At 36.5% G+C, this 288,358-nt stretch overlaps 2 protein-coding genes across 6 annotated transcripts; both read right to left on the minus strand.

Moving 5' to 3' along the window:
• Positions 1-1,919: 1,919 nt before the first annotated feature.
• On the minus strand, positions 1,920-153,433 carry USP25 (ubiquitin specific peptidase 25). 5 transcript variants are annotated; one of them, XM_023238852.2, is made up of 27 exons: positions 152,941-153,433; positions 126,490-126,567; positions 122,605-122,749; positions 118,665-118,745; positions 110,771-110,894; positions 100,279-100,441; positions 88,619-88,705; positions 78,414-78,551; positions 74,950-75,026; positions 68,082-68,155; positions 63,068-63,216; positions 56,347-56,474; positions 55,856-55,951; positions 54,381-54,539; positions 53,569-53,795; positions 49,933-50,003; positions 49,037-49,265; positions 46,950-47,150; positions 37,409-37,548; positions 31,768-31,881; positions 29,705-29,800; positions 18,670-18,848; positions 15,981-16,059; positions 12,889-12,968; positions 7,543-7,666; positions 3,702-3,897; positions 1,920-3,361 (listed from the first exon to the last, which is right to left on the minus strand). In XM_023238852.2, the coding sequence occupies exons 1-27, from the start codon at positions 152,983-152,985 to the stop codon at positions 3,189-3,191; spliced, it is 3,453 nt and encodes a 1,150-aa protein (XP_023094620.1). In that variant the 5' UTR covers positions 152,986-153,433; the 3' UTR covers positions 1,920-3,188. The 5 variants fall into 5 exon arrangements, with proteins under 5 accessions (XP_023094620.1, XP_023094621.1, XP_019695056.1 ...); XM_023238853.2 differs by lacking the exon at positions 118,665-118,745; XM_019839497.3 differs by lacking the exon at positions 152,941-153,433 and having other exon boundaries at positions 122,605-122,744.
• A 31,644-nt stretch (positions 153,434-185,077) lies between these two features.
• Positions 185,078-185,454, minus strand: LOC101091470 (ragulator complex protein LAMTOR3-like). Its single transcript, XM_045036434.1, has one exon. The coding sequence runs from the start codon at positions 185,450-185,452 to the stop codon at positions 185,078-185,080; it is 375 nt and encodes a 124-aa protein (XP_044892369.1). The 5' UTR covers positions 185,453-185,454.
• Between the last annotated feature and the right edge of the window lie 102,904 nt (positions 185,455-288,358).

Raw genomic sequence — 288,358 nt, forward strand, 5'->3', positions numbered from 1 at the left:
TAATAGATGACCTTCTCTCTTTCTGCTCCCCTCAAAAACTCCACACTTATGTGTATATACTGCATAACACTGTCCAAACATGGAAAAATATGTGGCCACAATGGCTGACAGTAGTTAACTTCCAGGCTGGGGGTGGAATGGGGGATGGAAAAGGGAAGTCGAGTAGGTAAGAATAAAACACTAGCAAAACAGAAACCAGATCCATGGTATAAATTTAGGTGAAAATGATGAATAAAACCCCACATAATAAAGGGCAAATCAACATGGAGTATTGCATTCTTTCAACAAAGATTTGTTCAATGAAAATACACTGAACTGAATAGATGAATGCATTGTGAGCAATTCTTAACTTGGTTTCTTATAACTTCAAAATAGTTTTTAGGATATGGTGAAAGTAAAAGAAAACAGTAAGTAGATCTAAGAGCAGAGCCATAGATATTTGCATCATAATCTTGAGGTTAAAGGGAAGAGGCTAACAATCATACTTCTGCGTCTGGAAAGGAGGTATATATAAACTGGGCCATCATATTCTGTGGACTGAATCGTGTCACCAACCTCCAAAATCATATGTTGGAGCCGCTACCCTCAATGCAACTGTATTTGGAAATAAGACTTTTAAAGAAGACTGAATGAGGTCGATGAGGTTGTAAGGATGGCACCCTCATCCAGTAGGACTGGTGTCCTTATAAGAGGAAGAGACACCAAAGATGTGTATGTGCATAGAGCAAAAGCCACGTAAGGACACAGCAAGAAGGCTGTCTGTAAGCCAAAGAGAGAAGCCTCTAGAGAAACTAAATGTGCCTACACATTGATCTTACATTTCTAGACTCCAGAACAGTGAGAAAATAGATTTGTTTTATAAACTACCCACCAAGTTTGTACTGCTTTATTATGGCAGCCCTGAGACTAATTTACATACTCTGGATGAAGTTATCATGGGTATAACAAATGATATTTGATCTTGTTAATGATGTAAAAAAAATTAAAAAAAATGATTACACAGGGGATCCCTACTCACTGCCTCCAAGCACCTGTGTGACTACACTTTTGGGGGAAGACAAAGACACTGAACTCTGGAGAATTAGGTATAGGAGGAAAAAGTCCACCTTAGTCTCAATTAATATAAAACTAAGAAAATGAAATCTTTAGTTACTTCCTTGAAATTGCAAGTGCAGGAAATACTCACAAGCTTCTAACAAACAAGGGGTTATAAGTAAATGGAAATTAAACAGCATCAACTGAAGGTGCATAAAATGTTACTGATAGTTTTATTTAGTGCCGTGGTTCTAGATTAGACTAGACTGAAACTTATTGATATAAAAACAAGTTGTTTCCCCAGGTCTTGAAAAAGGTCATTTTTAAAAGAGCACTTCAGATTCACTACCAAGAATGAATAAACTGGCTTTTAAGTAGAAAGTAAATACAAAAATAATACTTACCTTCAGCACAAGAGCCACATATGATTCCCTGGATGTGCCTTGTGAAGGGAGTAATTTCCGTATGGTGTTTGAGCACTTTGTGTCTCAGTGGTCAATTATACACATAAACACAAACAATTTTACCATATGGAAGAATATTATAAAATACTGAAGACAGTTTACAAATGCTTTGATGATACATACGGAGTTTTTAAACTTTGGACAGGACTTGAAAACTAATGTAGAATACCAATTCTGCTCAGTGGAGAATTTAAAATCTAAACCAAAACACGTTTTGATAGCTACAACAGGCAAAATCTAACCTTAAAACAGAAATGGTATCAATTCCTTGTCATTAATACCTTAGTAGTGCATTGATATCTTGATAAGGAACATTATACAGTAACTTAATATTTGCTTCTTCCTCTATCTGGGATCTTTTATCAGAGGCACTTATAAAGAGTTCTAGTTTTGGCGACGGTATAACAAACATACACATAGTATAATGATATATTTTACTATGCTAACAAAGTATCGTTTATAAAGAAATTTTTATAAATTCAAAAATAGGTTATTGGTAACATGATTACCTTTAAAGCATCAATTTCCATTCACAATATTACTTCATTAATCTTAAACAGCAGTTCCATCTACAAAATGTTCTACAGCTTTTTCTTTTTGAAAAGGAGGAAAATAAAAGCAGGTAAGATACTCATAACTTCTAGTTCAACAATATCAACTTCATTTCACAGCATTGATTAGTAGAGAACATTTTCAATTAAAGTGGTATACAAGTTACAAAAATAGAATGATTATATAATGCAAAACATTGTCCTCCATTATGAAGAATGTGTGTGTGTGTGTGTGTGTGTGTGTGTGTGTGTGTGTGTGTGTATACACATATACAGATTTCTTATAAGTTTCACTATTTAAATAGCCCTTATTCAAGTACTTTTTTTCTGGTATCTCTTGAAATAATCACCTTGCTATATTATTTGTAAATACATAAAAAAATAAAAGGTTAATCTAAGGGAAAGTTAAAAGTTTCAGTGTGGTTGACTTAAGTAAGTATCAGCCGTTCACTTCAGTGAAAACCTGATGTGAATTCAAAACAGGTTTAGGTGCCATACTAAGTTTTAACAACTTAGTCAAAAATATAGATATATTTAAGTGTCAATACTTAGTAAACTTCCAATGTGCTACAGAGACAAATTAAAAGTTTGTATTAATCTATTCATCTATCCACCTAATCTTAAACAATCCCCAGACAAAATTCATTTTTATATAATTAAAATGATACACTAATATACAATATACCTGCTTACAAACACATAGGTAGCCATAAATAAAACTTTATTCTTTAATTTCATTTACAAGCTACCAAGTATTATGTATCGTACACAGTGCTGAACACTTAAATGGTTGTAGTCATGGAAGGATCCAGACTGAATGGAAAGCTGTAGATAAAGAAAAGATAAAAGCAAAGTAATACTGTAACAGAAAGGTGGCAAAAGCATGGCTTTGCCATAATGAAACCAATCAGATTTGTAATTGTACATCAGTTCTGGTTAAAACAAAGTCTGAGCGCCATGCGATTCTCAGCTTTATTGTTTGCAGTCTGGCTAAAGTCTCTATGGTCTGTCTTCTGCAGTTATTAAAATAAAAAAAAGTTAAAAACTATAGCAGCAACAAGCAAACCCTGTGACAGGAAGGCAAGGGTTAAGAACTAAAAAAAGTTTATACAGTGTGTTCAGGGAAAGTGTGTGCAGTTTATCTTCCATCAGCAGGAGTTCGACTGAGGGATAACATGATTCGGGCAAACCGCTCGCAGAGTTCATGTGTGGAATATGACGGTAACTTCGGTGGTTCATGGAAACCTTTAATCTCAGTAGAACAATCAAGCAGTTTTGGCAGAAAATCCGTCAGCTTCTCTTGGAGGTTTGCTGTAAATACAAACAATTAGATATAGCTAAAGACAGAGAGGGAAAGAAATCATCATCTTCAACATAATTTATTAACTTAGAGTGTGCTCAACTAATGTTTCATTTCAAAATATGTATTACCATTTGGGGGAAAGAGGTAAAATATAAATGGCAAGGCAGTGTGCACTTGGTTTGTAAATAGAAAAAAAAGGGAATGACATGAATGTAAAAATACTATAATGTACTATAATATTTTTACATGAATGTAAAAATAATATAAAAAATGACAAGAATAAATAACATCTAATTCCAACTACTGTTAATCCCAGCTGAAGTGTCCACTAGCATTGTTTAAACTTACATTCCATTTCTTGTCCAAGATAGGAACACCATCGATTTCTCATGTCTTCCACAGCAAGAATATCTTTCTCTTCCATTTCATCCACCAATAACAAGGGCAAAAATGGGACAATAAACTCATTCATAATAATCAAACCATTGTTTACTTCTCGATCCTCTCCAGATTCAAATAGTTCTGCAGCTTGCTCATTTAATTTCTTAATGCATTGAGAAAAAGAAAAAGTTTTGTTTTTAACTAAATAAAAATCCTGTGTTAATACTGAAGACAACAGAAAAAGTATGTTCACAAACAGTATTAGAACAAATGGCAATCAAGAAAAACAATCTCTATCTGTTCTAGCGTGAAGTCTCTTAGAAAAAGCTGTGCATACGAGAATAACAGAAACAAGAACAAAAAGAAGTGGGGAAAATACTGTTGTCATGTTTTTAAAGTTCATGTTCAGCTTATAATTTTCTGATTATCACTACAGGGGCCATATTTTAATTCTCCAGAGGTGAAATTTCCCCAATTCTAAAATTTGGTGTGCCATCAAAGTAATTTAAAAAAAAAAAAATTCAGACGCCATATTATCTTTGAAAAACACTTTATCATCTTCTCCATAAATGCCAATTGAATAAATACTGTTATATTTCTTGAATCTAAAATTTAAAGGTAATCAATTAGTTCATTATTCCTTCAAAAAATTCTTACTGAGTACATGAGATATGCCAGAGACTATTCTAGATTCAGGGGAACCCAACTGATTAATACAGAAAATTCTCACAGAGTTTACAATTTGGTACAGAGATTAGCAAACTTCTGTAAAGGAGAAGATGGGAAATATTTTAGGCTCTGACAGCGATACACTTTCTGTTGTAACTACTAAATTCTGCCATTGTTACACAAAGACAGCCATATATAATATGCAAATGAGAAGGTATGACTATGTTTCAATAAAACTTTATTTACAAAAACAAGTGACAGGCTAGAGCACAGGCCAGTTGTGCTGACCCTTGATAGCAGAAGACAGAAATTCATGAGGTAAGAAATATAGACCTAAGAAACAGGTAAGGTATTATAGGTATAGTACAAGTTATAGTATTTAAGGGTTTAGGTGAAATCTTAACATTTAGAGCATGATAGATATGATTTTGAAATATTCATAGTTAAGCTGAATTACAAAATAAAAATATTATTTCTCATGTTTATATTTTATCATTCTTGTGTAATTTATATCTTGATTTTGTAGAGAGGCTTATGTTAGTAGTCTAACTCAGCCACTAAGCAGTGGCTTGAGTAAATAAGCAATCTCTTAGCTTCAGTTTCTTCATATGTAAAATGAAATATCACCTTTTTTAGACAGTGGTTGAGAGGATTAAACAAGAGAAGCCTTTAAGTATCTAGCATAATTTTTGCAATATGCATTCAAACTTATAATAGTTACTACCATTATGAAATTAATGTTATCTGAAAACAATCTAAACATAGTACACCCAAAGCCAAACTTATTCGTCATCTTAGATTCCCCAAAGCCAAACACAAAACTGTAAAGTCAAGCAGTTTTGACAACCCTATTTCCTTCTTTCTACTCATCTAATAGTTACCAGGTCCCTTGATTTCACTTCTTCCACCATCTTTTATGCCCTCTTCTTCATACCCACTGCACTTCTGTCTTAGTTGAGGCTCTCTCCTTCTTCCCTCTCTAGGGAAGACTTCCATCTCTACTCCTTTCCAGTCCACCATCTAGTATACTACTTACAGCCAGATTTATTTTCTGACAACAAATGTGACCAAGCCAAACCTACTCAAACTTACAAAGGCACATGAGAATGCTGCATAAGCTTCAACATAGGCTGACATCAACAAGTATTGTTAGCTTCATCACTTGCACCTAACCCTGCTCCTCAGAATCTAGCACCAGTGGATCTATCTTCATTTTCTGTTGTATACTTTCCAGGTCTTTTCATATAGTGTCCCTTTGGCTGGAACATTTTTCTGCCTTCTCTACAAGGCATAAAAATCCTATTTGTCTATCAAGATCCAGATCAGTGTTCAACTTATCCCTTAAGGTTCTCCTTGACAACTACAAGCATATTATTTTGCATATTTCTCATAAAGACACTTAATCTGGAATATAAAAATCATTTATGGTACAGACTGAGTTCTTGGGGGATGGCAAATAAACAGGTCTTAACTGTCTCTGTATCCCTCAAACATGACACTCAGCAAATACTCAGTATGAAAAACCCTGAAAGGAACACTAAAATAACCCTCATGCAGTGTCATTTAAATCCCTATGAAACACCAAACTAGGTGCGAATGGTTTAGTATCATAATATGGGGTGAAACATTCTACCATTTTTTTCATGTTTTAAAATAACCATCACGTTTTGGCTATATTTATATTTAAAATAGCTTTACCAAAATATTGCCATATCCCAAGCCTTCAATTTTTACATTAAAAATTGCTTTAGTTCATTAAATATATAAATATATACAATTCTGCATTTTTTAAATCTAAAATATACACAATTCAGGTCTTCCTTCTTGGGGAATGATTAAAAACCTTTGAAACTGGCCAAATTAAGAACTATCCTCAATGGATGCTAATCACTAACAATTCAAATTCTAAAATATACTCAAATGCAATAAAAGCAGCTGAGAGAAAAATAGTAAGATCATCGTCATCTAATATTCTCATTTGAAAATTCTAAAGACATTATTAAGATTACAAGTAGCTTATGTAGTTCTACTGCAAGAAAACATTTTATCAGCATACCACTTAAAGTTTTTTAAAGTATACTTAAATCATGTAACTTATATAGGTTGAAAAATCATATACCCTTGAATATCTTTGTGTGTATATGTACATATATATTTCTCCTTGTACAGGAAAAAAAAATTGCAGCTTAGGTGTTCACAGTATATAACAGAATGATGTTAATAGTTAACTAAGAATTAAATTTAGGGGCGCCTGGGTGGCTCAGTCGGTTAAGCGTCCGACTTTGGCTCAGGTCATGATCTCGTGGTTCGTGAGTTCAAGCCCCGTGTCAGGCTCTGTGCTGACAGCTCAGAGCCTGGAGCCTGTTTCAGATTCTGTGTCTCCCTCTCTCTCTCTGACCCTCCCCTGTTCATGCTCTGTCTCTGTCTCAAAAATAAATAAATGTTAAAAAAAATTAAAAAAAAAAGAATTAAATTTAATCAGAAAAATGTATAAAGATGGAATTTGTGATCTTATACATCAAGGTTAGCTGACTTGAGAAATATTAACAAAGTACTCCAGACCTTTAGAAACTAGTTTGGTGCTACAAAACTGCTAAAAAGACTTTTTTAAAGTTTATATAACAACAGTAATATTTCTGCACATAGTGAAAATATTTGAGGAAAAAAAACTATCAATGACTAGGTGGGAAAAAAAGGATACTATATTACAATGAATCATTTAACACTATGTACACCAAATCTACTACTGCATTTTAAAAAACTCAGAAAAATCTATTATTTTTCTGGAATAATAATTGCTCAAGGCCTGTGCAGTCCCCCCCCTTCTCTCATCAAAAAAGGGAATAGTAGAATAATGAAGAAACCAAAATATAAAATTAATTATTTTGATCCTATATTAAGAACATTTCTGGTACCACCTGCAATATTTAGGACCAATAAAGAGAAAAGATATTAAAGAATTGAGTGCATTCCTGCATCTTAAGTGATTATACCCAGATTACATCATGATGATGTCATCATCATGATACTTTCCTCATCAGAGTTTATAGTCAATCACTTCTATAGGAGTCTGGAAAATCTGTTCAGTGTAAGACAAAACAATAACGTAAACATGACCTCCTAAGTACATTCAACTTACTAGTAAACACTCTCTTCTATAATGTGATATCAATTCTTCATCATGTCCTCTGTATCGGCCTTTGGACAAGAGTTCTTTGTTATTCTGATAAGCGCAGATAAGGAACAGCAAGGAATCTATATAACTTAAAAATTAAAAGAAACATAAGGCATTATTTCATCTTTGTAAAAAAAAAAAGTCAACTACAATTATAAAATACTTAAGTATACATTTAAATTTTGATTATCCAGAACCTTACAATAAATGTATCATCTAAAAGCTGTTTTACCAACAGCCACATCTGAGACCAGGAGATAGTTATGTCATAAAGGAAAAAAACAAAAACAAAAAAATGGAGCTAGGCTAGAGGCACCTGGGTGACTCAGTCAGTTAAGCATCTGACTTCGGCTCAGGTCATGATTTCACAGTTCCTGAGTTCGAGCCCTGCATCGGGTTCTGTGCTGACAGCTCAGAGCCTGGAGCCTGCTTCAGATTCTGTGTGTCCATCTCTCTGCCCCTCCCCTACTCGTACTCTCTCTTTCTCTCTTAAAAATAAACATTGAAAAAAAATTTTTTTAATGGAGCTAGGAATTAAGAAAAGACTGGGAGGAAAAAGCCCGTAATTATTGAATTCAGGTAGTTCCTCTCTCCTGATTCCCTGATGTCTTCCATTTAGACTGATAGGGAAGTCAAGAATCTACTTTTTTTAACAACATAATGTCATTTTTGTTTGAAGAAAGGGTCAGATTACTTTGTTTCTTTATCACAAACATCGTGTGTTTCATTCAGTGACTATTCAGGTATTTTTCCGTGTGCACCCATGGTTCTCATCATGGAGAATAATATAATTGGTAGAGGGGAGAATATCCAAAGGAAATGGGGAAGTAGAAATGGAAAAAAAAAAATGCTTCTACAGCTGGACATTCTGGTGGAATACACACACAAAGAAGAGTGTAGGAACATAACAGCTGGCCGGTCGGTCTTTTATAAAAAGTTTAACAAGTAATATTAATAATGTTACATTAACATAAGTCTATATGTTACGAAGTTCAAACTAGGTTTTAGAAAGGGAGGAGGGTAAAAATGTTTGAGGATTCTATTTACCTCTAAAACAGTTATCCTCTCACAATATGGGGTAAGAAATAAATATAGCTATATATTTGTATAACTGAAATATGAATGATACTAAGATGTCTCCTTTGTGCCAGTTTTTCCAGTTACAACATACCTTCTTATAGATTAATTCAGAAAAATGTAACATTCTAAAAGGCGAAATATTATAAACAAACACTTTTAAAACTCTAGGTTACATTAAGTTTTTATTATTTAATTTCATGTGCTTAAATATAAATCAATTCTGTACTTTGAATATAAATGTAGAATTGGAAACTAATGTACACATTAATGGCGTCTCATATGACACACCTGAAGCTATTTCATAAAAAATAAGTTATTTCATACACTTTTTTGAAAAGGCTTCTCCCAGGAACTTGTTTTTGAGAAAACTTAAGAATATGGGATTTTATTTTGAAAAAATATAAACATAACCTCAGGTAAAGGTTTTTTGTTTTATTTATGAAAGAAGAAAAGAAGGGAGTGATAATAACATTAAATACTGATTTACACCACTAAATTAGTCTGCTGGCACATCTGCCTTCTCTTTTATAGCTATTAAGTTTCCTATTAAAAAGTCTCAGTGAATGACATTCATATCTGGCCTTCAAGACCTGAGTCACCTCTCTAAGAATAGCTCTGAAACTGTGGCCCTGTTCCAATTTTCTACTGAAGCACACAATTTCCATATTTTATCAACCTTTAAAGTGCTTACAAACATATCTTCAAATAAATCACAGTAAGACTCAGCAGTCCAGGTACCACATTCTTATTTCAAAGTAAAATAAGACCATGTACCCTGTAGACTCTTTTGATCCTCACTTGTATTATTATAAAATTGTGGTTCCTAAAAACATGATTTCACTTCACTATTCACAGACTTGACAATGGCCTATCAATCAGTATTCATTCAAGGTTTTCAAGTTTTGTGTTTTTATTTAAAAAAAAAAAGTTGGACAGAACCTTTTGACAATATTTTCTAACCGACTAGCTGTGGTAACTACTATATTTAAAGTGTAAAATTAACATTTCTTCTTGTAATATTCCATAAATACTATTTTTCACCATTAACTAATTTTCTAGTTGACCTTTCCAATTTAATAAACATTTGCTACACCAGAATATTCACTTTCTGAATAAGCATGTATTTGAGAATAAGCATATATTTGAGAATAAGCAAATTATGAAATTTGAACATACTTTGAACATACCAAGAGAAGCTAATATAAGAAGTTAATGCAGAGAGCAAAACAGCGACAGCTTCTTCTTTTTAATTCTTACCAAAGAATACTCACCTGATTTCATTAAATTTTATAAGAATACAGATCTCTATTTCAATTTTTTTCTCCCTAGTTAATCGTGTGGCCTTGAAAAAGTTACTGCATCTGTGGATGCAATTACTGTGGAGCCTAGTTTATCTATAAAATGGAAATGCCTTCTTGATCTTACTCTGTCCACTTATAAGATCACATTACTATTTATCTTAGAAATACCAATCTCAGCTCTCTTAAAGTGAACTTGAATATTCCTATTAAAGAAATATAACTGTGGCCGAAATAAAATAACTCATAAAATGGAGCTACTTATCAAAATAGTTCTCTATTTCAGTGACCAAACTGAATTACCTTATAAATTACAGGATGACTTGTGTCCAAGTATCAACAGTGCTTTTTAATTCTGTGCAACTTTTAAACTTTGCTAAGTGTAAAAGTGATGGCAGTGCTCACTGTCCACCAAACAGGGCAGCAAGGCCACCAGCATTTTCCACAAAGACAGCAGTGTCGTGTCTCTGCTGGCGGACAGGGTAGCCACTAGCCGCAAGTGGCTGGCTACTGAACATTCAAAATGTGGCTAGTATGACTTAGACGCTGAATTTTTAGTTGGAAAATTAATTAAATTTAAACTGTCTCATGTGTCTGGTAGCAACCAGGCTGGATAGACAGCACAGCTCTAGAAGTAACAGTCTGTGCTGTCATTTAAAAACAAAATTGCATCAATATCGCAGTGAGAGTTTCCTGTACATTATATAAAACCAGGAAAGAAAAGAAAGAAAGAAAAGAAGGAATTCAATAACCCTTTTAATTGAATACATTATTACAGAGTATTGAAAATATAGCACTTTCTTTTAAATTAAGAGCTTTGTCATTTGGATAAATGATTCTAGCGTGGTCTCAAAACAGAGACTTTTGTTGTCTTTATGTTTTTCAGTAACAGTATACTTAGATTTTCAAGTAGGAAGTTCATAGGTGATACAAAGAAGATTTTTGTCCCAGAGTTCAATTATTTGTTTTCAAATATCTTAAATTTCAGAGGAACTTTTGCTACTGTAAAAAGATTCAAAATAAATGACTAGCTAGTTTTTAATATTTTTTGAAATACAGTAATTGCATTTGAGCATTAAATTTGATAGTTGGTTATTTTCATATAGTGTTTCCTGAGTATTAATTTTTCACTTCCTTGAGACTATCAAACCGTATTATTACCAGACTGAGGCTTGAAAAAAATGTTTCACGTTATTGATTAGATCAAGTCTATTATTCGTTTAAATTTTAAGTTCATTAGAGTATTCTGTCTTTGACAATTTCTTCTTTGTATTTGTTGCCCTTTATTTCCTTTGTTAACTAATTTCCATTTTTTAGCTACTCTTAATGCTGCCTTTTCAAGGTTAATTTGGGTGTAATTAGTGATTACAATTTAACTTTTTAATAATTTTTTACCTATTGACTTTAGACTTCGTTATGAGATTGGAAGTAAAAAAAAATCTACAAATAATGCCTACTGTTTCTCAGTATACTTGTTCTACTCGAAAGTCTACAGTTGTAAATTAATTTTAGATACACAATTATTAAATGAAATAAAGTTATGTGGATTCCATTCCCTCTACCCCCTTTTCTCAAAAACAAAGCAAGAAAACTCATTTGTCTCATTTATCTAATGTATTGTAGGCCCGACACAAACATGCTTAAGAAATCTGGGGGACAACTTGTGGTTTATTTTATGCTAAACATAACCTCTACTGATTTAAAAATATAACTTATGTTTATATATTGGAGTTGAAATAGAAATTTTAATACAGGTTAGATTAAGACATTTTACAAATGCTTTCTAGACAAACTAACATAGGTGAATAGTGCTCGATTTCAACTCCTTTTACCGTTCTAGTTTTTAAGTTTCTATCAGCTCAGTTTAAATAACTTTGCTGGACCCTACAAATTAATAATCCCTGTAAGTATACATTAGAAGGAAACTAACCTTACTACTAAGCAGTGTGTTATATTACACAGTGAATATCCGTGTTTTGTAATTTAAAAACGATGTAAGGTAATAGTTTCAGGAATGGTTTAAAAATGTGTGGCAACTTGCTTACTTTCAGTGATTCACCAATAAGTTAGAAATATCTATTTTTTAAATATGTTTTTTACAATGCCTTTTGAACATTTTTAAGCAATGTATTTAAACAATCACATAAAATAAATTACCATGTTTAAATATATATATATATATATATATAGTTGTTCTAAAAAAATCACTAGTCAAGTACATTAATATTAAAGGATATGAGTTAAGAAATATGTGAATAAGTAAATGCAAATCAGTGTATAAGTAAATAAATCAATATTTATCCTTTGTTCTTAATAACAATTAAAATAAAAAATAATAATATTATAGTTTAAGAAGTAGAAACTCCTTTAAAACCATCTGTACCTTAAATGAAAAATGATCTAAAATGTGTTTCTAGTCATAATACTTAGAAGACAGCTGATCAATTTTCTATAGCTATAGTTTTTATAGTAATGAAACTTTGGACAAAGAGACATATTGGAAACACTGTCTCTGCTTTGAAGTCAAGATTAGACTCAGAAAGAATATGAAAAAGGCTGGAGACTAAAGGCAGATATTATGGTATACAAAGAATTCTGTGTGTTGGGCTTCCAGCTTGTTTGGTCGCCAGCAAACTTCTAGGCTTTAATCTAATCCTATTCCATCCTAAACTTCAATTGTAGAATGTGAGAGCTAATAAAAACAAAGACACTAATGCCAACCTTATAGATTTAATTGAAAATGGAAAGTATGTGGGGTATATGGAAACTTCCAGTACCAACTATACAATTTCTCTATAAAGATAAAACTTCTAAAATTAAAAGTTTATTAAAAATACATACAGTGAATAAAACCTTTTCTAAAGATGAGGTCATATCTGAATAGAATTAAATGCAAAAATTAAGCTTTTCATATTTGACCATTCTGCCTTACCTTTCTCTTTGAAAATTTTCTAGCCCAATTATGAGATACATGGTTGTTTCCCTGAACTTCCTATAATCCTGATGCCACTCCTGTAGGTGAAAGAAAATATTAAAAATATACAAAGTAAGATATTAAAACTACAATGAAAACTGTTCATAAAGCAATGTGTTATTCTGACAACTATTCAAAGTAATAGAAGCAAAGAAACCAAACTTAAGATAAGACCTAAATCAAAACTTTAGTTTCTGATACACAAGACCACTTTATTAATATAATAAATGTAAAAATTACTAGACATTAATGAAAAATGAAATAACAATGATTCACTAAAAGATAACAGAAATGCAAAGGCAAGATAATCAACCAGGTTTTCTCTCTTTCAAAAACTGTTCTGTCTAAAGGCATATTATTATTAAGATATTATTACAGATGTACATCACAATCGGATGTAGGAGGTAAATGAAGTTACTACTCTAACAGAATCAACACTGAAGACTATTATTTGATGAAGAATATTAAGAAACTAAAAGAAAAACAGTATAATGCATTTATTTAACCTTTTATTTTTGCCAAATTTAGGTTACATTTTATTTTAAATGTGGTAGCTGAGTAGTTTATTCATCTGAGGTATGGTGAAAAATATACAAGCATGTCACATTTCAGTTGTCTCTTCCTCCAAAAAAACCAATTACTGGGCATATAATAGGACTAAACAATTCAGAACTGACACCCTCTAACTCAAGACAACAAATCAGGATTTTTCTTTAAGTTATTTAAAAAAATTTTTTCAAGGAAAACCATAACCAAATTCAATATAGGATTTAAACTAAGATACTGATAATAAAAGTATCTTATATACATATAAGCTCTTATATACATATATATATATATATATAAAAGCTCTTATATACATATTACATAAGCAAATGAAAGTAAGAAACATATAGACCAGTTGACCAACTATACTCTCCTTGAATATAAATTAATTTTTAATTTTAATTTTTTGAAGCATAATCTTACAGTATTAGTCGGCCTTAATAACACATAAAGATAAAATTTGTCCTACAAGTGTGAAGTTAGCTTTTCTGGGAAAGTATTTAAATTGCCACTCTACTGTCATTAGAACTGTCTGAGGAGTTGTGAGTAAATTTCTTCTGTTAAAGACCTAGACGGTAAGTGTTTTAGGCTTTGCAGGCCATGTAGTCTCTGTTGTCACTATTCAACTCTGTGATTGTAGTGTAAAAACACTCGTGTATAATACATAAACAAATAGTTGTAGTTGTGTTCCAATAAAACTGTATTTATAAAAGCTGGTGGTAGGCTGGATTTGGTCTGTGGGCCAAGGCTGGCTGACTCATGACTCAGAGCAGGATAAAGATATATGGGATACACAGAATCTAAAACCATGTCCTATAAATACCTGTAAGATTTAATGGCTCTGCAGTTAGAAATATGAGAAGTTTTCAGAACAAAAATATGTTAAAGTGAATCTAATGTTGCAACCCTGGGGATGGAGTGCAGAGGCAAATCATAATTAAAAATCAAGTTTCATGTAACTTGAATCTTGGGGACAGGGTAGAGTGAGTAACCAACCCACTTGTTTGTCATCTCTGGCATATATTATGTGCATGTTCTTAGATTTTCTCTTCTGGTATCTTGTTGTAAGTTACCTACCCTTATGCTACTACTATTATAAAGCATAACGGTTAAGAATGCTACCTCTTGATTTCTAGTAGAATGAGCCATCCTACATTCTTCAAGAATGTCTGGGCTAGACTGAGATGTCCACATTTCATAAAAATTTTGAATCAGCTTATCAAGCTCCATCAAACAATCTGCTAAAAGTTTGACAGGGACTGCAATGAATCAATAAACTACTCTGGGGAAAAAATGACATCTTTACAATACTAAGTTTTCCATAGTATGTATATCCATTTATTTAGGTCTTCTTTAATGCCTCCTAAAGTCATGCACATCTCTTGTTAAATTTACTTCTAGTTACTCTATAGTTCTGGATGCTATTGTAAATGGTGTCATTTTCTTAAAATTTCATTTTCCGATTATCTGTTGCTGGGATAAAAGAATGAAATTGGTATGTGACATAAGTTCTGCCTGTTGGAAAACTGTTTTATTAGTTCTAATAAATTTATCTGTAGATTTTTTATTTCCTAGGTGTAAAATCTGCAAATAATGATAACTTTGTTTCTTCTTTCCAAATCTTTTACTTTTTGCTTATGTTTGTTGCCTTGCTGCCCACGTGAATTTCTAGTACAATTCTGAATAGCAGTAGTGGTTGCAGACATCCCTGTCTTTTTCCTGATCACAAAAGGAAAGCTTTCAATGTCCATAGTCCCATATGATTTTTGCTATGCAGTTTTGTTGTTTTTTTTTGAGACACTCTTTAGTAGATTATCATAGTTGTATTTCAGGTTAGCTCAGGATTTTTTTCAAAAATGATTATTTTTCTATATCCTTCCTCCTATATGTTAATGTGGTGAATCACAATAATTGTTTAAGAGAACATGAAGTCATTAAGTTTGTAAATGTGACCAAAATTAATCAAAGGCACTCGTGAAATCAACTTAAAATTTACTAGATAGGGGTGCCTGGGTGGCTCTGTCAGTTAAGCGTCCTACTCTTGATTTCAGCTCAGGTCATGATATCATGGCTCGTGAGATCGAGCCCTTATGAGCCTGATTGGTATTTTCTCTTTCTCTCTCTCTCTCTTTCTGCTCCTCCCCTACTCATACTCATATACACACACACTCTCTCTCTCAAAAGTAAATTAATTTAAAAACTTACTAGATTTGTAAATTTAAAAAGGCAATGTATAAAGTTAAGTTTAAAAGTCTAAAGAAATACTGGGTGTTTGAATTGGTAAACTAAAAAAAAAACAGTATTAATTTTAAAGTCAAAGTTAACACAAAGAATTTTGTGTACAAAAATTACCACAAGCACGATATGAGCACTCATGCATGTTCTCTCACATGTACAACACTGTCCAATAATGAAATGTGCTCAGTGGTGAGGAAATGAAAGAAAGGTCAGTGAACTACCGAAATTCCTCAATCTACAGTTCAACCTCTCAAAAGGCACATTACCTCATATTCCTCTAAGTTTACTTCTTCAGGTTTTATCATTTCAAGTTTGGCTTGAGCAACTTTCATTATGTTGTGACACCTTCAAATAAAAGAAATATATTCGTAAATCAAAAGTGAAATTCACAAAAAGTGAAAAGCATATGACACAAAACTAAACTACCCAACATACATGAAAATAAAATCCACTGTCACTAAGCAATACTTTTGGAGGAAGCAACTCTCAAATAACTTTAATTGAAAATGTTTTTTGCATCAATGTTGGACTGGATAGTTACAAAGGATATAAAGTAGACAGCATCAATAATGCTACCTCAAATTTACATGTTATATTTACAAATGGCTTTTAAATTACATTTTATTAATATATATTGTATAAGTAAAAACAAATGAAATGTGTTTTTTATAACATATATATATATATTAAGCAAGCTCAGGAGATATTAAATCTCATCTTCCCATTTCAAATGGCATGATTCATAAACAGCAAAAAGGAATCTAAACTGTGCCTATCATTTCAGGTAATAGAGCCATTGTTCACATGTTATGATCAGAATCATTGTTAAAGACTTCTCTGCAGAGTATGTTTAGCTATCGCATGCATCTTAACTTTTCAAGTATAAGACAAATTAGGTTATCAAAATGAACTGATGAATTTGCAGTCCTCAGGACAAATAACTACAAAAGAGTGAAAGTGAATGTGATTACCCCATTAATATTTGCCCCCAATTCAATAGCGTATATTCACTGGAACATGGTGTCCCAACAGCCCAAATAATAAGGGTCATAATCTGGCATATTTCTGAGCTCTTTGTGGTTACATGTAAAATTAATGATGCTCCTACGACTACAAATAAAATATAACAGTCAACATTCAATGAGCACTTTATTATCTATCAAATATTGTTCAAAACCATTTACTTGTATTACTTCACTTAATCCTAAATTTCACAGCAGATACATGGTGAAGCAGGAATTTAATCCTAGATGCTTTGTTTTCCTCATTTTCTTCTCTGCCACATAGATTTTTAATTCAATATATTTTTTTCAACGTTTTTTTATTTATTTTTGGGACAGAGAGAGACAGAGCATGAACAGGGGAGGGGCAGAGAGAGAGGGAGACACAGAATCGGAAACAGGCTCCAGGCTCCGAGCCATCAGCCCCGAGCCTGATGCGGGGCTCGAACTCCCGGACCGCAAGATCGTGACCTGGCTGAAGTCGGACACTTAACCGACTGTGCCACCCAGGCGCCCCTAATTCAGTATTTTTGAGATATTCAAGAAAGGATAATAATTTATTTCAGAATTAAAATGGACTACAAACCCCAAGATAACATAAACGATTCTGTATTCTAAAATAAGTTCCTGGGGTGCCTACATGGCTCAGTTAAGCATCCAACTCTTGATTTTAGCTCAGGTTATGATCACCACAGTTTGTGAATTCAAGCCCTGAGTTGGGCTCTACGCAGACAGTGCGGAGCCTGCTTGGGATCCTCTCACTCTCCCTCACTCTCTTTCCCTTCCATACTCTCTCACAATAAATAAACTTAAAAAAATAAAAATAAAATAACTTCTAATACTTTGATGTTTACCTGAGGCCTAAATTTTTTAATGGTATTCATTTTAGCTAGATTGTATTTTAATTTTCCAACTTCAGCCAAAAATTATAGTTTATAGGAATTTTCACAAGAAAACATTTTTGGGTAAACCAAACTATAGTTGATCCTTGAACAACATGGGTTTGAACTTCATGGGTTCACTTACACACAGATTTTTTACAATAACGTAAATGTGTTTTCTCTTTCTTAAGATTTTAATAACATTTTCTTTTCTCTAGCTTACCTTATTGTAAGAATACAGTATCTGATACATAGAACATATAAAATATGTGTTCATCGACTGTTTACGTTATCAGTAAGGCCTCCAGTCAAGAGGAAGTTATTAGCAGTTTAAATTTAGCAGAGTCAAAAGTTACACAACTTTATGTGCAGGTTTTCAACTGCACAGAGGGTCAATGCCCCTAATCTCCACATTGTTCAAGGGTGAACTGTAATTTAACCATTTTAAGGCTTCTCTTGATGTCAGAGGACATTTAACTATTTTATTTTATTAGTATATACGGTTAAATACTTTTCTCTAGTGATTGTCAAATGAGGGTAATTTTGCTCTTCAAGGGGTTATCTCTCAACATCTGGAGACACTTTGGGTTGTCACCTCTTGAGGGAGGCGTTACCGACATTTAGCAGGTACAGGTCAGGAACACTGCTAAATATCCTACAAATTATAGGACAGCTTCCCACAATAAATAACTATCTCACTCAAAATATACATAGTGCAGAGACTAGAAATTCTTTATTTCCCTAAAATATTAAGTCCCCAAAGGGTAGTGCTTACATTATATTCTTCTGTACATCTTTATGTTGCTTAGCTCAGTATCTTGGTCAACAAGTAAAATGTACTAAAACAATATAAATTATTTTCAGCTCAAACTTCTAAACGTTATGACTATAAACTCCAGAGAAATTCCAAAACAACTGTTCAAAATTAAGGGAAGTCTAAGTTTTGTCCTGTATTTATGAAATAGGTCTTTCTTTGAATATGTATAAACATTTAGAAACTGCACTAAAAGCAATTTTAAAAAGACAATTTAACAATATGTTAGATATTTCACATTTTAATTTTCTTAAATTACCTTTCATCAAAACTCAAATTTCTATCTCCAAATTGTTCTAGCAATGTTTTCTCAATGATTTTCTTTGGTGCCTGGTTCTGGATAAAATAGACCACTACATGATGTAAACGATAATCTGTTTCTGGTGGGGTGTCTTCTTGGGCCAATTTAACCAATCTTGAATACTCCAACTTAATTGCCTAGAAAATGTAACAAAATGCCAATTTTGATTAATTATGATAATTAAAATCGTTCAATATTACAGCTCTACATGTTCTTGTGTTCAAATACACTTTCTTCCTTTAAAGTATTACCAACAAGATGGCACATGGTACATCTACAAATATTGTCTCATATTCCACAGTTTAAAAGAATTTTCTAAAACTGACCATATACGCCCTCATCTTTTCACTGTATAAATAGTTCTTTGTTTTAATGCAGAGAACTATTAAACTGAACAATACACCTAAGCTTACTATGTGAATACTAGCGTAAAACTGTTTGGAGCAAAGGCATCATAAGACTGAGATACTAGGGATCTCTTATCCTGTGGTTTCTAGTATCAGTTTCATGTGTACCTTGAATATCCCAAATTCTAGGATTGAAATACAGTTTCCTGAAATACCCATAACTGAAAGAAAATGGCTGGCTCTTATATGCATAATAATACCACTGCGATTAAGTTTTAGCTAAAGGGCCCCAAAATAATGAAAAAGCAAGCCCTGAGATTGTAGTTACCACAGAATGAATTCCTTGTTGCTTCAAAAATATCTGAATTTTATTAGTGTAATAATTAATGAATATTATCACTATTATTACCTTAATGCTTGAGCGTCCTTTTTCTTTATAAATAGGAACATCTCAGAATTTACAACTAATTATAATGGGAAATAATAAACACTGATACATGTTTCTACACATGAGCAATCATTTGGAAAATATTTGCTCATACAGAAACAAGGGTAGGGTTATACATTAAATATTGTTGTATATAAGAAACGCATATGATTAAAAATCACACTTTTAAAAATTTCACTAATATTGGACTTTTATCTAAATCCTAGCTCTATTAACTGTAAAACATTTTGGGGCCACATGTAAAATATATTATAAAAAATCCATTCTATTAGAAAAGTTTTTTTTTTTTTAATGCATATCTTTCTTAAGCAATTCTTTGCTATCCAGATGCTACACTATATTTTACAGAAAGGGAGAAAATATAACGGACAAACATTAAATGAAATATTCTAGTCATGCATTCTTATATTTCACTAAAGGGAAGGCAATAATAAGTATTTTCTATATGTTTAGCATTATAAAAAGAATTATTATTTTATGGCTAAAATACATTGTGCTTTTTTTGGTTATATAAGCTATGTTAAAGTCTTGCTGTTGTGGTTAAAAATAGCCATGAAAATATATTTTGACATGTAAGATTATTAAGGCTTACTTCACGGTATACCTAACTAGCACACAGAAGCTTCGCTTAGAACTCTAAAGTCTTCCCATTTTCCCAATATGAAAAAAGGGGCACGTGTTCATTTACTAACCAAACTGTACTGATTTTGAGAATAAATGTAAAACAAAACCATTAATAACTGTTCTTTCTTATCATGGTGCTCAGACAATGACTGTCACGGACTATTAAAAGTTCTTTTGAATATTCAAACATTTCAGGTCAAAATTAGTATGACCAAAATAAAAGAAATCTATATATTGAGTCTCTTAAAGTAATATTGTTGGTTTAGAGATAAGGAGTTATAATACTAAATGGTTATGTATATTTTTACATATGTTCAAAATAGAGGCTGTATTTTTTTCATAGAGAGCAAAGAGATTTCTATTAGTGAGGTGGAATATATATTCCCCTTTTATTTTAAGATTATGTTTATCTCTTGATGTTCTATTTAAGATTATCCCAATTTTCATAAGTAAATGCCAAAGTTACAATCTATAGATGTTGAATCCAGAAAACGTAGTAAGGTACATTTAAATTTCTACAAGTAATTTTTCAAACACATAAAACACTTTTTACCAGCACAAATTATTTTTTATAATTATCAATTATTTTTTATTTATGAACTGCCTTCTAAAAAGGTTTTCTGATGTCTAAAATATACCACAATCATATTTAATTCTTCAAATTTTCAACAGATGTTCCATGCCGGTATATTTAGCAGAGTTCTTCACCATATCATTATAAGTAAAGTTAACACTGCTGAGTTGTTCAATTTTATTCACACTACTGCCTCGAAATACTCCCCTAGAATTAACGTTTGTCCTTTCCATACTTTGGCTGCCTGTGCAGGCAATTAATTACCACAGATACTGCAATGAAACCACTACACAAATACGAAATGAAATGTTAATACTGGTCATTAGGTGATGGAACTGCTTTGTAAACAATTTTTAAAATTATCTTTCACCAGACTTTTAACATGGTCCTACTAATCAGGTCCAAAGTTACCTATTCGGTCTTATTTCCTATGACTCTTGAACAAAGACTTCTCTCAACCTAGGTCAGGCTGGTTTCCCCACAGATGCACACATGCCCTTGTTTCTTAGGTTCTCTACATGTATAATGTCCTTTCTTGTTTGTTTCCCATCTATCTACAGATGACCCTTCAATGAGACTAGTTTCTCTCTTTTGAAATCTTCAGTTCCAAAGACGAAATAATTTCTACCTAGACTTTTTCTACCTTTCTAAATCATATTATAAAATATTCTAAATGTATAATTTTTATAAACTTTATTTTGATGTAACTATATACATACATCAGAAGATACCAAATATACAATATATTCTCGAGGCAGTAAGATCTAAGGGAAAATCAGTTAGACTAAGGTTCAAAAGCTAGGTATACCATTTATTAATTGTGACATAAAAAAAGTCACAAAGTTCTCCAAGTCTTAATGCACTTATCTGTGAAATAAGGTTAGGTGACTTTAGAGAGAGAATACGTGTGTGTGTGTGTGTGTGTGTGTGTGTGTGTGTGTATGTATAAATTATATATTTATAGACTCCTTTTTAAAAAACTGACAATGTACCAAAAAATTGAAGAAAACCTACTTCAAATCCCAGGGGATTATAATCATATAGGCTATAGTATTTGACCACAATGCAATACAAATAGGAATTAAAAATAAAGACAACTCCCGGGGCACCTGGGTGGCTCAGTCGGTTGAACATCCTGCTTTGGCTCAGGTCATGATCTCACAGTTTGTGGGTTAGAGCCCTGCCTTCGGGTCTGTGTTGACAGCTTGGAGCCTGGAGCCTGCTTCAGATTCTGTGTCTCCCCAGCTCTCTGCCCCTCCCCTGCTTGCACTGTCTCTGTCTCTGTCTCTGTCTCTGTCTCTCTCAAAAATAAATAAAACATGTAAAAAAAAAATAAAAAAAAAAAAGGACAACTCCCAAACTAAACTCTTAGGAAGTAAAAAGATAGTCTCAAATTATTCTTGGGCCAAAGGATTCAAAATTATATTAATAATTGGGATCATAAGATATCAAAAACTATTGGACATAGCCAGACTACTAGTCAAAGGAAAATTCCAACTTAACCACTATAGAAAAAACACATTTCAAGAGGCTGGGGGATGGCGGGGCTGGGGGAAGAAACTAAAGTAAGATAGAAGAAATAAAATAATGTGGCAATTAGATAAGAAATAGTCAAAAGCTTTTCTTTCCAAAAAGCTGGATGAAATATCAAGGTATGGGAGAAAATTCAACACCAGATATTAAAAAGGTGACAATATCAAAAATACAAAAAAAAAGCTTTAAAATTTATTTTAAAATAATACATATAGCTGTATGCCAATAAACTACAAATTTTTGATTAAACAGATAATCATCTAGGAAAATAGAAATGGCCAGAATTGCTTTAAAAGGTAGAAAAAGTACCAAGTTCTTGAAGAGACACAGTAAAACTGGAGAAAAACTGAAATAGTTGCCCAAGATCTGTATGCAATAATCAGGTTCACACCGTTTTAGAGATGTGATGTTACGTCATATCTTCAAGAACCAAATGATGTCTCTATCTAAAGTCCTCCAAAGCCTGAGAAAAGGGCAAAGTCTCCTTAATGATTACACAAGGCCAGAATAATATGAATATAAAGTATAAAAAATATTTTAAAAAACTATAGATCAATTTATCTATAAACACAGATGCCAACACTCATCCATTTTTGATAAACTACACTGTGTATAAAAAGAATATATAAAGAGTGTTTACAATGGTTAAAAAAGAGGGGATGGTAAATGTTAAAATCTTTACACTCCAAGGGTTAATTACAGAAAAATCTGTTCACATCTCAAACAGATGCATTAGAATATTTCTAAATTCCAATACCAACCAGTTTAGAAGAAAGTCTCAACTATGAATTTAAGAAAATGTCTTTAATTTGTAAAGGAAAATCTATAAAAAACCAATACTACACATCATACTTGAAAACAAAACACTAGAGACACTTCCATTAAAATCACAAAGTAGGCAAAGAAGCTTACTACCATTATTTTAGTATTTAACTATATTATGAAAAGTCTGGTCAACAAAATAAAAACAGTGATGAAATAAAAAGTATAATGAAAATTATCCCAATAATAAGATAATTATTGGGAGAGAGTATACTGAAATAATTATAAGACTCTCAAGTAAAAATTTATTAGTAAAAAACATGAAGAGTTCAATAAGGTAACTAGATACAATATAAACAAATAAAATTAATTAGCTCTCCCATTACTTATCATACCAATAAATTGATAGAAAAAGTAGGGTAAGTGATTCAATTCATAAAAACAAAAATTTTTTATACATCTAGGAATAAACAAGAAAGGTATAAGACCATTACTAAAGTAAAATTAGAAAACCTTACTAAATGACATAACAGAAGACTAAAAATGAAGAGGCATACCACGTTTCTTTTTGGGAAGACTGAAAATAGTAAAAAAAAAAAAAAAAGTTATTTATCCATCTCACCCTAAATTCATCATAAACATAATGCAAGTGCAATCAAATTCTGAAAGGATTTGGGGACAGAGGTGGCAAGTGATTCTAAAATCATCCAAAAAAAGAGAGACTTGCCAAACTTTTCATTTATGAAAAAACAAAAACAACAAAGTGTTTTTCCTACAAAACATCAAAATATATTATAAATGACCCATAATGTACATACGTGTAGTGTTCAAAACCAGAAAAATACATCAGTGGATTATTACGTATTAATACGTAATAAAGATGGTATTTCAAGTCAGTGCAAAAAAGATGCCTTAGTCAAAATGTTATGTTTTGGAGTATTTGGAGGTACTTCTTGAAGAAGCCCCCTCTAGATACCAGCTCTGTTTTCCCATTGAATGTTTTTCCAAGTTAAACCACTCCCTCATCATACTGATTAAAATTCTAACTAGTGTTGGCTTCCCCAGTAAAAGATAAGCTCCGGTAAGGCAGAAACTCAGTCCATCATTTTTCCAGCTACATACATGAGATTTAAGACAAAACCTTGATATAAGCAGATGATAAATACATCTTGAATATGCCCATCAACAGGATGTAAAAAACTTACAGTACTGGCATACAGTGGGATACCATGAGATCGATAAACTACAGTCAGTAACATAGCTAAAGCTCCAAACACGTTCTTAAATAAAAGCAGCCAGACGAAAAAGGAACTGTACTACAAGATTCCAAGTGTATTAAGTACACTTGCTTATGTTGTTACAAGTCCTGATAATGTCTGCTTTTGGGTAGTGGGAGAAAGTAGCGGTGATAGGAATGAGAAACAAAAGTAGCTTCTGAAGTACTATAATGTTCTAGGGCTGACTGGTAGTTACACGGACATGTCCTCTCTGTGGTAATTCACTGAGCTGCACACTCATGAGCTGTACTTTTTGGCATGTTTTATGTTGTGATAATAAATATATTCTTATATCTTTTGAGTAAACAAAGGGGTAATAATAACAGGCATTTCAAAAATAAAAAGAACTGATAAAATTATGTCAATGAGGAACAACTGTTATGAAGCCATAAAATAACTTAAAAGAAAAAAGTTTCATTAATACAGAAGTGTTAGTACTTCATTAAAATCTTTAGGACACTGAAATAGATACAGGTCAAAAAAAAAAAAAGGCAAAAAAATTGTAATGTCTTTCAAAGTAAATGAAAAAAAAGTATATAAATCCCTTGATTATAATTATGATATGACCCACCCACTGTACCCACTGTACACATACACATACAAGCAACAAGTACTGTGTGAATATTTTCCTTCTGGCTTTCCTATTTGCTCATCATAGCAGTCTTGTACTGCCTTTCTCTGAATTTCATTTTTACATGACAAAAATGCCTCTCTTTAAACCACTATATTCGGGGATTTTCTATTAGCAGTGGAAACTAACCATAACAAAGTCCATTTGGGAAAAGAACCCAGGTGAGCATCTTTCCTCATTTTATTCTTCCAGGTCTGCCTGCCTATTAACTCTTATATTATGTGTTTGTAGGGGGGCAGACTCCCATGGGGAAGGATCTGTGGTTGATACAGTAACCATGGCTGACTGAGCTGGTGACTCTTCTTAATTAAGAGGTTAAACCTTAACAAGTTCAATTACCCAGACAGAAGTTTTATTCACCAAATTATCTTTTTATCAGTAAAAAAAATTTCATCATATGGTTTTACCACTAGCAAATATATGTAACATTTAAAATTGATCTAATCACAATACATAAATAAGTCCTTATATAGAACAAGGCACAGAGTTGAAAAACTTCTCATAGCCAAAAAGCCAATATAAAATAAACCCAATAAAGATTTTTTTTGGTAATGTGACAGAATATATATAGATATATAGATATATATATATATAGATATATATATATATGGATATAGAGACATATACACCTTTTCCCTCATTTTTCCTCATCGATAATAAACTAAGCATTAAAAAAATAAGATTTAAAAATATGCTACATCTAATTTAGGGAAAAAGTAAGACAGAAGCAGTGATCATATGTTAGTGCTGTGCTACATACACATTTTGTGAATTAATACTGAATGTTGATAATGATTAGAATCAACTGCCAAGAAAACAGAACATTTTAACAGGCCAATCACTGTGGAAGGAACCAAAAAAATTGTCAAAAAATCTACTACCAAAAAAAGGGGCTAGACTCATGTTTTTCAAGTTCTAACTTACTCTTATGGAACAGACAATTACTATGTAAACTACACCAGAGTACAAAAAAAAAATAGAAATTAAAACTAACATAAGCATAAAATCAAACGTGATGAAGCTAGTACAAAAAAGAAAAATATAATAAAAAATTTTAAGAGAATGTAGAAAACCCAAATAAAATGTTACAGAGTTAACTGTAAATAGCGTGTACATCTGAATTCATAAAATAAAAATTTATTAAGAAAAATGCTTTAAGAAACTATTGCAGAAAACTTATACTTTGGGTGAAAGAAGGCTTTTTATATAGCAACGAAACTCCAGAATCCAGAAAGAAGCAGAAAGATTTGAAAGCACAGTGTTTTTAAAACTTCTTTATGAAAAATGGTACCATAAACTAAAGGTACCATAAACTAGCTTACACAGAAATGGAAGGCTGGGAAACAACATGACTTATGTCCATAAAAAGGGTAATATATAGTAAGTGAAAGTATATATATATATAATGGAATATCAAATGTAGATAGTAAAGATAATATGGTAGATATATTGTCTTCACTTTAATACTCACTATAAAAAAAAGAATGACCACAATATATTTGAGTTATATGAATTACAAAATAATGTTAATAGTAAAATTTAAAAATGAAAAGAGGGGTGCCTGGGTGGCGCAGTCGGTTAAGCGTCCGACTTCAGCTCAGGTCACGATCTCGCGGTCCGTGAGTTCGAGCCCCGCGTCGGGCTCTGGGCTGATGGCTCAGAGCCTGGAGCCTGTTTCCGATTCTGTGTCTCCCTCTCTCTCTGCCCCTCTCCCATTCATGCTCTGTCTCTCTCTGTCCCAAAAAAAATAAATAAACGTTGAAAAAAATTAAAAAAAAAAAATAAAAATGAAAAGAAATTTCCCTATATATGCAAGTTTATATAAACAAAAGGGAAAAAATCAGAAAGTTTACACAGTGATAACAGTGGCTACACAGGGCAGTAGCAGAGACTGCCATTATTAGTTTTATTTTAGACACGTGTGTATTACTGAATAGACTGCATTGTGTACATATTAATTTTGTTATTTACATGACAAATTTTCTAAAATTATATACTACCAGCTAGAATTTTCAAAAACCTAATCATTTTACCTATACCAAAAATACACATTATTTATCAACTGATTAATGTTTACATAAGATCACACACACACATATATATCCCTTAATTACAGATAGATGAAAATAAATATACTTGGATATAAACTTGAGAGATTTACTGCTGCCTCAAAATCAGAAGGTAAACCGAAAAAGAGAAATATATGAAATATAGAAAATACATAAATGACAAGATGTAAAGGGCATCCCCAGGGTAATGGTGAATAAAGATCCCAAGATATCAGTTATATGCTGGGGGAAAAGGAAAATCAATGCAGTCACTAAAGCAGTTTACAAAGCTCTGGAATAGACTTCTAAAACAGACTTCTTCTATTAAGTCTATTATTCTATAAGTCTATTCCAGAAGAAGTCTATTCCAGAATAAACTGAAGCTCCTGAGAAGTTAAAACTGACAACAGAATACAAGGAGATTTAAGCAACTGGTGGAGAGTTTAAAGTACATCAGTAACACATATGGAAAACTAAGCAAAACAAAAACTAAAACAACTCCAAAGAAAATGAAAGCTGAAGGGAAACAAAAAAAGTAAAAGTAATAATGTTTATGGCTTAGTTCAATCCTGAGTAGCATACACAGAAATAATAATAGAAACTGAGAATTCTGATTTAATCAAAATGACGAAATTTTACATGCACACGCGCGTCTGTATGTGTGAGGAGAGTGCATTGTTCATATCCTATAAATAAGAAATTCAATAGGAAATGTGTAAACTAAGAATCACAGAAATACAAGCATGCATGTTTTCTTAAAGACATGGAATTCATGCCAAAAGTAGTAGATAAAATAACTGGAAGCTGTTACCATCGTGGGAGTAACGGTGCAGTGTGACTGTTGTTTGTAGTGTGTATAATTAGCTGGCTCTTTAAAATATGTGCAGGTATTAAACTAAAAGCAGTGAGATTTACAACTCAACATAAAGATACCTACCCAACTTGACCAAAAAATGACAATGTTACTGTAAATGACAGATAATTTTCCCATGAGAAATAGATAAAAACTTTAGAAGACATACATTCAGCGCATTTTAAGCAAAGAAAATACGACTACCTGAAAATAAAGGTGAATTTTTAAACATAAAGTTTTGATTTTTTTATTTCAATAGCAGCAGTTTTCAACCTTTCTTATAGATCTTAATAGAGTGATCAACTCACCCTGGGACCAGTCTGTGGTTTAGCACTTAAAATCCTATATTCCAGAAAACTCCTTAGCCCTGGGTACACCAAGATGGCTGGTCACTCTAATCCTAACAAGCTCAAAAGTGTTTATTGATATAAAGCTACTATGCACAAGGCCTTTTTTTTGTACAATAGAATGAAAGAAATAGTGAAAATAAGCAACTTTTTGAAGACTGAGTTGGATGAGGGAAGAGTATAGAAGCTTAAGGGAAAATTTTAGATTTTTAAGGTCAAATAAGGGAGCATACAGCTTCTTGTAGCAAACTGATGTTACTTTTAGAAAAAAACTTGAAATTTTTGGTAAATCAAAATAAAATGACAAAACATACAGTGTTTTCATCTTTCAAAAAAATAAAACCAATAATACTGTAATCAAAACACCATAAAGATCTGATATTAGAGGGAAAAAAAGATGTGGTCACGGAATAATGGAACTGCTTGATGGACTCAATGTCTTGAAATGACAAGGACATCAAAAATTAAAGCTGAAGAAAACATAAGTGAGTAAGAAACAAAAATAAATGAACAAATAATTTTTAAAACAACCAAATGAAGAAAGCAGTTTAGTATCAAATGATAGTGAAATTTGGAAAAAAAATATTAGAATACTGACTAATAGGATTATGATAGGGAGAACAGGATAAAATAGGCAGAGGGGGATGGTTAGAACCTGGGGAAAACACCTATTTTGGAACAATGCTGGGAGCTTCTGACCACAGCGAACCCTCTCGGGCTTATGTAAGGTTCCTCTTAAGAATGTAACAGACACCACCTACTCCCCCTCAGGTTTCCCTCAGGAATTTGACACTCAAAATACCGAACTAAAAAAAGTAAACCATTCAATTTATGTTCTACGAGAGACAGTAGGCCCACAGTCTGACGCCTCACACAATGGAGTCGAGCCAATCAGGAATGGACAACCCAGCACCTAGAGTTATCAAGCCAGTAAGGGTATGGCCTGAGAAGGAACAGAAGGACCAAAACCTCAAAAAACAAAGACCCTTGCCTACATATGAGCCCTGGGTATTGACCTTCAAATGCCTCCTCCCTGTAAAGAGAGCTTTCCTACTATTGTTACTTCGTTACACTCTAATAAACTTTGCCTGCTGCTCATTTTATTTTTCATCTCTTCATTCTTTGAAGCCGGGAGACAACAAAACCCAGGTAATGAGGTAAATAACCCTGCTAAGAGTATTACAAATGAGAAGAAAATAAACAATACCGGAAGCAGTTACTCAGTTCCTATTTTTGCTTAATTCCTTTTATTCCCTTAGAATAAAAACACAATTGAAATTTCTGCTAATAAACCAGAGGTGCACTATTAGGGTAACCGAAGTAAAATGCCTTTTTTGTTGTTGTTAAATTATCTGGGTTACCAAAAACAAACAAACAGAAAGAATCAGTCCTAGATTCATGTATAAAAGAAACCCTCAGATCATCAGGTAGCCATGGCTAAGGCAGGAAAAGAGAAACTATATAGGAAATCAAATTTAATTCAAGAAAATAAAATAGTTTAAGAATTAAAAAAAATAAAAAAAAAAATAAATGAAAATGTTAATTGTACCTTAAAGAACCCTGCTTCAGGGCCACACCTGTCATATACATTCCTGGATTTACCTATCGCCATGATAATACCTTGCATGTTCGGTGTCATCATGATCTGCCACAAGGAATTTAAAGAGTTTTTGAATGGTTAACATAAAAGTAAAAAATAAAAACAAATTTCTTTACATGCAAGTTAAAAGTCCTTTGTTTTTTTACTATTTATAAATCAACCACTGCATATTTTATAGCAAATATGATCCAGTATGCACGTTAAGTATCTTTCAAAAGCATCCATACAGGGCCACAGCTAGCTCCATAGGGTGCCTTTGTGCAAACTGCACAGAGGCACCCTCTCTGAACTGAAGAATTTTAAAAAGGCACCTCCTCTTGACAAATTTAAAAAATGTGCTGCTCTCTGAGAACCACTTAGAACAAGCAACAGTTTTTATTTTAAAAAGTGCCTCTTCTTTAAGGTTTGAGGAGCTCAGCATGAGCTCAATTTCACTTCCACTTCTGCCTTTGGGCTGGGCACCCCTGCATAATTCTACAACCTAAATGTCTATAAGCTGCAGCCCTGTATCCACATGACTTTAAGTTCCGAGGTACATGCACTGTTAAACTGTCACTCCAATCAATTCCAAAAACAAAACACAATGCATCTCTGCCAACAGCATAAGCATTTGCACAAAATATAGTGTTAAATGATTAATCACAATTCTACTTTTTTAAAATACCAGAAGGCTCACCCTAAAATAAGCACTCAGGTGCTTGATCAATAAATTAACATTTGTATTAAAAAATTCCAGTTTCCATAACTTTCAAGCACCAACATGGTAATAAAATGGCTAACTGGAACAGTGTACTGCTATTAACTGGTAAATACTTAAGTGTTTCTTTGTTTTTATAATTGTTTATCATTCTTAGCTGTTTACATTTTAAAATACCTGCAAAATGAAACAACTCAAGGAACTAGGAAGCTATTGCATTAGCGCAATCAAGAGATTGCATCCGTAACCTTTGATTCGTATAATGGTGTGATTATACACTCAGAGTCACAATATATCTAACATCTGCTTCAGAAAATCCTTCTGACCAGTTCCTATCTCACAAACCAGCTTCTCATTTTCCTCATGGCCCATGGTCTCTTACACTGGCACAGAAATATTAATGTCTTTGTGACACCTCTGATTTTGGTGATTAATTCCTATTTAACAGCTTAATTGTAACTTTGGAGTAAGTTGAAAAAGTTACTTGGAAAAAACTATTTAATATATATTAAATTCTCATCCATGCCAGTAAAAACTAATAAATGATAGAATTCAAGGTCTTCCCTGTGTTACTATTCGGAAACAGCTTCACTGGCCCTTCTCTCAAATATAAAAAAAAAAGATCGAATGTAAGAGGTTTAAGAAAAAAGTGAAAAGCTGGGGGGATCTGATAGGATAAGGACAATAGCACATTTTCATCTGGAGTCTCAAGAACCATATTATAGAAAGCAAAACTGCCTCTTTATAATTTGGGAAACTAAGTAGATGAGAAAGAACTAAGAGTGAAGAGATAAAATGGAGTTGCCACAGTGTATAAAGCACTGGTAGGCATTGAGAAATGATGAATCACTCACTTCACATTCATATGGAGGTTGCAGAAACAAAAAGATCCACTATCTATTTTCAATCATGCTGTAGGATCTTTTGGCAGGAAATGGTGGGTTAAGTATTATAATACATAATTCAAGTGAAATAGGAAAAACTTATTTTTAAATATTCAAATTTTTGCTATTCAATGAAACAAACCTTATTGATAGACATCAATCTGAGAATAAACTGATCATATGTCTACATAAAGAATTAACTCTGGAAACATAAAATTATCCTTTTGACAAATTCCGTAAGCTTTCTACTTAAACTTTCATTTGAAATTCAAAGTTGTTAGCAGTTGGTAAGGTAATTTCAGATCACGGGTGGGTAAGCTGTATGTTATGCAGCAATAGACATAAAGGTGAAGGTGCATGCATGCCCCAAGTATGTGTATTAAATAGCCAAACATAAGTAAGAACAGTGCAGACATCTATAACAAAGGTACCTCATCATCATAACCCCCCTCCTTTGACTCAATCATGAATTTCCCTACATGAGGAATCGCCACCTCTACAATTTGCTGGTTAGAAGGTGGTTGGCTTGTGGTATTTTCAGGTTTCTGCAGAAAAAAATTATTAGTATTAACATTAGAAAAGAGAACAATGGAAGTAACAAGTGTTAAAGGGCAGAGATTCATGAATCTTTTAAAAACACCTGCATTTGCTTAGTATGAAATGACCACCTAACACTGACATTAAAAGTGAATGCATTAATCAAGTAATAATACAAGATCTATAGCTTTCCTTTTACATCTCAACCACTAAATTTTCTTTTTTTTTCCACAAAGCGTTTGTACAAGGATACCAAATCCTTAAAAATAATAAATACTAGAGTTGTAGTTCCTACTGTTATCTATAAGTTATAGCTGAAGCTTTTGTTTTTTTAAATTCTAATAATTCCATAAATCCTTTACTGATAACTTCATCAAAATAAGACATGACCTCCTCTGAACCCAGAGAATTTACAGGTTTTCTTTCTTATGGCTCTACCTTTCTAATAAGTAATTGTATATCCAATTAATATCCATACTCTACTGGGTTTAACTCACTCTGTAAAGTCTATGAGAGTCTTGTACGATGTGTTTATATAGAAGAGTCTAATGAATTCCTCCTTCTGAAAAAGCTGCTGACATCACTCCTTAACAACTCAATCAAATTTCTTTCTTTTTTTATTGTTTTACTTGGTAACAAATTCTATGAATTTCCCTAATCCACACTAATGGAGTAGAAGGCAGAGTGAAATCCAGAAAAGTCTACTCAAAGATCCTAATATGTTCATTCAAAATACTATGTGGGGGCACCTGGGAGGCTCAGTGGGTTAGGTGTCCAACTCTCGATTTCAGCTCAGGTCATGATCTTGGAGGGAGGTCAGGTTTCCAGCTGAGTGTGGAGACTGCTCAAAATTCTCTCTCTTCCTCTCCCTCTGCCTCTCCTCCTCTCAAACAAAACAAAAATCCACCCCAACCAAAAAAACCCAAAATACTGTCCAGATTTCACAAGGAACTTTCTATTACCGAATAAATTTATAATTAGCATATTTTCACTATTTATCATAAAGAAATTTCACAAGTACTTAAGTGCTCGAAAGTAGCTTGCTTAAGTAATTTCAATTTGCAGCTTTAGTTTTCTGAAGCAAAGGTAAACTTTAGTTTTGACATAAAATAAACAGAAAATTTCAATGAAAGCAATTAAGGGGGTTGTATTTCCTTTTGAAGGGGTTTTATTTCAATTTGGAATATAAGTAAATTTTATTTTATTTTTATTTTTTTACACTTACTTATTTTTGAGAGACAGAAAGAGACAAGAGTGCAAGCAGGGAAGGGGCAGAGAGAGATAATGTGACACAGAGTCCAAAGCAGGCTCCGGGCTCTCAGCTGTCAGCACACGGCCCGACGCGGGGCTCGAACTCACAAACTGTGAGATCATGACGTGAGCTGAAGTCGGACACTTAACCGACTGAACCACCCAGGCGCCCCTAAGTAAATTTTAGAGATGAGAACATTTACTGACATGACCTCCTCTGAACCCAGAGAATTTATAGGTTTTCTTTCTTATGGCTCTACCTTTCTAATAAGTAAGTGTATATCCAATTAATATCCATACTCTACTGGGTTTAACTCACTCTGTAAAGTCTGTGAGAGACTTGTATGATATATTTATATAGAAGAGTCTAATGAATTCTAAGAGTCTAAGAGTCTAAGTACATATGCAAAAAGAGTTTAAACAATAAAACAAAAACTAATGGCCAAGACTGATATTGTTCCTTTTAAAAGAAATGCTATTTTTAAACATAACACATCTAGAAAAGGTTTCCTTATTTTGAGTCCTCAACTTTTCAAGAGGAAATAACCAACCTGCATAATTGTGGTCACGAGAGATAATATTCAGCTAATGCAATACCTGATACACGTTAGTGGTTCTATAATGACAAGTATTACCAATATTATATTATATTACTTTAAAGTGCTTATATTTGAATAGAATAACCCAATATTACTATCATACATACCTAGAGAGATATGCTTATTAGCCCATGACATTTAATTAAGGATTTTTAATCCGTTTAGCATATGAAAGAAGAATAATTGTGCTAGGTCTCTTCCTAAGAGTGAAATTTAAGCAGGTTAATTAGGTGATCTGTCTAGACACTGGTATAAAATTTCTCACAATCAAACTAATCTAAAACAATACTATTTTAAGAAGAAAGAATATAAAGGAAAGGCAAGTAGCAACTGGGAATATTACTTAGAATACTACTCCTTATAAAAAAAACATATTGCCTTTGGAAAAAAAAAAAAAACAGTTGCACTTAGGAAAAGATGTTTTATAAACCTTTTCAGTTACCACACAAGAGTTTCAACAGCATCATACTGACAAATAATATGGGTGCAAGTTGAAAAAGGGAAAAAACTTTGGGTGAATATAATAATTCTTTTGTATTATTCATCAAGTCTAGGTATCCTAAAGCACCATAAAATTTTTCCATATAAAGAATATGAGGGTTCATTAAAGTAAAGTACATGTGTATTTATCTTTTTCTACTATTGTCAGACCCTATAAAACACCTTAACAAAGGCTAAACTTGAAAGGAGTTAATAAGTTCTTCAGTTAATAGAAGTTCCAAAAATAATTAAAATACAAAGACTTTTATTAATTGCCTGAAATCCATTAAGTGGATTTTTTAAAAAAGTGGTTTCTCATGAAAGGGCTTTTAGGAAGCTATGTAACTACAATTTCCTTGATCCCCTTAATATGCTCCTATCTTTTAACCTAGTAATTCAACAATGGGGAATGTATTCTAAAGAAATAAACTGAAATACAGAATAAGTTTCATTTGTAACAGCCTATTTGTAATAATGCAAAAGTAGAAACAAATATACAATGGGGGAATGGGTGTGTAAATAAGAATTTAATCACTTAATGGAATAACACCTAACCATTAAATGTTTTTTACAAAATTTTTAACATGGGGAAATGGTTATGTTACAGTGTTAAATATTAAAAGAAGACAAGGCAAGATACATACAAAATTTTACATGCAGTAGTACCTCAGCAAAAAAAAAAAAAAAAAAAAATCCCAAACCTGTACATAGAAATAAGAACGAAAAAGAGCATACCAAAATATTAACAGTGATTATAGCTTTGAAAAGTGGGACTACAAAGATTACTTTCTTAAAGTATACTTTTCTGTATTTTTCAAATTTCCTAAAATATTCCACTTAAAATTAAAGGCATTCTTATAAAAAGTAAGCAGTGTGAACACTTAGGAAAACATCTCTCTATGGTTTCTAGGACTATGCTTTCCAGAGAATTCTTCGACTAAGATTGGAACTTAATATATTGTATATTTGTGAAATGGTTAGTATTTAAGCAACAAAAAGAAACTAACAGCTGCTTAGTACTTACACTACATGCTAGGCACCCTCAAAAAATAATCCTAACTAATCCCACAATCATGTCCATTTTATGTAAAAGCAAACAGGTTTAGAAAAATTAAGCACCTTACTTAAGTTTGCCTAGTTAGTGAGAATGAAAACCAATATTAAAAAACCCAGGACTATCTAATCCTAAAGTCTAAACACTCTTTTCATCTATACAATTTAGTTTCTAACATATGTATACCTTTAAATGAGAAAAACCAGGAGGTGGTTACTATGATCCTAAGCAACTAATCATGAGACCAAGAACAAAATCCTTCAGATAGCCATGATTAACATATTCCTAAATATGTTGCAGGATTTATACAAACAACTGGGGCCAACTGTTGGTACTACTCCAGAAGATAAGCCAAATGGAAAAATATTTACACTAGCTCTCTATCATACTCTCTCAGTGCTATCCTCCTCTCTCAAGTAGAACGAAGCAGTAGGTTGTAGGCTTGTAAGATGATATCTGTATTAGTAACTTAATTTAACAAAGTAACAAAATTTAAGTGCTGGTTTCTGCAAATTTATGTTACACATGATTAGCCAAACTAAAAAAAATCACGTTTCCATATTAAGCTAAATACAACTTTTGGCTTTTTGATTACAGTTAAAAGGAGGATACTTATTAACTATAATGTAGGCTTTAACAAATAAAATTCCTAATTAGCAAAGGGCCAAGCAAATTACATTTTTATATCAGGCAAAAATATTTCTCCCTTGTATCTACTTCTCTGCCCTTTTTACCTCCCTACATCTTCCTCTTCTACCAGGACCCAAGAAGTGAGACATCCCAGATCCATTACAAGAAGCATTTTCCAGGAGTGCTATAGAGTTAGCAGGGGTTCATCAAAGCTCATTTAGAATCTCCAGGGCATTTGCAAAATTTAGAATAATAATATTAAAAAAAATCTATGTTAATACATTTTTATAGCAAAATAATATATAGTAAAAAATTTTCAAACAGGGAATGAAATAAAAAAAGTAATTTGATTATTTCATTTATTGAAACATAATTAACATACCTTATTAACTGAACATTTTGGTTAATCAAGGTCCTATCATATTAAAGACCTCATTGTAATTAGCAGGTTATTGCTGAGATTAAGTTCACTAAATAGAAAATTGTGTGTTGAAAAATTATATGCCCTGTTCCCGTTACTTCTCTTGGAGGCTAATCTACAAATACTAAAATTAGCTATCATGAAACCTGCATTATAGCTGCTTTGCTCACTTATTAAAAAAATAAGTAACTACAACAACTGAACGTTTTTGTAGTAGAAAATTCTTGAAATAACATCTCTCAGAATGTCGTATTTACTGAAAACACAGTATAATACCAGTGTACTCAATTTATTGCTATAAAAAGACATACTTGAGAGCCACAATACAGGAGGGTTATAATGACAATTTTGTATAGGACACTACTGAAATATGCATAAGCCACATTGCAATATCACATTTATCCTGCTAATAATACTCTAACCTAGAATATCTAGTACTTTACTATTAAACATATTCCATGAAACAATGAAAATTATTACCTTACATTCCCAACTATTTCAATGTATGAAGACCAAAGATGGAGGGAGGGGTGAGGGGAAAAAAAGAAATAATGCTAAATTTTATACTTTTCTTTTTAAGTTCCAAATCAAATGATCAACAGTCTATAGTTATGATTTTTTGTAATTCTCTAAAAGGAAGACAGAAATTTAGTTAAAAAAAAGCTATTTAGAAAATTACAGCTTTAGGGGGGCTTGGTGGCTCAGTCAGTTAAGCATCCAACTCTTGGATTACAGATCAGGTCATGATCTCACAGTTCTTGAGGCTCTGGAGAGCCACGTTGGGCTCTGTGCTGACAGTGTGGGGCTGTGGGGCCTGCTTGGGATTCTCTCTCTCTTTTTCTCTCTCTCTCTCTCTCTGCACCTCCCCGCTTTCTCTCTCCCTCAAAATAAACAAATAAGCTTAAAAAAATCTTTAATAAAAAAAATTACAGGTGAGGAAAATACAGCCTAGGGGGTTAGGTACCACCCACAGCCCCTGATCCCTTTAAGGGGCCCTCTGGCCTCCTTTCTCCTGACTCCCATGCAGGAAGCTCTCCATTACACTGCAGGAAATGTCATGAAGATGGCCATGTTCAGAGAGCTAAAAGAAAAGTTCTTACCGACTGCAAAACTGTTTCAGGACTTTTATCTTCATGCTCATGTGATGCCTTGGTAATTATTCGAATAGTTTCTTCTTTCAAGTGCTTTGAGAAATCACTTCTTGATGGCTGCTCTAGATATTCTGCTTCTCCTGCTTGTGCTTCATAAGAAAAGAATCAGTTGTATATCTAATACAAGTCACAGAGAGCCTGTACTAAGATGAATCTGTTATTTATTTCTAATTCAAAGTTATACAGTAATTAATTTTACTTTTATTTAATGTATCACTAAACATATAGCACCTACCCCAGAATTTATAACCCCTCCACATTCAGGTTGAAGAGTAGTCAATGACTAGAGAAAATACTCATTGTATCATAGTCTATGGTTAGAAATTCATAGCAATCTCATTTTGGAAAATCAGTAACATTCTACCAAAAAGAAAAAAAATGCGGGGGGTTAGGGGGTGGGATTTAGTTTATATAACAATCCTGGTCTGAATTTCCATAGGAAACACAGCTGTTTCTCTGGCCACAGAATCCTTTTTCACACCTGACAAAACCCTAACCTTGAATGAACCCTACCTGCTATCTTTTCTGAACCTGTCCTGGTAACTGAGTGTTGTCATAGGAAAAACCATTACAACCTAGCAAACTGAAATTAATATAAAATCAAGACTTCAAGGGGTGCCTGGGTGGCTCAGTCGGTTAAGCGTCTGACTTTGTCTCAGGTCGTGATCTCGCAATTTGTGGGTTCGGGCCCCACGTTGGGCTCTGTGCTGACAGCTGTCTCCCTCTATCTCTGCCCTTCCCCAGCTCATGCTCTCTCTCTCAAAAATGAATAAATATTTAAAAAAAAAAAGACTTTAAATGTTATCCCTGTGAAGAACTCTCAAAGTTTTATCTATCATCCAGGTTCTGAGCCCCAAATCCACCAATGCAGCAATGTACTCTGAATATCCACAAAGTGCTTCATGTAAGTGGGTCTCTGCCTCTCTTTCCAACAGAACTTTGTGACTTTTGCTCTCTGTTCAAAAAGGGAGCTTAATACACCAAAGAGGTTTTCCTTTCAACCTCCAGATCTTTCCACATTTTCTTCCCTCTGCCTGTACATTCACCCACTCTCCACTCTCACTCCTGCATCTAAGAATGTCTATGTGTCTTTTTGTTTAAATGCCACTTCAAGTATTCCTGATTACACCACTTCTAGAGCTGGGTGTCTCAGCTTTGGCACCTATTACGTTGTGGTTCACTGTGATTCTTTGGTGCGAAGGGTTGTCCTGTGCACTGTGGCATCTAGATGCATCTAGATGGCATGTAGATCTACTGTGCACCATGACATCTACCCACTAGATGCAAGTGGCACGGTCCTTCCAGGTGTGACAACCAGAAATGTCTTCAGTTTGTCAAATGTCCCCTGGGGGGCAAAGTCACTCTCAAATGAGAACCACTGTTCTCAAGTAACTTATTCTTTCTTTCAGTAGCACTTTACCCTAATTATGACTTAATTACTATTGTTCTCATTTCAAGCCCATATACCCTGCTAGACCCTGAGAATCTCAAGAGGAGAGATACTATCTCATTTTTGCATTGCTATTTCTTCAAAACCTAGTATAAAAAGCATACAATACCTTAATGGAACAAATGAATTAATAAGTAATGGATACAAGGAGTATCCTTCTATACAAAGATGCAAGGAGTATACAAGAAAGTACACTAAAATGTTCTACAATGTTACTCGGATTGGTTAAGTGAGCCCTTCCTCAACCAACTGGTGGGACACAATAGGGCTACTGTCATCCTTTCCAATATTTGATTAAAAAAAAACCTCTCAAAATGAAATATTATTCAAAAATAAATGCTATAATTTCAACATATATGCATGGTACTCCATCCATCCAATACATTTTAATTAAGCATTTAACTATGTGCCAGGCACTAGGCTAGACAGTGAGACTCAAAGTGTGAACAAAGCAGCCAGTCTGTCCTCTCATGAAGTTTAGAGTCAGCTCTGGAGAAAGTCATTAATCAAAAGAATCACACATATGAACTGTGACAATATTACAATACATTCTAGGAATAAAATGGGGGAGTGATAACTTAGATTATGGAATATGAAATAAACTTTTCGGCTTAAGGATAATGGGTTGATCATCCTATTCCTTGATGGAAGGATGATCTGAAAGAAGGTCAGTGTGGCTGGGCTACAGTGTAATAGGAGATATATGGCAGAGAGGACAAAGGCAAAAATCGTAAGGGCCTTCAAGTCTAATACAAGTTTTAAGGATAAAAGGAAGTGCATAAATGTTTTAAATATAATGGCAATGCGGCAAGCTTAAAAAAAATAATCCTGGCTACAATGTGAAGAGTGGATAAGAGAGGAAAGTAAAACCAGAAAGTAAAACTAGAAAGTAAAACCAGAAGTACTAGAAGGTACCAGAGCAATAAGAGCAAGAGATGACGGTGTTTCTGGACAACAGAGACAGAGAGAACTGGTAAACTGAAGACGTATTTTGGACATAAAGGTTGGAGGCGGAAGATGACTCTAAGTTCCTGGCAGAAGGAACCAGGCTGATATAGGTGAAATGACACTACGACAAGGAAAACTACAGGAAGGAATGCTTACAATGTGTGTGACAAAAGGGAAGTTTAAAGAAGTCAAATAAATATTTGACTATTTCTGCATCTCCTGACCTTGCACTGCAATGTTCTTTCAGTGCCCTGTATGATGGATAAGGTAAAGAAAATCTTAGGGTATACCTCCAGCTGAGAGGAGGATGCAGTGAGGGCCAAGAAATCCACCTGCTCTGACACTGGTCTAAAGTGAAACATGGACAGTCTACACAAAATAAGTTGTTAAAAACAAAAGTACTTTTATGTGATCAACATAGTCAAATATATCTTAGGTCCCCAGGGTCAAGATTTCCTTCCATATAGGGATTTGAGTTCAAAAACCTTATGAATAATGATGAATGATCTTGCCTAAATATCACATAGTACTATTTCTTCTAGAATTTATCCTCGTCTACGTATCTTCCAGGGAACTTACATTTGAGTGGCACTGTAGTAACAGTAGATGAACCTATAAGGATTTGACATCCAGGAGTTTGGAAACAAAAACCCAAACTTCATCCAGTATGTTTGATCCTCTGCCATTTTACAGTACTGTGCTAGATATCAGCAATGAAAAAGAAAGTTGACCTAAAATTCACTCACTTTAAGGAACTCTCAATAAAATCAGATTAATATATACCCCATTACAATACAAAGTATTAAATGCAATAACAGAGTTATGCACGAGGTTCTATAGAAACACTGTGGGCCCAATACACACACTTGGGATGATGCTGCATGTTAAGAAAGATTTCCTAGAAGAAATGCCAAATGAGCTGAATCTTGAAGGATTTGTAGAGCAGATTATCCTGGGAGATGAGAAAGAAGATTCCAGGCTGAAGGACTAGCATATGCAAAGCCACTGTAAGAACAGATAAAAGATTAATAAAATCCTTGCTATTAATGAGCCTTTACATTGGTAAACAAATCAAAATATAGGTACAACTTAAATGTGGTAGTGAGAGTAGTTGGGATTAAGAGGAAGAAAGATAATTATTGCTACAGGTATAACATTAGGGGGATTCATAGACTTTGGGATATGAGGAAAGCCTTGAAGAATGGGCAAAATTTCAAGAATACTGACTCTCAGACGATATTTTTTAAATGAAGGATACTTCATAAGAAATGCCATGATAAGAAAGTTCCCCTCAAGCAAAAGTAATGGGAAATAATCTGTTTATATGAAACAAAGTATTCACAGAGAAACAGATGTGGAAGAATTACAAGGGAGTCAAATACAGGGTCCTTATAAAAAAGCAGAAAGGTTTTGGCTTTGTTTTGTCAAACCAGAAGAATAAAAAACATGTTTCCTAGCATAACTAAAATGAGGAAAATTAGAAATTCTTTCACTACCCAGAGATAAGTGCTATTAATATTTTAGTTTATATATTTTCAGACTTTACTTACCCATATTTTATAAACAAAAGGAATTATTCTGAATATACTGCTTTTAGCGTAACGTAACAAACATTTTTTTGTGTCAATATAATGTTCAGTGGTTATATCATATGGAGGGTTCATACCACTTATATTTCACCTACTGCACATACAGGCAATTTCCACTTCATTGTTAAAAACAACAGGACAAAGAGTTTGGCTTTGTGTGTATGTAAATACATACAATGCTTTTTGTTCTTCCTGTAACTCTACAAAAGCATCCTCACAGCTGGCCTGTATAAATGGTAGGAAATCAATTAATAGAGACCACGTTGTTTTCTTTATCTGTGTTCTGACACTTTATATACTAATTGGTCCCTCAGTTTAATATTATTGCTCAGACTTCAATTTGGAATACAGCTGGTGATTACCAGTTCTCTATGGAGGTATATAATATCCCTGTACCCAAAGTATCTCTCAAATCGTGTATTTGTCTTGTGGGTACTTCACTGAGATTTTTAAATGGTTATCCTCCACATAACAGATTTTCTACTCGTGCTCTATGTTCAAAATGTAGGGGCTTCACTCACCTTTTCAGACATTAGAGAAGGCCCAACACTCTAAGAGTACTCTAAGCCTGTTCCTTTGGTTCACCTTCACAGTGAGTAAGGGATTGGGAAGGCTTGGGAGTATTCTGTTTATGTGTATTTCCTGGCTATCCTCTTCAAATTTTTAACAGGAGAGTTAACTTGATAACCAATTGGCTTTCTGTTACAGCATAAGGATCTGCTCTTAAATCACTACTAAAAAAAAAAAAAAGGAGCAACATCTCATATCTTTCAGAAATATTTAATAGGGGCTCCTGGTGGCTCTCTGTTGGTCAAGCATCCAACTCTTGATCTTGGCTCAGTTCATGATCTCACGGTTTGTGAAACTGAGCCTCACATTGGGCTCTACCCTAAGAACATGGAGCCTGCTTGGAATTCTCCCTCTCCCCCTCTCTCTACCCCTCCCTGCTCATGTGTGCACACGTGCTCTCTCTCAAAATAAATTTAAAAAAGATTTTTTAAAAAAGAAATATTTAATACCTTGACTTACTGATGAGTGACTTACTTATTACATTCACACTTAGAAAAATATTTAAAGAAGATTATTTCAAAGATATGCAGACCATTCATTTCTAGAAATGTATTTAAAATCAATGATTCCCCCAAAGCAGGCTATAAAGAGCCATGGTAGGCTGGTTGCATAGAATCACCAGACAAACTTTTAAGACTTCAAATTCCTGGGAGCTACCACAAACAAAATCATGGGAAGGTGGGGGGGGGGGGGGGGGGGGTAGAGGCTTAGAAACCAAAATTAAATCTAAAATTTACCTAGGACAGAGCTACATCTGTACCACACATTTTTAGCCTGCTTCTCTAATGTATAATTTCTTGGGCTTTACTTTAAAAACGCTAGTATTCCCATACAATGAGTATCACGTGTAGGAAACTCATTATTGGAATCTCCACAGGAAATGAATTCAATTCAGAAAACATTCAAGGGTCACCTACCATATGTCATTTATTATGCTAGATTCTGGAGCTATAAATAAGAAAATCACTCAGTCCCTGTTTTAAGGGAACTTGAGAATAATGAGGATATTGTTCATTCTACCAAGTCTTACTCTCAGAAGCCAGCTGTACTTTCCTGAAATATCGGCTTGTTTCTACTTGTAGACTGTATCTGTAGAAAAGTCCCAGAGTGATTTCTACATGCTACCTCTAGGTAAATTTATGAAATGCTATGGAATGCAATTCATACCAATATCAACCATTACCACCTTAATTTTTCTACCTTTAAAAAAAAATCTGGATATGCTATACAGGTTGTTAAAGAAGTCCTTACTAAGTCCTTAATAAGTACTTGAAGATAGGAGAAACACAAGTAAAAGTGCAAAGCTCTTTTCTCCTTCCAAATAATTTCTCTGTTTTATAAATACAGCCTGGAGCCATACTGTTTAACCAAGGGTACGGTCTCAGAAATATCTGAAGGTCTTTTTAAAAATATATATTCTCGACTCTTCCTTCAGAGATTCTGATCCCAGTTAAGTCTTAGGTGATCTTACTTAGGTGCAATGTGCTGTATATACTCAAGAAAACTCCCCAGCTACTTCTGACATATATACTTATAGTAATGAACTACTGAATAGATCTCTAAATGTAAGTGTCCAGGCAAGTTTTTCTTTGCAGTAAGCAGGTTTAAGGAGGTAGCATTATTTCGTTTAAGGACAAAATAATTTTTGGTCCCATCATTTATTACTAGTTTCATCAGTAAAACAAGGAATAGTACTAGAGAAGAGAGGTCTATGGATTTCTTGGTCACTGTGTTAGCAGGACAAATACTCATTTCATTAATACTATATAAATTAATACTCTTCTTTGGAATATCACTTAGAAGAAATAGGATTTTAATAGCTTTTACAGTACAGCTTTATTGCGAAGATTTGCAAGGAGAAAAGAAAAATCACTATGAACAAGACTTCCTTGTATTACTTCCACTAGTCACTCATAATTTTAGTGTCCACCTGAGAGATTTAAATACAGGTTCTCTTTGATATGTTGAAAATATACCAAATTCGGCAATTACTTTGGAAACTGTGAAGAGAAATAAGATGACATGGGCATTAAAGTAAAATTTCTCTACTAATGATAGGAGAGATAAGTGGTTCTAATAAACATGAATGAGCCCCCGTATTCAATTGTGATATGTTAAATTACCCTGCAAAAGAGGATGGACTTCTTAATAGGATATGTAAAATAATAGTAATAGAAACCAATAGAAACAATAATAGAAACAATAATCTCACTCCCCAAATTTACAGACTTAGCACATTCTATTCCTAACTCAAACTGTGTATTTCCAGCAATTCTCTATAGAGAACTCAATGTTTCCAATTGCAGCAGTACTGCCACAGCTTTCTAAAAACCCAATCCGGAAGATAATTACCATAATAGTTATATGTAAACTGACCATTTGTGTCTCTTTATATTTTAGTTATTCTGATCCCTCTCAGAAATACATCTGAATTCTCATATTTTTTAATACTAAAAAGAGAGACAGGAAAATATATGCCCAATACCTACTAGTATTTTTTGAAATTATTAAACAGCATTTAAAGTATATGGTAGGGGATATTCTCCAGGATAAAGGGTATGGGGCATGTAAATGTGGCCTTTTATACAGAGAGAATGTAAATGGTAGAGCAAAGTCAGACAGGAATATTAATGGAGAAAATGTATTAGTTTAAACAGAAATAAAATGTATTAAGTCTGTAAATTTAGTCTTGTGAGAGACAAGACAAAGAGGAGACTGTATAGCATTTAATATTTTGGTGCCACAAAATACAGGTGAGCCAAGAACAGAGTTAGAGCTTAACCAATGAATGCATTCACCTTAACATCTGAGTACTTAGGTACCACCATCACTTATGCCAATTAGGCAGCCACATTCTCCCACTAATAACAGCCATGTGGAAAAGGTGTGCAGAAAAGCCAATGGAGGTATAACAAAGTAGCTCCACTGGAGTCAGTTCCAGGGAGAAGTTTGGGAAGGATATGTATAGAAGACAAGGGGTGGTAAGGGATGAAATCACAAGGGGATGGAATTGGTTCTAAAATGAAAGGAACTATAATGTATACACTATGATTCGAGCACAGAAACCTCTTGATATTTACTGATTTCATTTCCTACTGAAGTAGACAAAGTCACTAAAATGAAACTGATTTATTGTGAAACCACAGACCTTCATGTGGCCTACACGGTGGCTCTTACGGTATGAAAAGAAATACAGTCCTGCATCATGGTAGAGCTTACCGCATTGCAAAGTGGTATTGGTATAATACCATTATCTTGGTTTTTTAAAACTTCTGAATCAATGCCTATTAACATCAAGATCAAGCACTCAACTATTCAATTTATATGAAAACAAGTTAACAAGTCCGGACAGATCTATATCTGCCTACATAATTCATAATATCATATTGTGGTACTGTACATCCTCCATTAAGAGAGTAATTTCTTCTAAAGTTCAAATGATAATGCTGAAATTCAGTTAAGTAATCTGTATGGAAATCTATCTGTAAAAGATGAAATTAAACACTTAAAATGTGTTCTTAAAAACAAAACACAAAACATGTACATGTTGCATAAAAAGGTCATTTGAAAAGATCCACTGAGAATTATAAAAAATGAGACAAATGAGTTTGACAAAAATATCTGCATTTATCTCTTCTGATTTCTCCAACTACTACAGAGAAATAGCACATTTTCACAGTAGAAAATATGTTGCCTTAAAATATATTAACTCTGTGATGATGAAAGTAATCTTTAAAAAAAAAATCAAAAGACATTTTATTTTCAACTTTGCTAGAATCATGTTTACTTTTTTACTGTGTTTACTCTGAATATTTTATTAATTTCTTCAACTAATAACTTTAGAATATTTTTAAATATTTATACTTTTATACATTGACCTCTATTTTATAGGTCTATACACATTTTAACTTAAAATAATTAGATACTCAGTTTCAGCTAATTTTTTGTTTGTAATTTTAAAAATTCTGGGGGCGCCTGGGTGGTGCAGTCGGTTAAGCGTCCGACTTCAGCCAGGTCACGATCTCGCGGTCCGGGAGTTCGAGCCCCGCGTCAGGCTCTGGGCTGATGGCTCGGAGCCTGGAGCCTGTTTCCGATTCTGTGTCTCCCTCTCTCTCTGCCCCTCCCCCGTTCATGCTCTGTCTCTCTCTGTCCCAAAAATAAATAAAAAACATTGAAAAAAAAATTAAAAAAAAAATAAATAAAAATTCTGAAAAAGGGGTGCCTGAGTGGCTCAGTCAAACATCTGACTCTTGGTATTGGCTGGCTCGGGTCATGATCCCACAGTTCGTGGGTTCGAGTCCCATGTCAGATTCTGCACTGACAGCGTGGAACCTGCTTGGGGTTCTCTCTATCCCTCTCTCTCTCTGTGTCCCCACCACTCTCTCTCTCTCAAAGTAAATAAATAAACTTTAAAAATAAATAAAATAAAAATAAAAATTTTGAAAAAACTCGATTGCTCTATAATAGTGTAATTACACAAAATATTACCTAAAGTACTACACAAAATATATATGAATATACCAATAGTGTTATTTTGTCCAAGTGGGAAATTACTAGAGTTCATGCTCCTGATAGCTGTAGTGAAAAGGTATGGATTACTTATCTGTTTCATGGCTTTTCTATGCTTCTGGCCAAAGGTCAAGCCCAATCTAAGTAGGTGGTTGTAGGTAAAGAAAGGGCTAGCAGAATCATCTCATATATGATGTGTGTGTATATATGTGTATACAGTGCTGCCTGGCAAAGGGGTTTAGCTAAACTGTTACCTGTGGTTATCTCTGAGTAATGGAATTTCAGTTGATTTTTACTGGCTTCTTTCTTCATACTTTAAGATAATTAGAGTTTTCTTTTGAAAAGAATGTATCTTATTATTATAATAAAATATCAGTAATAAATATATTGATAATAAAATACATTTCAGTAAAACTATACTAACCTGTTGTTACAGAAGACTCTGACTCCCTCAACTTCTGAGATGCTAGAAGTTTTTCCTGCAAAGCTTTCTGGGCAAGTTGTGCATCCCATTCTTCTAGTTCTTTTTCAAATCGCTGGTTGTCTTCCTCAACAAAATCTCTTAAATCCGGTGGTAATGTTTCAATTCCAACAAGAGCCTGCCCAGTTTCTTTATTTAACTCCTCTGAAAATCATATTTCAAAAACTAATATAAAATGAAGAATTAAAGGAAGTGCAAAGCTCAAAATAGGATGCGTTTCAAATGGGATTTAAAGTATGAATTATTACCATTTAGGAAATCAATATTAAAAATTGAAAGAAAACTCAAACAAATGCTTGGAAAAACAATGATGCAAACATCTGATAATCCATTATGGAAATATTTTCAGCTTTTTCTTTTTAATTTAAAGAGTAAAAAAATGGAACAAGATATAAAGTCAAAATCATCTACTACTCAAACATTGACATAGTACTACTTTTTCTGTTGTAAGAAAATACTAGATGTTTGACTATTTATGAAATAAAAATTATCACAAAATGAGAATAACTCATAACCTTATTAAGCTCAAAATAGAACTAAAATTCTTTTTTACCTAAAGCAGTTAAGTACAGCAATATACTTACATGCAATTTGAAAACTAATCAATATAGCAAGATATTTAAAAACCACTATGTAAGTCGTATTTAAAAGTTATTGAACCACAAAATATATTTCAGCTTTCAGTTGTAAGTAGACTGCCTAGCTAGTGCTGGAAAGTTGATTATATTGGTTTCAACAAACCTTTTAAGTTTCTCCTATATGCAAAGCCTATGTTAGAATATAAGAAATAAAACTATTAAGACATTGTATGACATGGCCCCTGATTCTGAGCAGATCAGAGTGAAGTGGAAAAGGCATGTCAACATACAATTCCAAAACATGTAAAAGTACCTGACCGAGGTATGCTATGAAAGCACAAGGAGAGATATTTTTTGGTAGAGGTCAAAAAAAAAAAAAAAACAAAAAAAACAAAAAACTTGGCAGAGCAAGTGACACTTGAATTGAATCTTGACAGATGAGCAGAAATTAGACAAAGAATAAAAAAATAAGAACATTACTGCCAAAAAATAAAAATAAAAATAAATAGTGATATAAATGTGTGAAATCATTTGGTGTAAAGACAACACAACAAGCAGTTCGAATATCAGTAAAGTATATAAACTTTGAAATGGACAATGATTATAAATGAAGCTTGAGAGAGAACCAGAGGCCAATAAATAGAGGCCTTACATATTAGGTTAAGGAGCTTAAATATGAGTCAATATATGATGTGATCCTTAAAGGGATATTAGCAAGGAGAAACAGGTCAGATTTACATTTTTTTTTTTAATTTTTTTTTTCAACATTTATTTATTTTTGGGACAGAGAGAGACAGAGCGTGAACAGGGGAGGGGCAGAGAGAGAGGGAGACACAGAATCGGAAACAGGCTCCAGGCTCTGAGCCATCAGCCCAGAGCCCGACGCGGGGCTCGAACTCACGGACCGCGAGATCGCGACCTGGCTGAAGTCGGACGCTTAACCGACTGCGCCACCCAGGCGCCCCAGATTTACATTTTATAGTAGTTACTAAATAGTTAACTGTGAATACAAAATATATTCCAATTGTCAGCCTTGATCACATTACTTTTCAATTCCAGTTTCTCATTTACAACAGGCCAACTACATTTGCTAATGATATCCAATCACCCTCTGAGTCAATTACTTAACTGATCATACTAGAGACTGGAGTCACATAAAAGGGCTACTTATTTAAAAATATAGACCACCCTAGGGGCGCCTGGGTGGCTCAGTCGGTTGAGCAGCCGACTTCGGCTCAGGTCATGATCTCGCGGTTTGTGAGTTCGAGCCCCGCATTGGGCTCTGTGCTGACAGCTTGGAGCCTGGAGCCTGCTTCGGATTCTGTGTCTCCTCCTCTCTGCCCCTCCCCTGCTCATGCTCCGTCTCTCTGTCTCTCAATAATAAATAAACGTTAAAAAAAAAAATAAAAATGAAAAAATATATAGACCACCCTATATATTTCATGTTCTTACCTTTTATTAAGAATTGTGCCTTATCATTTATGTACATTAAACAGTATGCACTGGCATTTCTATAACCACCAAAAGAGTCCCTCACTAGCTCTTCCCATGATGATTTTGTCACAGCAATATCATTGTACTTCATCCACCTATTTTCACGATGATCAAAAATGTATGCCCAGTAGTGCCCGGCATTAGCTTGACCTTCATGAACTAAAACAGCATGTAAGCGGTAAGGAACCTAAATGTGAAAATAGAAGAGTTTAATCACAATTAAGTACGCTATTAATGCAACATTCCATGAAACCCATAAACTATCTGAATGGAGAATACCACAGAAGAATATGTTTTTAACAAAACTGTGATTAAAATTTTGAAAAAATTAAACTATGAAAAAAAAAGGGAAAATAAGTAAGCTAAAGACATGTAAAGCATGTGTATAAATAGGATTTTCAAAACTTTGAAATGTATTTCCTTCAAATAAAGAACTTATGATGAATATTTTTTATATAGTGTAATCTGGCTAAATCTTCACAATTATAAATTGATGACTGAATTAAAAACATGGCCTACATAACGTATACCAAAAGTTAAAATGTAACTGAGCCCTATATTCTTCCCCCACAATCTGAACATCCTTAACGATCATATAATTTCTTTCTACTTTTTTTAAATACTAAGACCTTCCAAAAAATTTTGCTAGGTTTTATTGTAAAATAATCAAGAGAATAAACAACAAATATAGTATGAGAATACAACTCAATGTGGGAAATATTAATATGGAATCTTTAAGATCAGCAATTTTATAACAAAATATATAAGGAGAAGGAGGTTAAGAATTAGGTTAATAATATAAATAAAAATATGTAAATAATTGATAGCATTTACCAACTCAAAATTTAACTTACTTGGATCATAGATTTGTCAGAGTACATTAGTTCAATTGTTCGATGGATTCTTGATATGCTTTCCTGCAAATCTAAGGATACAAGATGTGATTTAATGATTAAATCAAGTACGTCTCTACCAGACATGAGATAGGGACTAATGGTTTTCCTCCCAATATGTTAGAGAAATAAAAATTCTTAAAACTATTCTTAAGACCATCACTATTTGGAGTCTGTATAAGATGAAATACAGTTCTCGTTACTAAAAGATATAGCATGAATGCAGAATTAAAAACCAAACAAGTATGGTTCACTTGCAAAATGTGCCAAGACTATAAAAGTAAACTTGTTCAAATATATCAAGGTAAGTTCCAATAAAAATTGAATCTAGGGGTGCCTGGATGGCTCAAGTTGGTTAAACGCCGACTCAATTTCAGCTCAGGTCATGATCCCCCAGTCATGAGATTGAGCCCTGAGTTGGGCTCCACACTGAGCGTGCAGCCTGTTTAATATTCTCTCTCTCTCTCTCTCTCTCCCTTTGCCTTCTCCCTCTGTGCACGTGCTCTCTCTCTCTCTCTCTCTCTCTCTCAAATAAATTAAAAAAAAAATTGAATCTAAAGTCCCTTACATATTTATAGAAAATAGGAAAACTTTGGATTGAAATAAAATAACATTACCACATACCTTCTATACACATATATGTATTAACTGAATACAAATTTATGATCACTAATGGAAATAGTGTTGAGCCTCCCAATAACTTACTACCTCTACTTCCAGGAGAAATCCATTCTACAAAATTATTCACAGCTGTATTGCCCATAACAATTAAAAACTAGAGACAACCTAAATATCTGTTAATGAGGAAATGATTAAAATTACAGTATACCCTATACTATGAAGCTGTTGCAAAGAATCAGGAAGAAACCGTGAAAGACTACCAAAAAAATAATAACTTCAGAGTGGGGTAAGAGCTTTTTCTAAGATTGACAGAAAATCTAGTAACCATAAAGGAAAAAGACTCTCTTCACAAACTTAAAAAAATCTACATTATAGGGGTGCCTGTGTAGCTCAGTCAAACAACAACTCTTGATTTCGGCGCAGGTCATGATTTCATGGTTCACGGGATCAAGCCCTACATCGGGCTCTGCACTAACAGCACTGAGCCTAATTAGGATTCTCTCTCTCCCTCTCCCTCTGCCCCTCCCAACCCCACTGCTCACGCATGCACACACGTGTGCTCTCTCTCTCTCAAAATAAGCTTGAAAATGTTTAAAAAAAACTACTTTATAAAAATAAAACAAAATCAACATAAAAAAGGACAAATGACAAACTGAGAAAATAATACCCACAGCATACACTACAGGCAACAAGTTAATAACCATACCATTAAAGTTTCTATTAAGCAGTAAGAGAAAGATAAATGGTCCAATATAAAAAATGGGTAAATGTCGTGAGAAATTTATAGAAAAATATAATTTTACTCAAAATTAAGGAAATGCAAATTAAGACACTAAAGTACCATTCTTTCAACTTTCAGGCTACCACAATTTAAAAAGTTAGAAAAATGTAAGGAGGATGTTAGGCAACAGGCTCTTTCATAAGTTAGTGGGAATAAAAACTGTTTCAATGTTTTGGAGGGAAATTTTTTAAACAGTTAAAATTTAAAATTTGAAATATACACACTTTGGACCAAAATAACATTTAAAAAAATTTTATTTTCATGTTTATTTATTTTTGAGAGAAAGAGAGAGAGAGTGCGAGCAGGGGAAGGGTCAGAAAGAGAGGGAGACAAAGAATCTAAAGCAGGCTGCAAGCTCTGAGCTATCAGTACAGAGCCTGACACGGGGCTCAAACCCACTACCTGTAAGATCATAACCTGAGCCAAAGTTGGAGGGTTAACCACTGAGCCACCCAGGTGCCCCTGGAAATGACACTTTTAAGAATATATCCTGCTCATGAAAGTGTGTTAATATGTATGTAGAGGGCCAGCACTATTTGCAATGAGTATCCATATAGAAATTAAATAAATTATATCCTACTCAGATGTTGGAATATTACACAAAGTTTAAAAAATAATGCTAAAGCTAATAACAGGGATAAAAGAGAGTAAATAAATATTCCAAGGAAAATCTTACCTGATCCACGGTATTATTAAGGTCCAAAGTATTAAGTATTAAAGTCCAAAACCTTATCGTATGAATGTCTCCCAAGTTCCTCAAACTTAAAATGGCCAAAAGTGGACTCATCATATTCCTATCTCCCCCTCCAAAGTAGGGACCTGCTCTCCCACCAGTTTGCTCTTTTCAAAAGTACATTCCATCTATCTATTCATACCAGTTTTAGAAACTAAGAGAATCATCCCTAATTCCTCCCTCCCTCTCACCTCGTCAATGACCTACCTGTGTCAGTTTCTCCAAAAAGTAGATTCTATCTGTTCATTTCTTTCCTTCCTCAATGACTACCTTGATGTCAAAGCATCCTAGCTTCCACCCCTTTGAAAGGAATCTTATAAAAACAAACACAATCTGCCAAGTCCAGCAGAAAATTATTCAATTCCTAGTACAGTGCTCAATAAATGTTTACTAATGAAATGAAGTGTAAAAAATTCCTTATATATGACAAATACGAAGGGAAATGTTTACAGCCACTAACGCTAATTGCCAGTCAACAATCATACCCTACTTATTGTTATGTTATATTACATTAGGACTGCTCTTTATTTACATATTGCCTATAAAGAGGCAAGTTGGGCATCTACAATCCAACAATCCAGATTGTTTAACATAATTCCAATCTTTTGGTATAAAACAGTAGCTCTTCAATTTTTCTTTTTTCATAGAAAAACAAAATTAGGATAATATTGGGTAACGGTAATGGCATATATTTTCACATGTAAGAAAAAAGTACAATAAAATCTATCATAAAATATTAACAAGACTTCATTAAAATAAAAGAAAAAGGATATTGTAACAATAGTAAAATAGCAAAGACATAATTTCAGAATAAAGGAGAGTTCCTACCAAGAAAGGCCAGATGGCAACTGAACACCAACACATACCCACAAGCACGCGTGCACACTCCTACTCCCAACAGAGCATTGTCCTTCTTTCTAAATTTGTTACATGCCAGTTAAAACACATAACAGACAGGCACTGAGCTATTAGATCATATCTGGAAATCTGTTAGAGCATACTGAAAATTAAAATTCACACTTCTAATTCTTAAACCTAAAAAAAACTTTTTTTTTTTTTTTTTTTTACCAATTTAACTCATTACACAAACTTTAGGGGAAGGACCTAACTGACAAATACAAAATCTAATGCCGTATGATGTTTCACCAGTGGAATTGCTGTGAATACCAGTTTGATATAAATTTAGAGCCCTAAACTAGAAAATCAGACCATCTGCTATGTCATTAATCAACTAAGTAGCCCAGGGAAAATCTTTTGGTCTCTCTGAACCTGATAGTAAGATCAGAAAAACAGGTAGACAGACTAGTTTATCTTATAGAAAAAAACTTCCTAAACAAAAAAAAACAAAACAAAAACTTTATAATATTTACATATGAAATCCAGAAGTGATTTCCCTTCTCAATTTTAACATTATACATATCCAACTGAAGTGACAGTAACCATGCCCTGAGAAGCTTCTTACCTCTGGTGTCATTTTCTATTTCCGTCCTCCAGCGATGTAAACAGCTTTCTAGCACAGAAAGTTCTTCCTCTGTGATGTGCCTTGGTGCTGGATGCATGGGCAGATCTGGAGGTATCCGAGACTGAGTGAACGGTTTATGTATGACTGATCTCGATGAAACGGCAGCTAGTGGTGCAGGTGACGTGCTTGGCAGTTCCGCAGAAGGGGCTCCCTGTTGTTCTGTTGTGCTGTATCATTAAAGCATGAGATATTTATTATTAAACTTCCTAAATGAAGCTCTGGACAAAAATTGCGCCAAATACGCATTAAATTGGCTTATATTTTCAAACAGAAAACTCCTTTAAAAAAGAGAAATATGTGGATTAATTTAATATCCAATGAGATCCCAATATATGAAGAATACATTATTATAATGATGAAATTGTGGCTTTATAGAAGAAATGGTTTAATCATGTCAATAAATCTTATGTATACTGGAATTATATAATATTTATCTGCTTACATTACAGAAAAAACTAACTTAACGGTATTTTCATGGATAAAAGGTGGAAATATATACCAAAACAATCTAAAGTATAATTCCAAACAGAAACAGATAAGATGAAAATTTCAATTCACATCCATAGAATATACTGAAACAGTAAAATAACAAAGCACCCAGAAAATATGCAATCTTCTAAGTGACTCTAATATTTTTACAGTCTACTAAAATAAATCACAATGTGCAGTTCATAAAACCTTTTTAAAGGCATCAATTATTACTGTGTAACATAGGTGAAAGAGCTGGCCCTTGTATAAAGAAAACTTTTTACCTTGGTAATGTCTGTGGTATGGAACCACTAGGTGGGGAACTAGCATCAATATCATCAACAGGAGATGTACAAACAGGTTTGCTTGAAGCAAATTCCAACGCATACTGTAGAACATCTACCAAGGGGAATCGTTTGGGACCCGAACCATAGCTTAAATATCTGTTAACCATAAAATGTACAAATGCTTTTAGCTGTATATAAAGCACATTTGGTTGTTTTCAATAATTGTTATAAAACATGATAAAAAACACTTCAGTAAATCTTTTTCAACAATGAAATTAATTTTGCTTTCAAATGAAGATGTAAAAACTAAAGATACATTTAAGAAATAACTTATACGTTCTCTAAATTAAGGAAAACAAAGTTGATTACAACTGAATGTGTCCATATACTGTTATAAATTTTAAACGCTGCTCTAAGTTGTAACCCAATAGGAAAATGAAAACAGACAGTTCCATATCCTGAGACTGTTTTTATTTTTAGATCTGTCATCTGGTCTCATGACTAAGATTGTGACTAATAGTATCATCCTACCTTTTACCTCTGATTGTTTTTTAATATGATTACTGATACATTTAAAAAATAAAAATTATTGAAATATGATATATTATTTTTGTTTAAAAAGTTTTGGGCTATTAATTTGAAAATTAACACTAAAACAAGAGATACAGATTAATCTGATGTTGCAAACTGGGACGTCTGAGGCCACATTTCAGCCTGTAGACTTTGTCTGAATTACAGAACATTTCTGACTGTCCAGATTCTGGCATCTTTTGGGAAGCTGTCAAATATTCACACGTGGTATCACATGTGACACCACCCACTGGTGCAGACAGTAGACATTCCCTCTCCACAGAGATGTGACCTCTAGGCTCCTCTTGCCAAACAGCATACACAAACTTGCTTCCCTTCTTTATAAAGCCTCCATGAAGCCCTAGTAGGCATCTGAGTTTGTATCTCCTATACTAAGGAGAAAAAGTCACCATTCATTTTAATTGAAATCTCAAGAATGATATTTAGTCTCCTACAAGCATAAAATTTTAGATTAGTTTAACTTTGTTTCTTTTGTTTGTTTGTTTGTTTTTTTAAGTAATTTCTTCATCCAATGTAGGGCTCAAACTCACGATACAGAGTTCAAAAGTCACATGCTCTACTGACTGAGCCAGCCAGGTGTCCCTTTTTTTTTGGATTTTTTTAAAGATTAGTTTAACTTTGCATCTATTTTTCAGTACCATGAGCATTACTACTCGACAGTAAAAATACTTAATTTTAAACACTAAAATAATCTTTAATATCAACTATAAATTAGTTTCTAACAAAATTCAAAACTAAACTACTCAAGCAAAATATCAGTCCACAATGATTACTACTAGAATTATAAGTCACCCAAAGTAAATTTAAAATGAAAGATTTCAGAGAGTCACTAAAAATATGACTTCCTATAGTTAGATCATAACTTCTTAAAGCTGTAATACCTTTCTAGTCTTTGTTGTAATACTGTGAGGTAATCTTTTAGTCTCTTGATTTCTTCCCTCTTAATTCTTGTTATTTCTCTGTTTCTGTGCATATATCTATAGGAAAAAGAAAAATTAACAACATTACCATTTCTAAATATCATGGAAATAGACACAATATTAAGTCTAGCCAACACCACAGAAGATCCACTCATTTAAAATTTTACAATCAAGTATTATACAGTATAAAATAGTATTTTTTAAAATTCTGACAACTGTAATACAAATATAAATTTTTTAACTTCCTTATAACATTATTCCCAGTAACTATACTTTTCTAACTAAAAAGAGAACTCCACGTTCCTTGACAAACAGTATTCAACATATTAATTAATTAATTAATGATTAATTCTAAAGAAATTAAGCAAAAATTTTCTCTAAACACAATAATAATTCTTTACTTGGTTACTAAACAGTTGTAAAATTAAGTCATGCTGTATAACAAACGATACCTGTCCAGATATAAAACTTGAGGAAATTCTAATTTGTTGTGAATTTTTTCTGGTCTTCCCAATGCCTGATTAAATTCAAATCTTGATAATTCAAATGTTAACACAGGTGGTAATTTGGTAAACCAATGCTGAAAGAAAATAACAAAAAACCTTATTATAACCTTTTTGTTCTCTCCATTACAATGTTAGGCACAGAGTGTTATCACTGGCATTTTTATATGTATCATCACAATGCTGACATCACAAATACTTGACTAGGTATGCAAATTAGTTAAAATTCAACTTCTTCCCAAAAGTTTTCCATACCTCTTGAAAATTCTAAGGATGGGAATAATACTCAACCAGGAAAGAAAAAAAAAAAAAATCTTCTAACAACTCTCCTTCTTCCATGATAATTTTTTACATTAAAATTCCTAACAAAGGGCTGCCTGGGTGACTCAATAGGTTAAGTGTCCAACTCTTGATTTCAGCTCAGGTCACGATCTCGCAGTTTGTGAGACTGAGCCCCAAGTCGGGCTCTGCGCTGACAGCACAGAGCATGCTTAGGATTCTCTCTCTCCCTCTCTCTCTTTCTCTCAAAATAAATAAATACCTTAAAAACTTTTCTAACCTAAAAAAGGTAGACATTGGTTAAAATTATGGTTTAATAGCTCAAGTATCTGGCGTCTTCAATATTATCTCACTATTACTACCAGAAATGGTCATACACTTACTACAATTGACCACCATTCAAAACCTTTGACAAAGCAACTTGTAGGATGTAGCGCGCGTGCGCGCGCACACACACACACACACACACACACACACACACACACACACAAATATATTCTTAGAGCATAAATGATCACAGTTCTCACACTAAAAACTAGAGACTGATATTTCCCTGTTTTAAATTTAATTTTCCTACTGGAATTCTAATTTAAGAAAAAGATTACTAACAAATATGAAATTTATACTAACGGTAACTATATTTAAAATCTTTTTAAAGGACTAGTGTTTAAAAAATTAAATGTCTCATGATGAGCCAGACAATTCATCCACAAACTTTGGCAACTGTTTAATTAAGCATGAAATGTAACAAAACCTCTAAAGAAAATTATTTTCATAAAAAAAGATTCAAGTTTTACACAAAGATATTTTTTAATATTTATTTATTTATTTTGAGAGAGAGAGAGAGACAGAGAGAGAGACAGAACATGCACACGAGTGGGACAGAGGCAGGGAAAGAGAGGGAAAGAGAGGGAGAATCTGAAGTAGGCTCTGTTTTGTCAGCACAGAGCTTGACATGGGACTGATCCCATACTGTGAGATCATGACCTGAGCCAAAAATCAAGAGTCAGCCACTGAGTTAACCGACTGAGCCACTCAGGCACTCCTACATAAACATAATTTTTTTATTAAGTTTATTTATTTGAGAGAGAGGGAGAGAGAGCAAGAGCCAAGCATGAAGGGACACAGAGAGGGAGAGAGAGAGAATCCCAAGCAAGCTCTACACTGTCAGCACAGAGCCCAACTCGGGGCTCAATCTCACAAACTGTGAGATCATGACCTGAGCTGAAACCAGGGTTGGTCACTTAACCAAGGGAACCACCCAGGTGCCCTAACTACATAAACATATTTTTAAAGAATGAATAAAAATTCATGAATCACCAAATGAAATATAAAATAACGTAACAAATATTTTTAAATACTTATTATAAAGTGTACAATGTACTACTATAAAAAGTAATTGCTACACATGGTGGTATTTTCAAGCGCCACAAAGTGCCACCACGCATGTCATGAGACTAAGAGTACACTAATTTAAATTCAAACATCCCAAAAAGCAGGAACAATGCACATTTGGCAAACTGAATTTGACTAAGATCTTAAAAGTTGCTACTTTTCTCTAAATAAAGCTAATAAATGTAAATGGTTATTCAAAACTATTTCTCCCTCCCCAAACGCTAATTATGATTACATGAATTGCAATTTCCTGAGTTAGATTCGGTTTCTATTTAACCAAAAGCTGAAGTTGAAGAAATTTATTTTATATGGCTATTAAAACTGAAGTTGACTGGAAAGTTACAAAAGAGCTAACACCAGAAGTATCTCTTAAGTTTAAAAATCTCTTGAGCAAAGTCTGCTTATTTATTTGTTCTCACATGGCACTGGCAAAAATTTTAGTTAATTCTAATGCAAAACTGAAGTTAGTATTTAAATTAAGTCATACTACATATATATCATAAAGAAAACTTTTGATGCCTTAGGATAATATTCTCTACTCCAATTTATGATACTAAAGTAAGTAAGTAGGTTTCAAGAACTATTACTTTCATATTTTATTTCAGTATTTTAAATGTCAACCATTAAAATTAAATAGTTACATACTTTAACTCATGGAAACCTACCATGGCCAATAGAAATAAAATCACCCAAATTGGGCATATGCTTCTCTGTAGACCATGAAAAGTCCAGGAAATAACTTCCATACCTTAAGAAAGAATGTTTATAATAGTTATGTAATATGTCTCCGTTGTGACTGTTTTTACTCTAACAACAGTGACAGTTTTTTTAATATTACAAGAGTGGAAGGATTTCACTTTCTTATTCTTTTTTTTAATTTTTTTTAACATTTATTTATTATTGAGAGACAGACACAGAGTGTGAGCAGGGGAGGGGTAGAGAGAGGGGAGACACAGAATCTGAAGTAGGCTCCAGGCTCTGAGCTGTCAGCACAGAGCCAGATTCAGGGCTCGAACTCACAAACTCAAATCATTATCTGAGCCAAAGTTGGTCGCCTAACCAACTGAGCCACCCAGGCGCCCCAATTCACTTTCTTATTCTAAAGCTGATGGGACAAGAAGAGACAGCCAGACATTCCTTTAATTCATCTTAGAAAATATTACGGGTTTGTCTAGCATAAGTATAGCAGTAGAGAACTAGAATTTTACATATACAACAATCAGATGTTTTTCTTTCAGAATATTATTTTTGTATTCAATAAAAAACTGTATTTACTTCTCTAATTGGCAGGCCATGCTTGTGAGACACAAGTCATTAAAGGTAAAAATAAGGCTTTATTCTTTTCTGTAAACACATTTATTATTTATTATATTGTATTGTATAACAACCCTACAGAAGTAACAGATTAGGGCAGTGAATAAAAAAAATACATAATCAACATGGGCAACAAAAATGCTCCTGAACTTATTATGACTATAACAAATATTTTCTAGAGAGAATGTAATAATTTTTATGAGTTCTAACAGCTGATTTTTCTATTAACATGTTTTAAATACCTTGCTTTTGTGATTTTACATGAACACAGGGAGCAGCAGGCAGAAAAAGCAGACATACCGATCAGATTCCCACAGAACACCAGACAAAACCAGGATATACATTAAGCATGAAAAGCAAAAACTTCCTATTCCAACTCAAAAATTAGTTTTAGTCATTTAATCAGCTTCACACATTTGCCCTTTCACTTTCTTTTTAAGTTTATTTATTTATTTTTAATTTACATCCAAGTTAGTTAGCATATAGTGCAATAACGACTTCAGGAGTAGATTCTAGTGATTCATCCCCCATGTATAACAACCAGTGCTCATCCCAACAAGTGCCCTCCTTAATGCTCCTTCCCCATTTAGCCCATCCCCCCACCCACAGCCCATCTAGTACTCTCAGTTTGTTCTCTGTATTTAAGTCTCTTATGTTTTGCTCCCTCCCTGCTTTTATATTATTTTTGCTTCCCTTCCCTTATGTTCATCTGTTTCGTATCTTACATTTCACATATGAGTGAAATCCTATGATATCTGTCTTTCTCTGACTTATTTCACTTAGCATAATACCCTGTAGTTCCACCCACGTTGTTGCAATTGAAAACGGACTACAAAGTGCCTTTTCACTTTTAAAGATAAATTTCCCATACAACATTTACCTATGTCTAATATGGTACATGTAGGTGCTGTTTCCCTAATTTAGTTTCAAAGCTCCATAAAATGTCTCTTAGTACTCTGACTATAACTTAGTACAGCTTTATGAAGGGAAATTTGGCAGTACTTACATTTTTACATGAGTACGCCTGGTGACCCAAAGATCCCGCTTCTGACTATCCTTCATTCCTAAATTCTCAAGGGTATTTATACATAAGCATTCTTTAAAATTATTCTTTGTCCAACTACTGTCTTACAGAAGAATTAAAACTGTTTAATTTTAGAAATACAGGCTATTTGATACTATGCCGGTTTTAAAAAGAATGGTGTAAAGCCATATACATTCACATGGAATGATGTTCATGATACACTAGTGGGTGAAAAATGCAAGTCGTAGGATAGTACAAATACTTATATGTGAATAGCAGTAATCAAAAGAAAATGTACAACACACTATTTATAGAAGTGAGGTATTTACTATCTGAAATTTTTTTGCTCCAACAGGCAATCAAAAAAATCTCCGGCTTTCCAAGATAGTTTGATTCATCCATAAATTGCATACAATTTCATTAAAATTTAAAATTTATGATTTATAAAAATATTTGTACAGTTATCTTACACATAATCATTTTTAATTTATTCAGTTGTCTCTTGATATGTCATTCCAGAAATTTAAACTCTCATAGGTCACACTGGATATTTTAACACGAGTGATTCAGGAGACTAGAGGTCTTCTCTATTACTAGACTGCAGCTATTTCAGCAAAGCAGATGTTTTCTGTATCAAAGTAAAATCAATAATTTTTACTAAATAATAGTGTAGGAGATAAAAGGTTTTATCACCAGGGACTATGCAAATTTAGAAACAAACCTAAAATATTATTCATTGGTCTTTATAGATACTTAGGAAACAAAACAGTTATTCTGAAAGACATAATGAAATAAGGCTATAATTTAAGCACACTATTATAAACTTTTAAGACAGTCTACTTTAGTCAGTGATAGTCTCTTAAATCAGGCTAAATTATTATTGAAACTAATGTGTCCTGCAAATCTAGGCAACTGGTAATAGGAATCACAGGTAATTGAATTTGCTATTATTAAGACTGCTTACAAACTGCTGAATTCAGAGGAAACAAATGACTGTACCCCTTAGGTTGGATGTAAAAACCCAGGCAGAAAATACATACTACAGTATAGGGCATTCAGGGTATGAAGCCAAAGATGGAGAACAAACTAGAGCTTTTAAGATAAATGAAATTCATATTCAATGTAAGAAAAACATTTTCTTATGTGAGAGAGATTATTTACCAATTAATTTCTAAATTATTTACCAATAAACCAATGTCTATTTCACTTATAAGTCAGTTTGATAGAGTAAGGAGAATGCCATCCCTCCTTTCCCTGCCCCAACCCGTCATCCTTTTATTAAACAGAAAACAGATCACATTTTGGGGCAGAGTGGGGAGGGGAATCTGCTTTCTTGTTCCATTATAGGATCCTAGGAGAGTCCCAATATTTAGAGACTAATTTAAAGCCTAATTTAAATATTCTTTCAGCCTAATTTAAATATTCTTAGTTGGACGTCTATATGGGAATCAGGGGCAGAGCTCTTGGGCCCAGGTACCATATCCCTACCCGAGATTCTGATGGACAGCTCTGAAGCAGGGCTTAGGCATCTGCTGAGACTCACTAAAGTAGATGATCTATGATGTAGAGAGCAAAACTATCTCAAATATTTTCTTTTACCCCCGCTCTCTCCCCACTCTTAAAAACGAAAAGCCAAAAAAGAGTAAATGTTATTTCTTTCTTTTTTTGTTGGGTACATAAGAGAAGGAAATGAGGACGAAGAACAAAAAAAATGATTAATCATATCTTTTTCTAAACAAAAAGCACAAATTTAGATACAGGCAATTTATTTTCAAAGACACAAGAACTCAGCCCCTTTTTAGATAAACACAGAGATATCATCACTTAATATTTATTAAGCACCTCTTCAGGGATAACGACCTCAGAAACTTTTTTGGTAACATTGAGACATTTCATTCATTCAGTCATTACATAATTCTACCTGTGGTCACTGTACTATCCACTAGGGCTATGTGGAGAATAACACATATGAAGCTCTCTACCCTCCGGAATAGAGCTTACAAGTAGAAAACTAGCAGCAACTGCTTAATGATAAGCGATTTTGCAGCACATGATCTGTCCTTTGCCTTCTATTCTAGTAACACACATGGATGAATTTATGGATGGGTGGATGGATATACAGATGGATCTAGAGACATGAATGAAAAGACAGAGATCAGTGGAAACAAACAGGTTTATATTTTTTAGGTTATATCTCTCTTGAGAAAGCCAACTTCTTCCATCTGCTCTTCATGCAATTACACAGTAATTTTACCAAAAAGGGAATCTAGACAAATTCCAACACTATTTGATATTAGTAACATATGTCTATATAAAATTCCACCCTCCTATCAGTGTTTTTCTTCCTCACTTCTAGGACTAGCATGCCACAGTGACTGGTACCTTCCTTAAAAATTCTAAACAGACTTAACAATGTCCTAAAAGAAGGCTTTAACAGAAAATTTTAAGCTAAATTGTTTAAGTGAGAATTTAATGTAAGATTACAGACTTGTTTGTGCAGGTTTCCCAAATGTCTAAATTACCATAATTAAATCCAAACACATAATCTGAGTATTCTCTCAAGTATTAGGCAGCTATATAATTAGAGCCTTAAATTATACTTTACAGCAGTGTAAGAAAGACCTGGGGAGAAATGAAAAATGAAGATGCTAAACTCACCTCTTGGCCTGATTTGCCTGAATTCTCTGAATGTAAGGACTCAATTTCTCCTTCAATCATAGCAGCTTCTAGGCACTCATGTAGATCTTTGAATCCATTGACCTGAAGCGGGTACTGACCAAACATTTCAGTATTTTCAAATTTTTTCCCTACGGAAGAAGGGAAAGTTAATTGTTACTCAATATGGCCTTTTAGCCACTAAAAGTAAATGTGTATGAATTACCTCCTGAACCTGAAAACCATAACTCTGATTATGTTCCACAGAGTAGTCATTGTAATTTTCTTGTTGGTTTATACATGCACATATGCACATTCACATCGAACCATAGATATTAATTACACACCTGTATATATGGAAGTAATTATATGTATGTGTGTGTAAATACATATATTCTTTCAAAAAATACTTTCTAAGGACAAGATACTGTGCTAAACACTGAGAATATGTATAGCAGTGGATGAAACAGATATATATGGTCCCTGAGCTGAGGAAACTCTCAGCCTCTTTTGGAAGAACGATATTACACATATTAATTGTACATATAATTATGAACAAAAAATTACTTATCATTAGAAGTGCTATAAAAATTTGTGGTAAAACAGAGTAATGTGAGAGGGTATGAAAAGGAGAGCTAACCTAGTCGTTAGGGCTGGAGGGTAAAGCAGAGAAGACTTCCATAGCAAAATGACATTTACACTGAGACTTGAATGGTGAGTAGGAGTTAGCCAGGCCAGAGTGTCAGGGTGCTGTGGAGAATTCTTGGCTAAGGGACAACACATGCAAAGACTTCAAGGATGCAAAGAACTTGGCATATCTGAAGGCTTAAGGGGAGGACATTATTCCTTAGGGGAGCAACAGGAAGATGATAATGAAGAATCAGGTAAGGGGACAAAATCTATAAAGCTTTAGAAGCCCATGTTAAGAATTTTTTTTCTCCTCAATATATTTGGAGTATAACAGAAAGTCACTGAATAGTTAAATCTAGGAATAATAGGATCAGATTTTTATCTTTGAAACATCTTTATGGATTCTGTGTTAAATAGATGGTAGACTGTTAGAAGACTTAAAGAATCCATCTAGAAATAAAGGCAGTGTGGGATAGGATGTTAATAGTAAAAGTGCACAAAAGCAGATGAAATTTTTATACACATATTCAAGAAGGAGTATTTATGATTGACTGGTGGTTCATTGGCAGGAAAGGGGACAGAAGAGTAAGGAAGGTATCAAGAATGATACTCGGGGGGCGCCTGGGTGGCGCAGTCGGTTAAGCGTCCGACTTCAGCCAGGTCACGATCTCGCGGTCCGTGAGTTCGAGCCCCGCGTCAGGCTCTGGGCTGATGGCTCAGAGCCTGGAGCCTGTTTCCGATTCTGTGTCTCCCTCTCTCTCTGACCCTCCCCCATTCATGCTCTGTCTCTCTCTGTCCCAAAAATAAATAAACGTTGGAAAAAAAAAAAAAAGAAGAATGATACTCGGATTTCTAGCATAAGCAACTCAATTGATTGTTTATGTTCTAAAAGGGGCTCCACTAAATAAAGAGCAGAGAATTTTTTTTTTCCTTTTGTTTTAAGGCAGTAGTGGCAATCACAGTTTTAGGCCCATGGCATTTCAAGTTGAGAAGAGAGTTGGATATGAGTCTGTAACTAAAATTAATCTTCTGGTCTGAAGTTATAAATGAGAGAATTGCTGGCTACTGACAGTGGTGGATCAAGAGAGTGAATGAGACTCTGCCGGGGAAAAGTGGCAGACAGGAAAAGGCAGGGGGCCTGAGCTGAGTCCCAAGGATCTCCTACCTTTAGATAAAACAGGAGGCTATAATTACAACTTCTAAGAAGTAGCCGCAGAGGTAGGGAAAAACAGACAAGGGAATATGGTACCATAGAAGCCAGAGAAGTGTTTTTAAGGACTGAATAGTAAAAAAGAAAAGGAACAGGGGTGCCTGGGTGGCTCAATCGGTTAAGCATCTGACTTCAGCCCACGTCGTGATCTCATGGGTTCAAGCCCCACGTCGGACTCTGTGCTGACAGCTCAGAGCCTGGAGCCTGCTTCAGATTCTGTGTCTCCATCTCTCTCTGCCCCTCCCCTGCTCATGCTCTATCTCTCAAAAATAAATAAATGTTTTAAAAAATTTAAAAAAAAGAAGAAAAGGGACAAAGAATAAATAGCATGAATAGTTGATAAGAGTTCAATAGGAGAACTAAGTGGAATCTGACAGCCTTGAACACATATTAGAAATTGATAACCTTAGAAAGTGCTCTTTTAGAAGAAGTCTGGGGCCAGAAGCAAAAGTGGGATGGGTTGAATAAATGGGGACTTAGCAGGTAAAAACAAACTCCTCTCTCAACTGAATGAGATTAACTGGAAGACTATGTGAAGGGAGCTCTTTTTTGTTTACAATGGGAGTTACAAGACCACATCTAAATATTGATGAGGAAGACAGTGGAGGGAGAAGCTGAAAATACAGGAAAAAGGCAAGATAACAAAGAGGGCAAGGTCTGAGTGAAAGCATGAAGGGATGAGATTCTGAGAACATATAAACAATAGCCTTTGGAAGTAAGACTGAATAATTCCTTATTATCTGGAAGGACAAATAAAAAGAATGTGGTATAGGCTGGGATGGATCCAGGTTGTGGAGCCTGAAATTCACATATTTGAGAAACTTGCTTTTAAGACCTAAGATAGAAAATTACAAACAAAATTAGATTCGGGACCTTAGGACCTCTGGTTAGATTTCTTAGCTTCATGGTAAATCCATAAAACCTGAAGGAAGGTCTTTCCGAGTGAATGAAGAGACAGAGAGGTTAAATTAGAAACAGAAAAGGTAAGGAGTGCATTGGTATTGGTTGCTCAGTAGGTTGAGTGTCCAACTCTTGACTTTGGCTCAGGTCACAATCCCAGGGTCCTGGGATCAAGTCCCATGTTGGGCTCCATGGTGTGTGGAGCCTGCTTAAGATTCTCTCTCTCTCTCTCTCTCTCTCTCTCTCTCTCTCTCTCTCTCTCTCTTTCCCTCTACCTCTCCCCCTCTGCCACTGTGGGTGCACGTGCATTCTCTCTAAACTAATTTTTTAAAAAACAGAAAAGATAAAAATCGTTATTGCAGAAAATGGGATAGAAGACAGTGATTTAACAAAACAAGTTAAGGATGCCAGGTAGTGTCACAGGATTGGGACCAGGGACACTTAGTATATGCTACAAATTCATGGAACATTTCTAGTTTGCCCACTGAGTGACTTTTCCCCAGTAATACTCGGGTACTTGGTGCACACAGAGAGAAAATGAATATCCCAGTGACGGTCAGGGAACAGCCGGAGAGGTAGTGGATGGGGAATGGGGGAAAGGGAGTGTTAGGATTTCTAAGAATGATCATAATGGGCAAAGAAGTAAGTAAAGAAAAGGGCCTAGAGGAATAAAATGAAAGGGTCAATGGACTAGATGTTCTGGAAAAGTTGAGGAACTTTTGCAACGAGGGAACTTTAGAAAGCAAATGAAAATCACCTCCAATTGAGAGCCTCTGGTCTAAAAGAAAGCATTAAGAAAATATATGTAAAAGTGATAAGAGCAAGAAACCAAATCATTTTTACTGAAGCAAATACATAGGTCGTGTGGAAATGTACTAAAATCACATTTATGTAGAATAGTTTTGAAACAACTAATACCCAGTACCAGGTCTTCAATACTGATTGACAAATTAACTATTTCAATAAACCACTTTTTTTTTAATGTTTATTTATTTTTGAGAGAGCGTGAGTAGGGGAAAGGCAGAGAGAGAGGAAGACAAAGAATCTGAAGCAGGCTCCAGGTTCTGAGCTGTCCGCACAGAGCCCTACACAGGGCTCAAACTCACAAACTGTGAGATCATGACCTGAGCGGAAGTCAGAGGCTTAACTGACTGAGCCACCCAGGTGCCCCAATAAATCACTTTCAAGAATCAAGGTAACAGAAGTAGAAAGGGTATAAATAGTACACAGTCAACCTGATTAGAGCCACCCTACTGCTTCAAATACAGTGTTCTACTTCAAGTAAAAATCAGTAGGACAGTATGGACAATCCAAACTGGAAAATATCCCACTATTTATATAATGAATATTCAGTATTTGAGGCAACAATTTTAAAAAATGTACTGACAGTGTAACCTTTTAAACGCCTGACTGAATCCTGAGTTAATGTCTGCCTTTTTCTGAATCCCAAATTATAAAATTATGTTCAAACAAAACTTCATAGGAATCCATTACTTAAGATCCTGAAGGAAAACCAATTTTCCAAATTTTATACTTCAAGTGATTTGGGTTAACTTTCTAAAAGTTGATGTGCTGGGCCATTTCGAAAATTTGGAAAATGTTTCAAATTTTTTCAAAAATTCATGCTTTGGGATTAGTAATTATTAGTATTTGAAGTATATCTAATGAGTCCTTTCCCTTCCCTTGTTAGGAAAACCGAAGAGTAACTGGTTAGACCCAGATTTAAAGTAATAGGCATTTAAGGTAGATAGAGTAGTGTCACTCTTAAATGATTTTTTCAAAAGAGTACACTTCTCTCTTGAAAACGAGAACCTAAAGAATTTTATAATCACCCCAAAAATGCAATACCCTGATTATGCTACATTGTTAAATGCAGCTTTCAACATTCATAGACTTGAAATCCTCAAAAACAGTGATCATCATAGCAAAACCAATATTCAACTCCAATATCATTTTCAAAACCAAATGCCCCCTTATTCCCTGTACCCCCAAATTCACAGAATCACAGAAGCCTTCTCAGGGAAAGACTATTAGCATAACATTAACCCAGTATAAATTAGTATGTGATAATAGACCTTGTACCTTCCTCTTCATTCACTCAATTCTGTGTTTTCTGTGCAAGTGATTAGTAGTAACAATGCAACATGAACCAGTAGACAGAATAAGTCAAATTAAAATTAAAAACCAGTCAACAAATAAGGAGTCACTATCAAGACAAGAGCTAATCGATAATAATATCCCTTCAAATGTAATAAATAAAAACATGTGTAACCATACCTTCAAGTACTCCCACAGCAAGGAATCTCCCATAGAACAACTCTACCATGGGGTTCTTTGGCTTCTCTTCATCCCTAAAGCATGGTATAAAACATAAATGTGGCTATAATTTTTGTATCTGTATGTAACAGAAAACATTAAAAGAACAATATATGCCAAGTCAGTGACATTTATTTATGTGATTGTCACTCACTCAGGGCTGCTATTTACATCACCTCGGATAAGGCACTTAAACTTAGCCTTCCATTTTTTCACATGTCAACTGAGGATAATAATAGTAATTGAACTCAAAGGGCTGTTGTAGGGTTAAAATGGCACAACATTACAAGAAGACCTACCCATGGGGGAAGGGAAGGAAAAAAAAAAAAAAAAAGAAGCTAGAGTGGGAGACAGCCAAGCATAAGAGACCCTTAAAAACTGAGAACAAACTGAGGGTTGATGGGGGTGGGAGGGAAGAGAGGGTGGGTGATGGGTATTGAGGAGGGCGCCTTTTGGGATGAGCACTGGGTGTTGTATGGAATCCAATTTGACAATAAATTTCATATATTGAAAAATAAAAATAAAAAAATAAGTAAATGTTTTTTAAAAATTAAAAAAAAAAAAGTGGAGAAATCCTGAAAACAAAAACAAAAACAAAAACAAGAAGACCTGACATAGTCTATGCTCAAGGAGTACTGATCTTCTCCTTATCATTGTTCATTCTGATCTCATACATTTATTCTATGCAATACATGCTTATTTGGACTTGTTGGGAACAAAGAAAAGCCACCCTTAATCAGAGGCAATTTTGTAAATTTTTAATATGTAATCTCCCAAATTTAAAATAGAACAGTACACAACATTCAAAGATAACAGCCTGTCACAATGAAGGAGCAAAACACCGGGTTAGACCCAAAGTAGCTAAGGAGCTACTCCATCCTTCATGTTGCAGGCACAAGTAGTCATTTGTGAATTTTCCAAATTATTTATCAGATACATTGTTTTTTTCTTTTTCTTTTTCCCTTGAAGCAAATAGAAGTTGACAATTTTTTTAACCTTTTCTTTTTGTTTTATTCTCTGTGGTCTGAAAACAGTTTATCTTGGCATTACTACACAAAAGTGTGTGGTATCCACAACTGTGTATAAAATTTATCTTCATAAATTTTGTGTTTAAACCAATAAAACTGATTTGCTAAAAAAAAAAAAAAAAAAGGTGGGGGATGGGTGAAGGACACTGTGTCTTTATAAATGTGCATCACCATTTACTCCTTAAAACAACTGGTGGGAAGGACTTCACTTCATCCTCACAACAATCCTATGAGGTAGTATGGTAGTTGTCAGCACTATTCAAAAAGATTTCTGGCCTCAGCACCTGGTGGCTCAGTCAGTTGAGCTGCTGACTTCAGTTCAGGTCATGATCTCGCTATTTGTGAGTTCAAGCCCCATGTCAAGCTCACTGCTGTCAGCACAGAGCCAGCTACTGATCTTCTGTCCCCCTCTCTCTGCCCCTCCCTTGCTTGTGCGCTCTCTCTCTCAAAAAAAAAAAAAAAAAAAAAAAAAAGATTTCTGGCTCTCTAGTTTCAGGTACATGGTTAAGATATACTTTCCCACTCACATTTTATTTACATTAAAAAAAATTAATGTTTATTTATTTTGAGAGACAAAGAGAGAAGAGAGAGCACACAGAGAGAGAATCCCAAGCAGGTTCCTCACTGTCAGCTCAGAGTCCAATGGGGGGCTCTCGATCTCAAGAGTTGTGGATCACGACCTGAGCCATGAGAGTCAGATGCCTAACCAACTGAGCCACCCAGACACCCCCATTTAAAAAACTTTTAATTAGGGTAAGATACACATAACATAAAATTTACCATCTAACCATTTTTAAGTGTTTAGTCGGTAATGTTAAGTATATTCATATTGTTGTGCAACCAATCTCCAGGAGTCTTCTCATCTTGCCAAACTGAAACACAACACTCCCTGAACAACTCCACACTTTTCCCTCCCTCCCAGGCCCTGGCAACCACCATTCTTACTTTGTTCCTATGAGTTTTACAACTCTTGACACGTCACATAAGTGGCATATGGTGTCTATCTTTTGTGACTGGCTTATTTCACTAAGCATCCATGTTGCAGCATGTGTCAGGATTTCCTTCTTTTTTAAGGATATTCCATTGTATGTATACCACATTTTATTTATCTATTCATTTATCTATTTATCTATTCATCATTCATCTATTATATTATCTATTCATTTGGGTAGTTTCCACCATTTGGCTATTGTGAATAATGCTGCTATGAACATGGGTGTACAAATATCTCTTTAAGACCCAGCAGTAGAATTGTTGGATCATATAATCTTTATGAGGCATCAGTGACAAAATCTAAAGCATGCAACGTGAAGATTTGATATATGTATACATTGTGAAGGTATTCCTTCCATTAAATAGTAATTCTATTTTTAATCTTTTGAGGAAGCACAATGATGTTTCCCAAGCAACTGCACCATTTCACATTCCCATTAACAGTGCACAAGGGTTCCAATTCTTTTCACATCCATGCCAACAGTTGTTATTTTCTGGGGGTTTTGATGGTAGCTATCCTAATGGGTGTAAAGCATTCTCACTCACTTTGAACTCAAGTGGACGACATGACTTGCTCTGCCCAACAAAGCGTGAGCAGAAGTGATGTGTGGCAGAAACTTTGGGAGCCCATGTACTTTCACTGCTGTGGTGATCCCAGAAGAGGTAATGAGGCAAAGCCTCTGTCACCCCTGGGCTTGAGCGAAAGAATGGGCACAGCCCCTTGCTCACACCCAATGGACACATCTAACAATATAAGACTGTAAACTGTTGGGGTTGTTGTCACTGGACTATCTGGTAGTATAATTACCTGATAACAGGTAGTATAATTACCTCTATTGTACTAATAAAGCTATAAATAAAGCAAGTTAAGTCACTTGCCCAAATTCCCAAAATTAGTAAGTGCTCAAGCTGTGAAGTGGACTCAAATCTGACACCAAAATCAATGTATCCTCTCCCACTACCTATATTTAGTTTTTGGGCATTTTAACTCTATAGGAAAAATTTACTTCATACCTTATGTATTTTACACTGTGAGAATAAAAAGGACTTAAGACTGATATGGGAAACAGGAATAATCCAAAGATTGTCTCTCTTGACGTAAAAATCTATGAATCTTTAGATGTGAATATTAGCAGGAATCTCCTTCCCGTGGCCTCTTGTTTTTATGTAGGAAATCAACATTCCTGACTTTTCTCCTTATGGTCACACACGTACTCCATGAGCAATAACTTCCCAGGTTGGTGACTTGCCAGAAGAAACTGGATGTTGAGCAGCTCTCCCAATTCTGAATGTACTTTCTAAATCTCTTTTCAAATCATCCTGCCTGAATTTTGTCCTACTCTCCACTAATCTGTGGTGAACACTGACCTTCCCTGATCTTCTAAACTTCTAAACCCAGAACACTGATCTTCTAAAAATTGTTTACCTTGTCCTTTCCAACCTCTCAGAGGTCCTATTCTTTGCCCGGCATTTATTTTTTTTTAATTTTTTTTTAACATTTATTCATTTTTGAGTGGGGAAGGGGCAGAGGGAGAGGGAGACACAGAATCCGATGCAGGCTCCAGGCTCTGAGATGTCAGCACAGAGCCTAATGTGGGGCTCAAACTCACGAACCGCGAGATCATGACCTGAGATGAAGTTGGACGCGTAGCCAACTGAGCTACCCAGGTGCCCCTCTTTGCCCTACATTTAAACTATGAATCTCAGGGGCCCAGACTGGTTATACCAACAGAAAAGTAAGGAACGCAAGTGAAGATCAATTAAAAAGATACGAGATTCCTATAATAAAAATGAGAGAGACCCACCACTTGCATGAAAGCAGTAGTAAAGATAGACTGACACAAATAACAAAGGCCAAAAGAAATCACTACAGAAAATTTGTATCAGGGACATCTTATCTTTGGGAATTAGGCTGGAACAGGAATTCAAAGGCCTAGGATAGCTAACAGAGTCACAGCTTCCCAATCTTTTTAACACCTTTGGTACATATATAATATATTCAGAGAACTCTGAGGTAAAAAGACATATTTTCTCATGGTCACAGAAATAGGATCAATATCTCCACATACCCATATCTGGCTAGCCATGCCACACCAACTGGGAAGCTCTGTTTTAATAGGGAGAGGCATTCAAAAATAGTTTTAGCTCCACAAACAGTTAAGAGCAGATAGAAAATTATGGGGAAATGAACATGGAGAACATTAGTTACTAGGTCAGAAAAGGTGACTAGAACCCAAAGAAAATAAACATAAAAATAAATAATAAACAAGATCTCCAAAATCAAGATAAAATGCCCCCCCCCCCCAGAAGGAATAAGGATTTAGGCACCCTTCTATGGAAACAGGTAAAAAGCAATTGGGGATGATATACTAAAGATAGGATAAACTAAATGAAGTACTTTTAGAAAATCTGGATAGGTTTGAGAGGAGGAACTAGGGATTTCAGGGTAAAATTCAAAGAATTACTGACAGAACTTCAGAGACTCCATTATCACAGACTGAGGATACAGATACTATTCACACTCTCAGGAAACATGCCCAGTGAATTTTTGGTATTAGAACTCTAAGGAAAGATACAAGGGACATGAGCTGTACAAGACAGAAACCAGGGTGGACAACTCTCATGGATCAGGGTCTGCTAACTCTCATTATGAGGCACCTATCAAGACAATATCAAAGGGATAAATTAGAAAAAAACAAATGTAAAGGCCAGAAAACAAACCCAAAGAATAGGAAAAAAAAAGACACTCATCCAACAAACAGGGCTGGCTCTGCATGATATACAGGCTAAGAAGCAGGTTAAACTGTTAAAAATTCAGCCAAATCATCCTAAAAGAAGAATAAAATACACAAGTATGTGAACTTTAGAGGCATATGCCACCCAGAAAAAAGATGCAGCAGAAAGAAATATACACAAGGTGTTGAACATTCAAAAGCTGAGGAAAGAGTGTAAGATGCTGGGATTCAGGTTTCAGATGCATCAACAGCAGATTCATTTCAGGTATCTGATGGGGAGATTTTCCAGATGAAACTAACATGAAGAGAGAAACTAACATGAAGAGAAGAAAGAAACTAACCTAAGGGGCAGGTTTCAGAAGCCTAAGCAATTCCATACCAAACGGCCATGGGCACCACCACTGTGGCACAAAAGTAAGTCATGCAATATACCACTTGGAGCCTTAGGAACTGAAGCTCGTAAGGAAAATGCAACTAAAACTTTGGGTGGATAGGAAAGAGGAGAACCTGAGGACCGGAGCTGTCACCATCATAAACTTCTAAACATGCCAAGAAGGAAGGAGCTTTCAATTGTCCCATTCTGAGTAAAATTTACCAAAATTAGAACTTTTTTTCTTCAAATACTATATGGGCTTAGCACCATAATTTATCTCTTCAGAGATTTCTCCCACCTCTATTTATATTCACAACACATTGCCGTCTGCAAGCAAGTGGCCCCTCTGCAAGCAGGCATCCTGGCAGAATTAAAACCAATGATTTCCTGTTTACAACATATCCTAAATTTCTGCTACTGCCTTTGGCAACGACTTGGGTCTGGATTGCACAAAGTTCCGAGAATATTATATAGTTGAACTGAGAGCTAGAGGGTTGAAGTTTAGCTTTTGTTTCAAAATTTCAAAGGTAAGAGACCATTCAGTGTTAAACATGTGTGTTGTAATAACCCTCTGAAAGCTAAAATTCAAGCATATGAAAGTGAACATCTGAAGGACTGAAGGATCTATACACACCTGAGTGAGAGAGCCCAGGCTACAGCTGCAGAACTCCAGTGCTATTCAGGCACAGAAATAACATGTATGTAGCATTAGGCTGAACAAACTTAGGAACTCGGAAGTGACTTTTATTTTTTGTTTGACTCCAACCACAAAGGCAAAAATAAAATCGGATTTTTAAGTATAAAATTTCTGTGGACTTGACTTTACATTCAAAGACCAAGGGAATATAATATGGGAAATTATTTTTCTCCTGGGAAATGAAGGATGAAAGGGGGAAGTCTCTATTAAAGATTAGGGGCATTTCTTATTGGCTAACATTGTAGAAGTAGAAATTTTTTACTTTAATTTAGTTTCATTGCAGACCTGTACAATGACTTTTACTGAACAGTGAAGCTGGTCATAATTTAAAAATAAGAAAAAAAGAGAAGGGAGACAATTTTCTGCCCTGGAGTTCTGTCTTCTAGGTGTTAATTTATGTATTTCATCTTGTAGGATCACATCAGAACATGTGCTGGCAAATCCTAAATGGTCCACCCATGTTTCATGAAGACACACAAAGGAACCAGTGGTTGGTATTAAGAGAGGGGCCTCACCGGAATGGGAGTAGGACCGTGCTGAAAGTGTGTAGATTTCTTAAACAACCAAAATCTTAATGGTTCAACCTGATGGGCAGAAAATAAAAAGCTAGAGAATGTCGAAGAGGAACTTCATATCCTTGTCCTTGTGATGCCATGTAATAGGATTCCATTGGAAATAACACTCTTGGGATCTCTTCTCACCACTAACCCATTCCTCCTCATGAAAACAGACTGTCAAATCCAAAGAAAACAACTGGGCATGTGGGATCAGCCTCTCAGGGGTTGCCTTTTAGATATTTCTGGCTGGATTCTCTAATCTTACAATAGAAATCTAAAACTACCCAGCATTTTGGCCAAAAATTTCAAACTTGACAATATTTTGGGTTCCCACCATATTTATCTCAGCTTCCTATTTATCCATAAACACTGATACATAAAAGGAAAAAATGAGCATTATTTATCAATCTCCTAAAACCTCATCACTAAATGTTATGGTAACTTACATCTCTTCTTCAGCTTTCATTTGGAAGGCATCTTCTAACCAATCTAATAATTTGTGTGTAAACTCACTCACATCTTGCTGTGGAAAGAAAACAAGGTCTTATTAAGCCTACTCATAAAAATACTAAATATTGCAATATAAAACTTACAGCCCGTCATATCAAATATAAAATTACTGACTTCTCCCAAAAGTATTATATGAAATGTTTCACATCAAATACAAGAAATATTTATAATCTAACCAGAGAATAAAACTAGGATCTGAGAATCAGCATTATAATGATAAATCACAGTGATTAGGTTATAATATGGGAAAAAATATACACATGTGTTATATGTTAAATATATGTATTATACACATACACACACACACACATAAATTCTAATTTGCAAATGAGATTTTTAAAAACAATTATCACCCCAAAAAAGAGTTCTCTAATGAATGCTTATAAAATAAAGGACCCACATTAACAGAGTTCTTTATTATATAAAGAATTATTACTGGCTTCTCTCTTAGAATGAAGATGTGATTTTTGACAATTCATTTTCTTAATTCAACTTTACACACAACTTTTTAAGCCATGTGCACTTTTACTAAGATATGTTACCTTGGACAGGTTTAGTGTAATCAGTCACCAACTCCCAGTATCAAGTCCACCATCTCATGAACTCTAAAATTCTCCGTTCAGAACTAGCACAAACCTCACCTGTTGCCATCCCTTCTTTCAGTCCTAGTTCCCCTAACATAGAAAAACAGGAATAGACAGTGGCAATTTTACTCTTGAACTACCATAATCCTTTCAATAATGTGAGGTAGAACATAGAAAATAGGTTCATCTAGAACCCAGGGAGAAAAAATAAACCAATCCAACTAAGTCTGCTCTGCCAAAGACAGATGAATCAATGTACGCAATCTGCCTTTATTTATCAAAAGAGCCCCAAGTATTGAACAAATTTACTATTACATATATTTCCTGCTAGAAGTTTTCTGAAGAGCATCTGGGTCTATCCATTCACCTTTAGAATGCTGAAACTAGGATCTAAGAAGCTTAAGTGAATTGTTCCAAAGCCATATAGTTAGAGACGACTAAACTCAGCACAAAAATCAAGTTATAAACATCCAAATGAACTGGAGTGGGTTAAATGGTGGCCCACCAATATGTATGTCCACCTGGAACCTCAGAATGGAATCTTATTTAGAATACGGGTATTTGCAGATATAATTAAGGTAAATCTCTACATGAGATCATCCTTGATTAGGGTTGGCCCCAAATCCAATGGATAGGTACTCTTACAAGAAACAGAGAGGAAGCACACTCAAAGACACACAGGGGAAAAGGCCATGTAACAGAGACAGGAGCTATGCCACGAAAAGTCAAGGAATACCACAAGCCACCAACAGATGGTTAGGGCAAGAAGAAGTCTCCCTTAGGGCCATGGGAGGGACCACAGCCCTGCCACCACCTCTACTTTAGACTTCTGGCCTCTGGAACTGTGAGAGAATAGTTTTCAGTTGCTTTGAAGTCACTGGTTTATGGTAATTGGTTACAGCTGCCCCACAAACTAATAGAACACCTTAAACACAACTTTCCATAACTTTAAAATTCTGTAATTTACTTATCTTGCAAGGTTAAATCTAACAAGAAACACACGTTTCCTACTTATCACAATACTATTCAGGATAAATCAATCCCTTTTTAAGCAGTTGATCTAAAATCAACATTTACAAAAGAATTCTGCCTGCTTTCATCAAGAGAAAAAAGATGAGGTCTTTCCCACAACATTTTAATTTTAAACTGTGACAATTATAGGTATAATTAAAATTGACAGTACTGTATACCAAAGGGTATCCCACAAGACTCTTGCATATTCGAAAACATGATATATTTAAGAAGACTATCAAATATAAGTATGAATTCACGTTCTAAACAAGTAATGATGTTTACTTCACTCGTGGATTTATTCCACTCTGTCACTAACGTGTGTTTCAGATTCAAGCGTCTGCGAGAAGAGAATCAAACCTGTATCAACCTGAATATAACGTGCAACTACTCTAAAAGATCTCCAGAGAAAAAGAACTAACAACGAGAAAACTAGTTAGTCTACACTGCAGCCTAAAGCAATGGCATCCACATCGTGGCAGTCAAGAGTCTGTAACAGCCTAACAACAGCTAGTTGTCTCCCTGTCCACTCTAACAAAACTAAAAAGTCTACAGTGTACATATAAGCCTCCCAATAAGTTTGTGCAGCCTCATTCTTAAATATGAAAAGATACCCAAAGATTACTATTCATAGTAACCAAGAAAAAGACATAGAAAAAGCAATTCCATAAGAGACAATAAGTCAGGAAATAGAAGTGACTTTTCAAATTTAATTTTATGCCCAAAGCTATTAGAGAATATAATGCACATACTAAAGAAATAGTGCTACCAAAAAAAAAAAAAAAAAAAAAAAAAAAAAGACGTAGAACCAGGAGTACTCTAAAATGGGGTTTGAGATTGTTTTTAAGAATATTTGACTATGTTAAGTGTTATTATAACAGATAAGAGTAAGACATTAAACCTAAACAGCACTGGAACTTTGTTAGAAATTTTTTTAAAAACCAAACCAAGCAAAAATAAATAAGAGCAAATCCTAATGTGAGCACCTTTTTCATTGATGTATCTTTGCCATAAAAGGTGTCTTTAAAAACAAACAAACAAACAAAAAAAAACATGGGGAAGACAGTGGCAGAATTACATATCTTTTCAGAACCTTCTCCAAACACTGTTTCTACATATCCACATAACAGATACAGCCCAGTCCGCTGCAAGTGCGGTGGCTTTAGGAATCTCTCCTGAAACGTTTCATCTGCTTCACTGCCATCTCCTCCATCACTGCTGCTACTACACTGCTATTTTCTTTGCTTTTCTTATTTTTCTTCTTTTTTAATTTCTGACTTCTCAAATTGTATGCGAAACTCCCAAATATCTTTAAGAAATAGATTTTGAAAACCACAAAATAGCACTATGCAAAGATTGAAAACCAGAAGCAGCAATAACGAAGTTAATGTAGTTCAGAAACCTTTTCTGAGTAATTAAAGAAACTACTCCCTGTCAACAAAAACAGACATATCAAAAGCATGTATACTCTACTAGCATTGGACTATCACACATTCATGAAGATTTATATATACACATTTGTGAACACTCTTAATTTTACCCGTTTTCACTTCTTAATTTCAATCATAATATAAATCACAGCTTCATTTAAGACTTTTCAAGATCACCGTTATTTTTTTAATGTAAAAGTAAACCTTCCAAATAAGCAATGTTTCAAATGACTACAACTTATTTTTAACTTATTTTTAATAAAGATGAATAACAACATCATCAATTGTCATGTATCTTTGAAAAAACTAAGGAACAATCAAATTAAATAAAATACGATCAGTAATATATAAGTACAAAAAAAAAAAAAAAACTACCTGCTGAGAGTCATTTGATTTGAAAGCATCCTTAAGAATTTCAACTGCTCTTGATGGATCTACATATTTCCTTTTAGTACCAACAAGAAGTGCAAATAGATACCTCAGCTCACGCATAAAAGGCAAATTCCGATGCTCCTATTGGGAGGAAAAATCTTAAGTGAAGATTAATCTTTATTGGTAAACAGATATTCATTTTAAAATGCAAAAACTTAACTAATATTGATTAGGGAGGAGTCCAGCACTCCTTACATCGTAATTAAAGAAGACTGTTGTGATCTAGGAGATTCAACAGAGTAGAGCACAAAAACAGCAGAGGACCTACGCTTAGCTCACAATTTTAGCACAAATGCTACATTTTTATAGCTAATCATGTTATTACCCAGCCAAGAATATCCTCCTCATTCAAGCCTATTTATTATAATTCTTTCCATTCAGCAAAGCCCAGCTGCTGTGGACAGCAATAACAACAGCCGATATTCAATGAGTGCTAACTTCGTGCCAGGCACTATTTAAGTACTTTTCCTCAATAAGCCCATTTAAACAAAGATCCCTCCTCTTCCATGAAGCCTTCCCAGACCCCTTCAAGTCAATAATTCCTTCAAACTCCACATCTACTAAAATGAATGTCTTTCACTCAGCAATGAATCACCAACTGGGAGTGTCCTGTGATGATCCTAATAATCAGACAATACGAGTCTAATAAGTAATTAGAGTAGTTCCTAATATTAGACTAATGTATCATGCTTCTAGTGTTCCTTTGAAATCTTAACTTTTGTGTCTCAATAGACTGTAAGCTTCTCAAAAACAAGAACTTCTAAATTTCTTCCACAACTTTCTACTACACAAAGCAGGTATTCAATTCTTTACATTTGGTTTAAACCCTCCAGAAAAAAACAAAAAACCCAATATTATCAATGATGAACAACTTAATTTTTAAAAAATTTTTTTTAATGTTTATTTATTTTTGAGACAGAGAGAGACAGAGCATGAATGGGGGAGGGGCAGAGAGAGGGAGACACAGAATCGGAAGCAGGCTCCAGGCTCTGAGCCATCAGCCCAAAGCCTGACGCGGAGCTGGAACTCACGAACGGTGAGATCATGACCTGAGCTGAAGTCGGACGCTCAACCGACTGAGCCACCCAGGCGCCCCGAACAACTTACTTTAAAACAAGAAGGAAATGTTTTTAAAGAATGGAATTCACATATCTCAGTTAAATAAATATGGTAACAAATCAAACAAGCAGTTCTTATTATATAGTTAGCTCTTGCAATAACAATTTCAACACGTAATCTATTCGACTGAAATATGAGAAAAATCTTCCAAATGTATATAGTTGGTGTTCTCAACATTATAAACTGTAGGGATGTGTGTGTATATGTATAGTGCTGTCCAGAATGATATAATCAATGGAGAAATAGTTGTTCCTAGAATGCATTTTAAAAAGGAGTCCTAAGAAACAAGTGTAAAGGAATAAAACATTTGGCTCCAAATGCTTGTCATTTGATCCAAAAACAATACACCATTACAGCAATCACAAAGTGCATTGTCTGAATGAAAGTGCTAAGTTATAGAAAACATGTATTTTATGTAAGTATCATAAAATCCATCATCGATGATAAAGGGTAAATGTAAAAGTTTTAAATGAAAGAAAACTAACCTATAATTTTTCTGTTGTACTTCCTACTCCCCCTCAAATGCCTTATATAGACAGGTTTTAAAAGTATAAATACAATTTTAATCCACAAAATAATTTCCAAAATACCCTTAATTTTCTGAGCTCAATTTCTTTCTTTTATGACCAAATCTAAGTTAGCACAGTTTTTTGAGACATTCCTTGCTAAGAACAAGGATGAAATAAATAGGCTTTTGAAAATTTAGTGTATTTCTGCTGAGAAGTATATTGGAAAAGTAAAATAATTTATTTAAACATTTTTGTTCTCAGCTAATTTCCATGGCTAGAAAATCTTTTTGCATTTCAAAAGGCAAAATTGTAAATGATGTTAAATGCAGCTACTACATTTGGCTAAATTATGAAAATATCACCACATGCAGAAACTATCCAAACTATTCTTAGTCTTTTAAAAAAAAGACTTATCAAAGTATAACTGATGTACAATATACTGTACATTATAAAGCACATACTTTCCTGAGCTTCAGACATGTATACATCCATGAAAGCATCACCATAGGCAAGACAATGTACCTATCCATCACTCCCACAAGTTTCTTCAAACTTTACTCCCTTTCCCTGATCATCCCAGGGCAACCATGGTCACTTTGTATTTTCTAGAAATTTACACAAATCAGATCATACTCTATGTACTCATTTTAGTCTGGTTTCTTACAATAGAAGTGATTATTTTGAGTTTCATCCCCAAGACTGTGTGTGTTAATGATCCATTCTGTCTTAACGCTCAGTAGTATTCTAATTGTCTGAATATCCCACACTTCTTTATCTAGTGACCTATTCCAGCTGTTGTGGCTATTACCGTACATGTCTTTGTGTGGACATATGTTTTAATTTCTCTTGAGTAAAAACTTGGAGAGAGCTTAGGTTGTATGTAGATTTATTTTTTCAAGAAACAACCAAACTGCTTTTGCAGAAGCGTTATACATGTTATATTCCCACTGACAGCTTAATAAGAGTTCTAGATCCATTTTCTACATCATTTGGATATGGGTTATATTTTTAACTAGTTCTTCCAGTGGATACAAAATGGCACCTCTAGTTTTAATTTCCATTTTCCTATGAAATAATGTCAAGCACCTTTTAATGTAGTTATTTGTCTGTAGATCCTTTTTGGTGAAGTGTCTGTCCAAATATTTTTCCCAGAACAGTAATAGCTTATCTTATTATTGACTTATGTAAGTTCTGTATATATTCTAGATACAATTCCTTTATCTGGTACGTGTTTTGCTAAGTGTGCGCTTTATAGTATATTGTACATCAGTTACACCTTAATAAGTCTTTTTTAAAAAAAGACTAAGAATAGTTTGAATAGTTTCTGCATGTGGTGATATTTTCATAATTTAGCCAAATGTAGTAGCTGCATTTAACATCATTTACAATTTCACCTTCTGAAATTCAGAAAGATTTTCTAGCCACAGAAATTGGCTGAGAGCAATTTGCTCCCAGTTGTGGCTTAACTTTTCATTTTGTATAAATTTTTCAGATAATAAGTTTTTAATTTTGATGAAGTCCAATTAATCATTTTTTTATGATTTGTGTCCTTGTTTTCTCCCACTTAAGAAATCTTTTCTTAACCTAAGACATTAAAATTTTCTCTAATGTTTTCATCAAGAATTTTTATAGTTTGTTTTCTTTTAGGTCTATAATCCATTATCAGTTTTTTTCATATATTTGAAAAAGATATGTTCTGTAAGGGCTGAGGGTTATCTTTTTGTCTATGATACCGTTAGTTTAAAAGATTTTCCTTTGTCTACTGAATTGTTTTGTCAATTCTCATTAAAACCAACTCACTCTATATGTGTAGGTCTATTTCTGGATTCTATTCTGTTCCATTGATCTGTATGACTAGACTATCTTTTCACCAAAAATAATGCATAAGAGTTGATTCTTCCAACATTGTCTTTCTTTTTAAAACTACTATGGCTATTCTAGTAGTCCGATTTTCTATACAAATGTAATATCAATTTGTCAATTCCTATGAAAAAGTCTGCTGGAATTATGATCGGGATTGCACTGAATCTATAGATTAAACTGGGGATAACTGATATCATAACAATCAATATTGAATCCTGTCATCCTTAAACATATCTATCTCTTTAATTTCTCTCAGCAAAATTTTGTGGTTTTCTACAAGTATCTTTTGTCCACTTTACCCCAATAGTCCACATTTTATGCTACTGTATATATGTATTTTTTAATTTAAATTTCCCACTGTATTTACAAATACAACTGATATTTTTTTTTAAGTTTATTTTGAGGGGCGCCTGGGTGGCTCAGTTGATTAAGTGTCCAACTTCGGCTCAGGTCATGATTTCAGGGTTCATGAGTTTGAGCCCTATATCAGGCTCTGTGCTGACAGCTGGAAGCCTGGAGTTTGCTTCTGATTCTGTGTCTCCTTCCTATTCTGCCCCTCCCCTGCTCACACTCTGTCTCTCTCTCTCTCTCTCTCTCAAAAATAAACATTAAAAAAAAATTAAAGTTTCTTTTGAGAGAGAGAGAAAGAAGAAGAGGGGGAGGAGGAGAGAGAGGGTGACAGAATCCCAGAAGGCTCTGTGCTGTCAGTGCAGAGCCCGACACAGAACTCGAACTCATGAACCGTGAGATCATGACCTGAGCTGAAGTCAACAGCCCAACACTTAACTGACTGAGCCACCCAGGTGCCCCCAGAAATAAAATTGATTTTTGCATGTTTGCCTCATATCAGGTAACCTTGCTGAGCTCATTCCTTGGTTCTACCATCTTTTATTTATTTTTGTACAGTACTTAGAATTTTCTACATAGGCAACCAAGCATATACACAAAGACACCTTTATTTCTTCCCTTCTAATCTTCATGTTTATTTCCTTTTCCTGCTTTATAGCACCGGTTAAGAACTCCAGTCTACTGTTTAACAGAAGTGGTGAGGACAGATATCCTTGCTTGCTCCTGATTTTTGGGGCAAAGCATTTAGTCTTTCACCTAAGTATTATATTAGTTGTAGGCTTTTCATAAATGATTTTTATCAAGATAAAAAAGCTTCTTCCAGTTTCTAGTTTCTGAGAGATTTTAGGTACATCAGCTTTTGTCAAATTCTTTATCTACTAAGGTGATTATATGGTTTTCTTCTTTAGTCTGTTACTATGGTGAATTAGACTGATTTTTGAACACTAAACCAACCTTGCAGTCTACATAAACTCCAGTTGCTGAGGTAGTATCCTTTATGGATGTTTCAAGAGTTATTTGCCAAATATCTGCTACAACATTTTGCTTTTATATTCATGAAGAATATTGGTCATTAGTTTCTTTTTCTTGAAATATCTTTTTCTAAGGGTGCTTGGATGGCTCAGTTGGTTGAGCAGCGCACCTGGATTTCAGCTCAGGTCACCATCTTGCAGTTCCTAGGATGGAGCCCTGTGTCAGGCTCGGTGTTGACAGCACACAGCCTGCTTGGGACTCTCTCTCTCCCTCTTCCTCTGACCCAGCCCTGCTCACACATGCTCTCTCTTTCAAAATAAATAAACTTAAAAAAGTATTTAAAAATTAAAAAAAAAATAAAAGAAATATCTTTTTCTATTTGGCTTCACAGTAATGCTGGGCGCATGGAATGAACTGGGAAGTTTTACCTCATTCTCAATTTTCTGAAAAAACATGTAGAGAACTGGTATTATTCTTTCCTTACATGTTTGGTATAATTCACCAGTAAGCTACTTCACTGTTGAATTTTTTGGTGAGTAGGTTAACTAAATTTTCTATTTCTTTATGTAATATAGGGATACTCAGGTTATCTATTTTTCCATCAGTGAGCTTCAGTAGTTTGTGGCTTTCAACATATTTGTCTATTTATAATATTCCACTGTTCTATTTTATTTTCTAGAGAATTTATAGTGATGTCCCTCTCTTTCATTGTTTATACTGGTAATTTGTTTCTTCTTTTTTTTTGCTCAGACTACCTAGAAATTCACTTTACTGATCTTAAGAAGCAGCTTTTGGTTCCATTAATTTTCTCTACTATTTCAATTTCATTTCTATTTCAATAATCTAGCTCTTGCCTTTATTATTTTTTCTTCTACTTTCAAATATTAATGTGCTTTCTTTTTTCTAATTTCTTGATGTGCAAGCCAATGTCATAAATTTGAAACTATTCTTAATTTCTAATGTGTTTAGTTCATGTGTTTTCCACTAACATCTGCCTTAGCTATATCCTTCTAATTTTGGTATGTTGTGTTTTAATTTAAAATATTCTGAAATTTCCCCTCTGATTTTCTCTTTGTCCCTTGGGTTATTTAAAGGTATATTACTTAATTTTCCATAATCAGAGAGATTTTCTAATATCTTTCTGTTGTCAAATTCCATCTTTATTCCACCGCAGTCAGAAAATATACTTTGCATGCTTTGAATCCTTCAAAATTTACTGAAACCTGTAAATCCAATCTTATTACTTTATTCATAACTAAAGACAGAAATTCCAGAATGACTCTGTCATTTGAAAATTCAAATTCCTTCAGGTGTTTGCCAAACGGAATTCAATTAAACATATTCCCTGCTCATATGCATCTTATCTCTGAGTAGTGGAAAATGAGAAAATATTGTTTATTTGGAAATATTCACCCTTAAACAAGACTTTAAATAATATACCTTATGAGTAATAAGGTTTTAGCTATTTGTATGAAGATTACCACTATTCTGAACTATTTATCTCTGTTTTCTCAACATTTGAACATGTTTTGTCATCAGTTTATGACTGTTTAAGCCAAAAGACATTATGAATGGGAGTGGGGAGGGGTGAGATGTTATGGTGAGAATCCATCTTTAGACTTCTAGTACCTCACAATTCTCCTAGACATTAAAATTACAAACAGTACCTTGGGGCGTGTGGGTGGCTCAGTCAGTACACCTGGTGTTTTTCATCACCTTAGCTGAATGTAGCACCAATCAGTGGCTGATAACTACCTATTAGTCCCACATATCTGCTTCAGAGATGTCCATTATAGTATGTATTGATGTTACCATGCCACATTAAAGAATAACTTCAGCGGCACTGGGGTGGCTCAGTCAGTTAAGCATCCAACTCTTGACTTCAGCTCAAGTCATGATCTCAAGGGTTCATGAGTTTGAGCCCCACAACAGGCTCTGTGGGGCCAGTGCAGAGCCTGCTTGAGATTCTGTCTCCGTCTCCTGCCCCTCTCCTGCTTGCTATCTCTCTACCAAAATAAATAAAAATAATAAACTTAAAGAATAACTTCATTTGTGAAATAATCTTTTAAAAAACTGCACAGATTCTTCTAAATAAAGGGTTTTTTTTCACAATTGAAGTAGAGATCCTTTCAATTCCTTAACCTGAAGGGACACCTGGACATACTGATCATTACTGCAAGAAAACAAATTTCTCTAGAAAGGTGAAGGTAAGATTTATATATTTCACGGGTACTCAGCTGAACAATCTTAAAATTAGCTCTGGTACATAAGCATGGATGTTATGATCGTTTTTAAATACGACTCTAAAACTAACTTGGTCTTATTCAACATTTTGAAAAATAAAATAAAACTCTTTAAAGCACTAAAATCCAGAAACAAAAGAGAAAAAGTCAAGATACATATAAATACCTAATTGGAAGCAATATTTCCAAATAATGTCACGTAAATTATAAATAAACTTCAACTGAGACATGAGAAGAAAGAGCTGTGGGGGCACTCGGGTGGCTCAGTCAGTTAAGCGCCCAACTCTTTAATTTTGGCTCAAGTCATGATCTCTCAATTCATGAGATGGAGCTCCACGCTTGGCTCTGTGCTGACAATGCAGAGCCTACTTGGGATTCTCTCTCTCCCTCTCTCCCTCTGCCCCTCCCCAGCTCGTAGGCCACATGCACACACTCTCTTTCGAAATAAGTAAATAAACATTTAAAAAAAAAAAGGAAAGCATTATTAAAAAAAAAAAAAGGAGGAGGAGAGAACTGTGATTATTAACAAGGTGTGATAATGGAAGCAACGGTCCAAAAAATTTCATGGAACAACTGTAATGAGTGAAGGGGTTTTGCTTAATTTCTCTGCAAGTCTGTGGGGTTGTCAGGTAATCTTGGTTCCCTTTTGAAAATGGCTTGTTTAGGCTTGCTTACCAGCCTGATACCCTACTGCTCAAAGATTATGGCCTGAAAAGCTAGCTATAAATCATTGTGTTCCCACTAGTTTGCATTATAAATGTTTCATGTTTACAGAACAAGTGGTTTTCAAATTACACACTAAAAGAAAAATAGGAACGCCTGGGTGGCTCAACTGGTTAAGTGTCTGACTCTGGGTCTAGGCTCAGGTCATGATCTCACGGTTTATGAGTTCAAGCCCCACATCAGGCTCTGCACTGACAGCACAGAGCCTGCTTGGGATCCTCTGTCTCCTTCCCCTGCTCACTCACATGTATGCGTGCTCTCTCTCAAAATAAATAAATAAATATTTAAAAAAAAAGAAAAACAGGGGAGCCTGGGTGGCTCAGTTGGTTAAGTGTCCGACTTTGGCTCAGGTCATGATCTTGCGGTCCAAGAATTTGAGCTCTATCACACTCTATCTCTCTCTTCTCTCTCTCAAATATAAGTAAACATTAAAAAAAATTAAAAAAAGAAGAAAAATATAATTCTATTACATATCATTAACACTAAAAGGAAGTCACGCAAAGTTCAATACTTTACAGTAACCTAACACTTTAACTTCTTTGTGCAACCAGTCCCCTTTTAGGGCTACAATTTTTTTTATGACAAGATCCTTAAAGCCCTAAATACTCACATGTATCACCTCCATAATTAATTTCTTACATTAAATATAAATTTCTGCATCAGTCCTACTTTGAAAAACATGAATACAATAACATCATCTGAGGTACTTACTATGAACTATGTACTTCTAAGCCCTTTGTATGTTTTACCTCATTTAATTCTCAAAACCGTATACAATAATTACTAATATTATTTACACCTTTCAGGAAAGGAAACTGAACAGACAGTTCAAACCCTAAATCCACAGCCAGAATACCCAGGCAATCTAGCCCTGATTATGTGTGTGTTCTGTCATGTTATATTGCCTAACAATATAAACTTACAAAAAGGAAGTTATAGATTGGCACTGCAAAGACAGCCAGTGCAAAACTAATCTTTTATTTTTTTTATTATTATTTTTTATATGAGATTTATTGACAAATTGGTTTCCATACAACACCCAGTGCTCATCCCAAAAGGTGCCCTCCTCAATACCCATCACCCACCCTCTCCTCCCTCCCACCCCCCATCAACCCTCAGTTTGTTCTCAGTTTTTAACAGTCTCTTATGCTTTGGCTCTCTCCCACTCTAACCTCTTTTTTTTTTTTTTTTCCTTCCCCTCCCCCATGGGTTTCTGTTAAGTTTCTCAGGATCCACATAAGAGTGAAACCATATGGTATCTGTTTTTCTCTGTATGGCTTATTTCACTTAGCATCACACTCTCCAGTTCCATCCACATTGCTACAAAAGGCCATATTTCATTTTTTCTCATTGCCACGTAATATTCCATTGTGTATATAAACCACAATTTCTTTATCCATTCATCAGTTGATGGACATTTAGGCTCTTCCATAATTTGGCTATTGTTGAGAGTGCTGCTATGAACATTGGGGTACAAGTGGCCCTATGCATCAGTACTCCTGTATCCCTTGGATAAATTCCTAGCAGTGCTATTGCTGGGTCATAGGGTAGGTCTATTTTTAATTTTCTGAGGAACCTCCACACTGCTTTCCAGAACCACACCCGAAAAACAACCCAGTGAAGAAATGGGCAGAAAACATGAATAGACACTTCTCTAAAGAAGACATCCAGATGGCCAACAGGCACATGAAAAGATGTTCAGCGTCGCTCCTTATCAGGGAAATACAAATCAAAACCACACTCAGGTAAAACTAATCTTTTAAAGGGCTCATCTACACAAAAATTTTTATTTTCACACAATTTTTCGGGAGGCAATTGAAGAAAAACCTTGAATTATAAATTAAAACCTATAAAGTTTCTGAAATTTGACAATTCAAAAAGGAGAAAAAAGCAGGGGCACCCAGGTGGCTCTGTCAGTTGAGCAACACAACTCTTGATTTCAGCTCAAGTCATGATCTCACAGTTCATGGAATCGAGCCCCATGTTGGGTTCTGTGCTTTCTCAGAGCTGTCAATCCCTGCTTGGGATTCTCTCTCTCTCTCTCTCTCTCTGCTCCTCTCCCCACCCCCCAAAATAAATAAATGAACTTTAAAAAGAGAAAGTGAAAAGCAATTACTAAAGTGACACAATAAACTAGCATATTACTGACACACATGTGAAGAAAAATTCAGATTTATAATATACTGATAAAGAATAGAAAGTTACTATAGTAACTGAGATTAATGGGCTGACATTCAAAATTAACAGTTTCATATTTGATGAGACAAACTGCCCTAAAATCAAGCACAGATAAAAGAATATGATCACACACACACACACACACACACACACACACACACACACACTGCTTAAAAATCTTTCATAGTTTTACCTTTTGGTTTCGGGGTAAATCTTGAGCATTTGACGGAGGCTTGTAATTCAGAACTAATCTTCTAAATTCCAAAAGATTGAATAATGACTGAAAAAGAACAACAATTTAAAAAAATCTAGGGGAAAGTTCTATTAACAGAACTATAAAAATATGGTCTTAGAGATTTATTTTTGACAACTATTCTACTTATACACAGGATTGTTGCCACTAGCACAAGACCTATTTTCTCCTGGAGAAGATGTCAAATTTCTTACATACTGACACACTATTCTTTATCATTAACAATATTTATTGTACTGAAAAGCAGAAAATTAATTGTGGACAACACAAAAAATTACACTATATATTAAATCTTTCTTTCTCTATGTGCTTAATAAGCAGTTTCCTCAAAAGGTACACAAATGCTAAGTCTAGAACTTTTTAAACATGTTATATTCGCTGAGTTATCTTGAGGTATCAATATTACAAAAATGTAGCACTAATAAATTTATGGGCCAGCTGCTAGGTGATAGAGACATAAAGAAATTACATATTATCTCTATGCTCAAGAAGACACACAGCCCAGAAAGGAGAAAGATACTAGAATAGAAATCTGACTCCAAGATACAATTCTATTGATCTCACAGAGGATGAGAGCATATGAAAGATGTCCACAGGAAAGCTTCCTAGAACTCATATTGTCATCATCATGATTATTTGTTTAAAAAAATGAAATAAAATGCAACTGAAAATAGCAGAACCTGTCATACACAGTAAACACACCAGAGTACTGTTTGCAAAATTTTCATTGTATGCATTTTATATACACGTGTGTGTCAAGTGTTTTACAATGTAAAATATATTCCTTTCTGTTGAAAATCACTATAGGAGGCAAGGATGCATGAGGTCTTAGCAAAGTTGTGTGAGCCAACTTGATAGAACATAAAGGTAGCACCACAAATCAATCATAAAACAAGATTTTGTTTAGGAGTTGGGGGTTGGGAAAACTGGCCCACTATATATAAAGAAAAAACTAGGATATAGATATATAGATATATAGATATAGATGTGGTTTAAAGACCTAAATATGAAATATAAAACCAAGGGTGCCTGGGTGGATCAGTCGGTTGGGCAGCCGACTTCTGCTCAGGTCATGATCTGGTGGTTTGTGAGTTCGAGCCTCGCATCGGGCTCTGTGCTGACAGCTCAGAGCCTGGAGCCTGCTTCAGATTCTGTGTCTCCCTCTCTCTTCCCCTTCCCTGCTTGCTCTCTCTTTGTCTCTCTCTCTCTCAAAAATAATAAACATTAAAAAAAAATTAAAAAAGAAAGAAAGATAAAATCATAAAGCTGGCAACAGAAACTGTAGGAAAATATTTTGGTTATCTTGTAATCTCGAAGTATTTCTCAATTAAACAAAATGAACATGTGAGATAATTAATTTATTCATTCATTTAATAAATATTTATGGAGTACCCACTACATGCAGACACGAGGAGAACAAGAAGCAGAGACTAAAATATATTGAGTCTCTGGCAAAATAAGAATAGTATGGGAAGTGAAGAGTATGCAAGCAAAAAGAAAAAGGAGAAAATGTCCTTCAAATATAGCAGTGTATCAGAGTAACTGTGGAACTTTAAAAAGTACCTAGATCAGGGGCTTCTCAACAAAGATAGAAAAATAAAGTACCACAGAAAATTCTGAAGTACTTCAAAGAATCAATGGCAAATTTCAAGATGGACAAGATTTACAATACAGAACTTCTTGATTTATGATGGGGTTACATCTGGATAAACCCTCCCTACGATTAAAGTATCATTAAGCTGAAAACGCATTTAATACACAAAATGTACCGAACATCTTCGCTTAGCCTAGCCTACCTCAAAAGTGTTCTGAACATTTACATTAGCGTACAGGTGGGCAAAATCATCTAATACAAAGTCTATTTTATAACAAGTGGTGAATATATAAGGTAATTTATTAAATACTGTACTGAAAGTGAAAAACAGAATAGGTTGTATGGGTACAGAATGGTTGTACGTATATCATTGTTTACCCTCATGATCATATGTCTGACTAGGAGCTAGCATCACAAAAAAGTACTATACGGCACACTGCTAGCCCAAGAAATGATCAAAATTTAGAGTACAACTTCTACTGAATATATACTGCTTTTGTACCACTGTATGTCAAAAAATCATAAACTGAACCATGATAAATCAGGGACCTATACTCTCAAATGTTGCCAGATCCAGTAAAGTAAGGGAAGAAAACTAACTTTTGGATTTGGCAACTGGGAAATCACCTTTTCAGTAGAATGATGGAAGAGAGGCAGCAAGGAGTACTGAAGAAATGGGATAGAAAAATGATAAAATACAGACTGTTTTATGAGGAGTTTAAACAGGAAAGAGAATAATGACAAATTAGGATAATCTCAATCCCACTTCTTTACTCTAAACTCCCATTAGGGAACATTTTTCTTCTCCCTGAATGCCTTTCTAAACAATTATATTTCTTTTGGTGTGGGTCTATTGGTGATGAATTACTTCAGCTTCTGCTTAGTGTGAAATTGTTTTTCTTCATTTTTGTAAGATTTTTGACAGTTATAGAATTTTAGATGGCCAGTTATTTTTTATAGCACTCTAAAAACAGTATTTCTGTTCAGAAGTCAGCTGTCAATCTTCGTCTTGTTTCTTTATAGAGGTGATACAGGCACCTCTTCTTTTAACGCTTCATCTTAATGCATTTTGTAGAGCTCATGTTTTCTATAATTGAAGGTTGATGGCAACCCTTTGTCAAGCAAGCCTATTGGCACCACTTTTCCAAAAGCACTTACTCATTTTGTGTTTCTGTGTCACATTTTGGTAATTCTTGCAATTTTTTAAAATTTCTATTATTATATCTTTTATGGTGATCTACAATCAGTGATCTTGCGTGTTACTAATGTAAACTTTTGGGAGGCTCTGCAAATCATGCCCACAAACGATGAAGCTTAATCAATTATGTTGTATGTGTTATGATTGCTGCCCCAACTGGCCATTCCTCCTTCTCTCTGACTCTCCTCAGGCTTCCCTATTTCTTAGGACACAACAATATTGAAATCAGGCCAATTACTAATACTACAGTGGCTTCTAAGTGTTCATTCAATTGATTTGGTTTTCAACAGTTTGGGAAAATTTCACTGCCATCTTAGTGTAAGAAACTGCCACAACCACCCTAACCTTCAGCAACCACCACCCTCATCAGTTGGTAGCCATCAATATTGAAATGAGACCCTCCACCACCAAAACGATTATGACTCATTGAAAGCTCAGATAATAGTATTTTTTAGCAATAAATTATTTTTAATTAAGGTATACATGTTTTTTTTAATGTAATCATACTGTATACTGAATAGGCTGCAGTACAGTATAAACATAACTTTTATACACACTAAGAAACCAAAATATTGATTTGACTTGCTTTATTAAGATATTCATTTTATTGCGATTGTGTGGAACAAAACCCATGTGTCTCTGAGGTGTGCCTATACATCTTTTCCACCTGGCTACTTTTAGGATTTTCTCTTTGTCCATAGTTTTTTTCCATTTTATGTGCCTTGGCACAATATTCTTTATGTTTATGCTACTTGATTCCTATTGTTTCCAGTATCTGTGGCTTGATCCCATTCATCACATTTGGAATATTCTCAGGCATCTTTTCAAATATTACTTTTGCTATATTCCCTTTTTACTTTCCCTCTATAACCATAAATGTTATGTCAACACAATTCACCATGTCCAAAATATCTCTTATATCCTCTTATCTGTACTTCATGGCTTCAGTCTGAAAATGTTCTTCAAACCAAATGTCCAGTTAACTAATTTTCTCTTCAGTTGTGTCAAATATACTGCTAAAGTCATCCACTGATTAACTTTATTATATTCAGCAATTCTAAAATTTCTATTTTGCTTTTTTTTATACTTTTTACTTTTCTATTGAAATTCTCAATCTTGCTTTTAATTCCTTCATCATACTAATAGTTATTATAACAAACAATTCAATTTTCAGGTTTCATATTGCCAGTTATTTTAATTTTTGATTATAACTGATTATAACTGATTTGAATACTAAACATTTATTTTTATGTGGAAAAAGTGGAGAAAATTCAAAGTTCTAGATAATATTACCTTCTAACAGAATTTACACATTTGCTTTTGGCAGGCACTAAAACTGGCGTCATTTGCAGTCCCAGATCAACTTAATCCAAACAATACTGAGATGAAGCTGGAATTCAAACACTATGAAGCCTGGCTTATTTTCAGTTCCCACTAATCCAACATTCTAGCCCTCTAGAATTTAACTGGAAGTCTAACGTGTTTACTAATGCTCCAAGTTTGTACAAAACTATGCTTACCTTCCCAACCACTCAGCAGCCATTTCTGGAACTGTCTCAAGGATAAAATCTGCCCAAAATATGAAGCTTACTCTAAAAATGCTGATCTTTCAGAGCTTAGTCTCAAAATCCCTCACTGCTTTAGTGTTAGGTGACATAGTTGATTTTTTTGTTGATGTTCTTTTGGTTTGGTTGAGTTGAGTTCCAGAAAAATATGACCACGTAAGTGGTCTAATACAACCTAATAAGCTACAACTCTAAGTAGAACTTGTGATCATTACAATAAATCACAGAAATTAATGTTTTTAAGTCACAAATACTGTAAATCCTCAACCATAGTCATAATAGTATTGATCAACCTATTTCTTCAAAAAAAAGGTGGGAAAAGGTAAATGTCACTGCTGCCTAAACTGTGCCTGTGATTGATGCATCCTGAAAACAAGTATCCTTTCACTGAGTCCGAAGCTAAAAACTAAATTTTGAAGGTCACTTGCTAAAATGGAATTTGGCTAAATTCTTGTTAATAACAGAAAGCTATGAGATGAGATTTCAAATAACTTGTGGAAAACAAAGAGCGATGACAAGAAAGCAAAGGGATATAAACTGTCTATAATGAAGATACTGAGGAAAAGTAAGATCACTTCTCCTTGGTGGATTAGGAAAAAAAAAATGGTATCACATAAGTTCAGAGTAAGGCAGGGACTGGAAATAGATGGCATGATTAAAAGATGAAAGTCTGTATACAGAGCAATTAAATCTCCATGTCCTTCCCAGATACAGAAGATTGAGACAACTACCACTTCCTTCTGTGGGATACAGGAAATTTTGTCTTTGGATATAACTGAAGTGAATGGACTTGGTTTCAGAAAAATCATAGTGTCTGTGTGTGTGTGAGGCAATGAGACTCAGGGCTACAAATAGGAGGAGTAAGTAAAAAACCCTGCAAAGTGATCCCCAATCAACCTTCACACAATCACCTTTCTCTAGGCTTCCTTTTAGAAAGCCAGCAATCATACTTAAAACACAAAGAATCAGAATCCAGCTTGAACCTGAGACAGAGAAATCTGTGGTAAAGGGAACCAAATTTGGAAGGAAGGAAGGAAGGAAGGAAGCAAGGAAGGAAGGAAGGAAGGAAGGAAGGAAGGAACGAACTGCCTAGGCGGCTCAGTCGAAGCAGCCGACTTCAGCTCAGGTCATGATCTCGCGATTTCTGAGTTTGAGCCCCGCATCGGGCTCTGTGCTGATAGCTCAGAGCCTGGAGCCTGCTTCAGATACTGTGTCTCCCTCTCTCTCTGCTCCTCCCCCACTCACACTCTGTCTCTCTTACTCTAAAAAAAAAAAAAAAAGGAGAAATGTTAAAAAAAATTTTTTTAATTAAAAAAAAAATGAAACAAAGAAAGCAAGAAAGAGGGAGAGTTAATATGTTTGTGCATACAGAACCATAACAGGGATGTTAGAGGAAATTTTAAGAATAAGTAAATAAAAAATGGAAAGAAAAAAATGGGAAACTGACTACTCCAGGAAAACAAAAAATTACAAAGGGATACTCCTAGTAAACCATTATAATGTTTACAAAATCATAGAAAATGTAAACACTGACTACTGACTATTTAAACTTATGATATAACTATGTTGAGAATGAAAAGAAAGGCAATTCTAGGTACATGAAATGGACAGCTAAATCCTCATCTATCTCAGCAGGAAGGCATGTCATTTAGAAAAATGACAAGAAAAAAAATCTAGAACTGGTTGTGGTTAGTTTTAAGACTCATCACTATAAGGTAGGGAGGTTTGGGGCAGATTACTGTAGTTTTTCACTATAAGCCTTTTATTGCTGTGGAATTTTGTATTTTCTCTTTGAACCAGGTACTTCTGTTCTTTGATGAAAATTAAAGAGTTAAGAGAAAATAATGTGAATAAACATGTTAAATGATGTCCTAACATTTTTTGAAAACTTATAGCATCTTCTCGATCCCGATCATTTGGGTGAGAGAAGCATCTTAAGTTTTCAATTCCACCATATATAATATATGCTCCTTTTTGGTTCTTTCAGTCACCCATTCAATAATTACCTAAAGGATTCCTCCAATGTGTTAGACACTATACCATATACTGGTATAAAACAATAACCTAGAAAATCTGTGCTCTGCCCTCAGGATACTTGTGGAATTACACGATTTATGAGGAAGGTGACCATATCCTTTATCTTCCAACTAACAACCCTTTTGAGTGTGAAATAGAGTTATAAGACTTATTAATAAGCACCGGTGGATCTACAGTAGAAGTGAACTGGGGCTGTACAAGGCAAACAGATGTATGAGCATCTTACTTCTGAGCATCTCAGAGGCATCCAAATGGGAAAGGCACCAAGGGCCATCATGAGAATCCATGAATTATACCCCAAACTAGCAAGAGAGAATATATACCTCTAAATGAGTACCTCATTTCACTGATACCCTAGTGGAGAAAAAGAGCACCAATTAGTCCTTTTACATATAACTTCCAGGATAAAAATACTCGACTAGATAACGAGTTAATGCCCAATCTAGGACGGTCAGGCTAATATTGCTAGCATCCAAAAGATTTAAGCCATCCTCTGAACCATCTTCTCCTTGCTTATAGTCCCTTTCTGATATTGTTTCCCTTTTCTCCCAAAATATTGGTGCCAGTATCTAAAAGAACAAGTAAAACAAAGATGTACCCTCTGTAGTCTGTCTATCCCCGCTACCTATTCTGCAGTTAGAGGTTTATAATCCAAGTAAATGTCTATAATTGGCAGATATATTTACAAGGAAAAGAAGTCCCAGTTGTTTCACACTAGTCCTGCCAACTAAGTAAATTCCACCCCTGAGAAAACCCTGTAAGTGAAACTTTACAGTACATTTACGTCATAGTTTGAACAAGTTTCAATTCACTTTGGAAAAAAAAATAAGAGACTTCCAGCACTAACAAGAGATTTCCTGCCCGACTTTCTTTCATAGGTGAAAAATTCCATTTATGATGATAAATTTTTACACCTCAGATGATATCCATGGAATTAAAAAGTAATGTCACAAAATGAAAAAAGATAAAAGATTTTAATTACTAGAGATGAAAATGAAAAGCTACTTAAAAATAGGATAGACTTGGGCGCCTGGGTGGCTCAATCAGTTGAGCATCCAACTTCAGCTCAAGTCATGACCTTGCAGTTTTTGCGTTCAAGCCCCACATCGGGCTCTGTGCTGACTACTCAGAGCCTGGAGCCTGCTTAGGATTCTGCGTCTCCCTTTCTCTCTGCCCCTCTCCCACTCACACTCTATCTCTCTAAAAAATAAACATTTAAAAAAATTTTTAAAAATAGAACAGACTTTAAAATTACAGCAAAAACATGGGGCGCCTGGGTGGCTCAGTCAGTTGAGCGTCTGACTTTGGCTCAGGTCATGATCTCGCAGTCCGTGAGTACGGGCCCCGCATCAGGCTCTGTGCTGACGGCTCAGAGCCTGGAGCCTATTTCGGATTCTGTGTCTCCCTCTCTCTCTGACCCTCCCCCGTTCATGCTCTGTCTCTGTCTCAAAAATAAATAAACGTTAAAAAAATAAAATAAAATAAAATAAAATTACAGCAAAAACAAAAAACAAAAAAAAAAACCTTGAAGTGGTCTTTTGACAAATTTTTCTTCCTACCCACAATTTCCCAAAACCTGAAGTGTAATGTGTATCCACACACCCAAAAGCCAATAATCTTAATACTTCATTATAACCCAAACTTTTCAAGGCTAGAGGTCATTTCTGCAATGTGTCTAGATTTTGCAAAAAATAATATAATAATAACAATAATCCCAAGAACCCTATACTAGCCTATGTTAGGAGTGTGGTAAGGCTACATTACCAGTTACACAGCCACTAATCCAAGGAAAAATTTAAAAATTAGTGAAATTATTTCAAATTTTAAATAGGACAAGCAATTTTTGTAGTCCATTCTCTTCCCCACCAAAAAACACCAAAAATTTGAAAAGTAAAACAAAAGCTAAGATTAGCAAACACCACTTAGAGTAGAAATAGATGGACAACAGTTTCAAATTTGAACTAAGGGGTGCCTGGGTGGTTCCGTCAGTTTAGCATCCGACTTCAGCTCAGGTCAGGATCACACAGATCGTTGAGTTCAAGCCCCACATCTGGCTTTGTGCTGACAGCTCAGAGCCTGCCTCAGATTCTCTGCCTCCCTCTCTCTCTGCCCCTCCCCTGCTTGTATTCGTTCATTCGTTTTCTCTCTGTCTCTCCCTCTCTCTCAAAAATGAATAAACTTAATAACATAAAATATTTAAGGATACTATTCTTCCATGTGCAATCAATGTAATATACAAGAACTACTATATAACTTCAAATCTAATGTTTGAAGAATCAAAATTTTAATTTCCACAATGATTGAAGAACAGATGCCTGCACAAAAACACTCTGCTTAATTTCTTCACTTTAAAATAAAATTCTCAGGGTGCCTGGGTGGCTCAGTCGGTTGAGTGTCTGACTTTGGCTCAGGTCATGACCTCACAACTCGTGGGTTTGAGCCCCAAATGGGCTCCGTGCTGACAGCTCAGAGCCTGGAGCCTGTTTTGGATTCTGTGTCTCCCTCTCTGCCCCTCCCCCACTCATGCTCTGTCTCTGTCTCAAAAATAAACGTTAAAAATTAAAAATAATAATAATAAAATAAAATAAAATTCTGGGGGCACCTGGATGTCTCAGTCAATTAAGTGTCTGACTTCGGCTCAGGTCATGATCTTGTGGTTAGTGAGTTCGAGTCCCGCATCGGGCTCTGTGCTGATGGCTCAGAGTCTGGAGCCTGCTTTGGATTCTGTGTCTCTCTCTCTGTCTCTCTGTCTCTCTCTCTCTCTCTGCCCCTACCCCCACTTAAACTCTGTCTCAAAAATAAATAAACATTAAAAAATAGTAATAATAAATAAAATAAAATTCTGGGAGTGCCTGAGTAGTTCAGTCAGTTAAGCGTCCCACTTTGACTCAGGTCATGACCTGGTGGTTCATGAGTTCGAGCTCTGTGTCAAACTCTATACTGACAGCTCAGAGCCTAGAGCCTGCTTTGGATTTTGTGTCTCTCTCTCTCTCTCTCTCTGCCCTTTCCCCACTCTTGCATGCTCACGCGCGCTCTCTCTCTCTCTCTCTCTCTCTCTCTCTCTCTCCCTCTCTCTCTCTCAAATAAATATAAAAGAAAATTAAAAAAAAATTTGAACCAAGATACTGAAAGAAGTTTATCCTATGAAAACAAAAAGTGGTTATCCCCATTTCTATTAGTATGAATTTAGTCATCATTTCAAACAGGACTTTCTTACAATACGGTGTAGAGAAATACAAAGCACCTATTCTAACTAAGAAATATTGATTATTTGCAAGTACTTTCTTCTAACAGTTTTTCTAAAAGAGGCCTCATTAACCAATGAGCCTCATTAGCTGGCCATTAAAGTGCAGAGACAGCATCTACTTGTCCAAATACAAGCAGCAAAGCATAATTGAAGACTCACATCACAGCCTTCAAACTGTGCTTCATATTTTTAAAATAAGGTCTAAATTATAAAACTTATATTGAACAAGAAAATGTAAAAACTCTTACTAACAGTGCAAAGTAAAGTAAAGCAAGACATAAAGATTCTAATAAAATTGTAGATATTATTGTCAGGTACATGAATAATTAATGTATAATCAAAGACAAGAACAAAGGTATTATTACAGATTTATGTTAATTCAGGTATTCATTAACATTTTAATACCCTGAAAAACAAATAACACAGTATATTACTTAAAACTAGTATACACTACAGAATTTAGAGACATAAATCTAGAAAACCAAAGGGAATCAAATTGTACGATATTATGTGCCAAACAAAAAAGGGGGTGACAGTTGGAAATTATAACACTGAAGTAGAAAAAAGGTTAAAATTACAGAAGACAATTAACAACTTTATAGAAAATGGACTAAATAACCAGTTAGTTGCTTTAATATCACACAAAAGTTTATACCATCGTACCTACGGATTTGGGAAGCTACAGAATGAAGAGATATTTTAAATATAAGAAAAAATGTCATACATAATGATTTAAACCGTACTCCTCAGGAATACTAAATAATAAGCTATAATTCAACTGTATTAGGAAAACAAAAGATTTTCCTAAAGGGTCATAAAAATTGAGTATGTTATTATTCATAGATTGTTTTATTTTTTTATTTTATTTTATTTTTTTAATTTTTTAATGTTTATTTATTTTTGAGAGAGAGAGACAGAGACAGAGTGCAAGCAGGGGAGGAGCAGAGAGAGAGGGAGACAAAGAATCCAAAGCAGGCTCCAGGCTCCAAGCTGTGAGCACAGAGCCTGATGCAGGGCTCGAACTCACCAACTGTGAGATCATGACCTGAGCCGAAGTCAGACGCTTAACTGACTGAGCCACCCAGGCGCCCCCATAGATTGTTTTAAGGAGATCATTTAATTTCATGTTTTCTAATCTGATGGATAACATTACCAATGTCTACCTGAGAATAGTAAAGAATTACGACAATAGTATCTCATAAAAGAAAAGTTAAAAAGAAAGAAAGAAAGAAAGAAAGAAAGAAAGAAAGAAAGAAAGAAAGAAAGAAAGAAAGAAAAAGAAAGAAAGAAAGAAAGAAAAAGAAAATTAGTCCAAATTGAGAAGAGGATACATAACTATGCATACAAATATTTTTCATTTTAGAATAAGGGTTTCAAGAAACATTTCATTAAGGGCCTTTCAAGTTAAAAAAAAATTCATTACTCTTGATTTATCAATATTTATTCTTTACACATCATATGCTTAGAAAATTATGTCAATCTATACCCTCCTCAAATTGTCACCTTATATTAAGAATATAAGTAATTAAAATGAGTATAATTCTATGAATAACATCTTCCATCATGTACAATAATTTAATTTGGTTAACAACAACAAAAAATAACAGTTCTGCTTTCATATCTCGGTTATATCCTTCTCAAGATTTGCAGAGTAATACATACAAAATATTTTTTACTCTTTCTACTCTGACAATAACTCCTAACAGAAGGGAGAAAGGAGATTATTTCCAAATAAGTGAAAGGGGTAAGTACCACTCTACCATTAAAGCTTCATACTGGGGTGAGGACAAGAGAAGAGAGAGGAGTATTAACAATCCACAACTAGTTCATTGGACAGAAAGTCATATTAAAACCTTGCTTACATTTATGTTTAAAGTACACAATTTAAAAGACACACACCCCAACCCACTTTCCATTGCCATCATGCCCACCAAGTAAGATCTGCATGAAGATCCTTACCTGAATAACAGCACTAAACCAGCAAGTATTGCCAACATTCTTTAGTCCAACAGGAGCTTTGTCCTGCCTTTTTCTATCGTAAGGGTTTCGAGAATCCCTCCAAACTTCTGTAGGCGTCCTCTTTAAACAGGCTTTATTTTCTGCTATGCTGGCTTCAAGAACTCTTAAACAATGGAAAGAAAATGATAAAAAAAAAAATGCACTATTAATTTAGTGCTGTAACCTAGGAAATAACATACCACAAACTAAGGATTTTAATTACTTAAGCTAGGGATAACGTATCTGGGGAATTAATGTTAAACACTAACTTTACTCAAGTAGAAGTTAGTTTTCTGTAAGCACACAGTAGTGGCAAACATATCAAGAGACACACAGCCTTTTTTCCTAAGAAAAAGGAAATTTCAAATGCAAAAGACAGTGTTATAAAACAGAAAATATGTTAAATTATGGTTCAACAAATTTGAGGTTTAGTACCAGGAATATAGCACCTATATTAAGTTTTCTAAGAAATCATTCTAGTAAATATTTATAAAATAACATAAAGACTAGTTTTTAATAATAACTGCTTTAAATCATCAAGAAAACATTCCTAAACAAACTGCACTTTTACTCCTCTGACCATGAATTTTCCTTTTCTATTAAAAGGGAACAAAAAGCTAAGGTAAATTCTAGAGTTCTTTCAGTTCTAGGGTTCTATGACTTATGAGAGCTAAATAAAGAGAATACTTATGTGTTTATTTTTTCACCCAAAAGCTTACCTACATACCTATCAGAATAATAAAAGATTTACCTCTTAAAAATAAGCTTATCTAAATAATATCTTACATACATCTAAACATGGCAAGAATAAGGCTGCTTTGCTTAATCACGTTTTTCTTGCTCGTAAGCAAGTAACAACATGCAGGAAAACCTTAATTCCCAATATAACTAACAAAGCATTTTGCCTGTTCAAAACGTGTCACTACTCTTAATAAGCATAAGTAATATCCAAAGCGTCTTAACCCATTTTGTGTTAATTAAAAAGACTTTATCAAGAGTAAGTTTTTCCAACATTTTGGCTACTTGTGAAAATCTCACTCATGCTACACCATCTTTATTTTAAAGATTTTGCCCTATGAGATTAATGTCAAATTCATATAGCTATATTCCTTAATTATGGGGGAAAAGTAAATTATACTTTTATCTCTAACAGTATTATTTTCAACATGACATTAGATAAAATATAATAGGACTCAACTTATCATCGCTTAAGTTATGTGAATACAGGATAACATCATCACTTAAGTTATGTGAATACAGGATAAAGTCTCCGTTTGGGAATCAATGAAACCACATCCTAAAAAATAGCAGGTAACAACATGATAGGTTGAAATGCAAAGATCAAACTCAAAACATTTATAAATGAACACCTCAGGGGTGCCTGTGTGGCTCAGTTGATTAAGCGTCTGACTCTTGATTTAGGCTCAGGTCATAATCTGATGGTTCACGGAATAGACCCCCACGTCGGATTCTGCGCTGTCAGCGCAGAGCCTGATTGGGATTCTCTCTCCCTCTTTCTCTGCCCATCCCCCATTTGCACACATGTGAACCCTCTCTCAAGATAAATAAAAAAATAAAATAAAAATAAAAAGCAGTTTGCAATACCTCTGTAACTTTTAAAAGTGATCCAATATTAGCAACAGTACTGTGCCCAAAAACCAGCTCTTACATGCAACCACAGCCCATGGGAAGCTTTTTCTTATCAACTATTTACCAGTAAAAGGTACCAGAATCCTTGGAAATATTTAGTTAGGTGAGTTGGGGCAGAAGAAAGTAAGAATTTGTCTAGAATAGCCCATTGTTATGAAGTTTTCAAGAACATAAGGGGGAAATAAAAAGTAAAAAAGCCAACTTGAAAGACTCCCTACCTACTGTTCAAGTTGTACAGTTCAATATAATATAATATATTAGAACTGATTTTGTACAAGGCAATTAGTTAATGTAAGTATACAATAGGGAACTATAATGCAAAAGACTGCTGTATATAAGGTATATTTAATTTTTTATTGACTTTTACAAATGGGAGTGCTTTCCTTTGACAATTTTGTTCTTTTTGTAATGCATATGCATATTTAGGAGTATAAATAAAGGAAACTTATTTCAGCCTTGGTAATTAGAGATGAATGAACTAAAACAAGCAATGAGTTCTGGGGAAAGCTGCAAATACCACAAACAGGAAAGAAGAAGCCTCAACTCAGTCATATGTAGATCTCTTCATTCATTATAACAAAAAATATGGGTTTCAAAGAACTAGGTTTATTGTAACATTCCTTAACCACACCACATGGTAGAGCTATCGTACTAAAAGATGGTGGATGGAAGAATGCCATGACTCTGTGACCTTGATTTACAGTTTATAACACATTCAGTTTTGTATCACCAGGGACTTACAACACACTTCACTAAGTTTCCCACCACCTCTTCCTGACTCCTAAAAAGCTATTAATACATTTATCACACTGCACCAAAAATATTTATTACTCAGCCAGTCTCTCGCATCAGCATCTGGAGGGTAAAAACACAGATTTGTTTCATTCCTAGAGCACATATGATAAATACTAAGGGCTAAACAAATGTTTACAGTGAAAGGATTAAGATATTAGATGTGGCTGCTGCTTCTCTATTTTTCTGGCAAAAGCCCAATCTCTAACCCAAATATTACTCTATTCCCAAGACCCCATCCCTTTTTATAGTCTAGTATTGGCAAAATGAATATAAACTTTCTATAAAGCCAGGTCCTACATAAATAAGAGTTCCTTCCCTGACCTCACCAAAGTAAAGCCACTGATACTATCCATGCTCTGAAATATAAAGTATGCAATAGCTACAAATCCAGATATTAAGTCTGCCAGTAGAGAGAAAAAACAAAAAACAAAAACAAAGAAAAAAAAACAACACTGCAAATTTCAGAGAGCTTAGAAATAGCTTATAGCAAAATACAGCATGCTGAGAGATGCAACCCCAAAAGCCACAAATCAAAAACCAATTCCCACTACCCATCACCTGCTTTCTTATCTTCCCAACACTGGTCATGACCATGCAGCAATACACAAAGATGGTAAAATGTTTTGCTCTTTTCCTTCTACACTCTACATGGACTATTTAAAGCACTTACTTGTGATAAATGTTCACCTTCCCATTAAATTTCTATTGTACTGATTTTGATTTTTGGGTTTTTGCTAGTTTTATTATGTTTGTAGTGTTAATTTTATTTAAATTATTTAAATTGCATCATAGCAGTAATGTTGAAAACATCCCACTTTAGATCATCTGAGTACATTTAGGGAAACATCATACTCACTGAAAAACATACATATCATTTAGGCTGTATAGACCAACAAAAAAGAAAATGAAAAGGAAAGAGGGAAGGGAAGGAGAAGGGAAGGGGAAGGGAGGGGAAGGGAGGAGACAGAGGACTGAAGGAGGAAAGAAAGAAGGGAGGGAGGGGGAGGAAAGAAGGAAGGGAGGAATAATTTTGTAATTTTCCTTTTTGAAAAAAATGGTATTATGACTAGGATCATACTATATCCATAAATCAGTTTAAGGAAAAATGACCATTTTTACAACATTCAGTCCTCCAATTTGTGAAATACAATATGTTTCCAATTATTTACATATTCATTAATGTGTCTCAATGATATTTGCTAATTTTCTTGGAAGTTCTTGCACATTCATTAAATTTATTCTTGTCTTTGACAGTCTTATGTTATAAATGGTAGCTTTTTAAAATTTCTCCCTATCATTCTTTTTGTACATAGAAATTCTTTTTGAGCTATGTTGATTATTAATCAACATAGCTCAAAGCATGCTTTTCTTGGAAAGAGTACTTTGTAGAGGGATAATTTGCATATAAGATACACAAATCTTCAATGTACAGCTCAGGGAAACTTTTTACATATCTATACACCTATTTAACTACCACCTAGATAAAAATACAGAAAATATCCATCGTTCTAGTAAATTCTCTCATACCCTTTTTATAGCCAAGAGTGATTCCCAGGAAATCACCATTCTGACTTCTGTCACTGTAAATTAGTTTTGCCTGTCCTTAAACATCACAGAAATGAAATCATACAGCAGTCACTCTTTTGCGTCGTTTTAATTGTTTGCAGTTTTTAGTTATTATCAATAAAACTAATGGACTCCTTTCTCAAGGGTCTATACCTAGGAATGGAAACACTAAGTACTAGTATAGTATATGTTGAAATTCATTGTAAGTACCCAGTTTTCCAGATTTTCCAAAGTGGTAATTCCGTTATACACCCCTACCAACAATATGTGACAGTTCCAGGTACTCCACGTGCTTACCAATATTTGGTATAGTCCTGCTGTTTCATCTTAGCCACTGTGATGGAGGAACAGTGGGGCCTGTTCTCTAAGGGGATGACTTGGCAAGTGTGCACTAACCAGACGGCCGCCACTGCTGCAATCTATCATTACAGCCAACAAGGCAACATGTCAATAATCGTATGTTGAATACAAATTAAGAGATTCTATGTTTCCGACACAGAGGCTACCACTGCCTGCCTGTCAGACGTGTGACTGCTTCCAAAAGTTGATTTGTTTCTCCTGTGGTGAGGTAGGACACACTGTATGGGGGATGCCTGCCTGCCAATTCTGGAAGACTGACTACAAAGAACCTTTGGCCACTCAGCTCTCCCCACTTACTGGCCTCTGCCCTTCTTGGGACTAGCAGTGGTACCTCACTATTGACACTGTTTCAAGTTACAGTGTTGCTGTTCCCATCGAATCAGTCAATTCTGGCCACAGTCCTGCATTCCTTGAAACTAATCTGTTTCATATTTTCAATTTTTCCAGACCACTTGTACTCTGACAATGTCAGAAATGACTCAAAAAATGAATAGTAATTAAATAGTAATTAAAGCATTCCATGGGTCTTCTATGATCCACAGGTATCCGGTATTGTTGAGCCTTACTATTATTTTCACAAAACTAAAAAGATTTATAATTGACTGCCTCACCTACACATCTTCTTAATGCAGTTTCCTCTCACAACAGCTTCCTAAATAAAAAGGGTAGGAGTTAAGAGATCTATTTTAGGGGTGCCTGGGTGGCTCAGTTGGTTAAGTGACTGACTTTGGCTCAGGTCATGATCTCACTGTTGCATGAGTTTCAGCCCCATGTTGGGCTCTGTGCTGACAGCTCAGAGCCTGGAACCTGCTTCAGATTCTTTGTCTCCTCCTCTCTCTGCCCCTCTCCTGCTTGCATTCTGTGTGTCTCTCTCTCAAAGACAAACATTAAAAACATTTTTTTAATAAAAAAAAAAGAGAACTTTTATAAAAATTCTGAATCCTGGGTGCCTGGGTGACTCAGTCGGTTGAGTGTCCGACTTCGGCTCAGGTCATGATCTCACGGTTCGTGGGTTCAACCCCAGCATCGGGCTCTGGGCTGACAGCTTTTGATTCTGTGTCTCCCTCTCTCTCTGCCCCTCCCCCACTCATGCTCTGTCTCTCTCTGCCTCTCAAAAATAAAGAAACGTAATAAAAATTCAGAATCCCACCCTAACTGCTCCTGGACATGATGCTTTTTTCTTTTCCTAAGGGCAACGGCAGGCCACTCTGGTTGGTAAACCCCCTACCCCAGGTGGCTCCCAAACTTAACTCCAGCTCAGACCCCTGGACTTCCTTGTTGGACTGAATGGTCTTGGAGTGTAAAAATAGTCAATAGTCAGTTGAACACACTGCTCACTCAGTTTCTCTACAGTGGCCCATGGAGGCCTATGTGGGAGCCACAATGAGCCCCTGTAAATTTTGTAAAAATTTCTTTTTCCTCTTGCACTTACCCTTCTAGATGAAAGGTCAGGTTCAAGCAGAAAATTACTGCAAAAAGAGGTAAAATTACAACTACCGGAATGGGACATACTGATTTTGTAGCAGTGGAGGCAGTATAACCACCCCACATTCAGTCTTCCAGAACTGCCCTTGGAGCCTGAATCACAAGGAAAAGTGCCCTGGTGAGACCACCCCTCACTGTTTCACTGAGCAAAGAATCCTGGCAGTTCTTTTTATTCACTGAAAATCATTTCATGATTTTCATGTGTCTTATTACTGTGTCAACTGTGTCATTTGTCACCTTCACTGTCACTATTTTTAGGATAATTCCTTTTTTCTCTGTGAATATTTTAAAGATTTTCTCAGTCCTAAATGTTCTGGAGCATCATTATCGTGACTCTGGTGTGGGTTTCTTTTAATTTTCCCAACTAGGATTTGTTGGGCTTTGCGAAATTATAGGTTATTTTTTCCACTTTTGAAAAATTATAAATTATTATCTCTTTAAATATGGCCTTTGAGCCACCCTCTCCTCTCCTTCTGTAACACCAATTAAAGTATGTTAGACCTACTCACTTTATTTTGCATGTCTTTTAACCTATCTCCGTATTTTTCATCTTTTTTTTTTTAGCTATCTGTTACAAATTGGAGAATTTCTTCTCCTATTCACCCTCCAGACTAATGTTCTTTAGCTACTTTTTTGTTTTTTTTGTTTTTTTTTGTTTTGTTTTTTTTTTTTTGTTTTAGAGAGAGAGCCAGCACGCATGCATGTGCAAGCAGGGAGAGGGGCAGAGAGAATTCCAAGCAGGCTCCATGCTTGGTGTAAAGCCCGATGCAGACTTCAATCCCGTGACCCTGGGATCGTGACTCCCGTGCCTCCTCCCCCGTTCTTTAGCTATTTCTAACCTATTAACCTATATTCTGTTTTCTTTTCTGGTCTTACTTTGGTAATTCTAATTTTCATTTCCAGAAGATATTTTCCTTCTTTTTCAAATGTACTACGTCATATTTTCAAGGATTTCTTATATCCTGTAAAAGCTAAAGCATAACTCTATCAATCACAATATCTAAATACATGTGTACTGCCTATTGCTCTTGCTGATTCTCACGGTAATTTTTTTTTTCTTTCCAAGTGTGTGTGGTAATTTTCAGGGTGGGTGCTTACAGAGCTTCAAAAGCTACCGAAGGGGTTCTCTGAGGCCAAGGATAAAGACACCCTCCTAGAGAGACAATATACTTTTGATTCTGCCAGGACCTAGAAACAACACAAAAACAACACCATTCAAAACTAAATTCCCCAGGGTGCCTGGGTGGCTCAGTTGGCTGAGCATCCAACTTTTTCTTTTTTTTTAATTTTTTTAATGTTTATTTATTTTTGAGAGAGAGACAGAGAGAGAAAGAGAGTGAGCAGGGAGGGAGGGAGGGAGGGAGACAGAGAGAGAGAGAGAGAGAGAGAGAGAGAGAGAGAGAGAGAGAGAGAGAATCCGAAGCAGGCTCCAGGCTTTGGGCTGTCAGCACACAGCCCAATGCAGGGCTTGAACCCATGAACCATGAGATCATGACCTGAGCCAAAGTCAGACACTTAACCAATTGAGCCACCCAGATGCCCCGAGCACCCAACTCTTGATTTCAGCCCATGATCCCAGGGTCATGGGATGGAGCCCCACCTTGGGCTCTATGCTGAGCATGGAGCCTGCCTAAGATTCCCTCCCTCCCTCCTTCTCTCTCTCTCTCTCCCTCCCCAACTCCCCTGCTCAAGCTCACTCTAAAAAAAAAAAACAAAAAAAACAAAACAAAACAAAACAAAAAAACAAAAAAAAAAAAACAACTAAATTCCCCAAGGGACATTTAAATATGACCGACCTACCAATCAGTAGTACTGTCTCGGGGTTTTGTTTGTGGGTTTGTTTTTCTAAGTGTGGCAAGCTTAGTAGCATACTCCCTAGAATTTGCTTTCTCTCTTTCTCTTTTGCTTACAGTGCAGAGCCTGCTTGGGATCCTGTGTCTGTCTGTCTCTCTCTCTCAAAAATAAATAAATGTCAAAAAAAAACAAAAACAAACTTTTTTTTTAAATGTTCAACTTAAGAAATTTACCATGAAATTTGTGAGTGTCTACACAGAGGATTGTGAGATATAAAAAGATATGCTGTAACTCATATAATTATAATGTAGTATTCCAAATGTATGAACTCATATTAAAGTACATCTGCTGAAATATAATCATAGTCAAATGATTCTAGGACTCTGTTGGGTAAAACTTTGCTATCTGAACATAAGTAATGAGCAAATAGTTAAATTTACTTTGATGCATGATATTTAAACTGTTTCTTAAAAATCATTTTCTCTTTTGAATTTAGAATCCTAAACCTTCATAAAACCCATAGGAACAAATATAAATATCTCTTTGCCATATATTTAGCTACAATTCTCTTATTCCCTTTTGATTTTTTTTTTTTTTTTAGTGTTTATTTTTGAAAGAAAGAGAGGGAGACAGAGTACGAGTGGGGGAAGGGCAGAGAGACAGGGAGACACAGAATCTGAAGCAGGCTCCAGACTCTGAGCTGTCAGCACAGAGCCAGATGCGGGGCCCAAACCTATGAACCGTGAGATCAAAACCTGAGTCAAAGTCGGAGGCTTAACTGACTGAGTCACCCAGGTGCCCCTGTCTGACACAGTATGATTTACATATGTGCTTATTAACTGCACATTTTACACTTGACATATTTTTGTTAGCTGTAAATTATAAAATCTACACATACCACAGAAGGCTTACATTTTGCAACTAAATTAATATGATTTTTTACTTCTACAGAATATAATTTTATGTAAAATTTCATGGCATATTACACCACACCAAATGTCGGTAATGTTATGTACAATAAAAATATTTATAAAGTATTCACTATTTTAAGACTATATTAGAATTTAAAAGACCAAGAATAAAAAAGAACATTATCTTAAGAGATACAGGTTCCCATTTGGACAAAAGTGAGTATCTAGAGCAATACATAACATATACATTAAGTAACAGATTAGGAATAAGTTTTAATCCTTAACTTTCAAGTTACTTTTATTTATTAACTAACTGGTACGTGCTGTTTCAATTAGAAAACACATGATATAAAAACTAGTGACACTATTTGGTATATAAGCTTCCAGACTTTTTTCTGTTGTATACTCGTGTAAATTCGCTTCAACAATATACGTATACTTTTAAAAACAAGATTTGCATTATAATATATATTCTATCTTACAATCTTTTACACATAAAAGATCATTGCCCTTAAATATGAAATCCAACTCACCTATTTCATGTTTAAAATATTTCTCCTCAAAGTTTAAGTCCTGCCAAGTTTTATAATTATTCAAGATAATTATTTCATTCCGATCCTTTTTTTGAGGCAAAAACTAATTTTACAGTTTCTCTAAATCCTTCACACACAAAAAAAAGCCTAATTAAAATGTCTAAAGATAATGTATGAATTTTGGGTTTTTCATTTAAAATTACTGGCATTAACTGAAATTAGCTCAACTGAAAAAGACAATAAATCTTAATTTAAGTCTTTCCATCTTACTGTCTTACAAAGTAACATTTAAAGACATTAAGAAGTATTACTAAGAAAAATTATGTGCCTTTGCTAAATATAGCATTTTGAGGCATCTCCTACCATACAGTAATCTCAAATTACCTAGAAAGAAATGCATTATTGATATTGTGCCAAGGGAAATTATCTGAGAAAGCTGGTACATTCTGCTACCAAACAACTGCGTTAGAGGGTAAAGAACACTGGCGTCGTCAGATTTACCTTAGTTGTGTGCCTTTGGAAAATCATTTAACCTCCTAAAAGAACAATTTCCTCTTCAATAAAAGAGTTACCATTACCTCCACAAAGTTGTTTAGAAGATGATAAAGATTTTTTTAAGTCAACATTGTTTCATGAAAAAATCAAATTTATTTTTATTTGATCCACTGATGAATCAAAATGTTTCAAACTAAAAAAGTTTTCATTATTAAATCAAAAGATTCATTCTATCACACATCTTGGAATCTTGCCTATTTCTTTAAAAGAAAAACAAACAAACAAACAAACCTATAAACATACTATCATATTATAGATCAGAAAATGGAGAATTAAGGCCCATGGGCTATATCCAGTCGGCAGCTTATTTTTAAAATCAAGATTTATTGGACCATAGTCACACTCATTAAATTATATATTATCTATGCCTGCTTTGGCACTATAATACTAGAGTTGAGTAATTGTGACAGAAACCATATGGCCAATAAGGCCTAAAACATTTGCTATTGGCCCTTTACAGAAAAAGGTTGCTAACCCCTGCTATAAATGACTATAAACTGAATTGGACAATATATCCAAAAGAGATTAGGGTAAGAAAACAATCAAAACAATATGAAAACATACATCTAAATTTTAATGCCTCATAATGCCACTCCAAAATCCTAAAAATCTAAGCTCCAAATACAATCAAACTAGAATATGAAAATTTTGGTTACAGAACATATAACAACAGTACTGAAGTTTATTAGTGATTTATTTAAAATAACAAAGTATATCTTTGTGCCTCTTGAAATTAATTAAAGCCAATTATTATTTCTATTATAAATAGTACTTATATCTACTTTATACAAATTATGTTTTTACCTGCTAATGGCTTGCTCCTCATCAGTTATTCCAGTCTCCCTGAATGCCCTGTTTGATTCCGCCAAACTCAAGGCAATTGCTCTCTGAAGATCATCTTTATCATCTCCAGTGAGATCAATCACATCTGAAAAGCAAAACTATCTTTCTCAAAATTAAAAGTCAAACAAAATCAAGGTAATTCTTATCATGGGGATTTTATACCCAATATATCCTTTCAAACCAAAGTCAGCACCAACTTAATTCTCCATAAGAGCCTCTCTGAAGAGAATGCAAACACATTTTAAATTGGTTATGTTTTAAAACTCAATGTTCTTCCCTAGAAAATATACCTAAAGCAATAAGAGCATAAATAATTTTCATTGCAGAGGAATCTCAGTATTTACTGGGAAGCCTCTGATTAAAAGCTAATAAGCAGAAGAATGCTAAAAAAAAAAATTGGTTCTTTCCCAACAAAAATTGAAATCAACATAATTAAAGTTGTATTTATGCTTTCTGAAGTTAATTCAATCATATACTCACTACAATTCATACATACTACCACCTACACATTATCTATCAAAGTATGATAATAAAGGAGATCTCAAAAATTATGTTTCAGAAACTAACTGACCATAAATATATATTTATATATACATTTTTTTAAAGACTGGAAGAATGTACTAAACTGTTAACAGTAATTAATTTTGAGGGTTATAGGATTAGAAGTATCAGGGCCTTTCACTTTCTATTTTAAACACTTTGCTACCATCCGAATTAATGAATGAACATGCAGTCCTTTTCATTTAAAAAAAAAATTTCATTTCACAAAAAGCAAGAAATATACAAATAAGTGATACTATTTTCTTTTGCAAGAAAGAAAATAGTCTTGATGCTGTAAGTATTCTTCTTCCAAAGAATAATGGCTACAGCTATTACTACCTTCAGAAAAAACACTTTTTAATCCAATTTTCTATATTGGTCAGTTTCCTTCACTCAAAAGATGGCAATAATACCTCTATTATCATAAGAACCATAATGCATTGCTAAGTAGGGGACTGCACAACAATACAGTAAGAAAGAGAAAAAGCTATAGCTGTTTTACCTTATCTTTGTGAGGTTGGGCTTATGGTTACAGGTATTTTGAATGTTTTATATTGAGACACATTAAAAATTAATTGGTTTCTTTGTAACTCTTAGAAAAGAATTTTGCAAGAGTGGAAACACGAAAAGGGGTTGGGGATGGGAAAATAAGGTGCCTGTATTTTACCAATTGACTGTAGGGTTATATATAGTTACTCAAAAAGAATATGCCATACTTACTGAGAAAGAAATAATGTATATTGATAGTTTCAAAAGTCTACTTCTATTGTTATCGACACTTTTTTTCTCTAAACAACAGCTTACAAGAATATTAGAAATATTTGTTGGCTATGGAAGGTGTTTTTTAAACGTCGTTAAGAGAGTACAATGAAACCTCATGAAAATGTAATAAGTAGAGTACAAAAAAATTCAGTCAGGTAAAATGTAGAACAGAATATAGCAAGGTAACTGAAATGATGGAGCATGCCTACATATACCAGCAAGCGAAAGTTTCCTAAGTCTTGCTTACAAGACCCAAGTCCATCTAGACAAACGTTGCAGACGGATGTCACCCTGGGTGTAGCTATCCAGTCCAGCTTAAAAATTGTTGAAGAATCTAGGACTAGAGAGGCACGAATGGGCCCCCAAAAATGAGAACTACCGTGGTTATTAAATGACTAGAACGCAAGTGAGTAAAGAATGAACAATGGAGGTAAAAAAAAAAAAAAAAAAAAAAAAATTGAAAATCACAAAGAAGCAGAAAAACCGGTATGGGAGATATGATTACTTAGCCCTCAGACTCCAGTCTCTCATCCTCCTAATGTGCTGTCTTCAGCTACAAAAGCTAGGAAGATTAAACAAATCTATTTTCCCAATTCACTTGTACCTATGGTTCTGAATAGAATTTAGGTTGCATCAGTCAGATGCACTAACAAGAGACTGAGAAGGAAGGAGCGAGGGGAAAGCCATTATCCTGCTGCTTTTGGCTATTTTCTCCAGCATGACTGAACAGATACGTGTTGTTCCACATAGCATTCCAGTGTCCAATTTCCAGATTCGGGATGTCAAGAGATAGAGAAGTGGCAACTAGACTGCATTCCAATGTTCAGGCACAGCTCAGTGGCAGTTACCTAACCCTGCCTGCTTGTTCTCTGGGCTGCAGCTGCAGAAGTAAGTTCTTGAACTCAGTAGTCCCAGAGGCGGCCTCCTGATTCACTGTCTTCCTGATTGTGGCAGAGGGAGCTGCTTCCCTGGGTGGCCAGTCCTGCAAGAGCCTGGGAATCATTTCCTAAGGCTGAGCTGGAGATCCCACCTCTAGTACTTCCAGTGTTTTGTTTTGTTTTGTTGTAAGAACCTAATCCCCTGTATTAAATTTCTTCTTTAAAACTATCTGGAGTGTTTACTGTTTCATGTCTGACAAGTAAAGCAAACTGGCTAGAACAAAAACTCATTTAGAAATAGTAACAACTTATAATTAGAGTTTTTTATAATTAAACTGTAACCCAAGAAACACAAAAGTAAAAAACAAGTCAAGATGTTTTAAACCTATTTCAAAGATAACTGCAGTTGTGAGAAACGAAGTATACCATCATAAGAATAAAGAATGGTGGACAGGTTTTAAATTTATGTCTTCTAACTATTAAATCTTTCCTCCATAGTAGCAAATCTCCAAGAGTGGTCAATAAAGCCTTCAGGATTCCCCCATGACCCTAAAATAAAAGGGTCCCATAGGTAAAAGTCTTTCTCCTAAAAATACCAACATGTTATCTGCCTTTTCTCCTGTGGTCATATTTGCACTGATGATGCAAAACAATGATGGATAAAACGGCTGCATCTGCAGAAATTGAGGCAGTAGCACCAAGTTCTTTGAGCAATTCACTGTCACAACTAAGCATACTCACTATTCAAAAAAAAAAAAAAAAAAGCCTGTTTCTCTTAGATCCTTGATATAAAGGAAAATATTTTACTAAATCTCAAACACTGATTTACATATTCTTTTAACCCTATGTGACAAAATACAAAGTATGCATAGTACTTCTGCTGCTTCCAAAGTAAGCTTTTGCTCCAGAAAAAACACTAGTGTGGGGCGCCTGGGTGGCTCAGTTGATTAGGCATCCGATCTGTGATTTCGGCTCAGGTCATGATCTCATGGTTCCGTTTGTGAGTCTGAGCCCCTCATCAGCTCTGTGCTCACAGCACAGAGCCTATTTGGGATTCTCTCTCTCCCTCTCTCTCTCTCTGCTCCTCCCCCGCTTGCGCATGTGCAAAACATGTTAGTACAATGCTTGAGTTGCAAGCCAGCTGAACTGGCAGATATTTTTTTCACAGAGCACTATTTTTACTTGAAAAAAACAACTAACAAACTACGATTACTCAAACTTCAAAATTTGGCAGATATTCTCTCTAGAATAAACAAAGTGATCCTGTCACCTGAGGGAGAACAAATGAGAATATGTGCTGCCAATGATTAATGTGGAGTTTTCAAGCAAAAATGGTACCTTTGAAAACTTGTTTCTATCACTATGCACATATCTTCCCAACATTTAAAGTCTTTTCTGGTGAAATCAAGTGATACTAACAATTTTTATTTGTTTCATAAAGCAGACATTCTTCCAACATTTGGAAGGAAATCTTTTCTGTGGTGTTATAAAATCATACATTGGTAAACAATCCATTCAAAGAGCAAGGTGAGTGACAAAGATGCTAGGAGCATCTTTAGTTTCTATATTTGGTCTTTGACCCATTTCCTGACACAGAGTTCCTAAATCACTTGGAATTTTCTGGGTGACAGGAACATCTTTTGTTCTAATGAGATGACTCCTGGGGGACTCCTGTATAGCTCAGGATGAACTGATGCTCACCAGCTCCTGTATGGCTTCAGGATGAATGCTGGTCACCAGAAAAACCAAGCCATGATGAGAAGCTTGGAACTTTGAGAGGAACTTTTTTCCCTGGGGAGAAAAGAAGGGCTAGAGATTAAGTTAGTAATCAACCATGCCTACCTGATGAAACCTCCATAAAAATCCTTAAAGTACAGGGTTCAGAGTGCTTCCGAACTGGTGAACATATTCACCTGCTGGGACAGTGGCACACCCCAACTCCATGAGACAGGAGCTCCAGCTCTTGGATCCCTTCCAGATCCTACTCTATATACCTCTTCATCTGGCTTGTTCATCTGTATCCTTTATCATATCCTTTCTTATACAATAAACCAGTCCATGTAGTGTTTCCCTGAGTTCTGTGAGCCATTATTGCAAATTATCAAAATCAAGGAGGAGATTATGAGAACCCCCAATTAGTAGCCAAGTCAGACAGAAGTGTGGACTATGTAGAATGTAGAACTTGTGACTGGCATGTAAAGTGGGGACAGTCTTGTGGGACTGAGAGCTCTTAACTTATGGAACCCGATGCTAACTCCAGGTAGACAGTTTCAGAATTGAATTGAATTGTAGGATACCCAGTTGGTGTTGGAGAATCTGTCAGAGGTGGGAAAAATGCACATATCTGGTGTCAGAGTGTAAGGAGAGGAATAAACAAGCAACAGTAGTCTTCAATGCTAAAAAGATAGGTTGATCAGAGACTATTATTGGTCCTTAGCTGAAAAGCTGGGGCTTTTTCCTTTAAGCAATGGAGGAGGCTTATTCATTATTTGTAGTTTTACTACAATTACAATAATTTTCTCCATGATGTTCCCATTACTCCATAACGCTTATTCCCATAGGATATTTTAGAACAATAGGGCAATCCTCAAAGACTATTACAACCTACTCTTACACCAAATACACATGATTTTAAGACTAGATATTAGCAAATTAAATGTTATTTCAATAAAATGCTTAAGCATGAGTTTCTTTTTCTGGAGTTAGGAGAACAATTTCCCTAAAACAAGAAACATGTAATGAACTATTAATTTCACAATGAAGCCTAGCACCCTATGAGTTTCTTATATGCTTATACTCAAAATGGAACAGAGAATAAGCATAGCTATAAACAAGTTCTAAATGAAACAATTTATAATTTCAATTATAAAAATTTAGCCTTTGTAAAAATCCAAGCAAATATCAGAGTATTACGAATATTTTTATAACTGTGCCAAGGGAGGATCTCAGTAAAACACCAAAATGTTTCAACCAACCCTCCCTCTAGTACTAGTGTGAACACAGCTCAGGGCACAAATGTGTTACTGTTAGCTGAGTAACACTATAGAAAATCACAGGTTACAAAAGCCTATAAACATTAACCTCCAACATTTTCAAGTCTGCCCAAATTAAAACATTTTTTCTATACAGTCAGAAATATATATACCGAAACATAACACTTACCCTAATAAATCTTTCACTCTCCAAAGAATTACCATTTGAGTAAAACTTAAGTACCAACTCCAAAACATTTCTCTGTTTATTCCAAAATACAGGCAGTCATCAACATAACAATGAATTAGACTTTCAAATATATGCATTATTTATAACTCATAATTCATTTTCCCGTGAAAATAGTATACTAAATGACATGAGGCTTTCAAGTTAGTTTACAAAAGCCAATTTAGCCCATAATATAGTTGAATTACAATACATGTAAAGATTTTGAATTTAGGAGGAAAAAAGCTCTTCCATTGTTTTCTTTACCTACATAAGGTTAAACCTAAGGGAAATCCTTCACCACTGGCAAAGATTTCTAGGCAAGGGAGTGATGAGTACAAAGAACTGTTTGGGGAGATTACAGAGAGCTTGTAAAAATAAAAACAAAAATCACTAGGCCACCAGAAGGATGGGGATGCATTAGGAGAGATAGGCAAGTATGATCAAAGGGATGGTCAGCAGACTGGAAGTAAGGACACTACCATTCTCACCATCATGCACTCTGCTTCACCATGGATCCTCTCACCATTCATCTCCTGAGCCCAATATACTCCTACCTAGCCTGGGATGTACCTGCCTCAGACATTCACAAGGTTTACTCCCTAACTTCACTCAGGTGTCTTCGTAAATGAGAACTCATCCAACAGATATTCCCCAACTGACCCCTTGTTTGGCACAACTCATGCCTGACCTACAACCACATCCTTGTCACCCTCCATCCCTTCACCCTGCTCTACTGTTTTTCATGAATTTACTACTGCCTGACATTATTTATTTATTGTTTACTGTCTCTCCCCTATGTAAACTGAGACTCTGTTTTCTAAGTATTAAAAAAGTACCTGACACAGATGAGGGAATCAATAAATATTTATTAAACAAACAAAAGCTAAATCTTGACTATGGAATAGAGACAAAACTGAGTGAGTCATCTTCACAGTGACACTAATTAGAAGACTTAAGAACATATGCTTCATCCACCTAAAACTTTTTCTAGTAAGTTCTAGGACCAACAGCATAATCAAGTATCATGTTAGAACAGTACTTAAAAGCAAGAAGACATACACAGTGTAACACAGCTCAAGGAGACAAATGTTTCCCACTGCATTCTCCCATTCTCCTCTGCTCTCACTCAGCTCCAAAGATGTTCCTACTTTTCCAATCTTCTCACTGCTGAATTCAGACTCTCTCAAACAGGGAGGTCCAATAGAAATTTCTGTGATGATGGAAATGTACTATTAATCTGTACTGTCCAATATGGTAGCCACTAGGCACATGTGACTACTACTGAGCATTGAAAATGTGTCTAGTCCAACAGAGGAACTAAATTTTAGTATTATTTAATTTTAATTTATATTTAAATTTAAGTTCCCACATGTGACTACAGGCAACTTTATTGAATAGCTCAGCTCAAAATGGTCTTGTTCTATTTTTAATAATAGCTGCTGACATTATAATGGCAGTACTGGTAAGAAAAGTGAAGAGTACAGCAGCCATTCCTGAATTTTGTCATAAACTTCATTGTTTTGCAACTTGGATTGTGGGGAAAAAACAACAACAACAACATTCAGTATTAGTCAACAAAAGTTATAGCCCACAGCTATCATTTGGCAGTAAAATTTAAGAAAACTCACAAATTTGGAGTACCTGGGTGGCTCAGTTGGTTAAGGTCTGACTTCGGCTCAGGTCACGATCTCACTGTTCATGGGTTCAAGCCCCGTGTCAGGCTCTGTCCTGATAGCTCATAGCCTGGAGCCTGCTTTGGATTCTGTGTCTCCCTCTCTCTCTGCCCCTCCCTTGCTCATGCTCTTTCTCTCTCTCTCTCTGTCCGTCTCAAAAATAAACATTAATATATATATATATAATTCATAAATTTACACAAGTCATTCTGCAGTATATGTCTAACAGAATTCTAAGTACATGCTTAGATTAGAATGTAAGCCTAGCCTAGTTGCATCCAACCAGATATAAGTAACTTTCACACCACTGTAACATCTTATTTTTCAGCTTAACCTTGACTTTTTGTGAATCATCCAAATAGTTTTATGCATTAGAAATCTCTATGGAAAAAGATTTAACTTTCTTTGCATTATTTTTTTTCTATCTGCAGTTACTTAACATATTTGAAGAACAGGAAAAATATTACTGTTCAATTAATAATATCCTAAACTGCTTAACATTAAGTGATTTACCCTCAGGAGAGATGACAACACTACACTTGGATCTATTTATCACTTGTGCTTTAAATCACTTTTAGAGTGGCCAAGCAATATAACCAAGACCAGAGTTCTAAGACAGAGCCTCTCACTTTCCTTGCAATTCTCACCTAATAATTCAATTCTTTGGGGGGGAGGGGGGGGATACACTGAGTCTAAATTTGTTAAGGGTCGACCATTTAACAGTCATTCTAATGTGTTATACCAATTTCTCTAAAACTTAAGCCAATATGCGGCATTACTTTCTGTGTTAAAATTACCTACCCAAATCCCTCTCATCTTTTGATCCATACTTTGATTGCTCAATTGTAGCACATCTTGTTCTGGTGGGCATATACTTTTTTCCTGTTTTAAAAAAGTTCAAAAGAATTTAATGGTCATGAAAGAAAGAAGATTACTACTTGATTTCAAATTGGGCAAAAGCCTTGTATGGTCATGTCAATGACAGAGTTTGCCATGACACAAAAACTTAGAGGATATTAAGTATACCTATGATATCTCAATATCTTGCACTGTTCCCTTGTTCCCTTTGCATTAGTACCTTTTACTGCAAAACTCCAAAACAATTTTATTTCCAATTTAAGCTGGAGGTGGGAAGCATTTGTTGGATAATCCACAATATCTAATCTGGACAGGAGATCCAAGTAGTTAAAAAAGATGTCTAAAATTTTTGCTAATATTACCATGAATGATTTAGACCTTTTCTCAAAATTTAAGAGAGTATTAAATTACAGTATGGAAAATTACCAAAGCAATAAAAGGATGCCAGGTACACTACTACTTAATTCCTTATTATGCAGAGTACAAGCTTTCCTTGAAATGTTTTCTTTTTCTCTCAAAAAGGAAAGGTAAAAATGCACTAAAAAGCCCACTCACTGCCCTACTATTGAAAATGTAATTACTTCTTCAATATTAAATGAAGGTTCACAAATATGTGTTGAATCTCCAAATCAAGTGATCTATTTTCCTGACATACCCAGTTATGCATAAAAGAAAATTTCCCCACAAGCCCCCAATGTGACTTCTATGGGATATTATGTTAAAAGCTAAACTTTTCTAGTCATTAAAAAAAGATACATTTTATTCCTTCTAAAAGAGTTTATAGCCACAAGGAATCTTATGTATTTAGCATTAGACTTTTCTTTCAAAATGTAGATGTTTTGCTAGCACCACAACCAATAGATGACACACTTGAAGTTAGCAAGGTGTTGTTTATGTTTTAGCCCTGGTTGTAACGACTTAATACTTAGAAAAGAAGGAATAAAATTTGTTTTTAATTTAAAAAATAAAAAAAAACAAGCCATATTTGAAAAAATTAAGCTAAACTATGGTCAATTCTTAAATAACAATGTATTTCATATAAAATTAAGAAAATGCTCAGAAAGGATTTTCATAAGTAGAACAATCTCTTGAGAATTTCCTCACTCTGATCACTCAATATGCCACGCTCCTGCAACACACAGCTTTTTCAGTGGAGGCCTGTATTTGAATATATAGTTGTAATTATTTCCTATCCTTCCGCCCCACATGTTTTACCACTTCTTCCAAGAATTAAAAATACACAAAAGATTTCATTTCTCCTGAGGAATAATAGCACAGTGATTTAAAGAATCTGATCTGTTGAATGCATGACATCTCCTTACTTTCTCATTTTGAAAACATATAACACTAGTATGACACTGCCAATTTAAATGCTGAATCAAGACTATTTCCCAATGGCAATCACACTTAGAACTTTTTGAAATATGGTGCACATCTGTTAAATGAAAAAGAATGGTTACTTCATCAGATATTTTTTCCCCAATTTGATACTGTTATGATACAATCACGACATTCTATTTTTACAAGGGTTTTTCTCAACAATCTGAAAACAACTTTATGGACACACTATCCAAATTATTGAATTACTAAGTGTAAATTAGCACCTTGATGAGAAGGATAGCACGTTTCATTGATAAAGAAATTACAACAGCACACAATTTGCTCAATATGATAATCAGTTATAATCAAACCTGAAATTTCCTTTCTCTACCATTTCACATGGAATATAAAATTGCTTAAGGAATATTTTTCAAGAGCTACACACACACACAAAATTTTTAATTATTATTTATATAGGACACATGCCTTCTGAAATCTGGTTGCCTTCTCCCTAAGAACATCTGTTTGAAGCTCTCTTGTCCATAACATTTTCACTATTCTTTGTCAACAGTGTTGAACAGGTATAACATCTGGCTTAAGCATTATTCACGGACTTTCACAGAACAAATGATACCTCTTCTTTTATTCAGGACAGTCTTATAACCCTAATTCCCCTACCTACCTACCTATATATATATATATATATATATATACTACCTCATGTCACAAAGTCTACCATCTATATTAAGAATTCATAGCTATCAGTCTTGTCATCCTTTCCACTAGAACAGTGAACCATGTTTAGTCAATTTCCTGCTGCCTTCACTTGAACCAACTGCCTTCAATCAAAAACTTTTTTCTTTTTTGTACCTAATTTCATTTCCCCCCAAGTCTCAGAACCTTGAAAGATATTAGATGCTATTCTCACACATTAATTCTTTCTCTACTCATATTACTTCTCTTTTTTCTAACTTCTTGCATCAAGCTTCTCAATCTCATTCCCTTTCATTGGTTTTGAAACAGCTTTTTTACATGTATTATCAAAAATAATTCAACAAACACTTTTTGAGTAACCATGCAAATCTAGCATGATGGTACAAACATCAATGGTCTTTTGCCCTGTTAAGCTTCCTGTTTGGTAAGAAAGAGAGGCACAGTACTCATTAAGACCCAAGTATGCTCTGGGCACTGGAGAAGCACCTGCTACAGCAAAAACTCCTGACCTAAGTCTTACAACACCAGAGGTAATGAGGTTGGGGCAAAGGCTAGAAGGCCCTCCCAACAGAAGGAACAGCAATATAAAGACCGGAGGAATTAAATAGCACTGGATGATAAGAACTTCAAGCCATTCTGAATTATCACATATAAAGTGAGAAGAGAAAAACAGTAGAAAATGAAGTTAGAGATGTAGATAGGAGCCAAACCACAGTTTGTCTTCAACTTACACATAAAAACACTTGGAGCTGTTTCACATTTATAAAACTTCATCCATTGCCTATTATCTATGTGAGATGGGAGTATTTCAGCTTTGGGTGACATAAGGTCATTTGTGGAACAAAAAATATTAAGATTATCCCCAAATTTTGAAATTAAAATATTTTACCAACAAACACTAATCTTTAACACCAACAGTTATAAACATCTATGTTTATATGTTCTTTCTTCCTAGTCGTTTCCTAACTTTGAGAAAGTGTACAAACAAAATTAGAGGGGTGCCGAGCTGGTTCAGTAGGTAGAGCATGGAACTCTTGATCTCAGGGTTGTGAGTTCAAGCCCCATGTTGGGTGTAGAGATTACTTAAAAATAAAATCTTTAAAATACAAAAATCAGAAATTTTCTTCTCTTCAAATACTAGTTAGTAACCAAATGCTGTAAATCCAGAATGCATAAAAATAAATATCTACATGTTATATAGTGCAGTTATTACACCAAAATGAAACACAGAGGTAATTAAACATATTTTGAAAATATATATTCATATTATAAAGAAAATGTAGAGTCCCATATAATCCTTTCCCTACATATGTATGTATGTCTGTGTGAGTATGTGTGTGTACTTTGTTACACAGTAATAGACTTTTTTCTAAAATCTTAATTTGGGGGAGGAACAAGGGTTGAAGGAAGGGAAATTCCGGTAAGTGGTAAACCTATCAGTAATTAGAAACAATAGTTTGCCTTCAAAAATAATACTAAGTCCTCTACCAACACTTAAAACCTATAAAACAAATGTTTGTGCCCATGTAAAACCTTTGAAATGTTTGTTTCTTTAATGAGTAACACCTACAGCTGTTCTATATTCCAAAACAATGAATACTAAATGAAATGCTCTGTGAAAGGATATACAACTTAAATACAATGTTTTACTCCTAGACTGGAAAAAAAAAACAAAAAACAAAAAAACGAATGCAACTAATAAAAACATATACTCTTTTCAACTACACTAAAAACAACCAAGGTTAAGTAGTTCTTTGTCCTTCACCTCTGCTTCAACAAAATTAATATATTTCCAAGGAAAATTTTTCATTACATTCTTATTAAAATATTAAGAGAGAAGTAAACTTACTTGTGTCTGCTTGGCTTCCCACACTGATGTATCTATCATTGCCAGGAAGTGCTGTTTGGTAGTAAGTTGTCTCCTCTTGCTGAGGGGTCTTGGCATTCTTTGCAGTAAGGAAAGCCACTGCTAATTCCAAGTTTCCATTACTATCCTTCAAATATCAAGAATGGAACATCAAACATTTTGGAATAACTCCATACATTCTCACACGATTTATTTGATTTTCTCCATAGCAACTAATACTTAAATAGCAAAAGTCACTTTTAGATTTGAAATCATTCTATCTGAATGATTTATACTATTTTATAGTGTAAATTGATCATAAACAATATATTCTATCAATAGTAATTCCGTTTTCTGTTAAGACAACTAACGTGACATAAGTAGTAATTCTGTAATTACTTAGTTTTCCATTACTTTCATTTCTCCTTAACAAAAGTCAATCACAAATTTATGCTCCTAAACAAATGAACAAACTAAAAACTGTTTTTGGAACCTGCCATATAAAAGAGTGAAAATGAATATTTAAAACACTACTTCTACAAGAAGACTATAAAACTATAAAAGATATTCCCCTTTAATATATATGCTGAATACATACCTAGAGGCAAACTTAAGCAAATGTCAGACTTGAAGGAAGAAAATCGCAAAATATTCTGAAGCTTGATAGTACAGAGACATAGAGAACTAGACAAGAATACTCAATACTGTCAAGATAACAATCCTACCCAAATTAAATATATAAATTTTATGTAGTTCTCATCAAAAACGTTTCTGAATAAAATTATTCTAAAGTTAATTTAGGAGGAAGCAGATGCTAGAAAACTAATTTTTACAACAAAACAATGAAAAGAGACATGACCAGTTCTATCTCTACACTGTCTGTAGAGTTAATAAATAGAAGACTTAGCTCTAGGACAGATAACTGAAACAACATTAGGAAACCCAGATATTAATAATGAAGTGATCTTTGTAACAGAAGGCCAGAACACCTAAGACTATGAAGGCCTCATGAACTCCAGCATACACACAGACTGTAATAGGAAACTAGTGGAGGGTTTTGGACAGAAATGATATGGTATGACTTACATTTTAAATGGATCACTCTGGCTGTGTTGAGTATACACTACAGGAGAGAAAGGACTGAAGCAGAAAGTCCAACATTATTTGCTCTCACATTAAATATGTGAAAGAAAGATCAGGATGATTCCAAGGTTTGAAGCCTGAGCAACTACAAGAATAAGATCCCCAATCCCCACCCCAACTCCAATTCCAGTTAGCCAGGAAGAGAAAAAAAGTAAAAGTACAGTTGGAAAAGTACCACTGCTTTATTTTTATTTTTTTCAATGCTTATTTATTTTTGAGAGAGAGAGAGAGAAACAATTACGAGTGGGGGAGGGGCAGAGAGAGAGGGAGACAGAATCTGAAGCAGGCTCCAGGCTCTGAGCTGTCAGCACAGAGCTCAACACAGGGTTCGAACTCACAGACCACGAGATCATGACCTGAGCTGAAGTTAGACACAACTGACTGAGCCACTCAGGCACCCCAAAGCATCACAGCTTTAAACTTTATTATCACAACCATTATAAAACTCTAAATGACTCACCAAAAATACGAGTATAACATAATCTATGTTAGATGAGTTAAATAGTTGTAAAGTAATTTGCAATAACCATGACTAACATTATTGAACTCTTACTATGTGCCAAGAAATGTGCTAATTGCTTTCTATATACTCTTATAATAATAATAAACTAAATGCAACAGGGATTTCTTGAAGATCACTTGCTTTGGAGGGCTAAAAATAGATTCTTAAAATAAAAGTACTCAAATCAGTCAATGACCTTGTGGTTCCCAAAAGTACACTCCTTGTCAGTATATTACTAAGAAAGTTGATTCATTATTAAATATCTTACACATTTATACTGGGTAATAGTTAAGGTTTAAGAATAGTCCCCTTCCCCCAACTACTGTTAACTGAAACCAAAGTTCAAAAAAAAAAAAAAAAAAAAAAAAAACAAAAAAAAAACAAAACCTGAAGTCACACAAGGTACCTCAAAGAAAATGATGACAATAGTTAATTTGAACCTTTACATTCGAGTAAACATATTCTACACAGTTCCCAGGTTAAAAAAAAAAAAAAAAGTGAATTCCCCAGACTTGCTCTGACCAGGTAAGGGGACGGCCTCACACTCAGAGACAGAGAATGGGAAAGGCACTTTCTGAAAACAGACACAGAGTGATGGAATCATATTCATCAGGATAAAGAAAGGACTAGCAATCATCTAAATGTCATAATCATAAAAATTGAGGTATGACATTTTTGCTTCCTCTCCAAATACTTAACAGTGGCTTCATAACCCCTGCATTAACACTCTAAACAAAACTGTTTCATCATTTTGCTGACAGGAAAAAAAGCTGAAGCAAAGACTGCAGTAAAAGCAGAAATTAAGTGCGGCACTCCAAGATCAGGCTGCTTGGTTTCCACATTTCAACTGTGTGAGCTTGAGCAAGTCACTTTAACCCGTTTACTCATCTTTTAAAAGGGGATGAATGGGGGCGCCTGGGTGGCTCAGTCGGTTGAGCGTCCGACTTCAGCTCAGGTCACGATCTCACGGTTTGTGAGTTCAAGCCCCGTGTCAGGCTCTGGGCTGATGGCTCAGAGCCTGGAGCCTGTTTCCGATTCTGTGTCTCCCTCTCTCTGCCCCTCCCCCATTCATGCTCTGTCTCTATCTCAAAAATAAATAAACATTAAAAAAAAATTGGGGGGCACCTGGGTGGCTTAGTCGGTTGAGCGTCCAACTTTGGCTCAGGTCATGATCTTGCGGTCCGTGAGTTCAAGCCCCGCGTCGGGCTCTGTGCTGACAGCTCAGAGCCTGAAGCCTGTTTCAGATTCTGTGTCTCCCTCTCTCTGACCCTCCCCCGTTCATGCTCTGTCTCTCTCTGTCTCAAAAATAAATAAACGTTAAAAAAAAAATTAAAAAAAAAAAATAAAAGGGGATGAATGTAACACCTACCTCACAGAGTTACTAGGAGGATGTTAGCCACATAAAGTACTTAGAATAGCACCTAGTGCTATAGGTGCTTAATAACTGCTAGTTATTATGATGATTACAATCATCTAAAAAGATAAAATTATTTCTGGAAACAAATGACAAACTTTTGGCTCAGAATCAAAAATTACATAATTAAATTTGTCTCATGGAACACGTTGCAAAGGATTGAAGCTGTGTGTATGCCTTACAATAGCAAAAATGTCATCCTGCTGTTAGCCATTAGTAGCAATATAGAAATAACTTTAAAATGCAGTTCTAGTTCTTAAACATCTTTCATCTACTTGATCTTTTTCAATGGGCATATCCATGTGATTTGACTCATTTGGGCTTCTCCATGTGGAAATGAGGGAACTTCAGAAGATACAACCAGAACGATGCCCTTCATTTACTGCATATACTAACAGCTTTGCGACTGCATGTTCTTAAGGTGCAATTAGTTAAACGTTAGTCAAGTTTTATTTCTTCTTGGAAAGAAAAAAATGTAAGCTTCTGACCTTCTATTAATCTCCTATTTCTTTATCCTCCTCCCCCTCCCCATTATTTCTCCACCCCACCCCACTCTAGCCACGGCATTTGGATTCATATCCCTCCATTTTGCATGAAAAGTGTTTCATATTGACAGAGATCATCTGTCACCCCCAAGGTATCTTGAAACATTGGGTTGTGAAAACTAACATGCTCAAAATTATAGCATAAGTAAGGCTCTTACATTATAAAATTTCTTTCCTATATCTCTACTACTATACCACATAATGTAACTAAAAACCTTTCAAATAAGGTATGCAGTAGAGATGAGGGAGTAAATAAACTATATGCCATAAAACAGCGGCCATACCTTCAAGGCTTGCTGAAGTATCTGGGCATCATTAATCCCAGTGATTTCTCTCAGCTGATTCAGAAATGTCTGCTGGTGCTAGAGGAGAAAAAACAAAATCATTACATTTTAAAATCTGAAAATATTCAAGGACAAAAAATAAATGACCTTTGGGGAAGGGACAAAAAATAAACTAGTATAGAGAAGAAAAAATTTAGAACTTGAGAGAGACTCAACAAATTTCATTATTTTATGAAGAATAAACCATGCTGTGGGGAGCCCTAACTCCATTCCCATGTTTCCAAAAGGGAACTTCTATATTACTTCCCAAGAAGTCTTACTGAATTAACAGTTTCTGGCCCATTCTTCACTGCCTAATTTATCCCTCCTAATAAGAAATGGAGTGAGATGCACAATGGCTAACCCTGAGCAAAATTAAGGACAACAGGTTTATCCATTGGACTACTTTACCTAGGGGCTGGGGCCACTGAATGAAACCCAGGCAGCTCTAACTAGTCAGCATTCATGCACCTGAGATGTTTGAAAAAGACATGTCAAAAGGCAGGCCATGCAGTAAGTAGGTATATGACATCAGGGGGACCCTAAGATCTCTTTGAGGAAAAAGATCATCTCATTCTCTAATCTGTCATAAAAGATCCTAAACAGAATTAACCACTTGTCCCCATTTACTTCAGATCTGTTGGTCTATATGATCTCTTATATATACTCTGTTAGAGAGGAAAAGAGAAAAGAGGGATGGGATTCCACTATCAAACCCTTCCCTGAACATCCCTACTTAGGACCACGTTCCTTCCTACATCTCCATATTTCTTAAAATTTAAGTTCCCCCAAACTGTAAGATAGCACCATGAAACAGAGAAAGCTCAATGGAAATGATAGGAAAAATAAGTCACACTAGAATAAAAGGATCTGCTGAAATATTTCTTGAAAATATTTTGCACTCATCTTAGTAATAATTCAATCAAGAATCATCAATAGATGCTAAAACTATTGGGTGAAAGTTTGATGAGAAACAGTATAGTTGCATAGTTTCAAACTCTCTTACTACAAATTTTAAAGGGAGAAAGAATAACTTTATAATGAAGAAACATAACAGACACCACCTCAAGTAATCAAATTTAATATTACCAATAACTGGAGAAAATGACAGTATATGTCTCCTCATATTGTGTGATACACCAAGAAGAATATATCACCTGAGTGAGGTATTCCTGCCAAAAATGCACAGCCAGAATCTAAACTTGAGGAAGCATCACACAAATCCAAACTGAGGAACATTTTACAAAATAATTACTCTATTATATCCAAAATGTCTATACCGTAAAAGACCAAGAATGAGTTCCTTGATTAATGAGGACCACAAAGGCATGACAATCAAATGTAACGTGGGAAATCAAATTGCATCTAACACTAAATGCTATACAGGACATTACTGGGACAATTGGAGAAATATGAATATGGACTGCTTAGTAATATTTTATTACTACTAAATTCCTGAATTTGATAGCTACACTACGGTTATGTAAGAAAACATCTTTTTTCTTAAGAAATATACCCAGAAGTATTTAGGGGAGCCTGAATGGCTCAGTTGGTTAAGCATCCGACTTCGGCTCAGATCATGATCTTGCAGTTCGTGGGTTCCAGCCCCACAGCGGGCTCTGTGCTGACAGCTCAGAGCCTGGTGCGTGCTTCAGATTCTGTATCTCCCTCTCTCTCTGCCCTTCCCCCACTTGTATTCTCATTCTCTCTCTCTCTCTCAAAAAAAAAATAAGCATTTAAAAAATAAAAATAAAAATGAAATCAAGATTCTGTTTGTGAAGAAAAGAACGCATAGTGGATAAGCACTGGCAGTATCCACCATGGTATCAGTGCATTTTCATTTCCAATAACCTTATTAAAGAGCTGAAATAACCAAGACTATCTGACAATAAAAGAAAAATAATATAGTATATAAACAAGGTCACATAAAATGCCAGGAAGAATAAATTAGTTGAGTAAAAATATCAAACTGCCAAATTTACAGAGGTGAAAAAAAATTCTTTAAACTTGTCAACTTTTCTATGTTCATTTAAAACAGTAGCAAGAACTAGCAATGGAACCATGACTATGTTACTCAATACCCAACATCACAAATTAAAGATGTAGAAAATACTTACAGAAATTCTTCTTATCTAATTCAAGGTCTTATTTTAATGAACATTAAAAAACTTAAAAGATTTGGGGTGTGTGGGTGGCTCATTCGGTTGAATGTCCACTCTTGATTTCAATTCAGGTCATGATCCCAGGATCATGGGATTGAGCCCTGCATTGGACTCCACACTGGCCATGGAGCCTGCCTGAGATTCTCTCTCACTGCCTGCCTCTCTCTCTCTCTCTGCCTCTCTCTCTCTCTCTCTCTCTCTCTCTCTCTCTCTCTCTCTCTCTCTCTCTCTCCCTCTGTCCCTACCCCACTCATCAGCATTCTGTCTCTAATAATATAAAAAATTAAAAAAAAAAAAAAACTGAACAGATTTCTTAAGCCTGTTTGTAATTTCACCACTAGCAGCCCTCCAAACTCCATTCTTTACATGGAACATTATTTCTGTCAACTGCAAATTACTTGGTCATGGATCAGGGAAAGACTACTGAATACTCCTCCCAAATTAGTCATTTATACAAATGTTGCTGGCTATTGTTTATAATGCTAGAAAAATGGAAACAATACAAATGTCCTCCCACTAAGGAAGAGGTTCTAAACTTGAATATGCAGAGGAATGACCTGATGAGTTTGATAATAATGAAGATTCTCAAGCCTCGACCCCAATTCCAGAGCAGTCGGGGTTAAGGCTAAGGGATCTATATTTTTAATAAGCATCTCATATTATTTTTATACAGATGGACCAAGAGGCACAGTTTGAGTTAAGCAAACAACTGCGTATTTTTAAATAGCAAAATATATACCTACATAGAAATTATCTTTACAAAATCATATTAAACTAAAGTGACAGAACACAAAATAGTATACATATACACTAATGACTACAAGGTAAAATGTAAACATAAATGTAAAGTTCAGAAAAGATTACAGTAGCCTGTGTTAATTCTCTCATCTCTATATCCTCACCCTCTGCCACTTTTAACTTCCTCCCCCTAGAGAGAATTTATTTCCTTGCTGCACTGATGATGGGCTTGGCCATATTACATGCTTTGATCAATAACATATTAAAGATAGCCATGCACACAGATATGAGATGTGCTTGCATGGATGGGCTTCCGTCCTGAACTTCTGCAACTTTCTTAAAAAGAACATGACCATGGGTAGCCCACTTGCCCCAGAAGAATGAGGCATGTGTGGAAAAGAGCCACCCCAACCAACCTGCAAATCTGTGAGCACGATGATAGTATTTTGGTATGCCACTAACTTTTGGAGTGGCCTGTTATGGTGACAGTTGACTGATACAGAGTGCAGCAAGAATACTAAGTATTTAATAAACAGAAGCAATGCGTTTGAAATTTTCTAATTTGTAGTTATAGCTTGATGTTTTGTTTCTCTTTCACAAAAAAGTCAGCTAAGTATCTTAGGGAAAAAAAAACAATCCAGGAGTATCTCTAGCATAGTTTGTGATCACATGAATTCTGAGAGAAAATTAAACAATGAGGAGAAAATGGTGTGGGGAAGAAGGCTGAGTGGGAAGGAGAAAAGGTGAAAAAATTTTCTTAGCTTAGTTAGCAAGAAATGGGAGAGAGATCAAAAGAGATGAGCTATGAGAAAAAATCTAAGTTTATGGTACAGAAGCCACCTCATTTGTAGTTTTCTCTTGTTACTGGCATCATCCAGCTGTGCTTTTCCTGTCTTTGAAAACCTGCACCTTCATTTCCTGCAATTATATGTTGTTGTCGTTGCTATTTCTGTTGTAATTAAGACCCTGGTCTTTCTTTCAAGGTTTGCACCTTTCTATTTACTGAATTTCTGGTCTGCATACACCCTGATCCTCAACTAAAAATGTCCTGCATATGGTTCTCTCCTCCTGGACTAGCAATTTTGATCCAAGATGGATACAACCAACCTCCCTCTCCAGAGCTCCTTTTCTGAGCTCCTCTTTTCTGTATGAATTTATATACTAAAGTATAAGGAGGAGGGTGCAATCTGTTCACAGTGCTGGACCAAGAAAGGCAAGACAAAATGTTCAAAGAAATTCAGCAGGTGCAAACACCATAGAAATCAATAAGCTAAGACTGCATGCAGGCCTTCAGATTCCTTCCTTAACGTTATTTTTATTGCATGATGACATCCTTAAGTGGCCACTATGTGCAAAACAGAATACTATACACACTTCTGGGAAAAAGAAGCATCAGTAATTTCAATATAAATTAAGAACCAGAGAGTTCCATAGAAATTGTTTCCCTCCACAGTTGACCCTACCTAATGTTGGGTCTGTTTTAAATATTTTTCAGTAAATATACACCATATTTAACATTGGTATAACTTCTGAGGATGCAAAAAAGGGGCTTAGACCAAAGAAAGGCTAAGACCCTGGCTTAGACCAAAGAAAGAAGGTAAGCATTTATTATGCTCTTGCTGTATGCCAGATTGTTTTAATTGCTACCAGTTTATCATCTCACTTAATATGTGCACACATGCACACCCTTTCCATATTTTCTCTATGATATTTGATTTTGAAGATTAAAGAATCAGCGAAAAGTGAAAACTCAGTGCAAAAATCCAATACTATGTTCAAGTAAAATACTTAACTAATGGTACAAAAAAACTAGAGCCCCACTGACAAGACAAGAAAGCTTTCTACATTAAATGGTGAATAACTCATAAGTCAGCCATTGGCTCCTGAATTTCCAAATATAAATAAAACTTGGTTTCGTGCAAAAGAAAGTCAAAGGTTTCCATCTTCAGGAGAAAAAAAGGCAACTCTGAAGATGATCTCTAAAAACACTTTCAAGTTTTTTAAGAAAAAGGGGACAAAATACTAATTTGATAGAAAATCCCAAGGCATTCTTAAACTTCAGGATCACATTCACTAAAAGCATTGCTAGGCACTATGTAGTACTTCAAAGTCACCTATCAAGGAATAATTAATTAGGGGCACCTGGGTGGCTCAGTTAGTGAAGTGTCTAACCTTGGCTCAGGTCATGATCTCACAGTTTGTGAGTTTGAGACCTGCATCGGGCTCTGTGCTGACAGCTCAGAGCCTGGAGCCTTCTTCGGACTCACAGTGTCTCTCCCTCTGCCCCTCCCCCACTCACTCGCACGCACTCGCGCTCTCTCCCCCTCAAAATAAACACTAAAAAAAAAAAAAAAGAATTAATTATACTGCTGCCTTTAAGGCACATAACCATACATATGTCTATTTTTGCAAATACCTTCTGGATATACTGATACCACTAAACTGCCCTAGTTCATGTTATCTTTTACCATAACAAGAAATCCCCTAACTTCCTAGACAGGTAATTCCAAACACATAATATGTTCATGTAACTTCTTTGTAAGCCCCAAACCTGCCTCTGCCTCTAACCAGCTATATAAGCCAAAACAAAACAAAACAAAAGCAAAAACATACTCTGAGTACTTCAATGGACTGCAGACATGGTGAAAACCTTCAATGTGCACTAGGCTCTTCTACTGTTCTATGGGGGAAGTTCTGTGCTAGAACAACACTGATTTCAAAAGATCCCATCTATTGGCTAACATACAGTATATACAGTGTGCTTTTGGTTTTGGGGGTAAATTCCCATGATTCATTGCTTACATACAACACCCAGTGCTCATCCCAACAAGTGCCCTCCTCAATGCCCATCACCCATTTTCACCTCTCCACCCCCCGCCCCCGCCTTAACCATCAGTTTGTTCTCTGTATTTAAGAGTCTCTCATGGTCTAAATCCTCTTTATCCCTATCTACCAACCCGAATTTACCTACCATTTGCCTTCTGTTAAGATTAAAGGGTCTTCTGGCACTTGCCACAGATTATAGTAATATACCATGGTTAATTAATCACCAGACTCTAAGTCTGAAGACAGCACAGACTATTTTGTTCATAAATGTATTCCTAGTAACTAGTACAGTGTCTGGCATGTGTTAGGCACTCAACAATTATTGACTGAATAAATGAATATAGCAGTTTGCAGAGGTGAACAGGAAGGAGTAAGTCAGACTATAGGGCTTGAACTCATCTACAGGAAAGACGTACTAACTGCTTACTGGAGACAGAAGAAGAAGAATACATAAATCAGGCCCACTTACAAAGCCAACTTTCCACACTCTCCATATTCTATCTAGAATTCCACAAAAAATTTCATTTCCTAGTTCTGGTCTTGTCAATCCTATGGTAACATGAGTCTAAGTACAATATTGCTGAAATTTCCAAATGCAGATTATCTATATCATAACCCCATGAATGGTTGGAGTCAATGCTTATCTCAATCTTGTTTTGGGTTAACAGAACTTTAGCATTACAACAAACAAACCACAAACCTCTACGGGTGTACAAATCTGAAGGCATGCATTTTCATTCTTCACTATTTACATTTAGGCTTAAATATTCCAGAAGTTCTAAATTTAGAAAGAAGATTTTCCCTATTGTTTTATAGAATCCCAGAGCCACAATCTTAAGCATTCATGTAATACAAAAAAAAAAAAAAAAAAAGGAACTAAAGATATAGTTGGTTTTCATCCTTCCTCACCTCAGAGTTCATATCCCTTCCTGCCACCCCAAGCCTACAACAAATCTAACATCTGCATGATATCCATGCCCCTAACAGAACCCCCCCCCCAACCTTATTAACTGGCAGATAACAGAAATGCATCATAAATAGAAATTCTACCTGTAATTTCCCCCAAAGTATTGTTACACAGCATTATCATATAAGTCTATAAAGAGTTAAATACATGCATTTTGAGTTCCAAAAACCCAAGTATACCAATATTTTGGCACAGTGTTTTTAATTTTTTTTTTTAATGTTTATTTTTGAAAGAGAGAGAGACACAGCATGAGCCAGGGAGGGGCAGACACAGAGAGAGACACAGAATCCAAAGCAGGCTCCAGGCTCCAAAATGTCAACACAGAGCCTGAGGCAGGGCTCAAACCCATGAAATGTGAGATCATGACCTGAGTCAAAGTTGGACACTCAACCCACTGAGCCACCCAGGCGCCCTGGGATAGACAGTGTTTTTAACTTAGAGCACCTATATTCTGGAAAACACGTGGGTAATCAAAACTTTTGTGAATCAAGTCATATTCTTGACTACAAAATCTGCAGTTTAAATAAAATATATATTCTTAGGGGCACATGGGTGGCTCAGTAGGGTAAGCGTCTGAGTTTCAGTTTCGGCTCAGGTCATGATCTCACGGTTTGTGGGATGGAGCCCGGGTGTCAGGCTCTGTACTGACAGCATGGAGCCTGCTAGGGATTCCCTCTCTCTCCCTCCCTCTTTGCCCCTCCCCCAATTACATGCCCTCACACGTGTGAGGCACACGACTCTGTCTCTGAAAATAAACTTAAAAAAAAAAAACAAAAAAACTATTTGCAGAAATGTCCCAGTCTTCAGCACCTCAGCAAACATGTCCCCCATCCCAGTGGGCTTCAATCACAAATTCTACATTAGGAACTGAATCTCAGTCTTAGGACAGACCTCTCCCAAATTTACTCTTTCTTTTATTCTTCAGAGTTGTCTTCATATTTTTGTAGTTAATCACATGTTACTGGTCAATACTTCCTTGTACATTCAAATTGCTTCCTGACATTCAAATTGCTGTGTGGTTTTTGGGTTCTAATTGGATCCTTATTAATACAACTTCCTCAAAAGCAACTTTTATACTCTAACAACATATTAATGTTGTAATTCTGTATTTTGAAGAGAGTAAGTCCCAAAAATAATTAGAAAGGGAAAAATTAATCATATATGCTAAGTCCTATCCTAAAACTACGATTAACTGAGCACTTATGAAAAGTACGGAAGGCAGCAGAGATTTCATTACATAGGCATGATTGATAAAATCATTGGCTACTGGTGACTGAACTCAATGTCCAGCCCTCATTTCCGGCCCCTGGACTGGCAGTGGGCTGAGGGTTCTAACCCTCTAATCACAGTGGTTGGTTTTCTGAGGCTGGTTTTACAGCCTCTGAAGCTGCCTAGTCTCCCATCCAGGAGTTAACTCATTAGCATACAAAAGACAGTAAAATCTGAGGATTCTAGCAGCTCTGTGGCAGGAATCAGGGAAAGACTAAATATTTACTTTTTCTTCTACAGTATCCAGTCACATAAAGCTACTGGTAGATAACAGAAGACACCAAATTGTTCCATTTTCCCTTGCTCATGGACTTCTCTGCCCAGAATGATACTGTCAGTCTGCCTGGTTGTCTTCCACAGCTCATTTCAACCACTCCCACCTTGATGAGGCCTTTTCTGTTCTTATTATTTCCTCTCCTTGTTCCTACCAATACATCTTATAAATACGTCTAATATCATATATGCATTTCTGGCTCCCGCACCACCAAACTAGAAGACTTTAGCGTACTACTGATTTCTCAATTTGCTTAAAACAAAGAAATAATACTTGAATGCCTGAATATCTAAGCAGAAATGTACAACAGGCAACGGAAACTAGAGTTTATGTAAGCGTGTAACATTTAATTAATTTTGAATATACAAATTAAGTAGTAATGAACATATATGTGAGTGAGAAAATACATTGATCTCTCCAAGACAGCTTACAAAGAAAGCAGAAATCAAAGAGTAAACCTTGGAAAATTTCCCCAGTTAACAAGTACAAACACATTGTATTAACAGCCAAATTTTACTGTACAACATAGCCCAAATGTGAACAGTTTAAATACATGTATTGAAAGTTCACATAGCACAAACTGACAAACTCACAGAAATCTTGCCCAACAGCTAGGCCTACCTGCTGTCTTTTTACCAAATAATTCTAAATTTTTTGTGTGCTTGTAACACGCTTTCAAATACTAAATATTCTGTGCAGCATGCTTGAAAAGGTCTAAAACCTTCACCGCAACAGAGGGCAACAACCCCTAAAAGAGGTAGTAACAATTACAACACAATTATTACTCCAGTATATAATACTGTTTCGAGGTGTCTGCAAAAGCAGTTATCACACTACATACATAGCATTAGCTCACCCTCTTGAATGTCCAGGTCCTAAGATCTGTTCACAAGGCAAAGTACTCACAGGTTCTAATAATATCTATCGGGCACTAACTTAAAAGTAAGCTATAATTGTTACCTGTTATTCACAGCAAGTATACTCCACTCGACACTAAATCACACAATATTCTGCTTGAGAGATACTGCAGTAATTACATTTACAGAGGTTTAGCAAAAAATTTTTAAAAAAACAAACTTGTTTTAAACTATGATCAAATTTGGAGGCACATCTGTGAAGATTTTACAACAAAAAAACTGAGAACACCACTCTAAGACAATGGCTATCAACTGACTAGCAGGATCACAGATGTAATGTGGATGACAACAGCAATAAAATCTACTTCCAAAGTTTAACAATAATACATTACAAGAATATCTTGATACACGTATAGTTACTTCCTTGGTTGAAGTTATAAGTGCTTAAGTTAGCTTCTGTGAAACTCTACCATCTGTCAAATTAACCTTGTTAATCTAAATTTTACTAATTTCCTAGCACTGCTTACATCTAAGTCATTAGTTGGTTTTTGGCTTTAGTGCATAATAGTGATACAATAGAACATAATAAAATCATGCCTACTTATATTTATGCAAACTTCAGTAAAACTATAATAAAAAATACTTGGAGAGTCCTGGGGACCTGCTTTCCTTTAAAAAGAAAAAAAAAAAAAGTATTGTCATTAGGTGGAGTATTAATGGACAGAAAGAGGAACTTTTCAGAAAAGCTGTTGGTTTTCCATAGGGGAAAAGTGAATTTGGCCACCTACACAAACAATGTATAAAATTCAGATCCAAGTAGAATAAGACTTAAATACTGGAGGCAAAACAAGAAAAACAATAGGGGGCAATAAAAGAAAATATCTTTATAAAACAGGGTATGGAAGTTCAGAAAACTAATTACACAAGACTAAATTAAAATAAATTTCTATTCATGAAAGGGCAACATAAGGAGAGTAAAAAGACATCCTGAAAATGGGAAAAGATACTTGCGAAATATGTAAGTAGAAAAAAAAAGTATTTAGACCATAAAGAACTCCTTCAAATCAAAAAGAAAAAGGAAAAAAGAAAAAACAAGAGAAACAAATGTGAATTTCATAGGAAAAAAGTCTTAATCGTCCATAAACATAAAAAGGTAACTGTGGGCACCAGGGTGGCTCAGTCGGTTAAGCATCTGGCTCTTTATTTAGGCTCAGGTCATGATCTCAAGGTTCGTGAGATCAAGCCCCATGTTGGGATCTGCACTTGACGGAGCCTCCTTGGGGTTCTCTCTCTCCCTCCCCCACTTGTGCTCTCTCTCTCAAAACTAAATAAATAAACTTAAAAAAAAGGGGAGGGGGGGTGGGGGTAACTGAATAACTTACCAGCATTAGGACAGTTAAGTTCTGGTGTTTCCAGAAGTATAAATGAACTGCAACTCAAAGGTTTATTTATTTCATATGAACCTTGACTCTTACACCTCAAAGCACACACAAAAATAAACTGTTGGGGCATCTGGGTGGCTCAGTCAGTTGAGCATCTGACTCTTGATTTCGGCTAAGGTCATGATCTGAGGGGCATGGGGTCGTGGGGTCGAGCCCTGCTCCTGGCTCTGCACTGAGTTTACAGCCTGCTCTCCCTCTCTCTCTGCCCCTCTTCCCCACTTGCACTCTCTATAAAATAAAATAAATAAAATAAGTAAAATAAAATATAAAATAAAATAAACTCTACCTAAATGACAGACCTACATGTAAATGTTAAAATAATAAAACATTTTAGAAGAAAACACAGGGAAAAAAATTGTAAACTAAGGTTCAAGAAAATTAGGTCAAAGCACTAACTGGGAAAAAAAAAAGGAACAATGAACAACAATGTTAAAATAGTTTAGACTTCAAATAAACTGATAAGCAATAGACAAGCTACACATTAAGGGGGGAAATATACGTATATACACAAATTATATGTATGTATATATATGTATGGCATTCAGAATATATAAATTACTACAACTCAGTAACAACATTTATTTGTATAACATATAAACAGATTACTTGTATAAGATATAAAAATGATCAGTAAGGAATACATGAAAACAGCCAGTTCAAAGTACCTCCCCATCACACTCCCTATCTCCAGACCCTCCCAGAGCCCCATTCCCTCTTCTCCACAGAAAGCCCCCTGAAACCCTAAGACAGGAGGGAGAGGAAGAACAAAGGTTCTGTTGGTTGGCCCCCTCCCTTTGCACATTAAACCCAAACAGCTCTATGAGCTCTACTATCTCTTCCAGCAGTGCAACGGGTAGAAGGTTCCTGACTGCCACAGGCACAGCCAAGAATGCAGGGAAATGTATTCATTTCCATCAGAAAACTACAGACCCTGAGCTAGAGTTTGCCTGAGCCAACTTCAAGATGGCCAAGAGCAAGCCAATGGCAACACCAAAGAAAACCAATATTCACAGGCTCCTGGGACCATATGTCCTCATACAGGACTGCATGCCCTAAGGGCATGTAATCTGGCATGATTAGATACAACACATAATCTTGTATATATGAGAGTGTAGCATTGTTCTCACATTAGTGTTACCATAGTAATGGACTTGGCCACTAATGTTTCTTCATTCCTGGTCCCTCTCTTCTCCTCCACGTCCTTCCAGCTTCACTGACGACCTAGCTCTTGGTTAAGCAGCCAATCCTGCCTCAGGCCTAGTACCACTCATCTCCAACCCACCCATTTCAAGGCTGAAGAGAACCAACAAAAACCCAGCAAGTATGAGCTATTTCCTTTTCCAGTTCAGTCTCTTCCTTCTTGTACTCCCATGGACCAAAACTGTAATAAAAATCTTTCTTGACCCAACTGCTTACCTCTCCACAATTCAGCCCACCCGCCATTGGTCCTGCAAGTTCTTTCCAAACTTGCAAACAAAGTACCCTGTGCAACAAAATGTTCTGTACCCTGTGCAACAAAAAAGATTTCTCTTGTGTAATTAATTATCAAAGACATTAATTTAATGTTAGTTTGAGGCATGAAGAAGAAGGTTTTCATTCTTCAGCAGTGATCTTTTTAACAGGCGTTTAAAAAATGATAAAATGAAGGCAATTATGCAGTTTCATTTTGTTTTGTGAGCATATCAGTACTTGCTTCTAAAATGTAGCTCTAGCAACATCTTTAACTTTTTAGTTATGATTAGTGCTGATCCCAAGTGAATGTAAAACTGGATAAAATAGCTGGCCTTTGAACAACACAGGTTTGAACTGTGCAAGTCCACTTATATGTGGCTTTTTTTTTTTTTCCAGGAAATATAGTACAGTACTATAAATGTATTTTCTCTTCCTTTTGATTTTCTTAGTAACATTTCTTTTCCCTAGCTTACTGTATTAATCAACTATGTTACCAGTAAGGCTTCCAGTCAACAGTAGGCTTTTAGTAGTTAAATTCTAGGAGAGTCAAAAGCTATACAGATTTTCGACTGCATGGGGGCTAAACACCCCAGCCCCCACATTATTCAAGGGTCAACTGTATATGAGAAGCAATATATAAAACTCCTCCAAAAGTGGCCAATAAGCATATGAAAAAAAGTTTAAAACCACTAGTCATTAGGGAACTACAAATTAATACCACAATGAGGTACTACTACATACTCACTAAAATGGCTAAAACATAAAAGTTGACAATACCAAGTGTTGACATAATTGTAGACCAACTTTAACTTTAACACAGTGGCTGATAGGAATGTACAATAGTACAACCACTTTGAATAACCACTTAGTAATAGTTTATAACAATTATATTCCTCTGTACTTGCCCAAAGGAAATGAAATATGTCTCCTCAAAGATCTACTTACAAATGTACATGTAGCCATATTACTCGTAAGAGTCACAGACTGGAAACAACCCGAAAGCCCACCAAAAGAACCATGTTTACACATGGTTTTGTGTAACATGGGAACATGTTTACACAGTTTGTAATATTCATATAATGAAATACTACTCACCAACAAAAAGGAACTACTAACATGTAATAACGTGGCTGAATCTCAAAAACATTTTGCTGAGCAAAAAAAGGAATTTTAAGATTCCATTTATGTGAAGAACTCAGACAGCCAAAACTGACTTATAGTAATAGAAATCAGATCAATGGTTACCAGGTACAGGGAGTGTAGGGATACTAAACTGAAAGGGTGATATAAAGGAATCTGGTCGAGTTGTCAAAATTCATCTAATTATACACTTTAAATGGATGTTTCCATTTTATTTATTTATTTATTTATTTTATTTATTTATTTATGTAAATATACCACAGTAACATTAACTTAGAAAAGTCAAGATAGCAGCTAGTGGGATGTGGAAGGAAGGGGCAGTTTGAGGGAGACACAAAGGAAATTTCTAGAATAAAATGTTCTATATCATGGCCAGGGTGGTACAAACTTACTATATTTCTTTAAAGTGTACATAAGCTTTCATATGCTTTGGTACACACACACACACGCAAAAAAATTTTCAGAAGTGATTCATATACACACACCCCAAAAAGAGAAACAAGAAGACTGTAACCTTAGCATATATAGTTGTTTCCCAACTCCTTGATATATGAGTAAATGGCTAAAAAGAAGACTAAATCTGCCCTACTGACGTTGCGGGTGAGGAGGCAGGGAGTAATTATTCCCATCCATGCACCTGAAGCTTTGAGTTTCCATACAAATGTTGACCCTGAAAGCCTGAGGGAGGAGGCACTTCCCTTAAGACAGGACAGCACATCAGTGAACTGATGGGGAGAAACACCTGAAACAAAAGAAAGCCTATGTGTTCAAAGAGATTCTGTTCCCCTGTTAAGTTGGGTGTACTGTAATAATTCAAACCTTGGAGGAGCCCTGCAGTCAATTCACACAAGTGCTGAAAAAGCATTCTCATCTTTAAGAATACTAATTAATTTCAACTAGTGGTCTTCAAACTTTAAGTACAGAAGAATCAGTTGTGATTCCTATTGAGAATGCCCTAGTCCAACTCTTGGATTTGAAACAGTAAGTCTGAGGTGAGGTACAGCATTCTACAGTTTTAGCAAGCACCACAGGAAATGAATAGTCCACAAACCACACTGTAAGAAACTCTGACCTAAACCTCTATCAACAAAGCTAAAGAGACAAGAAAAACATTGCTAGACATTTTTAAATATTAAGTAATTTTTAAGTTTATTTATTTTGAGAGAGACAAAGACAGCACAAGTTGGGGAGAGGCAGAGAGACAGGGGGACACGGAGAATCCCAAGCAGGCTCCACACAGCCAGTGCAGAGCCCGATGCAGGGCTCAAACCCACGAAGCCATGAGATGGTGACCTGAGAGTCAGATGCTGAAACGAATGAGCCACCCAGGTGCCCCCAGACCAAATAATTTTTAAAAAGTAGATAGACTGTACTAAAACAGTTAATAGAGAGGAGAAAAAAGACACCTTTCAAAAACTACTTATCACATGTACAAAACAAGGTATCATGACAAGGAGAATATTCTTGGAAATTAATACAAGTTTGCCAAAATAAACACAAGTGGTCGTAAGTTCAACTTTTACTTCATCTACTTAACCCACACTGCACAGTGACATTCCAAAATGCCTTTCATAAGCCAAATTTGACCTTTCATATATTACATAAATTAATGATCATTATATGCTATGATGCCATATCACCATGTTTATTTCTAGGAAAAAGGCAGACCACTGCTGCAGTCAAGTTACGCTCAAGTCAGTTCTATGACATTACGGAGTATTAATGTGTTGCAGAGTCAGGGAAGGAAAGATTATAGTAACTACCCCTACTCTAAACACATCAGAGCAGGAATGAATAATTATGGAATGGTCCCTGGGGGAAAAGAAAAGGGAGGGCCCATGATAAAAATTAAGTGCACTGCCTGATTTTACAAGAGGTAGGATGAGAGAAGTAACTGACAAACTAACTATCTTCTGACAAACCAACTACCTCCCCACCCACCCCCAGGAGGTCTGGACCGAAACTTTCACAAGTCACCAGGACTCAAAAGAAAAAGTACATGCAAGCATCAAAATTTAAAATACAACAACATTCTTTAGTTCTTCAGAAACAGAACCCTTTTTATGACATATAAGTTCATACAACTAACAACATGTAAATACTTTAGAAACTCATCAGGTACTGAAGTAGGGAACTGTCCTTTAAAGTCAGCAATAAGACAATATCCAGGGGTGCCTGGGTGGCTCAGTCGGTTGAGCATCTGACTTCAGCTCAGGTCATGATCTCACAGCTAGTGGGTTCGAGCCCCACATTAGAATCTGTGCCAACAGCTTAGAGTTCAGAGCCTGGAGCCTGCTTCAGATTCTGTCTCCCTCTCTCTGCCCCTCCCCTGCCTGCACTGTCTCTCTCTTTCCGTCTCTCAAAAATAAATAAACATTAAAACAAGTAAAAAAAAAAAAAAGACAACAATATCCATTATTATCACTTCTAAGCAACATTAATTAAAGGTCTAACCTAGTACAATAATAAAAAAGTGATATTACAGGCATAAAAATTAGAAATAAATTGTCAAAATTTATTCCTGATGTAATTTTACATAGAAAATCCAAAATCATCTCTGGAAAAGTATTGCAATAAAAAAGTTTATTTTCTATGGATAGAAGATCAATATACAAAAGCCATTTGCAAGTGAACATAGTAACAAGTAACAATAGCAAATCTTTGAAAGTACCACATATAATTATCATCAGAAATTATCAACTATCTAAAATGAATAATGTACAGAAATTCTACAGTTATAATTAAAAACCGAATAAGAGATCTTAAAGAAGACCTAAAGAAAAGAAGTATACTCTATTCATGGATAGAATCAATACCATAAATATGTTAATTATCCCAAAATAGTCTATACAATCAATCGAATTAATAAAAAACTCAAACAAGAGTTTTTCAGAGAAACTGGCAAGATTATCCTAAAATTTCTAAGGAAGAATAGTGTCATGATATTTTGGAAGAGAAACAAACTTACTTTTCCAGTATTAGAGACTATTATGAAGCTACAACAATGAAGACAGGATGGTATTCACAAAATGAATGATGAAACAAAAGACAGCACAAGAAAAAAAGAGCATTAAATAAAGCTTTTGTATATGACAAATGGCATGTCAGTTCAGTGAGATAGAGCCCTACCTATTCAATAAGGTAAAATTAACAAAAACAAAAACAAAATATATGATAAAAAAATTGGATCCCCACCTCACACAAGTTACATAAAGCAACTGAGATACAATAAGGTCTAAATGTTGCAAACAACATTTAAAACTCTGGGTGGAAAACACAGATGAATATCTTTAAGCTATCAAGTAGAAAAAAGTTCCTGAATTTAAAACAGTGAAAATTAAAAATTAAAAATATGTACCTTCGACAATTCATAAAAGTACAATAAAAAGGAAATCAAAGGTAGGGAGGGGCACCAGGGTGGCTGAGTAAGTTAAGCATCTGACTCTTGATTTGGGCTCAGATCATGATCTCATGGTTCCTGGGTTCCCATAGGGCTCAGGGCTGACAGGGTGGAGAATCCTTGGGATTCTTTCTCTCTCTCTCTGTCTCTCTCTGAAAATAAATATACATTTTTTAAAAAAAAATTTAAAAAGGAAATCAAAGGGAAGATAAACATAAGATTCAAGATAATTATAATTTCAAATGCAAATACAGGGACGGAAATGAAAATGAGACTAGTTAGATATAGGTTACTTCCAAAGGTATAGCTTTTGTTTTAAGTAGAGTTCATGTGTATTTATTAAAAAGTAAAAATTTGTGAGTATTAATATTAATAAGCAATTTTATGAATAAATGAAAACATATTTGCATGGACAGCTGATCATAAACCAATATTTATTAATTCAATTCTGTTTACCTCACAATTGGTATTGTAGATTATTAAAAGTCCTCAAAATATTATATGACCACCTGTGGAGGTAGTACATCTAGAGCTGGTACTACAAAAATAATAATTTGTACAATCTAACTAAAAATTTATCTCAGCATATAGAACAAAAAGGAGTGAAAGAAATTATAAAATAAAATTTATAGCAAATAAGAGAGATGAATGGTATCAAATATTCAAATAATTCAGTTATGGAAGGAGGGTGGGGGGGAAGGAATTAAGTAGAATTGATAGTTTTAGAATGTATACCTTTTCCCTAAGAACATGAAGCTTTTCAGATGAAAATTCCTAGGCAGGACTGTTAAGAAGGAACACACACATGTAAAATTTCTGGTTTCTAAAACCAAAGGGGAAATCTTACAACCTTACAGATAGTTAACTAATAACTTCAAAAATGAACTATTGGCACCTCATCAAGATAAAAACCTTCTGCACAGTGAAGGAAACAATCAACAGAACTACAAGACAACCAACAGAAGTTATTTGCACCTGATATATGGGATATAGCATTAGTATCCAAAATCTACAAAGAACGTATCAAACTCAACACCCAAAAAACAAATAATTCAGTTAAGAAATGGGCAAAAGAACACTTTTCCAAAGAAGGCATCCAGACGGATAACAGACACATAAAAAAATGTTCAACATCACTCATCATCAGGGAAATACGTGTCAAAACCACAATGATACACCATCTCACACCTGTCAGAAAGGCTAAAATCAACAACACAAGAAACAACAGATGTTGGCAAGGATGCAGAGAAAGGGGAACCCTAGTGCACTGTTGGTGGGAATGCAAACTGGTGCAGCCACTCTGGAAACTAATGTGGAGGTTCCTCAAAAAATTAGAAATAGAACTTACCCTATGACCCAGCAATTGCACTACTAGGTATTTATCCAAAGGATACAAAAATGCTGATTTGAAGAAGCACGTGCACCCCAATGTTTACAGCAGCACTATCAACAATAGCCAAACTATGGAAAGAGCCCAAATGTCCATCAACTGACAAATGGATAAAGAAGATATGGTACGTATATACAATGGAATATTACTTGGTGATGAAAAAGAATGAAATCTTGCCGTGTGTAACAACATGAATGGAACTAGAATGAATTATGCCAAGCTAAATAAATCAGAGAAAGATAAATATCACATTATTTCACTCATATGTGGAACTTTAGAAACTAAACAGATGAACGGGTGGAAGGGAAGCAAAAATAAGATACAGAGAGGGAGGCAAACCATAAAAGACTCTTAAATACAGAGAACACACAGGGTTGCTGGAGAGGAGGTGGGTGGGAGGACGAGCTAAATGGGTGATGGGCATTAAGGAGGGCATTTGTTGACATGAGCACTGGGTGTTATATGTAAGTGATATGTAAGTAAGTGATTTCTTAACTGAATTATTTGTTTTTTTGGGTGTTGAGTTTGATACATTCTTTGTAGAGTCTGGATACGAATGCTATATCCCATATATCAGGTGCTAAATTCTACTCCTGAAACCATTGTGTACACTATATGTTAACTAACTTGAATTGAAATAAATTTTTTAAAAAAAGAGTTAACTAACAACTTATCTACAACTTATCTACTTTGGTAGAGTAACACCAAACAGTATTATATTTTACAGAAAAACCTAGTTAATATTAAATACTGAATTTTTAAAAAATTCTTCATTTTTTTTTAATGTATTTAAGTTCAAGTTAGTTAATATACAGTGTAGTACTGGTTTCAGAAGTAGAACCCAAAGATTCATCACTTGCATATAACACCAAAGGATATAAATAACTAATTTTTAAAAACTAATTGGCTACTAATATGTCTATAACACAAGTAATATTTTTGATGTAAGGTATATCTTAAGAAATTTAAAATGCCATTATTTAGAATTACAATTCCATATTATCCCAACAAAATCAGGAATACTATACATAAAAATATGTGAAAAAGCCTATTCTATTGAGGACAGAGGAAAACAGAGAAAACTATTCATTTTGGCACCATCAGAAAACTATGTTTAAATATATATTTAAAATTAAAAGAGCAGAAATGAGGGGCGCCTGGGTGGCTTAGTCAGTTGAGCATCCAATTCTTGATTTCAGCTCAGGTCATTATCTCATGGTCAAAAGATCATGCCCCACTTGGGGATCCTTGCTAGGTAGGGAGAATGGGGCTCTCTCTCTCCCTCTGTCTCTCCCCTGCTCATGTTCCCACTTTCTAAAATAAACAAAGGGCAGAAATGAGAAAGATTTCCCAATCATAGAGGATATAAGAGGCAAGGAGGAGAGGGAGGGTGATAGAATGAAAACTTTATCAAGCTATCAAAGCTGGGTGGGGAAAACAATAGAAACTCAGATGACAAAACATTTATGAGTTATCATATGTAAATTATGAAATTGTATTTAAAAGACTAGCAAAAGCACACAAGTTTGGATTCAGATATATTAGAAATAAAAAGAATCTGATGAAATTATATTAAAAGTACCTCAACATCTCTCAGAATTAAGACACAAGGAAAAAACACGAAATACTCAAGCCACACTATGTGTACATTTAATATATCAACATAGAACTCTGTAACTTTCAAATACACATCCTTTTCATATGCTCATTAATACCTCATGTACTTAGTCATACGAAAATCTTAATTTCTAAAACTATTACAAATCATCTTGTTTAAACAGCATATTCAAACTAAAAATCAACAATTTAAAAAATGCAACATTGAGACACCTGGGTGGTCCAGTCCCTTAAGCACCCAACAGTTGGTTTCAGCTCAGGTCATAATCTGTAGTTCGTGGGATCAAGCCCCACATCAGGCTCTGCACTGACAATGTGGAGCCTGCTTGGGATCCTCTCTTTCTCCCTCTCTGCCTCTCCCCTGCTCATGCTCTCTCTCTCTCTCAAAATAAATAAATAAACTAAAAAAAAAAAAAAAAATGCAACATCTTGAGACATACCACAAAAAAGAAAAAACAAAAACTTTTAAAGAAAATGAAGTCAAATCTCAAAGAAAACCAACAGTCCAAAATACCTGTCATTATTACTCTATTAGAAACTCACCAAGTATAAAAAGAGCAATAATAACCTCCAAAAAAAAAAAGGAGAAAGGTGAAAATACTTAAGACAAAAAGCAAAAATTAATGAATTAGAAGATAAAACAGGGTTTATAAAGGAAACAAAGAAGTGGATTTTGAAAGAGCAGTGAAATAGATCAACATCTGGCAAAACTGAGACTAAAACAAAACAGGAGTGAGAAAAGGATCTGTCTACACCGCCAGATAAGAAAAAAATCAGACCTGTACATACATACATATATGCATCTAAATGAAATCAAACCTAAATCAATAAACATTTTTAAAATTGATGCTGGAATTGATGCTGGAAGAGGTAGAAACCTAAAAGGTAATAGTCAAAATTTGGAAGGCTTATCTAAAACTTGTTCTAAATAAAATGGTCTGCCTGCTATAGTCATATTCATCAAACCGTCAAAGTAACAAGTACTTAGATTTAACAATAAAAAATGGCTAAAAACCAACAATTTTGAATGATTTAACCTAATCCTACACTAAACAATTCCAAAAGCATAGGAAAACTCAACAAGCTTTCTAATGATTTTATAAGCTAAACTTCCCTCGATAGCCCATATGCAGAAAAACAAACTGTGTAACCAATCTCATCTAAGAATATCGATACTAAATTCCAGATTAAAATTTAGTATATCGAATTTGGAGGCATCATGACTAAATGAAATTTTACCAGAAAGCAATATAGCATAATGGTTACGAATGCAGGCTCATAACCTGCCTGCAATGACCATGAATTTAAATTCCACCCCAACACATACTAGCAATGAAATGTTGTTTTAGTTCTTTTCTAATAGTCTTTCCTCAACCACAACATTCAGGTGAAAAAAAAAAAAAAATTGTGCTCACCTAATAATGTGTTTGGAAAAAAATTAATGAATAAAAAGTTTTTAAAACTCCAAGCACGGGGCGCCTGGGTGGCGCAGTCGGTTAAGCGTCCGACTTCAGCCAGGTCACGATCTCGCGCTCCGTGAGTTCGAGCCCCGCGTCAGGCTCTGGGCTGATGGCTCGGAGCCTGGAGCCTGTTTCCGATTCTGTGTCTCCCTCTCTCTCTGGCCCTCCCCTGTTCATGCTCTGTCTCTCTCTGTCCCAAAAATAAACAAACGTTGGAAAAAAAAAATTAAAAAAAAAAAACAAACAAACCTCCAAGCACAATTCCTTAACATAGAAATATATATCATATTTCATATATGTTATCTATTACAGTTGTTTTTATTACTGACACACAAATTATCACATAGGTAATTGCAAAAGGAAAAAGGAAAAGCCATTTGATAAAAAATCAAAATCTATTTTCAAAACATTTAAAAAACTTAGAGGGCTATAAGGAAATCTCCACATCATAATGAAACAATACATAACAGAAACTAACATTAATCCTAACAGTATTCTGTAATATTAGCTAAAGCAGTAACAATGAAAATAAAAGTATGAGTATTAACAAGGAATAGGTCAGAATGATAATTACTTGCAAATGATATGAACTATAAACATGGAATATTAAAGAAAATCAACAGAATATTTATTGAAACTGATGAAATTCATTAAGGCAGTTGGATACAATGTTATCCAATGCTGGATACAAATCAAAATTAGGTGAGAAAGAGAAAGAATAAGAAGGGAGTAAGTACCTGGATCCTGTCTCTTTGCCCAAACCAAGTCTTGTGCTAATAACAACATAACCAATTATTTAGTACTAAAGACTATCCCTTTTATGTAATGTTTACAGTGATTTACATAATGTTAACTGTCCCTTGAAATGCTGTACTATATTTTCATGACTTTAAATGATAGCTAAATTAGAAAATACTAAATAATTTAACTAAAATATTTACCCTGCATTCAGTTTGTATTCTTTTTCCAAGTTTTGCTTTAACTCTTAATTTGGTTAATCTATGACATCTTTCCCACCTAACACCCCTCTGTAATTAAGTGAAAGTTGACTGCTGACCCATTAAATTCCTTATGCCTCCATCCTCTAACATTTCATTTTCGTCCTCCCTGTCCAGAAATAAATGCATGCTTACCTCCACCAAACACTCAGGATCTAAAAGAGTTGCTCACGTCTAATCATACTAACTTTAAGGCTTTTATGGATGATTCAGAGTCACTTAATGACTTGCCCAAGGTCACAGAAAGGTGATTTAGACCTAACCCACACTCTATGGTCTTTTCACTACACAGCCTATATTCCACAGTTGTCCACGGTTTCTCAATAATTAAATCTCGAGATTCCGTTAAGAAACTAAAATAACTACTGCATTCACATTTCTTTTAGAGAACATTCACTCATTACTTCACTCATCAAATATTTACTGAAACCTACTATGTGCAAGAAACATTCTAAGCTCTAGGGTAAAACAAAATGGGCAAAATACCTGCCCTCTCAACCTTATATTTTATTCAACTCAGAAGAATGCATTTAATGTAAATAGCATCCAGCTCACTTCACTCTATAAATCAATTTGGTCCCTAGGAGGAAGCTTTCTATTGCTGCCCTCAAGATCCCTCATTTAGGACTTGAATCTATGTATGTATCAGATTTTTGAGATCTAAGGATCCTACATTTAGGTAAATATCAAGCACAAATACTGAAGGTATATGTTCAAAACCAAAATTATACACAGGATTTAACTATCTCTAATCTTTTTTTATTTTATTTTTTAAATATTTTTAAAAAATTTTTAATGTTTTTTATTTATTTTTGAGACAGAAAGTGACAGAGCATGAGCAGGAGAGGGGCAGAGAGAGGAGGCACAGAGTCTGAAGCAGGCTCCAGGCTGAGCTGTCAGCACAGAGCCCTATGTGGGGCTTGAACTCACAAACCATGAGATCATGACCTGAGCCGAAGTCGGAGGCTTAACCCACTGAGCCACCCAGGCACCCCTAGCTAATTGTTTTAAAAAATGTTTATTTGTTTTTCAGAGACAAAGAGAGTGGGGGGGGGAGAGGTAGAGGGGGAGAGAGGGGGAGGGAGGGAGAGGAGGAGAGAGGAGGAGGGAGGGAGAGGGAGGGAGAGAGAGGGAGAGAGGGGGAGAGAGGGGGAGAGGGGGGGAGAGGGGGAGAGGGGGGGAGAGGGGGGGAGAGGGGGGGAGAGGGGGGAGAGGGGGAGAGGGGGGAGAGGGGGAGAGGGGGGGAGAGGGGGGGAGAGGGGGGGAGAGGGGGGAGAGGGGGGAGAGGGGGGGAGGGGGGAGGGGGGAGGGGGGAGGGGGGAGGGGGGAGGGGGGGAGGGGGGAGGGGGGGGAGGGGGGAGAGGGGGGGAGAGAGGGGGGAGAGGGGGGGAGAGAGAGGGAGAGAGAGGGGGAGAGAGGGGGGAGAGAGGGGGGAGAGAGGGGGAGAGAGGGGGGAGAGAGGGGAGAGAGAGGGGGGAGAGAGGGGGAGAGGGAGAGAGGGGGGAGAGAGGGGGAGACAGAGGGGGAGAGAGGGGGAGACAGAGGGGGAGAGAGAGGGGGAGAGAGAGGGGGAGAGGCAGGGAGGGAGAGGCAGGGAGGGAGAGGGAGGGAGAGGGAGGGAGAGGGAGGGAGAGGGAGGGAGAGGGAGGGAGAGGGAGACAGAATCCCAAACAGGTTCTGCACTGCCAGCACCATACAGGGCTTAATCTCAGGAACCATGAGATCATGACCTGAGCCAAAATCAAGAGTCCAACACTCAACCAACTGAGCCATCCAGGTGCCCCTAACTACAGCTAATCTATCACTGACCATCTCACCTGTATCACCTAAAGCTCAAAAAAAGCTTTCTGCAGTTTTTACTACATCTCATCACTCCATACCATGGCTAAACTTCAGCAATCGAGCAAAGAACACATCAGAGGAAAAGACAGCCCCTGGTCCTATACTGTGATAAGCTACTTTGCAGGTGAACAAAAGATAGATGAAAGCTCTGTGTTGTGCTATTAAAAAGAAAAAAAAAAGATTACTAATGATCCTTCTGAAAGAAAAAAAAAGAATCCTGAAAATAAAGCAAACTGTTCCAACTACTGGAATAGAACTATATACATAAAACAAATATACATGTGCAATCACATAACTTTTTAAGGAAAGCAGAAAATAGGCTGAAATTTTGGTTATGCAACTAGACACTTCTTGCTTTCCTGATAATTCATAAAGTTTCTAAGTGAAAACAAAGAGTTTCACTTTTGTTTCTTCTAAAGTATGAAGTTCACTTCCTAGTTACTAGCTTGAAGTCCACTTCCTAGTTACTAATTTGGTGAATTTAAATCTATTCGTTTGTAGTGGATGGTTTAAAGTATTTATAACTATGTAAATATTTTTAAATAGTTCTACCATGAATAACAAAGTAATAGTTTATTAACGTGAAAAGCAAACAAACACATTGTTTCTTTAAAACACACACACACACACACACACACAAATACCACTATGGAAGTATTAAAATTAATGCATAATATTGCCCCCCCCAAAATTCCCCTATATCACTAAAATGATCTAACACACACTAAAAATAGCATCATAATGGTAATATTGTGGATTAACAACTATTCCCTTTGTGTAAGGAGGGAGTTCATTAAACTAGTAAATTGGATTTGATGGCCAAGATCACTTGCAATAATTTGATTCTTGATTCCACAATTTTATGCATAAACCTCTGAACCAGGAAGATCTGCACCACCTGAGTCTATGCTAAAGAAGTACTTTAGTCAAAATCAATTAAAAAAAAAAAAAACTGACAAACTTCTTGCCACAGTTCAAACTTAAAAGATGTGAAAAGTAGGAGCCACTTTGAAATGTCCAACTTTGAAACAAATAGGCTTTAATATGCAACACTGAGGAGAACTATAAACAAAAATGATACCAAACCTATTAAATACTGCTTAGCATACATATGAACACAAGATCCTGCTCTAAGTACTAACACTTTGTCACATACTTAACATCAAAAAGTAAAGTCTAAGGAATTCAAAGTAGAATAGAAAGGATTAGGAGATAAACTGTTCTAAACTCCCATTATTAAATCTAGAATCATTTCACTGTAAACGAACTGCAGTCTGCAACAATCTTCCCAATTGACCAGTAACAGTTAACTAACACACCAGGAGTTCCAGAAACAACTTTCCCAAAGTGCCTAAAATAACAATGCACGATCCCTGCTTTCCAAAATTCTTGAGCATCTTCAATTACCTCAAGTACTATCATAGAATTCTAAAAATAATCTCAAAGCAAAAACTTAGCGGACAAAGCAGAAACTTAGCAGACAGTGAGCATACACACAGTTCCTTTGAGAGCAGCAGGCCTTATTCCAAAATCAAGCCCAGGTAGGATACAAACTACGCCAAAACTACAATGGGGTGGGGCATTCAATGCTCACCCAGATAAACCAAGCACAGCTTTGGGAGCAGCTCGCGGTAAACCCTAGCTATCCCCCAAATTTCAAAACGACTAAAGCAATGTTTTCTGTTTGCCCAACATGCTTCTCACAAAATGACAAGGCCAAAAAATAAATAAGTAAATAAATACAATTAAGTCATGGCCAACAACTCTTCAGGATGTGGTGCAAGCCATGATCGTGCACTTGAGATTCTGAAAGGAAATCTCGACTAAAAGGAACCTCTCTCACCACTCGCTATAAAAGATCTGAAGCTTCACGCGGATTTTATTTCACTTTGTTGAAGACAGGGACCACTTCCATGTGTGACCGAGTCAAGAGTAAAGGGCGAAGGAGGGAATAAGGTCAAACTGAGGGGACAAAAGATTCCTGGAATAAACATGGCCAGGAAGGCTTCCCTTCTTAGAGGCAGTTTCTATATTCAGAAAGAAAGAAAAAGAAACACAGAAAGGAGAAGGAACCAACCAAACCCTCTACTTCCACAGAGTCCACCTGGTAAATGTACCTGCCCCGCCAGGCAGGCAATTCGAGTCTAGTGGAGACCCTTTTGCCAACTAGCAGGCCTGGAATGCTCCCACCTTCGAAATACAAATTGTGTTCGGGAAGGATGACAACTGGCTGCTCCGTTTTCTAGAGGAAGGAGGCGGTGAATAAAGTTTAATGCAGAAGCCCTACAGAGGAGTGCAGGAATGTGAGGGTCGCTCTCAATACACAGCCAGCACTGTCTGCTTACGGGAAAACAAGGAAGTGGCTTGAAACCCACTAACTACACCCCACTTCCCACACGCAACCTCGCACAGGGCGCGACGCCCCCAAAGGCGACAGGCAGGGACGGTGGGCGGCGGGGGAGCAAGCGCGGGGCAGCGGAGGCCCGAGGGGCGCAGGGGGAAGGCCGGGAGCGGGCGAGGACAGCACGTCGGAAGGAGGAGCGGGACCGGGCCGCGCCGGCTCCCGGGCTCGCCTCACCTTCTGCGCCGCGCTCTGCTGCAGCACATTCTGCTCCACGGTCATGGCCCCCGCGGTGCCGGCGGCGACACGGGCGGCGGCGTGCGGCTCCTCGCGCCTCCGCCGGCGCTGGCAGCCGCGCTCTGCCGAGCTCCAGGGAACGGCGCGGACCGCCGGGGAGTACAGCGCCCCCGCCAGCCAGGCGCGAAGGCGATGGCGGCCGGCGTGCGCGGGCACCGCGGGCTGGCGGCGAGGCGCGGACAGCGAGGGCCACGGCGGCGGCCCCACGACTTCGCGCGGCCCGCCTCAGCGCGGCTCGTCCGCCGAGGCCCGGGCCATGAGCGGGCGGCGGACGCTGGGGCGCGAGAGGGCGCGAGCAAGCCGGGCCGCGTCACGCGCGCGCGCGCTCCTTCGCCGGAGGCTCGCGGGCCACTGCGGGGAAGGGAGAAGGGACGGAGGGAGCCGCGGGCTGGAATGGCGCTGTTCTCCTCCCTCCTCGACTCCTCCTCCCCTCCCCCAACCGCCGTCACCTCCCCCGCCCGGCGACTCCTCCCCCGCCGAGCCCCGCCCGCCGGCCTCCCTAACCCTATATTGTGACCCGCGGGGTGGAGGGGCGGGGCGGGGCTGACTTGAAGCCCCGCCCCCAGCCCGGCCCCGCCCCGCCTTGCGCGGCCCCGGCGCTCCCGGGGTGGGGCGAGGGCGCGCCCCGCGGGCTTTGCCTCGGAGCCGCCCCTGCGGCAGGTTGCGCGAAGCCTTCTCCCGGCTCTGCTAAGTTCCAAGCTGAGGCGAAGGGCAGCGTTCTCTCTGCACCCAGGACTTGTCGGATCGCCAGCTTTCCGAACTCCTGCAAGGCAAAACCTTTCCCTCTAGGTCTGGTAACGTCCCAAAACCGTGCTGAGTCCCTGAACCTCAGCTCCTTTCTATGTCTCCGGTCCTCTCCCCTAACCTTTCTAGGAATTTCGCAAGCAATAAACTTGCCCGAAGGGAAAAGGCAAGTGTGATTTAAGCAAAGGGCTGTCAGAAGTCCTTTTGCTGCAATGTACTTTTCTCCATAACAAATCATTACATAAATGAATATTGACGTTCTCTGTCTACTTCATTCATTAAAGCATGTGCCAGTCTCTGGGAGGCTCTGGAGAAATGAGGTTTATTTCCCGAAGATTTGATAAAAATGAAATATGGTCTATACAACAGACAACATGACGAAAGTATCACTGCCCAGATGGTACATAATTCTAATATACCGGTTGCCAAACAATTAGCAATTAACCTTCCTGCATAGAATACTTGACTGTATATGGAATTGTAAGAAAAACTTAGCCTCGAGATAAGTTATCTCTATCCTCAAAAAAATCTTGAGTTTCCCCAGCTAATCTGGAAATAGGAGGTGAGGATGCAGCAATAAGAGGGGCATAATAATCAGTGAATATTGTCACAAATGCAATACACTCATATGCAAATCCGGGTATAATTTTTAATCTGATGGCAAGAAAAGTAAGCGTAGAAAATGATCACTGAAATATTATCTGGTTTTATTAAATAATCATGGATCATAGTAGCCTTTGTAACAAAACTGTGCAGTTTACAACCGTCTTTACTCTGCACCTTGGATGTACTCAACCACCTTTTGAGATCTTTCTCTTGAGTCTTCATATTTATTTGCTCATTTGATTTTGACGTATTACAAGTTTTATTTTATTGATAGCCTATGTTTTTTGCCAAAGGAATTTGAAAAGTTGTGAAATGCTTCAAAAACTAGAATGTTAGGAATAATGGAACAGTTCTGAGAGAATGGACGATTTTGTTATGAGAACACTGAGAGCCAAAGAAGGTTATTTGGCGAAGAAAACATACTAGAGCCCATTTTACCTCATTTATAGCCCAAAGTGCTTTCCAACATGTCACCTTCACGTTTCTCTGTAGTATGGATTTTTTAAAAAATAACTCTGTTCACGATTTATGACATTTGAATATAAAAAAGTAAAATTTAACATAAAAATCTAGTATTGTAGTTTAAAAAAAAGAGAGAGAGATCGCCATATACTAAGTTTAGTTTCAAGAATTTGACAATAAATTTCCTCCAAGGGGCACCTGCATGGCTCGGTTGGATAAGTGCTGGACTCTTGACTTCTACTCATGTCATGATCTTGCATTTCCAGAGATCCAGCCTGGCATCGGGTTCTGCTCTGACAGTGCAGAGCCTGCTTGGTATTCTCTCTCTTCCTCTCTTTCTGCCCCACATATGCATGCATTCTCTCTCTCTCTCTCTCTCTCTCTCTCTCTCTCTCTCAAAATAAATAAAATAAATAAATAAACAAATATTCCTCTGAGTTAATTTTTTTAATTCCACAAAAATATTACTACCAGTGGTTACTAGATAATCATTAAATAAATCTTTATAGTCATACTTGCCCACTTTGATCATTTATTTCCAGCTTACTTCTGATGGTTTCCTACTGAAATTTTTTAAATCTCAATTGTTTTGTATGAAAAGAAAATTTCAAGTTTTCTTATAGACATTCTTTTTTAGAAAGCACATAATTGGAATGAATAGAGGACGAAAATTTGAAAATTTGAGATAAATATGCACATGTGATCCGTTGCCAGATATCCTAATTCATTTTAACAATATGTCCCAATGTCAGTTTTTCTGTTCATGAGTCAGCCTCAATATATATAGTTGTTGGAATTATATAACCTCAGGATATTATTGAGTAACTCCTAAGTTGTATTACTCTGGATTGTTGACACTCAGATAAACACTTAAAGTGCCAGATTTCGTTAAGATTAAAAATTTAGTTTTTAACACCAACTCTGTTTTTCTATGTGGGATCAAGATTATTTTTTTTAATGTTTATTTATTTTTGAGAGAGAGAGACAGAGAGAGACAGAGAGAGACAGAGAGAGAGAGAGAGAGAGAGAGAGAGAGAATGAGTGGGGGAGGGGCAGAGAAAGAAGGGGACAGAGGTTCCAAAGCCGGCTCTGCACTAACAGCCTGATATGGGGCTCAGACTCATGAACTATGAGATCATGACCTGAGCAGAAGTCAGAGGTTTAACCAACTGAGCCATTCAGGTGCTTTCAAGATGATGTTTCTAACAATATTCAGTATTGTGCCTTGTGTGAACCAAGGAAACTTGTATTTTATTTTGACTATTTCTCTTTGTTTAGAAGGATCCTGAAAATCCATTTCTGAACACCAAAAGTCTATTTTTTTTGAGAGAGAGGCAGAGAGAGAGAGAGAGGCTGAGAGAGTGTGAGCAGGGGAGGGGCAGAAAATCCCAAGCAGGCTCAGCGGCCAGTGTGGAGAGACCAAATGTGGGGCTCAGACTCACAAAACCATGAGATCATGACCTGAGCCAAAATCAAGAGTCAGAGTCTTAACAGACTAAGCCACCCAGGCACCTTTGCCAAAGCACATTTGTAAGACATGAGTAAGAGAAACATTCAATGCATAGTATAGACTTGAACTATTTCCATGACAAAGGAATGGTTTGTAAATCTCCTCTTGAGGAAAATCAGAATTATTTTCCTTCTTTAGGTGTATTGACATTGACATTTACATTCTGGGATGATTTTATTTCCACCAATTAGGGAACCGTATATAATCATTGAAAGAGGAGGTTTCTACAATGTCACAATGGTACCATTCATTGATGAGGTGTTCATGCATTAGAACCTGTAAGAGTACTATCTGCCTAATACATGCACAATTAAATGCTTATTGAATTAAATGGGAAGTCACAAAGGAAAGAAAGCAAGTTTATCTATGCTTTTGCAGAGAATGGCTAACTCTAACTTCTCATTCCAACTGGACAGCTCTGGTGTCCTGGCAGCCATATTGTTTTATCTGACAAAGCATATCAATATTGGTATCTCCAGCTGGTAGTGGTGCCTCACACACTGAGAGTCTCCAGATGTTGCTTCTTTGGTCAGCGTGCCCATTTTCTAGGGCAGATATAACAAAATACCATAGACCAGGCGGATTCAACAAGAGAAATTTATTCTCTAACAGAGGCTGGAAGTCAAAGATTGAGATGTCAGCAGGGTTGGTTTCTCCTGCAGCCTCTTTCCTGGGCTTGTAGATGCCACCCTCTTCCTGCCTCTTCACGTATTGTTGATCCACTGTGTACACACTCCTCTGGTGTCTGTTCTTCTTTTTATAAAGACACAGTCATATTGGATTAGGACCCAGTCTAATAGCCTTATCTCAACCACCTCTTTAAAGAATTTACTCCCAAATACAGTTATATTCTAAGGTACTAGGGATTGGAACTTCAACATATGAATTTGGGGGGAGGACACACTTAGCCCATAACGGTCATATTCAATCTATTTCAGTTAGTCCTACACTTCATACCTATGTACTATCAAGTACCCTTTTTCCTGCTCCATCCCATAACCCCTTAGATTAGTAAGAAATGTGTTAAAACATTTAAGGATAGTAACTCCACATTTTCTGTCAATATTCACACTTCCAGTTGGAATAGTTTTGGGGGAAAAGTTCTGTGAATTGAAAAACAAATCTAATCTAATGTGAACTATTTCTTTGTAAGATCTACTTTGAAAATAAGGTCTACATGGAGAAAAAGCTATTCTTTATCAACTGAAAGACAGCACAAAAGTACAGATTTCTTGCATGAATCACTTGCTCCCCTTACTTTAAATAAGTCCCAAAGCATACTCTGACACTGCAAATGACGTAGAGTTCCCAGACCCTTCCTCATTTCTTGCCTTTCTTCTGCTTCTGTGGTGGTAGTCATACATTTTCCTGAAGTTACCCTATAAGGTATGCGGACAGAGAAAAGTATGGAGTCAAAAGTGATTACTGTCACTCCTTAAGACCTCTATCCCCTGTATTCAGAGCACATGATTGCTACATATATACAAATCCCAAAGAACAACTCAGTGACAGATAGTTCTGTAATCTTGGGCAAATTGCTTAAACCTTCAACATAATCCTTGCCTATTTGCTTTCAATACACATTCCTTGCATTTCTATTGCTTTTCTCTGAATCACAGAAAAGACTATCCTTGAATGTCCCATGCTCTGAGGTCAGCTGGCTTCAGAATGGATTTAGCATAGTTGGAGGATTGGAGGGTGAGAGAATAAGAGGACTCAGGCTATTTCTCTTTCTTCTTCTCCTTCTTCCCTTGGGTTGCTTCTCCTTGGGCTGTAGATCTTTGGTGGACCCAGCTCGCATCAAACTGTTCTACCCTGTCTCAAGGTCCTCCTGGTGAGGCAGGTCCCTGAGCTCTGGAAATCTTGTCTCCTTCCATCACCCCTCCAAATTAAGAGTCATAATGATTTCTTGCTGTTGCCACACTGGCTTAACTCCCTGTCCCTGTTTGGCTTTTTAGTTCTTTCATTACCTATATAACCAATTCTTTGGATTAAGTATCCCTTGATTTAAACATTTAAAGAGTATTCTGTTTTTCTGACATGAATTTTACTGACATATGTTCTCTGGGTCAGTTCTGTCATCTACAAAATGAGAATAATAATTTAGGGCTATTTTGATGATTAAATGCATAAGTACATATAAAGTATTTAAAACAGAGTAAGGCACAAAGTGAGTGAATAATAAATGTGAGCAAGTTCATGCTTTTATTATTATTATTATTATTATTATTATTATTATTATTAGTTTTGCTTTTATTATTATTATTAGGCCTTCCTTGTGACCTATAAATTGAAAAGTGAAAACCATTAGGTGAGCACCAAGAATTAGTCAGCTGGGGTTGAATATTCTTAGTCTAGAAAAATGATACATGAAGCAGAATTAAGAGAGGGCAGTTAACCAAATCTTACAGTCTAAGAAGGGACTGTTCCATTGCCATTTCTCTAATGATTTCATGTCAAATCATGTACAGAAGAACTTGTTTAGTTATTCATAGGCAGCTACTTTACTACTGATTTTAGACCCTTGGTGAGTGTTTGTGTTCTTTTTTGGATGGTTGAAAAGACACAAATTTCAAGTGTAATACCTTTAATTTTAAAAAATACATACTAAAGATATGGCAAATCAAAAATATATTTTTGGATGAACAATGCTATTAGCAAGTAAAAACACAGCAAAATGAAAAACTTACATATTAGGCAAAAATGCTACCCATTTTTGGATTCTGCACAATGACATTCATACTGAATGAGTGCTCAATAAGTGTAATTTAAATGAATTTATAAACAACAATGAAGACAAAATTTTAAAATCTCCGTTCATGCTTTCAGGCTTTCAGGCTTTCAGGAAATGCTTTTAGTATATTTAGTCTATCTGATATCATTTTATAAAAATGAGATATATGAACAATAATCTCTTATCTCAATATATTAATTTGGTCTGTTTTTCATCAAGAACAACATATGGAATTTTTTTATGTGAAGGTACATTATTTTGTTCTGTTCAAATTTACCATAGTTTTCAGTTTGGGTAAGCATATTATAAACATCCATAATTCTGTGGAAATAGTGACTGGGAATAAATGTAAAAACACAAATAGGGTAGCACATTTTACAGTTAGATTCTACTGGTTCCGATTTCAGAGCCTTTGCTCTAAGACTGGTTGTACTGTCAGGTGAGTTGGAATGGCTAGTCGAGGACTTCTATTTCGAGGGGACTATGGGAAACAGTCTATTAGAGCCAATTACTACTTTTTCTATACTTACTATGTGCCAAGACCCATACTAAGCACTTCACACTTCAAACAAACAACTTTTATAACAACCCCATGATGTTGGAATTACTACACTCCTTTCACAGAGGAAGAAGCTGTGGCTTATTAAGTAAATTGCCCAAGGACACACAACCAAAACATGTTAAACCGGTATGAACCCAGATAGGAGATCTGACTTCAAACCTCTTGCACTATGGACCAACCATTTTCTAAGTGTGGTTGATAGATTCCTGGAGGTACTCAAAACCTTTTCAGGGGCTCTCAAGATTCTCCATTTTCCAACTATATTTCTGTGTGTTTCCTCTTCTGCTTCAACGCAGACAGTGTATGGTAACACATAGAATGCAGAAGCAGATTAGAAAATTCTGTTGTCTTCTGTTAAACCAGACATTACAGATTTGCAAAAATGCAAAACAGTCTCATTATTCTCACTAATCATTTTTGTTTTGAAAAATGTGTTTTTGTAAAAGTAATATTTACATTAAAATGTAATGGGCTTCTTGTTTTTAAGTGAAATAATAAATAAATATATTTGAAAATTCTCAGTTTTAACTTCCAATACCATAAAGAGTGATTAGATATAATTTACAGACATAAAACCTCACTGAGGTCCTCAATAATTTTTAAAAGTGTAAAGCAGCCCTAGGATCAAAAATGTTGAGAGTCACTGCTTTAGATTTCCATTGTCATCAGTCATTTTGCAAGAACTAGTAATAAAACTGATCTGACAGCTTTTTGTGTCTCTTAGGTATCATGTATCATTATTGTGATCCTTCAAGAAATTGAGGTAGAAATAAATTGAATCAAAATGTCTTCCTTATCCAAGTACCATTCAAAAGCTAGTGTATCTCTAGGTTTAAATATTACCATGTAGAAAAATAGAGCCCTAGAAATGTGTGAAATGCAAAATGAAAAAATGAAGGATCCGTTGTTGAAAGGATCAAAGGTGAATTATTGGAAAGTGCTCTGAAGATGGTAAAAAACAATTCAAATGCATACTGTTTTAAGTTGGCATAATATTTTGGTAGTAATGAAATGATGTATTTTCGTAGTAATGAAATGATGGAAGTTAGGAATTGGCTTTGAGATAACCAGAGTGCTATTTAATAAATGTAATTTTATTGCACTAACATAACATATTACTATATTATGACTAGCACAATATAATAAATATAATAACTTCACATGTTAGTGCCCTACCATAGATAAGTCACTTGAATATACAGTGTGTCTCTTTTGACTTTCACTACCTATGCTATGAGACAATGCAGGACATATTCTATATTCGTTTTACAAATGTAGAAATCTAGTCTCAGATTGGTTGAATGATTTACCAAAAGTTAACTGCAAGTATATGGTTGTGTTAAAACTTGTACCCAGAGTAATACCTCAGCAAATATTTATTGAATTAAAAAATAAAGGGGTGCCTGGGTGGCTTGGGTGGTTAAGCGTCTGACTTTGGCTCAGGTCATGATCTCACGGTTCGTGAGTTCGAGCCCCGCATCGGGCTCTGTGCTGACAGCTCAGAGCCTGGAGCCTGCTTTGGATTCTGTGTCTCCCTCTCTCTCTGCCCCTCCCCTGTTCATGCTCTGTCTCTCTCTGTCTCAAAAATAAATAAAAACATTAAAAAAAAAAAAAAAAAAAAAAAAAAACATCAGGTCTTTTAACTCCTCGTCCAAAGTCTTAGCTCAGGGGAATGTATTTTGCAACACTGCCTCATTTGCCAACATTATTCAAAATGAATTCAAAAAAGGCACATTATGGTATTCATTTACCGCTCATTTATGCAGATCTTTGTCAGGAGAGCAATAATAGATGAAGATGATATGCGTTCTTTTATTAAGGGCTTATATTCAATCCTCAAATTTACTTTTTTCGATCTTCAAAGAGTAAGGGATGTAATGCTAACTCTTTTTCACTTGGCATGTGAGGATTAACTTCTAAAAACCAGAAACACATGCACACATACACACACACACATGGCTTTCACTGGAATTTCAAAAAGCATGATAATTGCCAAATAAAGGGGAGTTTGGTATACATCTTGTTTATGACAAGTCCACTTAAGACAAACCAATGATCCCACCCTACTGGCTGTTTAGAATTTCAGTACCATGGACAAAGATGGAAAGAAAACAAATAATCTCTACCCCCAAAAAGCTTTTAGCCTGATGGAGAGTCAGCTACAAATACAACCTCATGGTAATGAGGGAACTAGGAATAGAATTAACCTAAGTCTTCCCAAATAAGACGATCCTTACTCTGACAAAGTTCACAATCTGATGAGGAAATGAGGAACACGAGATGTTAATAAGCAAATGTATTTACAAATTACTGGAAGTCAGAGGAAGGAGAAATGGACCCAGTGTGAGAAAATAAAGCAAGGTTTCACAGAGGTGACATTTGATATAGGTGGAGGAAAATGTATGAAGTAAAAGTAACTGACAGCAGGGTCCTCAGGTCCCAACCTACTAAAAACTTAATCTTTACCTTTGCCTCATAGAAACTTGAAGTGAGGGGCGCCTGGTTGGCTCAGTCAGTTGAGTGTTTGACTCTTAGTTTCAGCTCGGGTCATTGTCCCAAGGTCATGGGATCTAGCCCATGTTGGGGCTGTGCAGAGCATGGAACCTGCTTAAGATTCTCTCTCTCTCTTCCTCTGCCCCTCTCCTAAGTGCTCTCTCTCTCCCTAAAATAAAAAAATAAAAATAAAATAAAGTAAAAGATCATGAACCTGTTGTATTTGTTTTGATCCAATTACCTGCATGTGATGAGCAGGAAGTCCTGTTGCCAGAGTCTCTATAACGGTTAGGCTAGTGAGTAGGGGATACGACGGGAGGTGGGGATACCCGTAAGAATGGGAATCTTACTTTTTAAACATTGCAGAACCTTTATGTCACTTAAATGGATCACCCATAGCTGTGCATATGAATAACAATTTCTGGGAAGACAAGAAGTCTCCAGAACCATCTTGTGTTCATCCCCTTCTTTATGTAACTATCGCCAAAAGTGGCCATATACTTGGAAGTTAAATAATCTTACTGTGATGTTTTAAATTTCTCTGACTTCATTTCCTGTCTTTCTTGAAACTCTTATCTGCTTCTTATTTTCATCAACAATACATCAAACTAAGCCTATTTCTTGAAAATGCCCAACACTTTGTATTGGAGGTATTAGGGGTTATATTTTGGGGGAAAGGCAGCCCACTATCCAAACCCTCTGTTTAGGCAATTGGTTATTGTGTCTTGGTGAGAGGTAAGGCCCCACCTACTGCCACAGAAACCAAAAATGCCAGATACTTGTTCTCTCAGAGCCATAGAAACTCTGCCAATCACTTGCTCCCCCAGGCTCACTGAATCTCTAGCTAGTGAAGCAAAGAAAGAGACATTTAGAATTCTTACTAATGGTGGGAGTGGTGGCGGGAATGGGAAGGTGGTGGTGGTGAGGGTTTCATGAGTGGTGCCTAGTATTGAGCCAAGGATGTACCAACGCACAGCACTGGCTTGAAGGTCATCTCTTTAACTGGAGTTCTAGGCTCCCCCGCACCTCGGGTCCTGTTCATTTTCCAAGCTGAATTCTCTATTCTACCTTTTATTCTGTCAGCTGCCAAGTAGGTTTCCAACACACTTTTTTTCTTAAAGGCAGAATTGATTTCTGTCACTTATAACAAGAAACCCTGACTGGCCCAGTTTCCTCTAAGTAACAGAATGTATAATGTAATTGCATCTTGTAGTACTTCTAATTGGAAAATTTCTATGAGAAATGCATTTTAAGAATTTCTTAACAATTGTTAAGTGACAGGTGATGGCATCCCAAAGGAAGAACGTCTTAATGGTTGAATATGAAGAAAGATACATTAATTTGAGATGCTCACATGGACTCCCAAGCCCAAGGAGATAAACTTTCACTAGACTTTGCAATTCCAATGCTTGCTAATTATAACCAAAACATTGCTCGTTCATGGATACAACTCATTCCCAGTTGGGAACAGTCAGAGGAGGGACTAAAACTAGGAGATAGGAAGAGTAGTGTCTTAGCAGGATTGAACATAAAAAGAACCAGGGTACTACAAAAAAAGGAATTCATCCACTAATTTATTCATTCAAAGAACATTCACAGAGTGTTTATGTCTAAGTGAAGGAAAACACAAAGAGAACCAGCTTTCAAGAAGAGTCCAGCTTTCAAGGAGTGTATGAAAATAGAGACATGTAAAATCTTATTGTGATGATACAAGGATGTCATAGTTACCTATAATATTCTATAGGCTTGTGCATTCGTTTTCAATACTGCATAAATTACCACAAACTCAGTGGCTTAAAATAACTCATTCATATTATCTCACATTTTCTGTGAGTATAGGCTGGCTTACCTGGGCCCTATGCTCAGGGTCCCACATAGCTACAATCAAGGAGTCACCAGGATCTAGGTCTCAACTGGGATTGGGGCCCTCTACCAAGCTGACATGGCTGTTGGCAGAATACATTTCCTTGCAGCTGTAAAAGCCTCAGCAGTTTTCCTCTTCCAGATCAGTAAGAAAGAGAGAGGCTCTAACCCTCTCTAACAGGTTTCATGTGATTAGGTCTGGAGGTTGCCAGAGTAGAGGTGGGTGGGGGATGGGTGAAAAAAGATAGGGAAAAAAAACACACACACTTTCAAAGTATTTCAACAGATTGAATACACTGGTAAAAATCTTCTGTGTGCCTTAGGCTCTACCAACATTGAAAGGGGGCAGTTCTGTCCTGGAGCCACACTGATTTAATCAAATCCCATCTAACCCACATTCTCTTTATCTTTACCTACCAATCTAAGTTTGCAATTTGCTTTTGCTTTTGTTTTTTGTTTTGTTATTTAAAATACAGAATTCTTACCAGACTGGCAAATACACTGGGACTTTTGTCCTAAAGACTTAGTAAATAAGTAACCTTCATAAAATTCTAGCCTTCTTATAACTTCCACTTTTGATATTTGTCTGAACAGTTGACAGAGTTGCAAAGGATTTTGTTTGCAAATATTCAAACTCCAAAGACTCTAATCTATATGTGTAATGGTGATATATTAACTTATTATCAAAGATATGCAAAAGAAAAATAAAAGTAAACTTACATACATACCGATGACTACCAATTTGGATATGAAAAGAGTTTTACTTTCCTCTTGAAATTTGTATTTTTTAAAAAGCATATAACTAAAGTTTTAAGAAGAGTCATTTTAATGTTCCAACTAGATTTATTGTTTGTTCATCAAGAAATAAATTTTATTGGAGCAAAATTAATGTGGAAAATATTTTACATTGAATGGACTGAAATGATCATACAAACACACACACATAGATCAAAAAGCCTCATATCTGAGAATCCCCAACTTATAGTGAGTAACATTGGAACAGTAAAATAGTTTCCATCTTACTTTAGTTAGAATTTACCTAGCACGAGCACTTTGCTGCTTAAATATTTATTAACGTGTTTAAATATTAAATAGAAAACCTCTCTGATGCTAGACGTGCACTAAAACAAATTGAAATTGTTTTCTGTGTTTCAATATTGATATTCTCTTTGGGAACAACTGAGAAAAATAAAACTTAATGACAAAAAGTTGCACTCAGGGATGTTCTCAAAGCCATAAATAAGATATATACATTATATTTAGATTGATAACTAAAAATCCAGGGAATTTTACATATTCTTATCCCTGAACTCAGCTAAATAAAAACTTAGTGCACTTCTTCATTCTTAAATTAGGTTGTGGAATGCAAGTAAAATGTACATGGGTGGGAATTATTGTCTTCTATCCGGAAGTAGAAAGATTTTTCAGACATTTTGTTTTTATTTTTTGATATTTTGGTCCTTCCTGAACATCATATTTGAGAGTATATTCTGCCTGTATTTTGTAACACAAGTAGCATTTATCAGATGTACAAAGTTAAGTAGTTTCCTTTTATATTACGGATAAAATAGCATATTAATTATTGCTCATTTTCCACATTTTAATTTTTGTTTGCTAATTCTATTCTTAAGGTGATAAACAGATATTTTTCTCTTCTTTATATCTTCTTGCATAACCAGCCAGTGTCCCAAATGTAATCGTAAATTTGAGTCATACAACGAATGTGAATAAATCACAGGGCTAGAAATAGATTTTTCCCATGTCACCAAAATTCAAAAAGAATTCTAGCAATCTCAAAGTTTTAATTCAGGTCTATGCTAATTCCAGAGTATAAGTGGTCTGTTCTGCATTAATTTATTGCCTTAACTTAGACTGTTCTCATTTTTAAGAGATAGTGATAAGTTTTCGCAATATTCTTGTGCTGTGAGACATTCCACTTTAGTGACATACATTCAAACACAAATGTATGCCCTATTTTTTAGAATGGGAATTATTTTATAAACTTCCTTATTGCTTATCAATTGCCTCGACATCCTAACCATATTTTTAAAATTTTAATTGATTTTTGTAACACAAGGGAAATATTGCCTATCAGTTTGATACTATGTTAGATCATTAATGACCCTTCTAGAAGACAGCTACCAGCTAAGTATCATATGTTTTTGTATATACATCTATACATATGTCAATTTTAGAAACACTCTGATAGTGGGAAAGTTAACTTTATTTTCTTAATAAGTTAACACTATAGCTGGAGATGTATGGAATTATTCTTAATTAAGAATAATTCTATTTGTCAACAGAATAGAGATTTTCAGGAATTTTTTTTTTAATTGGAACTCATTCACAGGTTGTTGTTTCTTTTCTTTTTTGAGAATTTAGAGAGCCATCTCAGACTTTATGAAGTAGTTGAAAATCACACTTATATCCTGTAATACACTAGTGATGCGAGTTCTAATTAAACTATTAACGTTGTATACTTACCCAAGACACTTTAAAAATAGAATACAAGAATGAAAAAAAAAAGCCTAAGACACATTGACTCCTCTCAAGCAGAGTTATGCCTTAATGCAGACTATACACCTACACTACTTTTCCTTTATCAAAGTCTGTAGTCATTTAAGTATGGAAATAAACATCCAAATGGATATTTATCCAAAGATTCATAGGATATTTCCATTAGCCATGCAGTGGCTGAGGTTCAAGAGTAAAGTAGGACAGGGTGGCCTGGGTGGCTCAGTTGGTTAAGCGACCGACTTCAGCTTAAGTCATAACCTCATAGTTCGTGAGTTCGAGCCCCACGTCAGGCTCTGCACTGACAACTTGGAGCCTGGAGCCTGCTTCCGTTTCTGTGTCTCCCTCTCTCTCTGCCCCTCCCCCACTCATTCTCTGTCTTTCTCTCTCTCTCTCCCTCTCTCTCTTAAATATAAACATTAAAAAAAAAAGTAAAGTAGGACAACAGTCTTTGCTGTCAAAAAGCTTAGTTTCTACTAGAGTTAAAACACTGATAAATACAAAGTGAAGATAGATGCAAAGGAATGAATATGTTCAGGGTAACAAAAACAGAAGTGATCACTTCTAAGGGGGCAGATCAATGCCGTGCACTGAATGTTTGTGTCCCCCACCTCCCAAATTTGTACATTGATACCTTAATCCTACTTGTAATGGTATTAGGAAGAAGAGGCCTTTGAGAAGTGATTAGGTCATGAGGGCAGAGACCTCATGAATTGAACTAATCCTCATGAATGGATTAGTGCTCTTACAAAAGGGACCTCAGAGGGCTCTCTTACTCTCTTTCAACCATAAGGTACAATGAGAAGTCAGCAGTCTGAACCTTTAAGAAGGCTCTCCTCAGAACCTGACCATGCTGTCACCCTGACCTTGGACTTCCATCATTGACAGTGGTGATTAAATGGATGTCTGTTGTTTATGCCACCCAGTCTATGACTTTGTTGCAGCAGCCAAAACAGACCAAGGCTAAGTAAAGTCTTCATAATAGCAATGACACATTGTATCCCAGAGGGATGTAAAGTGCTCCCAGTTGAATGGACAGAACAGCACCATCAAATAGCACAGAAACTTGAAGCATCAGGGGTCTTCTGGGTCAAGAGTGCTGTTTGGCAGCATGCAGGATGGTGGCATAAGAAGAGTAGAGGACGGGTTAAGGCTGGCAAGGCTGGTAGAGGCCAGGTAATACAGAGCCCTTCACTATGCAAGAGGGTTAAACTTGTAAGACTTTATGTTGTCTGTTACTTGTTTTCAATATTTTTAGAACTACATCTAGAATTTGAGCTACTTTTCCTAAGGAATACATGTGGAAAGCCAATTTATGAAATTATATATAAGTGAGACTTCTCTGATTGAGCGTAAGGTACTGAGAGTCACCATAGTGATACAAAAAACCTATTTCAAATGCTGGCCACATAAATACATACATTCAAAGAGCAGGCACCTTGTCTTTTCAACCTTGAAGATGGCATGTCCACTCAGCCCTTTGCCAACAGGATAAAGGCTTTTATTCCTAGTTCTATAAAAAAACATGAAGTAGAACTGCAAGGGAGGAGACTGTAGCCATATGGAGAAGGTGTCTATTGTTATTTTAGACATCTCTACCCCCACCTGGGAAGAGACCTGCTTTTGTTCGAAAGGGTCCTGAGAATGAGGTTGGATGCAGTGGCTAGTGAAATGAGCTAGGAAATGCATTACCCTTTTTTTTTTTTTTTTGAATTCTCCAGGTTATTGAAACTTGGGATTGGAGTTGATGCTAGGTACAAAACAGTGGCTTGCTAGACATTTTGTGAAAGAAGAAAGGAGGAAAGAAAGAAGAGTGGGGGGAAACTATTTGGGAAGAAAGCATTTGAGAAAGAAAAACATGAAGGACACTTATGTCTAATGGAGATTTTGCTCAAGTGTCTGCAGTGTAGTATGTGACGTGATGCATTCTCAGCAAAACCTTAGTAAACCATCCATTTCTCATTATTGTTTGACAGAGTTTTGAGTGTTTTGTGAGAGAACCAACAACATGCTGAAGACAGCTCCCAGGTAGATGAGGAGCCAAGGGTGAGGCTGGCCAGGAAGCTTCCATGAGTGAGTTTTGGAAGACAGAGTGATTTACAGTTTATTCTGAAACCCACCCCTTCCTCCCATATTCACTTAGAAGATACATGTCACATTAACTCACTGTTAAGGTTGTGATATCCATTAGAGTTATAATGGCATCCGATCCCCAGGTTTCCTTGCTACTTGGACTCCTAGTCATAGCTGCTTTTACCTCTTCCTCCTGCTTGGCTAGCAACTGGTACTAAATTCATGCCAAGTATGAACAACCATGAAGTTGCCAGGGGTCATTGTGAACATCAGTCCCTCAGATCCTCTTTAGGAGCTATAAAATTCACCCACCCTAAGAACTGATTAGAATAATAACAAATAGGGATACGAGCTCATATTTCCCCTGGCCAGAAAACTTTCAGCTTCTCAATTTCCTGTCTTAACTGTGTTGAGAGCAACAGATGCCAGACTGAAGACAAATGATGAAGCAGCCATAAAAAGGAGGAGACTTAGCTCAGCTCCATGGGGCTCCCCATCTTCAGAGCATATGCATATAGCATTCACCTTCCTTCACCCCTTCAGTGAAAAGTAAAGGGGAAAAGTATTGGGATTGTTATTTGTGTTTTTGTCAGGCTCATGAAAAGAAGAGACAACTGATGTTTCTGAAGAAGAAAGAACCAGCCAACTTCTGATATAGGGGAGCAATATGATGGTTAAAAGCCCGGACTCAAAGACAGTGCTTTTCAAACATGAATGAACATATACATCACCTGGGAATCTTATAAAAAGTCAAATTCTGATGAGTAGGACTAGAATGGAGGCAGAGGATCTGCATTTCTAATAATATTACCAGTGAAACAATTCTGCTGGTCCAAGGATCCCATGTTGAGTGACAAAATTGTAGACTCAAATTGCCTGTGTTCAAGTCCTTGTTCCAGATTGCACCAAGCTATGACCTTGGGTAATTTGACATCCACACTTTCCTCAGCTGTAAAATGGGAATAATAATATTACCTACCTCCATGGGTTGTTATAAAAGTTACAAGAGTTAGGGGTGCCTGGGTGGCGCAGTCGGTTAAGCGTCCGACTTCAGCCAGGTCACGATCTCGCGGTCTGTGAGTTCGAGCCCCGCGTCAGGCTCTGGGCTGATGGCTCAGAGCCTGGAGCCTGCTTCCGATTCTGTGTCTCCCTCTCTCTCTGCCCCTCCCCCGTTCATGCTCTCTCTCTCTCTGTCCCAAAAATAAATAAAAGTTGAAAACAAAAAAAAAGTTACAAGAGTTAATATAAAGGCACAGAGAAGGGTGTCTGGCACGTGGTAGGTGTCAATAAATATCTGGTGAATGATAGCCAACTTACGGAAACAACCCAAATGGCTATCAACAGATGAATGGATAAAAAAAGATGTGGTATACATTTACAATGGAGGAGTAAAATGGTGAATACCAGGGAGGGAGATGGGGGGGGGGATAATATTGACAGTATTTAAGGGTGCAAAGTTGTAATGAGTAGTAAACAAGCCATAGAGATGTACTGTGCAAAGTAATATGCCATAAACCTTAAATTTACAAATTATTGCATGTAAAATGTATCAAATAAAAAAATATCTGGTGGACAAATTACTTAGCAACAGGATAGTAGTGAAAAGCGTCTGTGACTTGAAACCCAACTCTTTTATGTCTTTCCAAAAGATTCGTCTGCTCTGGTAGCTTCTAACTTGGTACCATTCGTTGTTGGTTGTCTTTGAGTCAACTCTGTAGAATCCTAATTAGGGCTCAAAAGAACAAATGGGAAGCCTCTGTAGAAGCTAGAGGAGTTTTGGTGTTTTTGTTGTTTGTTTGATTGTTTGCTTTTTTGCACCTGAGGTAGAACATAATCAGATTTGTGTTTAAGAAAATCACTCAGAGAGAAGATGGGATACAGATAGTAGGTCTTGGACAAAATGAGGGCTGGGGAGATAAGCTTACAGACTCAGACTAGAGAAGTGACAAATGACCCTGAGATTAGGGCAGTGGAGAGAATTGGGAAGGGAAACAATACATGCATGATTAAGGAGGTTGACTTGGCAAAACAAGGCATTAGTGGGCACAACTGAAGTTCAGGGAGAAGTGTGGGAAAGGCTTTCAGTTTCCTAGCTTGGGTAAGAAGACAAATATCTGGAACCATTTGTAGAGACAGAAAGTAAAGGGAGAGGAAATACATCATAAAGGGGATGGATAAAGCAGGAAGAGAGTACGATGGAACCAAGATTGATTTGGGACACTATGAAAGTGGCTGTGGTGCTAGATAACTACAGGCAATTAGTAACCCAGGCCTAGAACTGGGGAGGCACACATGTTGATCATACAGAATTGCAAGTCATCTGTATTTTGTGTATTAAGGCTCTGAAGTCTACTCTGGACAGTAAGAGCTGTAAGAGGTAGACAAAAAAAGGATGCCATGAAAGAGACTGAAAACGAAGAGAGAAGTCAGCAAGTCAAAAGAGAGGTACAGCAGAAGACTGGGGAGGAGAGTGTTTTAGTGATAAGGGAATGGTCAACAGGTCCCGATTTCACAAAACAACATCTACTATCCCAGAAACCAGTCCTTCCTTCATGACTCTTCTGTGTTGCCACTGGGCCCAATGTCCTGAAACACATTTTTCATTATGCCATGTTTATTCTTTACTTTACAAGGTATTTTTTTAACTTGGAAATGTATTTTGTTTAGGAACATAAGCACATGTATCTAAAGTGTTAAGAAATGCATGACGATAATAAATACTAAATTTAAGACAATAATTACCTCTGCAGAGGGTGGGACAGTTATTATTAGGGAAGGAAGCACAGGGATTTCAACTGTATTGATAACGTTTAATTCTTAAGCTAGGTAACAGGGTCATAGATTTAAGGTCCTGCATACTTAAATAATACAAAAAAAAAAAAAAACTATGCAGGAAATACCTTGTAATGATAGCAATCTGATATCCATCCTGAAAATTTTAAGGTCTTCTCAGTTTGGGATCTCTGTCTCATCTTATTTCCCACAATTCCTTACCCTATTTTCTTCTGGATCCATCTTTTCTCTGCATCATCTAAAAAGGTCATTATCTAGTACATTTCTTTGTCTTCTTTCAGTCATCGTGTCCTCCTGCCAGACTGGGTCTCCACTTAGTCAGGTATTACCCTCCAAAATCCTTTGTTGCTGATTCTTCCATGGGAAATGAACTCCTTGTCCTCTAAAATCTTGTGTGTGTGTGTGTGTGTGTGTGTGTGTGTGTGTGTGTGTGTGTGTGACATTCTCATCTATCACTTTCTTATTTTTCTTTTTTTAATTTTTTTTGTTTTTTTTGAGACAGAGAGAGACAGAGCATGAATGGGGGAGGGTCAGAGGGAGGGAGACATAGAATCCGAAACAGGCTCCAGGCTCCGAGCTGTCAGCACAGAGCCCGACGCGGGGCTCAAACCCACGGACCGCGAGATCATTACCGGAGCCGAAGTCGGCAGCCCAACCGACTGAGCCACCCAGGCGCCCCTCATCTATCACTTTCAAGTCTATCTGCATGATATTTTTCTTATTGTATTGTTCAATAATTCTAATCTTGATTACACATTAAAATTATCTGGGAACCTCCTAAAAATATTGGTACTTGGACCCCAACTCAACAGGCCCCACTTCAAACAGGCCTGACTGAAAATTTTTTAAGAAGCTTCCAAGGTAATTCTAACATACAGTTATAGCCTGATCATGCCCTAAAGACAGGGCAACCTCTTCTTAGCCACTTCATCACCGGCACAGAATTTTACATATAAGAGAAGTGAAATACGAGCATGTGAAATATGCAAACATGAGCTCAAATGCCAATTTCAGTCAATGGAAGTAGGAAAAGCTACTAATCTTAAACTGATACACTATTCTTTATTTGACGTTACAATATGTGTTAAAAAATACACTTAGCAGTAGCTTGACCTTCAATGTTTCAACATAATGAATATTTGGAAACAAGTTACCGAAATTTGCAAACATGAATAGCAGGACTGAAATTGAACACTGACCGAAGTGATGTTAAACACTTGAATCAAGGAGACAGGGCCATTAATAAGAGCTTTTAGTTTCAATGTTTGACAACTGATCCTTAATCCCAGAAAGGATCAAAGCAGCAGAGGACAAGTGTAAAGGATACAGCATGAAGAATGTAGGGCATTTGGGGAAAGAATGACAATGCAAATATGTTAAAGAAATTTGGTCAGCATGCTATAAAATAGTGGGAAAATGTAGGATCCTATTCTAATTCTAATTAAATCATAACTGCCTGTAACTTGTGTATTACATTGATCCTTAGAGACAAATTGTATTTAAATGTCTAAAATTGCTTCATCTATGCTAGTTGTGTTAAAGTATATGCTCCTATTTGCAAAAGTCTTGACAGCAAGAGTTAGATGATTATTTATATCATTGACATCCCATCAGAAAAGGAATACATTTTTAATGTTTATTTATTTTTATTTTGAGAGATGGGGTGGGGGGGGGGAGAGAGAGAGAGAGAGAGAGAGCGAGAGAGAGAGCAAGCTCTAGCAGGGTAGAAAAAGAGAGAAATAGAGAGAATCCCAAGCAGGCTCCGCACTGTCAATGCAGAGCCCAACGTGTCACTCAACCTCACCAACCATGAGATCATGACCTGAGCCTAAAACAAGTTGGATGCTTAACCAAATGAGCCACCCAAGGCGCCCCAAGACTATTTTTAAATCCAAGTTTCCAAAAGGAAAGTGAGTAAATATACTGGGCAACTTTTAATGTCTCTTTCATCCCTTAGATTCTTTAAATTATTTCTATTGATCTATCTTTGAGCTCACTGATTCTTTCCTCATTCATGTCACATCGGCAAATGAGCCCATAGAAGTCATTCTTCATGTATGCCACAGTATTTTTGATTCTTGCATTTCTTTTTTATTTCTTCTTAGATTTGCCATGTCTCTGTTTATATTACCTCTCTGCTCTTGCATGTTGTCTATTTTTTTCCATTAGGGCCATTACGATATTAATCAGTTATTTTATTTTATTGAAAAATTTTTGAGTTTTTAAAGTGCTCCATTGGAACTAAATATCCTGCCATTTAACCATATTTTAAAACCTAAAAAACTTTTAAAAAGCTGTCAGTGTTAGGGGCACCTGGGTAGCTCAGTCAATTAAGTATCCGACTCTTTTTAAAAGTTTTTAAATGTTTATTTATTTTTGAGAGAGAGAGAGAGAGAGAGAGAGAGAGAGAGAGAGAGAGAGAGAGAAAGACACAGAATCTGAAGCAGGCTCCAGGCTCTAAGCTGTCAGCACGGAGGCTCAAACTCACGAACCGTGAGATCATGTTCTGAGCCAAGTCACAGGCTTAACTGACTGAGACACCCAACATCTGATTCTTGATTTTGGTTCAGGTCATGATCTCGCAGTTTGTGAGATCAAGCCCCATGTTGGGCTCTGTGCTGAGTGTAGACCCTGCTTGGGATTCTCTTTCTCCCTCTCTCTCTGCTTTCCCTGCTCATGCTCTCTTACTTTCTTTCTCTCTCTCTCTCTCAAAATAAATAAATAAACATTAAAAATAAATTAAAAAATAAAATAAACTTAAAAAATTTTTTAAGATAACTGTTTATTTTCTGCCCACATTTTTCCATTTTATTCTTGAGAATCTGTGGATGAGCAACTTAAGACCACTCAGTGGTCGTTCCCATCCATTCAGTGGCCTGAGCAGTGGGGGCTGTGGACCAGTCCTCAGTGACAGGCTGAGTGTTCCAGTCTTCAGTGAGTAACTTCTGGGTAGGCACAGAGAACACCTGCACGCTTTTGGATCAGCCTGTGACCTTGGGTAGCAGTAAACTTGGGAGGTAGAGCGGTCTGTTCACTCTGAAACTTTTCTTAGTTACATAGCCTTTTCAGCAGTGGCCTGCTCTTCCTTTTTAATCCCTTCTCAGGATTTCTGTAAAAGTGAAAATCAGGCATGACCTCCTATGGATGTTCATAGGAGATGGTGGCACGCATGTGTAGAACTTCCTGGGCCAGCCTCTGCCACATCAGACCCACTGAGTACGGGATGGCAGCGTTCACATCGTGCAGAGGAGAGTCTGTGTTACGCTGAACAGTGACAGGCAGGTTAACATTAAGATGTGTCTGTGAGAGGCTGGTGATTAGCCCTGGGATCCTTTGCTACCAGAAGCGTCAGCTCCCAGAAGGCTGCCTGGACCTGGTCCCAGGTACCAGGAAGAAGTGGCCAGCACTAGGAGTGGCAGCATCAAACTCCGGCACATCCTACCGGCCAGTATCCTTAGACAGTAGGACACTGACGTCAGCTGGGGTTTCAAAGGCAACAGTGGCATGAGCTGTCAGAAGCTTCTCTCAGGTTCTCTTCAGGTCATATAGATGCCATTACTTTTCCTTTTGTAGCTGTACTGTTCCATTTTGAAGTCAAGGTCACTGCCGCCTGAGTGGGTTCCTGCTGCAAGGAACTTGAGGATATCCCCCTCCTTCGTTTGCAGGACATCAAGGCCTCAGGATGTTGTGAAAGTTTCCCTTTAAGTTATGGCAGGAACCCAGAACAATGCTGTATGGACCCTTCTGTGGGTAGTGCAGAAAGGCTAATCATAGTTATTTTAAATTCTCTGCATGATAGTCCCTAAATCTGTGTCATATTTGAGGCTCGTTCTGACATTTGCTTTGTCATTTTAGACTGACTTTTCTTGCTTCTGGTAGGCTTTGTAATTTTTTATTGAAAGGTGAATATGAAATGTATGAATACAACTGAGGTAAATAGGCCATGAGTGTGAGGGCTTATGCTAATTTTTACCGTAGCTATGAGTGCTAGAAGCTTCCAATTCCTGTAGTGTCTTTATTTCCCTTCTTGACATTGGCCTTCCCTAAGTATGTCACGTCAGAGAGCCTGCTCTTTGTAGAACTTGCAGGTGCAATCCACTGTTATATCCACTAAGTACATGGTGCAGTGGGGATGGTGTGGGCAAGGGGGAGCATTCTATAATCTTAAAATTTCAGTGTTTTAGGGAGCCTTTGTCCTTGGACTATGACTTCCATGAGTTTTTCTCTAGTGGTATAGCTTCCCCTACCTACCACTCTGCACTCCCTTTTCTGGCTGCAGCTGTAGGAATCTATTTCCCTGAAGCCCTATCCCTGTTGACTATGTTTTGCGGGTCAAGGGAGTTTGGTCTGGTTGTGCTTTTGCCTCTTAGGTGAAACAGAAAGGCTGGAGATTCATGGAGTGAAGGGAATTACCTTCGCCAGTTGGGCTAAAGCTCTCAAAAAGTCCTTTCCCCAGGAGAGTAGTCCACTATGGTTAAAACTGCCAGGTTATTTCACAGTGGTTAGTCTTCCCTTTCCCCGGCCAGGGCCACAGCAATCTTTCTTGGATCTTCATGCTGAGAACCTAGTACAGGTGTTAGAATCAAAGCCCATGAAAATATGGGACCCTCTGAAGTTGGCAATCCCCAGAAGTTTCTCACTCTTACCTTGGTCCATACTCAGCTTTCAGCCATTCACCAAAATTATCTTTACAGTGTTCCTACCAGTTTATGGCTCCTGTGGTTTCTGCTCCAGATAAGCAAGTGTCACCTGCACCTCTCTGGATGAACCTGCCTGTTCAGATCTCTGGTTGGCAATTTGCCCTGAGACCTCAGTTCTCTGCAGAGCTCCAGGATGCTCATGGATGTTCAATTTGTCCAGTTTTCTCATGTTGTAAGAACAGCAGTGACAACTTCCAAGTTTTTTATGTGTCAGAGCTGAAACCAGAAGCCTAAGTTATTTCTAATTGTATATTTCTAAACTTGTAGGCAAATGCAATTTAAGATTTTAAGTTTTCCATTGGAACTAAATATCTTGCCATTTAACCATATTTGAAAACCTAAAGAAAACTTAAAAAAAAATTTTACTGTGTATCTTTGAGAGAGAGACAGAGCATGAGTGGGGGAAGGGCAGAAAGAGAGGGAGACACAGAATCTGAAGCAGGTTCCAGGCTCTGAGCTGTCAGCACAGAGCCCGACACGGGGCTCGAACTAACAAACCACGAAATCATGACTTGAGCTGAAGTTGGACGCTCAACTGACTGAGCCACCCAGGTGCCCCAAAACCTAAAAAAAAAAAAAAAAAAAAAAAAAAAAAATTAAAAGCTGTCAGTGTAGGGACACCTGGGTGGCTCATTCAGTTAAACATCCGACTCTTGATCTCGGCTCAGGTCATGATCTCCCAGTTCGCAAGTCTGGCTCCGTGCTGACAGTGTGGAGCCTGCTTGAAATCCTCTCCATCTCTCTCTATCTCTGCCCCTTCCCTGCTTGTGCTCTCACTCTCTCAAAACAAATTAAAAAAATAAATAAAAATTAAAAAGCTTACAGTGCTTAATATTAGTTGAAATTAATGCTTTGATTTTTGCCCATTTTTATTGTTGATAGTGAAAATTGTTTTTGTTTAGTTTATAAAACAATCACTTCTCAGTTGATAAATATAGCAATCCTAATCTGCCATTTCATGAAATCTTCCTCAGAGACTACATTATGAATACTCCCGTATTAATTGAGTAATACTTATTCCCAATTTTTTGTCAGTTTATTTCAGGCATTAATGTATTTTTTTTTTACATAAATCACATCTGAAACTTTGAGTTTGCATATCACCTTATATTTATGAAACTATTTGTTCTGGTTTCTTAACCTAAAATATTTTAAAATTACATTTTGTGTCACAATCTTAGAGTTATTTTCATTAGTGAAGCTTCTCTGGAATAGAGGGAACATATTGTTACTGACAGGGTTCGGAACATACTACCCCAAAATATCGTACTTTGGCAGATTGAATATTTTAGGCTGAAAGAATGTGAGAAAGAGCATTTGCTGGAAGGATTCTCCCTGTTTTCCCTGAAGCAGGTCGTAAGACCCTCATGTGAGAGGTGCCTGCCCCCCACCCCAGAAGAAAAGTATCTTTATCTCTGAATGTGAGTGAGTGGGTCTTGCTAACTTCCTCCCAGCTTACTATACTTAGCTCATACCCTTTTTGTCCTATCACATTTTCCCACAACTTGTCACTGCTCATCAAAACTAGCATAAAAACAGTCAAGATTAACTGCTTCTTTGGATCTTCACTTTCTCATGAAGGCTCCTTTGTCACATCAAACTTACATTAAATAAATGTCTATGCTTTTCTGTTGTTAGCCTGTCTTTTGTTATAGAGATCCACCCAAGAACCCAAAAAGGTAGAGGGAAAAAGATATTTTTCTCCCTGACATTACAAATAAAGTTTTATTTTTGTCTTTGTGTGTGTGTGTGTGTGTGTGTGTGTGTGTGTGTGTGTGTGGTGGTCGCTGACAGATATCTTAACAAACTATCAACATTTTCCATGTTCAAATAATCATATTGGTATATTATAAGGAAGATGTTCTCATTTGAGTGGCTCTATTTTATAATATGTTATTTTGTGTTATATGCCAGGCCAGTTGTGGGTCAGAGATGGGGCACTGTGGTTTCAATCAGCCAGTCCTGGGAAGCAGAGTGCCTCTCTCTGTATGACTCACCTTTGTGGTTTCTTGAATTGCTCTGTAAGTATAGGCTTAAATAGAAATACATTTAAATGGTGTTATATTCTTAGCCAAAGCAAACTACAACCCTGAAATTTTGTAGGACAATGAAGACAGCAAATTTTGGAGCTTAGAACTTTTGGATACAGTTCATGAAGAATGGAGACTAACTGGGATTTCTCACTTCTTCCAATGAAACAGAACTCTGCAAAGGCCCCAAACTATTTTATCAGTCTGAGAATCCCCTAGACAGAGGTTGTGAGATTTCTTTGAGTCAGCTTAATCTCTCCATCTCCCAAAGCTATTTCACACATTCTCCTCTCTACAAAAGCCTTCAACACCTTATCTCATTTCTTTTCTTTTCTTCTCTTCTTTCTTTTTTTCTTCTCTCTCTTCTCTTCTCTTCTCTTACCTTATTTTTTTATTTCCCTTTTAATTTTATTTTTTTAATTATTTATTCTCAAGTTAGCTGACATACAGTGTAGTTTTGGCTTCAGAAGTAGATTCCAGTGATTCATCACTTACTCATAAAACACAGTGCTCATCCCAACAAGTGCCCTCCTCAATGCCCACCACACATTTAACCCATTCCTCCACTCCTGCCCCCATCAGCCTTCAGTTTGTTTTCTGTATTTAAGAGTCTCTTATGGTTTGCCTCCATCTCTATTTTTATCTTATTTCTTCTACCCTTCCCCTATGATTATCTGTTAAGTTTCTCAAATTCCACATATGAGTGAAATCATGTATCTGTCTTTCTCTGACTTATTTCTCTTAGCCATAATACCCTGTAGTTCCACCCATGTTGTTGCAAATGGCAAGATTTTCATTCTTTTACATCACTGAGTAGTATTCCCTTGTATATATACATACACACACACGTGTATATATATATATATATATGTATGTGTATATATATGTACACGTGTGTCTGTGTGTGCATGTATGTGTGTGTGTGTGTGTATATATATATATATATATATATATATATATATATATATACCACATCTTCTTAATCCATTCATCAGTTGATAGACATTTGGGCTCTTTCCATAATTTAGCTATTGTTGATAGCACTGCTATAAACATTGGGGTGCATGTGCCCCTTTGAATCAGCACTCCTGTATCCTTTGGATAAATTCCTAGTAGTACAATTACTGGATTGTAGGGAAGTTTTCTTTTTAATTTTTTGAGAAACCTCCACACTGTTTTCCAGAGTGGCTGCACCAGTTTGCATTCCCACTAACCATGTAAGAGGGTTCTCTTTTCTCCATATCCTTGTCAACATCTGTCATTCCCTGGGTTGTTAACTTTAGCCACTCTGACTGCTGTGAGGTGTTATCTCAGTGTGGTTTTGATTTGTATTTCCCTGATGATAAGCGATGTTGAGAATCTTTTCATGTGTCAGTTTGCCATCTGGATGTCTTCTTTGAAAAGTGTCTATTCATGTCTTCTGCCCATTTCTTCACTGGATTATTTATTTTTTGGGTGTGGAGTCTGGTGAGTTCTTTATAGATTTTAGATACTAACCTTTTACCCAATGTGTCATTTGCAAATATTTTCTCCCATTTCATTGGTTGCCTTTTAGTTTTGTTGATTGTTCCCTTTGGTGTGCAGAAGCTTTTTATCTTGATAAGGTCCCAATAGTTCATTTTTGCTTTTATGTCCCTTGCCTTCGGAGACATGTCGAGTGAGAAGTTGCTGTGGCCAAGGTCAAAGAGGTTGCTGCCTGTTTTGTCCTGTAGGATTTTGATAGTTTCCTGTCTCATTTAGGGCTTTCATCCATTTTGAATGTATTTTTGTGTATGGTGTAGGAAAGTGGTCCAGTTTCATTCTTCTGCATGTTGCTGTCCAGTTTTCCCAACACCATTTGCTGAAGAGACTGTCTTTTTTCCATTTGATACTTTTTCCTGCTTTGTTGGAGATTAGTTGGCCATACATTTGTGGGTCCATTTCTGAGTTCTGTATTCTATTCCATTGGTCTATGTGTCTGTTTTTGTGCAAATACCATACTGTCTTGATGATTACAGCTTTCTAATACAGGCTAAAGTCTGGGATTGTGATGCCTCCAACTTTGGTTTTCTTTTTCAACATTACTTTGGCTATTTGGGGTCTTTTGTAATTCCATACAAACGTTAGGATTATTTGTTCTAGCTCTGTGAAGAATGTTGGTGCTATTTTGATTGGGATTGTATTGAATATGTAGATTGCTTTGGGTAGTATCGACATTTTAACAATATTTGTTTTTCCAATCCATGAGCATGGGATGTTTTTCTATTTTTTTGTGTCTTCTTCAATTTCTTTCATAAGATTTCTATAGCTTTCAGCGTACAGATTTTTTACCTATTTGGTTAGGTTTATTCCTAGGTATTTTATGGTTTTTGTTGCAATTGTAAACAGGATCAATCCCCTGATATCTCTTTCTGTTGCTTCATTATTGGTGTATAAAAATGTGACCTATTTCTGTACACCGATTTTATATCCTGTGACTTTGCTGAATTCCTGTATCAGCTCTAGCAGTTTTTGGGCGGGGTCTTTCAGGTTCTCCATGTAGAGGATCATGTCATCTGTGACGAATGAAAGTTTGACTTCTTTTTTGTTCATTTGAATGTCTTTTATTTCCTTTTGTTGTCTGATTGCTGAGGCAAGTACTTCCAACCCTATGTTGAACAACAGCGGTGAGAGTGAACGTCCCTGTCGTGTTCCTGATCTCAGGGGGAAAGCTCTCAGTTTTTCCCCATTGAAGATAATATTAACTGTGGGCCTTTCATACATGACTTTTATTATGTTAAGATATGTTCCTTCTATCCTGTCTTTCTTGAGAGTTTTTATTTAAAAAAATTTTTTTAACGTTTATTTATTTTTGAGACAGAGAGAGACAGAGCACGAACAGGGCAGTGGCAGAGAGAGAGGGAGACACAGAATCGGAAGCAGGCTCCAGGCTCTGAGCCATCAGCCCAGAGCCTGATGCGGGGCTCGAACTCACGGACCGCGAGATCGTGACCTGAGCTGAAGTCGGACGCTTAACCGATTGAGCCATCCAGGTGCCCCTTGAGGGTTTTTATTAAGAAAGGATGCTGTACATGTCAAATGCTTTTTCTGCATCTATTGACAGGATCATCTGGTTCTTATCCTTTCTTCTGTTAATGTGATGTATCACATTGATTGATTTGCAAATATCGAACCCACTCTGCAGCCCAGGAATTAATCCCACTTGGTCATGGTGAATAATTCTTTTAATATATGTTTATATTTGATTTGCTACTATCCTGTTGAGAATTTTTGCATCCATGTTCATCAGGGAAATTGGTCTGTCCGTCTCCTTTGTAGTGAGGTCTTTTTAGTGAGGTTTTTGCCTGGTTTTGGAATCTAGATAATGCTGGCTTCATAGAATGAGTCTGGAAATTTTTCTTCTGTTTCTATTTTTTGGAACAATTTGAGAAGAATAGGTATCAACTCTGCTTTAAATGTCTGGTAGAATTCCCCTGGGAAGCCATCTGGCTCAGGACTCGTATTTGTTGGGAGATTTTGATAACCGATTCAATTTCTTCACTGGTTATAGGTCAGTTCAAATTTTCTATTTTTTCCCACTGAGTTTTGGTAGGAATTTGTCCATTTCTTGCAGATTGCCCATTTTGTTGGCATATAATTTTTCATAGTTTTCTCTAATAATTGTTTGTATTTCTGTGGTGTTGGTTGTGATCTCTCTTCTTGCATTCATGATTTTATCTCTTTGGGTTCTCTCTCTTTTCTTTTTGAGAAGTCCGGCTAGGGGTTTATCAATTTCATTTATCTTTCAAAAAAAAAAACAGTCTTATATTCATTGATTTGTTCTACTGCTTTCTTTCTTTCTTTCTTTCTTTCTTTCTTTCTTTCTTTTTTTTGGATTCTATATTGTTTATTTCTGCTCTAGTCTTTATTATTTCTCTTCTGGTGGCTTTGGGCTTTCTTTGCTGCTGCCTTTCCGGATCCCTTAGGTGTAAGGTTAGTTTGTGTATTTGGGCCTTTCTTGCTTCGTGAGATAAGCCTGAACTGCAATTTATTTTCCTCTTAGGACTGCCTTTGCTGCATCCCAGAGTGTTTGGAATGTTGTGTTTTCATTTTAACTTGCTTCTATATATTTTTGCAATTTCTTCTTTAATTTCCTGGTTGACCCATTCATTCTTTAGTAGGATGTTCTTTAACCTCCATGTATTTGGGAGCTTTCCAAAAATTTTTTTGTGGTTGATTTCAAGTTTCGTAGTGTTGTGATCTGAAAATATACATGGTATGATCTCAATATTTTTATACTTATTGAAGGCTGTTCGTGACCCAGCTGAGGTTGCTGTGCTGTTCCCTGAAGCTTCACATTGCTGTTCTTGTTGGGGAGAAAAATGGCGACACCCCAGTCTCTCCTCCCTGGACTGCGTGTCTTAAACCACACTGTTCAGGCAGCCCTCATAGAGTAGCGAGGGTGGCCGCTTGTCCCGATCCACAGTCTCCTGTGTCTCCCAGGTGCTCGGCTGGGATTCAAAACCTGAAGTCTTCCAGGCCCCTGCACCACATGGACTCTGTTCTGGGGTAGCGCCATTCAGTCCTGCAGATAAAATGCCTTTGGCTGGCACCTGCAGGTTCTTTTGTCCTTAGGAGACAATGGACCCTTTTCCCACAGCACTCGAGGAAGTGGACTGTTTTCTCCCAGTGCACCCTTGAGATTGCTACTGCCCCGGGGCTTGTTCCCTACCCCACAGGCACATGCACACATTGGCAGCTCCCGTCCAGAGAAAGTGAGGCACTTTTGCTTTTGAAAACTCCAATCTTCAGCTCCTGAAGCTGTTTGCAAAATAGAAACTGACACTCCATATTTCTCCTTCCCCAGTCCGTGGTCCCGAGAGTTTTTTTTAATCTTGTCAATACCACAATTCCCCAGTCTCTCTGTCTTTCCCTTTTGTCTCTCCACAGAAGGGGTTCCCTCCCTTCCATGCCTATGTCGTTTTATTTCCCTCAATTCTCATACACGTGCCTCAAATTGACCAAACTGTCTCTCTCCCCCTGTGGTGATCGTTCTGCCACTCCACAGATTGATTTCCTGGGTGTTCCAAGTGATCTGACCTCATTATAGCTGTGTTTGAGGGCGAGGGAAAGCCCAGTCCCCCTACTTCTCAGCCATCTTAACTCCTCTCCCTCCTCCTCCTCATTCTTTAAAAAATTTTTTTTTTAATGTTTACTAATTTTTGACAGAGAGACAAAGCATGAGTGTGGGAGGGCAGAAAGAGAGGGAGACACAGAATCTGAAGCAGGCTCCAGGCTCCAAGCTGTCAGCACAGAGCCCGATGGCGAGATCATGACCTGAGCTGAAGTTGGTGGTTTAATAGACTGAGCCACCCAGATGCCCCTCCCTCCTCCTCATTCTTAATGGATGGTCTTGTTTCTTATTTCATAGAAAAATACCAACCTGCCAATCTGCACCTGTAATCCTATATCCTATATTACCTCCTATGGTTAAACACAAAGGGTAGTACTTTGTCTTGAAGTCAATTCCTCCTCTGGGGTACTGACTCTCATCACTTCTCATCTGCTGAAAGACTTAATGTTTGCAATTCCCCCCCTCTCTCTTCCATTTAACAACAACAACAACAACAACAAAGGACAACAAACTCAACTTGATTCTACATCTCCTTCAGCTCCATTTTCCATTTCCCTGCTTCCCTTCACAGCATATCATATTCTGTTAAAAACAATCGTCTATACTAGTTCTCTTGCCTTCCTGTTTTCCCACACTCCCTTGAATCTACTCCAAACTGTTTCTGTCTCTTTCCTCCCTCAAGAACTGATTGTTAAAGATCACCAATGACCTCTATGCAGCCAAATCCAAGTCAATTCTCAGTTGGGATATTGTTGTACCTATAAGCACCTTTTGGCTTACACAAATGGTTTTGTAGCTTTTGACACAAATGATTAGCCTTTCTTTCTTGAAATACTTTCTTTGCTCCATGTCAAGGACTCTTCTTGTTCTTGGTTGTCATTTGTCTCATTGGCCACTCTTTACCAGTCTCTTTTGTAAGATCTGGTTCTGCCTTGATAATCTCTAAGTTGGTCTGCCCCAGAAAACTTCTTTGTCATATATATATATATATATATATATATATATATATACACATATATATACGTATATATACGTATATACGTGTACGTATATATACGTATATATATGTGTATATATTTACTTCCTAGGTAATGTCATTTAGTTCCGTGGCTTTCATGCCATAAAAAATTAATGTCTGCCTACTCAACAACTCCAGGTGGATATCTACAAGTACCTGACCCACAGATTGTCTAAAACTAAACTCTCGATTAGATCTGTTCTTCCCTAAGCCTCCATTGTATACATTTGGGTGCTATTATTTGCTAGGTACTAAATGCCAAAAAACAGAAAGGTAGTTTTAAAACCATTTTTTTAGTAGTTAAAATTTGTTTTTATTTTTTAATTTGTAAATTTTTTTAGTGATTGTACTGATTTTATTACTTTTACTAAGTCAGTTTATCTTTGTCACTCTCAATACAAAGAAAGAAAACAATATAAAGAAAATACATCCTCATTATTATTCACAATAAAAAAGTCTGCTTCATTCTGTAGGCCTGGGCATATTATATTATAGGGAGCACTTAATGGCTCAAGTGGATCCTGGGCATATTATATTATAGGGAGCACTTAATGGCTCAAGTGGATCAAAGTACGATTTTGATTCTGACCCACTGAATGGAATCTCATGCATATCTGGTGACTGCACTAACTCCATGAGAGCTGTGATGTACTGAACCATTTCTGTGGTACCCCTGATCTCACTAAATTAAGAAAAGTCCCTACACAAGAAAAGATAACAATCTGTCTGTAAATTATATCTATAGGCTCTTTCTTTACTGGAAGGTGGGAAAGGGGCCCTTTCTTGAGTATATGGATACAAGTATTGTTGTGTCTAAAGATTGCTGAATTGATATTGTGTCTGTTATAATGAAAATAAGGTGAACATCAAAACCACTGCCAAATTAAGAAGCTACCACAACTTGTCTCAGATCGTCAAATAATGGAGCAAGTTCCTTTGCTAGGCTGACAATGAATCCTGTATTGGCATTGCTGCTGGTCGTGAAACTCACCACCAAAGGTAAACGATTGAATTGAACCACCTGGTAGGCGTTATAGTAACAGATGATACTTTTATTTTTTGAAAGTCCAAGTTTGCTTCCTTGGTCTGTTGCCAGGGCAAAAGTAGAGAAGAAACCAGGTCTCAAAGCATGCTCTGGAGCCTTATCATTGGCCACTGTAATAACTGGCACCCCATCTCTATCTGACACAACAATAGCATGGAGCCCTTCAACACTTGGTAATTTTTTATACAGGAATCGTTTCAGGTCATCTGCCATGATGAACCCCTTTCTCCTGCAGGGTCAACCTCCACTCCTGGTTTTCTGGGTTGCCGTGTTCTCTCAGCTGTAAATTCAGGGACAGGGTCAAAAACAGTCTCCTCTGAAAGCTGTCATCACATGATTTGTATAAAATTTGTTTTTAAAAATACAGTATGATTTAAGTTCTCCAGTGTGAACTATGCTTCTTTTACTGAAAATTTCTCTTAGTTTAGGGTGGTGAGAACTAACGTGCTCATGGAGAACTTTCTTCTTTTTTTCTTTTTAAAGCAAGAGATACTGACTCTGTTGTCATTTAAAAGGTAATTTTGGCTGTGTGCAGCAGTCAGTCTGAGAAGAGAGCTTTCTAGAGGCCTGGATAAAGACAGTGACATGGGGAATTGGGCACTCTGGCTCTGTGAATGTGATATGAACTGTGGGCTCCAGCCTCAGTCAAGGCCTTGGTGCCAGAGTTCAATGTAGTTCACGCAAATGGACCCTTCGGAGTTGGCTGCAGCTTTGCAGTAACAGCCTTGAAGGTGAATCATGCATTTTGGGTAATGGGAAAAATGTCAATTTCTGCAGACAAAGTCCTTAATAATGATAATCCCCTAAATGATAACTGCCTTCACATTTTAAAAAATGTTTTATTTTATATTTGAGAGAGAGACATAGAGCATGAGCAGGGGAGGGGCAGAGAGATGGAGACAGACTCTGAAGCAGGCTCCAGGTTCTGAGTTGTCAGAACAGAACCCAATGCAGGGCTTGAACCCACGAGCAGAGAGATCATGACCTGAGCTGAAGTAGGGCATTTAACCAACTGAGCCACCAGACGTCCCTATGATAACTGCCTTCAAATAAATAATCAAGATGAGGAAAAGTTCATGATGATAATGGTGACAAATTCCAAAGCAGTAATACCAGCCCCAGTTACAACCCAGTGACCAAATCTTGTGACTACTGTTCCAGTCGGTTAATCCCCAGCAGTAGCTGTAGTTCAAGTCCAACTGCTGTCTCTGCTTTGGTTCCCACTTCTGCAACTGTACCCCTTCCTCAGGCAGCAGGGACAGCATCTTCTGAATCTGCACTTCCTAATGCAACTAAATGAGACAAACCTGCACAAAAGCCAGTGGAGACTTCAGTGAGCACTTGCCCAATACCAACCGAATGGCACATTAGGAGGTTCTTCTCAGTAAAAACCTTTTTGAAGATGCAACAAGAGTACTTGTGACAGGTTGACCTCATGAGAATATGGCAATTGGGGCGCCTGGGTGTCTCAGTTGGTTAGGCGTCTGACTCTTGATTTCAGCTCAGATCATGATCTCAGGGTCATGAGATCGGGCCCTGTGTCAGGCTCCATGCTGAGCGTGGAGCTTGCTTAAGATTCTTTCTCTCCCTCTCCCTAAAATATGACAATGAAATCACGTCAATGAGCTGGTTTCAACAACCCTGACAGAGCAGTACTTTTTTACTTTATATTTTAAAAAATTACTAATAAGCTTTATTTTTTAGAGCAGTTTCTGGTGCACAGAAAAATTGAGCAGACATTGAGAGAACTCCCATGTATCTCTGTCCCCCCAATACCATAGCTTCCCCTATTATTAACATCTTGCATTGGTATGATACCCCTGCTATCACTTATGTACCTATATTGATACTTTCATTATTACTAACTAAACACTTTTGTTTACATTAGGGGCCATTCTTTGTGTTGTTCAGGTCTATGAGTTTTGACAAATGTATGGTGTCATATAGTCTGTGTTACAGTATCACACAGATTAGTTTCACTGCCTTAAAAATCCTCTGTGCTCCACCCATTCATCCCTCCCCTCTCCTTCCCTCTGGCAACCACTGATCTTTTTACCGTCTCTATAGATTTGTCTTTTCCAGAATGTCATATAGTTGGAATCACACAGCAAGAAGCCTTTTCAAAGTGACATCTTTCACTTAGTAATACATTTTCACAGTTGTCTATGTCTTTTTGTGGCTTGATAGCTCATTTCTTTTTAACACTGAATAATATTCCGCTGTCTGTGCCACTATTTGTTTACCCATTCACCTACTAAAGGACATCTTGGTTATTTTCAATTTTTGGCAATTGTGAATAAAGCAGCCATAAATATTCATGTGCAGGTTTTTATGGGAACATAAATTTTCAACTCCCTTGGGTAAATACCAAGGAGTGCAATTGCGGGGTCATATAACAAGAGCATGTTTAGTTTTGTACAAAACCACTCAAGTGTCTTCCAAAGTGGCTATACCATTTTGTATACCTACCAGCGATGAATGAGAGTTCCTGCTGCTCCACCTCTTAGCCAGCAGTGGTCTTGTCAGTTTTGGATTTTTGCTGTTCTGATAGATGTGTAGTGGTATCTCATTATTACTTTAATTTTCAAGTCCCTAATGACGTATGATGGAGAACACCAGTTCTCTTTAAAAAAATTTTTTTTTAATGTTCATTTTTTTTTTTTTTGAGAGAGAGAGAGAGAGAGAGAGAACGAGCAGGGGTGGGGGAGGGGCAGAGAGAAAGGGAAAGACACAGACTCTGAAGCGGAGCTTGAACTCACGAACCGTGAGACCATGACCTGAACCGTAGTTGGATGCTTAACCAACTGAGCCGTAGTCGGATGCTTAACCGAGTCACCCTAGAACATCATTTCAAATGCTTATTTACCATTTGTGTATCATCTTTGGTGAGGTGTCTGTTCAGATCTTTGGGCCACTTTTTAACTGGGTTATTTGTTTTCTTATTGTCAAGTTTCAAGAGTTCTATATTTTGGACGCAGGTCCTTTATTAGATATACATTTTGCAAATATCTTTTCCCAGTCTGTGGCTTGTCTGCAATTATAGAAGTATCTTTTAATGGGAAGTCCTGAACAGAGAAAGTTAGGCTATGGTTGACTTCCTCAGGCAGTGAGAACTGGTTTCCTCAGCCTTGAGCAGTGGCTACAGCTGCAGATTCTGTAGGACTTGCTCTTGAAATTTTATGAAATCAACCTTGACTGAGATGAGATACATCAATCAGCAGAAACCTTCACTGCTTCCAGTATTGCTACCTCAAACAAGTCCTGAAAATCTTCAGACTTCAGCCGAGTAGCCAACCTTAGGAGTACTGATTCAGATGTCAAGTGGATGATGTCTAGAAGCTCGTGGCCAAGGAAGAGGAATGGGAGTGGCAGGGGAAGAGTTGCAGAAGCCGGAAGAACTTGTACGAACCCTTATTATGGACTGCATGTTTGTGCTCCCCCAGGATTCGTAGGTTGACATCCGAACCCCAGATGTGATGGCATTAGGAGGTGAGGACTTTGGGAGGTGATTAGGTCATGAGAGTGAAGCCCTCATTAATTAGATTAGTGCCTCTGTAAAAGACTCCCCAGAGAGCTCTCTTGCCTTCTTTCTACCATGTAAGGATCCAAGTCAGTAGTCTGTAATCCAGAAGAAGGTTCTCACCAGAACTATGCTAGCACACTGATCATGGACTTCCATCCTCCAGAGCTATGAGAAATAAATCTCTGTTGTTTACATGCCATGCAATCTATGGTAATTTGTTATAGTATCCCCAGCTGATGAAGACAAGCACATTCAAGTATAGTATGAGGAAAAAGACATGGTCACAAGGTTAAAGACATCAGTGTTTCCTGAGAGCCTTATGAAATATACATATTTTGCTTTTGAGAAGACTGAAAGGGACTTTCTTACCCTCACATTTTACATCAATGCATTACATTAACTCTTCCCTGGACCATGTGGGATGATTTAGGTTAATGTCTGTAACTTGGTAAAAGGTAGTATATTGTTGGGGGTGGAAAGGGCGAGACATAGGAAATAGGGCAGAGATGAATGTAGTGTATGTCTATTTAAACTGCGTATCCACATAGTGTGTAGAATGTTGTACAACCAGAAACCAGCCTTTGCAGGTCTTTGTTTCTTTTAGAAAATAGTAGGAAATTTTTCTTAGGTGTTTACTCTTACTGCACCAAATCCAGAAATTTAGTGTCATGCTCTGTTTTGTATTTCTTTGACTTAACATTGGTTTTAGAAATAATCCTTGCTACCTAGACTCTATAGTCTCTATTTTATGGCCACACTGGATAATAGCTTTGTGAAATTGAAAAATATTTTGGAGCAACTGTATACAGAAATGCCATTTTTTTTCACTATTGTTGCTTCTTCAAATACGTATGACATTTGTGTAAGAAAACACATTCTTTAATGAGAAATACTTGTAGAAAAAAGGGAAACCTTCTCTTTATATGAAAATAACTACTAGTTTAAAATGATTTCTCGGGGCACCTGGGTGGCTGAGTTGGTTAAGCGTCTGACTTCAGCTTAGGTCATGATCTCATGGCTCCTGAGTTAAAGCCCTGTGTCAGGCTCTATGCTGAAAGCTCAGAGCCTGGAGCCTCCTTCAGATTCTGTGTCTTTCTCTCTCTGCCCCTGCCCCGCTCGTGCTCAGTCTCTCTCTCCCTAAAGACATTAAATTTTAAAGAAAAATTAAAATGATTTCTTGATTGTTGAATGTAAGCCCCTTCTTAGATGATTTAAGAAGCTGTACAATTATAGTTAGTATCTGCAAATACAGTTAGTTTCTTATTCACATTATTTGGGGTAAAAATTGGCAGCTGTCTAAGCTTCAAAATAATTGTTGTGGGCTTCATTTTGATGCATCCTTTTGGGCAGCACACACTTCTGAGGCCAATGAAGAAATGGAACAGTTGCTTCTCTTCAATCTGACCCTTCCCTCAGCAGAAATGTCTTTGCCAGTAAACTGTGAGTTCAAATTGTTGTCTTGCCTTTTTTTTTTTTTTAAACCACAAAATGCTGATTGGATTAAAAACTAATGAAAATGTTCCAAAAGCAGGTTTTATTTATTTATTTATTTGAGAGAGAGAGAAGAGAGCATGTGTAAGTGGGGGAAGAGGTACAGAGAGAGAGAGAGAGAGAGAGGATCTTAAGAAGGTTCCAAGCTCAATGCAGAGCCCAGATGTGGAACTCAATTTCACAACCCTGGGATTATGACCTAAGGCCAAAAGCAAGACTTGGAAGTTCAACTGACTAAGCCACCCAGGCACCCCTCAAAACAAAGTTTATAATATTTGTAAATTCTTTTTTTAATCAGATAAAGATGTGTGGCAACTAAAATTATTAATATTATAATACAGAAAGAGGACAGAACTATATAACTACAGAAGGACAGCATCTTTTATTGCATGAAGTGAATGGGAGCAATCTTTGGAGGGCTGAGAGATGCACCTGAAAATGTACTTTGAAAAATATAAAATCAAGATATTCATGGTTTATTAGAAGTAAAATCTTACTAGTGAAAAAATAATAATATGAATGTCATTTGGCTTACATAAATATGACATGCAATTTTCTACCTAGTATCTCTGTACGTTGAATAGGCATCTCAAATCTAGTATTCCCTGAATAAAATTTTTGGTTTTTCCCCCACAACTAATTCTCTCCAAGATTTTCCTTATCAATAAATTGCAGCGCTAGACATCTTTACTCTAACTAACCTATAAATGCACTTTATTAACCCTTTCTGACATACATGTAACAAACAAAATCTCTGGACTTTTGTTGGTATTTGAATTTTATTTGTGATATTTCTGACATGCCAAGGATGTTGGGTTTTATGTCATTAAATTTATCAATACCTTCCTTTATAATTTATGTATCAGTGTCATGTTTTAGAGAAGCTATCACTAACCAAGAGATATTGTCTGTATTAATTTAGAATCCAATTTGAAGATTTGATATATCTGATCTATTCCATGGAAATTTTTTGACTTGGTCAACAGTTGGTTCAAATTCCTCTTTTAGAATTGAAGGCTGAATTATCCAGGGTAGCTGTTACAGGGTGGGGGCGGGGTGATGGTTGTGGTGATGGTAGTGGAATGGTGGCCATGTTGTGTTGATGATGGAGATGATGGTGGTGATGGTGTAGTGGTGATGGAGATAGAGATAACAGTAGTGGGGTGGCCTTTTTGCACAAATCACAGAAATAAGCTGTTTTATTTCCAGACTCCCTTATCTTTTAGTGCATCAGGAATGTATCTAATATAATCAGACACAATATTATTAAACACTATTGCGTTATGGGGTGAATTATTATCCCCCCCCCCCCTTACTCACAGATTAAAGTCATAACTCCCAGTATCTCAGAATGTGACTATATTTGAAGGAAGGGTCTTTTACCAAGGTAATGAATGTTAAATGAGATCATTAGCGTGGGCCCTGATCCAATGACTCATGTCCTTATAAGAAGAAGAAATTAAAACACCAATATACACAGAGGGAAGACCATGTAAAGACACAGAGAAAAGAGGGTCATCTCTAAGGCAACGAAAAGCCTCAGAAGAAACCAACCCTGTGATATCTTGATCTCAAACTTCTAGCCTCTAGAGTTATGAGAAAATAAATTTCTGTTGTATAAGCCACCCAGTCCATGTGACGTTGTTATGGCAGTCCTAGCAAATTAATATATACTGTATAAGATAGGCCAAAAAAACCAGTTTGGTTGATTTTATCTGTTGTTTCCTCAATTATTTTGTTCTCATGAGCCTCTCATGTTGTAAACATCTCCCTCATTGAGCTGTGATTTTAACATTTAAATATATACATTTTTATTACAGTGTGGTCCTAAACTTAAACAAAGTATGTTATTTGTTATTTGAAGAACAAAAATCTGGTCCAAAGCTCAGGGAGAACTGACTGCACTTGTTATGCCCAGAATTCATGATCCCCAAAGACCACCAGGGAGCCAAGTCCGATGCAAAAGCAGAGCCTTTATTCCAGCTAGCTCGAGCTCAATCTCCTACCTGCACCAAGGGAGCGGTGAGATACCGGAGAGAGAGAGAGAGAGCCTGAGTTTCAAAAGCACAAAGGTTTTATAGGGATCATGGCCTTAGCCAATTGGCTGGGGAAGGGTCGTGGCCTCAGCTGATTGGCTGGGGAAGGATAGAACAATGCCTGCCAAGGTGTGGTCCCAGATCAGCAATTATCAGCGTCACCTGGATCTTGTTAAAAATGCAAATGTTGGGCCTGGAGGTTACAGACCTACTGAATCAGAAACTCCAGGGGTGGGGCTCAGCAATCTGTGTTTGAACCAGTCTTCCAAGAGATTCTGATGCACCTGAAGTTTAAGAACCACTGTGTCTGAGGATCTCTAACATGTTTGGCCTCAGTGTATGCAGAACGTTTCTCACTGGTCACCTATTAACCATTGGCTGTCAGCCTTGCTGTGCTATATAAATACCTAGCACCAAACACCATCCCCAGAGACTCTGATTAATTGGTTTGGGGAGGGGTAAAATGCTCCCAGGTCATTCTAAGCCTGGACAGGGTTGAGGGCTCCTACCTTTGGTCCCTACCTGAGAGAAGCCCTCCCTCTTCTACTCACACTTTCCATGCCTCTCACACTCCCCTTCCTCCCACCTCAGACTTCGGAAGAATGCATCAATCAGTAGCCTGCTTTCTTAGAAAACATAAATTACTCATGGGGAGGAGGCGTGATCTGAGGTTTGAGCGGGAACCTCTTTCTGCGGCCATGTCAGGGACATAGTCACTAGTCGGCCGGCCTCGGTCTGCTCTTTCACACTGGACTTTAGATACAGGAGATTATGTTCTAATTTGCCTTACAATACTAAGTCATATGCCCTTTTATTTTTACCAGCACTTTAAGGGATTTTCAAGGACAATGCTGACTGTATGCAATTTTTCACATTTCAAGTTGACTTCAGAACCAAGCTCTTACCTAAATTTTGACTCCACTGTAAATTACAAATAGAAATCTTAGCTTGAGCCAGACATCAAAAGAATTCATACTTATAAGATACGTTAGGATCCAATAAATTCAAACTTAAGAAGAATCAATGTTTCAATAAAATATTGAGTTTATCTAGAATATTAGAAAAATAATGACCTTTACAAAATAATTGTAACTTACCAACACAGTTTGGGGTATACATCAATTAGGCAAAATGCCATTTAATAGTGTAATTGCTACATTCCTATAGCATTTAAGTCAAAACGTAAACACCATTTGACCATTGTATCCCCACCTACAAGGATGTATCTACAAAATCATGTTTCTATAGCATATGTGGAATAACTGAATAACCATACAAGTATTGCTGCAGTATTTCATCCCAGGATCTCCATTCATTCACACTGAATTCCCCATGCAAGGCACTTCTGGAGTTACAGTACTCCCAACAATTTAATCTATTCAATCTGTGGAGACTTGTTTTGGCTAGCTCTGTATAGGCACTTTATTTTTCTTAAGAAAATGAACTCTTATTTCAAAACCATGTTTTGTGTGAGCAGAGAACTGTGGTTGATTCTTAGAAGTAAAAAAATGTTTTCCAATGCCAGAAAATATACTCTGGACTTTTTAAAAGGATATATTCTATTTAAAAAAATCAACCTCAATCAAGTAGAGATGGTAGTTTTTTTTTTTTTTTGATGTTGATGATTTAATAATTTCTTCTGAAAAATTGCCCCTCACTGAAAAATAATAATAAGGGTTACCTAGGTGGCTCAGTCAGTTAAGCGTCAGACTCTTGGTTTTGACTCAGGTCATGAGCTCATGGTTTGTGAGTTTGAGCCCTGTGTGGGTCTCTTTACTGACAGCATGGAGCCTGCTTGGAATTCTCTCTCTCCCTCTCTCCCTCAAAAAAGGGGCAAAAAAAGGAGCCCCTCTTTTGCTCCTGTTGTCACTCTCTCTCTCAAAAATAAATAAATATGGGGCGCCTGGGTGGCTCAGTCGGTTAAGCATCCGACTTCAGCTCAGGTTACGATCTCGCGGTCCGTGAGTTCGAGCCCCGCGTCGGGCTCTGGGCTGATGGCTCGGAGCCTGGAGCCTGCTTCCAATTCTGTGTCTCCCTCTCTCTGCCCCTCCCCCATTCATGCTCTGTCTCTCTCTGCCTCAAAAATAAATACACGTTAAAAAAAGATTTAAAAAATAAATAAATATTTAAAAAAATAAAATAGGAGTTATATTTAAATGTTATTAGCTAGTTACTTTTGATTATTCTTATGCCACTCATTAAGTATTTCAAACTGAAGTTCATAACCATGATTACTTTATGCCCTCTCCTCTCCATTACATTGTCCTGTGCCCACACTCTTGAATAGAATTTTCCAATTCTAATTGCTTTCTGAAAACAATAGTAGCAGAAGTGTCTGAGAGAAAACATGGCGGTGGACGAGCATAAATCATGTTTCTCATAACAAAACTATTTGTAATCTTGGTAGACTTCACTTGCTTTTCTAATTACAATGTCAGCCATATGAAGAAATGTTTGATTTTTGAAGCAAACTTGTATAGGCTGAATCCTAGTAGAATAAATTCTAAGACACCCTTCAAATATTTTTTTCAACAAGAAACCTATTTCATTTAATACCTTTATACTAATAATAGAAAAAGTATATGAATGTACCTTAGATCATAGGTTTAAAAAATTTTTTTTAATGTTTATTTACTTTTGAGACAGAGAGAGACAGAGCATGAACGGGGGAGGGTCAGAGAGAGAGGGAGACAGAATCTGAAGCAGGCTCCAGGCTCTGAGCTGTCAGCACAGAGCCCGACGCGGGGCTCGAACTCACAGACCATGAGATAATGACCTGAGCCGAAGTCAGACGCTTAACTGACTGAGCCACCCAGGCACCCCAGATCATAGATTTTTAAAGAGATGCAGGCATGGCCAAGAAACAGGCGGGAAATCAGAATCTTGTCATCCCTGAAGAAAGAGGAAGAGAACATTCCTAGAAGGAAGTTAGTAATAGTGTTAGATGTGTCAGAGAATTCAGAAAATTTATGACTGAAAAATGCCATCTGATTTCAACACAAAAGTTTCACTGCTTCAGTGAAAGCAGTGTTGGGCAGATTTGCAGGGAGCCTTTGGAACTCAGACAGCTGAGTGTTGAAGGTAAGCAGGATGTTGGAAAGTAGAAAAATCTAGTGTTGGAGTCCTTTCAAGAAGATCGGTTGGGGGAAAAAACAGGGGGAGGGAGTAGCAGAATGGAGATATGGCACTGGATCAAAGGCTACAAAATTACTAACGTGGGAGACATCAGAGAGCTCAAGCACAGAAAAAGGTAAAGAGAGGGAAAGATTGAAGACTCAAATGGGCAAAAGGATACCAAATGCAGCAGAAAAACCCCTGGGTGGCCAGAGTGGATGGGGTCAGACTGCATACATTTTTATAGGAAAAGAACCATTCTGCACCATTGTGACAGAAGTGAGGAAGGATTAATGGGCAACAAAGGTAAAGTAGGAGTGTGCCTCTAGGATCTATATTAGGACTACACATTTCTACACACTGTTATTTGCTGTTTCTGAAATACCCAGCTTCCTTCCTCCGTGGACACATATCTCCCACCCATACTTCCATACATAGCTCCAACATCATTTCTGGAAAGCCTTCCTTAACATGTGCAATCTGTTTTGGAAATCTCTCCTTGTGCTCCCAGATGCTCCCTGTACAGAGCTCTGTGCATATTTTGTCCGAAAAATAGACATTTACTTGTCAGTCCCTTCCTTTAGATTGCAAGCGCTTTGAAGGTAGAAGCTTAGCATTTGTATCTCAGAGCGTAATCCACATGTAGAGCTTTGTGAAATCTATAGTCACTTCTGCTTTTTTGAAATGAATTGCCATAGGCATATGTCCTATGGACACAGTGAATGGCAGGATGCAGAGATAGTAGGTGATCTCCCTGTCCTCTCTTACTGTAAATTTCTGTTCCTGGCTTGCTTGACTCACTATCCCTTCTAATCATCTTTGCCCTGCAGCTATTTTCTCCATGGTCTTGGCTTCAGTCCAGGTTCTGTGAACGTGGTTCCATCTCTTCTCTTTCTTCACTCCAAAAGTCACCTTAAAGTAACGGACTTTTTATTACACATCAGGGCTTAATGGAAAAATGCAGAAATGCATAGAACAGGAATAAACACAAAGTGGGGTATTAAAAACTATGATAGGGCACCTGGGTGGCTCAGCTGGTTGAGCGTCTGACTCCTGCTCAGGCCATGATCTCGTGATTGCTAAGTTCGAGACCCACATCGGGCTCACTGCTGTGAGCCTGCCAGTGCAGAGCCTGCTTGGTATCCTCTGTCCCTTTCTCTCTGCCCCTCCCCTGCTTGCACTCTCCCCAAAATAAATAAGTATTAAAAAAACAAACATGATAAAAACCAGTTTAAAGCCTCATTGGCAATCAATCCCTATGAGAGGGAAATTCTCCCTGAATATCTTTCTCATTAGAACACAACCTGCCCTCCTTTCCCTCTCTCTGAATTTTTCCCCCCATGCCATGGAGTTCACTCCTCTCTTCAAGGACTGTGGTAGGTAGAATAATGGTGTTCCAAGATGTTTATGTTCTAATCCTCAGAATCTGTGAATACATTATGTTACACGGCAAAGAAAAATTGAGGCTGCAAATCAAGGTCACCTCAAAATAGGGACAATATCTTGGCTTATCCAGGAAGATCCAATGAAATCACAAGGGTCTTTGAAAGTGAAGAGAACTGTAAGTTCTCAATGTAAGAAAGACCCCACTGGTCATTCCTGGCTTTGAAGACGGAAGGGGCCACAACCAAGAAATACTGGTAGCCTCTAGAAGGTAGAGAAGGCAAGAAATTGTACTTTCTCCTGAAGTCTCCAGAAAGGGACTCAGCTCTCCTGACATCTTGACTTTAATCCTGAGACTGGGGTTGGATTCCCAACTTACAGAATTGTAAGGTAATAAATTTGTGTTGTTTAAGTCATTAAGTTTGTAATAATTCATTACAGTAGCAAAAAGAACACAAGACAACACAAAACCAAGACAACAAATCCAAATTCATTTTGGTGTGAAGTGTCCTAAATCTTTTCACTCAAAATCTGCTCCAGCCTAAACTCTGGGACCTTCCTTTGCCAAATTAAAAACAACATTAACAAACCTTCCTTTATAAAACAGCTGTCTATGATGAAGGGGAAAGAGCCCTTTCATGCTCAAGCTCTCTTTTTTTTTTTAAATTTTTAAGTTTATTTACTTGTTTTGAGAGAGACAGAGAGACAGAGAGAGTGAGTGGGGGAGGGGCAGAGAGAAGGGGAGAGAGAGAATCCCAAGCAGGGTTTGCTCTGTCAAGCCCATATGGGGCTTGTACTCATGAACTGTGAAATCATGATGTTGAACCCCATCAAGCTCTCTTACCATATTTATGACATTTTTCATTTCTGTCACAAATATACTGTCCAAAAATGATTCTAGAAATAATATCCTTTTTCCAAAAAAAAGGTTAAAATATGTTTGTGTATACTACACTGGGCATTTTAAATAGGAATATATAAATGATGTGTCTATTGAAGGGAAGAGTGTAAAGTTTGATGAATAAGAATTTTTTGATGTTGACTTCCCAAACTTTTCCAGTTTGACTCTTACAAGTCAACATTAAATACCTACATATCAAAAGGACAGAGTATTACATTTAATGAAATTAAACATCATATAACTAAACCCTTTCTAGTATTCAAATAGAGATTTCTGTACTGAATGTGAATAAACTTCTAAGGCAATCCTTCTCAAACTTTAACTTGCGAACAAGTCATAGGATCTTATTAAAAAGCAAATTCTAACTCAGTAGGTTTTGGTTGGGGGTGATTCTAAGATTCTAGCTTGCTAATACCCTCTTAGATGATGATGATGATGCTATTGATGCCTGGACCACATTTCAAGTAGCAAAGTCATAGGGGACCTTAAGGGTCATTGTAGAATCTATTGGTTGAATTCTATGATTTTATAAATTAAACATAACAAAAGCACATATTCACTAAATTATAGTTTGTGTGGCAAAGAGAAAATTCTTTAAAATTATTATTTGGAATTTAAAATCCTTTTATGTCAAGACCTTAAGATTATGAATTTTACTTGTGATTGCTGATGGCACCCTTAAGCAATTCTGCTTCAATAACCCCACAATCATGACAAACTTTGTGTCCTCTCCAAGTGTGTGCATTAAGCAAATGCTTCAGATTAGGCTTCCACTATTTTCTTGTAAGGAACTGTTGATCTGTGCACGAGGAAAAGACAGGATCGAGAAGTCAGATGTCATTAGCTAGCTAGCTCCCTCTTCTACTGCTATCATTGACTGAGAGCTTCTGAGCCTTCAGGAGGAGCCTTGCATTTAGCAGGGTCCCAGATCCAACATGTTACAGGAACAAAGGTGTAACAAATCTGGTCCTGTTATCTAGACACGAAGCGTATCAATATCCCCTTGATGGTGCCTACAAGGACCCCCTCCCTCCACAGTCTAGCTGATGCCTAGCCCTCCAGTCTCACTTTGTGGCAATCTCTCTCCTTTGTTTCATCTCCAGCAACACTGCTACTCTTTCAGTTCTTCCAGTACTCCATTCTCCTTCCCACCAGAAACCTATATTTATATAAGCTCTTCACTTTCCATAAATACAACTCTCCCCCAAACTCTTCACTTTAACTCCTAACCATTTTTCCAATCTCAACTCAAAAGTAATGTTCTCATGAGAGCCTTCTTTGACTCCTCAGACTAAATCACACGTCTTTCCATGCAGTCTCAGAGCTCCTCCTCCTCCTCCTCCTCCTCCTCCTCCTCCTTCTTCTCCCTGCTCCTCCTTCTCCTCCTCCTTTTTTGGAGTTTTCACACAAAGGAAACTTTTTTTTTTGCAGCAAATAAGGAGGTCACGGGAATCTCAGAGCTTCTTTAAATGCACTTATCACAGTTCATAATTATATACTTGGGTGATTGTCTGATCACATTTTTTCTCCTTAGATGACCATATGTGTCATGATAGCAGGTTTATGTCTATTTCTCCCACACTGTACCCATATTGCCTAGCATTGGGGAAAGTATGTGATAAATATTGATGAAGGAATGAAGGCAAAATTGCTTTTTTAATGGACTTAGACAGCTAACATTTGAACCAGGGACATCTTTCCTTTTTTTTTTTTTTTTTTGGAGGTCAACTTTTTTTTTTAATTTCATTTTTTATTTTTTAAAATTTACATCCAAATTAGTTAGCATATAGTGCAACAATAATTTCCGGAGTAGATCCCTTACCCATTTAGCTCATCCTCCCTCCCACAACCCCTCCATTAACCCTCAGTTTGTTCTCCATATTTATGAGGCTCTTCTGTTTTATCCCCCTCCCTGTTTTTATATTATTTTTATTTCCCTTCCCTTATGTTCATCTGTTTTGTCTCTTAACGTCCTAATATGAGTGAAGTCATATGATTTTTGTCTTTCTATGACTAATTTCACTTAGCATGATACCCTCCAGTTCCATCCACGTAGTTGCAAATGGCAAGATTTCATTCTTTTTGATTGCCAAGTAATACTCCATTGTATATATATACCACATCTTCTTTATCCATTCACCCATCAATGGGCATTTGGGCTCTTTCCATACTTTGGCTATTGTTGATAGTGCTGCTATAAACATGGGGGTGCATGTGTCCCTTGGAAACAGCACACCTGTATCCCGTGGATAAATACCTAGTAGTGCAATTGCTATGTAGTAGGGTAGTTGTATTTTTAGTTTTTTGAGGAAACTCCATACTGTTTTCCAGAGTGGCTACACCAGCTTGCATTGCCACCAACAATGCAAAAGAGATCCTCTTTCTCCGCATCCTGGCCAACATCTGTTGTTGCCTGAGCTGTTAATGTTAGCCATTCTGACAGGGGTGAGGTGGTATCTCATTGTGGTTTTGATTTGTATTTCCCTGGCGATGAATGATATTGAGCATTTTTTCATGTGTCGGTTGGCAGGGACATCTTTCCTAATACAAAAGTGGGTGGTTTGGAAATGAAATTGTAGAACAAAGCTTTTTATAATTCATTGATGACTGATAATGTGTTAGGTTTATCAATTCTTACCTATATGACCTGTTTATTCAGTTTTCATTTGCTGCTAGGTACTATGTCAGGTGTTAGAAGTATGGATATGAAAGTAACTGGTCTCCTTTCTTTGGGCAGCTGAGCCTAAGGGCATATCCCCTGTTGACTGTGAAATGCTAAAGTGAACTGAGAGAGGTTTATGCACAGTTTTTGTTTGTGTCTAAACCTATGATTACAATGGAGACTCTGCAGCCAGGGCAGGGTTAGAATCTGACTCATGTTGGTTCCAGGACAAACATCTGTGTGGATCACCTGCCTGCTCTCTGTTTTAAACAATAGGATGGATAAATAGTATTCTACCTCAATGAAGCATGACGTAGCCTTTCCCACCTCTTCCTCTCAACTAAGTGTTGTTTGCAAATTCAACAATGATCAGAATGTGTGTTATGCAAATGCTTACAAAACAATACCTACACACTTTATAACACAAGAGTCATAACATTTCTACGTATCTGAATTTGAACACACAGCAGGCATTTTGATGCTTCCCCTAACCTCACAAAACAGGTTTTGCCTATATATATTTTTTAATTTTAGAAGAAATGAAATTATAAACTTGAAAAAATCTGAAGGCATCTATTTTAGTTTTAAAGAAACTCTTTTTTATTTTATTTTGTTTTTTTGAGAGAGAAAGAGTGCGCACACTGTGTGCGTGTGCTGGGGGGGGGGGAGGGGCAGAGAGAGAATCTTAAGCAGGCTTCATGTCCAGTGTAGAGCCTGATGCTGGCCTCAGTCTCATGACTATGAGATCGTGACCTGAGCTGAAATTGGACACTCAACCGACTGAGCCACCCAGGTGCCACAATGCATCTATTTTTCTTACATTAGAGCATCTAATACTTTAGTATACAAGAATCACCTGGATAATATGGTTAAACCTTTCATGCTGGGCTTTGATTGGAGCCTATTTTACTTAAAATTTTTTTAATGTTTCTTTTATTTTTGAAAGAGAGAGAGAGAGAGAGACAGAGAGAGAGGGAGAATGTGAGCGGGGGAGGAGCAGAGAGGGAGACAGAGAATCTGAAGCAGGCTCCAGGCTCTGAGCTGTTAGCACAGAGTCTGACACAGGGCTTGAACCCACGAGCTGTGAGATCATGACCTGAGCTGAAGTCCTATGCTTAACCGACTGAGCCACCCAAGTGCTCCAAGCCTATTTTACTTTAATGGCCAAAGATATTAAGGTTGTTAATCACCAGAGTATAACACACACCAATATTTTGTTGAGTTCATAGATTAGAATTTATGTAATAGATGGCTTTTACATTGCCATTGTAGATGGGATTGAATTTATAAGACTATTAAAGAAAATCACAGGTACTTTTAGTAGCAGTAAATGATGTTTAAAGAATTGTAATTTCTCAATCATATTTTCCACTGAAGTATAAGTCTTCATGAAATAACTATTTTTATGTAACGAATTGCATTCATATTCAGGACCATAACCATTCAGTTTCAAACAGTATCATCTATCCATTTTCAAAAATGTCTATGTCAAAATTTCTTCTTTTTAAATTTTTAAATAAAATTTTGAATGTTTATTTTTGAAAGAGAGAGAGACAAAGCGCAAGCAGGGTAGGGGCAGAGACAGAGGGAGACACAGAATCAGAAGTAGGCTCCAGACTCTGAGCTGTCAGCACAGGGCCCGATGCGGGGCTTGAACTCAGGAGCGGTGAGATTATGACCTGAGCCGAAGTTGGATGCTTAACCAACTGAGCCACCCACACTCCCCTTCTTTTTTTAAGTAATGAACACTACATTCCTGAAAATATGCCCTATATATCCATTGTTATTTTGGATATCTGAAAGTGTAACGCATAGAAAACTGTAACTCATGGACACAGAATATTTTAATTAACAATATTGAACCAATAATGTTTTCCATTTGCATTTTTCACATTCGAACCTGAATGAAAATTTGAAAGTAATATTTTATGGAATGAGATATTTCTCCCCAATTATTTTCTGAATTTTAATATGCACAAAAACAGTTTTCAGTGAAGGCTGGTCAGTGGGTGGAATAATAAGGGCTGTTCTTTTTCTGTTGCTCTACGACTAAAAATATTTCTACACATGTACCTACATTAATATTCCTCCCTGGAGGAGCTTTACTTTCTTTTATATATTAAAATTCAACATAAGCAATGATAATTTTAATTAAAAATAGTTAACAGCATTATAAAAGAGTCCAAGAACAGTAAGCTATAGTATTTATATGAATAAAATGGTGCTAATTTACATTGCTCAATGTTCAAATGTAAGATCAGAATTCAGGGCTTTAGAATATCAGTCTAGTCTCCCAACAGTGAAAACTTTTCAACTAATTTTGTTCTGCTTTGTGATGTGCAGCAACTTGAAATCTATAAATCATAAATTTCATAGCAGTCACAGTATGAAATGAAAATTTAGCTGTGGGAAAGAGCTCCCAAGTTTTTTAGAGAATTAAATGGTGAGGTTTGTGTTGAATTAAGTATCTAAGAGACAGAATTATAGCCAAAATGCTTCGAGAAAAAGATCTCCACTTTCAAAGGATATTGATTACTAATATTATAAGAAACAAACCCCAAACATTGTTTTTTGGGGTAAATTATATTTTGATATAATTTCAAACTTAGTGAAAAGTTATAAAAATCTTATGAATAACTCCTATATATTATTGATTCAGATTGATCGGCTGTTTATATTTGCTTCCGTTTATCTTATCATTGTATCATCTATCATCAGTCAACTTTTTCTGAAGCATTTGAATGCAATTTGCAGAAACCTTGCCACTTGACTCCTAAGTAGCAGTGTGTATTTCCCAAGAAGAAGGATACACAATTATTAAAATCACGAAAATCAAGCCAGATCTTGTGTTGTTTTGGCATGCCCCCATCATTCTTTGAGTTTTTCCATATTTTCTGTTACAAGATGTTCCAGGTTCATCTTGTACTTCCCCTCCACCAGCTCTGGATTCAGTCATATCTCTAAGGAAGCTCATGTTTTTAGAACAAAGATCTGAGCTCTGGGTGGTCACTATATTTCAATGGTAGTTGATGTGAGACATCATAGGCAATTTAATCAATTAAATGAAATTAACGTTTATTGATTGCCAACTACGTAGAAGAACTGCAGGATATTCTAATGAGAAGAAAATGAGGAATTCAACAGGGTTTGCGCTCTATGGTTTAATTTAAAGCCAATTAAGAATATTGCCTGTTTTCATATTTGGAAGAGTGGTCTTGTTGTTATGGTCTTCTCCAAATTTGATCTGTAAGTTAACTAGACATTATTAGAAAACTGACAAGTGGTTTAAAGATCTAAAATTTTACTTTTTATTTATTTTTATGTTTATTTATTTTTGAGAGAGAGAGAGAGAGAGAGCGAGCATGAGTCGGGGAGGGGCAGAGAGAGTGGGAGACACAGAATCCGAAACAGGCTCCAGGTTCTGAGCTGTCAGCACAGAGCCCGACGCGGGGCTTGAACCCACAGACTGCGACATCATGACCTCAGTGGAAGTCGGACGCTCAACCGACTGAGCCACCCAGGCATCCCAAGATCTAAACATTTTAAAAACAAAACTACGAGAAGAAACATAAAACACATAGTAATTGGTAGGGTGATAGAAGAAGGTAGAATGTGTTCAAAAGATGGAAAGTATCTAAGATTGACATAAGTGTGGGGAAAAACCTATATTTCAATATACTGTTGTGACAGTGTAAATTGTTAGTGTGTTAAAGAGAAGATGAGAAATCTATCAAGAAAAAATGCCCATGCTCTTTGAAACTTCACATCTACACGTCTAGAAAAGGGATATATTAGTTCACAAGCACAAAGAGACAAAGACAAATCTATTAATTGCAACAGTTTTGGTCAGAGTGAAATATTAGGAACAACTCAGATGTGTATCAGTAGGGGGTGGATTAAATAAAGTTGTGTTATGGTTATATTATAGATTACTATAGAAAGTAAGAGAGTAAGTTAGATATCGATGTGCAGCTGTGAGAAGATCTTCAGGACAAGTTAAATATTTAAAAAAATGTTACAGAATATTCTATTTTATTTCTGTGAAATGAAACTCCATTTATGAAATGCTAATGCAGAGAAAAAAGTCCAGAAAACCAGGTTAATGATTTATTCAGAAGAGGGATGTGAATTTACGGAGACTGGAGATTGAATTTTACTGCTTATACTTCTTTAACATTTGGATTTTTTTGACAAGAAAATATTATGTATTACTTAAATAAAATGTTTCTAAGTTATTGGACAAATTGGCTTTTAAAATCCATAATCTTAACACTAAATTACACAGAATCTTTGGCCTTTCCCCTTTCCCCTTTCCCCTTTTAGCTATCTGATTGCATAATAAATTCCTTCGCACATCAGTGGCTTAAACTAAAACAAACCTTTATTATCTCACAGTTTCTGTGGATCAGAACCCTGGGCATAGCTCAATTGAGTACCTTGGGGTCAAGGCTTCTCATGACGTTGCAGTCAAACTGTTGAGCAAGAATGCAGTCTCACGTGAATGTTCAAAGCGGGGAAATCTTTTAAGGTCTCTCATAACATGAATCTTTCCACAAGGCTATCCCCAAAGCAAGTGATCCAAGAGATAGTATGATAGAGCAAACAGGATGGAAGCCACAGTCTTTTGAAACTTCATCTTCGAAGGGATATCCATCAGATGGATAAGTCCCGCCCACACTCAAGGGGAGAGGATTGCATACAGGTGGGTGAATGATAGGAAGTCATCTTGGAAGATGCCTACCGCATCCTCCCCTTAGTAGAAATTTCCCTACTCAGAAACAAAAGCCTTCTAAGTGTGTGTATTTTTTAGAGTTTTGGAGAGGAAAGCCCCCCCCCCTCTTTTATTTTTTAACACTTCTAACATATTAAAAATAAAGGTATATAAAAAGGAGTTAATAAAATTGTAATTCACCTGTGTGTTTACATTAAACAACCTAACCTTTTCAGGACACAAATATATATATATTTTTCTATTTAACAAGCTAATTTCAGAATTTACAAAAACTACTAGTAGCTTATGGTACGTATGGTCTAGTAGGTCTAGTAGGCATGGTCTAGTACCAGGATACAAATGTAAAGCTAAGAGACACATACTTTTACTCTTCTAAGATTTTATGTTACTCCTTTTGGAAAATATATAAAAAGCCAATGTTTGAGGCCCTTACTGAACATGCAGTTCTAGCCAAATGAACCTCCTGGCAAACTTTCTTGTGACAAGCTCAAAGTTGTTCAATGTAGAATGGGTTTAGTGATGTGGGATTCTAAACCTTTTTCTATTATACAAAATATTCTAGACAGTTTTATTTTAAATTTAGGTTAAAATTCTGCAAAACAGAACATAGAATTCTACAGAACATATAGAACAAATTATATATCCATTCATAATACAAATATTTTTTAAAAAATCTTTAAAATCAAGTTCCAGAATGGTGTGCCTGTGTGGCTTAATTGGTTAAACATCTGACTTTGGCTCAGGACATGATCTCAGGTTCATGAGTTTGAGCCTCACATCAGGCTCTCTGCGGTCTGCAAAGAGCTTGCTCTGGATCTTCTGTCCCCCTTTCTCTCTGCCCCTCCATACTCTTGCTTGTTTTTTTTTTCTGTTTCTCTCAAAAATAAATAAACATTAAAAAAACAATAAAATAAAATCAAGCTCCAGGAAAAAATGTTCTGAGCCTTATTGATGGCTGTTCACAATAATATGTCTTTTTTAAAAAATTTCTTTGTTTAAGGTTTATTTTTGAGAGAGAGAGAGAGAGGGACAGAGACAGAGAGAGAGAGAGAGCACGTGCACTAGCAGGGGAGGGGCAGAGAGATAGGAGACACAGAATCCGAAGCAGGCTCCTGGCTCCGAGCTGTCAGCACAGAGCCCGACGCGGGGCTTGAACCCATGAACTATGAGATCATGACCTGAGACGAAGTCAGACATTTAACTGACTGAGCCACCCAGGAGCCCCTGAAAATGTCTTGTTAAGGTTACACATTTATTGTCATGGGGAAGCTTATTCCTTGTTCCTGATGTTTCTTTTATGTGGAGACAACAATACTAACATGACACATGAGGGTTTTTTTTTTTTTTTCCTTTCTCCCTTTCTCTCTCTTTCTCTTTTATTTCTGCTGTGTTTGTGGAGCAGCCAGCCTAAGCTGCAAAAAGGACACATTTGCTCTGCTCCTTCATGCTTTTCGTTCTTCAGGGGCAAGCAATCACCTGAAGAGATCTGTGGCCGTCCAATGCTGTCTGCTACTGAACAGGTAAGTGGATGTAATGTCAGTGTTTCCTATTACCATGCTCATCTGCCTGCAGAACTGTCAGATTCTCAGAATGAGCTTTAGCACCAATAAAAGTGGTATGTTACTCACCATTTGTCTTCCCTTTAGATTTATTTCTCACTGGTTCAGAACTCATGTGGAACGCAAATAAATGTGTTCTGTTGGTCACTCCCTATCATGGGTTCAATTGATATCCCCCCAAAAGATATGTACCAGTACCCCAGAATGTGACCTTATTTGGAAGTGGGGTCATTGCAGATTTCCTTAGGTAAGTTAAAATGAAATCATAATGGAGTAGGGTGTGACATTAGTCCAATCTGGGAGTTGTCCCTGTAAGATGAGGAGAAGAGATATATAGGGATGACAGCCATGTGAAAATGGACAGAGTAGAGCTATGCTGTCACACACCAAGGAATACCCAGGGCTACCAGAATCTGGAGGAGGGAGGAAGAGTCCTCCAGAGGCTTCAGAGGGAGCAAGGTTCTGCCAACACCTTGATTTCAGACTTCCAGCCTTAAGACTGTGAAAGAACAAGTTTCCATTATTTTAAAGCACCCTATCCATTGTACTTTGTTATGGCAGCCTTAGGAAACTAAGACACCCTTCTTAAAATATCAACAAGCATAAAACCTGAATGAACTAATCTTGAATTTTACTTCCCCTCTTCATATCAAGGTGGAAAAAATCATTGAAAGTTTTCATTCACGATTGGTGTTGATGAAACCAGTTTAACCTTAAATTACTTAACTTGTTACAATATAGACACAGACATGGCTCAGACGTGATCCATGAAGACCTCATTCGATTAATTAATGACAAAGTTTAACTACAATTAATTAACTCCAAGAAAAAGATTTGAGCTCAGTAGTGAATATTTTCATGATCAAATGCTTTTTCCTTTTTGTAAATGCGTATTGCACACTATGTATTGTGTACCTCTGAACACATTACATTGTGCTATTTTCATTACATTGTGCTATTTCTGCACATTAAGATATTTAATACATAATTTGTATCTTAATGTATAACTTGGCATTATTAGATGAATTTGGTGAAATATGTTTCTCTCTTCTTAATACAGTGAAGAACAACTAAGCCCTAAAGGACCACTTGGTTTCTGAAAGGACTCCAGTGTATTCAAGACAGCCTCATACCAGTGGTTACATCTAACTAGACGTGTAAACAGAAGGCAAAATGCTTCCCATAAAAGATAAGGCATTCGGTGTGTGTGCTAGACAGAAGATCCTCTAGCTGATTGAATTATCATTTTGGAACAGAAAACCAAAAGGATCGTGAGGGAGACGACTCAGTTTAATTTATCAAAAACAGAAATGGACTGAATTTTTCATTCCTCATGTGGGTAACTGTAGGGGGATCTGTAACATGGTTGATACAGAGTCGCTCCTCTGTGAATGTGTCAATGCTTTTGAGACCGGGGAATAAGCTAGATGTCAGGGGAAGGCATCAATGGATACTGCAAAGTGGGGGGAAATCTTTTTCTTCAGAAATAAATAAAACTTATTACACTTGACAAATATTTTGTCATGCCTTTGATTTTATTTAATCTAGAAGAAACAAAGTAGTACTAGGGAGAGTTCAACAGGTAAAAATATCTATAATAAGTAAACAAGGACTCAATTTAATTTAATATGATTTAGAGTGTTCAGTGTTACTAAGCACTAAAATGTAGTAATAAACATATCTTTTTTACAACTGTATATTGATATAGGTATTTAGCATATCAATTAGTTATGTTTTTTTTTAATTTTTTTTCAACATTTATTTATTTTTGGGACAGAGAGAGACAGAGCATGAACGGGGGAGGGGCAGAGAGAGAGGGAGACACAGAATCGGAAGCAGGCTCCAGGCTCTGAGCCATCAGCCCAGAGCCCGACGCGGGGCTCGAACTCACGGACCTCGAGATCGTGACCTGGCTGAAGTCGGACGCTTAACCGACTGCGCCACCCAGGCGCCCCTAGTTATGTTTTAAAGGTAACCTTCTGGGGCGCCTGAGTGGCTCAGTCGGTTAAGCATATGACTCTTGATTTCGGCTCAGGTCATGATCTCATGGTTCATGAGTTCAAGCCCCATGTTGATCTGCATGCTGACAGTTGAATTCTCTCTCTCTCCCTCTCTCCCTGCCCCCCCCCCCCCTCATTTGTGCTGTCTCTTTCTCTCTCAAAATAAATAAATAAACTTAAAAAAATAAGAAAATAAAACTAAACTAAGTTGATTATTTGGAGCAAAGGACATGTTAACATGTTACTTCATTGTAAATACTCTAGTTCCCAGGCTAGCCCACAGAAACCTATTTAATAAATGGCATAGCCAGGATATTATATTTGTGATAAAAAATACAGAAGAAAAAATTTATAACTGTTATATGACTATTATGATAAAGTAAGAATGACTACATCATAGCCAACTCTAATGATGACAGTGAGCATTGGGATATCCATAATTTAACTGGGAGATGTAAACTATACGTACAGACCAACAGAAGTTCAAAATCCTTATATATGAAAGCAACATCAAAAGTCCTTTAGCTGATGCACCTGACTACTCACAATACCACTAGGTTCTCAAGGCTTCAGGCTTTGGTTACAAATTCTAGCCAAGAAGCCCTGGAAATGGAGTTCACCAATAGTGTAAAATGGTTCCTTGTTCTCCACCTCCTCTCTAACACTTGTTTTTTTTTTTGTATTTTTGATTTTAGCCATTCTGACATTGTGAGGTAATATCTGATTGTGGTTTTGATTTGCATTTCCCTGATGATGAGTGATGTTGAGCATCTTTTCACGTGTCTGTTGTCCATGTCTGTGTTCTCCTTGGAGAAGTGTCTGTTTATGTCTTCTCAATTTTTTAATTGGATTATTTGCTTTTTTGGTATCAAATTATATCAATTCTTTATATATTTTGGATACTGATCCCGTGTCAGAAATGTCAGTTGCAAATATCTTCTCCCACTCAGTAGGTTGCCTTTTAGTTTTGTTGATTGCTTCCTTTGCTGTGCTGAAACTTTATTTTGATGTAGTTCCAACAGTTTATTTTTGCTTCTATTTCCCTTGCCTTGGGAGACATATCTAGAAAAATGTTGCTATGGCCAATGTCAGAAAGATTATTGCCTGTGTTCTCTTTTATGGTTTCAGGTCTCACATTTATGTCTTTAATCCATGTGAATCCATGTGAATGGTGAAAGAAAGTGGTCCAGTTTCATTAATTTGCATGTGATTGTCCAGTCCACCATTTGTTGAAGATACTTTTTTTGGATTGTATATTCATTCCTCCTTTGTCAAAGATTAATTGACCATACTGTTGTGAGTTCATTTCTGGGTTTTCTGTTCAATTCTATTAATCTGTGTGTCTCTTTTTATACCAGTACCATACTGTTTTAATTACTACTGCTCTGTAGTATGATTTGAAATCCAGAATTGTGATACCTCTAGTTTTGCTTTTCTTTTTCAAGATTGCTTTGGGTCTTCAGGGTCTTTTGTGGTTCCACACAAATTTTAGGATTGTTTGTTCTAGTTCTGGGAAAAATGCTGTTGGTATTTTGGTAGGGATTCATTAAATGTGTACACTGCTTTGGGTAGTATGGACGTTTTAACAATATTTGTTCTTCCAAAATATGAGCATGGAATGTCTTTTCATTTGTTTATATCATCTTCAATTTCTTTCATTGGTGTTTTACAGTTTTGAGAGTACAGGTTTTTCACCTCCTTGGTTAAATTTACTCCTACATATTTTATTGTTTTTGGTGCAATTGTAAATTGGATTGTTTTCTTAATTTCACATTCTGCTGCTTCATTAGTAGTGGATAAAAATGCCACAGATTTCTGTACATTGATTTTGTATCCTGTGACTTTACTGAATTCATTTATTTATCAGTTCTAGTTTTTTTCTGGTAGAATCTTTAAGGTTTTCTATTCATCTGCAGATAGTGAATTTTGCTTTTTCCTTACTGATTTGGATGACTTTTATATCTTTGTTGTCTAATTGCTGTGACTAGGACTGCCAGTACTATGTTGAATAAAAGTGGTGAGAGTGGACATTCCTGTCTTTTCCTCATCTTAGGGGGAAAACTCTCAGATTTTCACCACTGAGTATGATTTTGGCTTTGGGATTTTCATATAAGGCCTTTATTATGTTGAAGTATGTTCCCTCTAGACCTACTTTGCAGAGGTTTTTTTTTTTTTTATCACAAATGGATGTCGTACTTTGTCAAATGCTTTTTCTGCATCTGTTGAAATGATTATATGGTTTTTATCCTTTCTTTTATTAATGTAACATATCACATTGATTGTTTTGCAAATATTGAACCACCCCTTGCATTCAGGAATACATCCCACTTGATCCTGATGTATGATTTTTCAAAATATATTGTTGGATTCAGTTTGCTAATATTTTGTTGAGGATTTTGCATCTATACTTATGAGAGATATTGGCCTGTAGTTTTCTTTTTCTTTCTTTCTTTCTTTCTTTCTTTCTTTCTTTCTTTCTTTCTTTTTGTAGTGTCTTTATTTGGTTTTGGTTATCAGGCTGGTTTTGGTATCATGGTAATACTGGTCTCATAGAATGCATTTGAAGATTTTCCTTCTTGTATTTTTTTGGAATCGTTTGAGAAGAATGGGTATATAAACTCTTTTTTAAATGTTTGGTAGAATTTGCCTGTGAAGCTTTCTGGTCCCAGACTTTTGTTTTTTGGGAGTTTTTTTTTGTTGTTGTTGTTGTTAATGAATGATTCAATTTCATTGCTGGTGATTGGCCTAATCACATTTTCTATTTCTTCTTGCTTTAGTTTTGGTAGGTTATATGTTTTGAGGAATTTATCCATTTCTTCTCAGTTGCCCAATTTTTTGACATATAGGCTTTCAAAGTATTCTGTTACACTTGTATTTCTATAGTGCTGGTTATTATTTCTTGTTTTGCATTAGTAATTTTGCTTATTTAGTTTCTCTCTCTCTCTTTTAATGAGTCTTGCTAGAGGTTTATCCACTTTGTTGACCTTTTCAAAGAAACAAATCCTGGTTTCATTAATCTGTTCTATTGCTTTTTAGTTTTTGTATCATTTGTTTTTTGCTCTACTCTTTATTATTTCCTTCCTTTTGCTGGGTTAGGGTTTTGCTTACTCTTCTTTTTCCAGCTTCTTCAGGTGTAAGATTAGCTTGCTTATTTGAGATTTTTCTTGCTTCTTGATGTAGGCCTGTATTGCTATAAACTTCCCTCTTAGAACTATTTTTACAGCATCCTAAAGATTTTGGACTGTTGTATTTTCATTTTCATTTGCTTTTATGTAATTTTTTAATTTCTTTTTTGATTTATTGGTTGACACATTCATTGTTTTATAGCATATTATTTAGCCAGAAGTGCTTATAATTTTAAACTTAAGTTCACTTAAAAATGTTTTGGAAAATAATTGGTCTTTTTGCATGTATATAATCTGATAAAGAACTGATACCACTGAAAGCATTTAATGGTTATTTCTTGTCCAAGAAATATCATTACTGCTGAATCTCAAAGCTATTATATATGTCTGTGGAACATTATATGTATATGTATATATATGTATATATATATATATATGTATGTATATCTCAAATGTGGCAGTCTTTACATTTTTTATTACAGTTAAATGGTCCATTATAAACAAGGCCATAATTTAATTTGTTGAAGGTAAGTTTATTATTAATATAGTAAAACTTAGCCTCAGTGATTTATTTGGACAGCATAGCTAAAACTTGAGACGTTCTTTATTGAAGATATTTTTGAGGGTTTCTACTCATAGTTTAAACTAATTCACAGCTACTCTTTTGTACCATAATTTGTCCATTTACCCGTTAAATAAACTGGGACGATATGGTTCAGATTCACTAGGTTGGATTTCATTATTCCTATTATTTTAAGTTTGTATACAAAAGAATAGTGAAAATATTTTGTCTTCATCTTTTTTTTTCTTTTTAAATTTTGATTTAAATTCTAGTTAGTTAACATACAGTGCAATATTGGTTTCAGGAATAGAATTCAGTGGTTCCTCACTTACATACAACACCCAGTGCTCATCATAACAAGTGCCCGCCTTAATACCCACTCATCATAACAAGTGCCCACCTTAATACCAATCACCCATCTAGCCCCTTCCCCACCCATCACCCTCCATCAACCCTCAGTTTGTTCTCTATGGTTAAGAGTCTCTTATGCTTTGTTTCCCTCTGTCCCTCTCTCTCTCTCTCTCTTCCTTTTTTCCCCTTCTCATACATTTATCTATTTTGTTTCTTAAATTCCACAAAAAAGTGAAATCATATGGTATTTGTCTTTCTGACTCATTTCGCTTAGCATTAAACACTCTAGCTCCATCCACGTCATTGCAAATGGCAAGATTTCATTCTTTTTGATGGCCGAGTAATATTCCGTGTGTGTGTGTGTGTGTGTGTGTGTGTGTGTGTGTCTATATCATGTCTCCTTTATTTATTCAGCAGTCAATAAACATTAGGGGTCTTTCCATAGTCTGACTATTGTTGATAATGCTTCTATTAGGTGCATCTACCCTTTTGAATCTGTATTTTTGTATCCTTTAGGTAAATATCTAGTAGTGTGATTGCTGGATCATAGAGAAGTTATATTTTTAACTTTTTGAGGAACCTCCATACTGTTTTCCAGAGTGGCTGCACCAATTTGTATTCCCACCAACAGTTCAAGAGGGTTCCCCTTTCTCCACATCCTTGCCAACACCTGTTGTTTCTTGTGTTGTTAATTTTAGCCATTCTGACAGGCATGAGGTGATATCTCATTGTGGTTTTGATTTATATTTCCCTGATGATGAATGATGTTGAGTGTCTTTTCATGTGTCTGTTAGCCATCTGGATGTCTTTAGAAAAACGTTTGTCCATGTCCTCTGCCAATTTCTTAACTGGATTATTTGTGTTTTGTGTGTTGAGTTTGATAAATTCTTTATAGATTTTGAATACTAACCAGTTATAAGATATGTCATTTGTAAATATCTTCTCCCATTCTGTAGCCTACCTTTTAATTTTGTTGGTTGTTTCTTTCACTAAGCAGAAGCTGTTTGTCTTGATGAAGCCCTATAAATAGTTCATTTTCGTTTTTGCTTCTCTTGCCTTTGGTGACATGTATAGTAAGTTCCTACAGCCAAGGTCAAAGAGGTTGCTGACTGTGTTCTCTGCTAGGATTTTTATGGTTTCCTGTCCCACATTTAGGTAATTCATCCATTTTGAATTTATTTTTGTGTATGATGTAAGAAAGTGGTCCAGTTTCATTCTTCCACATATAGCTGTCAAGTTTTTCCAGTACCATTTTTTGAAGAGACTGTCTTCTTTTCCATTGGATATTCTTCCTGCTTTGTTGATTAGTAGACCTTATAGTTGTGGGTTCATTTCTTGGTTTCTATTTGTCCTCATCTTTTACTCTAGATTCTACTTGTAAAAATTTTACTTTTGTTCTCAGATTTATTTCATCAACGCTTCTTGTAAGTAAGCACTATTTTCTTTTCTTTTTTTTCAATATATGAAATTTATTGTCAATTGGTTTCCATACAACACCCAGTGCTCATCCCAAAAGGTGACCTCCTCAATACCCATCACCCACCCTCCCCTCCCTCCCACCCCCCATCAACCCTCAGTTTGTTCTCAGTTTTTAAGAGTCTCTTATGCTTTGGCTCTCTCCCACTCTAACCTCCTTTTTTTTTCCCCTTCCCCTCCTCCATGGGTTTCTGTTAAGTTTCTCAGGATCCACATAAGAGAGTAAGCGCTATTTTCTACCAACTGTCATTTTTACATATAGATTTCAGATGTACTCTGTGTTCTTTAATCTATTTAAAATGCCCTAACATTTTTTATTGATAGTTTTCATATTTCTTCCAAAATTCTAATTTCAAATGCATTCTGCTTAGAAGTCTTTAAGGTATCCTAGAACCTTTATCCAAATAAAGCCCTTAACTGCCATTTTTCTTCATAACTGAATTTTTGTTGGCAGAACACTGAGTACAGGGAAGCGCTACTTATTTATATCAGTAGTTATAATCGGTGAAAAACATGCTGTTCCGGCAAAGTGTTTATTAATTAAATATTACTTTGTTTTTTTATATCAACTTACATATTTCATTACAGGCATAATGTCCGCATCATATTCAGATTTAATATTTAATATCCAATGATCAAAATCCTGTGAATTGTGTATGACTAATTGGAGAAAGTTTTTCATGACATCAATTATTATGTTTAGAGTATTTATTTTGGAGGGCATTTGTTGCATGCTTTCCCAGCACCAACTCCTCATGGTCTCAGGTTTTGTTTTGTTTTTGTTTTGTTTCGATTTGCTTTGTTTTTGGTGGTCTTGAAGGCTGGATAGGTGGATCCATATGGTTCCATCATGGTATTATTATAAGAAGAGGCATATTTAGAAGGAAACTGGCTCGGCAGAAGGCGGGCTGGCAAGACAAAGAAATTGGATCCTTGGTGAAGTGCTTGTACACCTGTAGCTTAAGTCTGTCCTGAACAAGCATATCTTTGGACTTGGGGTTACATTCTTTTTAGTTGTTAAGTCACTTTGAGTTGGATTTTCTTTTTTTTTTTTTAATTTTTTTTTCAACATTTATTTATTTTTGGGACAGAGAGAGACAGAGCATGAACAGGGGAGGGGCAGAGAGAGAGGGAGACACAGAATCGGAAACAGGCTCCAGGCTCTGAGCCGTCAGCCCAGAGCCCGACGCGGGGCTCGAACTCACGGACCGCGAGATCGTGACCTGGCTGAAGTCGGACGCTTAACCGACTGCGCCACCCAGGCGCCCCGAGTTGGACTTTCTATTATTTGCAAGCAAAGTATTCTGATATTAGCACTCATGGTTGGAACACCCTTTCTAGGCTTATTCTTTCATATCAACTTGTCTTGTGGAAACTGGCTCTTTGGTTCCAATTGCTCTCTGCTTCCTTCAAGTACTACTTCCGTCTTAGATGAGAAAGAGTTTCCCCCTGATTTTAGTTCATCTGAGTTCTCTTTTACTATTTTATGTATATTTCTTCTTAAAGTTCTCAAAAGGAATTTGGCATTATTTATACTTTTACTTTTTAAAACTTAAATCTTGTAAAAATGCTTTGGAAGGCATGAAACTCTCATAAACAATTTTATGTACTTTCTTAAGTGTAAAATAGTTGGATATATTTAATACAGCAATGTGTGAAATTCCGAGCTTGATTTCAGAAAGGTTCGGCACGCATTGAAAAAATATACAGCATTCTTATAAATAACCTATTTGTGACTTGATACTATTAACGTGATAAGTTAATGTCTTCACTATGAACAGTATGTTTAACAGTAAGGTGGCTGAAAACATAAAAACCACACCTAACTGAACTTGAGTGAGCATGTCAAAACAGTTCACATGTATAGAATAAGACAATATAAAGTAATATAAGAAATGGAAGTTTTTGAGAAATAACAAGTGTTGGCAAAGATGTGGAGAAAAAGGAACCCTTGTCCACTGTTGGTGGGAGTGTAAATTGGTACAACCACTATGGAACAGTATAAATTTCCTGAAAAAACTAAAAATAGTACTACCATATGATCCAGCAATTCTGCTTCTAGTTATTTACCAGAGAAGACAAAAACACTACTTTCAAGACATATATGCACCCCCATATTTGTTGCAGTATTATTTATAATAGCCAAGATGTGGAAATAACTTCAATTTCCATTAATATATTATTGGATAATAAAAATGTAACACACACACACACACACACACACACACACACACGAAGGAAATCTTGCCATTTGCAACAGCAAGAATGCACACTGAAGGCATTATACAAAGTTTAAAAAGTCAGACAGAGAAAACAAATGCCATATGATCTCATGTGTAGGTGAAATATAAGAAAAAAGGCACCCCCAAACAAACAAACAAACAAAAAATCTCCAGCCAACACACACACACACACACACACACACACACACACACCAACATCTAAGTTCATAGATACAGAGCTGGTGGTTGCCAGAGGCGAGGGCTGAAGATTAGACAAGATAGGTGAAGGGACTCAAAAGGTATAAATCTCCAGTTATAAAATAAATAAGTCATGGGATATAATGTTCAGCCTGGTAACTGAACATTACAGTTACAGTTAACAAAACTGTACTGTATATTTGAAAGTTGCTAAGAGAGTAGATCTTAAACTTCTTATCACAAGAAAAAAACTTTTGTAACTATGTGTATTGATGGATGTTAACTAGACTTACTGTGATGATCATTTTGCAACACAAACAAGTATCCAGTCATTATGTTGTATACCTGAAACCAATGTAATGTTGCATGTTAATTATATCTCAATAAAAATTGAAGTTTTAATACAAATATTCTTTAAAAGTTCAAACTTTGGGACACCTGGGTGGCTCAGTTGGTTGAGCCTTCAACTCTGGATTTTTGCTCAGGTCATGATCTCAGGGTCATGGGGTTGAGCCCCGCATCAGGCTCCATTAAGATTCTCTTTCTCCCTTTCTTTCTGCCTCGCACTCTCTCTCTCTTAAAAAAAGAAAAGTTCAAACTTTATTTTGATCTTTTGTCTTTACTGGTAAATTTTGATGCAGACTTCTGATATGAAATCTTGTTATTAGCTATATTTATATTGGTATTAGCTGTACATTGACTGACTAAACATTTGATGAAATATTCCATTATTTCACACATTAGTACCCTTGATTAATATGGTAGCCAAACTCTTAGAATTATTTGTGAAAGACAACAGAATTGTTTTACCATTATTTTCATATGAATCAAGATATCTGATTAAAAAAAAAAAGTAACTAGCCAATGTTAAAGCACGAAATGATTGAAGTATAGTAAAAGACATATATTGCAAATCATGAAAAGGTATATGCCACTGTGAACAAGCAAATTCCTTCTGGTATTTAGGCAGAATATGAGGCTGCTAGAGACCATAAATAGTATGTTATCAACATTTGAATTATATCATGGCAGGGTTGAAATTCAGGCCATAGACATTGTTTTGTCTGTACAGGTCATTACAGTAATGAAATACTTGTTACCGCCTGGGTCTCCCCAGACTTCCACCGGACCCCCAGGCCTTCTAAGTTCCTTTCCAACACTCTGTGCTGTGTCTATTTGCAGTGGTCATTACCCATCTGTATCAATTGTTCAATATTTTTATATTTTTATGTTCAATTGTTCAATATTTTTATATTTTTATGTTCAATATTTTTTGAACAATATCAATATCAATTGTTCAATATTTTTATATTTTTATGTTCAATATTTTTATACTCTGGATCGAAGTGCTAACAGCATTTCTAGGTTGGTATACTACCAATTTTTTCAATGACACTTTCACACTTAACTGATTTTTTGTACTTTTGACATTTCTTCCACATTACCAATACAAAAATTGTTCTGTCCTTGTCCGAGAGGTGTGCAGAGGTGTGTCAAGCCCTTCTCCCCAGACCCTCCCCCACCAATGCTAACCTGTTTCCGGTGACCTGGAATGGTGAGGGATGTCCCAAAACATTCCGACACTCATCTTACAAACAGGTAGGGTAACTCTCTTGGGACTGCAGTTGAGCAATTCTGCCCTTTTTATAAACAGTTGCTGATGCCTTCTTTGGAAAGAGCTCTGTTCCAGCTGCCTTTGGAATGAAATCACCAGCTATGCTGCTCACAGAAGGAGCTCCCGCTGTCCCGTCAGTCTGATTTTCCAGTGACAGTAGGAATTTCATTTCTTCTCTTCTCCTCAAACTTCCCCAAATCCTGTCCTTCTCCACTGTCTTCTCTCTAATCTGCCCCACCTCCCCATTCCCTCCCCAAACTCTCCTCACCACTAAGGTTTTTAAGGTTGCAGAAATTAAATGAATGGGGAGAAAAAAATGGAAAAAGGAAGGAAGATGTGCTTAGTGACATCTATGGAAGCATATTTCTCTGGTTTCACAATTTTATGGAAATTTAATTCTTCAGCCTACATCTGCCAATTCTCCTCATCTGATTCAAACTCACATGTGCAATCTTTTTAATACTGGTTGTTATCTCTTACTTATTACCAGATAAAGGAGCAACATTGTCCCAATTTGAAAATTTCATGATTGTAAGCAAATATAACTTTTCCGAAAAATAATGCATAAGTGAATCTGTATTCTCTGGGCTGGTCATGGCATGATTTTATAGATTAGACGATAATATTTTGCTTGGGCGAATAGTCAAATTCTGTTTGCCTTCTTTAAATATACAGGACTACTAAAATATACAGACAGTTCATAACTTGCGTGGGTGTGGGGGGGGGGAGTGAGAGCAAAAGTGCTTAACTTGGACAGTTAAGCAAAGTGAATGAGCCATGATAGTGACGCAGTGTGATCACCATAGGAGTGCCTTCTGTGCCCATCTAGGTTTTCAATGCTGTCAGTAGTAGCAGTAATGGAGACTACAAATCATCTACTAAGAATGTCTTGGCCAATGTCCATTTCTGAATAGAGAAGTCAGAGGGGAGACTGCTGAGCTTGGGAGAACACAAGGATCACTCCCGAAAGGGATCAGAATATATTTTGGGGAGAAAAAATAAGCAATTAGGAAATAGAGGTGGAGATGCTCTGGAGATGACAGAGGCCATTGGGGTGAGTGGAACTAATAACTATGAAATCTGTTGAGCTAGAGTATTGAGTGGAGCAGTCTAGCATTCTGTAGGCCTGAGATTCCAAAACAGTAGCAGCTAATCCCTATTCAATCCCCTTGAAATTTCATCTCTGCTTAATCCGCACTCTATTCTCAAATGCTTTCCATCAACATTTGACGTAGGAAGCTATAAATTATCCATGGATATTAGGCTTGTACTTATGTACAGTATTTGCTTATTTCTTCAACCTGTTCTACCTCCTCAAATTGGAGTTCAATTCGGTGCCAGGGTATCAATAACACAACGTAGAGCAGTGTGCTATGGTCCAGAGGTAATGTCTGAAAGGTCGTTTGAGGAATAGCTTAGTAGTTTTCAGTATACTCATTAAGGAAATAAATGATTGGTTAATTATATCCTTTTGGTGTAATAATTCACAGCCAAGATGATATGCTTTCAAAAATCACATTATCTGAACCAGAGCTGTTTTATATGAGTGACTGTGTGAGTCTGTGTGTGTGTGTGTGTGTGTGTGTGTGTGTCTGTGTGTGTGTGTGTGTGGTTTTTCAAGGTCCCCCCAAAAAATATGTGTTATCCTACTTCTAGTTTATTGGCATAAAAAATAAAGTTATCCATTTCTAAGTATATAAGATAAAATTCAGTGTTTCAAATGTGTAGGATTCGACTTTCATTTAATAATGAAAAGGGAGAAGAATCACAAAGAAATAAAGACCCTCAAATTACCATTATCCAGACATAGCCATTCAATTTTGATATAGTCTTCATATCCCTTTCTTTGCAGTGTTTCATAACCTACTTCTGTCACTTAAAACTACTTTACAGTGAACATTTCCTATGTATCAGGATTTTTGATACACAACTACTTCTTTGGGTGGTCAATTAGGGCAATCCATTTCTTTGATTCAATAAGTGTACTCTCATATTCAATTTCAGAACATCATTTACTCATATTTATTATGGATATATATATTAGTTTTCACCAGATGGTCTTTCTCCTTTAAGTTTTAGCTTAACACATCTTTCTTTTATGGATGCTTGATAATCAAGATACAGATAATGGCTCTGCTCAGCAGACCCCAGTAGAGACAGTGTGACATTAATGTGGAGGGGTTCAAAAGCAAATCTGTGCTACCAAATTACTCCTCCAAGCACCTTCTTCCATCTGTAATTTAGACATGGGACAATTTCACATGGTGAATTTCCTCCTCTGTTAAGTGGTTATAGCACTATCTATCTCAATGGGTTTTTAGGAGGAGTGCGCATCACTCTGACCATGAAAACACTTTGTAAATATATTGAATATGGTTAATTGGTGTAAAATTGACATCCATCCTTGCTTCTTTCCAGTGAGGCTTTCTGCATTGCAGAGACTGGAAGACCACCCAGGCTCTCTGGCATCCACGGTGCTATATTTGAAAATAAGCTCCCCCAACATAGATGCCAGACCCCAGGGAGGTGGAAGTGAGCTGGAGACATCTCCTGCATGCCTGATGCTGTGTTCTGCTGGCAGGCACACCTGAGAAGCAGAATTAATGATGTCAGGAGGAAATTGCCCTGAAGGAGGCAGCTGGTGTCTGGGGGCCAGAGTTCCATCACCAGTTTTGTGGGAGCCAAGGGCATTGCTCTGGCAGTGCCTTTTTTTTTTTTTTTATCCTTGGAGCACAGCAGTGGTGGCATCTTTTTTTTAATTCAGTACTTTCATCAGTGATTCCCATTTCCCTGCCTTTCTGATTCTGACGGAGTTCAGATTTAGAGGCCCAGATCAATCCACACCCCCAATTCTTCTAAAGATTTTATAGAATTATTTGATTTGATTCCTTTCCTGCTTAAAGTACCTAAAGTGATTATAATTCTTGAACTGAACCCTATTTAATATTTTTAATTATGAAGCAATGCTAAAATGCTGGGCATCCAATGCTTGACAGCAGGTTTCTATTTTATTTCGAGTCTTTCAGCCTACATATCCATAAGCCAGGTTATAGAATTGAGATTCTGACACATTCCATGTTTTTTTCCCATGACTCTGTAGTCCATAATTTATTCCATGATTCATAAAAGCCTCCTTCCTCAATTTTCAAAATTGGCTCTTGATTAATTATATAAGCAATCCCTCTCCCTCCTCATCACCCACACTTGGACCCCCAACTTTTTCTGCTTAAGAAGCTGTATTCAATTTCCTTGTTTGGGAATCATTGAGACTTTGATCTTAATGATTTATGGAATGATTCTCATTTCTAGGCTATAGTTGTAATTTCCTTCCCGTATTCATGTTAGTAAATCCAAGGAATAAGACAGAGAGAATGGTTTCTAAATTATTTTTGACATTCAACTAGACTGATTACCTTTTTTCATCCTGTCCATTCTTAACAGGGCAAGAATTCTCAGATGACAACCAACAAGGACAATGAAGACAGGGAAGACTGTTAAGCAATCCATTTGTGAGCTGGTTTGAAAGACATTTACCAGCATGGATACATGAAGCACAGCACTAACCAAAATAGATTATTTAGAATATTAGTCACTTCATAAATACAAAAGACCTATGGGTAATTTTAGCTGGATGTATTTCAAAGCACCTTGGCATGCTGCTGGTCATTAGGATATGGCTGGTGGCTATGTCAATACGTATCATTTACTAAAGAAGAATTCATCAACATTGCCATGCTGTATGCTCAATAAACCAGCAGATGGTGTATGACAATTTCTTCAAGGTGACATAAAAAAACATTCCATGGAATCCCTTCTTGTTTCCTTCGACGCTAATATATTAGAACATGCTTTCATTTGTAAAATGAAAAGAAAACCAGACATTTGATCAGCTTTTGTGTGCAGAAACAACTGAATATTCAGGACACGTCTAAATTTACCTAGATGATTTTGCGTGAAATGTACCGAAAAACCAGAGAACAGAGTTCTAAAAGCATAAAAAAGCTCATGCAGAAGAAAACAAAACGTTGATAATCGCACTCTAACCTGGCATGTTTCTGGCATGTTCCTTAACCCAGAAATAAAATGAGGTCATGTAAGTTGAAGAGAAGCTGAAGAAAGATTTTCAGTACTCTCTTTTTTCCAGAGCAAGCTAGGACAGCATGCACAGAGTGGCTGCAACACTCACATTTTGAGAGTTTGAGATATTAAATTAATAACATAAAATTACCATCATAGAAATATAACACATTTTATGTACAAGTTTATAAAATATTTGTAGGTAGATATTTACTTTTTACAAAACATTTTTATAGGTACCACGTAACATAAGTTAAGTTTGATATCGATCAATAGATACTATTATTATTCTAATATAAAGGATTAGCAGGTAAAACTAATAAAAGTAAATTTTAATGAAAAATAGAGTTAACACTACATCCAGTGAGGAAAATGTAATCACGATATATTAAAAATTGAATATTATTGACTTTTTAAATCAACACGAATCAATTGTGTCACAGTTGAGTAATGAACATGTTTTTGTGAAAAAAATCCTGTTGCTAATAAAAAACTTTCTCTGATTTTAAACTAGATGAAGGTGTGGGTGTTATACTGAGTTTGTTTTTAGCCAATCAGGGTGTTTCCTTCTGACACCATCTTCAACAATCCAGTATCTCATTTGATAACTTCATGAAGTGGTTTTTGAACAACGTTTTGCTTTTGGAAATGTTGCAACATTTTATTGGTGTCAAGCTGAGATGTTTTGTTTTTGTTTTATTTCTGATAAGGCATTTTGGGCTTGCTATCTCCTTTAGTTTCATGATCCAGGGATGATTTTTTTTTTTTTTTTGCAGTTCTATGTTCACATTTATATTCCATTTGGTCTGGAAGTCTTTGGACTAGAAAAAAGACTTTTCTTGCTTGTGACTTTTGATGACACCAGGGTATTGTTGCTAATTGACATTCACTCTGGACTGATCCGCCCAGGCATGCAGATTGTCCCATGGTTTCAACTCCTCCTCCTCTTCCAACTTCTCCTTCTTCAACACATTAAGTCCTTGACTTAAAATGAGTCCCCAAAACATAAATGACTCACATGTCAGATTTTTTAAATCTATTGGTAATCCACTGACAAAATGGCTGGCATTTTAGTGTTTAAAGTAGCGCTGTCTGTGAGGGAACTACAACCAGAATTGCAAACAATGTGTGTAAGCAACACCACATAAAAACACTGCTATTTTGCAGTGATAAAGAATTGTCTGAGACATTAAGGATTTTTAAAAACTAGAGACAGCAAATAATAATAATAATAACAATAATAAAAAATAACACTAAACCCTGACAACTTAATCCTCATTGTGGTGGCAGCAATACAAAATTTAGGGAGAGGCAGAAGGAGAAAGGGAGAAATAAGGAACTATTTGGCTTGATTTATCTAAATGTTATGATGTTAATAGTAGTAGCTAATCATTTGAATGTTTTTCATTCAGTATCCCAGAGGTGGTACAGTCTACTCTATATGGATTCTTTAATTTAATCCTTATAACAATCTTATGAAAGCAAGTACTGATGTTAATAACCAGTTTACTGAGGCTTTAAGATGTTAAGAAATTTGCCCAAGGTCACACGGCTCAAAGCTCATGAAATTGGGGAAAAGGAGCCACAGCTTTGGTTGAGGATCTCAGTTATAAACCCTATTCTGGAACCACACTCAACATCTTTATTGTATACATGTAACAGCCAGTGAAAAGCAAGAAGGGAGGCCTTTTCTTTATCTGGTTAATTTTGACAGCTAAAGACTTATACGCATCTGATCATTAAAAGAAAAAAAAATCCACAGCGATCGGGAGAGTGGTCAAGATTGATTTGCAGTTAACAGTCCAAACAAAAATCCTGATCTGACATGCTAAACTTGAAAGTGGCTTAGAAAGAAGCCTCTACGAATTTTGGAAAGAATACCCTCTGCCAATGATTAACACTCACTTCAGCAATCCCCACCATAAAATGACCCATCGGGGCCTGGTGCCGTGTAGTGTCACATTCATTATCTCAGGTAAGGATAGCAGCTGTTAGGCAGTGCAGTAACGAGGGCACAGCTGGAATCAAGGGGTGCGCTGTATGGGGAAATTTCAAAACCAAACAATAATAATAAAGCTGACTAAAGTTAGTCTGCTTCTTACCAGGCATCAGCATCTCGACCCAATGTCAATAAAATGCTCCTGCCCAAAAGAGATCTCTTGTTGGTCTAAACTCTAAACAATTGCTGTGGCAACTATTTGGGCTTAATAACATGAGGGCAAGCTTCACATTGGCACATTTTAAAAAATTGCTTACCTCTCGATGAACGTTACGGAAGTACCTTTGGGAAATTCTTTAAGGTTGCCTCCCCCCTTACACGCGCACACACATGTGGACTCTGGTACCCACTCTCATTTTAGGGGTTTGTTTGCAAAAAATAGTTCGGTCTCACTGGAATTTTCTTTGGATGCAGTTCCTCACTTTAACTCCTACGGCAGCACAATCCTTATATTTAAACAGTGGATCAAAATAAACGAGGTAGTACACTGTAAATATGAAGAGATAGCACCTGACTTATTTCAATTCTAACTTTCTATGTGACCATTTATAATTTTTTTCTTGTATTTCAGCTTTAAATGGTGGTAAAGTATGAACTTGAAAGTGTAATAAGATTTATCTAAGTGCCTGTTTTAGTTTATATGATATATTTTACTAAATCTAAATAATATTAACATTTCTTCTCACTAATTGTTTAAACACTAAAGCTAAAGAATAAATCAAGAAAATAGAAACTGCAATGTCATTATTCATTGTGGTTCCCTTCCCCCATCCCAAAATACGTGAATACAATTGAAAGTATTAACTCATTGTCTTTTCTCCATTTAATACTGTAACTTTTATGTTATTCTAACGAATTGGCATGTTCAAATGATATTCCAGAAAAGCAAAGCAAAACAAAACAAAACAAAACCAAAAACCAAAAAAAAAAAAAAAAATCTTTGTTGGTTACATTCCTTACCTGGCTATCATTTTGGGCTTGGGAACCCATTAAAAAATTCCAAAAATTTTACTGAGCATTTACTGTATGTAAGGTGCTTTGAGAAACCAGACCACTGGTTCCTTGACAGCCAGGAACTTATGTTAACTATGCTTATGTTCATGTCCTTAGTAAAATACAATTAAGAGAAACAACGTTGCCATTGTCCTTTTAGAGCCTAGAGTGTCATTGGTGATGGTGAATATGTACCCATAACTATGATTAAATAAAGTATCTGAATATCTCAGGCAAACGCTAGAGAATTTGAGGAGAAAGAGAAAGAGAGGTATCTTGTAATCAGGTTTATCACAACCTATGTCATGGGGGGTGGTGATTATTTAAGCTTCACCTTGAACAACTCTAACAACTTAAGATGAAGGAAAGGCTTTACAGGGAAAGATAATGACTTTGGAAGTGGATATATTAAATGACAGGAGATTCTTTGGTCTTGGTCATGAATAGGGGTCTAAGGATTTCTTTTGCCAGGTATTTTAAGTGCTAGTGAATTGGATTTTTAGCTAGAATCTGAAAACATTTTTTTTTGGACACATCTAAAATAATGAACAATTTATTCAGCTTTCCTTCACTTAGAAAGTATAGGATATTATAGACCTTTATATCATATATACATCAATATGGCATGGTTTTTTTTGTTTGTTAGTTTTCTTGTTTTTTTGCTTTTGGTGGATTTCCTTTATTCTATCATTCCCTGTATAAAAATTTGCAGAACTTCACTTTCCCCTTGAACAGGTACTCTAAGAAAAAGACCAGAGGTTTAGAGGAGAGAAACCACCTTCAGAGCTATTGTCATTGCAAACTCTGCAGCACTGTGAAGTCTCCCTTGAGAGGAGATAGGAAAAACTGAAGAAGGTGACAGAGACTGTGGGAAACATCATATTCTTCTCTTATTTTTAGCTTACATCTCTTTTGAGATCTAGAACTGGGCTTGTGTTGTTAGATCTGAGTAACAGTGTATTTAAATTTAAAATTTGTGTAGGGAATGCTGTAGATTTTATTTCCAAGCAAGGTTGAAAATAAATATATGTTTATTTATAGTATATTATTTACATATGTTTATAATATTCTTTATTCTACTAGGTGTTATGATTAATGGGCAGTTTGTTTTTTGGAATCCAACTTAAATCATCTTTCTATTATTATATTTCTGGATATCATAACTATTCAGGTTCAATTCTAGTAAAATAGCCAAGGTGCTGACACCAAAACCATAGGCCTAGTCTGCATATTTGATTGTAAATATCTTTGAAGTTGGGTATCTCTATAAAATCATGCCTCTTCCATATGCCTCTGGACCTATTACTCCCCATAGTCCTTTTCTAGCCTGCTCCTAAAATTGTGAGACTCTTGAAGGCATTGAACTTGTGACTTCTGAAAGTTACAATATTAGTTTTTAATAGTAAGTTGTCCGTCTTTCCAACAGTAATAATGAAAGCATATTCAGGCACTCTTGGTACAGGTACTGGTGGTGACCTGATATCTATGTCTGGAGGTCTTAGCAGTGCAGAGAGTTAAGTAATTTACTCCTAAAAATAATGTATTTCCTACAGTTTATTTTTGACAATTAAAATCAAGATAGCAGGAACTTAAAATAATCAACATTCAAACTCTGGGGCCAAAGTACCCCTAAATAGCTACTGCGAATTCAACTGACATTCAGGAATCAGACAGAATATCTTCTTGTTACTCACAAGTATGTCTTCTGTCTCAGACTTGTGGTGTTTGAGATGTGGCATGGTTATATCTGTTTTTGCCTATGCATGTCTGTAGGTCACTTTACCTTCTTGAATTCCAATTTTATCTGTAATAGGGAGATGAAAATTCCTATCTCACCTGGCTGTTGTGGGTCATAAGTGAGCTAACATGAAAAGAGATGGATTATTATTAGTCATTCAATTAACAGTCATTCTAAATATGTCTTCATAATGCAAACTAAATTATTTTAAAGTGCAATTGACTCATTTTGAAACCCAAGATTGATTTTGAAACTTGTATTTGTATAATTTAATCCAAATGATATAGTATGTCCTTAAACATTATTATAGCTTTTCATAAATTATCTAGTTTTTTTCTGTATCAGCACTAGGGTCAATTAAATTTTCGTTTAACATTTTGAAAAAAATCAAGGTATGAAAATTTTTCTACTTAGGTTTGAATATGTGAGATGAAAATTTTGCCTTAAAAAGTCTTCAAAGTCCTTAATTGTTGATTCTTTCTTTTGAGACAAATTTTCCATTTTAATTTCCTCCTGTTTTTAAGGTTTATTTCCATAAATCATTTTGTGGTTAGTTTGCTTTGAATGTATTTCAGATATTTCACAATTTATATATGGAAAAACTGAAGTTTTCTCATGTATGGTTAATATCTGATTTCCAAAAAATCTAATGATAAAGTTGGCCTTCTCTTTAACATCTGTAAGTTTAGACATACCAGTTGAAATGGGGAGACAGATCCAATTATCCAGATAACTTCATATAACTCCTTCCCTATCCTTCAGAAGTACCAAAAACATACATTTGCCTAGATTTTGAATATTTGAACAAAATGCTTTGAGGCCCAAGTCCTTGAATAATTGCATCAATTTAGTGTGGGAGGAAACCTGAGGGAGAAGAAAAGCAAAGAACATGGAGATACCCTCCAAAAATAACTGAATACATTGCTTTAGTCTAATACATGGGTGTACGAAATATAAATTCTTACTACTGCCTACAGGGAATACTTTAGCAATACTTAGAAAAATGTAAAAGGTACATACTCTTTGATTAAAAATATTCTACTTCAAGGGGTGCCTGCCTGGGTCGCTCAGTGGGTTGAACATTAAACTCTTAATTTCGGCTCAGGTCATGATCTCATGGGCGTGAGATGAAGCCTTGCATCTGCCTCAGCGCTAGGAGTGGAAACTGCTTAAGATTCTCTGTCTCCCTCTCCCTCTGCCCTTCCCTCTCGCGTTCTCCCTCTTTCAAAAAATTTCACTTCAAGACATTTATTCTATAGATAAACTCTCATGTGTAAAATGATATACGTACAGAGGTGTTCTTTGTAACATCGCCCATAAAGGCAAAAGATTTCAATCAACCTAAATGTCCATTAATTTGGTTTTGGTTAAGAAATCACTGGCTTGTGTGTGTTTTATGGCGAGAAGCAGTTAGCACTAGTTGAGAGTGTAAATCCTGGAGCTGCACTGCTTGGGTTTTCGTCTTGGCTTTACCACTTGCTGCTGTGTGGACAAATTATTAGTTAGCCTCTGTGTGCTTCCATTTCTCCATCTCTAAAATGGGACCACCATCGTACAGACTTCTACTAAATGAGCGCTGTGAGAGCTAAGTATGTGCAGTACTTCGCATAGTTCCAGCACAGAGGAAGCACTTGACAAATATCAGCAGATCCTCTGCCTTGCTGAAAACATTGGTTACAAGCGAACACACAAAAATAATGATCTGCCGTCTGTCAATACTATTGTAAAGAACACAGAGAAGGGAGCAATTAATGTATTCTGAGATACAAACACATAACATGTTATTGTAGATGATCCAACAGTGTGGATTATTTACATGTAGATTATGGGAAGGTTAACTTTACCCAATGACACTTAATAGAAGGAAAAAAACTCAAATATTTATTTTCATAATGGATACATAACATGGTGATACTCAATTTGACCTGTGAGCTATTCCCCTTTGGACTGTTGCCCAAGTCCTTAGGAGATGAAAGTTGTGATAAAGAGTAATTCAAAAGTTGGAATCCAGAATACTATGAGAATGAGTCAATGCTGTCAGCTGACCAGGTTATAATGCTGATGGGGAAAGAATATTTTACCCCGCTGGAATACTCAGGAAAGGTCATAATATCACACGGATAAGAGAAAAATATTTCCCGGAGATAATGAAAATCTGCAGATGGTGGTGACAGCTGTGTTATGGGCATCCCAGGGCAGCATCAGGTCTCAGAAACATAAGAAGTCATCACTTGGGGGTGGTTGACAAAGTGACCTTCGGTGAGAAAAACCCAGAGGAACTTGGAATAGAAAAGTATGCGAGACATTCAAGAATCTTTCTATAATCCACTTGGGCCAGATATTTGAGAAATCTGACTTGGTGGCACAAAACAATTGTTAAATATATTACATGAAAAACAAGTGAAAATCATTTGTTTAGATTTCTGAAACACCGTGGAAGGTAGGATTGTACCAACCCAGATAGTTCCTTGCCTGTGTGTCCTGAAATTCTCACTCCGAAAGCAGAGTGTATTGTATTTCTTTAACGTTTTTGAAATTTTATATTGGATTTTGGAACTGACTTGGGCAATAGTTATTTTGCCTAGTGGAACATGGGAAAGATGTATGGGTGGCAAGAGAAAAAGGCAGAATAGTTTTAATTTATAAATCACAGAATCAGTTACTTTTTCTTTCCCTTGTACCTGCATAATTAGACTGTCATATAACTTTAAGGATAATAAAGATTTTCAAGCACAGTACCCTGAAGGCAGAAAACCCCAAACATTAAGCGTAGTAGCTGTAGCTGTGAGTAAATACAAATATCTCTGGTAGAGGCTTTTGAATTTTTTTTGTGGGGAGAATTTTTTTTTCCTGAAGGAGAAATAGCACCCGAAGTCTTAAAACAGCAGACATGGTTTCTTTCTTGTTTTTCTTTTCTGAAACCGATCTTAACTCAATGCAAATAAAAACACAGAAAGGAAAATGTCAGCTTTAATGAAATGATGAAACCAGTTAGCCCTGAAACTTGGTATGTATGTATGAAGTAGGGTGACTAGGAAAGGGAAATTTTCATCAGAGTAAAAGAGGAGAGCAAGAAATAAGATGACATTCCACAGAATTATTAGTCGGTTTTAGAAAAGAGAAAAGAGGAACAAAGGCAGTATCTGCTCGTTCAAATTGAGAGTCTCAAAAAAAAATGGGGCGCCTGGGTGGCTCAGTCAGCTAAGCGTCCGACTTCAACTCAGGTCATGATCTCTCAGTCTGTGAGTTCGAGCCCCGCTTCGGGCTCTGTGCTGACAGCTGGGAGCCTGGAGCCTGCTTCAGATTCTGTGCCTCCCTCTCTGTCTGCCCCTCCCCCACTCATGCTCTGTCTCTCTCTCTCTCTCAAAAATAAATAAACATTAAAAAAATTTTAAATCGAGAGTCTCCATTTGTCTTGAGGAGCTCCTAGCCACAAAATGGTCAGTGGTCTCTGCTGTTAATATTTGCATTTATTCCTATTATTAGGAATTGCTTTCATTCTATTGCAGAGTAAGGTGTACATAGTGCTTTTGTTTGTATCAACTGATTTGGTCTATATAGGCTGTTGTTGGCAGTTTCTGTGAGAAGCCCTTTTGAACAAATAACACCTTTGCGGTTGCTTTAGGGTTTAGAGTATACATCTTTAACATATCATAATCCAGCTTAAAGTGGTATCATACCTCTTAATGTGTAGTATGAAAACTTTATAATAGTTTATCTCCGTTTCTTCTCTCCTACCCTTTGCACTACTGTGATCTACATTTTGCTTTTTTACACTTAATGGAATACCATTCATACTACATTTAGTGGAATAACTTGCACCAGTTTTTTAAAAACAAGGAACCACTTTGTGAATTATGTGAAATGTTTTCCAAGGTATACTGTTAAATAAAAAAAAAAAGAAAGGTGAAGAACAACACATTGTGCGCACACGCACACACTGATATATGTACGTACATACTTATAGAGAAAAAGACCATCTTGGAAAGAATTATCACAGTTCAGTAACTGTTCATAATTACTATGAGGAGGGGAATTAGGGAGCCTGTATCTTTTGCACTTTGTGCCTCGTTCATGCATTATCTAGTAAAATGAGCAAGTAATTAATGCATGGAGGTAGATAGAGTCTGTACTAGGAGGGTTTATCCTGGGTAAGGAAACATTACTGGAAGACTCTACCATCAGTCTTGGCCATATCAGTGTCTGAATCATAAGGATAATAGGTAAGGAACAGAGGAGAAGGAGTAGATATGGAATCTTGAAGAATGAGTTTGGTCTGACGAAAATTCCATTTGAAAACACAGCTTTAGAGATGGGAATTGAGAGCATAAAAGAGAAAGGTATGGGCTTGCGATAAATACGTAAAATCACTCACGTATTGGCATGAACTGGAACATGACAGTGAATGAATTCACCTAGACTAAGTGTGCAGTAAGGAAGGAAGAGGGAAAAAGGTGGAGTTCTGCAGTAGGTAAAATAAGAGGTGCTACGTGAAAGAGAAATGAAGAAGAAATCAAATTCTACGTAGAATAAAGAGAGGGGAAAAGGGGATGTGAAATAGTGCCAGGGCTAAAAATAGAAACAAATGTCAGCGTTAAGAGACAGTACATGGCAGAGATTTTTGATCTGAAGCTACCACCTCCAGGTCCAGCGATCTTACTTTTTACACGTATTTACTTAAATTTGTTATATACGTATTGCTTTCAAACTTACGTAGATCCAAGTTTTATATATTCCTTTCATACCTTCTACTTAAGGGTAAACTCCTGTAAAAGCTCAACTCTGTGTTTGTTTCTATCATGAACATATTGTGAGGTCTGTGGCCGGGGACATGACCAGGGTGTCATTCAGCTTGAAGATAGTGATAACTGGGGCGCCTGGGTGGCTCAGTCGGTTAAGCGCCTTGAGTCTTGATTTCAGTTCAGGTCATGATCTCAGGATCCGGGAGTTCCAGCCCTGCGTTGGTCTCCGCGCTGGCCCTGGAGAGCCTTCTTGAGATTCTCTCTCTCTGCCCCTCCCCGGCTTGCTCTCTAAAATAAATAAATCGACTTAAAAAAAAATATTGACAACTGAAAACAAGTCATGCGTTCTGAGGTCAGGCTCCACGGCAGACAGTATTTGAACCTTTTAGAGATCTCCATAATGCTTATCTGGGTCAGCCGGCAAAATTTGCCAAAGATTCGTCATAATCTAAGAATTCATCATGGTATCCCCACCCACCTTCAGTACCACTTTACCTCAAAACAAGGGGGGGGGAGGGGTTGGTTCTGTGGTGTAACCTTTCTTCCTCTGTGAAAAGGAGAAGAAATGAAGACTTAGCTACTTGCGGAAATAGAAATCAGTGGCTGCTGGCTGCAATGGGTCTGGCTTGTGCTCTACCGACTGCCGAAATCAAGGGAGGGGGGTGATGGGAAGCCAAAGTCAGAGGCATTTGGTTAATGCTTGCAAATAATTTTGCTGATCTCAGCGCTAACATTTAAGATTAAAATCTTTACAAACCACAATTTAATTCAGTAATCCAGAAAGTAACTAAAATAAATGATGGTACTGAGATTGTATATATTCTCTAGAGGCTAATTTTGCCAGAAATAAGAAAGCTGCCTAGCCTATTTTTAAAGAGCTAAATCACATTTCTGTACTTTTAAGTTTATGTATCTTAGCAACCCACAGAGCAGAATATGCCTGCCTGAAAACGAGAAGATTCACACTCCCATGTGCTTCATTTTGTGAAAGTGTTAAAATTCATTATATTCTATTACATTTCTGGATGACATAGTCCCTCTCCAAAATATAAGAAAGTCATTTAATGGTATTGTATTTCATGAAGAAAAAATACTTAGAGGTTTTTTTTTTTTTTTTTGGTTTACAGAATTTACACAGTGTTTTAGAGGGATGAATCAAAGTTTCCACTACAGTACTTGTACAAAGTTTTCACAGCAGCACTTATACATAAACACAGATTTTAAGCAGGCATTTATAAAGAACATCTGTATTATCTAACTCTATACTTAGAGCTAACAATTTTTAGGTGAATTAAAATATCCTGGGAAAAGATATTATATGTGTGTAAATCAATTCATTACATACTTATTGAGAAACTACTGTGTGCCACGCACTGTGCAAAAAACTATTCCGGATAATAATGGCGATTTCTGTCTTCAATGCATTAACATTCTAGGGGATAAAGCAAACTAAAAAAAAAAATGTGTCATGTAATATGAACAATAATAAAAGATGTGTGCTGGGATATTGTTGTCAATGCAGTGAAAACACAAGAGATATATAGGCCTAAAAGAAGTAATTTCTTTTTTAAAAAGTTTTTTTTTAACGTTTATTTACTATTGACACAAAGAGACAGAGCATGAGCATGGGAGGGTCTGAGAGACGGGGAGACACAGAATCTGAAGCAGGCTCCAGGCTCTGAGCTGTCAGCACAGAGCCCTACATGGGGCTTGAACTCACAAACTGAGAGATCGTGACCTGAGCTGAAGTCAGACGCTTAACCGACTGAGCCACCCAGGCACCCCAAAAGAAATAACTTCTGTTGAGAGAGTACACATTCTAGGCTAATTTACCTTAAAAAGATACAACACATAAACATTTACATGTAAGAGGGGAAAAAAACTCTACACTTATCTTGAATTCTACTTAATAGATATTTGGGTACTTTTTTCTCCCCTATGAAGTTTTCTTTTAGAGTTATCATTGACATTAACAGTATATTTTTGCATGTTTTATTTTTGCCATAAAATGTGCCAAATTATGTTATAAAAATATGTTTATCACATGGGAAAAGAAAATATATACCTGAAATTGAGGGGCTATTTTTAAACGCTAAACTCAGAGTAAAAAAATAAACTTAACTAATTTCTTTCTTCTCTGGTTTAAATATTGCCTTTGCCTCTTTGATGAAAGCAATGTGGCTGAACTTTTCTCTTTGTTGCTAGAGAATTCTTTTTTAGTTCTAAAAACTGTCCATGGTATGAGTTGCTGACTAAGCTCTTTTTTTTTCCACTTTTCTTTTTTTTCTCCAGATCTTTTATCATCATTTACATAATTACACTTGTAATATTTTCTTAAAAGTTTTCTTTTATCCTTTCAGAAAACCCTTTTAATTATTAAAAGAATAAATTATTGAGTTAAAATAATATTATGAATCATATCCATATTTTCCAATATAGTTTACTTTTCTTTACTATGGAATAAGAAAGATACATGTGAATAGTTGGGAATTGTCAAAAAGACAGGTTAAATCCTTGTACAATACTAAAATTAGTTCAATTCATGCATAATGATAGTTATAGCAAGCCATGAACAAGATAGTCATTGATTTCTTTTTTTAAAGAAGTTTTAATGTTTATTTATTTTTGAGAGAGAGAGCGTGAGCAGGGGAAGGGCAGAGAGAAAGAGACACAGAATCCAAAGCAGGCTCTAGAATCTGAGCTGTCAGCACAGAGCCCAACGTGGGGCTCAAACTCATGAACCGTGAGATCGTAACCTGAGCCAAAGTTGGACAGTTAACGTACTGAGCCACCCAGGCTCCCTGATGGTCATCGATTTCTTAAGGTTTTACTAGGTTACAAGCAATGTTCTCTCTGTTGCTTCCTGCAGGCATTAGCAGAGCCTGGTGCTCCATGAATAATTTTGCTCCAATAATCCAATAACTTTCATACATACTCAGCTTCTGCTTGCCTCATTGTAGCAGCAGGTTTAGAGTTTAAATTTCTAAATCTGTCCATCCAATGTTGCTTCATGGAGTTTATGGCTCACATGCACATCACTCCTTCTAGATTGCTTTTTATTGACTAAGAAGTCTCCAGGCAAATCTCTCTCAAATCTGTCCTCTCCTTCCTGTTTCTACTTCTGCCACATCCACTGCCTTGGTTCAGACCATCCCCTCTATTGGACTAGCCCATGTGTCTGCCTATCTCTACACTTGCTCAACATGTTTCTTCTGGCATCCTAAGTAAATAAGACACTCTCAAATCTAATATGGAACGTTCCATTTAAAAAAAGAAATCTGCATTTCTCTCAGGCCACTTTTTGAGGATTCCTGACAACTGCCATGAACAGGAAGAGATAAGAGGTGTTTCTGGCAGTGATTGGCCAGATTCGCATTAGAAATCTTCCATTGCCACGGCATCAATGGCCTCGGACAAAGTGAGGAGGAAGGAAGTCCTAGGGAGGGAGGAAAAGGCAGCCCAGGCTCTGGGGAATGAGTTCTCAGGAAGGATGGCTTATTACAGCATCCAGGAGCCCAGGTGTATGAGCCACGAGAGCAATAACAAAAGATGTGTAGTAGGATAGAGTACATTTAGAGACAGAGACATTAGAATCTGTTGTGGCAACGAGAGAAGGAAGACAGAGGACTGAGATTCTGCCAAAGCTGGCTTGGGGCAGGGCCTGGAACCCAGTGTGTCAAAGACACTGATTCTGAGGAAGTAAATAATGGTGTTTTCCCTTCTGTACCTTGGGCCCAGCCAATCTAAATGGAGATTTAATATGGGATCACAATAAAAAGAGGCAGTGAAATCTACCAAACTAACACACTTAGTTCAAAACTTGGGAATCCCTTTTATGTTGGGGCGGCCATGCCTCATGGTTGGGTATGGTTGTTAGTGGGAATGATAAGCCACATCCTCCCTCCTTCTCTTCTTTTTCTCTTTCTGTCCCCTTCTCTCCTATTCTTCTTTTTCATTTATTTTTATTAGCTAGATATAAAATAATATTTATACTATAGGTAATGTATAGATTATAACAGCACAAACACCCATGAGCTGACCATCCTATTAAAAACAAAGAATATCATATTATTTTTAAAATTCTTTATGTGCTTACCTCCATAAAGATACCAGTTGTAAGAATTATGTTTACTATTCTCCTAATTTTCTTTATAGCTTTCCCACATGTTTGTCATCCTAAACACTAGATTGTTTAACTCTACATTTAAAAAAAATTTTTAACGTTTATTTATTTTTGAGACAGAGAGAGACAGAGCATGAACAGGGCAGGGGCAGAGAGAGAGGGAGACACAGAATCTGAAACAGGCTCCAGGCTCGGAGCTGTCAGCACAGAGCCTGACGCGGGGCTCAAACTCACGGACCGTGAGATCATGACCTGAGCCGAAGTCGGACGCTTAACCGAGACCAAGCCACCCAGGCGCCCCTAACTCTCCATTTTAAACTGTTAGGGAATGTGGTCGTGCCAGGTGCATTGGTCTGCATCTTCCTCTTCTCCCTCCAACTTATATTCTTTTTTTTTTTTTTAATTATTTATTTTTTTGGAGAGCACATGGGAAGGGACAGAGAGGGGGATAGATAGAGGATCTGCAGAGGGCTCTGCACTAACGGTGCTGACAGCAGTGAGCGTGATGAGGGGCTCTAACTCACTAATCATGAGATCATGACCTGAGCCAAAGTCAGACGCTTGACTGACTGAGCCACCCAGTTGCCCCTCCACCTTATATTATTGAAATGCATCCTTGTTGTTCCTTGTCATCATTGTATTTTCATTGTTGGACGGATTGCGTTGTGATAGATATTCAGGTTGCTTCTAGCTTTTTCTTTTCCTCCTTTTTTTTTTTTTTTCCTATTACAAAGCTTCTGGGGAGTATTTTGGTACATGTTTCTTTGTCCATATATAGAATAGTTTCTCTAGGGTGTAGACGTAGGAGTGCAATTGCTCTGCCATAAGTAAGATAGACACATCTTCAACTCTAGCTACAGCCCAATTGTTTCCAGAGTGACAATGTAGCCTTCCACTCCCACTTGTAGTGTATAAATGTTTTGGTGTTTCGTGTCCATGATAACACGTGGAATTCTTAGGCTTTAAAATTTCTAATCAGGCAAACATGAAATGATATCCCCTGGTGGATTTTCCTGAATAGTAATGAAATTGAACATCCTTTATATATTCATCGATCTTTGGGATTTCTTTTTCTCTGAAGTGCCTAGTTAAGCCTTCCCCTCAGTTTTCTACAAAGTTGCTTGTCTTTCTCAATTTGCATTGCAAGAGATCTCTGCCACTGAAATGTGTTTGTTGTAAATATCTTCTCCCACTTTGTGACTCTTTGCTCTCTTTGAGAGTCTTTGGATGAACAGACATTCTAGAATATCTAGATTAAAGACATTCTTAAATCTAGGATTTAAGGTAGTCAAACTCACCAATATTTTCCTACACTTTTTTTTCTCAGCTAAGAAATTCTCTATATCGTAAGAATATAAAGATATTTTTGATATTGTTTTCTAAGTCTTGCAGTCTTTCTTCCCTACACTTTTTATTTTGGAATAATTTTATGTTTTCAGAAATTTTCAATAGTGCAGAGAGTCCTCATATATCCCTTCCTCAGTTCCACCCTTTGTTAATATCTTCCATTATAATTGTACATTTTTTGAGGGTAAGAAACCAACATTAGAAAATTTCTATTAATTGAACTCCAGATTTTATTTGGATTTCACCAGTATCTTCTCTTTCTGTTTCAGGGTCTAATCTGGGTGAGATTGCATTTCTTTGTCATTTCTCCCCAATCTCTGCTAATCTGTGACAAGCTTTTAGGCTTTCCTTGATTTTCTTGACTTTGACAGTTTGAGGAATACCAGCCAGTTATGCTGTAGAATGCATTTGAATCTTTTTTTTTTTTTCAGATGTTTTCCTCATGATGAGAGTGGGGTTAAGAGTTTTTGAAAAAAAATAGCACATAGGTATATCTTATCCCAGAATATCCAGGGTTATATAATATCTATAAGACATCACTGGGCAGGTTAACCTTAATCACTTTGTTCAGTAACTGCTGCCAGATTTCTCCACTCTAAAGTGACTATTTTTCTCTTTTCCTATTTTAATCCTTGGAAATAAGTCACCACATCCAGCCTGCACACCAGGTGGGGTAGTGGTGGTGATTAGGCATTATCTACTCAAGGGAGGAATATCTATGTATGGTAAATGGAATTCCTCTGTAAGGAAGATTTGTCTCTTCTTCCCAGTTGATTTATACAATCACTTATCTTTATTTATGTATACATTCATGTCTATTCATTTTTTACTTTGGGTTGCCTCATATTTTTCATCCACATCTAAGTCTTTTGTGTATCTGGAATTGGTATTTTAATATGGTGTGAGATTGGGACCAGTTTTGTTCTTTTAGATACAGACTATTAGTTGTTTTAGCATCTGCATAGAAAAAAACCCATCCCCCCACATACACATCTATCTGCTATGTCAGTCTATTCATAAGAAAGTTTGTTTAAAAAATTCTTGCCAGTCTAATAATTAAAAAATTACATCGATGTAATTTTCATCTATTGAATTTTTTAAATTTAATGTTTTCTGTGGTATTGAGCTATTTGGTATACTGTGTATTCTTTGTGGATGTTGAGAAATGTTTATAACACATATCAAGTACAAATCTTTTAAGAATACTTGGGATTTTTTAAAAGCCAAAGTAAAACATTTGAGGTGACAACAGCTGCCCTGTTGATTAGGTACTTACTGTGCTAAAAATCACCTATATCTGTGTAGTTCTCACATGATTCTTGCAAGATAGGTACTTTCCAGTTCACACAGATGAGACAACTGAGGTTCACAGACAACAAATAACTTACTCCAAATCACAGCTAACAGCAATAAAGTCAGATTCATTTCATTTCTAAGTTTCATTTGTAAGTTCAATGTTGATTTCTTCCAGATGCTAGTTGAAGGGCTTTATAACCTAATCCTTCTGACTCAAACAAATTTTCAATGAACCATTAGTATAAACATTCCGAGAAACATTTACTGTTAAGGTATGTTCTGTTACATCTGCCTCATCTAATATTGATTATGAACAATAGTAGTTTCAAACTGAGATAGGTGCGCAATTTAAAAACCAAACCTTGCCTGACTTGCGATCGAAATACTAAATTGTGCTTGAGAGAGAAAATGTGACCACTTATAGATGAAACTATTAGAGAGAATCAAATTTACAAGCCTACTTCAGCTATTAAAATTATATTTAGGGAAAGCAATAAACCAAGTTAAATGAGCAAGTGCACCCTGCTATTAAAGCCAAGGAAATCATGGAAAAGACGATGGGAAACTAATTTATAAGAGCAGTTTAACATCCGCGAGGTAATGAGAAACACCTACTCATTTGGTAGATGTTTGATTTTGAATTTTACTCTGCAGAACACATTTTAAGAGAATCCATAAACATTTTAAGTAAAGGAACATAATTCCTGGCCAAAGATCTATGTTGCTGACAATTCCCACGATTGGCAAAAATCTGCTTGGCGAGACAATATTCTCATAGAAAATAGGGAGCTGGAGAAAAAAATTAAGATGCTGGTCACCAAAAACAAGTGTTAGGCACTTGGTTTTGCAAAAACAAACCACAGTAGACAGGGTTAGAATGTTCTGGCAACAGATAGCAGCTCTTATGAATCACTTTCCTCAATTGTTCAGGAAACACAGCAGTGATGTTTTGGTGGACACCGTATTCTTTCCTCAAATATTACACAGATAGATATGCATCTTTACAAACTATCGAACCATCCTCCACTTGCTTAGAATTTTGTGTGTTCATTGTACTTCCGTTTCGCTAGTTCTTTCCTTTAAGATTATTAACTAAACAATACAGATGTTAAAAATGATCAACTTAAAAATTCCGACATAAAAACAAGTATTCTTACATAAATTTCACCAAATTTTCAAAACCAAAAATACTAAAATCACAGATGTAAGGTGTAGTGTATTAGCCCTTGTCCTTCAAATCATATGAAATCAGAAAACAGGTTTATAGGAAGTTTCCTGGATAGTGATGTCTATAATCAAGTAGAAGAAACATTACTAAAAATGCTTTGCAATTGGTCATTCTGTGGGGCAGTTTTAGACGATGGAATTGATAGACGTGGTCATCAGAATAATGCCCCTGTCCCCGCCAAATGCCCAAGCTTTATTCTGGGAACCTGTACATATTAAATGGCAAAAGGGAGTTTTCAGACATGACTAAATAACGGTCTTCAGATGGGGAGATTATCCTGGATTATCTGCATTGGCCCAATGTAATAACAAGGGTTGCTATAAACGAAAGAGGAAAGCAGGACAGTCAAAGTCAAACAAGCAGATGTGACCATCAAAGCAGAGGCCAGAATGCTTCACTGTTGGCTTTGAAAACAGAGAAAAGAGCCGGGAGCCAAGAAATGCCTGTAGAAGCTGGAAAAGGCCGGGAAACAGATTCTCCTTCTGAGCTTCAAATGCAGCAACCCTGTGGACATCTTGTTTTTAGCCCAGTGTGACTCATGCCAGATGTCTATTCTAGAGAGCTGTGAAATAATAGATCTGCGTTGTTTTAAGACATTACCTTTGTGGTAATTTGTTGTAGCAACAATAAGAAACTAATACGAGGCGCACAGGCATACATTTCATAAAAGTAAGTAATTTAAAAAAAAAAAAAGCAGAACCTTGTGATACAGGAGAAAGTGAGCTATAAAGATTTCCAGGGACATAATTACAGTTCTTTTCAAACCAGAGAAGCAGAGAATTCTTCTACTCTTTGGTTCTACAAATATCAGTTACAAATGCTTACATACGCTCTGCTTCATATTCTGCAAAAGGTTTAAATATCTTTGGTTGCATTTTACAGTGAAATTTATCTTAGCAGAAAAAAAAAAAAGAGAATTCATTCAATCAAACAGTAAGCATCTAAAACATATGCTCACCAGTGCAGATAACAACATAAATGGGAAGTCCCTTACTCCCTTATTGTGAGGCATATCATGTACTATAGTTCCTTTTCATCTTTTATTTTTGATCATGACCCACAGTAGAAAACACATTTTTTTTCATTGCAACTCAGTATTTGTACTTTTTAAGACTGAAGCAAAGCTTGATATGCTCCAATATTTTTTATTCTCTTCCGGTCTATTTTAACAAATGCTATGTAGAAACTGTTAAATTGATTTTATAACCCCCTCACGGGTTTGAAAAGCACTAGTGTAGGAACTAAGTAAGATATGTAAAGAAATAGCTGCATGTGTCATATACTATAACAGATGAAAATAACAACCAGGGTAATTACAAGAAAAACAGAATTAGCTAACATTTGAATACTTACTATGTTCAATGTGCTAAGAGTATGTCTAAAATTTGGAGTAGCAACATAAAAACTTCCAACATAAAGCAGCCCTGGGTGGCTCAGTCAGTTAGGTGTCAGAGTCGTGATTTAGGCTCAGGTCACGATCTCCAAGTTTGTGAGTTCGAGCGCCGCATCGGACTCTGTGCTGACAGTGTGGAGCCTGCTTGGGATTCTCCCTCGTTCTCTTTCTCTCTCTGCCCCTTCCCTGCTCGTGTGTGTGCGCGCTCTCTCTCTCAAAATAAATGAAATTTAAAACTGTTAAATATCATTAACAAAATATACACCAGAGGGTTGTCTTAAAAATGAGTTGTGCTTGAGTTATGTGAGCACATAGGATGAGCCAGTAGGCAACACTGATGTGTGAACATGGCACATAAGAATCTGGTAGCAGCTAGTAGCTTTGAAGCAGCATGTGAGGTTCACGGCTCCGTTTGGCCAGGCACCCTCACTTCAGAGAGGCTAGTGTTGCTTGACTCAAACCAGAAGGTTGGCTGGTCTGCTTTCAGCGTGTCTTAACAGCCTTGGTGGTCGGAACTCCCAGGCGTGGTTTACATGACTATTTGTACTTGCTCGTTAGTAAATGTTACTTACATAAGGCTTATTCTCAAACTTGTTTTCATTGTTCACCTACCGTGAGGTAGCAACTTTACACGAGAGAGAGAGAGAGAGAGAGAGAGAGAGAGAACTGCCAGCCAAGGCCTCTCTCTCATCGCTGGGAGCTGTCGAATTTGCCAAAAGCACCTGATGATTAGTAAGTGCTCCACTTGGTTTCTTTTAGTTCCTCAACAGACTTTACCGTCTGTTCCAACAAACCTGTATTTCACCTCTTACCCAGGGTTTCTCAAAGAGGTATGCTGTCAGAAACACGTAAATGGAATTTATAGTATTCTACGTTTTCAACGGCACCCTTCCTGTTCTGTAAGCACAGGTGTTTGAGAACATCCGTGTTCTCAAAGTGGGAACCTTGCTTTATATGCAGCGGTTGGACAATCGGCTGTGCTGCATCCCTCCCTCCCAGGTGCAAACTGGGAAACAAGGTTGCTTTGAAGACCATGGAATTTTCCTTCTCACCACATCTGGAATTCTTCTCCTTGATTATTCTTGTCCCCTTAGCCTGCAGTCTACATTGTCTCCTGACTCTGGGAGTATCATAAGGACAGAGTCATAGAGAAGGGGCTAAGAGAGTTTAGAGATATTACTAGCAATGATTTGTCACTTATGGTTTTAAACCTTGCATCTTAGTAGAAAGGACAGAAGACAGCATCAACAGTATTGAAAACAAGATGCTTAATATATTTGGTTTCCACTCTTTGGTCTCGTTGCTCAGATTCCCTTCTGTGCTAACCACAATTACCTTCCTGCATGTGGGCTCCCATCTCCGCTCCTCCCCAATCATCAGTGAGTGCCCAAGAGATAATGTTTCCAAGGCAATGCGATGGCACATGTAGAGTGGATGCAACAAGCAACTCCAAATAGTTGTGTCATGTTTCTTTCTTAGAGATCTGAGATTTACTCAAAAGAGACAAAAGAGAAAGAATGAGAAGAAAATGGAAGACGAAAGGAAGAAAGGAAGGAAAGAAGGAAGGAAGGTAGGAAGGAAGGGAGAAGGAAAATTTAAAGAGTTCTTGGGTTCTTAGAGAATAAAATGAAACTTCTTTCCAATATAGTCACTAAATTTTAATTTTTTTTAACATTTTGTTTATTTTTGAGAGACGGAGATATAGAGCCAGTGGGGGGAGGGGCAGACAGCGAGGGAGACACAAAATGCAAAGCAGGCTCCAGGCTCTGAGTTGTCAGCACAGAGACCGATGTTGGGTTCAGACCCACGAACCCCTGAGATCATAACCTGAGCTGAAGTCGGATGCTTAACCAAGTGAGCCACCAAGGGGGCTTCTATAATCACTACATTTTAAAACAAACAAGCAAACAAAGTTTTATAATGTAAGACTGCTCAACCCAGCTACTCCTGAAAAAATTCTTTTCTCCTAATTTCAGTTATCAGCATAATGTCTGAACCAGGTGAAGATCAATAGTTATTTTTAATGGAGGTTGGATTATCAGACATTCTTAAATATTGAAATTCCTCCCACACATTGCACTGAGCTTTTACTCTTCTGTGAGTACATGCCCTGGACACACAGCAATTTGGGTAAGAACACTAAATTTACATGGAAAGATGACTTTATGATACTGCTCTAAGATGTTTTAAACTTCAATTTCTAAAATCTCCATATTATCCACTTACAAGTGTTCATCTCTTTTGAGAAGCCCTCCCTTGTCTCCTGTCATTGTTTGGAGGTGCCCCCTGGTTGAAGATTTAAGCTGAGTTTCTCTTGTAAAGTCCTTATGACAACTATCTCTCCTTCTCTTTCTTTGCCTAGACCCAAACCAGGCACACAATAGGTGTTTAGGAACTGCGGGCTGGAGGAATAAATGAATTACTGCCACTACATAGTTTCGTTTTTTCCCAATTAGGTGACTAAGTGATTTTCCTTCCTTTTTGACGTTCAAACATTTTTACAGAAATGGGAAAACATGATTTCATGTGAAAAGCCACTATTGTGATCTGTTATAATCTTCACCCCCAAATAGAAAGGAATAATTCGTCTTTTTCCATCTAGTGTCTAAATCGTGGTTAACGGGTTTCAGTTTCTAAATGTAATTGCTGTGAAATCCTATTCACTCGGTTCTTCTCAGATATCCCTGATGCATTCCTCCAGCTTTCCACCTCTGAGTTTTGTCTTAAGAACACTCTTGTCAGTTGAGATTAAGATAACATTTCTATGTGAACACAAAAGCTGAGAAAGAATTCCAGCCATGCTGTCTGAGGAACGCCTTGTGCTGTTCCTCCTGTTTTCTCTCTGTTCTTCAGACAGAGGGGAGGCTGTGCCCCTAAGTAGTGAAGAAGGCCAACAGGTCCTGCTGGGTGAGTCAGGTGTTGCTCAACATTCCCTCAACTACAGCAACCAGGGCAAACACTGGTTTTAAGGCTAGCCTCCTATCATTCTTTTAGACATTCTGTAAGGACTGATTTTTTTTTCCAAATAAATGTTTAAGGGTGCAGGAAAGTCTTCTGCCATCCTCTTTATTTTCTTTGTCCATGTTCTTTTGATCTAGTGGACATCCAGAAAGGTGAATCTAATCGCAGTACCTTTCACCAAAATGTCTAGAATTTTCTTGACTCTGACGTAACCAAAGGTCTTGGTTGAAATAGTCATATGAAAGATTCATTTCATCTGAGATTCCTGTGTCTACACGCCTACTTTTTTTTCTGAAGTAGCTTCAAGTTCAACCTTGAGATCTATCCATAAAGAAAATTCTTTCATACAAATTCTTTCAACGAATATGTGCATGCATGTGATGTAGTCATAAGTATTAGGAGCAAGGCAGAGATGATGCCTGCTTTCAGGGTGTTTTCATCTTAACGATTTCCTGTCCCGAAACACCATAGCTCCAAATTCCGAACAAGTTGCTTCCCAAATCCTGTTGCACAACATTCTTCCAGTTTTTCCCAAATTCTCTGTCTCAGAAAGGTGGAGGCCAACTTCATAAGAAACTGCCTGGAATGTTTATTACAAGTTTAGATTCTCAACTTATTAAACTCTGAGATTTTGTTTCAATATGCAGGACTGACACAGGAATTATTATTTTTAAAAAGTTTCAACTATTGGGGCGCCTGGGTGGCGCAGTCGGTTAAGCATCCGACTTCAGCCAGGTCATGATCTCGCGGTCCGTGAGTTCGAGCCCCGCGTCAGGCTCTGGGCTGATGGCTCAGAACCTGGAGCCTGCTTCCGATTCTGTGTCTCCCTCTCTCTCTGCCCCTCCCCCGTTCATGCTCTGTCTCTCTCTGTCCCAAAAATAAATAAACATTGAAAAAAAAATATTAAAAAAAAAAGTTTCAACTATTTAAAAAAGTTTCAAAAAGTGGGTTTTTATTGGGGGGAAGGCAATACTCAAAAATTAGAAAAATTCTGTAATATCTGAAAGTTCGAATGACTGAATAGTTAAAAAGCATTTTTATTGTTGATTTGGTAAGCACATTAAATAATGTTGGAGAAAAGACTATCAAAGACAATTTAAACCAGTGTAGCAATGACCATAGTAATGAACAACGACTAATCCTCCCAAACAACTTGACCATTGAGCTTTCTTCCAACTCATGCAATGCAAATTTGAAATGAATCACACATGGGCGCCTGGGTGGTTCAGTCGGTTAGGCATCCAACTCTTGATTTTGGCTCAGGTCATGATCTCACAGTCATGAGATTGAGATTGAGCCCTGCGTTGGGCTTAGCACTGGGCGTGAAGTCTGCTTAAGATTCTCTCTCTCCTTCTGTCCCTCTGCCACTCCCCCACTTACTCTCATTCTCAAAATAAAAATAAAATAAACACAACTTATAAAGATTTGTAAAGATTATATGAGACTAATGAATGTAAAGTAAGTGGATACCTTTTTTCTGATTAGATGCTGAAATATAGCATCTATCCTGTTTATAACAGTTTGCATAGGGCTACAAAGAACATTTTCTGTATGAATAGGCACTATAAAAACACTCTATTACTTCGCAGTCACATGATAACATGTGTTAGACATCGGCAGAGCCAAAGGCTAGGATTACATCGAAGAGAGTTTGTTTTCTCTTTAGTACAAATCCTTCAAAGGTGATCTTTAAGAAAAGGCTTTATAAGCTTACATAGAAATTTACCTTACTAACACAGCCTATTATTGCTTTAAAAATTTTGCATAACATTTGGTGTGTGACACATTTTACTTTCTAGAATTTCCATTACTGAAAATTAAGATTTGAGGATCCCTACCAGAAACCTTTACATTTCTAAAGCCTTCAACAAAAATAGTTACTTTTTATTATCTCCTTCTTGCCAACTGTCTAAATTTTTGCTTATTTTTCCTTATTGTAGGTTTGACACAGCCACTGCCAAATTAATAAAATGCTTTTTATGTTTATCCAGAAATACGGAATTCCTAAAGTAAGAACGAAAAGAACTAAAATGTTATTTATGTAAGGCAATGAAAATGTTCTAAAATTAGATTATGGTGATGGTTGCACCATTTTGTGAGCATACTAAGAGCAGTGAATTGTATACTTTAAAAGGGTGGATTTTATGGTATGTAAATTATATCTCAATAAAGCTGTTAGAAAAAATTTATTAGGTTTATTTTAAGTGTTAAAAGCATTTGCTAAATCTGTGGTAGCACATCTATGAAGAGAAGGAGGAGGCAACCAGAGAAACTGATTTCCCTGTATATTTCCCTTCTATTTCCTTTTCTGCAGTCATTCTATAATCCTCCACAAGTAGGGATTACTTCTTGCAATCTTGGAAGAGATGGATATCATAGGTAAGTATAACAACAAAATATGGCTGATAACAATGGTTATTATACAATTTACATACCTGTAAAGTGTTTTCTTAGAAGGCTATATGCTCTATCTTTGTAGATATCCAGAGTTTCTGTAACATGTATAGAGGATGCTTTAGAAGACATTTTATACTGAATGTGAAATTGGACATCAGGACTTTTAAAAGCTCCATATAATTCTGAATTAAGTCAAGCCTCCAATATATGGGGAATCAGTCTTATTGCAATAATTTTCTCTGTGATATCTTTGGGTGTGTGCTTTAAAAAAGTTAAATAATGCTAGAATAATTTGCAAGAGATTTACCATTTAAAACATATTAAAATAATATACAAATATTTTAAAGTTTATTTATTTTGAGAGAGAGAGAGAGAGAGAGAGAGAGAACATGCATGCATGTATGCATGCATCAGCAGGGGAGTGGCAGAGAGAGAGGGAGAGAGGGAGAAAGAGAGAGAATCTCAAGCAGGCTCCATGCTGTCAGTGCATGAAACCATGACCTGAGCCCAAAACAAGAGTCAGACACTTAACTGACTGAGCCGAATAATATATTTAAATATATTAAAATATAATATATATATATAAATATATATTACAATAAATATATTTAAAAATTTTTTTAATACATTTATTCATTTTTAAGAGACAGAGAGAACAGAGTGTGAGTTGGGGAGGGGCAAGAGAGAGAAGGAGACAGAATCCAAAGCAGGCTCCAGGCTCTGAGCTGTCAGTCCAGAGCCTGACGCGGGGCTCGAACTCACTGAGCCGAAGTTGGACACCCAACCAACTGAGCCACCCAGGCGCCCATAAAATAAATATATTTCTAAAGCAATTTTCTCTTATTCACATTTAATTTAATAAATGCTATTATCAGTATTATTGTCTTCTTCTTATGGTAGTCATGACTTTTTGTGAAACCAAAGACCAGCCTGTGCTTGACCCCATAAGGCATGCCAGTGTCTTGGCAACATGAGCTGCTATGCTTGAAGCCCATCTCAAAGAGGTGAGGACTTATAAACCTTAACTAAGCCAAGGTCTTTCCCACCCTGCAGCTTCTTTAATGATTCCCTTCTCAATTGTTCCTGGCCTCATCACTTACGTAACCCATATCCCATAAGTAGAGTGCTCTTAGGGAAACTCTCAGAGTTGGCATTGGACTTTGTCTTTGAGAATCCCATTTGGTGATTTCCTGAGTCATTGCTATGCCAAGTACACATCATCAACAATCGGTATTTGAAAACTTCCGTGTGTGTCAGGACACTCTAAGAGTCCGAGTCCTCTGAACACTGCACAGAGCTATTCGCATTCCCCTAAAAATGTGGCGTTAATGCTAAGCTAGGATTGCATAGATTCTGCAAAACCAAAATGAAGACCACATATTTTCAATACTAAACTAGACCTGACATACAAAATGCAACCAGAGAAATTCTGAAGTCAAAAGATAATGAAGAACGTCAGACAGCAGCACTAATTATCTGAAGAAAATAGTCAACAAATGGTAATGGTAACTATCATTACTATTAGTAGAAAATGGACAAAGATAACTATTTTCTAATTTTGCTTTTACCAATCCCTAAATATTTGGGTGCCATCTTTGATGTTTGCTTGATTTCCACCTTTGTAACAATGAAAATGTATTTTTAATGAAAAAGAGGTTTAAAAATATGGGTTGTTAGAAATTCATCATTTTGAGCAGGGGACAAAGCTTTTAGGAATATATAATAAAGACATCTTATCACCCAGTGAAATTCCTGAAATGCAGGAAAACTTTTTGAGATACAAACAAACAAACATTTTAGGAGTGCCTGGGTGGCTCAGTCCATTAAGCGTCTGACTCTTGGTTTTAGCTCAGGTCATGATTTGGCTCACAGGTTTGTGAGACTGAGCCCCACGTCAGGCTCCATGCTTGGTTTTCTCTCTCTCTGTCTCTCTGTCCCTCACCTGCTCTCTCTCTCTCAAAATAAATAAACAAGCTTTTTGTTTTAAAAAAGAAATAAACACTTTGAAGACTAAACTGTGAAAATACTGATTATGAGATAGCTTTTGTGATTAGCCATCTTTAGATCATGAAACTCAAATCTGCTTACAGATACTTTCTCAAATGGGAGATTTCAGTAAATTATAACCCTGAATAGTCATAAAATGTATTTCTATTTTGGAAGAAGCAGAAATGGCACAAATATCACTATCTCGTTTGACAAAACAAGAATAAGCTGAAGAGTTTTCAAGGTGAGACATTAACATATTAAGAGCCACTCTCATGAAACCACAGGCATATTAAAAAGCCCAATATTCCAATGTTCCTAATATTTTATTTCACTTTTAATTATGTTATTATTAACTTATTTTTAAATTATAAATGACATACAACACAAAATTTACTATTTTAACTATTTTTTAAGCATACAGGTCAGTGGCATTCACATTTTTGTGCAACCACCACCACTATCCATCTCCAGAACTTTTTTCATCTTGCAAAACTGTCACTATACTCTGTACTCATTAAACAATAACTACCCATTCGTCCCTCCTCTCTGGCCCCAGCAACCACCATTCTACTTTTTGTCTCTATGAATTTGACTACTCTAGGTACCTTATATCATACAATATTTATTCTTTTGTGTCTGGCTTATTTCATGTAACATAATGTCCTCAGGGGTTATCCATATTATAGCATGTGTTAGAACATCCTTCCTTTTTAAGGCTGAATAATATTCCATTGCATGGATATACCACATTTTGTCTATCCTTTCATCTGTCAGTGTGCACTTGGGTTCTTTGCACCTTCCGGCTCTTGTGACTAATGCTGGTAGAAATATGGGTGTACAGATATCTGAGTCCCTGCTTTCACTAATTTTGGGTATGTGCCAAGAAATGGAATTCTGGATCAATGGCAATTCTATATTTAACTTTTGGAGGAACCACCAAACTATTTTCCAAAGTGTCTGCATCATTTTACTTTCCCATCAGCAGTGCCCAAGAGCTCCCATTTTCCCACATCCTCACCAACACTGTCATCTTCCTTTAAAAAAAAAAACAACTATCTTAATTAGTGTGAAGTGGTATCTCATTGTGGTTTTTATTTGCATTTCCCTGTTCATTAGTGATGTTGAGCATCTTTTCATGTGATTATTGGCAATTTGTATATCTTCTTTTGAGAAATGTAGATTCAGCTTCTTTGTCCATTATTTAATTAGGTCATTTTGTCCGTGTTGACTTCTCTTTATATATTCTGGATGTTATATCAGGACCCTTATCAGATAGATATGTTATTTACAGATATTTTCCCCCAATCTGAGGTTGCTTCTTCACTCTGCTGATAGTGTCCTTTGATACACAAATATTTTGTGTCGCTCCAATATTTTAACAAAATGGCAGTCAGTTAAATTGGCCTTGGTTAGGGACAATTATACCAGGATGGAGTGTTGCATATAGACTAGATGAAATTGAGCATATTTTGATTGCACATTCTGTTACCCACACATTCTGCAGAATTGGTATGCAGTTTCAGCTGAGTACAGGCAGTTCTTATTTTTTGTAATTTTTTTCTTTTGATTTCTATTTTATTTAAAAATATTCATTTAGGTCAAGAAACACAGATCCTGAAGCAGATATTTGTAGTCACCATCATACTTCTTGGAATTACTATATATGAATGTCCAGAAGTTTACCTCCGAGGATGGACACTATTCAGATCCATTTGTTCTGCAGTTACTTCAGTTTCCAGTCACATGTTGTTTAAGTACAGGAGAGATGCTAATATATCCGGGAACTCTACCCTGCCCGAAGGATTCCAGATTTTTAGGAAGAGAGTCCATTTCAAAGATCTCATTATAGTTTAAGTCCATTGCATGGTGCTTTAATTACACACCGGTAAACAACTCCTAGATTAAAGCAAGTACTTGGTCCAATCGACAAAGTTGGAAAGCTTCCTCACTGCACATACAGGTGTGCATGTATGTATACATGCATACACAATAAAGAAAGTAGAAATAATCCAGTGGTTTTAGCCAGTAAGCTAACTACAGATATTTACAAAAGTAGTGGATTTCAAGAATGCATTAAAACAAAGAAACTAATAGATTGTCCAATTTTCTACTTGAGTGGGTTCCTTTTTAACATTTAAAATGCCTAATGTTTGGCATTGTCTAAATCAGGGTTAAGGCTGTGAGTAGTTTCCAAATGCTCACATATTACATGTAGGAGTTTTGAAAATGTGTATTTTCAGGAGGATTTAATATAAGAGAGAGAAAAATAGCTTGTTTACACACTGACTACTAGTTAGTAGGACTTCAGGATTTCTAGATAAGTTGTCCAATAAAAAAATATGAAGATATTTCCTTATCTTTTGTAACTTAAACAAATTCTTTTCTTATACACCCAGTTGTTTTGGTTTCCCAGCATTCCCTGTTGAAAGCTAACTCTCGAAGAGTTGATATCACTATCAGTTGAAGTAAGCCAGAAGCCAGTCAAGAGTTCTGGTGGAAAAATAGAGGACCGAGAGGTCAAAAAGTTCTAAGATGGAAGAGAGACATGTTAAAACAGGATGTGCATTTGCACCCCACACAACTGAGAATTCAGATGAATTAAAGAGTCAACGTTAAAAAAAATTTAGAATAAGAAAGTTTCAATAGTTATTTTTCAGGTATCTGAGTTGGAATGGCTTTCTGACATAAAAAGAAAATATTACTACCAAATAATCACTATTCAAAAAACTACAAGTAAAATTAAAAGAAATACTGGGAAGACATCACCAATCACCTCAGAGAAGAGAGTTGATGATTTTTAAATTGATTTTTAAAAACCCAAGACCTGAGATTTTAAAAAGAGCAAATTTTCTGAGGAATAAATGTCATACACTTCAGTCCTTGATCAACTGACTTAATCACTGGGAAGAATGCACAACTCCAAAATGATCATCTTGTGTTGACAATAATTTAAAAAACAAATACGTGATGTAAGAGTCCGTAGTTCACTCATGGGGTCATGCCATTTTTCCAGTCAGGATAATTCACTTGGATCAGAGGTGTTTCTAAACAGATCCTTCCTGAGCTATTTCTCAAAGGCCATTAGGACAGAAATAGTAAACAAAGGGTGATTAATGGTGTCATGGCTGTTGTCACTATTGTGACAGTGTAAGCATAGAGCTTTCCTGAGGACTTCACACATTAAATTTTCATTGGGACGTATTCTATAGGGAACATGTCTCTTATATGCCTGCATTATTCTGTGTAAATTGGGGAGATAATTCTCAGGGGTTGACTTATTCTATGGTGAAAGACAACACTTTTTTTTTGTGTTTTCCTTTCTCTGTAGTCTTTTCCCCAATAACCTGTTAAAAGCAACAAGAAGAGTTAACAAAATACATGTGTATATACTTTTTTAACCTCTTCATTAACCTCATTATAGCCTCTTTCTTGCCTCAACTCCACAAAGGTTGTGTCCTAGCAACAGACCGCCATGTCAGTTTTCTCCATGTTATCTAAGTTACGTATTGTCTGCTCACCAACTATTATCCCTTACTCTAGTTATGTCTAGCTTAATTAACTATGTTCTTTTTCTCTAAGGAAATAAATCTCAAATACTCTCTTCTTCTGTTGTCTTAGCCATAATTTTAATCTTATAGTAAAAGGGACCTATAGGTTGGAACTATATATGTTTTTCTCATAAATAAGCACAAATTAGAATTTACTTTACACCACATTGTCTCCTATTGAGGCCAGCAAATGGTATCTTAAGGCTCCCAAACTGCTCCCAACAAATTCTGCGTCATCTAGATTTTCACCTTAAAATGAAACACTCAGTCACATCACTGCCCAAATCTGTATTGGGATATGATAATGTGTTTGTGGAACACAAAGTGGAAGCTTAATCACTGCACAATGAAGGTTTCACAGCACTTGAAATAGAAGAGACTTGAGTCAATCAGTACATCTCCATCACATTCCGCGGAAAACAGTTGCTTTACGCAAATGTTTCTAATACTGACTTGCAATAACTCAGCAACAGTAAGTGGGCACTAAATGTGCATTGAAGAAATTTGCTGCTCTCAATTTTGCAATTAACAAAATATAGGCATATTTCATTTTATTGCACTTTGCTTTATTGTGCTTTGCAGATATTGAGATTTTTACAAATTGAAGGTTTTGCTCATCCTGTGTCAAGTAAGTCTATCAACATCATTATTCCTACAGCATTTGCTTACTTTGTGTCTCTTTGTCACATTTTGGAAACTCTCACAAAATTTCCAACTTTTTCATCACTACTACATTTGTTATGGTGATCTGTGATCTCTGATGTTAGTTACTATTGTAATTGTTTTGTGGCACCATGAACCGTGCCCATGTAAGTTGGTGAACTTAGTCAATAACTATTAACTGTTATAACCAACATAATCAATAACTATATAACTGCTACACTTACCGGCCATTTCCCCATCTCTCTCTCTCCCATTCCCTGGGCTTTGCTATTCCCTGAGACACAACAATATTGACATCAGGCTGATTAAGAACCCTACAATGGCCCCTAACTGTTCCCGTGAATGGGAGAGACACACTATCTCTCACTTTAAGTCAAAAGCTAGAAATAATTTAGTGAGGAAGGCACGTCAAAAGTTGAGATAGACCAAAAGCTAAGCCACTTGTGCCAAACAGCTAGGTTGTGAATGCAAAGAAGTTCTTGCAGGAAATTTACAGTGTTCCTCCAGTGAATACACAAATGTTAAGAACACGAAACAGCCTCATTGCTGTTATGGAGGATGTTCTAGTGGTCTAGAGAAAAGAGCAAACCGGCCATAACATTCCCTTAAGACAAAACCCAATCCAGAGTAAAGCCCTAACTCTCCTCAATTCTACGAAGGCTGAGAGAGGTGAGGAAGCTGTAGAAGATAAGTTTGAAGCCAGCAGAGGTCGGTTCATGAGATTTAAAGAAAGAAAACATCTCCATTACAAAAGTTTCAGGTGAAGTAGCAACTGTTGGTGTAGAAGCTACAGCAAGTTACCCAGAAGCTCTAGCTAAGATAATTCATGAAGGTGGTTACACTAAACAACAGATTTTCAGTGTAGACAAACCAGCTTTATATCGGAAGATGTCATCTAAGACTTTCATATATAGAGAGGAGAAGCCCATGCTTGGCTTCAAAGCTTCCAAGGACAGACTGACTCTCTTTTTAGCAGCTAATGCAGCCGCTGTCTTTAAGTTGAAGCCAGTGCTCATTTGCCATTCTGATAATCCTAGGACCTTTAAGAATTAGGCTGAATCTGCTGTGTCTGGGCTCTGTGAATGGAACAACAAAGCCTGGATGACAGGACATCTGTTTACAACATGGTTTACTGAATATTTTAAGCCTACTTTTGAGACCTACTGCTCAGGATAAAAGATTCCTTTTAAAATATTTTTGCTCATGACAATAAATTTCCTATATTAAAGAAAATAAAAATAAAATATTTTTGCTCACAAAGTGAGCCTGTGTGGCTCAATTTGTTAAGCTTCTGACTTGGGCTCAAATTGTGATCTCATGGTTTGTGAGTTCAAGCCCTGTGTCGGGCTCTTTCCTGTCAGCGCAGAACCTGCTTCAGATCCTTTGTCTCTGTTTTTCTCAAAAATAAAATAAACATTAAAAAAATAAAATATTACTGCTCACAATGCACTTGGTCACCCAAGAGCTCTGATGGAGACGAATAATGAGATTAACATTTTCATGCTTGCTAACATAATAATCATTCTATTGATGATCATGGTGTAATTTTGACTTTCAAGTCTTATTATTGAAGAAACATATTTCATAAGCTGCCATAGATAGTGATTACTCTGATGGATCTGGGCAAAGTAAATGGAAAATTTCTGGAAAAGATTCACCATTTAGACACTATCAAGAACATTTATGATTTATGGGGAAAAGTCAAAATGGCAACATGAACAGGGGTTTGGAAGAAGTTGATTTCAACTCTCATGGATGACTTTGAGGGATTCAAGACTTCAGTGGAGGAAGTAACTGTAGATGTGGTGGAAATGGCAAAAGAACGAGAATGAGAGGAGACGCCTGAAGATGTGACTGAATGGTTGTAAATCATGATAAAACTTGGATGGGTGAGGAGTTGCTTCTTCTGGATGAACAAAGAAAGTGGTTTTGAAAAAAAAAATTTTTCGGGACGCCTGGGTGGCTCGGTTGGTTGAGCGTCCGACTTCGGCTCAGGTCATGATCTCACGGTCCGTGAGTTCGAGCCCCGTGTCGGGCTCTGTGCTGACTGCTCAGAGCCTGGAGCCTGTTTCAGATTCTGTGTCTCCCTCTCTCTCTGCCCCTCCCCTGTTCATGCTCTGTCTCTCTGTGTCTCAAAAATAAATAAACGTTAAAAAAAATTTTTTTTAAAAAGAAAAAAAAAGAAAAAAAAATTTTTTTCTTAGGTTTATTTATTTTGAGAGAGAGAGTGTCTGAGCAGGGGAGAGAGAGAGAATCCCAAGCAGGTGCCATGCTGTCAGTGAACGCAGTGCTCAAATGTGGTGCCAGTGATGCGGGGCTCGAACTCACAGACTGTGAGATCATGACCTGAGCTGAAACCAAGAGTCAGATGTTTAACCAACTGAATGGCGCCCAAGAAAGTGGTTTCTTGAGATGGAATTCACTGCCAGTGAAGATGCTGTGAAGATTGTTGAAATGACAACAAAAGATTTAGAATTTTACATATACTTAGTTTATAAGACAGTGGCAGGTTTTGAGAGGATTAATTCCGATTTTCAAAGAAGTTCTACCGTCTATAAAACACTACTAGCCAGCATCGCATGCTACAGAGAAATTGTTTGTGAAAGGAAGAGTCAATTAATGCAGCAAGCTTCTGGATGTTTTATTACAGCTACCCCAGCCTTCAACAACCACCACCCTCATCAGTCAGCAGCCATCAACATTGAGGCAAGACCCTCCACCAGCAAAAAGATTATGACTCACTGAAAGCTCAGATGCATGGTTAGCGTTTTTAGCAATAAAGTATTTTTATATTTTTATTTTTATTATTTTTAAAAATAGTTTTAATTTTTTTAAACCTCTGAGAGACAGAGATAGACAGAGAGCATGAGTGGGAGAGGGGCAGAGGGAGAAGAAGACATGGAATCCGAAGAAGGTTCCAGACTCTGAACTGTCAGCACAGAGCCTGACATGAGGCTCGAACCCACGAACCATGAGGTCATGGCCTGAGCCGAAGTCGTACACTTAACCTACTGAGCCCTAGCAACAAAGTATTTTAAAATTAAGGTATGTACATTTGTTTAGACATAACGCTATTGCACATTTAATAGACTGCAGTATGTGTAAACATAAGTTTTATAGGCCCTGGGAAGCCAAAAAATTCATTTGCCTTGCTTTGTCGTGATATTCATTTTGTTGTGGTGGTATGGAACCAGATCTGCAATATTTCTGATGTGTGCCTGTAGAAAAATATTAAATGTCTCTTTCAACAGAGCCACAATGTTAACCTGAACTTTAAGTAAACACAACAGCTTTACTCATTTTTCATGTGTTACATTGGCATTTGAAGATTGCTTGTTGAGTAGATTGTCATTATTCTGAGCTTGAAACTTTATACTTCATAAAATATACATATGTGAATAGACAATTCTTACATTTTAGCATTTATGTAAAAATATACAAACAGATCAAATCTAGAACAAATCTAAGGCTGCGTCTATTACTCAGTATCATCTGTCATTAATCATGATTTTGAATATTTAAAATATTGGTTTGGTTGTACTTAACTTGAAATTTTCTTTATGTCTGAACATATGTTATAAATATGAAGTGTGTATCTTTAGTTTTATTCCTATTTAACACTATATCTACAAGATTTTAGTTCAACCATTTTTTAAAAGTTGGAACCAAATATTATTCAGAATTGAGAAAAAAAAAAGCTTCTGCCAAAAAAAAAAATACATCTCTTCTCTTTCATTGTTATTTCATTCCTAAGAAGAAATTCCAACTCAAAAAAATAAGTAGCCTTGGGAAAAGATGGAAAATTCCACACATTCAAGCTGTATTAACACTTGCGTTAGCCAGATAAAATATACATTTTTGAAAATAAACATTTTGTTTGGTGATTTTCCAGCATCACAAGAGTTGATGATGGTAGCCAGAGATTCTTTTTGACTGTATATTTTCAAATGACAAGTAACCCTGTAGTATCCCAAGTAGGAGAGTGACAGGAGTTTAGTTATTGAAGCATGATAGAGTGGCCAAAATTACTTTACATCAGCTTCATACATAGTAATGTCTTAAGAAATCCTTTTCTATTTTTAAACCTAAATTCCTATTTGCTTACTTAAGGTTGATGTGTGGAGAGACGTGCCTTGATTGTTACCTAATAATGCTTCAGGCATTTTAGTCGTGATAAGTTTAAGCCAAATACAGGACATACTAACATTGCTCCTGAAAACATGAGGTGCTTTTACTATTTTATGCCTGGAATGTCCTTTCCTCCCTTTTTGACTGGCTGGTTTCTCCTTAAATGCCAGCTCAACACTCTGGGGATTTCTCACTAACTGCCTTAGGCAGGGTTAGTGTCTCTATCCGTGCTCCCGCTAAGCATTTTGTTCAGGCCTCCAGAAGATCTATCATTCCTTGCTTGTAATGGTTTCATAGAGTTGATAAATATAAAGAAGAGAAACAAATCATCCATTATTTCATTACTTATAGAAAACCCCATTATTGTTGTTTTGTTTTTCATATTATGGGTTTTTACGGTGTAGAACTGTTTGAAAAAAATTCCAGTCATCCTAAAATACATATAAGTGCCTTCTGCTTCCTCCTGTCTTAACTTAGTATCAAGTAGTTTCCCATTTCATGTTTTTGAAACCATCAGTTTTTTTTTAAATTTTTTTTCAACATTTTTATTTATTTCTGGGACAGAGAGAGACAGAGCATGAACGGGGGAGGGGCAGAGAGAGAGGGAGACACAGAATCGGAAACAGGCTCCAGGCTCCGAGCCATCAGCCCAGAGCCTGATGAGGGGCTCGAACTCACGGACCGCGAGATCGTGACCTGGCTGAAGTCGGACGCTTAATCGGCTGCGCCACCCAGGTGCCCCTGAAACCATCAGTTTTTAATGTCTGCATAGGATGCCATCAAGTAACTATAACCACCATTTATTTAACCCTTCCCAAATCGTCCACAATACGTTCTTTTTTTAGTTCTGTCTTAATCATATTCGCAACTCCAATATTGTCACTGAGCTTGGACTTGTTAAATATTCAATAAACGAATGTTAAAAAAATCTTCTGTCTAGGAAACTTAGCTATTCCTCTATTATCTTGCCGTTTTGAAGAATTTTAATCTCAAGCGCATAATAGTAACTGAAAATTTGCCATAGAGTCAGGGAGCATGGGAAAAGCGGAAAAACCATCTGAAGATTTTAGTCTGGAGCTTTTCTTGTGGAAACATGCCAGATTACACTTCCTGTGGTTATCATGCCCATTCCAGATAGGTTATTGATGTTTGCAAGTGTTTACACTTCCATGAAATACTTAATTTGACTCTGTTAATAACAGAAACTATCAGTTCTGCCGAAGGAATGGAAAGGAAGAAACACAAACATCTTTTCCAAACCATTGAATAGGTTATGTGTGGATATATATCAAGCTTGTGGCATGCAAATATTAAGAAAAAATGTTAAATTATTTGGAAAAGGCTTATTCCTTTGGAAAGGGCAGGACCATCTTGGAGCTCAAGGAAATGTCACAGAATGAATAAATGAGAACTAATTATAGCAACTCTTGCTTCAATTTCTGACTTTTTTTTTTTTTAACATCAGGATTTGCTTCCGCACGGCAGTGGAAGGTAAGGGGGAATGGGGTAAGGGTGAGTGGGGGACGCACTTTCCATTTGACCATATATATACGTGTATATATATAAACGGTTGTAAAGCTAGCTGAGCAATAACGGACAAGTAAGTGCTGCAATGATTTATATGGAAAAATATTGACATTGGCATTTTATACTTTGGTTTTCATCAAATAACAGGAAGAAAGTTCACAAATAATAGGAATCTCTAAAAATCTCTAAAATGACACCCTTAATTGCATAAAATTTGGGACAATATCTGCCATGACAGTCTACATTTGATTTAATTCTGTCTGAAGGCTGTAATCCAAGTCTTGTAAACTCCTCTAGCAAATAAGGTCTACCAACCAAAGAGCATAACTGTGCTTGCATTCTCCTTTATGCTTAAAATGTTTTTCTTCCCAAAGAGATCAGTAGAAAGAGCTTTGGTTATTCAAGAGAGAACAGCGAGTTCACAAATAAAGCCTCTTCCTCCGTGCCTTGTTCTTTCATCTGGACAAAATACTAATGAACATAAGGGAATGGCAAACCCCTTTGGAAGCCAGCAAAGGCATATTAATGGTGTAAAAGTGGAAGTGGGAAATTAGACGAGAGAGAGAGTGGGTATGAGTTGGGTATTTCTTTAATTAAAGTATACCATCAGACTAAGTTTGGGGATTATAAGAGGAGCATTGGATATTAACTTTCTTCCCAAATGGAACATAGAGAAAGTAAAATCAATATAATTTGTCAGGGATTAGTTTAGTATTGTGTGAATGACTCTGATTCTAAAGAATGATTCTGAATTAGTTTCTATTAAAGTAAGTGCAATATCTCTTTAAAAACTATAATTTTCTTCCTTAAGTTGGGCTCCTTTAGCAAATACACTTAAACCAGAGAGGGAGTTTGCTAGCTGGGATACATAGGAAATACCAAGAATGGATGTTTAATCTGAGAAAACAACTAAGGCCCTTTTCCCGAAAAATTCCCTCCCTCAGATTTCTGTGAATGTTGGTATCATCCCATCTCGCCCCTATCTCTTCTCCAGAGTAAATAGGACAGGCATCATTTTCACCATTATTCATAGACCCCTAGTATTCTGCTGCTGCCTTAAATAACATCTTTTCATTTTTGAGAAGATAAGGCTTTTTCTCATTTGGTGTCCCTAATCATTTAGAATGATGTTGTTGTCTGTTCCATGACTAAGTTAAATGAGGTCAAGAGTGTTAAAGTATGTCCAGTGGCACACTGTTAGTGAGTAAGGAATGTGATAAATGAAGTCTTCATAAACCCTAGTCCATATGCTCATGGACTTATCGAATCAACCCATTTTCTTCTTTGAGGGCTTCACATAACAGCAGCAAGGATGATATACAGGCAGGTAGACATTCATGTTGGGACATTGGGAGTTACGATGTACACAAAAAAACAAAAAAAATGAAAAACAAAACCAAAAACAGCAACAAATACTGTTGGCCTAAGTTGGTAGAGTTAGCCCAAATAAAGACAGCAAGTTTGAGAACATCAGATCAAGGAAGCAGAATCAAGATGGTTGTTGTTAGCCGGTGGTGAGAAAGATCACATAGAACAAATAGGATTCCAAAAACACAGAAGGCACTCTTTGATAATGCCTCATATTGATCTCGGGCCAGCATGTAAAGAGACAAGAATATCTTTTCTATTTTCTAGTGTGAATGAATGTCAAGCAGAGTCTCAGTGGTTAAGATGATTTTGACTATTCCACAAATACCTAAACACAGTCATTTGTTGTCAGTCATCTTCAATTTGGCTGAGACATAAATTTGATCACACGATATGAGCTGAGACAGTCCCTTACCTGGTACATGATTCTAGGTCACTACCCAGTACTCCCATCAAATTTTGTTCTTTCTTATTTTCTACCTCTTGTGGTAACTTTCAAGGATGGCCAAATATTGTTGAGGCCCTCAGGGGAGAGTTAAACTTGAGTACAAAGTACATATTGTAATAAACAGAAATGACATGATTTTTGAGAAAAATGAAATTTCTGAGAAAGCCAAGAGACTTAATTAATATGTATTTATCTGTGTTTTTCTGGGGATTTTCTGAGGTATTGGTACACAGCCCTTGACAAAGTCGAGTTTACAATATCACCATCTAGAATACACACTAGACTTCTTTGAATTTGGTTAATTTATATAAAGTTCTCTTTCTCATACAGAGGAGAGAGGCTCAAGGAATTGCAGCAAAAAGACAGAAATGAGTTTCGAGGCCCTAAGATACAGTTAAACACGTAGCTGACTTCATGGCAATCACCCTGCAGGGGCTGTAATAAGCATTACATGATCAAGAAGTGGCAATTTCTATTCAAAATGACCCCCTGCAGATGACCTATTATACATTAATTTGAAAATGATTTCCTGTGTCAAACAACTGCTTTGATTCAGAAGATGACCAACTTCCGCTCTTAGTGCCAAGACATGCCTGGTTAGTGATGAACGACCTCCCAGTCCATTTCTCATAGACAGATGGCCGGCCATGGCCTGACCTTGGCTCCATATGGTCATATGGATGCTTCTTCACACCAACCATAGTGGGGTCAATTGAAGATTTAGAGGCTTACAATGATAACATGTGAAAACTTCATAATTTTTATTTGGTAGATCTTTATTAAAATGGAGAAAATTGAGGTATAAGGGGGAAGGTGGGGGGAATACCTCTGTTTTCCTAGGAGTACTGTGATGTGAAAAGAATTTTATGACATCCCTCAGAAAACTCCTATTGGTCATGTGCTCCCTTGAAAGATAACGAAACAGGTGATTCCCAGTAATGTTTATATGAATCAATGATCAGACAAGACAATTCTCTTAATTCTGAGCTTTAAGCGTTTTTAATGATTGAATTAATTGATTAAAAAACATCCGTATTTGAATCAAATGTCATGCATAAGTAGCCTCTGACTCTAGCCATTTCTTGGCTGTATTTTTTCAGAGTTGTATAGCAATGTTTTGTGAACTCATTTAATAATGTTGTCTTCTTTACACATTCCATTAAGTATTCAAGTGCCCCATTTTCCTGTCAAACTTCTTTTCCTTAAAATGGATTCCTGGCATTTCTAAAATTAAATACTGCCAGGGGAGAAAAGAACTTTGCATTTATCATGTAGAAAATTATGTGCTCTGACTGCCCAACAGATGTTGTATTGGCACCTACCCAAGGTTCACATTTGTGGTCTCAGTTTGGAATTGGGATTCAGGAAGACTTCATGGTAGAATGGTCTACTCCCAAGTGTCTTCCCCAACCCTGATTGTTAGGATCACTATAAAACCCCAACTGTACTCATTATAGCATTTACCATATTCGTTCTTCCAACTGTGCTCATTTTTTACACATGAAATAAAGTTCTCGAGAATATCTTTGTCATCTTTGCATTTCTTCACTGGACCTTTGACCAAATAGGTGCTCATTAGTGCTCTGTACTGTTTGTCCTATGATAGGTGTGGTAGAGCCAAGCTTTTTATTTCAGTCTACTCCTTCCTTGGTTACTCACATGCTCTCAAGTCAACCAGCAAATGGTTCCAGAATATGGCAGATGTCTAGTTAATTCAGAAAAATGGAGAGCTGTGGTATAAAATAGTGCATCTGAGTGTTGGGAATCATGCTGTGAAAACACATTTTTTCTCCCTTTTGCTATTGGCCATGTCTCCTCCCTAAAAAGTACTCCATTGTTGGTTGTATGCATTGCAACAATTTGCTTGTTTGAACTCTTGAGCTCCAAGGAGGTCAATTATTAGAGCAAAAAGTACTGTTAAATTAGAGGTTAATGTTTCTCCCTAGCTTTTCTTCTAGTGACTTCTTTGTTACTTAATGGTGAGCATAAGTTAAGTGTTATTTTAACAGCAGTCCTATGTTATAATTCCTGACATCCTGGCATTCTAAGAGCCAAAAGTGCATTTTTCTATCATTTTTAACGATGGTAAATGTGTTCAAAACATGCCACCCTACAATGTGCCCTTTGACATATTGATTATTTTGAGCTGAAGGCATTTGAGAAATAGATGGAGGAAGGACTCTCTGATGTCCCCCTTTCTACTTAAAAGCAGGTCATAATATTTTCCATGAGAAAGGGGCCTGGACTATACTAGGAAGAGAAGAAGAGTTATTATTACTGGAGACTGGGAGTTGATGCTAAAATGGACCCGGACAAACAATTCTACTAAAGTAACTCTAATCTTCCATTAGTTTTCCCTGTATATTTCTTAGTCACGTTCCCATAATTTACTGCCCATCAAAGCTTCAGCTCTTTGCTTTCGTCTTGTCATTTTTCTGCAAGTTTATCATTCTTTGTTTTAAAAAAATCATACAAGTTTCTAGTCATATTTTTTTTCAAGTTTTAATCTTTCCTCTATTTTTATGAAGGTTCCTGTGTGCACATGAAAATATTAAATAAAATGTCTATGCTTTTCTTCTCTTAATCTGTCTTATGTCCAGCTAATTCACAGACCGGCCACAGAATCTAAGAGGATAGAGGAAGATTAGTTTTCTTCCACTATATTGGCCATGGTTCAAGTTCCTTACCACGGCCTTTTGAATAAGAGACAGAAATGATATACTTGAGGAGATAAAGAGCTAGAATGCGATATTGCACATGCTATCCCTAATTAACAAAGTTCATAGAATGGGTTCTCTTTACTTCTTAAACACAAATCTCAACAAACTAGAAAGACATGTATGAGCCAACCTAAGTGATGGCAAGTATGTGCTCTTTGTAGAGCCACATTTCCACATCTGAAGAATACCTTTCTCAGATTGGAGATAAAATGCCTCACGTTTGAGCCTAAGAGCCAAATAATTAAATTATTTTACCTGGCTATTATGAGGTTAACAGACAATAAATCATCATTATCAACAACAAAATGAGATTCCTTAGAAATCAGTGATAGGCTATTTCTATAAAGTTACTTTGAAGGCTATTTTGTAAGTTCAGGAATGGAACTGGAGCTCTATGTTATAAAGGGTTAGTTTGTAACCACCAGCTAGCTGAATATGAACACTATTTTCCTTAATTATGGGTGTGGATGGGAATGTAGCCAATCTTTCATAATAACCTCAAACATTTCAGGAATGCAGCACGACCCTTCTCAAAGATGGGATGGTCAGCAGGGAGCATTACCATGTGGGATGAAGATTCTTGACTTATTTCCCCAGAGGATATCAAATGAAAGGTTTATGATTCCATTTTCAAGGATTTTGCTTTGGCTCAGTTCTGGGAACTCCCTTGTATAATGATAATGGCTTCTTTCCAAAACATGTTGATACTAAGATGAGGTTACTATATCTTAGAACGGGAAGCTCTTTACATCTCCCATATTGTAAAAATGGCCTGTTCAGCCTAACTGGTCCTATGTTTCCTGTATTTGGAAAACTTTCTGAAACACCAGGTAAAAATTAGAAATGACACAACTTTTGGAATAAGTAGGGCTTTCAAAATCCATAAAAACCCCGGGTTTGAGTTCTTTCTCTACCACTAGTTACTTGATCTTCAGTAAACCATCATCTATTTATCTTTTAGTCTCTAAACTTAAAGTGAGGATAATAAAGCATACTTAGTCATTGATGTAAGAATTCAGTAGTGTGCAAAAAATCTAATGATCCTTGGTATCAAGGAAAAACCAGAGTTGGATAGTAATTAAAACAGTAAAAACATTTTATTCAGAACTATTGCTATAGAGGAAGAAAGACTTCCTTGTAGACGCGAGCTGAACTCGAAATACAGCATGGGCAAGTGGGAATCTTTAGCCAAGGAGCGGGGTAGAAGGAAGTGGATGAAGAATTATTAAGAGAAAACATTGGAGGTAAAGGAGACTTTAGACAGACAAAGTGACCTAATAGGATCATTGCTGAAGATAGGCCAGGGTGATCGGACATAACTTGGGTGATGCTGGAGGATGAGAAACCCCATGAGATATCGAGGCTGAACAGACATAAAGGATGGGGGATTCCTGCTAAACTGGTCTAGTAGGGTTCTTGCTGAAACTGGACTTTGCAGGGAAGGACACAGCTAGGAGAAGGTTCCGGAACCTAGCTAAAGTTGGTCAAGCAAAGAATCTTTGTCATTGGTCACAATATGATCAGTAGGTCTTGTTTCCTGCTATATCCTATTATCTTAGTATTTGGGAAATCTTATTGCATTAATATGTAAAAATAATTTAGTAAGATAAGCGTGTTTTTATTTCTTTGACATACTGACTTATTTTAGGTTTCCAAGAAAGTAAGGCAATAAAAAGGCACTGAAAATGAGTTTAATATTTCTTTAAAAAGTTCATATTTTGGGGTTCCTGGGTGGCTCAGTTGGTTAAGCGTCTGACTCCTGGTTTCAGCTCAGGTCATGATCTCACAGTTTCATGGGTTTGAGCCCCCCTTTGGTCTCTGAGCTGGCAGCCTGCTTGGGATCTTCTCTCTCCTCTCTCTGCGCCTCCCCCACCCACACTGTTTCTGTCTCTCTCAAACTAAATTTAAAAAGTTCATGTTTTTATTTCTAGGATTAATGCCACAAACTTATATCGGACATCTATTAACAAGTGCCACAGTTATTGAGAAACATTAGTAAACACTTTGAAATTTAGATTTTTTTCTGTTTCAAAGAGTGTGTGCACTTAAAATGTGATGTAACTCCTGTGCATAAATCCCTTGCACACTCCCACAGAAGGTTCCCATTATGCCTTGACAACAGCTTGTCATCCATTTGGCAAAAATTTTACCCTTTGAAAATAACCGAATTTCATATTGTGGAGGTGTTTATTTTTTTTTATATATTTTTTAATGGGAGCTTTGATTTTATTTCTTTTTCCCCCTATGCAAAGAGTAAAAGGAAATTGAAATCCCTAAAGATAAAGAATTTAATGAGGCTAAATTTTACATTTTGATCTGTGTTCTATGTTTAAAATGTGGCACTCAAAGTGCATTGGTTTGCAATTACTTTATAACAAAGAGGTACCATCTATTGAATTTAAACTGAAACATCCTTTTTCATGGGCCTGGCAACAAATTTCATGCTTGAGAATGGCTTTGGATTTCCATGGCCTTGTGTACAATACTTAGTTTTAAATCTTTAATCACAAGAGTTTTTCATCTTAGTTTTTCTCCAATTATCCTCACTTGCACATTTAAGAGTTAAAAAATAGAACACAAGTATACCAGGATGACTTGGAATGAATGAGAATGAATGAGAATGAATGACTTCCAATGACTTCCAATGAATGGAATGAATGAGAAACTAGTTCATCCAGGAACTAGATGAACTTTTAATCACTTTTTCCATACAGACCAGGTACAAGTTTGGCTCATGTGTAAGATTTTAACTTCTTAATTGACTATAATTCTATATTTTGACTTTAATCGGGTCAATGCATACCTACGTTACTGACTTGGTATATTCACTTTCTGTGATGCTACAATAGACTTACTGGGTTCTCTGAATGGTAACCATTGATCCTAAAACTCAAGTTAAGCAAATGACTTAAGTCAGATGACAGAAGCAAACATTTCAGAAATGCTATTTTGAAGGAAAACTATAAACACATTTCATAAGTCTGTTTTCATTTTCATAAAGAATTACAGGTACTTCAAATATGTATAATTACAGTAGGCTCTGTCAATGCAGAGACAAGAGCTTTGACAATAAAAATATAAAAATCATTAAACATTAAAATAGTCCTCTGGAAATCTGATAATTACACACACACACACACACACACACACACACACACACACACACATTGCTTCTCTGTCACTAGATTTTATTCAGAAATAGGTATTTTATCTGCCAGGTGCTAACCCAGTCAAGATAGTTTTTGTTTTATTTTATTTTGTTTTGTATTTGTAAAGAAGAAAACTGAACTTCTGAGAAATTAATGAATTTTGCTAAGGTCACACAACTAAACAGGGAAAGCTGGAAGGCTACTCTAGGCTTGACTAATATCACTACTTTTATTTGTTCTACCATGTTCCATGCCTTGAAATCAACAGTTAAGCTAAGTTCTCGGCCTTCAAAAATGCTGTCTAAAGGGAGAGACAAATATGTTAACAAGCACTTATAAGGGGTGCCTGGGTGGCTCAGTTGGTTAAGCGTCCGACTTCAGCTCAGGTCATGATCTCACGGTTTGTGAGTTCGAGCCCAGCGGCAGACTTTGTGCTGACAGCTCAGACCCTGGAGCCTGCTTTGGATTCTGTGTCTCCCCCTGTCTCTGCCCCTCCCCTGCTCGTGCTCTGTCTCTATCTCTCAATAATAAATAAACATTAAAAACATTAAAAAAATGTAAATCTTTATTTAAAAACAAAACAAAACAAGCACTTACCATATACTTGAAAAGCAGGGTAAGTTTTACTAGTTTCATGGGAACTTTTTAAAAATTTGTTTTATTATTTTTTCATTGAGATATAATTGACATATAACATTGTGTAAGTTTAAGGTATGTGTTAATTTGATATATTTATATATTGCAATACTCCCTCTGTAGCATTAGGTAATACTTTGGTCTCATCACATAATTGTCATTTCTTTTTTTGTGGTGAGGACATTTGAGATCTAGTCTCTTAGTGACTTTGAAGTAAATAATACTGTATCATTGACTATAATCACTATGCTGTGCATTAGATCTCCAGAATTTATTCATCTTCTAACTGTGTAAGCTTGTAGCATGGGAACTTTTTGGTGGGTTCAACTTAGTCTGTTTTGAGACCTCAGGCAAGATTTCATTGAGGAACAGACCTGAGGAAGAGTAGAAGCATTCAAGACAGAATAGGAAGGAGAGCATGACAGCAAGGGATAATAACACATGCAAACTATTTGAGACATAAAAGAACTTTTCAATGTTATGATCACAAAGAGGTACATGTGATAAGAACCTAGAAAAGAAGAGGATGCATGAAGTCACAAGGTCTTAGACATCATGCTCAGAATTTGGACTCTATACCATGGACGACTGGAAGGCATGGGAGGGTTTTCATCATCAGAGGAAACTTCAATTACTCAAAAAATGTGCTGATTGTTACCAGGCACTATTCCTATGCATAAGTTAGAATGATTTCAGACAAAAACATGAAATACAGACCATAAATGGAAAAGACTAGAGACAATTTTAAAACCTCAGGCAAAAAAATGATGAGACACAATTGAGGTAGAGACTAAGTCTATTTCATCTTTGGGTTAGCTATTGTCAGAGGGTACAGTAACAGCAAGCGTGATTTCAGTGGTTCTCTCTTCTTATCTTTATTCCCCTTACCTGCCAAGCCTCCTAAGACTTTCGGTGTCCCAGCAGACCTCTAGGGGGACAGAAGTTTCTCATGTGTGCAGACACTGCTATCTGACTTAGTCCAGTCACCACTTTTTTTCATTACCTTGCCTGAGATGCCATCTCAAGAGGGAGACAAGCTCAGGAACTAAACTTTTAAGACAATTCACCCAGTACAAACTTCCACAGGCTTCTGTTTATAGTCCAGGACTATAAAGTTCTTCTGCTTCATACAGTGAAGTCCTTTCCAAGAAGCTTAACCAGGAGCACCACTGTATGTTTGGCTCAGTCCTCAGTCCTTTCGTGAAGAAATGAGGAAGGTCCTTCTCTACCTCTTCAAGACATTTTATGCTACTAACACTTTAATTCATATAGTTTCTTTTTATATCTCCTGCATTGTGTTCTCTTCACATTTCATTTATTGAAATGAAAGTTTTATCCATGGTCCTCAGTGCCCAGGTCTGTGGTTAATAATACAGATTTTCATTTTTTTAAAAAATGTTAGTTTATTTATTTTGAGAGAGTGTGAGAGAGCACAAGAGAGTGTGTACTTTCACTGTCCCCGCATCTATGATGCCCAGGCTGTTCATCCATTCAGACAGTCATCTTTTTGTTGTCTCTGTAGTTTTGTCTTTTCCAGATATCACATAGTTGGAATTATATTGTATGTAGTCTTTTCAGATTGGCTTCTTTTACTTAGTATATGCATTTAAGTTTCCTCCATGTCTTTTTTTTTTAATGTTTTTATTTTATTTTTGAGAGGGAGAGAGAAAGCATGAGCAGGGGAGGGGAAGGGAGAGAGGGAGACACAGAATCTGAAGCAGGCTCCAGGCTTCCAGCTGTCAGCACTGAGCCTGAAGTGGGGCTCCAACCAACGAACCGCGAGATCATGACCTGAGCTGAAGTCAGATGCTTAACCAAGTGAGCCATCCAGGCGCCCCTTAAATTCTTATTACTTCTTTCCTTATGTTTACTTTGGATTTAATTTACTCTCCTTTTTCCAGTTTTATAAAGCAAATGCTTAGATTATTGATTCTGGGTCTTCTTTTCTAATATGAGCATTCTAAATGCTCTAAATTTCCCTCTCACCGCTACTTTCGCTATCCTACAAATTTTGATAAACTGCATTTTTATTTTTATTTGGTTCACATATTTTAAATTTTCTTTTGAGATTTCTTCTTTGATCCACGTGTTATTTAGAAGTGTGTTCTTTTAATGTCCAGGTATTTTGGTACTTTCGAGTTATCTTTCTGTTATTGATTTCTGATTCAATTTCATTGTGGTCTGAGAGCAGATATTGTATAATTCATGCTATTTTAAATTTGTTAAGGTATGTTTATGGCCCAGCATGTAGTCTATTTTGATGAGTGTTATGGGACTCAGAGAAGAATGTGTATTATGTTGATGTTGGATGAAGTAGTCTACAGATGTCAATTATACCCAGTTGATTGACGGTGTTTTTGAGTTCAACTGTGTCCTTACTGATTTTCTGCCTGCTGTCTCTGCATTTCTGACAGGGGTATTGAAGTATCCAACTATAATAGTGGATCATCTATTTCTTCCATACAGTTTTATAAGTTTTTGCCTCACATATTTTGATGCTCTGTTGTTAGGTGCATATATGTTTTCCTGGAGAATTGACACATTTATCATTTTTTTTGACACATTTGTCGTTATGCAATGTTCTTCTTTATCCTTAATAACTTTCCTTGCTCTGATGTCTGCACTGGCTAAAATTAATATAGTTATTTCCTCTTTTTTTGTTTAGTGTTAATGTGCTATATCTTTCTCCACTTACTTTTATTCTGTATGTAGCTTCGCATTTTTGTGAGGGTATTTTTGTAGACAGCATGTCATTGGGTCTTATTTTTTGATCCTCTCTATAATCTCTGTCTTGTAATTGATGCATTTAGACCATTGACATTCAAAATGATTCATGTTATAGGTGGATTAATATCTGCCACATTTATTACTATTTTCTACTGTTGCCCTTACTCTTTGTTCCTATTTTGTCTTCCACTCTTTTGTGTCTTTTGTAGTTTTAACTGAACACTTTATATGAATCCATTTTCTTTCCCTTCTTAACATATCAGTTATATTTCTTTTTTATTTTTAGCTGTTGCTCTAGAGCTTGCAATATACACATAACTAACCCAAGTTCACTTTCAAATAACACTAAACTGCTTCATGGGTAGTGTAAGTACCTTTATAATAACAAATTAATCGAATTCTTCTCTCCCATCCCTGTATCATTGCTTCATTCATTTCACTCATATATGTTTGAATCTATTGTTGCTGTTGTTATTTTGAACAAATTAGTATCTGCCAGACAAATTAAGAATAAGAAAAAATATGTTTTTACTTTAACTTCACTTATTTATTCTCTGATCCTCTTCCTTTTTTAACATAGATCTGAGTTTCCGGCCTGCATTGTTTTCCTTCTTTCTTCTTTCCTTTCTTTCTAAGGAACAGCTTTTAACATCTCTTGCATGGCAGGTGTACTGGCAATGGATTCCCTCAAGTTTTGTTTGTTTGAGAAAGTCTTTATTTCTCTTTCACTTTTGAAGCATAGTTTCACAGGTTACAGATTTCTAGGTTCATGCTTTATTTCTTCAACACTTGGAATATTGCAGCCCACTGCTCTTGCTTGCATGACTTCTGGGAAGCCAGACGTGATTCTTTTTTTTTTTTTAAGTTTATTTATTTTGAGAGAGAGAGGGAGAGAGAGAGAGGGAGAGAATGAGCACACATGGGGGAGGGGCAGAGAGAGAGGGAGAGAGAGAATCCCCAGCAGTCTCTGTCTCTCTCAAAATAAATACATAAAAATTAATTTGGGGGAAATTCTCTGACTTTATTTCTTCAAATACTTACTCTTTTTCTCGTTTCTTCTCTGTCTAGGATTCTATTACATATATATTACAGCTTTTGTAGTTGTCTCATAGTTCTTAGATAGTCTGTTCTGTTTTCCTCAATTTTTTTTTTTTAATCTTTGCTTTTTTAGTTTTGGAAGTTTCTATGGAGATGTCGTCATACTCAGAGTCTTTCCTCAGCCATGTTCAATCTGTGAAGAAACCAATCAAATGTGTCTTTCATTTCTGTTACAGTGTTTTTGATCCCCAGCACTTCTTTTTAGTTCTTTTTTATACTTTTTTTCTCTCTGCTTATATTGCCTATCTATTCTTGAATACCGTCTACGTATTAGAACCCTTAATATATTAAACATAATTGTTTTAAATTCCTGGTCTGATAATTCTAACACCGCTGTGAGATCTGAGTCTGGTTCTGTCTTGCAGACCATGTGTGTGTTTTTTGTTTGTTTGTTTTCTTTTCTTTTCTTTTTTTTTTTTTTGTCTTTCGACATGCCTTGTAATTTTCTCAATAGTAGGACATGATGTATAAGGTAAAAGGAATTGCTGAGAACCAGTTTTTAGTAATGTAGTGGGAAAGTGTGGAGGGAATAGAAATGTTCTACAGTCCTGATTAGGTCTCAGTCTAGTTTAATGAGTCTATGCACTGGACTATGAATTTTACCCCTAAGGTGAGACAGGATGGCTAGAGTTGACTGGAGTTGGTTTTTTTCCCTTCCCACAAGTCAGTGAGGCTCTGGTTAAATAGTTTCTCCTGAGGGAAGAAAAGAATGATATGGTTGTTTCATGATTTTTCCCGTCCCCCTACTGGAAGCACAAAGAGATTTTTCTCCTCTACTTACTGTGAGAATTTGGTAGAGCTCCAGAAGGTAACAGTCATAAAATTGTGGGGGCCCCCTGATGGCTGGGTCCCTCTGGAGTTTTTAATCTCTCAGAATTGTCCACACTAAACCTCCAGCAACTCAACAATTACAGTTCAGGTTTCCCAAACACGAGACTGCTTCCCATGGCGGTTTCTACCCTACTAAGTTGTGGTTCCCTTAATTTGTCTGTCTCTCCAGTTTTGGAGACAGCAGTTTGCTCCATGACCTCACTTCTCTTAGGGATCTAAGAAGGGCTGTTGATTTTTCAGTTGGTTCCACTTTTAACTGTTGTTAGGATACAGTGGCAACAGGCAACTGACCAGAAGCCAGAAGTCTCTGACAGTAGATTTTGTTCAATAAACTTTATTAAGCAGTGTCTTAGGAGTAAGTAACTAGAAATATCTGTACAATTCAGTATCATCCGGCATTTGCAAACCCCTTCAGATTCCTAATTATGTGAGAAGGGGGACATCGTATCACAAACCATATCTCCTTCATTGTTTTTACTGATGTTTTTACTGACTCCTCCCTTCACGTTCTTCCAAAGGATCCCACTCCTCCCTGACAACCTTCCAAACAAAGACAATGGAAATTTGGTGTAGGCTTCTCCTCTCACTGGTCTTTCTGCACCAAGGAATAGCCCCAGCAATTCTGGGAAATTTGTTTTTCTCCACTTTGTTGCTCACCTGGTGTTTTTAGCTTAAGGGCAAGTCTTCATTATATTACGAATTTCAGAGAAAAAATGTAGTGGTGATACTGGATTATAGGATTTCAGAATCTTTTGTTGTCGTTGTTGTGATTTAAGAATGAAGTTTTAGTCCCATTAGAAGCATGTAGGGTTTGCAAAAATATTTTGGAGAATTTCCTTCTTTTCCACCCCACGTTCCCATAATCTGTTCAGTATGGTACTTGACACTTAGGGATCCTCAAGTGGTAGCGTTTATCAGACAAAATATTAGGTGCTGGAGAATGAGCATGAACCAGTCCAACAAGGCTTTATTGCTCATTCTTTTACACTCATAAAACTCCCCCAGAGGGCTATAGGGAGGGTACCCTGGAGATCACACTGGAAAATGCTACAGTTTATTAAAAAGATGTTTCTTTATTTGTATAACCCCACAATTCAGCTTAAGCTATGGATGTAGATAGCACGATAAAATTATCCATTTTATAAGGATTTTTAACTTCCAGATGGAGGTGTGTTCTGAAAACAGAGGCAGTTCCTCTCAGGCTTTGGGCAAAAAAGTCTTAATGCCCCATGTCACACTCTCAAAGACTTTTACCCAAATGTAGCAATTTGGAGATTTTTTTCCCCCAAGTTCTTAAACAGGGGTGTAATGCCCGGTTGGTTATACATATTTAACTTACAAGGGATCACATGCAACAGATTCAGCTTTGGGGTTCAAAGTTGGGCTTGAACAGATATTTCCAGTAATACATCTATAGGTGTCTCCCCCTATGTTAAGGAAGGCAGAAACATTTATCTAGCAGTATTACAAGTCAAAATAATAAGAAAAAGACACATAAAGAAGAAGAAGAAAAAAAAACCCTGTTCTCTCTCTGAAGCAGAACTTGGGGGAGGGAGCTAACTCATGCTTACCACCACTGCTACCAACAACAAAATTCTTTCTAACTCCTGCTGCTACCTGTCTACTCATTTGTTACTTACTATATGATCTTCTATCCCTAAATATCTCAAACACTTCTCTCTTCAACTTCATCGGGAACAAGTGATGATTCATTTAGGATTCTATATACATGTGTTGAAAAATTATCACAAAGTGTCTGGAAATGTCAAAATCGAGTAAGCAAATGTTGCTTGATTACTTACATATTCAATAAATATAACATATGAGCTACAGCAGAGTTCAAAATTTTCCCACCCTTCATGAGGGTGGATAAATAAAAGAAGCTTAAAGAAACTTCATCAAACGTTTCTGGAATTAAAACAACTGGGCTATTTGCCACACCCCACAGTTTGGAATGTAGACAATCAGGATTTAGGGGGTGTAAGGCTCCAGCCAAATTAAGATGATGCAAGCCATTGTGTTAGATGATGGAGAAGGTCTGCTTTACTCCTACTCAAAATGCCTGGGAAACAGGAAATACGGGTTCAATTAAGATGGCCCTTTTGTAGTAGAAAAGTAATTGTTGCATGCCAGAGAACAGTGAATGGGTATTATTGATGATTCTGTGATTAAAGAAGACTTAGCTTTTGCTATTATGACAGCCATTTGACTGCTGCCTTGCAAGTCAACACAAATTAATATGTTCATGACGACTGAACAATTACAATGGAAAAAAAAAAACTTACTCTTGATCCTTGCTAGGGGGAGGAGAAAGGTCAAGACATGTCCAGGATGGAAGTAATTCAGAGCTCTCTCTAAGACGTGAAAGTTAGCCACGCTAGAGGGCATTTTAGTCAATGTGGGGACTATGCTGCTATAAAGATACCTAAAATTTTAGTACTCACTTGCATTTTGAGGCTGTCTAGTATCCTCTTTGGGGTTAATTTCCCATGGTATATAACCTTGTTGGGAGGCAGTATCTTATTTCCTGCTACATAGGGGAATGAGAACAGGGTATACCCTGGTACTCAGGTAGTGATAACGATTTAATTTTTTCAATTGGATGTTTCCACACATCGCTTGGGATATTTAGTCTGTGATACATACAAAGGTAGAAGCAAGCCATTCTAAACAGCAGTCCCACATCTGGGTTAGATGAGATGTTAAGAGATACCCCTTTAGGTGAGTCTTCTACCAAAGTAGTTAGTTCCTGATATCATGTTTATATATATATATATATGTATTTGTATGTATATATACATATATATATGCTTGAATCTCCTTAAATATATGTATACTTAAATACATGCATATTCTTGAATATCTATCTATCACCTTAAGCTAGTCTCAACATATTTCTGCTACTTATTGTAAGACAATGTAATTGATACATAGCTTACACCAACATAAGCAAAATATTCCTGGGTAAATATGGAGAAAAATGAGATTATCTGCTTTGGGTGCATACAGTTAGAAGTCCTATAATATTCTGGTAGGGGAATTTACTAATTCATGGCAAAGAGTTGTGAAACTTCCACTTCAATCTTCCTGTGTTCATTTGAGGACAAGGTCTAGGAGACGACGTTGCTGCCACCAGAGAGTGACAGCAGAAATTCAAGGACTGCATGGTGGCATGGTTCCTTTTGATAGAATTAGATGGTTTGAAAAAAAAGAATTACAGTTTCAAATATCTGAATTTGAGAGCTTGAAATAGGATACTTAGGTGGTTTTTGCCCACACTCCATGAAACATCCTCTGTCCTCCGAAGCAGATTCCCCTTTCTTGCCTCATGGTTCTTTCCCAGTTGCTTGAAGATTATTCTGTTACCATCTCACCTTAGGTAGTGATTTCGTAGAGAGGAAACCTATTACCTGCATGTCAGTCCCCATGCATACTTTATCTAGACCTGTTACTAGAGTTAGGTGTCAGGATAGCAAAAAACATAAACTACAAGTAAAACCTTGCAAATTGGGTTGATGCCATATACATGAAGAAGAATCACAGTCGTGACTTACATTGGAAAAAACCTGGGGGATCTGTATAAGAACAGATTTTAGGGTACTCACACGAGGCTGAAACATTTTTAGATCACCAATACCAGTTGCTAAGGTAAAAGTCTCTCTTGCCATACTGTGAACATTGATATTTGTAAAACTTTGTTAAAACTTTCTCATGTGTGTTCAGAGAAACTAATGTAGTTAGTTGATCATCATCTCCAAGGGACTATATAAAGAAACATTTGAAAAATTACAAGTCTGATGGATTGTGCAATTTTGAACATTTTGTTAGCTGTTCTCTTTTCAGTCCTGCCGTATCCTCCCCTTGGTCGCCTACACTTGGTTTATTTTCCATCACAACTATCAGTGATATATTCAGTCTCATTAGGTTATAAGGAAGAATTAAGGAGCAGCCAGACTTGCGTACCTTTTAGAATTCTTTCATCCTATTGTTTGAAACTCATCTTTCCTTCCATCTGGTCACACAGGACGAGAGAGTTGAGAATGAAAATATCAAAACCTGTTCTCATACATTCATCAATAACCTCTGTTCTAGATTTCTCCATTCCAAACTCTTCTTTTTCGACAAAGTATTTTTATTTTCTCTCACCACAAACATTGGCCTTGTGATGGTCCTAACACTCAAATCTTTGCTACATTGCTCTTGATAATAATTCTCTGTGAACTGTTTTAGAGAATGGGCAATATTTCTTTCCATCAATTTAAACATATTGCAATTTAATGTTTTTCAAAATAGAAAAAAAATGGCAATAGTTGTTTTCATGAATGAAAAAAGGAAAACCATTGGCCTAAAATCTACAAAGGGCCATGAGATACATAATTATAATTCTTTCATTTACTAGGAGAGAAAAAGAATACCCTTAATGCTCTTTAACAATTAGTATGAAAACAAGAGTAAGACAGTGAAGAAACCTAGGAGGGTCAAAAGGACATATCCCCTTGGAGAATTGAAAACAATTACACATATAAGTAGGTTGTAGTATGTGGTATTATGCCCTTGTTTTAAAAAATACAAAGACAGAATTTTACACGATCACTTTGAGAATGCATGCTAGATACATCATATAAATTTACATACTGTATTACAACTGCCTATTGGAAATTTATTGCATGCACCTTCATTCTATAACTTAGGGGGTGCATTAGTGAGTTCCCCAGAGAAACAGAAGCAATAGGATATTACATATTTATACAGAGGGAAAAATATTCTCAGGGATTGACTCACATGATTGTGGGAGCAAGCAGGTCTAAAATCCGTAGGGTGGGGCAGAAAAAAGCTGGAAATTCAACTAAGAGCTGATGTAATCTTGAGTCCAAAGACCAGAAATTCAGGTAGAATTTCTATAATGCAGTTTGAAGACAGAATTCCTTCTACTTTCGGAAACCTTGGTCTTTGCTCTTAAGAATTTCAATTGTTTGGGGGCGCCTGGGTGGCTCAGTCGGTTAAGCGTCCAACTTTGGCTCAGGTCATGATCTTGTGGTTCATGAGTTTGAGCCCTGCATAAGGCTCTGTGCTAACAGCTCAGAGCCTGGAGTCTGTCTTCAGATTCTGTATCTCCCTCTCTCTCTGTCCCTTCCCTGCTCGTGCTGTCTTTCTTTCTCTCAAAAATAAATAAAACATTTAAAAAAATTAAAAGAAAAGAATTTCAATTATTTGCATGAGTCTCACACTCTGGAGGATAATATGCTTTACTCAAAGTCTAGTAATTCAAATTACATCTAAAAAATGTCTTTACAGCAACACCTAGATTGTTGTATGACCAAACAACTGCGCACCATTGTCTAACCAAATTGACACATAAAATTAACCATCATAGAAGATTTTGGGGGAAAGGACAGTATGTCCTTGACAGAGAGAGAGAGAGGGAGAAAGAGAGAGAGCGAGCGAGCATGTGTGCAAGTAGGGGAGGAGCATAGGGAGAGGAAGAGAGAATCTTAAGCAGGCTCCACACTCAGTGCAGAGCCTGACCGGCAGCTTGAACCATGAAATCATGATCTGAGCTGAAATCAAGAGTTGGATGCTTAACCAACTGAGTCACCAGGTGCCCCAGAAAGAAAAATGTGTATCTAATCTGCTCATAGTTGCTGGTGGTCTTTTCTCTTATGGTCATTGTTCTCAATTGATTTTATTAAATATTTACAACTATTTTGAATCTGTTATACACAGATGAATGTTTAGTACATTGTACTCTAATATTCATCCACGGCAGATTTTCCTACTGAATGTACATGAATCCATTAGGTCCATTATTTTCTGCAACTCAGCATCTGGTGGCTCGTGCTTTGCTTCATCACTTCAGCGGCCTACATACAAAAATAGTGTAAAGAACAGAGTAGACAAGTACTAATTAAAATTATACAAATAAGAATTGTGTCCCCAAAGATGAAAGAATGAGAACATTTTGTTCTGACATATTGAGAATCAGAAAAAATGAATTCAACAGGAAGACATAGCAGGATATTTTAAGTAGAGTAGCAGATTATAAACCTACATAGTAACCGTCATGTGTTACAAGTCACTTCTGTTGCTTAGCAGAGCCTACTCTTAGTTATACCTGGAGAATTGTGTATCAAGAACTTCTGGAACTATCCCTGTCTCAAAAAAATCCACCTCCGCCCAAACTAATGGTACGAGGCTAACTGTATTGTTTCTTCAGAAACTGGATCGGCTTCTCTCTGAAAGGACTTGATAATTCATGTGCAACTCAGAATTATTTTCGTTCTACATCTTGCAACCAATTCCCACATACAACACGTTAGGAAAGTCATTTCAACAGATTGTCAAGTGAAGAAGATAACAAAAGAAAGCCAAATATATGAATGACTCATGTTTGGATTCCTATAAAATAGCTTTATTTTTGTTTGTTTTTGTTTTTATAATGAGCAAAGATGCAATATTTTGCTCTGAATCCTTCCGTGTAGTAGCTAAAATTCTCTTTTGCAGTACAAATGGTAAGTCATTTTATATATTCCTGGGAGTTTCATGAATGTCTTTTCTCATTGAGATTCCATCTGTGTCCAGTAGAAGGAGCACTGAGCTAAAAGGAAAACAAAACAGACTTAAAGCAAAATTTCTAAAATGCTAGCAGCCCTGGACACTATTTCCGAGACAGCTGCTCTGAAGCGAGGCTGTAGTATGTGAATGGACAGTTTTACCTGAACTCAAATGAAAATGTGGGCCTGGACTTTACCTTTGGTGACTTTATTCCTGGGAGGCTCTCAAAACTGCTGGTCAGGCTCTCAGTAGTTAATGTATGCAGAGCAAAACTTGTCCCCAAAGGTAGGGTCACCATTCTGGACTTTTATCTTCTTTTGGATACTGACTTGATTAATTCTTTACTACAGTAGTTCCCCTCTTATCTGTGGGGAATATTTTCCAAGACCCCCAGCAGATGCCTGAAAACGCAGATAGTACTAAACTCCGTATATACTATGTTTTTTCCTATACACACCTACCAATGATTAAGTTTAATTGATCAATTAGGCACAGTAAAAGATTAACAGCAACAAATAATAAAATAGAACAATGATAACAATATATACAGTTATCAAAGTTATGGGCATGTGGTCTCTCTCTCAAAATGCCTTATTGTACCATACTCACCCTTCTGGTGATGATGTGAGATGATAAAGTGCCCATGTGATAAGATGAAAGGAAGTGAATGACGTAGGCAGTGTGACAGATCAGGCTACTGATCTTCCGATGACATGTCAGAAGGGGGATCATCTGCTTCCAGACCGAGGTTGACCCTGGATAACTGACACCATGGGGAGCAAAACTACGTGTAAGGAAGACTAAGTATTTTGTGAGCTTTCCAGTGTTGTGTAGCTAATGCTTTTATATTGTGTTTCAATTTTTTCCGTTAGCAATCTTGGCTCAAAATATGTAGTCCTACCAGGCACCTGGTGTCTCTGTCGGTTAAGCATCTGACTCTTGATTTTGGCTCAGGTCGTGATCTCACAGTTCGTGGTGCGGAGCCTGCTTGGGATTCTCTCTCTCCTTCTCCCCCACTCTCTGTCTCTGTCTCTCTCTCTTTCTCAAAATAAATAAATAAACTTCAAAAAATGTATTCTTGCCTTACCAGAAATAGAGTTCATCTTCATTTCTTAACTCTTTTATATGCTTCCTGTGTCTCTTAAATTTGGATGTGCACAATGACCACTGTATTGAAGATCAAAGTCAAGTTTTATGAAATCTAATTTGCATACTGTAATGTGGATAATGTTGGTTTTAACATTATTTATCTAATTTTGCTGAGTTGTAATTGTGCTTATTAACTGATTGCCTTTGAGCCTTGGTTGGGGCTTTCTTCCAATTTAAAGAGCCTCCCTATCTGAAAGTTGCCTATTCTCTCCTGCCCATATTAGAAAGGCTTATTTCGAAGCCAATTCCATCCACGACTTCTTCTACATCTCATTCTTATTTGATCACTTCTTATTCTGAAATACCATTTAATTATTCTCTCTGATATACATGGTGTTTCTACTCATTAAGGGTTAACAATTGTGGCGGGCAGGATGATTTTGTTTGCAGCCCTGGGTTGCAAATTCTCCTAAGACAGGGTTTAAGCTCTTAGTATCTTTCTATGAATTTATTTGTGTGCTTTAGTTAAAATAGGGAGCCTAGATTTATTAGAAACATCACTTTGAATATCGCACTACATGTTAGAGTTTTCTATTGCTCTCTGGACCCTATAGAAGCTTCTGAACATTCATTACCTTAATTCAGTGTGTTTCACTAGAGAATTTTACCTGGTATGTGGTGAGTTTTTTTCCTCCATTTTTAATTGTTATGACTTTTAGTGCATATAAAAAATAGCATGAAACCCACGATTTCACAAATATGGTTATGGTAACATGGGCATCACGAATAATAGACATGTTAGTGAGAAGATAAAGGGATTTTTTGAAATTCATGAACAGGTAGATGGATGTGTAGGCTGATGATAAAAACAGTTCTTGTTTGCTCACAATGTGACTTTATCAGTCCTCGCATCAGGAGGTAGTGTTCATTTCCCTGCCTTTGAATCTCAGTTATCCTTGTAATTTGTTTTGGCCTATAGAATGTGGTGACAATGACAAGATGCTGGTTCCAAGCTGAGGCTTCAGAAGACTTGCTTCTTTGAAAACTTGCCAAGAAATTAGAACTTGCAGAAGTTAGTTTGGTGGATTATGAGAGAACAAATGAAACTGAGCTCTGTCTTCCCAGATATGGACATGCAGGGCCACCAGCTCTCGGGTGTCCTTCGCCCCTTCCCCCTCAGCCCGAGCCCCCACCAGCTGCAAATGCATACCTGAGCCCAGCCAAGGTCAGCTGGGACTTGTTTCAAATCAACAAAACCATCCAGCTGACTCACAGACTCAAGGAGGGAAAACAAATATTTATTATCATATGCCTCCAAGGTTTTATTAAGCAGTAGTATGGTCACAATGGAGAATGAATGCAGAGAATGACCAAAATTTGAGGAACACTGATTTATGTACTTTATTAGCTATAATCTTTGTTGTTTTTTTGAAAAAAATATTTTTATTTTATTAAAAAAATGTTTATTTATTTTGAGAGAGATAAGAGCACAAAAGGGGGAGGAGCAGAGAGCGAGGGCAAGAGAGAATCCCAAGCAGGCTTTGCAGTGTCAGTGCAGAGTCCAATGCAGGGCTCAAACTCACGAACTATGAGACCATGTCCTGAGCCCAAATCAAGAGTCATACGCTTAACCGACTGAGCTACCCAGGCACCCCTAAGACTTTATTTTTAAGTAATCTCTACACCCAGTGTGGGGTTTGGGCTCATAACCTCAAGATCAAGAGTTGCATGTTTTAGCCACTGAGCCAGCTAGGTGCCCCTATTGTCTTTGATCTTTTGATGTGTATTTATAATATCGCATGCTTCAGAATCAATTCCTGAGCAGATTGTGGAGAAAAACAGATTAAAGTAAACTTCAAGGTCTATTTCTTCTACTTTTCTTCCCTATGGAATTCTCTTCCAAATACCTTTCCTGACCATTACTCTAGAATTTTAAAGCAGTGGCTAGGTAGGGATGGATAACTAGTGTGGTATAAAAGAGACCATCAAAGGGCAGGAGACATTCCAACCAAAACTGCTTTCATAAATGTTCATTAATCTCTGTAATTGCTTAGAAGTTTGAACTCCAACTATGATTGGTAGTGACCCTTCTGCTTCTACAGGAGATCTGAACTATTATTTCTCTCTTTAACTAGAACTATTTTTTTGGAGGTCCCACATTTATTCAGAATCTTGTAGAAAGGGGGAAAGATTGAGTTTGGAGCCAGACATGTCTGTTTTGTGTCCTGGATTTACTATTGCCTCTGTGAGTTGGGGGAGTTACTTTAACTGTGAGCTTCAATTTCCTCCTCTGTAAAAGCAGGATCATATGACTTTTTAAAGGATACTTAAGATACTATACACAAAATATCTGGTACAAATATTTATATAAAAGATTTAGCTACTTCCTCCAAGGCAGCTGATTGTATCTTAGACACTCAATACCTATAGGTACTCATTCTTGACTGGGTAACCTGCCTCTCCAACCACCCAATCTTAGTCCCTTTGGGCTCCTGTAACAAAATTCCAGACTGAGTGGCTTATACACAACAATTTCTTTCTTTCTTTCTTTCTTTTTTCTTCAAAGTTTATTTTTGAGAAACAAAGACACAGTGTGAATGGGGAAAGGGCAGAGAGAGAGGGAGAGGGAGAATCCCAAGCAGGCTGTGTGCTATCAGCACACATAGAGTGCCACCCACAAAACTGTGAGATCATGACCTCAGCTGAAACCAAGAGTAAGACGCTTACCCGACTGAACCACCCAGGTGCCTCTGGACATTCACTTCTCACAGTTCTGGAGGCAAGAAGTCTGAGATTAGGGTGCAAGCCCAGTCAGGTTCTGGTGAGAACCCTCTTTCTGGTTGTACTCTGCTCTCCTCTCTCTGTATCTTCAGATGGCGGTAAGAGGGCAAGAGAACTCTCTGGGGTCCCTTTTATAAGAACACTAATTCCATTCATGAAGCCTCCACCCACATGACCTAGTTACTTCTCGAAAGCCCCCTCTCCTCACACCATTACTTTGGAGGTCAGGATTTCAACATATGAATTTGGGGGAAGACAGATTCAGTAGATAACTTGTCTCAAAAAACAGTATTAAACTGATTGGAACTCTCTTCTTCCAAAGTCACTTTTATGAGATTAGGGACAGGAACTTGGACTTGACTACAGCCATATCCCCAATTTACCCTGCTGAGACAGTTCAATTGTGCTGCAGTATCCATTTTATTGAAGTTGTTAAATTGACCACATTTTCCCACTATTTTCCTAGGTTTGAAGCTAAGTCAAACAAGATGGTTATCCCACAATGATTATTCTTCTTTTAATTTTTAAGGGATTGCTACGGTCTTTATCTTTTTGTTTAACTGCAGATATATCTTTCCAAAATCATCTTGGGTTCCTATTAACTAAGGTTTTATTAGATGCAATTGCATTTTGAGACCGCAAACTTAAATATCAGTATAAACTAGAGCTTCAAGACTAGAAGGAATCTTAAAAGAACACTCAGTACCATGTTGTCTGGTCAGCATTATTTAGAAGCTTGCAATTCAAAGATTTCGGATCCCCTGAGTTCAACCTCCTTGTGTTGGTTGAGTTCTCCAGACAAATAGAACCAATGAACAGATTATCATAAGGAATTGACTGACAGATTATGGAGACTGATAAGTTCAAAGTCTTCAGAGTGGACACCCCAGTTTGAAAGCCTGTAGGCAAGAGAATCCTCTCTTACCCAGGGAAGAGTCCACATTTTGTTTAACATGGTCCTTCCACTTACTACACAAGTCCCACCCACATTATGAAGGACAATCTGCTTTACTCAGTTTGCCAATTTAAATGTTAATCTCATCCAAAAACACCCTCTCAGAAACACCTGGTATAATATTTGACCAAAATTCTGGCCACCCTGGGGCCCAGGCAAGCTGACACATAAAAATTTAACCATCACATTCCTCCTTCTTCAATGAAGATCTGAGGCCTAGTGAGGTGTAGAGATTTTCTCAAGATACAAGTAGTGACATGTAAGATCACAACCATTGATGTGCTGATACATGTGTGAGGCCGGATCACCAACAGAGGAAAAAAAAGATAGGAAAAAATAGTGTTGGCTTGGAACATTTGCCAATGTCCATGGTGGAAATGAATGATGGGAGGGAAGGGAAAAAGAATAAAAAAAGAGAAGTTTTTAAAAAAATTTTTTTTTTTTTTAATGTTTATTTATTTTTGAGACAGAGAGGGACAGAGCGTGAATAGGGGAGGGGCAGAGAGAGAGAGAGGGAGACACAGAATCTGAAACAGACTCCAGGCTCTGAGCTGTCAGCACAGAGCCTGACGCAGGGCTTAAACTCACGGACCGTGAGATCATGACCTGAGCCGAAGTCAGACGCTTAACCAACTGAGCCACCCAGGCGTCCCCAAAAAAGAGAAGTTTTGCAAGAATAAAATGCGCCATTTTTATTAATCTTATGCCATTAGATTTCCTCTAGAAACAGAAGACAGAAAGAAAAAAGCTATAGCTGACGTCTAATTACTCAGCCAGCATTAAGTGATAAACTACATCACATCAGTGCTTGAGGGGTCTGAGGATATGACCACAAATTAGAGACAGGAATCCACTTGAGTGGTTTTTACCATTAGAAGAATGGGGTTCAGGTCAACTTACAGAGCACATCAGTGCTTTATCACTAAACAACTCTTTATGAGCAACAAAGTCAGTCTCTGTAGGTGTGACTTAACATATCATTCCCCACCCATCCCCCCGGGTCCCCCACTCCCCGATTCATCCAGATAACATCGAGGTTTTTCATGGACCCTGGCAAGTGGGCCGTAGAGGCGCTTTTGAAGTAGGCAAGCCCATTCTCATGACCTCTAACCTTTCTATTAGAAAACAGACAGAACAAAGTTGACTTTTAATTATAAATTTTAAATCGTCAAAACTAAAAACTGGGAAAAACTATTCTAATTTTAAATATTCAAACTCGAAATCATTAGATTTCATACCAAAAGTGAGAAGGAATGTCACAGATTTGAGAACCAGTCCTACTGATGTTTGAAGCTTAAATGATTACATAACTCACCATGCAAAATGTAATATATAAAATGTATAGACATCCACATCAAATAATGAATTCCAGTATTTTCTTGAGCTATTCTTATTTTCAGACATTTTCCCAACGTAGAATTGTTGCAAACAGGAAGTCATTCAGAAAAATTGTTTTGGAGTTCAAAGGACTAAAGGTCCGGTTTAAAAAACAAATACCTATTTAACTGTGGATAGAATCCATTGTTCTGTGTGTTTGCATTCCGGGAAGGATCCTTTGGTATAAACATCTCTTCTCCCAAAGCAGAGTATCATCTCCTTGCCAATATGACCTCAGAGACGGTAGTGAATTAGTAGACCTGTGGATCTCAAAATGTGGTCTACTGGCTACCAAGGTCAGCAAATTCTTGTTATATCTGCAAATTCTTGCTCCCACCTGAGACCAAGTGAATCAGAAGCCCTGGGGGTGGGGCCCAGAGTAGCTTAACAAGCCCTCCAGGTGATTCTGATGTATCTAAAGTTTGAGAATCACTGCATTAGGTGACACTTTTCCTTTGTAAGACCAATGCCCTCCAGAAACCAGTTTCTCATTCTCCTCTCATAAGGCAAAACTCAGCAAAACAGAATTTGTAAGGGAAAGAGGGTTGTATTTTATCCAGGAGTTAGGTTATACATTTTCAGCTTATCACTCACCACTTGCCCCTTCTCTCTCCTAACCAAACAAGTTTGAAGGGTTACATACCACTGTCACGTCATTTCTCCTGAAGGGCTTACAGGATTCAGCATATAGCTATATTCACAGGTATGATTTATCGCAGTGAAGGGAAGTGCTTCGCACAATCAGTGAAGAGAAAAGACATCTGGGACAAAAGTCTGGAGGAAACCAGGTGCAGACTTCCAAAGGTCCTCTCCCAGGGGAGTCACACGGGATGCACATAATTCCTGCAAGGAACTAGTTGGGACAATACATGTGAAATCTTGTCAAATACGGAAGCTCATTAGAGAACCCTTGCTCAGGGTTTATATTAGGGGCTGATCATGTAGGCACCTTCTCCCTAGCATCTGCTAAAATTCTAGGCTCCCAGAAGGAAAGCAGGTGTTTATCAAAAGCCAGACCGTTTGTGTAAATAGTTAGGCAGAGTGAGCCACTCTTACCAGTTCTGGGAATGGTGGGAACCCTTCAAAACACAGTTTCCAGATGCCAGTCAAGAGCCTTTTCAGAAAATAACCGGCTTGTTATGTTAACTATTTTCTGTACAACTCCTTTCAGTTTCTTTTATCCGTAAAATGGCATAATGATTAAATGAGATAATAGATATAAAACATGTAGAATTCTGGCTCAGAATGATCCCTTAATAAATATTAGCTAAAGTTGATACAATTTGTGTTGAAGAATACATCTAAGCCACCAGAACCAGATGTTGACAGTCAAGCGTGGGTCATAGTTAATCTTTTTTCTCCTCCCAGGTCTCACTCTCTTGTCCACCACATGGCCACTACTCCTTAACGTGATGATGTGTTTTCTAATCTCTCTGTTTGACTTTTCAAGTCCTCCCATGTGGACTTTCTTAATAACCGGTTGAGTCTTGAGTCAGTCTCTAGAATGTACCACTGTATAGAAGACTTACTTTCCATGGTTACCAACAACAGACTTTCCTCCAAAGTTATACAAAAAAATAGATATCGTTTTTGCCTTGAACCTTCTAGCTCCTGCTGTAGTTCACGCCTCAACCTTTTCTGAGCTCATATTCAGGTTATTGTCTGTCTCTTGCCTGAGACTTTCTAAGTCTGAAACTGAGATAATCACCATCATATTTTTTTTTTAAGTTTATTTGCTTATTTTGAGAGAGAGAGTGAAAGCAGGGGAGGGGCAGAGAGAAAATCCCAAGCAGGCTCCATGCAGTCAGCACAGAGCCCCATGAGGAGCTTGATCTCACGAACTGCAATATCATGACCTGAGCCAAAATCAAGAGTCAAAAGCTTAACCGACTGAGTCACCCAGGTGCCCCAATCACCATCATTTTTAAAAGAGCCCCCTTATTTCTGTTAGTCATACCTTCGTTTATAGGTGTTCAGATTTCCAACCTTGGAATTGTTTTGAATTCTTCTTGACAACACAAAGTCATCAGCCTGGCTTACCACTTATTGTGCGGAGCTCTTTTAGTTTTCAGCCACGTCACTGACCATCATATTGTAAAACTTCAGAGCAAAAACCTCCCACTTGTTAGCATTTTTACATTTCAGTGCATCTCGCACACACCCTCTTACATAAGGCTGTGTGATCATCACAAAATCCCTTAGCCGTTACTACAAATATCTCCTGAGGGTCCAAGTTGTATATTAAATAAACCTTAACTCCCTGGCCTGTCCTTAATTACTTCTATCAATTTTTTTTTTCTAAGAATTCCCTACCTTCAGCCAAGAAGAGCTTCTAATGCCATCTGTGCACAAGCTATTCTCTCAACCAAGTGTTGGAATAGGAATTGCAGTCCACAAATGTCAGAGTAAAAGGCAAGTCGCCAATTAGGATATGGATGCTAATTACAAGTCATGATTAGGGAGGAGGAGCCACAGTGGGAGGACCAGCCTCTGAAGTACTATGTTTAACCAATCGCCAGGGCTCAAGGTGCAGTCTGGCTGTGAGAAGTCAGTGCAGATGATCAGGTGGTCACATCTGACCAAGGGAACAGGCTTTGAAGATCCACATTTAGTCTGGTCAGGAGCTACAAAAAGTATGTTCATCTTTTTCTCCATTTACCTTCTCTCCACAGCTAGGGAAAGCATCTGTACAATATTAACATATTAAGTCAAAAGAGGATTGACAGAGGTCATTGAAAGACTAACCCATTCATATTAGAGGCAAAGAACCCGAAGCTCAGAGAGGTCAAGGGATGGCAGCTCTCTCAGTTGCCAGATTGGCTATTTTGGGAGAATTCTATTTTATTTATTTATTTATTTAATGTGTATTTATTTATTTTGAGAGAGAGAGAGCACGGGCAGGGGAGGGACAGAGAGAGAGGGAGACGGAGAATCCCAAGCAGGCTCCACACTGACCCAGGCCCCTTGATTTTTGTGAGAATTTTCATAAGACCTAATATACTTCAAGATATTTCACTTTCAGGGGCGCCTGGGTGGCTCAGTGGGTTAAGCGTCCAACTCTTGCTTTTGGCTCATGATCTCACGGTGAGTGGGATTGAGTTCCAGGTCAGGCTCCGCACTCACAACACAGAGGCTGCTTGGGATTCTCTCTCTCACTCTTTCTCTCTCAAATGAATAGATAAACATTAAAAAAGAAAAAGAGATATTTCCCTTTCATTAGCCACAAGTTCTCACAACAATGATACTAATGTAAGACCACCATTCACAGCAGAGTCCACAGCGGCCTGGATCGGCAGCTTTGTGGGAGCAGAGCCAGAACTAGAACATGGGCTTCTTTAGAGTAAGGCCAGTGCACGTGCTCAGTGATGTCACCCTGGTTGGGCCATTGCTGCCTTGGGATTTTTTTTTTTTTTTTATAGCCCATTTCTGCAGGTGTTTAAAGAAAAATCTTCAAACTGAATATGTTACTTGAAAGGAGGAATCATTTCTTCCACTTTCTTTGCTTCTCTGATAGTGGCGTTGTGTTGTAGGCCCTCAATAGGTTTGTCTTGAGCCAATACTCTCTGTAATGCATTATGCCTCAGGGGCTTTTCCTCAACCCTTTGGTGATATTACCCTCCAGGTCTGTTCCCCTCCTGGTGGTTCTCATTCTCATTCACAGTAGTAGCATTAATGAATTGGTGTATCCATAACAGACAGGATGCTCTCAAGGTTCAGCTGATCGTTCACTTTGCTTCTCCTCATTGCTCTGTCTCTTGTAAGCTGAATATCCTAAGTGTCTGTCTGTGTCCAATCGTTAGTTGAGTGCTGAGGATTCTTCCTTCAACTTGTCTTTCTCATTAGGCCCTTTATCGCCTTTTTCACTAGCATGCCATATGAAGCCCATTCCTTTTTCCCCCTGAAAAAATTCATTCACTGGTCTGCAACAAAGTAGATTAGAGAGGGAATCTATACACCAGTGTAAATTCGGTTGTGACACTGCCCGTCATGTGACTTCTGGCAAGTCACTTACATGTAATATCCTTACTTTTCAAATGACTTGAATTGCATAACTCTAGGGTCCTCTCCAGACCTTTCTACCCACTGATCTCTGTCTGAAACACATTACTCCGCCTCACTCTGTTGACTGCTCGTGCCTAGTCACACCTTAGTCCAGTTTCTTCCTCCAGACAGACTCTTGCGGCCTCTTAATTTGTGACTCTGTGTCTTGTGACACCTTGTACTACTCCATTCATTCATGCATCAATAATTGGGTCTTTACCATGTGTGAAGCACTTGGCCTCTTGAGA

This window comes from Felis catus, chromosome C2 (genome assembly GCF_018350175.1).
Source record: "Felis catus isolate Fca126 chromosome C2, F.catus_Fca126_mat1.0, whole genome shotgun sequence".
NCBI lineage: Eukaryota > Metazoa > Chordata > Mammalia > Carnivora > Felidae > Felis > Felis catus.

Excerpts from the sequence above, each read along its gene's own strand:
- USP25 (XM_023238852.2), bottom strand. The coding sequence starts at position 152,985 with ATGACCGTGGAGCAGAATGTGCTGCAGCAGAGCGCGGCGCAGAAG. Across the intron at positions 126,568-152,940 it reads AGCAGAGCGCGGCGCAGAAG|CACCAGCAGACATTTCTGAA; the intron begins GTGAGGCGAGCC and ends TTTCTCCTCTAG. Across the intron at positions 18,849-29,704 it reads CTGAAGCAGGGTTCTTTAAG|GCAATTAAGTTGGAGTATTC; the intron begins GTACAATTAACA and ends TACATTTTCTAG.
- LOC101091470 (XM_045036434.1), bottom strand. The coding sequence starts at position 185,452 with ATGGCAGATGACCTGAAACGATTCCTGTATAAAAAATTACCAAGTGTT.